At 39.2% G+C, this 288358-nt stretch overlaps 1 protein-coding gene across 5 annotated transcripts; it reads left to right on the top strand.

The window, feature by feature from the left end:
- The first annotated feature begins 65974 nt into the window (after positions 1-65974).
- LOC124794648 (TGF-beta receptor type-1) lies at positions 65975-255076 on the top strand. Of its 5 annotated transcripts, XM_047258170.1 has the most exons (10): positions 65975-66497; positions 99063-99180; positions 106624-106703; positions 150797-150945; positions 188548-188793; positions 189504-189734; positions 199984-200151; positions 228725-228897; positions 251692-251931; positions 252258-255076. In XM_047258170.1, the coding sequence occupies exons 3-10, from the start codon at positions 106627-106629 to the stop codon at positions 252381-252383; spliced, it is 1410 nt and encodes a 469-aa protein (XP_047114126.1). In that variant the 5' UTR covers positions 65975-66497; positions 99063-99180; positions 106624-106626; the 3' UTR covers positions 252384-255076. The 5 variants fall into 5 exon arrangements, with proteins under 5 accessions (XP_047114126.1, XP_047114123.1, XP_047114121.1 ...); XM_047258167.1 differs by lacking the exon at positions 106624-106703 and having other exon boundaries at positions 188551-188793; XM_047258165.1 differs by lacking the exon at positions 106624-106703.
- The last annotated feature ends 33282 nt before the right edge of the window (positions 255077-288358 follow it).

Genomic DNA, 288358 nt, shown 5'->3' with positions numbered 1-288358 from the left:
GTCAAATATAATTTTTGTGTGTGGCACACACAAAAAGCATTTATTTGCTAAAACACTGATCGGCCGACACAAACGTTGAATATTGTGTTACCTCAGCACAAAACTACGAAAGGTGACTTGGCAATGGAGGAGACACAATGCTGTCCAATGAAGATGCTTCAAAAGAGAAAAACGCGTCTGGTCTAAATAAGACGCTTATTACAGTTGCAGAAGAGGAATATATTTCAATACCATTGGTAAAATTGCAACTGTGGAACAAAAACAAGAAAGAGAACATGAGTATTATTGTGTATGTGCCTTACCCTTCATTGTTGTCAATCGCTGCGATAGTCTTCTGCATCGCTGTAGTCAGTGTCGCAGTCCGAATCATCAGGTCTTAGAGTTATGACGATGGCTTCAAGCAGATTGTCAATTACAATCTCCCTGTCCATGTCCTCCTCCTGTAGCCTTAGTACATGCCGAACACATTCAGCCCATGCTGAAGAAGTAATTCTGTCAAGTGCTTCGTGCAGAAGCCTTTCTGTATCGGCAATTTTAAATGTCACGTTTCGTTCTGCGACATACCCTTTCACTTGTGCCCAAATTAACTCTATATTATTGTTATTGTGGTCTTCAGTCCTGAGACTGGTTTGATGCAGCTCTCCATGCTACTCTATCCTGTGCAAGCTTTTTCATCTCCCAATACCTACTGCAACCTACATCCTTCTGAATCTGCTTAGTGTATTCATCTCTTGGTCTCCCCCTACGATTTTTACCCTCCACGCTGCCCTCCAATACTAAATTGGTGATCCCTTGATGCCTCAGAACATGTCCTACCAACCGATCCCTTCTTCTGGTCAAGTTGTGCCACAAACTTCTCTTCTCCCCAATCCTATTCAATACTTCCTCATTAGTTATGTGATCTACCCATCTAATCTTCAGCATTCTTCTGTAGCACCACATTTCGAAAGCTTCTATTCTCTTCTTGTCCAAACTATTTATCGTCCATGTTTCACTTCCATACATGGCTACACTCCATACGAATACTTTCAGAAATGACTTCCTGACACTTAAATCAATACTGGATGTTAACAAATTTCTCTTCTTCAGAAACGCTTTCCTTGCCATTGCCAGCCTACATTTTATATCCCCTCTACTTCGACCATCATCAGTTATTTTGCTCCCCAAATAGCAAAACTCCTTTACTACTTTAAGTGCCTCATTTCCTAATCTAATTCCCTCAGCATCACCCGACTTAATTAGACTACATTCCATTATCCTTGTTTTGCTTTTGTTGATGTTCATCTTATATCCTCCTTTCAAGACACTGTCCATTCCATTCAACTGCTCTTCCAAGTCCTTTGCTGTCTCTGACAGAATTACAATGTCATCGGCGAACCTCAAAGTTTTTATTTCTTCTCCATGAATTTTAATACCTACTCCGAATTTTTCTTTTGTTTCCTTTACTGCTTGCTCAATATACAGATTGAACAACATCGGGGACAGGCTACAACCCTGTCTTACTCCCTTCCCAACCACTGCTTCCCTTTCATGTCCTTCGACTCTTATAACTGCCATCTGGTTTCTGTACAAATTGTAAATAGCCTTTCGCTCCCTGTATTTTACCCCTGCCACCTTTAGAATTTGAAAGAGAGTATTCCAGTCAACATTGTCAAAAGCTTTCTCTAAGTCTACAAATGCTAGAAACGTAGGTTTGCCTTTCCTTTCATACATCTTGCTCACCAGATGGTAGAGTTTTGTCAGGACTGGCTCTCCCGCGGCCGTCAGTAGTTCCAATGGAATATTGTCTACTCCGGGGGCCTTGTTTCGACTCAGGTCTTTCAGTGCTCTGTCAAACTCTTCACGCAGTATCGTATCTAGAATTTCATCTTCATCTACATCCTTTTCCATTTCCATAATATTGTCCTCAAGTACATCGCCCTTGTATAGACCCTCTATATACTCCTTCCACCTTTCTGCTTTCCCTTCTTTGCTTAGAACTGGGTTTCCATCTGAACTCTTGATATTCATACAAGTCGTTCTCTTATCTCCAAAGGTCTCTTTAATTTTCCTGTAGGCGGTATCTATCTTACCCCTAGTGAGATAGGCCTCTACATCCTTACATTTGTCCTCTAGCCATCCCTGCTTAGCCATTTTGCACTTCCTGTCGATCTCATTTTTGAGACGTTTGTATTCCTTTTTGCCTGTTTCACTTACTGCATTTTTATATTTTCTCCTTTCATCAATTAAATTCAATATTTCTTCTGTTACCCAAGGATTTCTACTAGCCCTCGTCTTTATACCTACTTGATCCTCTGCTGCCTTCACTACTTCATCCCTCAAAGCTACCCATTCTTCTTCTACTGTATTTATTTCCCCCATTCCTGTCAATTGCTCCCTTATGCTCTCCCTGAATCTCTGTACAACCTCTGGTTCTTTTAGTTTATCCAGGTCCCATCTCCTTAAATTCCCACCTTTTTGCAGTTTCTTCAGTTTTAATCTACAGGTCATAACCAATAGATTGTGGTCAGAGTCCACATCTGCCCCTGGAAATGTCTTACAATTTAAAACCTGGTTCCTAAATCTCTGTCTTACCATTATATAATCTATCTGATACCTTTTAGTATCTCCAGGGTTCTTCCATGTATACAACCTTCTTTCATGATTCTTAAACCAAGTGTTAGTTATGATTATGTTGTGCTCTGTGCAAAATTCTACCAGGCGGCTTCCTCTTTCATTTCTGTCCCCCAATCCATATTCACCTACTATGTTTCCTTCTCTCCCTTTTCCTACACTCGAATTCCAGTCACCCATGACTATTAAATTTTCGTCTCCCTTCACAATCTGAATAATTTCTTTTATTTGATCATACATTTCTTCAATTTCTTCGTCATCTGCAGAGCTAGTTGGCATATAAACTTGTACTACTGTAGTAGGTGTGGGCTTCGTATCTATCTTGGCCACAATAATGCGTTCACTATGCTGTTTGTAGTAGCTTACCCGCATTCCTATTTTCCTATTCATTATTAAACCTACTCCTGCATTACCCCTATTTGATTTTGTGTTTATAACCCTGTTGGCCCCGTGACCAGAAGTCTTGTTCCTCCTGCCACCGAACTTCACTAATTCCCACTATATCTAACTTCAACCTATCCATTTCCCTTTTTAAATTTTCTAACCTACCTGCCCGATTAAGGGATCTGACATTCCACGCTCCGATCCGTAGAATGCCAGTTTTCTTTCTCCTGATAACGACATCCTCCTGAGTAGTCCCCGCCCGGAGATCCGAATGGGGGACTATTTTACCTCCGGAATATTTTACCCAAGAGGACGCCATCATCATGTAATCATACAGTAAAGCTGCATGCCCTCGGGAAAAATTACGGCTGTAGTTTCCCCTTGCTTTCAGCCGTTCGCAGTACCAGCACAGAAAGGCCGTTTTGGTTATTGTTACAAGGCCAGATCAGTCAATCATCCAGACTGTTGCCCTTGCAACTACTGAAAAGGCTGCTGCCCCTCTTCAGGAACCACACGTTTGTCTGGCCTCTCAACAGATACCCCTCAGTTGTGGTTGCACCTACGGTACGGCTATCTGTATCGCTGAGGCACGCAAGCCTCCCCACCAACGGCAAGGTCCATGGTTCATGGGGGGGGAAAATATTGGCAATGGTACGGTGGCAAACGCAAAACTGTGTGTCCATGTTCCTGTGCAATACAATCGATTTCATAAACTTTTGTGCGAGGCTTATGAAGCACTACAAGATTCAACATTTCAGCACGAGTTTGGTTGGCAGTATGTGGAATATTTTTACTTGCAAGCCATAACATGATATCGGCTTTTTTTGTACTTGTGGGTGTCTTGTCAACAACAACAGAGTGATAACTCGCATTGTCCATTACAATCACCGAGTTTGCAGGCAAGTAAGGGAGAAACTGATTCCTAAACCACAATTTAAATGTCTCAGAGTTCATTTCGGAATGATAATCCCCTGAATTTCTCTTTTTTGCCCGGAACACTAATTTGCTTTCTGGAATGAATCCAGAAGCAGAACCAGCGTGAAGCACAATTATTCGTCCACCTTTACCAACTGGTACTTTAAACTCACCCGACCATCACTCATTTTCCAACACGCTTTCCTTGTGTGATTTTGGTTCACCCATGTTTCGTCCAAGAAAAAAATGTTCTTATTCCCGGATTTTCTTACTTCAATAATACGTCTTAAAAACTGTGCCCTTGAAGCAGCGATATCACTACGTTCCATTAAAAACTTTCTTCCGTCATTTGTATGTACATATTTGAATCCAATGTTTTTAAGTATTCTATTCATTGAAGTCATGCTACCTTTAAAATTTATGGTTTCACGCATTTTCACAGTGATTTTTTTTACAGTAGGAAATTCGCCTGTGTTGTACATGTTGAGCACTTCTCGTCTTAGAACATCTTTGTCGAAATTATCTAAATTAGTTACAGTCCTCTCACGAGTGCGATATTTCCCTGACGATCTGAAAAGTGGGCTTCCACAGGTCTCCGTAGGTAACTTTCCTTCATTGGCAATCCGCTGAACGGTTCTCAAGCTAACGCCTGTCGCTTCTGCAGTGCGTTCCTGAGATCTGGCGACATCCGTGATAGGTCCACCGTTTTCTGCTTCGCGCTTGAAAAAAGCGTGAATCCGGTAAATTTTGTCCCTCGCCTGTTTATGGAGAGTTTGTCGCTTACCACCATTATCAGCCATGACAACTTGCAACAAATGCGATAAAAATTCACCAAAGAATAACTACAATCACATTTAACACTCGCACTCGCCAAGACACTCCCAGCAGACCTTCCAGAAAACTACTGAACACTCATTGGCTGTCAGCGGATGCGTGACGTCAGGTGCGTAGAACGAGCCTTAAATCGACCGCAGTCGTTCATGGTTCCAACTATACAGAGTGTTCATTTTAATTGGAGACATTGAAATATCCGCAAATCTACACATCGGATCAAACAAATTTATAACTAATTTTTTTTGTCTCAGAGGGGGACATCCAATGTTACCAAATTCGACGAATTTGTAGTCAAATTTGTTATAATTGGATGTCCCCTTCCGGGAGGAACTAATTTTCATTAGGATTTCTTTTGGCTCTGTGTGTCGTTTTCAAGAGATTTCAATGTCCCCATAAAATGAACACCCTTTATAACATAAACAGTGTTTATAAATTGGGAAACTGTAACAAAACTTTCTTTATACCAGAGTCATTTCGCTTTTTTCTAAAACGTTCTGATTAAAACGAAGTTGCCGAAGTACACAAAACTGAATTTTGGACGTAATAAAACATAAAACTAAAATATATTGCCAGTGAGACACAGTGCGCAAACATTTTGTTTTTGTCACAACGGACAGCAAATACTTGCCAAAACATAGATCAGTCGACGAAACCATTGAATATGATGTTGCCAAAGCAGCGAAGCAAAGAATTCCGTCAGACAATCAAATAGCTCGGCAACGTACGAGCCGAAATTCTGCTCTAAATAATACTTTTAATACTGCCGCAAAAGAATATATCTCAATATGAATAGTAAAACAGCGACTGCGGAAGAGGCGATATACAAACAAAACGGATAACGTGAATATTGTATGTGTGCCTTTTCGTTGTTTTTAATTGCTGTGAAAAGAAATATTGGAGGAGAAAATTACAAAAACTGAAAACTTATTATGATTATAATGAAGCACAGGAAATTTCAAAACATTACATTCAAACGAATAAAATTCATTAAGTAAGACACTTCGCTATTGTTTTTAAATAAATAAAATATTTGGTATGCAACAAGCCTTGAACTCAGAATCTTCCGATTAGCAGCCCAACACCTTAACCATTACGCCAACGCAGCTACTCATTTCTGGCATCTCCTGAAGCACTGACAAACCGACAAACACTGTTGGGATGACTATGAATTACTCATGTTGCGTCGAAGTACAATAGGAAATAAACAATTACCGCTGTTCTTTATTGCGAAAAAGCGGTTCGTGAGACTGATACAAACACCTTTCCTTGTTATCGCCTGAATTAGGAGGCTTATTGTTTGTTTGGTTTAATTAATTAATAGAATATGAAGCAATTGGTGTAAAGAATGCTTTTTCCAAACTTTCTATAAAAGAAAGTCTGCTATCAAGACATTGCTTTTGTTCAATTACTTCATTTATGACTGAACGTTTCTAAAATTGAAGACACTCGTCCGTGCTCTGCACTGAAGTCGAGATCTGGCAACGTCGTTCTCTGTTCATTGGCTGACTGTGATTTGTGACGTCAAATGCGCAGAACGAACCTAAACTCGGCCGCCAAGATATATGACGCGCACCTTAGTATCAAAGCGTGTAAATTTTTGTTTTGTGTGGCCAATTATCGAACGTATATTGTTCGTAATGGCGGCTAATGAACCGACACCTGGACCTTCCAATGTGAAAAGGAGCAGGAAACGTGTTAAATTGACAGAGCAGCAGTTACTTAGTGTACTAGACGACAGTGATTTTCCGTGTAGTGAGGACGAGGCATACCACACAGATTGTCATTAAGAGGCTGCAGAAGAATTGCAGAGTGATGATAGCGTGGAAGCACAGCTTTCGAATCCGTTTCATGGCATGCTGAGCGAAAATACAAAAGAGGGATCTAGGATCGGTAAATGGAAAACTCTAAGTATCGGCGAATTACTAGTTTTCCTGGGTGTTTCGTTACATATGGGTAACGTTAAATATCTGCGATTATAAGACTACTGGAAGAAAGAACCACTTCCAGGAAACCCGAAACCAGACGATCGTTTATATAAGATACGACCTATATTGGATTATTTTAACACGAGAATGTCTCACGTGTATTACCCGGGAAGAGATTTATCAATAGATGAATCAATGATTCTTTGGAGGGGAAAATTGTCATTTAGACAATACATAAAAAGCAAACGTAATAAATATGGCATTAAGATGTACATGCTCAACAATCCAGGCGCTGTGTAAACGGGAAGTAGTGGAGATACGGGGGGAAAATGTCACGCTGAAAAGGTCGTTTTGCATTTGATGGCAGAAAAGCTGCATGTTGGTCATCACATTTGCTTGGACAATTATTATAACAATGTTGAACCTAAAAAACACTTTCCACCGGTACTCTGAAATAAAATAGGAAATATACCCCCCGAAGACGTTGTATTCGCAAAACTTGGGAGAGGAGAGACAATTGCGCGGTATTCTAATGGAGTTGTAGGCGACTTGCCTACAACAAAAAATTGCATAGCCGTCCGGTATAATGAGTTAACGAAAAATATTTATTCGTGATAACTCACATTGAGAAGAAACTAAAAACAACAGAGAAGTAACAAAAACTAGGAGATCCTATAGTCTTACGGCAAAGATAAAAAACAACACATGACCAAAAAACTCTCGCGCACTTTTGATCTCTCTTTGCACCAGACATGAAAAATATCACTGCCAAAACCCCCCCCCCCCCGTAAAGTGCGGAGCCCCAGGTATATCTTGATACTTGAATTTTATTCGACGTCCAGCTCTGGTGTGCGTCGGGTGTCTCGGGGGCGGTGACGTTGTTGTTTGTGGTGGTGATACACCTGACTCGGAAGATGTACTGATGCCCCCCTTCATGTCACAACTGACCAAGGACGTCAGTTCGAATCTACGTTATTCCTCGAGCTATCCAAAATGTGCAGTTTCCAACGCCACCACACGACTGCCTTTCACCCTGCCAGTAATGGTATGGTCGAACGATGGCACACAACACTCAAAGCAGCATTGATGTGTCATCAAGAGAAATGGATAGAAGCATTACCAGTAGTGTTGTTAGGCCTGTGGACAGCTCACAAACCCGATATTGGTGACCTCCGATTAAGGAACTTTTAATCTTTCGTTAGCTACGTCGAACATTAACTGCAAAAGAATTGAACGACGACGGCAAACGATACGGTTCGACAACGGCAGAAATTCATAGGCTTCAGAATGAGATAGAAACTTTACAGTTGCATATTTCGAAAGATATGAACTTAAAGCATATACCGGACCAAAGGAATGACGTCGGTTCAGCAACCATGGCAGCACAACCACAGCAAGTAACAGCAACGGAAGTACCCGCTGGTTTCAACGCTTCACCAACTCAACGGTTGCAATTACGGGCGCCCCCATTCATGCCTTCTCAGCCACACACATGGTTCGCGGTAATGGAAAATATATTTCTACAACAAAGAATAGTCAGTGATCACGAGAAGTTCACCTTGGTGATAAGTAAGTTGGACCATGAGACCTCGGTTTTGATATCTGACATTATAGTGAACCCGCCTACTGAAGGAGCATACTGTAGACTGAAAGAAGAATTAATTTCTCGGTGTGTGAAGTCAGTCGACATCAGGGTCAAACAAGTACTGTACCAAGAGAAACGGGGAAATAGGACCGCGTCAGAATACTGACGTCATTTACGCGGCCTAGTAGATAGATCGACAGTCTCTGATAGACTGTTACTCCACGTATGGCAACAACAGCTACCAATGCAAGTAAGAACACCACTAGCTATATACGACGAGAGATCAGTTGACAAACTGCTGCTCGCTGCAGACAGAATCTACGAGACGCACGAGCCTACTGCAACAGTCGCAATGACGTCGACAGACGCCACGTACGGTAACTACCATTACCAGCAAGACCAAATTGACGATGTAACAGTAAACTTTGCCGCGGTCGCAACGCGACAAACAACAAAAACTAGGAGATCCTATAGTCTTACGGCAAAGATAAAAAACAACACATGACCAAAAAAAAACTCTCGCGCACTTTTGATCTCACTTTGCACAAGACATGAAAAAAATCACTGCCACAGAGTTATGATTGGAAAATAGAAGGATCAACGACAGGTTTCATACGTTTCCACAGAACATCTAAAAGTTATGGAGCAAGTGACGTATGCGCGCCAGCAAATAGTCACGAAACCTTTGCCTATTATTAGGTACAATGTGTGTACGTCTGGGACTGATAAACAAGATCAGATGTTATGGTATTATTTTTGTAAACGAAAGACTATCCGCTGGCCGAAAAACTATTCTTTCATGTCATTGACATGCTAGTTTTCAATTCTCTATATCTGTAGAACACGTTGCACGAAATGTGAGCTACAAACATCTCAAACAAACAAGTCGTGCAAAAGCGGGAAGCTACTGCAGGGAATATTGGTGGCAAAAAATAACGTAACTGATAGAAATAACCGGTTACTGACAAGTAACGGTTACTGCGATAACCGTTCTTCTGATACAGGCAGTTATTTCAATAACTGTCTAACCTAATGTCAAAAGTGCCTCGCGCCATCTGTTGACCGAAGATCGTACTACTCATCGGAGATCTGGCTAGGAACGAAGGAGAAGGTAGACCATTTGGAACGCGTTATATAGGCCATGGGAATAACTGTGAGACTGCGCGGCATCTGTTGATAAGAACTGTTTACTTAAATAAAGTTAATGTCCGAGCGGTGGCTGATAGGAGCTGCAGTACAGGCGTTAACAAGTACGGTCGTTCCCTTGAGCCACCACCTCATATGTCAATTTAGCTTGGACGGGTAGTATAAAGAGAGGTACCATAAGGAATTCGAGCGACTATTGAAATAACTGTCAGAGATCGGTATTTTCCTGTGGCAGTTATCGTTATTGGCTCACAGTTCTCGCTCTCTGGCAGTTATCTGGCTACCATTACAGGTAACCTGGAAGATGGTAACGGAATAACCATGGGGGTATACCTCCATGGGAATAACTGTGTGTCTGTGTTCCTGACACAGTGACTCCAGTCTTAGACCCCGGTGATATTTCAGAGACGATAGTTACTGGAGCGAACAAATATTTATGTACTTCTTCGGAAATAGCCGCTGGCCATCACGAATGACAAATACCATGTCAGAAAGTATAAAATAATACAGTTGAATATAATAATTATTATCCTCATCATTTGTCAGGAGATTGTCAAAATATGTGAATATATTACAGTAACTGCTAATATTTTCAGAATTGATACACTGTCAGAATAAAACACAGTTACGGACTCTTAATAAATTTATCATACACAGAATATCCGATCCTGACTGTTGCAACCAAGTGCTGTCAAAATTGAAATATAGCAGAATTTTTACCTAAGCTGGTCTATCAGTCTCTGTTATGATATTCATCTACAGAGCAGAAGGAGGGGTCAATCGAAGCGTCCGATTCCACCCGTCTGCTTCGACGTAAAGGTGTTGTGGTGTGTGAATGTCATTACGGAACGGTGTTTATGAGTTGGTTTTTGCGTGTGTGTGTGCGTGGGGGGGGGGGGGGCTGGCCAATCTAGTTTGCAGTGCTAGAATTTGCTGCTGGTCATTAATTTTTTTTTTTCTAGCTGTGATGTTTTGTGTATTTATGGAATATTGAATGTGATTTAATTTATGTAGGGATGATTGATTTGTGGACGTTTGGGATTGTGCTTTTATTTTTCGCAGTTGTATGTGTTGGTTTTTTGGCATCAGTAGCTGTGGTGGACCTACATAGGTCACCAGAAATGACTGATTCCCATTTTCATAGTTGTACGTGTTGTTGTTTTGGTATCGTCATCTGAAATTGACCTATGTAGGTCAAGGGAAATGTCCGATTCCAATTTTCGTACTTTTAGTTGTGGGTATTGGTGTTTTGGTACGGTCGCCTATGGTGTCGTATATTGTTCAAGGGAAGTGACCGATTCCTGCAGATTTTCGTTGGTGTGGCAGAATGCTGTATTTTTTTTCTTTTTGTTCTTCATTTTGTGTTTTGGGATCCTGGTGTGTTTTTTTTTTAATAGCTTGTCCTCACCCTATAACCCCTAACTTCCCGCAGTTGTCCCACTGGTTTGACTGTATTTTTGGTGGGAAATGTTATTGTATTATTTATACGTATCTTCGTGTTTGTTGCCATGTGTATGTAGTGATGTCATAGACACACTTAAAATAGCCATTTCCGGCATATTGATGACGGTTGGAATCACACACTTCTGTATCAAAAAGTCTTTCAAACACACTGTAAACCGTGCTTTATCTGAAACCAAATTTTTAATTGTTGCTGACTTGCTGGCAGTTTATTGAAAATGCATGTTCCTGAATATTGGACCCCTTCTGGGCCAAGGTAAGTGATTTTAGGTCTTTATGTAGATTGCTGTTCCTATTTCTAGTACTGATATTATGTATTGAGCTGTTGGTTGGAAATACTTGTAACAAATTTCATTAAGGAATAAATATACTAGGAAGCAGTGGTTGGAATACAAAGTTCCTTGAACAGGTTCCTACATGATGTTCTTGAATTTATACCACAAACGATTTTTATTACACGCTTTTGCATGCGAAAAACTTTTGCTATGTTTCATGAGTTACCACAGAATATGCTCCCTTATGAAATAATGGAGTGAAAAAATGTGGTATGCCCTTCCCAACTGAATTTATTATCGAGTTGTAGTCCCAGAAATGTAACACTGTCAACCTTTTCGATCTGCATGTCTTCATACGTTATAAACATGCTGTAGCTGGAGAAATCGAGCAGTTTCCAAATCTCACATAAAACTTGGATTAGCGTACTCACACTCTCCCCAATAGGACTATCTTTTACAGCACAGTAGTAAACGAATCTGTCACATTAAGTATATTTTTTGTTGTATTACAAGGTTGTACACTTTATTCTATTATGTGAGCAGCACAAGAAATTAAGCTTCGAATTTTACCTACAGTATTCAGTTTACGTATTACTACATACTTATAAATGCACGTTGTTAGCATTTTACAGTGCTGTGGCGAGGTTCCGCGTACTTTCTGTTGCAGCTGCGAAGATAATATTTCTAATAGCGACCGATAACCTACAAACATATAATATGAAACACTAATAATCGTTCTATCATCAACTAAAATGTACCCGGAGTTAATAAGCTAAGGTTATAACATGATTCATACAACATTCCTGCTATTTCACACTACTCGCAGTTATAGTGATAACTAAACTGATGAATTCCAACTATGTCGTAATTTAACTGAGTATTCGGTATTCGCTAGCGAAAAATAACTTGGCAGTTATTAATAACCGTTAAAAATAACGGTTATCAAAGAATAACTGGAACTGTGATAACGGTTACTCCAGAATAACCGTTTGGCCCACCTCTAAGCAGGGAAGAAGCAAGTTATGAGGAAGTGGTGTAAGAAGTTCGCGGAACAAGGCAAGCGCACTAATACACCATATGAGTGTACAACCTGCCCAGACAAACCCGGATACTGCTTGAACTGCTGTATAATTTCCCGTAAGTAGCAAAAACGCGATAATATCGGGGAAATTCTGATTATCAAAAACAACTTCTTTTATTTCTTTTGACATTGCATGGTTTCTTTTTATGACGTGAAAGTTAGAACTTTTTTTCACGAGTACTCAGTAAATGGTTTTATTTTAAGTCGACATATTTCTTATTGTGTTGTAAAGCGTTCACTTCAGTTTTTTGCGAAAGAATTTGTTGTGCTAAATTTGTTTTAATAGCACCACAATTGAAGTGATGGGGGACATGAGAGAAGCCTCCATGTGAGGTGTGTTTTGCTTACTAATTTCTACACATGCGGGCGTGTATGATAAATGTAGGGCCAGCACTTGGATGGGTGACCGTTCAGGCAGCCATGAGCTGTTGCCATTTTTCTGGGTGCACCCAGCCTCGTGAAGCCTATTGAGGAGCTACTCGACCAAATAGTAGCGGCTCCGGACAAAGAAAACCATCATAACGACCGGGAGAATGGTGTCCTGACCACACGCCCCTCCTATCGGCATCCTCTGCTGAGGATGACACAGCGGTCTGATGGTCCCGATGGATGGATAAATGTAGACGGCTAATTTTCTCATACCAGGAGCAAACATGCTACTAAATTGACGACCTCTATCAGAGTCAATCTTATAACTGTGCATTTAAAGTAAACATAATTTAAAATGAATTCAGTTTCCTCTTTTTCCTTGTTAAGAATTTACGTTTTGGAATCCAAATTTTTCCTGAATGCAGTAGATTTGTTGTTTGTTTGAATTGTATTTTTTGTTACATTGTCAACAAATCATAAACATTTGAATGACACCTGTGACCCCTATAGGTGTGAGACAGCAAACATACTTTAAAACTTGACCACTATACGGTCGAAGCATATTTGAAGTAATGCATCTAAGGTGTCATCATTAAGTCATTATAGAACATGATCCTAAAGATCTTACAAGGTCTTGACGTCAGCCTGTAGCTCAGATGTGCTTGGGAGCATCGGCTCCAAGCGGTACCTGCCATTTCAGAGTGTTACTGGTCCGCACTGGAGAGTTGCACGCCTGCACCGGTGCGCAGCGAAAGTGTTAATTTCTCTCATGATGGCATAATGGTCTCCTAGTGTGGAGTTTATCGCATGGGTGTGAAGGAATATTTGTTGTTATGTGATCAATAGCAGTTTCACTATGCTTAATTACTCTGGTTTGTTTATCTATTTTTATTTTTAGATTGAAAGTATGGAGTTAAGTCCAGTAGAGTCTTACTGATTTCTGTATATTTCCTAGTGCCTATGTTCAAATTCCCAATAATTATTTAATAAGCATATTATTTTGAAAGCTCTTGGACTGTGTCTTCTAGTTGTTCAAAATATTTTTATTTCACGATTTGCTAATCAGTATAGGCCCAATACACAGCATGACTGCCCTACAATTTTTATTTCCACTGCTATAGCTTCATAGCTCATTTCTCTAGCATATTTTGTGGTATTTCTTATGACTTTAGTTGATTTATAGCTAGAGAAAATGGCAACCGCACCACCTTTTTTGCAGTGTTTTGCAAAAACTGTTTACATCTGAATATTTTTTCAAGTTGTAACCCTCCATCTGTTTTTGTTTCAGACCCAGTTCTGTGACTACTGGAATGTTTGGCTTCTATACCTGCAATATTACCTGTAATTCATCTGCTTTATTGTTTATGAACTGTGCATTCTGGTGATGTATTCTAACAGTTGTTTTTAATTTTAAGGATTCCATTCTTGTGTGGCACTGCTCGTTTCACTAACTTCGCATACTTCAGTTACACTGCACTGATTTTTTCACTAAAACTGACTTATCTCTTTTCATTGCGTTTGACTTCCTAGCAACATCTTTACACTGGTAACCGAGATGAGTATTAGCACTCACATATTTTTCCGGGGTCTTTTCTCTCCTTACACAATGGCATAAAAATCCTTAATTGATGTATCTGGCCTCCTAGGTTTCAGGCACCTACCTGACAGGATACTTCCACTGCTGCTGCTGCAGATCATCTACGTTTCATTGACGCTGGTGCTGTAGAACAGCCTTTTTGTTGGACTTGTTTCTGTTGGTGACGAGGCTGTTGGTGTTGATTCCATTAATGCTGGTCCTGCTCATGTAGATTCTGATGTTGCTTCTACCGATTCTGACATTGCTGCTGTTCCTGTTGTTGCTGATGACACTGCTGTTGTTGACAATGAAACTGATTTTACTGTTTCTGGTTTTAGATATGATACTACTGATGCAGATGTTTGCTGTACAGGTGGATTCCTCACAGCTGTCTGTGTGTATGTGTATGTAAAGACACACTTTTCTCCATGACCACACATCCGTAGTTGTAATGGTAGACAGTCCTTGGTTTCCTGCTGTAAGTAAGGGAGTTTGGTCATGATCGATGGAAGTAAGGAAAAGTTGCAAAAAACGTTTCCTCACACACTGTGTTTATGAAAAGCAGATGCATTTATGAATGGAGGATGAACATATTGTGTGTTAAAATTACCTTTTGAAACACGAAATTCCAGTACGTGACAAAACAGAATCATCAGCACATGGAAAAATACTGAAACAGTGCAAGTCCATCATATGGGACAATAGCACAATGGCTGACAGAAGATCACTGGAAGCATCGAATAAAATACTCCAGGACTTACAAGATAACATGAGTTTATTGGAGGGTGTATTACTAATATCGTCAGGAGATTTTTGTCAAACGCTTCCAGTCATTCGAAAATTAATGCCAGTATATGAAATATATGCCTGCTTGAAAAAGTCATTCACATGGCTGCACATAAAAATTGTCAAGTTAACAAATCTAAGGATGCACATCTCCGAAGATGAAAGAGCACAAGAATTTGCTGAAAACCCCTTATAAATAGGAGAAGGCATCTATGCAATAGAGGTGTAGTGGTTAGCAACTGGACTCACATTTGGGAGGGCAATGGTTGAAACCCACGGCCAGTCAACCGGATTTCGGTTTTCCGCAACTTCCCTTAATTGCTCCAGTCAACGCTGGGATGGTTTCTTTGAAAGAGCACAGCCAATTTTCCTTCCTCATCCTTGAAAAAATCTGAAATTGTGCTCCGACTCTTAATGACTTCGATGTCAGTGAAATATTAAACCCAATCTTCCTTACTTTACCTATCCAACAGACGAAAATTCTGGCCGAATCATGCTGAGAAATTAATTGTGGAATATGGGCAAAACTCGTGAGCAACGCATGAATGAAATTCACCTGAATATCATCAAAATTTATACCAATCCAGAATGGTTACACACGGGAGTTATTCTAGCGACAAAAAATGAAATTGTCAGTAACATCAAGAAGACTGTCCAAGAAATGATGCCATGGGCAGAAAAAATTTCCGTGTCAGTTGCTACAACAGATGGGGAAAAAACCCTATAAATTTTCCTACTTAATTTTTAAATTCATTGAATGTTCCACGAATGCTATTACACTGCCTCAAATTGAAGCCCCCCCCCCCTCCCTCGCAGAATTTGAAGAAACTGTGTAATGGTGCAAGACTCTGCATCAAACAAGTAAACAAGTGCAAAATATCATTGTCAAATCCAGTATAATGAGTGGCAAAGAAAAAGGGCAGATGATTTTTATACCACAAATACCTTTAATATCAAATGGATTGCTCTAAAGTTTAAGCCGATTGCAGTTTCCAGTAAAGTTGGCTTACAGCATAACCATCAACAAAGCACAGTACCAAACACACTGATATTGTGGTGAGAATTTAAAGGAATCATGCTTTTCACTTAGCCTATTGTGTACTGCATGCTCAAGCAGTTGATTACCCCACAATCTGTTCACTTATAGTCCGAACAATAGAACTACAAATGTAGTGTGTAAGTAACTGTTATGAAAAATGAAAATTTAAATATGTATATACAATAAAAATTAATTTTCATACTAAATTGGGATACTTTTGATTCTGACCTGTTATATTTAAATAATAATATTTTATCACCATCTGGTGAGCAAGATGTATGAGACAGGTGAAATGCCCTCAGACTTCAAGAAGAATATAATAATTACAATCCCAAAGAAAGCAGGTGTTGACAGATGTGAAAATTACCGAACTATCAGTTTAATAAGTCACAGCTGCAAAATACTAACGCGAATTCTTTATAGACGAACGGAAAAGCTGACAGAAGCCGACCTCGGGGAAGATCAGTTTGGATTCCGTAGAAATGTTGGAACACGTGACGCAATACTGCCCCTACGACTCATCTTAGAAGAAAGATTAAGGAAAGGCAAACCTACGTTTCTAGCATTTGTAGACTTAGAGAAAGCTTTTGACAATGTTGATTGGAATACTCTCTTTCATATTCTGAAGGTGGCAGGGGTAAAATACAAGGAGCAAAAGGCTATTTACAATTTGTACAGAAAGTAGATGGCAGTTATAAGAGTCGAGGGACATGAAAGGGAAGCAGTGGTTGGGAAGGGAGTGAGACAGGGTTGTAGCCTATCCCCGATGTTATTCAATCTAATAAAATTATAAACAGCCGACCAGTTGCAATGGATAAAGAATTCTTTACCTAGGTTTCAACAAAATGAACATCATAGCTTACATTAGAAAAGTATGACACTTAAGTCAAGAATAGATTTTAACATAAATTAGAGAGCTCTTGCATTACAGAAATATGAGAACGACGACTGGTACTTACAATTTTACATTAGTAAGGACTAATGTACCATCGCCGTTTTTACAAATGTCAGCATAGATCCATTTGTCAAAATTAAAATATAGCCCTAGAAATAGGGTTTGTCACGTAAATATAAATTAGTACATGGATCTTGCAGAGCTCACAACCGACTGAGTGTAATCGGCCAGCGTAGTTACTCTGTGACCAGGGCAGGTGGCGCTCATGGCGCGAACCATGTGCCAATTGGCGTACAAAAGCACCGTGTAGATTATCACTACTAATAACGTCCTTAGATAAAGTAACAATAAAAAGAAGGAAATCGTTTAACACTCCCGTTATAACAGTATGGGAGCCTTGATACAATTAATGTAGTTATCGTCAAAAAGGCAGGTGGCGCTTACGCCGAGAGAGTTACACACAGTGGCATATACAGCCAAAATATAAAAATTACATTACTATATTAGTGAAGCTCACAAACGGTATATATGTCAGAACTTTAAAATTGAAAATAATGGCTCTTAAGACAGAATTGCGAACTCTGGTCTACAATCCAGATAATACACATTCGCAGGAACCAACGTTTTAGAGCCAGACAAAATCACATAAGGGCCAATGTAGTGGCAGCCATACATCGTGAGAAAACCACATTACATAAAGGGTAGTGAGCTTAAAGCATTGAAAGTGCATCATAGTTTCCTGAGAAAATAGACCACTAAGGTTACCAGCATTAATGTTATACTATAGACAGTACATTTTTAAAGCCTTCGAAAAATTGTCTACAAGCAAGGTTCAACTGGTCGTTCAGTATATTACCGTCCTTGAGCTCTAGATGTTTTAAAAATTTATAACTCTTCCCACAGATCTCTGTGTAGGATAACAGTGTCTTCTAACTGTTTAGGCGTATGGCCGGCTATCAAGAGGTGTTCAGCAAAAGTAGAGCTGTGTATATTCGCTCCTTTTTTACCTAATAGGTGTTCTTTATATCTTGTTTTTACAGCTCTGCCTGTTTGACCAATATAATATGAAGGACAGTTATTACAGGTTAGTTTGTAAACACCTGAATTGGAAAACCAATCGCTGGCAATCTCTTCTAAATGTACAAGATTTCTTTTTAAACTGTTATCTATAGAGAAGGAGACGTTACAGTTATATTTTTTCCTTAGAAGACGTTTAATACTATAGGATATATTACCCAAGAAAGGAATGGAAATAAATTTTTTAGCTTCTTTGCTATCAGTGGAGAGGTTGTTGCTCAAAGTGGAACAGTTTTGGGAAGTTTTCTTACTGAACAAGTAATCAATCATATTCTGATTGTACCCATTATTAGCCGCAATCGCTTTGATGACATTGAGTTCCTTTTGTTGATCGGCAGGTGATAAAGGAGTAGTTACCATACGGTGAATGGCAGAATGAAAAAACGCCAGTTTCTGAGCTTTTGGATGAGTTTAGTGAGTAGGGATGACATTATCTGAATACGTTTCCTTACGGAAGATATTGAAATTGAAGGAACTATTCTGTATAGAAATTGTTAAATCGAGGAAGTTAAGTTCACCTTTTTCATTCTGAAGATCTTTTGTGAAGGAAATCTTTTCATGTAAACCATTGAAAGCATTGAAGAGAAGCTCTAACTCATGATAAGTACCATCAAAATCAATGATCATGTCGTCAACATAACGTGCATAATAACGGATTTTGTGGCGTAATTCTGAACTTGAATTGAAGAACGTTATTTCCAGGGCATTGATAAAAACATCTGCTAAAATACCGGCGAGGGGGTTACCCATTGCTAAATCATCTGGTTGCACATACATTTTCCCATTGAACGTGAAATAATTGTATTTTAAAACGACCTTAAGCAAACCAATCAGTTCCGCAATCTGAATTTCACTTAGTTTTTTATGTTTTAGAAGATTCTTTTTTACAAGGGCTATGGTTTCATCGACCGGGACATTTGTATAAAGACTGACGATGTCAAAGGAGACCAGTCTAGTGTCAGGTGTACATCTTACAGTTTACTATTTTTAACAGAAAAATTCTTTTCAAATGTTAAAGCATCTTTAATTTTAAAATGGAGGCGCCTAACAAGTGTGTGATGTGGACTACCTATTCCATTCACTACAGGGCGAATCAGGTGATTTTGTTTGTGCAGTTTAAACTGACTTCTGAGCACTGGTGGTTTCGGGTTCATATTTATAAGCCCTTTCTTTTGGAAGTTATTGAACAGGCTGACAGAACTAGCTAAAGTACGCCGGATTTCATTTTATAATTCCGCAGTTGGATCTATGGTAACCTCAGTGATGTCATTTTCCTCAAAAAACTTTACAGTCTTTTCTATATATTCATTTTTATAAGCCACGACAGCGGTGTTCCCTTTGTCACTCTTAGTGACTAAGGTGTCGTGTTTTCTAAGCTTACGATTAATGTTTTTTACTATACTATATTCGCCCAACTGCCCGTTAGGAAGTAATTTAATTTTTTTTTCTATTATGTTACTACATTCATAGGCACATTTGACTTGCTCGGTTTTCTCTAATTCAGGGATTCCAAACCGATTTTAAGATCTACAATAAGATTATAGATAACTGGATATTTATCGAGTTGAGCAGGCAAATTATATTTAGGGATTTGTCTATTGCACCAGCTCTAGTATTAGTAGCACAGCAACTCGGTGGACAGATGTCAATGTTTGTGAAAAACGATACATACAAATAATTAATAAGTTGTTGTGACAATTTATACCTGTAATAAATTACAAATTTTTTGTGTTATTATTTCATTTAAATAAACAAATGTGCGTTGGTGGTCCCTGTTCTGGCCCCAGTGTGACTGTAAGTTGTGTTCATATCACTAAAATTACAGATCGTACATCAGAGCTTTTACAATTTTTGTCTTCGATGGATATAATTATTCTTAGCAAATTGATCATGAACAGGAACCACAGAATACCACCTGCACACAACACTCACGTATGCTACCAAAAATATTTTTCTCTGTGATTCGTCAGTAGTTTAATTTTGGCCTCACACATCAGCACTGTTCTTAGAAAATGCAATCTGTTTCGATTAATTTTTCTTTTATAAATAGATTTCAGTACCAATGGTGCACATTTATTTCTTACACATCAGAATATTGTTTGCAGTTTCAAGTAATTTAAATTTGCCGCTGTGATAAAAGTTAAGATGGCAGCCAACAAAAGATAGAGGATTTCTTTTTTAATTAAGATTTTCCTTTGCTCAATAAATAATTAATCATTTAGATTGATGCCACCAATAAAAAATATTAAATTGTTTTGCAAGTTAGTTTAACACAAACCCATGCTATTTTCAACTAGAAGTACAGACGAAGTTGCTATATAATCGCATGTAACAATGGCTGCGTTTCTTGCAGCTATGATAAAACAATTAATACAAAATTATAATTAAAAGAGGAAGTGAATTTTCAATAATTAATCACAAATAGTTTTAACGCATTTGGCTCTATTTGTTTTTACCAGCAAATGAACATAAAAGTACAATAATTTTACATTAAATGTTTGTCATTCAACAGACCTCAAATCGATTCGCGACTTGCGTCGGCGACGTACATCAGAAGATATATATTTGTATATATCGTGGATGTTATTGTAGGTTACATTTTCTAAGTGTCCTGTCAATAAAACGCAGTCTTTGGTTAGCCTTCCCCACAACATTTTCTATGTGTTCCAACCAGTTCAAGTTGTTTGTAATTGTAATACCTAGGCATTTAGTTGAATTTATGGCTTTTAGACTAGACTGATTTATTGTGTAACCGAAGTTTAACAAGTTCCTTTTAGCACTCATGTGGATGACCTCACTCTTTTCGTTATTTAGGGTCAACTGCCACTTTTCCCACCATTCAGATATCTTTTCTAAATTGTTTTGCAGTTCGTTTTAATCTTCTGAAGACTTCAGTAGTCGATAAACGACAGTGTCATCTGCGAACAACTGAAGATGGCTGCTCAAACTGTCTCCCAAATCGTTTATATAGATAAAGAACACCAAAGGGCCTATAACACATCCATGCCCGAAGCAGGATTCGAACCTGCGACCGTAACGGTCACGCGGTTCCAGACTGAAGCGCCTTTAACCGCACGGCCACACCGGCCGGCTGTTATTTCCATGGAAGTACGAATATTATAAGGTCAATTTGATTTATCCATGGTCGGATATAGAATGACCAAATCAGAAGTACATTCACTGATAAAGAGATGGAGTGCAGTATTATTAATTACTCGCCAGTTATTTCCATGTTAGTATGAAATTCACATGTCAATATATTCATTATTCATGAGTAATACAGACTGACATCCAAAAGGAAAGCAGTGAAGTAGGATGTTCACAAATGGATGACATGTGCTATTTATTGTCAGTTGTTCACATACCTGCCTGATACTGATAAATAGTTATTTCACTATATGTGAATACTCAGTAACCGGTTATTTATTCCAATGAATTTATTTTTTGTCACCTGTAGTTGGCAGTGCTTCACAGTATTAAGACTTGTGAAAATGACTGCAATCTATGTGGAACTTTTTCAGATTTGTTATGCAATATGCAAGTGTTTGCACTTTGGTCGGACAGCAGATTGCATAGATTTTATTCCTATGAACATGAATGTGAACTTTTATCCGACTAGGGAACTTTACTGACTAGTCCTCTACAATTTTCTTTGTATTTATAGGATTTGAAAGTCAGGGCTCAGACATCAATTTCTTAAAGCAATTTTAAAGAAAATCAAAAAATTGCCTTTGGAGAACAAATTTCCAAGCATTGTTAAGTTTAAGACATTTCACGAATATTTATTTCACGAATATTTATTTTTTGAATGTGTAGAGTCAGTGTCTGGTGGTTGTACAGTCTCTGGTCCAGATCTGATCAGTAGCAATTTTATTTTAGCTTTATTTAAGTTCTGCATTTATCGTTAAATGGAAATGATAATAAATAAATAGTGAATCACAATTTTCTAATAAAAAATAACATCTTTACATTTTTAATTGTTGATCATATAAAATAAATTAAAGTTTGATATGGACATGTGATATGACTTATTGTTAACCATGCAGTTGTTGCACATGGAGTGACAGTCAACACAGATGTATTTTTCCTTTCTTTTTAATCTCATTGCATCTAGCAATCACATGACCTGTGTACCTTCCTACAATTAGCTGTACTATGTTACTCCCTTGTTTCGCTTGGACTAGAGCAGCAGTGGTGAATGGTCAACAATTGCAGGCTCACAGTTCCACGCAAGCTATGGTGTTCTGTGTGAAATGCAATGTTGGCTTTAGGAGGAATAGTAAAAGATAAGCCATGTTATTCTTAATTCTGAAGGGGGTTTTTATTATTGCAGTGTTATTTTCTATTAGTTACATTGTTTATTAGGTTCAGGTTAGTTGATTAATTAATTGTTTATTTTTTTAAATTTTTTGGAATGGATGCATATGAAATAGAGTCTGAAAGAATTAGAAACTTGCTTGCTATGGTTTTAGCAAAGTGTGATCATGAAGGTGACTTTGTGATGAATGTGAAGAAAGTGTAGATGAGGTAGAAGAGCCATCCTGAGAATTCTGATAAAGAAAAAGAGGTGCCTGATGGTGAAGATCATATTGACAATATCACAAACGATCCACTGTATGTTGGGAAAGATCAGGTTACGAATTGGAGTAAAAGTAGAACTCCAAAAAATGTTGGAACCAGGTCTGAAAATACAATAACCCATCTTCCTGGTATAAAGTCTACTATAAATATCTGAAAATGACAACTGAAATTTGGAAGGACTGTTTATCAAGTCCCAGAGAGGTAAATTTTCCAGAGATAGCGACTGCAACACTACAACTGCAAGCGAAATTCAAGCTCTAATAGGTTTACTGTATTTGGCTGGTATGATGAAGGCTAACCATTAAATGCAAACCATCTGTGGAAGACTGATGGCACAAGGGTATAAATTTTCATGCTCATTATACCACTGTCTCGATTTCTCTTCCTTCTCAGATAACTCCGATTTTATGACAAGTTAACAAGAGAAGAAAGACTGAAATATGACAAACTAGCTGCAATAAGAGATAATTTTGACATGTTTTTCCAGAATTGCAAAACAGCGTCTACTCCATTCGAGTACCTCAGAATTGTTGAGAAGTTAGAGGCATTTCGAGGCAATTGTCAGTTTAGACAGTATATACCCAGCAAGCTGAACAAATACAGAATAAAAGTTATTGCTCTTTGTGACAGCAGATGTATTATACTATTGATATGGAAATGGATGTTGAAACACAAACATAGGTGTCATATTATATAAGTAATACTCCAGCTGCTGTAGTTCAGATACTGTGTACCTCCATCAGAGGAACTGGCAGGATTATCACAGTGGATAATTGGTTTACCCGCCTTCAGTTGGTTGAAACACTGGAAAACGATTTTCGGCTAACTTTATGGAAAAAACAAAAAGGAATTGTTATTTGAATTCACGGAGCCAAATAAGCATCAAATGGGTTTCAAAAGCATCAAATGGGTTTAAATATGTTTACCCTTAGAAAATCTTGCACTCTTGTGTCATATATTCCCAAGGAAGGCAAAAACGTTGTACTGGTATCCAATCTTCACCAAGATGACTGTGTTGACGAAGAGACAGGTGAAACGGAAATAGTAGTGTTGTATAACAAGACGATGGGAGGTGTAGACATGTCTGACAAGTTGTGTGCTGTCTGAAATTGCGCAAGTCACACTCGCCAGTAGTCTCTGGTCACATTTTATTTGTTACTCAATGTTGGAGCTATCAATTTTTTAGTGATTCGTCCTCTTAACAACCTTGACAGCTCCACTGCACGAAGAGATTTTCTGCAGCAGTTGTCTTACGAGCTTGTTACAGAACATGTGCGAATCTGAGCTGCCATGTGTAGAATACTGTCCAATTTTCCTTTCAGGATTTGTGAAATTTTCCAAAATGAAGCTAAAGCAAGGCCCACTGGAACTAGCAGAGAAGACATTGAGCATACTGTGACAGGAGAAAGAATAAACCGACCAGGCACAGCTGTTGTAAATGTAGTAAATAACTTTGTTTGGAACATACAAGTATCATTTGTTCAGAATCAGGTTACCTTCCATTAGGAACATGGGTGCACTCAGCGACTGTGATCTGATTTATAAATAATGGAGCACAGCAATCAGTCGTCCTTTTTTATCAGTTTTCATTTGCCAAATCAAGATTTCGGTTAGGGCCTAGCCATCATCAGTGCACTATTTTCTAATCTCAATGCATTTCAGTTCCCTGTTGTTCTGGTGTCAGTCACAGTTCTTTGAAATGTCTTTGAGTAATATTCAAAGAAATGTGACTGATGCCCGATAATGCCTTGATAATGGCTAGGCACTAGCCAAAATCTGGATTTGCCAAATAAAACCTGCAAAAACTGATTGTTGTGCTCTGTCATTTATAAATTTGTTCAAAATGTTTAAAAACAGAAGACTGTGACTGAATAAAAACGGAAGACCGTGACTGATTTGTATAAACTGAAGAACTGTTGTAGCCAAATTGTATCTTTCATCCTGTTTACTATATTATGATACATTATTTTCATCTCCAAAATAAATATTGTAACATATTGAGTAACTTATGTTTTCAATGGAACTGAGAAGCTTACAATTTCAGTTGAACAGGACAGAATTTATAGCTCCGTGTAAGGTATGTACTTAGCACATTAAAATTAAACATAATAAATTGCCTACTCTCAATTACTTTCTTGAATTTTCCTGCAGCAACTACTAATGGTACTAAGTGTGGTGCAACTACTGCATGATTAAACGAAAAAGCTATACACATAAGTACTACTCATATATTTGGTATGCTCATCAGGTAAATGGGTTATTGCTAAACTTCCAAAATGACTTTGATTCAATGTAACACTTAAGCTTATTGTACGATTATAGGCGATATCGTGCAAAATTTGTAATTTGATTGAGGATTTCTTGGTAGAGGGAATGCAACATGTTTTCTTGGACCAAGACTCATCCGTAGATGAAAGAATAATTTAAGGCATTCTCCACTGTGGTGGGACCCTCACTGTTCATTTTGTACATTGATATCAAGACAGACAATAGCAATAGTAACACCAGACTTTTAACTAATGATATAGTTATTGCAAGTATTACTAGGGAAAGGAAGGGGAAGTAAATGAAAATGATAGGTGTGATACTATGAGAATAATTGGACAGTGCACTGAAAAATTTAGGTCAAAACAAGTCACATGGAGAAGACAACATTCCTTCAGAATCAAAGAGATCCTTGAGTCAACAAACAATAACAAAACTATTTCACCAGGAATTCGTGATACATGCACAGCTGAAATTCAGACTTCAAGAAGAATGTAATAACACCAAGGAAGGCAAGTGCTGATAGACGTGAACATTACATACCCATTTATTTAACAGACATATTTCAGTAATTCTGGCAAGAATTATCTACAGAAGAATGGAATGGTTGCTAGATGCCATATTCAGGGAAGACAAGTCTGGATCCAGATAAATGTAGGAACATGTAATGCAACACTGTCCTTGTGCCTTACCTTAGAAGATAAAGTGAAGAAAGGCAAACTTACGTTTGTAGTGTACGCAGATTTAGAGAGAACCTTTACAAAGTCGATTACAGTAGGCTGGTTGAAATTTTGATGGTAGTAGGGATAAAATACAGGGTGCAAAAGGTTATCTACAACTTATACAGAAACAAACTGCACTTGCAAGAATCAAAGGGAATGACACAGTGTTGTATCCTATCCTCAGTATTATTCAATCTGTACATTGAGGAGGCTGTGAAGGTAAAAAAGCAGAAATTTGGAAATGAAATTAAGGTTAAGGGAAAAGAAATTAAAATTTTGACATTTAACAGCGACTTTATAATTTTACAGTTTGGAGATTGGATAACTAGTGAATTGAACTGGAAAGAAAATAATTTTGTAGCACAATATGACTAAACGAATGGATCAATTGATAAGACACATCATGAGACAGATTTGGTGATGAAGAGAATCGTGGCAAGCAAAAACTGCAGAGTAAGGCCTCGACTTGGAAACAGTAAGCAGCTAAAATGTACATACATCATAGTCGTAACTTAGATATGAAGATCGTTGAACAGCATAGACTAGCACGCAGGGCTGCATCATACTAGTCTCCAGATACGAGACCACAACAACAACATTTGAAAAATTGCTCAAATATTAGTTTTTATGGCACTTAAGTGTTAAGAAATGTATCATTTTGCGGTTCATGAAATAAAAAACATGGTGTTATAGGACTACAAAGCAAAGTGGTGTGAATGATTGTAGGTTCATTTGACCTTGATGACAATGGAATTGAAATGCTGAACGATACCTGAACATGGTTATCAATTACCCCATAATAGCCTAGTTATAAAGTTTTATTGATCAGTATTAAGTACGAAATCCAGAAACATTCTATATTTTCCTACATTTCGCTCCACAAGACTACAATATCGGTGGATCATAATTGGAATCAGTCAACCCATACAAATACCTGGATTTAACAGTTTGTGAGGGTATGAAACAGATTAATCACATATACTCAGCTGTAGGTAAAACTGGTGGTTAACGTTGGCTCATTTATACGATTTTCGAAAAATGTAATCAGTTTTCAAAGTAGGATACTTACAAAATATTAATGCAGCCCATCCTACAACATTGTTCAAGTGTGTGGGGCCTATAACAAAATAGGACCGATACTGGGTAATAAACGTATACCGTACAAAGCACAGTTATGTGAATGGTCATAGGACATATGACCTAGGTAAGTGAGTCATGGAAATGCCGAAGAGCTTGAATTGGCTGATGCTTGAAGATAGATATCAATTATCCCATGATAGCCAACTTAGAAAGTTTTATTAACCAGTATTAAGTGAGAAATCAAGAAATATTCTATAGTTTGCTACATTTTGCTCCCACAGGGCTCACAAACCAAAGATTAGATTAATTACACTGCAAACTGAAGCATTTAAGCAGTCGGCCTACTGACATACCAATGCATGAATGCAACATGAAGAAATATTAATTTGTGGAATCTTGAGAATTACCCTTTGTCATGTACTTCACATTGGTTTGCGGTGTATCAATGTAGATGTATATACCAGTATAACGAAAGGAAAAGCAATGAAACTGTTGAACAGTAGCGTAAAGGTACCTAATTTGATGATAAAGCTATAACCCTATAAATAAAAGTCTGATTAGCCTATATTCTGTGGAAAATGCTTATGTGACTTAGGTTTATATGGGTACTATATACACTCCTGGAAATTGAAATAAGAACACCGTGAATTCATTGTCCCAGGAAGGGGAAACTTTATTGACACATTCCTGGGGTCAGATACATCACATGATCACACTGACAGAACCACAGGCACATAGACACAGGCAACAGAGCATGCACAATGTCGGCACTAGTACAGTGTATATCCACCTTTCGCAGCAATGCAGGCTGCTATTCTCCCATGGAGACGATCGTAGAGATGCTGGATGTAGTCCTGTGGAACGGCTTGCCATGCCATTTCCACCTGGCGCCTCAGTTGGACCAGCGTTCGTGCTGGACGTGCAGACCGCGTGAGACGACGCTTCATCCAGTCCCAAACATGCTCAATGGGGGACAGATCCGGAGATCTTGCTGGCCAGGGTAGTTGACTTACACCTTCTAGACCACGTTGGGTGGCACGGGATACATGCGGACGTGCATTGTCCTGTTGGAACAGCAAGTTCCCTTGCCGGTCTAGGAATGGTAGAACGATGGGTTCGATGACGGTTTGGATGTATCGTGCACTATTCAGTGTCCCCTCGACGATCACCAGTGGTGTACGGCCAGTGTAGGAGATCGCTCTCCACACCATGATGCCGGGTGTTGGCCCTGTGTGCCTCGGTCGTATGCAGTCCTGATTGTGGCGCTCACCTGCACGGCGCCAAACACGCATACGACCATCATTGGCACCAAGGCAGAAGCGACTCTCATCGCTGAAGACGACACGTCTCCATTTGTCCCTCCATTCACGCCTGTCGCGACACCACTGGAGGCGGGCTGCACGATGTTGGGGCGTGAGCGGAAGACGGCCTAACGGTGTGCAGGACCGTAGACCAGCTTCATGGAGACGGTTGCGAATGGTTGTTCGCCGATACCCCAGGAGCAACAGTGTCCCTAATTTGCTGGGAAGTGGCAGTGCGGTCCCCTACGGCACTGCGTAGGATCCTACGGTCTTGGCGTGCATCCGTGCGTCGCTGCGGTCCGGTCTCAGGTCGACGGGCACGTGCACCTTCGGCCGACCACTGGCGACAACATCGATGTACTGTGGAGACCTCACGCCCCACGTGTTGAGCAATCCGGCGGTACGTCCACCCGGCCTCCCGCATGCCCACTATACGCCCTCACTCAAAGTCCGTCAACTGCACATACGGTTCACGTCCACGCTGTCGCGGCATGCTACCAGTGTTAAAGAGTGCGATGGAGCTCCGTATGCCACGGCAAACTGGCTGACACTGACGGCGGCGGTGCACAAATGCTGCGCAGCTAGCGCCATTCGACGGCCATCACCGCGGTTCCTGGTGTGTCCGCTGTGCCGTGCGTGTGATCATTGCTTGTACAGCCCTCTCGCAGTGTCCGGAGCAAGTATGGTGGGTCTGACACACCGGTGTCAATGTGTTCTTTTTTCCATTTCCAGGAGTGTATTAATAGCAATTTCAGAGCATTAGAGTTCGTTCTGGTGGAGTTGAGGATACTAACATTAAAAAACACAACATAGATGTTCTGTAGACAGTCCCTCTTGTAATCTTCATTCTACTGAGAATCTTTGAAAATTGTATATGGAGTATCCAGCTGCCATCAGCAAAAATGCAGGCTGGTAAAGTCATATTTTCTTCCAGCTTTGCGAAGGTACATCTATATACAATCTTCTTTCCTATCTATTTACAACACTGAGCTTGACAGCAAACATCAAGCTGGTTTTGTCAACATTCCACAAATGACCTTCCAACTTGCTTAGAGGAGACAAGTTAGTTTCTTTATGGCATCTGAAAGTTTGTCAGAATAATCGTCTATCATAATAAAATTAGACACATAAGCCCAGTATGCAGATAAATTTTCTGGCACTCTCAAAGTCAGTCCAAATCAACATTCATAATTGAACTACCATTTCTTGTCATCATTTAAGACTGATTATGCCTTTCAGCGTTCAGTCTGGAGCATAGTCCCCCTTATAAAATTCCTCCATGATCCCCTATTCAGTGCTAACATTGGTGCCTCTTCTGAAGTTAAGCCTATTACTTCAAAATCATTCTTAACCGAATCTAGGTACCTTCTCCTTGGTCTACCCCGACTCCTCCTACGCTCTACTGCTGAACCCATGAGTTTCTTGCGTAACCTTGCTTCTCCCATGCATGTAACATGACCCCACCATCTAAGCCTGTTCGCCTTGACTGCTACATCAGTCTTTGCACTGTTAAAAAAATTCCTGCAATGAGTTTTACCTGCCCATTCATGTCCAACGACCTCACCTCAGCTGCTTGGCAAAATCACGTATCTTGCATTGTGGTTATGTACTTCAGTTATATCTGTCCTGAGTCTAATGGTAGTAGGCGACTTAAGCTCTTCAAACCGACAGCTCCACTAACATCTCGATTTTCTGTCAGGAACCTTTTTAAAGAACTCTGAGGTACCTCATTCTCTTTTACAGCCTTGTAAACACTAACACGATTTTGATAAACCATTCTTGCGGGCCCCATCATTGCACTAGAGCTGTGGATACGATTATGTTTCCTTCTGATGATACTGCATTATTATGTTTACTTTGTTTCAAATGGCTTTAAGCACTGTGGGACTTAACAGCTGAGGTCATCAGTCCCCTAGACTTAGAACTACTTAAACCTAACTAACCCAAGGACACAGTAGGAAATGATGGAGTGAGCATTGGCATGATTAAGAACGTCGTAGACACTATTATTCCAGTTATCACAGACATCTTCAACCTGTCTCTTGTCAGTAGTACATATCCTACTGAGTGGAAGCAAAGTTTAATTCAACCTATACCCAAGACTGACAACCCTAAGTCGCCAGGTGACTACAGGCCGATCAGCATACTACCTGCAATATCTAAAGCCCTAGAATACATAGTCCATGAACAGCTGACGGATTACCTCAAAACTCATAACATCCATGACAAATATCAGTCAGGCTTTCGAAAGCACCATAGTATGGCAACTGCATTAATCAAAGTAACTGATGACATTAAACATGCTATGGACAGACGTGAAGCTACCATCCTAACACTGCTTGACTTTAGCAAGGCTTTTGATACAGTTGACTTTGATATATTATTAATTAAAATGAAACATCTGAATTTCTCAAACAGCGCAATACACTGGTTCGACAGCTACCTCAAAAGCAGAAGTCAACAAGTCATTTGTGGGTCGGAAAAGTCATCATGGAAAAACGTGCGCTCTGGAGTTCCACAAGGCTCTGTCCTTGGTCCATTACTCTTCTCACTGTACATTAATGATATTTCTTCAGTGATTCACTCCTGCGACTACCATCTATATGCCAACGACATCCAACTGTACATACGTGCAAGCCCCAAGAACATTGCTGACGCAGTAGCGAGTATGAGCGCAGATCTTTGCTCTGTTTCTCGGTGGGCACAGAACCTAGGTCTGAAACTGAACCCCAAGAAATCCCAGGTCATACATATATCTCATCCAAAGTTAATCAGCCGGTACTTTCGCGAAACAGTCCCTCAAATACTCCTCAATGGTACCCAACTACCATACCAAAAAACAGCAAAAGACCTTGGAATAATCTTGGATGAACACCTAAACTGGGAAGAACAAACAGTCACAGCATGCCAGAAATCGCTCTCCTCCCACATGCAATTCAAAAATTTAGAAAAATATTCCCAACCCATGTTAAACAAAAATTAGTCCAAACACTAATCTTGCCTAATCTTTACTACTGTGATGTAGTTCAACACGGCACAAACAGTGAAAATTCGAGATGCCTTGAGCTAGTGATGAATGCTTGTGTTAGATACGTGTGCAATATATGGTTGTATGAGCATATCAGTCCTTCATACTCCCAGCTAGGTTGGATACGCCCACATATGGCACGTGATCTCCACACGATGTGCTTATTTCTCAGCCACTGGTGCCCCCAATACTTATCTTCTCACATTAAACACCTATCATCATTCCACAACCACAATGCCAGATCGGATACGTCTAACATCTTGGCTGTACCTTTACATAACACAAAATCTTTCTCTGTGTCATTCTCCATCTCAGCCATACAACTATGGAACGTGCTCCCCTGTGATCTGCGTCTTATCTAGAACCACTCAACATTCAAGAGGGAACTCAAAACTTACATATTAGGGACGGTATAGCCACCATTGTTGTGCACCTGTCATTTGTGCCCCTCTCATATTTTACATATTAGGGACGGTATAGCCACCATTGTTGTGCCCCTCTCATCTCTTTCTTTCTCCTCTCCATCATAGCTTCGAATTTCACCATTCTATTTCTCTTCCTCTAACCTTTCTACCTCTTCTATATCTCTTTCACCCCCATTCTATCGTCTTATGTCTCTGCTGGATGAGAATAACTCACAAGCTGCAAGAACATAACGAGAAAATTCCCAACTAGCAATAGGACTAACATTCATAAAAGAAAAATATGTTTATTTTCATATACATAGTCATTATTATTATTATTATTATTATTATTATTCTTGATTGTTATAATTATTTTTTTGATTGTTATAATTATCATTGTACTACTGTTATAATCTCTTTTTTTCTTTAACATTAATACTGTATATCATGTTATATGTCCTTAATGTTCTGTAGAAACTGAAATTCGTTCAATCTGAGTATGCCTGGTTACGTGTAAGAGAGGGCCTCAAGGCCCTAATCTTGCCAGATAAAATAAATGCATAAACAAATAAATACATCTATGCCCAAGGCAGGATTCGAACCTGCAACTGTAGCAGCAGTGCGGTTCCGGAATAAAGCGCCTAGAACCACTTGGCCACAATAGCCGACTATGTTTACTTTCTGTTGTTTCCACCTTGAAGATAAAGTTGCAATAAATAAATTTTATCTAAGTTGATGATGTCACCTAATTTGGTGATAGGCTGCATAAAAATATTTTTACTAAAAAAAAGCTTAGTTCTATGCATGTACTAACATATAAAAGCATTGAAAACCATAGATAACTATTTAAACCCAAAATTATGATCTTCTTTTAAATTTATGCATGCATGATCAGTTCTTAATGCTTGAGAAAACCATATACACCAAAAAAAGTTTTGCATCACCTCAGTTCCCAGAATTCCTGAAGATAGATGTTGACTGTGGATATTGTATCACAGACACAGTCCCTGCAACTGTTCAGAGATGTCACTAAACCCACCCAACTATGTAAATAACCATGCATGAGCAGCGCCCATTAGATGGAGGGCATCCGACAGCTGATCAGTTCCGGTAATTCCACCTGGAAGAAGGTACACAGCTCATGTTGTCTGTAGTTCAACCATGCTTAAATGTTCAATACCGTAGTTCGATCGCCTCCGCATTGTTACTTTGTGCCAGGAAGGGCCCTTAACAAGGGAAGTGTCCAGGCGTCTTGGAGTGAACCAAAGCAATGTTGTTCGGACATGGAGGAGATACAGAGAGACAGGAATCGTCGATGACGCGCCTCACTCAGGCCGCCCAAGGTCTATTGCTGCAGTAGATGACCATGGCTCGGATGAACCCTGACAGCAACGCCACCATGTTGAATAATGCTTTTCATGCAGCCACGGGACGTCGTGTTACGACTCAAACTGTGTGCAATAGGCTGCATGATGCGCAACTTCACTCCCGACGTCCAAGGCGAGGTCCAGCTTTGCAACCACTACACCATGCAGCGCGGTACAGATGGGCCCAACAACATGCCGAATGGTCTGCTCAGGATTGGCAGCACGTTCTCTTCACCGATGAGTGTCGCATATGCCTTTTTATCAGACAATCGTCACGGACGTGTTTGGAGGCAACCCGGTCAGGCTGAACGCCTTAGACACACTGTCCAGCGAGTGCAGCGAGATAGAGGTTCCCTGCTGTTTTAGGATGGCATTATGTGGGACCGATGTACGCCGCTGGTGGTCATGGAAGGCGTTGTAACGGCTGTACGATACGTGAATAGCATCCTCTGACCGATAGTGCAACCATGTCAGCAGCATATTGGCGAGGCATTCGTCTTCATGGACGACAATTCGCGCCCACGTCGTGCACATCTTGTGAATGACTTCCTTCAGGAAAACGAAATCGCTCGACTAGAGTGGTCAGCATGTTGTCCAGACAAGAACCCTATCAAACATGCGTGGGATAGATTGAAAAGGACTGTTTATGGACAACGTGACCCACCAACCACTCTGAGGAATCTATGCCGAATCGCTTTTGAGGAGTGGGAAAATCTAGACCAACAGTGTCTTGATGAACTTGTGGATAGTATGCCATGACGAATACAGGCATACATCAATGCAAGAGGACGTGCTACTGGGTATCAGAGGTACTGGTGTGTACAGCAATCTGGACCACCACCACCTCCGAAGGTCTCGCTGTATGGTGATACAACATGCAATGTGTAGTTTTCATGAGCAATAAAAAGGGCGGAAATGATGTTTATGTTGATCTCGATTCCAATTTTCTGTACAGGTTCCGGAATTCTCGAAACAGAGGCGTTGCAAAAAAATTTTTAATATATATATAGGCCAATACATTAACAATCAATACACTAACAATAATAAAACGGTCGTTCACAATGAATAGTACAAAGAAGGCATTCGGCACCATCTATGATCGGTGTCTCGAATTATTTGAGTCACTCCAAAGTTCATGAGAGACGAAATAAAATGCATCACCGACTTAGATGTACCACCAAATAAGCATTCCTCACCCTATTTCTCATACAGAGTGGTCAGGAGGTATACAAGCACCCTTCTAAAGCAAAAACAATTGAATAAACAGTGATTTAAAGTCAAGAAGTAGGAGATGGGTAAAACCTGTGAGGCTACATTAGCAACATGGCGGTTGGTGGTGTTCAATAGGTACTGAAGTGATGTGTTTAAAAATGATAAATATCAAGAAAGATGAAAATATTCCTGTCAGCATTTTGTTCTTTCTGATTTGAATCCAAATTACAGTATCAAAAGGGAAGAAACTTTGAACAAGTTAGTTCCACAGCTTCGAGTGCAAACATGGCCGATGGCTCATGAAATCGAGTGACGTGCTCTTAAGGAACAGTAATGACGAAACCAATGAAAAAATTTCGTGTTATCAAAGTATGATAGCTATGTTTTGTGATAAAATAAGAGATTTGCATGAAGAACTGTGTGAACTTGATCCTGAAAATTGGATTACTGTGCAACAGAACAAAATAGAAGAAACTCGCTTAATTACACTAATAGCTCCACAAAAATTCAAGGGAGCACAAAATGTAGTTCAGAAATGCGTAAGTCACGAAAATAAAAGTGTGGAAAACAGGCTAAAGCGTTCATCTTGCAAAAGCAAAAGCATTCTGTGAAAATGTGAGCTGACATGTTACATTGTCGAACAGGTAGCAGTAGAGCAGTGTAAAATGGCGAGAAAAGAACATGTATACACACAGTACATCATTTTACAAGAAGCCACGCAAAACACTGAACATAGAATCCTGCCTTTGCAAGAAATGTGCTGGCACTGATAAATGCGCTTATATTGTAGAGTTGTATGTCACTTCAACAGCGCTAACATACATCCTAAACGAAAGGTGTAGTTTACGCAAAGTGTGATGAGCTGGGCATAAAACTGAAGGAAAAGGACCACAAAAACATAATAATTACAGTGCTTGCAGAAGAGATCAGTAGCACTCTTGAATATAAATATTACAAGAACAAGCAACCAGACAGTGACAGCAACAGTATATAACATAGCGATAAGATAAAAATTGTGGAGAGTCTTTGTTTCATATCTCAACAGAATAGAAGTGCACAGCGATAAAAATGTGCTAGCTAACCAATGTGAAAAATCTTCAAAACAGCAGTGGACTAAAGTTACAAACAATATGGGTAAAATATAGCGTTATCAGACAACCTTGTGCATGGGCTTGTTGAAATAAGTAATCAGTCAACATAGCTAAGGGTAAACAGTGTTGTGGAAACAAATGCTCGTTTGTCGGAAGTGGGGATGCCAGTAAAATCTGGTGACAGTAACAGTGTAAACCAAAATGATTTTGTTGTTTTACTAGGGTGGTCAAACGACACATATAAATATGAATCTCAGATGGCCATACTACTATGTGAAAAAATTCTTAAGCCAACTCACACATCTGACTGTCATTTTCCAAACAGGTACAACCTCCCACAAGGGTCTTATGTAAACGAAGAAATCACAGTGGCTAATAAACGTTGTGTAGATATTTGCAGTCATTTCAGAAATGTCAAAGTTATTGCCATTGGTTCCAGGTTTCATACTGCTTATGGCTTGCATTTTAGCAGACAGGGTAAGCAACTGATACCCAAACAAATCACCAATATTGTTACAGCAACTATGCAAAGGACAGTATTGACAATAACAGTATCACTAACTGCCCATTACCTTCAGTGACAAGAGAATCATCACTGGAAGTAAATTGCGAACATCACCCCCAGAATCCTGTAGCTGGTACAGAAACAGATCTTCTAGCAGCTACGCCGCTGTCAGCAGCAGAGCCTTCACCATCACCACCAGCAGTGTCACCACAAACAAACGAATCAACAGCTCTACAGCTATAGACTCTTCAATACATGCACTACTATCAGCAGCAACAGGACCATTATAATCACCAGCAGCAACATCATCAACAGCAGTGACAGCAGTAGAGCCATCATCATCACCTGCAACAGCTTCATTAACGGAGCTACTATTAGCAGAACCAACATCACCACCTGCAGCAGCACCATCATTAGCAGTGGCAACAGCAGATCAATCATCGTCCCTGATGGCAGTGTCATCAACTCCAGTGGCAGCAGCAACAACAATGTTTCCAGAGGGATGCAGAAGAAATGGAAGAAATCACAGACCCACATACAACAGGCACCACGATTTTTTGTACTCACTGGTGGGAGAAGTGGAGGGGCGAAGTAACATAGGTAATTCCACCATAAAAACCAATGTTAAAAGTGTCTCAACAGAAGAGCTTGTAGCAAAGCTACTGTAAGTCTGAGGGAGGCTTACAAGTATTTCAGTGGAAACAACTACACTCATGCTCATAAATGAAGGATAATGCTGATACATGGTGAAACAATACACTGGTGGGCGGTTTGCGGGTTTTAATCACTTCGGGGTATGACCGTGCAGTGTATTTGACCTGCAGTCGTCGCACGGTCATGCTGGCAGCAGTCTACATACGCAGAGGTGTGTTGGCGTATGTCAGAGTACAGTGCAGCGAGTAAGTGTGCAGACGTTTTCAGACATGCTTAATGGCGACTGTGGGTTCAAAATGGCCCAAAGAACATATATTGATGATGTTACGAGGGGTAGAATACTAGGGTGACTGGAGGCTGGTCAAACACAGAATGTCGTAGCACGGGCCCTCCATGTCCCACAAAGTGTGATATCACGATTATGGCAACGATTCCAGCAGACAGGAAACGTGTCTAGGCGCTACAGTACAGGACGTGCACAGTGTACAGCACCATAAGAAGACCGATATCTCACCATCAGTGCCCGCAGATGGCCACGGAGTACTGCAGGTAGCATTGCTTGGTACCTTACTGCAGCCACTGGAACAGTTGTCTCCAGACACACAGTCTACAGACGACTGAACAGACATGGTTTATTCGCCCGGAGACCTGCAAGGTGCATTCCACTGACCCATGATCACAGGAGAGCCCATAAAGCCTGGTGTCAAGAACACAGTACATGGTCATTGGAACAATGGTCCCAGGTTATGTTCACGGACGTGTCCAGGTATAGTCAGAACTGTGATTCTCGCCGGGTTTTCGTCTGGTGTGAAACAGGAACTAGATACTAACCCCTTAATGTCCTTGAAAGTGACCTGTATGGAGGTCGTGGTTTGATGGTGTGGGGTGAGATCATGATTGGTGTGTGTACACCCCTGCATGTCTTTGACATGGGAACTGTAACAGGTCAGGTGTATTGGGATGTCATTTTGCACCAGTATGTCTACCTTTTCCGGGGTGCAGTGAGTCCCACCTTCCTACTGATGGATGATAATGCACGGCCCCACCGAGCTGCCATCGTGGAGGAGTACCTTGAAACAGAAGATATCAGGCTAATGGAGTCGCCTGCCTGTTCTCCAGACCTAACCCCCATCGAGCACGTCTGGGAAGCTCTCGGTCGACATATCGCTGCACGTCTTCAAACCCCTACGACATTTCAGGAGCTCTGGTGCACGAATGCTGCTTGACCACCTGATCCAGAGTATGCCAACCCGTTGTGCGACCTGTTTATGCGTGCATGGTGATCATATCCCATATTGATGTCGGGGAACATGCGCAGGAAACAGTGGCGTTTTGTAGCACATGTGTTCCGTGACATTATTTTGCGCCACACTCAAACCCTACCATAAGCGATTATCAGCTGAAATCGGGACTCATCTGACCAGGACACGAGATTACTGTGGTCTGGGGCCCAACTAATATCGTCACGAGCGCAGGGAAGGCCCAGCAGCCGCTGTCCTGCTGTTAGCAAAGGCCTTGTGTCTGCTACCATAGCCCATTAACGCCGAATTACGCCGCACTGTCCTAATATATTCGTTCGTCGTACGTACAGCATTGATTTCTGCAGTTATTTCACGCAGTGTTGCTCGTCTATTACCACTGACAACACTACTCAAACGCCGCTACTCTATGTCGTTAAGTGAAGGCCGTCAGGCAGTCCATTGTCCATGGTGAGAGTTAATGCTAGAAATTTTGTATTCCCGTCACACTCTTGACACTATGGATCTCAGAGTATTGAACTCCCTAACGATTTCCGAAATGGAATGTCCCAGGTGTCTAGCGCCAGCTACCATTCCACATTCAAAGTCTGAGTGGCCATAGTCTTGCCGGAAACCTTTTTACACGAATTAGTTGAGCAAAAATGACAGCACTCCCAAGGCACTGCCCATTTATATCTTGTGTATATGAAACTACCACCATCTGTATATGTGCATATCGTTGTCCCATGAGTTTTGAGTTTTGTCACTTCAGTGTAAATGCATATAAGACAACATGCATAAGGTCCAAGCAGCTAAATTTACAATGACCAATAATATTTACCTTGAATTAGGTGATTCAGTTACCACAAAAGCAGGGATTCGCAAATTCTTGAGTATCGCTGTTGATATACACTTGTCATGGGAGGACGATATCAGCAATATATGCTCAGTTCTATTCACTGACATATTCTTAATGAAGAAGATGACAAGAACAGTAAACATCCTTATGTTGTTAACAATGTACTGTGGCCTAGTCTACCTGTACCTATCATAATGCATTATAGTTTGGGGAAATGCAGCACATATGCATATAATTGGTTAGTGAAGCTTCAAAAGAAGGCTGTTAGATGCATTGCAAATCAGACCCCAAGATAATCGTGAAGGAACAAATTTAGATAACTTAATGTCATGAATGTCCTGAATGTTCCTGCACTTTATGTATTTGCAAGAATAATCTATCTGAAAGCAAACAACACTGCACCTTTAAACAGAAACATACATGTGAACAATATGAAAAATTGGGATGATTATTATCTAAATAGCAAACAGATCAAGTCAACTGAACGAGAAGTTCTGTTTCAAGACAAGGACATCATAAAATGTCTTTCTATCTGTAAACCAGGAAGCATATGTATTTCTTGTTGTATAAGAATGATCCTGCTGCTGCTTGCTCTTTTTATTATTCTGATTGCCTTGGATAGCCATGTTGCCGTAAAGTGAGGCAATCAGAGTGCAAGATAGTAAAGATTAGTGAGTGCATGGTGTACATTACAGACACGAAATGAGAAAAGTGTAAAACTGTGAAAATGTGACAATGAGAATATGAATTTCGTCTGGGCATCAAATTGTTATTATTCGTGTTTTTATCTCATTCAGTTTGTGTTATGGAAATTAAATTTTGGTTATATTAGATGAGTCCAAATACATCTACAACCATACTCTGTGAACTACTGTGAGGTGAATGGAATGGGGCACATCTCATTCTTTCTTGTATTAAGGTTTTCCCCTATTCCATTTTCATATGGAATGATGTAAACATAAATGACTAAAAGTCTGTGTAAGCGTTGAAAATTTATTAATATTTGTATTTGTACTCCACATGAGAGTGATAATGTAAGTGTTGTAGTATATTCTTAGATTTCTCACTTATTGCTGGTCCTTGAAACTTTAAATGAGCTTTCGAGGACGGTTGATGTCTATCTTCCAGAGTCTGCCAGTTCAGGTTTTTCATCATTTCTAAGACACACTCCATTAGCATCAAAGAGGTGGCGCAGTGGTTAGGACACAGGACTCTCACTTGGCAGGATGGTGATTCAGTCCCACGTCTGGCCATGTGGATTTAGCTTTTCTGTGATTTCCCTAAGTCACTCCAGGCAAATGGTGGGATGGTTCCTTTGAAAGGGCATGGCCAACTTCCTTCCACATCCTTCCTTAATCCGATGAAACCGATGACCTCGCTGTTTGGTCTCTTCCCCCAAATAGGTTAGTTAGGTTTAATTAGTTCTAAGTTCTAGGCGACTGATGACCTCAGAAGTTAAGTCGCATAGTACTCAGAGCCATTTGAACCATTTTTTTGGAAATAACAGATGGAATAACATTATTTCTGAAGATACAGAAATTACTGGTGACTGGTAACTGGATTACAGCATAACTGGATTCCATTTCTGTTTTGTTTGTCGAGGTTGCTACTTGGATACTTTTTATTCATTTCTATAACTGAAACGTTCTGGAAGCCTGATCACTCAAGACTGATACACATATACTGTACAATCAGGTCAGCTTGACAGTATTGCACAGTTTAGCAAATACTGCTGATACTTACTAATAACAGCAGTAACTGCTGCATGTTCTCTGACTGCAGCACTGATAAATAACCACATTCATCATAACTTATACCAGATGGTAAGTACACTGTTGGTGCATTTGGTAGTTCAGTTATGTTATTTCTAGTAGTTATTTACAACAAATATAAATAACTATTACTGAAAAATAACTTAACTATGATAATATTCGAAATTAACCGAGAACATGTGAACTGAAAAACTCACATGCATCAAACATGGCGTAACAGCTAATCAGCCAATCACATGGGATAACACTTAGTTCACAAGACTTCATGCATACATGACATGGTTCTGACGTCACACTTTATCGAAGTCTGCAAGGACTGCTACAGACTTTCTACAGTGTTCGATGAAGGGTGCTTGGGAAACGCCACATTGGATTTCATAGTTGAACATTTTGGTATTATAGTTTATGTGATATGAAAGTATGCCATTTCAAGCCAGTTGTATACTGAAAATGCATAAAAACACTTCCTTCTTGGTACAATTTGTTATAATTAATCTTCACATAATGACAAATCGGTGGCTAAAGCCTCCTAAAATTCCAGTATAAACTCTGAAATATCCGAAGTTTGTCATCTTGTATTCATTACAAGCCTCAAGTAATGAAGTGTGAAGTAGCAGGTTGATGTTCTGCCATTTCCAGTTTTATTTTTGCCTTCACATTTCTGAAAAGGTTCTGTTAGTTCCTTATAATTTAATAAAATGTGTTCTGTAATATCCAGTATTACATACATACAAGATTGCTCTCTCTCTCTCTCTTCAGGATTGAGCTGTAATTGTCAATAATTTACTGTTTAAGCTTTAAATATTCAAAACACATTGATTGTCTGGTAAAACAAATTACCATTCAATATAAAAAGCATAGATCAAATTTATATACACTCCTGGAAATGGAAAAAAGAACACATTGACAGCGGTGTGTCAGACGCACCATACTTGCTCCGGACACTGCGAGAGGGCTGTACAAGCAATGATCACAAGCACGGCAAAGCGGTCACACCAGGAACCGCGGTGTTGGCCGTCGAATGGCGCTAGCTGCGCAGCATTTGTGCACCGCCGCCGTCAGTGTCAGCCAGTTTGCCGTGGCATACGGAGCTCCATCGCAGTCTTTAACACTGGTAGCATGCCGCGACAGCGTGGACGTGAACCGTATGTGCAGTTGACGGACTTTGAGCGAGGGCGTATAGTGGGCATGCGGGAGGCCGGGTGGACGTACCGCCGAATTGCTCAACACGTGGGGCGTGAGGTCTCCACAGTACATCGATGTTGTCGCCAGTGGTCGGCGGAAGGTGCACGTGCCCGTCGACCTGGGACCGGACCGCAGCGACGCACGGATGCACGCCAAGACCGTAGGATCCTACGCAGTGCCGTAGGGGACCGCACCGCCACTTCCCAGCAAATTAGGGACACTGTTGCTCCTGGGGTATCGGCGAGGACCATTCGCAACCGTCTCCATGAAGCTGGGCTACGGTCCCGCACACCGTTAGGCCGTCTTCCGCTCACGCCCCAACATCGTGCAGCCCGCCTCCAGTGGTGTCGCGACAGGCGAGAATGGAGGGACGAATGGAGATGTGTCGTCTTCAGCGATGAGAGTCGCTTCTGCCTTGGTGCCAATGATGGTCGTATGCGTGTTTGGCGCCGTGCAGGTGAGCGCCACAATCAGGACTGCATACGACCAAGGCACACAGGGCCAACACCTGGCATCATGGTGTGGGGAGCGATCTCCTACACTGGCCGTACACCACTGGTGATCGTCGAGGGGACACTGAATAGTGCACGGTACATCCAAACCGTCATCGAACCCATCGTTCTACCATTCCTAGACCGGCAAGGGAACTTGCTGTTCCAACAGGACAATGCACGTCCGCATGTATCCCGTGCCACCCAACGTGCTCTAGAAGGTGTATGTCAACTACCCTGGCCAGCAAGATCTCCGGATCTGTCCCCCATTGAGCATGTTTGGGACTGGATGAAGCGTCGTCTCACGCGGTATGCACGTCCAGCACGAACGCTGGTCCAACTGAGGCGCCAGGTGGAAATGGCATGGCAAGCCGCTCCACAGGACTACATCCAGCATCTCTACGATCGTCTCCATGGGAGAATAGCAGCCTGCATTGCTGCGAAAGGTGGATATACACTGTACTAGTGCCGACATTGTGCATGCTCTGTTGCCTGTGTCTATGTGCCTGTGGTTCTGTCAGTGTGATCATGTGATGTATCTGGCCCCAGGAATGTGTCAATAAAGTTTCCCCTTCCTGGGACAATGAATTCATTGTGTTCTTATTTCCATTTCCAGGAGTGTATTTACAAAAGAATTAAAAGGTAACTTAGTCACAGCAATCTACATGTATGAAAGAAAATCTATAAACTAGTTCTTTCAGAACATTTATCATCGACAAAGATGTTTTAAATTAAAATACATCTTTAAACACCAATCTGACATCGTATGTAATTTTATTACAACAAATTTTACTAATGCCAAAGTGTTTATGAGAGATGCTCAATGTGCTATGTTTTGAAACAGTGTTTATTCATAGTACATAAGATAAAATGAACTGCTGCTTTAATTCACCTACTAGAAGTGCTACCCATCGTTTGTAATTACAGACTAGCTCCTGAAACTAGTTTTCACGGTTTCTAAAAATAAACTTTTTTGTTGCGACACCATAATGAACACTGTCGAATTTATATGTTATTGGATTCAATGCTTTTTTTTGCATGTAAATCAACAAGTCATTTTATTTTTGGGGCTATTGGATGTGTATTAGGAAAAATAGTTAGTACAACTTTTCCATAAGTGTTGGAAATAATTCTTGCATACATTCTAATCTCTCCCTTAGTCATATCTCTTTAACAATGATATTGGACATGTCTTGATGTTAAAATTCTGGAACAGCAAAAGTAAATTAATTCACATATGCAGACATTTACATACTTGCAGATCTGTTATGACAAGGATGGGGTAGATACTCCATTGTGACCTTGTAGTAGAAACTGTACTGGAGTTTGCGTGAAGAAATTTAAGGAAACAACAGAAAACCTAAATCAGGATGGTTAGATGAAGACAGGAACCTATATTCTGCCAGATACAACATCAATCTTTTTAAAACAGTGCTATCCCATTTGGCTTACCACTAGTGTAGAAATGGTTTTACAGATAAGTTATTTAATTATGAAAAAGGCTAACGGTGGACTGTTGCTTCATTTCTCACTCACTGTCACTGTACACGCTACACAGACTGTACACACGTTGTTTCATAATACTACTCATACCAGACACACTATAAACTGATGCAGTTGATGTCACGATCATTTTGTGCACATCACTGTCCCGTTTCTAGCCTGGAAAACTGAGCCAGCATCCCCTATAACAAATGAGATGTTGAGCTCAGAAAGAGGATTAGGAGTTAGTATTATACATTTCATTGCTCTGGGAATAAGTTTCCCCAGAAGAGAAAAGAAGAAGAAAAAATATAGTGTGAAAATGTTATGTGAAGTGCAAGGTGTTTTATTATCGTTATTGTTATTGATTTGTGTTATATTTTTTACTGAGCCCCTACTCTGTGTTATCTAAGTAATCCTTCACTTTATGTGAACTATTGCTTTTTAATTTTTTTTAATAAGTTTGTTTTAGGAGTTTCTTAATCTCCTTCGGTAATTTATTGTACAGTTTTATTCCTTGGTAGAATATGCTGTCATGAGCTTTATATTCATTCTTTCTTGGTAAACTTAAGTACAGTGAAGATCTTGTTCCTGTAGATTTCCCTGCTTAGCACAGCGAAATTACGTGGAAAATTGTTTAGGGACAAGTTAAAACTTATATTTTATTAACAAATAGACACATTTTATGCATAAAATATCCACATGATCTCATTGGCAATCAATAACCATAGAATACCATTTCACAGAGGTCTAATGCGTTCAGCACAAAGAGGATCTTATGCACAACTATACGCACTGGAAAAATACTTTGCTCACATGTCTCCTACAATCCCCCTTAAACAAATATTTCTCAGATACTGAACAGTGCACATCACAGGTTAGGCCATAATGTTTCATCAACTTCTGAAATTTGTCTTTATTTATAGAATTGGTTAAGGGATCTGATAACATTTCTTCTGTGCACATATAATTGATGGTTATATTTCCCTCCTCCAGATAATCTCTGATAAAGTGTTGCTTTATATCAATGTGTTTGGATCTCACATAGGTAACATTATTGTTGGAAAGTTTAATAGCACACATATTATCACAAAATATTATAGCTGATTTTATTGTTGTAAGAGATTCTATTTCACCCATCAGTGTTCTGATCCATAGAGCTCGTTGGATAATGGAGGATTAATGTCATATATTCAGCTTCTGTGATACTCAAGGCAACTGTCCTCTGTCTCTTACATGACCAGGATATCAATCCTCTCACTAGTTTAAAACAACTTCTGGTGATGGAGTGTCTGCTTTTCAGCTCACTTCCCCAGTCTGCATAACTGTACCCTTCTAAATTTATATTTCCCTTTTTAAAATATTTTACCTTATAATCAGCAGCTCCCCTTGAATAACTGAATATTCATTTGACTGCCTTCCAATGATTTGCTCTTTGATCATTGCAAAATGTGCTTACAGCATTCGTGGCAAATGCAATGTCGGGTCTGAAGGACTGTGCTAAGTATAATAGACCTCCTACAGCTCACAAGTAGGGTACACTCTCCTTACATTTCTTCTCCTCATCAGTTATTAACAGTTTTGCAGTATGTTCCGTTGGGGTAGAAATAGGCTTACAATCCTCCACACCAAACCTTTTTAAGATGTTCTTGTATACAGAGATTGATCGATCCATAATTCTCCTCTGTTGGTTCTTCTTAGAATCTTCATGCCTAAGTATTGTCTAACTTCACCTTAGTCATAAATATTAAATTCTGACTGCAACTGTTTTTTAAAAAGGTCTACTTTATTTTCACCGTTGGTCAAAATAAAAAGTAGTCATCTACCCATATGACCATGGCTGTAATTTCTTGCTTGTTTCTTTTATAATGCAAACTTGGAGCTGCTTTTGACTATGACATTCCCAGTTTTATCAATGGTTTTGTTAACATTTATTCCAGCAATGGCCACTCTACTTTAATCTGTATATGCCTTCCATCGAACGCCAAATTTTCCTTTTTCATTGACAACACCTACTAACTTCATCAGTTGGGATCACATACATTTCCTCTCCCAGCTCTCCATCCAGATAGGCTGTTACCACATCCATTTCTTATTTCTGACGCTTAACTATCAATCTGACCTTGAGTTTTGGTATTGCACTCTCAGGATTTTTATTATTGAATAGCCATCTTGTTCTTAGTGTCTTCTTATTTTATTTTAAGACATGTCAACCCAGTCACATTTATCATTATCCAAAAATGACTGTAATTCTTTTTCCATTGCTTGTTCCCAACTTTGAGTATTGATATTTACCAAGGCTTTGTCGACTATCTTTGCTTCATTGTTGAAGGTTTGCGAAATGCACATTTCATACTCTGGATATCTTTTTGGTTTTATTATACATGTAGAACTCCATAAATTGAATTCTTCCTCCCCAGTTTCTCTCTCAGGTAGTGTATAAGTTTCCTCTTCATCTTTACCTTCTTCTGTTTCAGTTTCCATCTCTTCTTCAGCGTTGTCACACCTTATATTTGTTCGAGTTACTGTATTGTTCTGACTCTTTTCCTTTATTTTAGGTTTAGAATTCTCTAAAAATACTGCATCACTACTGCTTATTATCGTTTTATTCACATGATTACAAAATCTGTATCCTTTTGAAACCCCACATTATTCAACAGAAATATATTTCTGCGATTTTGCGTCCCATTTAACTCTTAATGGTTTTCGAATCTGAAGCATAGCTTTACATCCAAACACTTTTAAGTGCCTTGGGTCCAGTTTCTTCCCAGTCCATACTTCATAAGGTGTCTTGTTTTTCACAGCTTTAGTAAGTGATCTGCTAACTAAATGCATTGATGTTGCCACTGCTGCTGTCAAAAAACGCTTAGTTAGCTCAGTATGACTTAGCGAACTTCTTGCCTTCTCTACAGTGGTTCTGTTGGCAGGTTGTGCATCTCCAGTCAGAGAGGGATTGTAGCAATAGTAGTCTGATGCCAGATACCCATTTCATTTGACTGTTTCTTAAACTGTCTGTTTACATATTCTGATTCCTTGTCTGATCTAATAATTTTAATTTTCTTCCCAATCTGTCTTTCGAATATTTTGCAATAAAGATCAAATTCATCATTCACTTTCGATCCTTGGTGCTTATAAGGTATACATGAATGTATGTAGAAGAATCAGCCATGAATGCCAGGAAATAATAGCTAGAGCCTAAGGATTTATTCTCAATAGATCCACAGAGATTTGTATGAATGAGTTGCAAGACTTCCGTAGGTCTACATTGACGTGATTTAAATGGCAGTCTCGCCTGCTTTCCTTGCAATCACACCTTACATTGTACATTATTCTTTCTGTAATTTTCAATTCCAATTGCCATATTCTTCAATAAGGCCATACTTCATCTGTTCATATCTCCAAGTCCCCTATGTCATAAGAAATCTTCTGCAGCATATCAAATCTCCAAGTCCCCTCTGTCATAAGAAATCTTCTGCAGCATAAACAGAGTGATTTCCAGTTTCAGCAATATCTTGAACTGTATTTTATTTGTAAATACGTTTTACATTAGTTGCAGTAGCTACAATATCGCCAAAAGAGTCTTATTTTGGCTCTATCTATATCAAAGATAACCTTATTAACCTTCTTTAGTATTTTGCTTACCAATAGCAAATTTGTTGCAATATTCTTCGTATAATGTATGTTATGTGCAGTTACAATTTGTTTTTCCCGCCGCCCGTGGTGGCCAAGCGGTTCTAGGCCCTTCAGTCCGGAACCGCACGCCTGCTACGGTTGCAGGTTCGAATCCTGCCTCGGGCATGGATGTGTGTGATGTCCTTAGGTTAGCTAGGCTTAAGTAGTTCTGAGTTCTAGGGGACTGATGACCTCAGATGTTAAGTCCCATAGTGCTCAGAGCCATTTGAACCATTTTGCTTTTCCCCATTCACTAACAAATCGAGATAACGTTTCTTGCGAGTTAACACTTTAACTCAGACACATCAACTGGGAAATTCCAATGCAACTTATGGAGCTTTAATAATATGCACATATGCTCCTGACTCTAGAAACCATTCTGCATCATCGTAACTCACTTCAGTAAAGCAATAAAATGCAAAAAGTGCCTTACCTTTACGGGTAGTTTCTCCTCTCAGGACTACTAGAATTAACATGCTACTTTTCATTAATACTCAACCTTTCGTTACACTGTGATGAAAAATGTCCAGTCTTCTGAAACATTTTCTTGGCTTCTTCTTGTATTTAGATTATGAAACGGAAGCCGTTTCTATCTTTGGATCATAAGAAATGGGCTCATTTTTCATGTCCTGTAGAATTTTTACCTTCATACAATTTGCCATAATGAATATTCCTGAACTTTACAAACCCACAATGATAGGTGAATATTTCTCTGGTAGTCCAGCTACTGTTAAAGTGGCAACCTATTCTCTTGCAATTTCAAAACCAATCGACATCAGACGATTTGAAGCTGAAGTTGTTTTATTAACGTACTCGTCCACGTTTTTTCGCTTGTTCAATCTTGTGGTTATCAGCTCAAAAGTAATCCTATTTTTCTGGTTAAACCTCCATCTTCAAATGCGTTTTTCAGTTTGTCCCATACTTTCTTTGCTGATGTAGCCTTTTCTATGTGAACATAATTTACTGGATCAATCAAAAGGATTAGTTCTGATTTTGCCTTCCGATCCTTAGCAGAAAAACTTCATTCAATGCGCCATTGACAATGTCCCATAGGTAATCCAAATGCAAATACGCCTCAAGGGCAAATTTCCAAGTTGCACAATTCTCGCTGCCTATAGGCCATTCTATTTTTAGTATCTGTGTTGTACTCATATTAACACTCACTCTTATTCTCTGTACACACAATGAAACTTTATACAAACTTCTGTGCACTTTGATAGAAAAACATGTCAATGTGATCAAAATATCCACGGGTGTGCTGCCGGTCTATAGTGTCCAACGGGCACAGTATTTCGGCGATCATACATGTCGCCATCATCAGGTGAACTGACGGACTGAGCTCCTGTGAACGTGCCGGCACGGAGATCCGTACGCTATGGCTGCTCAGAGGGAACTGGGTTTGGTCGCGGCGGCGGCCGATTTAAATACCCTCCGCCCGCGGCGCGCTCCCTCCGCCGTCCGCGCCCAGCGCCACGGTCGCGCGGTGGAACAGATTGCGACGGCGTCTGAGATGACGTCGGTGTGATGGCTCTGTCCGCCGTGGTCGTCACAACTATACGTTTGCTCGATTTACTCTTGATTAATCCAATCGCTGGTTCCCAAGCCTTGCTAAGATTATAGCCACAGTCACGGTTTATGAGGTCGTCATTGGTGCGAATTTCGATGGCCTCTCTAACAACGCTGTCCCAGTATCTCGACGTCTGTACCAGAATCCTCGTGCGGTCATACTCCATGGCGTGATTTTCCGGCAAACAATGTTCAGCGACCGCCGACTTGCTCGGATACATCAGTCGAGTGTGCCTCTGGTGTTCACGGCATCGATCCTCGACGGTACGCATCGTCTGACCAATATACGACTTGCCACATTGACACGGAATCTGGTACACGCCGGCCTTCCTCAAACCGAGGTCATCTTTGGCGCTCCCCACCAGTACACGAGTTTTATTTGGAGGACAAAACACAGTTCCGACCCGGTGTTTCTTCAGAATGCGGGCGATTTTCCCCGAGAGTGTGCCTGTGTATGGAATAAATGCAGTGCCTACCTCCTCCCTCGTGACTTCATCCATCTCAACAGGTTGTGCTGCAGTGGTTGGGCGGAGAGCACCGTGGCGCTGGGCGCGGATGGCGGAGGGAGCGCGCCGCGGGCGGAGGGTATTTAAATCGGCCGCCGCCGCGACCAAACCCAGTTCCCTCTGAGCAGCCATAGCGTACGGACCTCCGTGCCGGCACGTTCACAGGAGCTCAGTCCGTCAGTTCACCTGATGATGGCGTCATGTATGATCGCCGAAATACTGTGCCCATTGGACACTATAGACCGGCAGCACACCCGTGGATATTTTGATTATCAAATACGCCAGGAGAATCTCAAGAATCATGTCAATGTGAAATAACTTATTTCACTTTAATTCAGTGGTAGGTCTATAACCTCTTGGATTATTTGTTTAGCGCAGTGAAATGACGTGGAAAAGTTGTTTGGGACAAGATAAAACTTATATTTTATTACTACAAGAACATATTTTACATATAGACGACACACACGATCTCGTTGCCAGTCAACAACCGTAGAATATCAATTCACAGAGGTCTAATGCATTCAGCACAAAGTGTCATATGCACAACTACACGTACTGGAAATGTATTTTGTTCACATTTCTCCAATAGTTCCATGGTCAGGGACAGAGCTGTTTGTACAGCTGTTATCAGTGTTATTTTTGATGTGTACAACTGACTGGTAAATGTACTTACATAGTGCAGTAAAAATGGTTAGTGTTTTGAATAGGTTTTACAATGAGCTCGACTATTTTTAGTTGTTATTGTCATGGCTCTTTCCTGCAGTTTCAAAGTTGTCATCATATTTTGTGCATTTGTTCGCAAAAAAGAGAGTCTACATACGACTAGTAAGTAACTAAAAAAACACTGACTGTTACACATGGGGGCTCTCAGGGCTTAACTTGCTGATGACATTCTGTTTGCAAGTATCTTTCTGCTTTCAAATCACATAAACTAAGAATCAATATTCATTCCCAGATATTTTGCATTTTTATACCTTCTATAGAGGTGCCATCTACATTTAATTTAACAGTGCCATTTCCCCTCTTCAAACTGAAATTCCTGGCATTTGTGTTCTTTATATTCAGTGTCACTTTCTTGCTCACTGACCAACTGTAAACTTCCTTGGAGGTTTCATTTGTTTTCTCTGTGTGGAGTTCTCTTGTTTTCTCAGTGACTATAATATTGCTGTCATCAGCAAACATATTTTTCCCCTTGACTGACTAAAACTACTGATGCATATCAGGAAACGTATTGGCCCTAAAATACTACCCTAAGGAACACCTGTATTAATGCATTCTGGTTCTGATAATTGTTTAGCTAAAAGTTTATTTGGGGTATGTGCTACCTCTACTCTTTATACACTATCTGCTAGGTATGATCAGAATCAATCATTAGCTACCCCTATTATTCCTAATGCAGAAACTTCCGAGTATTTTGTGGAATCTTACGATCGACAGTATCAAAAGCCTTTGAAAGAAGCAAAAATATGCCTGTGACACTCTCAGTTTTGTCAAGAGCATCAAGTCACGCTTTTGTGATTCAGTATTTCTATCGCTGTTGAAACCCAATTGTGATCCACTTGAAAGATTGTACTTATTCAAGTAATTCATTAATGTGTCTTTCATAATTGATTCTATTGGTTCTGAGCCTGCTGACAGCAAGGCCAGTTATTTTCTGTCTCTTCTGCCTTACCTTTCTTTATCAGAGATACAACTCTTGCCTATTTTAAATACTTTGAAAATTTCTCTGGTGTGAAGCATTTGTTTATTACATTTGTTAAGGAAACTTGTATACTCTCTATGCATTGTTTCAGTACAAACATTGGTGCTTTATCAAAGCGTACCGACATTTGATTTTCTTTTTAAGTTTTTCAAGACAGTCACAAGTAACAATCAGTAAATTTTATTGACAGGTTTCACTCTATACTGACTTCATGCTTGTAGTTGGCAGTAATATCATTGTTTGTATGGCATAATTATTTACAAGTGCTGTATTTGTTTTGAGAATTTTTGCTGTAGGTTCCCTGCAATATTTGAAAAAAGTTCATTCACATAGTTTCCCAGATGGTGTGAATTATTTATTACTTTATCCCCCTCCACTCTTTCCTTTTTTATGCCATCCCAGGCTGCTTTCCTTTTGTACTGTGACTGTATATACTTTTTTCATTAAATGAGGTTTTTGTATCAGACAGCACCTGCTTGTAAGTCTTTTTGTACCTCTGACAGAAATTTAAGAACTCTGGCTCCTAATGACTGTTTTTCAGGAAATTAAAGTAATTAACAGTTTGGGAGGCAGTAGCAATGTTAGCAATCCCATTGCAGTTTGGAAAAGCTTTTGCTGCCTTTTTGTCCTTTGTAGCTGGGAACCAGCCAACTTCATTCTGTGAACATATGTGAATTTTTGTAACAATTAATAAGTTAACCAGTTAACATCTGTATGCATTTGTTTAACTGGTAGTACTTGTTGGGTTTGGTGACTCAGTCTAGCAGTGCCAACCTTTTACATGGAAAATAAGGGATCAATGTGGAAGCTTACAAAATAAACATTCCAAATAGTGTTTTCTCCAAAGAGTTGTTGAATGCAATTAAAATATGAGTACTTGTTTTATTTTACACTATTATTGTACTAATTTACAGACTTTGGTTCTTTTTACAAAGATACCTTCGATTTTATGTATGTAAAAACTTCTCTACAGTTAAAAATCACAGATGCTAGCAGGTTTGCTTTTATAAGCTTGGCAGTTCATTTGTAGCACACCTCTGTCCATTTATAGTTCACTGGGAATAAAGGTATTCCCGCCTCAGCATTTGAACCAGAAATGTTCAATACAGACAAATTGAGAGCCTATCATTTTTGGCTCTCAAGGTGCAGAAAACATTAACTCACCTTCTGACAAACTGCCTATTGGCTTCTGTCTCGGGTTCTTCGGCCGACGTTCATCTAATGATTTTTCTGACGTTTCGCCAGCACGAGTGGTTGGCATTGTCAAAGCTTCACCCTCCTTTGCCGGTGGTGAACTGGAGGCGAGCTCGCGGCCGCAGACTATATGTACCTGGCGCGCCAACGTCCGAGGTCTTCTCCGCAGTCATTTCCGGTGCGGTTATCCTCTTGCTACCTGCGACGGTCGTTCGCTGCAGTACGGGAAGCCAGGATCCGTTTACCTTAAGCCTTTCCTCTTTCTTGTTGAAACTGTTCGCGTCTTTTTGGATTTCTACAGCTTCTCTGAACAAGCGCGTGTGATAGTGCTTCTCTACAGCCAGAACTTCCGTGTCGGCGAATTTTATTACATGGTCCGTCTCATTCAGTGCGTGCTCTGCCACGGCCGATTTCTCCACCTGCCCCAACCTGCAATGTCACTTATGCTCTTTGATCCTGGTGTTAATTGATCGTCCAGTCATTCCGACATAAACTTTTCCGCATGTGCATGGTATACGGTATATTCCCGACATTGCAAGTGGGTCTCTTTTCTCCTTCGCCGATCTAAGACACTCTTTGATCTTCCTTGTCGGTTTGAAAATCGTCTTTACGCCGTGTTTGCGCAATATACGACCGATTCTGTCCGTCACTCTGGGATGTATGGCAGAAAGGCCGTACCCGACATTTCTTTTTCCGGTTCCTAACTTCGCCGAGTGTTTGGCTCTGTTACACTTCTAATGTAATTTGTGGACTACCCATTGCTCCTCAGAACAGTTTCCAGGTGTTGCATTTCTCGTTTGAGGTGTTGAGGCTCACATATTCGTCCTGATCTCGTTACGAGCGTACTAATCATGCCTCTTTTCTGGCTCGGGTGGTGGTTTGACAGTTTGTGCAGGTATCGGTCCGTGTGTGTCGGTTTTCGATACACGCTGTGTCCCAGGTTTTCGCCGTCCCTTGTGACCAGCACATCTAGAAATGGCAGTTTCTTGTCCTTCTCTACTTCCATGGTAAATGTTATGTTGGCATGGAGGCTGTTCAAGTGTCTCAGGAATTCACCGAGCTGTTCTTCACCATGGCTCCACACCACGAAAGTATCATCGACGTACCTGTACCACACCTTAGGTTTGCAGGTCGCCGAGTCCAGTGCCTGTGCTTCGAATTGTTCCATGAAGAAGTTGGCCACCACTGGACTGAGAGGACTACCCATGGCGACGCCTTCCAGCTGTTCGTAGAAATCGCCATTCCACGTGAAATAGCTCGTGGTGAGACATGCATGGTCAACTTGCAGATTGCTGTGTCAGTTGAACTATTTCTCCTAGAAACATTTTTTTCATTAACTAAATTTTGATTTTTCATGCATTGCCCCTTCAGTTACTTTTGAAAACCCAGGTAGCAGTGATACAGGTAGGTAATTGGTAACACCAGACTGCTCATCCTTGTTGTAAATTGGCTTGTCAATCGAATATTTCAGTTTTTCTGTGAAGAAACCTGTGCTAAATGGTACATTAATGATGTCAGCAAGTATCTTGCACTGTGGTTTATTACTTCATCTGGAATCGCATCACTGTTATATGACAATTTATTTTTTAACATATCTATAGCAATTCATACCTCATACAGAGTAACAGGACGTAGAAATATGGTTTTATCATTCATGGAGAGTTGCACTCTCAAGTTGAAATTTATTTACTTTGAATTAGTTTTGTCTCTATGTTTGTGTAATGTTTGTTGAATATGTTGGCTATCTGCATGGGGTCCTCAATGGTCTTCCCTTTTCTTTTAATTATAAAGTTGTTGTTTTTTATATTTAGTTTACCATATTTCTGTGTCTTACCTCACAGGCTGATTTTACTTTGTTGCTACCTTTGCTGATATACCTGTACACTGATCAACAGAACATTATGATCACCGGCCTGTTATCGATATAAAAAAAAAACAGCAGTTTCCTGTCGCAAGGAATGACTGCTAGTCAGACATACTTCAGACGTCATGGGGTTGGGTAGCCAACCCCAATTACAGATTTTGGATGCCATAGGCTGGGCAAACCTGTAAAACAATATAGGCGGTGAACTGTGGCGGAACTAAGATCAGACTCTAATGCTGGGGAGAGTACTGGTGTGTCTGAACACAGTGCATTGAACACTCCTAACGATGGGCCTCTGCGCCCAATGACTCATGCATGTGACATTGGCAGCCACATGCTGTGATAGGAGGGCGTGAATCCGTCGCCTTACAGAGGAAAAGCTCCTTGACGACTGTTCTGTGGTATGGAAACAAACTGGCGGCAGCTCTATTATGTTCTGTCCATGCATGTGGGCATCCATGGCTCCAGTGGAGATCATGTAAGGCACCATGATGGCCAAGGAGTATCATATATTGGCTGCAGATCATGTACACTCCTTCATGACGATCAAATTTCCCGACGGCAGTGGCGTTTTTCAGCTATCTAATTCGCCATGTCACAAGGCCACGAGTGTGATGGAGTATTAAGAACATAGTATCGCATTTAAATTGGACCCCAGCTTACCAGATCTGAAACTGATCTAACACATCTTGGATGTGATTGAACAAGGTGTCAGAGTTCGTGGACCCCTTCCCAAAGTTTATGGGAATTAAGTGACTTGATTGTGTGCAGATGTGGTGCCAACTTCCTCCAGTGATCTACTAAGGCGTCATTGCTTCCATGACACGATGCATCACCATTGCTTGCTGTCCCAATGGCGGACATAGTGGCTATCAGGTAGGTGGTCATAATGTTCTGACTGATCGGTGTATGAGTCATTATTAAATTTCTTAGCTGTTCTTATAACTTTCTTGTATAATTTTCTGGAAATTTTCACATATTATTTTAGTGTGGTATTATTTCTGGCAGATTTGCTTACCTTTCTGAGTGTGTCTGCTGATTTTTTATTCCGTGGTTTACCCATGTCTTAGCTTTAATTTTGATTGTGACGTACTTGATGGGAAATGAGACATCTTAACAGTGCCTATAGCCTGCAAAAAATGACAAACTTTTCCTTTACATCACAGGTTGATTCCATGTCACAAGTTATAGTTTTTTACATGTTATTAAAGAGCCTTAAGCAGTCTTAATGAATAAGTCTCTTATCTCTGTATTTATTGCAAAGCACTGGATCCATATTAGATGTATTATTAAAAGTCATCAGTGCTGCCTTATGATGTGGGGACTCAGTATATATTACCTCAGTGATATGATCACATTTGTTCTTATGAACAAATATTCGATCAGTTATTGTTTCAGATCCATTCATACATCTAGTGTCTTCCAATACTGTTGCTGTCGCATTATAAGATAACAGATTTATCAGATATTGTTGTTTAGTACAGTTATTGTTAAGATCAACATTTAGAAGCATTTCAAGGTTTTGCAGGAAAAAAGTAAAATTTTGCCTGGTGGTTCAAATGGCTCTGAGCACTATAGGAGGTCATCAGTCCCGTAGAACTTAGAACTACTGAAACCTAACTGACCTAATGACATCACACACATCCATGTCTGAGGCAGGATTCGAACCTGCAACTGTAGCAGTCGCGTGGTTCCAGACTGAAGCGCCTACAATCGCTCGGCCACACTGGCTGGCTGCCTGGTGGTGATTTATATATACCCATAATAATCATTCTGAGTTTACTTAACTCAGATACACATTATTCAAAGTCTTTCTCCACGTATTTTGCATTATTATATTTAATTTCCTTTGAATCTAGCCCTGTCCTACCATATTTGCATGTACCATCTCCTTTACTGTTAATTCCATAAAACTTACTTATGATTTCAAACTCATGGATAACAGCAGTACTTGTTTGCATGTCTTTTGTCCAATGCTCATTTTTATACATAAGACTGCTGTTTGTTTTAAACAGTCATTCAGAAACACTTCTATTTCACATAGCTTAATGCCTAAACCCTGTAAATTTTTACGGAAAAAAGTTAACATATTTTTTCCGACTTCAGTGGACCATTTACCTTACTATTTGTGTGATACTGTCTGCCAATAAAAAGTTCTTGAAATATGTAGGTGGAGCTGTTATTCTTCTGGGCAGAAGTATAACACTGCCTTCTGACATTGCTATTGCTGGAGGTGAGGTTTATACTGCTACGTCTTCTGCTGATTGTGTTGTTCCTGTGCCATCTATTGCCGCTGTTGTTGCTAGTGTAGATGTGATGGTGTGAATATCTCCTTTTCCTCTCCAGAGACTGATTCTTGAACTTTTATTGCTGCTGCTGTTGCTGCAGCTGTTGTTGTCGCTGCTTTTCTGTTGGAAACCGCTTCTGTAGCTGCCGTTTCTTCGTGTTCTATTACTGCTGCAGCTGGATTTGTTAGAGGGAAAGAACTTTGATGGTCCTGGTTGTGCTACATACTCTGCATGTCTTTTTTGCTGCTGGCAATGCAATTGTGGCATATTTCTCACTTATAGAAAAATAAATCTTGCCGCAGACATTTTGATCCTCTGACTGAGTCGTCATTTACCCCATCTGTTTAGATGCATTTCATGTATTGTAAAGTGCTTTATTTCCACATCATCTAAGCTGAGAAAAATGCCATTTAAAGTCGACTGTCAGATCTTTTAATAAGTCCCATTTGCTTAATGTATATTTTTTACACGTGTTGATTCTATAACGTCAAGCCTACGTGGTATGCCACCACAATCACTTTCTGATCCCCTTAATACTCTGGTCACTACTTTGAGTTCATTCATATTTACATTGTTTTCGTCGCTTACTATCATGATACACTGATTTTCCGAAACACGGATATCATTTGATATTAAAAACTCATGCTTATGTAATTTTAAATTTCACCAAGCACAATGAAACATTTGTACTAAAAAAACAATTTATTGCTTACCTGTAATTTTTGCTCTTTTAGAACACTCAGGATTGCCATCATGTGCTACACTAAATTCCCATTTGCAGATAGGATAGAAAGCTTTGAAATATTTAGCATTCACAGAACAAATCCAGGAATGATTTTCTTCCCAACTTGGGGGGGGGGTGATTCACCCTATTTTCATCGCTGCTCGTTTTAAAACGACAAATCACAAACGCTGAATCTGACCAGAGATTTGTTTGAGCAGTGGTTTCACATGCATGTGGTGAGCTGAAGTCGCATATGAACAGTGACTTCTCTTGCTCATGGCAACTTGGAGTGTGTCTGTTAGCAGTATGAGAAGTAGCAGCAAGCAGCCAGATACTACCTGGAAAAAGTTTTTCTGGTACACTCAAGCTGACAGAATTGCACAGGTGCATAGCAGTCTGAGTGATAGTGGGCGGAGGGGGGGGGGAAGTCTCGTAGTCTCGATGTGACCTTTGTTACAGGTCATGACTTTGCTGTTTCTCCTCATATACAGGTCTCTCCTCAAATGAAAACAAAACAGTTATCTGTTGCTCAGAGCTGCCAAGTGAATTAAAAAACACTTGCATAATAATGGCAGACTAAAATATGCTATTAACTTCCAGTTTGCTGATTTTATTATAGTAGCGATCAAATATTAATCATCTTGCAGTCCAATGAAGTTATTTTGTTGATTTGCTAAAGAAATTTGACTTTATTAATTTTTTTCTGTAGCTGCAGCCAATTTATGGGGAATGAAGTATTTCCTTCCACTCTGTTGGCTAGTTTCAACAGTTCATTCAACTTCAAATTCACATTTTCATTTTCTGGCACATGTGACATTATGCCATAAAAGTAATGGTACTCCATAAAAATTAGCATCCAGAAAACTACACTCAAAATCTTAACACCGGGTACTACAGTACGAATCTGGACATAAAAATGTACACTTTAAGCAGAATTATGTATTTTAGTATGGTTTACGAATATACAATGCTCTTGGAGTATTCTCTGAAATCATGTTTCTATTGTGACATCACATAAGATCTCTTAATGCCATATAAATACAGACGTATGTAGATGAAAGGAGAAAATACAAAAATGCAGTAAGTGAAGCAGGCCAAAAGGAATACAAACATCTCAAAAATGAGATCGACAGGATGTGCAAAATGGCTAGAGGACAAATGTAAGGATGTAAAGGCTTATCTCATGAGGGGTAAGATAGATACTGCTTACAGGAAAATTAAAGAGACCTTTGGAGAAAAGAGAACCACTTGCATGAATATCAAGAGCTCAGATGGAAACCCAGTTCTAAGCAAAGAAGGGAAAGCAGAAAAGTGGAAGGAGTGTATAGAGAGTCTATATAGGGGCGATGTTCTTGAGGACAATATAGAAATGGAGGAGAATGTAGATGAAGATATACTGCGTATAGAGTTTGACAGAGCACTGAAAGACCTAAGTCGAAAGAAGGCCCCGGGAGTAGACAACATTCCATTAATAAGTCACAGCTGCAAAATACTAACGCGAATTATTTATAGACGAATGGAAAAACTGACAGAAGCCGACATCGGGGAAGATCAGTTTGGGTTCCGTAGAAATGTTGGAACACATGAGGCAATACTGACCCTACGACTTATCTTAGAAGAAAGATTAAGGAAAGGCAAACCTACGTTTCTAGCATTTGTAGACTTAGAGAAAGCTCTTGACAATGTTGACTGGAATGCTCTCTTTCAAATTCTGAAGGTGGCAGGGGTAAAATACAGGGAGCGAAAGGCTATTTACAATTTGTACAGAAAGCAGATGGTAGTTATAAGAGTCGAGGGGTATGAAAGGGAAGCAGTGGTTGGGAAGGGACTGAGACAGGGTTGTAGCCTCTCCCTGATGCTATTCAATCTGTATATTGAGCAAGCAGTGAAGAAAACAAAAGAAAAGTTCGGAGTAGGTATTAAAATCCATGGAGAAGAAATAAAAACGTTGAGGTCCGCCGATGACATTGTAATTCTGTCAGAGGCAGCAAAGGACTTGGAAGAGCAGTTGAATGGTGTGGACAGTGTCTTGAAAGGAGGGTATAAGATGAACATCAACAAAAGCAAAACAAGGATAATGGAATGTAGTCGAATTAAGTAGGGTGATGCTGAGGTAATTAGATTAGGAAATGAGACACTTAAAGTAGTAAAGGAGTTTTGCTATTTGGGGAGCAAAATAACTGATGATGGTCGAAGTAGAGAGGATATAAAATGCAGACTGGCAATGGCAAGGAAAGCGTTTCTGAAGAAGAAAAATTTATTAACATCGAGTGTAGATTTAAGTGTCAGGAAGTCGTTTCTGAAAGTATTTGTATGGAGTGTAGCCATGTATGGAAGTGAAACATGGACGATAAACAGTTTAGACAAGAAGAGAATAGAAGCTTTCGAAATGTGGTGCTACAGAACAATGCTGAAGATTACATGGGTAGATCACATAACTAATGAGGAGGTATTGAATAGAATTGGGAAGAAGAGGAGTTTGTGGCACAACTTGACCAGAAGAAGGGATCGGTTGGTAGGACATGTTCTGAGGCATCAAGGGATCACCAATTTAGTACTGGAGGGCAGCGTGGAGGTTAAAATCGTAGAGGGAGACCAAGAGATGAATACACTAAGCAGATTCAGAAGGATGTAGGCTGCAGTAGGTACTGGGAGATGAAGAAGCTTGCACAGGATAGAGTAGCATGGAGAGCTGCATCAAACCAGTCTCAGGACTGCAGACCACAACAACAACAATGTAGATGTTCACTTGAACATGACTAAGCAGGCAAATTTTGTCAGTACTATTGAATAAAAGACTTTGTTGCAAATATATTGACAGCTTTAATGGAATTTTACGGACCTGCTTTTCGTGAGACACAGTGTTTTTCTATCACAAGACATTTTTCAATACTTGTCTGGTACTTCTTCTAGGCTTGACATTATTTCTTAATTTGTATTGTTTGTGTTTTATATTTTAGAATGCCATTCTTTGGTAAATTATAGGATAGCAGCACATCATGTTTTTATCATTGTAACTCCCTGCGTAGCTTAATATTTATTCCCACCGTAGAATATAAATGACCAGTTGTACAGTTTCTTTGTTTCACATGTAACCATGTTGATTTTTATACAGTGTGAAATAATCACGAAATAACTTATTAACCTTAGTTCTGGTGTATACAAGCAACTTTTTTATTTTTGCAAGAAATTTGTATTACTTCTTAATAGCTTTTTGCAGTGCTGGGTAAATGTAAACTTGACTGGAAGTGCTACATAACAGTGTTGCAGAGTACGAATTAAAGTTAAGTCACCACATTACAAAATAATAGCGTACTTTGAGCCGTAGAGTTTAGTTTTGAAATGAGTATTATGCAAAGAACCTCTTTCTTATTTTGTGTTCCTTATCTCGATACAATGTGATGAAACAATTGCCCTAAGTTCATAAACTCCATATGTGCCCATTTAACAACATGCTGCAATGTGACAACAAGTGTATGATTGGAGCAAACATCAAGCACAATCCCTCTAAAACACAGTGCTGCTCATGCACAGTAATGCCTGTTTTCTGGCGCTCTCTGGCAGCTGCTCAAACGAACCTCAGAACAACGCTCATGTCCACTAGCTAAGCATAATGTTGTTCTCCCTCCAGTTTCCAGGTCGCTGGCAGGCAGAGCATACTTGCTGATGGTGGTTTCAGGTGGATTCACACTTGATGGAACGTCACCATCACGTCAGAAGATTCCCCTCTGTAGTTCAAATTTCTCCTCGTAATTTTTATTTGCATCTTGCTTAACAGGCTAAAAAACCGTTGTTTAGACATTCTGAAATATTTACAGAACGATGACTGCTCCTTTTCCAGCTCCTTGTAAAAATTTTGGAACTCGCCTTCACAGTCTCGATTTTTTAACTTTTTTTTCCTAACACAGACTCTTTTCTCACTGTTCCTCAACATGAAGTGCGACAGCAATCATTGCAAGCTGCTTTAAACTAAATTTTAGCATTTTATGATGCTCTGTCATGAACTAAGTAATAGCGCCTCCGATGGGTATTTTAAGAACTAGCTGTAACGTCATGAGCATGGAGGTAAAAAAGAGAGAGGGAGATGGCTCTACAGAATTTCACTGTTAACACAGTACCAGGAACGCAATTTCGAATGTTTATTTGTCCATAAACGCGTATTTGCTGTAGTAATACGACACATTTAAGCTCCTTAATGTAAGTAGTTTTTTGTCGATATATTTCGAATAACCAAGTAGAGAGGGAAACGGTGTGTAAAAAGCATGCTTTTGTAATCCATTTAATTCCACTTTTACCATAGTTATACCGATATCAAAAGAAGATGGAACTCCAACACAGTGATTGTTGTCTTGCTGGTACTGCTTCTTCTTTGTTACATTTTCAGCTTTCAACTTGTATTCACAACATTTTTAATGCTCATGTTTGCAAAAAACTGATCTACATGTTCTTTGTTAACCCATAGACGTGAGCAATGAGGGAAGACGCAAGGTATGCTATCATATCTTATGTATGTCAAAAAAGTGAACCATTATTGGAATGTCAAAGAAACAGAACTGCATAGAGGTCTACTTCAATACCGAATAGAGCTCTTGTTTCATTCGATTCACTGTACATTAGTTTCATTGTAGTTTACACATTATTTCCCTTTTAAATCTTACCTATGATGCATCATTCAGTATGTGACCAATAATAACAATTTACAGGGTAAAAAAAGATATAAATTTTTGTATGTCCCATTATTGTGCAATACTACAAATGTGATTAAGGGAATGGTCTGCAAGCCTTTTTTAAAAAATAATGATAACCTAACTAGCGTAACATAATAGGTCTACCTTTCCAATAGTAGCCTGTTTGCTTATTTTCTTGGAATACGAAGGTATTCAGAAAGTAGGGAACGTTTCCGCCTGACGCCGCTAGGAGTGTGCCGATTACGTATGTTTTTGGTATGTGCGTGCTCGGCAGCTTAGTCGGCATCCATCCGTGACAGTGGGAACGTCTCTGTGCATCTAATTTTTTCGATATTCGAATTTGAAATGTGCACTGCAATCGAAAACCCCTTCAGTTGTGAGGTGCGGTCTGTGATACGGTTTTGTTTGGCAAAAAACCTAAAACCTATAGAAATATATCGTGAAATGTACAAAGTATACGGAAACAACGTCATGAGTGAATGTTCTGTCCGGAAATGGTGCATTCGGTTTAAAAATGGTCGAACCAACGTTCATGATGAAGAGAATAGTTGACGCCCGAGCACTGTGACTGACGATCTTGTCGCCAAAGTTGAAACGATTTGTGGAAACCGTCGCTTCGAATAACGGAGCTTAAACTTTCCTTTCCACAAGTTTCACGGACTTTGTTGTTTGAAATTGTCACTCAAAAGCTAGGATACCACAAATTTTTGGTGATTCATTACTGGATCGAATCGTAACCAGTGACCAGACTTGGTTGAAACACATCAATTGCAAGACAAAATTACAGTCCATAGAGTGGGGGCATACAAGGTCCCCCAAAAACCAAGAAAATGTTTTCAAACTTTATCAGCAAGGAAGCTGATGGTGACAGTGTTTTGGGATAGGCATGGTGTGCTTCCTAATTATTTTCTCGAACGTGGAGCAACCATAAATTCTGACCTGTACTGTCAAACGTTGCACAACCTTAGAAGAGCAGTTCAAAACAAATGCCGAGGGAAGCTGACATCCAAAATTTTGTTTTTGCACGACAATGCCCGAACTCACACGGTATACCGCACTAAAGAACTCCTTAATTCATTCAAATGGGAAGTTTTCCCTCATCTGCCCTACAGCCCCGATCTTGCGCCAAGCGACTTCCACTTGTTTCCCAAGATGAAGAACTGACTTGCAACGCAGTGCTTTGATGATGACGTGGAACTCCAGGCAGTTGTTACTCAGTGGCTGAAATCTCAGGCGGCAGAATTTTACGACGAAGGTCTTCCAAAGATTGTCCACTGCTTGATAAGTGCCTCAATGTGTTTGGTGACTATGTGGAAAAGTAATATGTCGGTCGCTCTTTCGGATGTATTTAATAAAATGTATTTCTTGTGCTTGGTTTTTTTTAATGAATAAACTTTCACTACTTTCTGACTAGTCCTCGCATTTCTCAAAAGTAACTGTCAGTTTTTCGGGAATAACTAAACATATCACAGACAAACATATCAGAGTTGGAAAGTACATCCATTTCGATCATCTGCTTCATTTTACTTCTGAATTTCATCTTAAGATTTTGAAAGTATAGAAATACGTACTGTTTTTAGTGATATACCAGTAGTTAGTTAGTCAGCTGCACATTCCACTTATCATTTGTATGATGAAATCTTAATGGTGTGGAACGAGTCACTTTATATTAACCTTTTTTTGTAGCTATGCCTCCATGCTGATCATTTATTAGTTTTTTGCTTTTTAATTAAAAACAGACTAATGTTAAAAATTCCTGTTCATGCCCATTTACTCATTACAATAATAGACAGTCTTCTGCAGAATAGGAGGAGTTGTCAAAGAGAAACGTTTTTCAGTTTAGCTTCAGATTTAACCTTTCTGTCTGTCAAGCATTTTATATCACTGGGTAAGTGATCAAAACTTTTGGTTACAGCATTGTGAACACCTGTTTGTGATACGGACAACATTAATGTTGTATATTGAGTGTCTTTTTTTCTGGTATTGTAATTATGTATACATTTATTTCTGTTGAAGTGCAGCTGATTATTTACAACGAACATCAAAAGCGAATAAATTAAATGGTGAAGCGATTACATTGCTACTAACACGCTGAGCAGCAGGCAGGCATGATAAAACGAATGTTGACAAGTTTTCGACCAAACCCTTTTCAGAAAGCAACCAAAGTGCACGCACACACACACACACACACACACACACACACACACATACATATGGGCCCTGTCCCAGGCTGTTCTAACCAGGATCTTCTTTAAAGAGGTAAGAAATGTGAACAGTGAATAATTATCTGTGAGAGGAATTTTGGGCTTGAGATGCTACAGCAACAACCTGAGCCGTTCTATAGCCATGTGTTGTGTGGAGATGAAGCCATTGATAACCACGTAGCTCGGATGTCGGACCGCTTGTGCTTTTGATGGCAATAAAAAGCAGGGATGAATAAAAGTAAACAGCACAACCGTAATTCGTACATACGAACGAGAATATTACTACAACAGTTTCTCTTAATAATGAAATTTCATTCTGTTAAACTTTAGACTACGATCGGATCGGTTGGTACATCCATAAACGACGCAAGCTGGCAGTTTTGTTGAAACAACTACGTCTCCGCACAAACAAAGCAGTACATGCTATTTGGCGTACAACCACAAAAGTCCCTATTGGTCGAAACTGGACACGGGGACGTCACGGTGACTTCATTAGAAATATCAAAGTGGTGAACAATGGAGGTACGAATGCCGTGAATCTAATGTTTTAGGTTAAATAAGATGGTGGACAACGGCTTAAATTTTGTGACGTAATGACAACTTCCTTCTTCTTTTTATCTCCATGGTCACGTCGTTCTTTCGACGCTGACGTGCTGTGTAGTGCGAATACTCAGGAATTCCTCTGACCGTCGACGCTAAAAAAGTATGAATCCACCTTTACTTGAACACCCCAGGACCAGAGATTTTAGCGACAACCGTGACGTGTCAGGTGAAATAAATTATTTTAATTTCCACTGCGAAAGTTAGGTAAAAATAGGATAAATTCGAAATAATATGAGACATGGGATCTGCAAAAATAGTCAAAATACGGATTTCTAGAAAAATATGGGATAGTTAGCAATCCTAACTCAATCGGTAACTACTGGACTACTAACGTAAAAGAGTGCAGTTTACTCCTACATGAGTGCTACGTTTTTCTTTTATCGTGTTTTCACCTCTGAAAACAATTGACCCCCCCTCCCCCCCCCCCCCCGCCCCCACCGCACCGTCCTCACATAACTTAACTGCAAGCAATAGTAGTATACTACTTGTTTGCGGACAAAGAAGACTCGTGACGGCTTGTTGAATTTCCATCCAGTTTTACGCGGTTTGAGCCACTGTGAAGAACACAGATGCTGCGCTGTAGGTGTGTACTTTACATATGGACCCAAATACTTCAGTCGGGAAGCAAAGGAAAAAAAGGCTGAAATTCTAAGGTCGAAAATATGGCTTCTTTAGGAATTTGGATGCGTACAACTTTGAGAGATGCAACCTGGGCTGTTAAAACGTCCATCGGTCAAGTTGAGGGTAGTTTTGGGAGGCCTCAAAATAATGCAATAAAATCACGAACATGGTCAAATGTGAAGTTTGTAAACACAGTGTCGGAGGTGGCATTAAATTCGTATAGGCTTTTTCTATAAATATTCCGACAAAATTAGACTAATCTAGACGCAAGAAGCGACATTTTAACAGTCAGGGAAGAAAAATTGATGTAGTACCACCTTGCTATGCACCTTTTGCCATTCACATAGCAGTGGTTTACAGAATATGTAGTTTTGCATTTTCATTGATTAATTCATGACGTAATAGATGGCCTCAATCATTCTGATATTTCATTTTTTTTTGGTACGGTACAAGTGTACGAATAAAAATGTTTCTTTGTGAATAACTAATCTGATACGGCGGAATTAATCGTAAATAGTAGGTATCTAACTTCAGAAGAACCAATAAAGGATGTCAATCATTAATACATTGTGCAAAAAAGATTTGCTTTGAACATACATTATATTTACAAAGCAATGTATTTTTAAAACATTAAGTTTTAGATACTACACGATTTGTGTATTTCCTGTCAAGTTTAGTTGTTGGGACACGGTACATTCTCAATCTCGCCAGACAGTTATGTCATAAAATGGTCACTTTAGGATCTTGCCCCTTCTTGTATCCATTTAAGGGAACGCCCATAATTGATGAATATATTCTCCTGGAATTTTTATGCATACAGTATAACAGACTTGTTTCTGATTTATGTGCATTCTTGTCCAAAACCCATTCACTCTCTGACAGTGGGCATCCGTCATACATCCGAGGAAAATCTCCTCAAACTAAGGAAAATAGTTACTGGGTGAAGGAAGACAATTGCTAATGTTACAAGTGTTAATCACGGTTACTTCTGATGATGAGTGTGCGAATTAAAATTCGCGTCTGATAAAATTGTAAGATATAAAAATACCCATAGATGACAGGTCACGAACCTTCGAAACGACAGAGGAAATGACATTTGCCATTGAGATGCTCTTTCGGTGTTATTTCTGAGAGTGTAGTTATTGTTCATATATTGTCTGTGAATGGTACCGATTAAAAGTAAAATTAATTTCGCGAGAAGTTTAGACTCACATTTTGAGCGTAAGGACTTCTGCCTCCAACACTTCTAAATTAGTGATACATCACACGACGAACTATATGTAGCTTAAACATGACGGTTAACTGTCCCTACAAATAAGTTATCTGCCTTCCAAAACAGGTGGAAAAATAATTAATTAACAAAGATTAAAAAAGGATACCACGTATCAGCCGCGGAGGGATACTAAGTTCTTTCCCAATATGTTGTTGTTAATGGGTAGCGTGATTGGTTGTGAGTCGTAGTGGTTTTGTTGTGGGTGTGAATGATGGCTGAAAGTAGTTTCAGCCTGTACAATGAAAAGTATTTCAAAAATGACCTTCGACTGTAACACGTAAATTACAATTACTGTTACATAAGTTTTCAAACGCTGAAGCAATGACGTCTTCCTGTGTTTATACCATGTTACACGCAGCTATCTGGGCTTACCTGCACGTCGCAGTTACCAATGGTCAGTATTGGAACAGTGCTGTCACTTCTTAGAGAATTAATAAAACTGTTTATCGGCGTTGATCAATTATCACCCTAACCCCTGTAATACCCCACCACAAAGAAGTGACATTCATTTACTGACTGATAAAACTGGTTTTATGATTGGACGTAACGGATTGGTATGGCATCATATTACCGTGAGAAATTAAAACTACAGTTTACAAATAAATTATTGATTATTGCCAGGAAATGTGAGATGCTCATCGTGTACTCTTGAGCTGATGTCATGCAGTTTTTTATACGTTCTAACAATACAGTTACGCACGTACTGCATTTCTAACACACTAATTGATGTTCATTTAGGAAAAAGTAGTAAGGCTTGCTGAACTTGCCCGTGTCATCATGAAAGAACCATGAACACTTTAGAGGTTTTGAGAAACTACTCATCCTTTTTATGACTGTACCACAACAATTATAATTTGTTGTCTTGTAACGACGTCATTTTGCAAATGAAACGAAACCGTGTTTTCGTTACGATTAGCAATATTGTACTTGTAACAGTTGGTTTCGAATGTGAACAGACTTACCTAATGGGGAGAAATTTATTACCACATTTTTACATGGAGCCGACAAAAAATACCTGATCTTTATCCATTGGCCATTTATGCTATTTATGATTGAGACAAGAAAAATAACGAAATATAAAATAACTGAACTCTACTTGTTCATTTTACATGTAGTTCACAATTCTAATAGACCTTTTAAACATAGATATTTCACTGTGATAGTAGGTCTATTCGTTATCCCAGATTTGTTTTCCATTGGTAGGCCCAATCGTTTTGTGCCACCTGTTACACTATTCAGTAAAAATATTGAAATAACAGCATGCACAGATACTTCTGGTCTTTGATCTTGTTGCAAGCAAGTTTTTGTGGCTGACACTTTCCGTGCTTTGTTGTTCTGGGATTTGTTGATATTGAGACTGGAAAAAAGAATACATTGATGAAAGTAAAACAGATTTCAGATTATTTCTGCAATGAAAATATGACTTACAGTAACTATTATAACATCAAAACATTTTAACGTGGTGTAGTGTGCATTGCTTCTGTCATCCTAAAACTGCAGTTTTAACTTTGTAGGATGAGAGTTACAGGGCTGCTTACTAGATACAAGATTTGTATTACGCTGAAGTTGCTATCATGAAGCATTAAAAATTAGTAATTAAGTTTGCCCTTTGATATGTTTTTAGCCATACAAATTCAGTTTTTAAGTACCTGCAGTTTCATTAAATATGTTGGAAGTTTCATCATTTTGTTCAATTTTTATGTGAACCGAACTCAGCCTTACTGAATAACATTACTACATGTGCTTAATGCAGATTTTGCTCATATGTCTTACAGAAATTCAACTTATCACTCATAGTTTTCATTCCCTTTGGTGATATTTAGACGGTTAATTTCAGGTATTATTTGATGAAATGTTTCTTCCATTTCTATTGTTTTTCCTCGTTTGACCACTTTGTTTAAAAAACAAATACATTAATAATCACTATAAATACCCCGAAGAACTGTAACATTTTCACAGAGATTCATGTCCTGTTGACATAATGCCCCTATGTAAAGAGATTTTGTAAGCAGTGGTTTAGATAAAACCTAGTGTTTCATTGAAAACTAAAAGACAATCTGCAGTGAGTAAACACCAAAAGTCTGTGAGCTGAGCTGAGACTAGAATGCAAGTAGGCCTACTGGCATTTCACAGGCTATATGATACAAGGATGATGAAAGTCTACCATACTAAGTTATTTGAAAGTTTAGTCTGCCTTGTATATCAATATTCATTGAGGCTCTCGTGCTTATCCTCCTTGACTAGTACCACTGGGAGAAATAATTTTATAGAAGGCTTGAAAAGATGAATAAAATCCAAGAAGCTCTACCATATAAAAAAGATTAATTTTTTGTCAGTTGGAAGAGATTAAAACATTTGAGGCAGCATGACTGTTGTGGGTTTGGGGTGCCTAACAATGAGATTATTAGCAAATATGACTCTTTCTGAAGCACACAATGATAGCTCCACCAGTTGTTGGATATCTTTATCCAGAAATCATAATTACTAGTTTTGTGTAATTGTAATTGCTGTTGAACACAGGGCCCACCTTTTTACTTTAGTTGGCTTATTCTGATTGTCATCCCGATTCTTCTTCCTTTTTCACACACACACACACACACACACACACACACAACGAAATTCAGTATGTGTGTTTGCCTTATAAATTGGTAGTGATATTAGTTAGGTCAAATAGTTGAAGATTACTGTATTTGGCTGGAAGCCTGGACATACTTGATCATTATTATATTGCCACTTTTTTGTTTCTTGCTATTGTTTGTCTGTTACTTTATTTATGGTAATTACCATATAAAATGGAAATGTTGAATTTGTGAATGACAGTTTTGACTTGTTGAAAAATTGTCTTCATATGGGCTCATTTATCTCAAAAACTGTGGGTCACTGGATGTAGTCACTCCTCCATATAAACTGTGTTAATTTGATTTTGGGTATGTGTGCCTGTTGACAAACAGTAAGGTTACATAGCGAAGTCAGACTTGCTACCAATGTCAGGCGATCAGTATTACAGGTAGGTGTTTATAGCAATGAAGCACTGGAGGGGGAGGTTGTAAAACGTAGGCGGTGGGAGGTGGCAGCTTCATTATACTAACATTGTATTACTGTGTTAGCCAGACTAATTTGCTTGGTATGTGGGTTGCATATCCATTATACATGAATAATGCTGCCCTCTGTGAGTCAGTATTCTCCAAAAGACATCTCTGAATCAGTGAAAAACAGTGTGACTTACATCCAGTGTTGCTCATTTGCTAACATCACAGACTGTGGGACCATTACAAAAGCAAATTATTAGCATCATTTTATAATCAGTTGATGATCACAATAAGACTGTAGTGTTTTCTTGTCCAGAAGAATTAGTCTTACTTGCTTTTGATGCCAACTCCTACAGCAACTCCCAATTTGAGAAGGGTCATGAAGAAATGAAGTGTCATCATATTTGTGTATTTGTCCCGCCTTACCCCATGAATTTAGTACTGTCAGAGTGGCAGTGAGCCTTTTAAAATGTTATAAATACCAATGAGTTGACCTGATCACAACCAGAATGTTCAGTACTTTGGTGTTTCTTTATAGAAGGTAAATACCTTTCCCCATATGATGATAAAAAAATAAAAAATTATCTATCCCCGATCATTGATTTTTGAATCATGATTGTAGTTTGTTTTGTTTGGTGTAATGATCTACGACATCCAGCTGAACTTCAGGTGGCAGCCCAAATCCATTTTTGTCCATTGTTTATGTTTACCAGTCCTCCTTAATTTTTTGGAGATTGCTAAGATGATACCACCACTGCCATAACCTTCTTGTGATGTGTACCCCTCCTCCCCCTTCCCATGCTATTGACATAATGTTTTAAGATGGTGTGAGGGATATCATAGACAATTTCTGCACCATGGGTAGTCTTACTTCCATTTTTCACATCTAGTGCTTGCTTGCAACCATGTCACATTGCACCCTAACATTACAGTCACATCACACCTTGAAGGTTGCTTGGTGTGAAGAAAGTGTACACTATTACTTTGACTGTACTTTCTCCACTTCTATTGGTCAGGCATCATTGAAGTAGTTGCATGTACATGGCTGCAGTGCTATCAACTGAAATGAGCACAGACATCTCTTCCTCTTTGTCTTCTCTCTGTCTTTTTATATACTGCATAACCAAACCTTTTCAGCATATTCTGACAGAACTTTAAATTCTATGCTTTCAGGTAATGGTATACATTATATGTGATCTATTGAATTTGAACCTTCCCGATATAGAAATTTCTTCTAAAAAGTTGAAGAGGTGGCTCTTAATATGAGCATTGTCCTGGTTACACTACATATTCTGGCAGATATTAATGGTATCCATTTCGATTGCTTTTAGTATGCGACATGTTGCCTTGAGTAGCAGCTCTTGTTCTGTGTATGGGCTGACTTTCACTTGCAAGAAAATTTACTTCATATCTGGATCTGTTGAAAAGTGAAGGATTTTGTCTATGAAAATTGAAAAGTGCACTAGTGTCTAATACTGTTTCTCCTGGCATTGATTCACATCCAGACACTTTTAAATCATAAAAATGCATCACACACAAATGCTACCATTTTACTAGCTCAGTTGACAACAGTTAAGCACTATGTATGCCATGGCAGTGGGGATTTGTTCTAGCAGTACTTATTGTCAGTTGTTATTGAAATCAGCAACAAATGATTAGATTTGATGTTGCATCAGTGTGTTTTTATTGGGAGTGTGACAATCAATCTCAAAACTTCACATTTTTTGTGGTCCTGTAAAACAGTTTGGTAAAACAACACTTCCAGTTATTTAGAGATTAGCATATTATTCCAGAGAAATGATATTGGATATGCAGTTTGTGGATTTACACACCACAAAATCTTAGCAGCCTGTGTAAATGTATGTGACTTTATTTTAAATAGCATCATCACCATAATGATTCCTGCAAACTGAAGTCAGAAAATGAAATCCAGAACCAATAATCTATTGTAAACATTCATATGCATAAAATTTTATGTTTCATCTAAGGCAGTTGTAATTCCATTCCCGTTGAAGGTAAATGTTTACATCAGTATGTATACCCAAATATTCTTAAAAACAAAGATGAGGTGACTTACCGAATGAAAGCGCTGGCAGGTCGATAGACACACAAACAAACACAAACATACACACAAAATTCAAGCTTTCGCAACAAACTGTTGCCTCATCAGGAAAGAGGGAAGGAGAGAGGAAGACGAAAGGAAGTGGGTTTTAAGGGAGAGGGTAAGGAGTCATTCCAATCCCGGGAGCGGAAAGACTTACCTTAGGGGGAAAAAAGGACAGGTATACACTCGCACACACGCACATATCCATCCACACATACAGACAGGAATGGGTTCTACTCAAATCTTGTGCACTATCCTGTGCAGCTACTATCTGCTTTGCGACCCTTCCCCCCTCTCCCTACTCCCTCCTAAAGTGTCCATATTTTTTGGATAGCTGATGCCTACCCCAATCCACCCTTGTTAATTTGCAATATTTTAATGCACCAATAAAGCAAACTCACAACGTGTATGCTTTTTGTTTGTTGTGAGGTGCTGTAGGATAGAGTAATTTTAGATCTGGCATACTTCGGTTGTTTATTTTGAGAAGAAGTCACTAAATTCCCAGTTACAAACTTTATACCAGCCTCTCTATCTAACTTGTAGGTCGTTTTCGAAATGCAGATACCTGATGCTTCAAGCATTAGGAATAATTAAATGTTGTTATGGTTTCCTGGCTACAAATAATTAATTGATTATTGAGTTATTTGTTCCTTAGAGGAAAATACTTAAAATACATGTTTTAACGTCAGTATGTATGATGTAGAACATACAATGCAAACTTAAACTTGTACTCATAAAAGATTCTTTTCCATTTCACAGCAACTGTAATTTTTTATGTAAAAGCTTTGAGACCCTGTTACATTTTACCCATATTTTTACACTATGTAGGAACATTAAGTAAAGCTGTAATCAAAGAGAAACTCATATTGTTTATATGAAATTTCACTTTGATAAATATTAGTTGTAGTCTTAGTATCTGGAGAGCTCTTGTGATCACTTTTCTCACACACAAACAGTAAGATAAGAAACAGTGATTGTGCTAAACTGAGGTGAGTGGTTAAATTATATTTGTTTTGACAAGAATAAAATAATTACTTTTTTTTTAGAATTTAACCATTATTTTATTCATAGGTAATTGACTTATCTTTTATTCTTTGGCTGCAGCAGATTTCTGAATCATCATATCAAAATAGCATTTGTCTCTCTCCTCCCTTTAATATTAAGCAAACAACTGTGAAGGGAATGGCAGAGGGTACTTAGTATGATACCCATGTTAGGGTTTCTTCCCATTCCAGTTACATATGGAGGGTGGGAAGAATGACTGCTTAAATACCTCTGTGCATGCATTTACTAGTCAAATTTTCTCTTTGTGGTTCTTACGGTAACAATATTTAGGGTGCTATATCTGCATCTGCATGTCTACTCTGCAGTTCACACTCCAGTGTTTGGCAGAAGGTTCATAGAGCTACTGCCAGATTATTTTTCAACTCTTCAATTCTTGAATAGCATGTGGAAAAATTTAACACCTAAATCATTCTGTACTATCTCTGATTTCTCTTTTTTTTTATCATCATCATCATCTCTCCCTACATAGGTGTGACTCAATAAAATATTTTTTACCATTTGAGGAGGAAGTTAGGTGCCTGAAATTTTATGAAGAGCTCTCACTGTCATGAAAAACGCCTTTGTTTCAATGATTGCCACTCCACGTTGCTTACCATATCCTCGACTCACTCCCCTATTTTGTTATACTATAAAACAAGCTGCCCTTCCGTGATATTTTTTGATGCCCTCTGTCAAGCCTGTTTGTAAGGATCTCATTCATGCAACAAGGATGGATAGGTGTAGTGTAGGCTCTCTCTTTAATAGATCTTAGATCTGTTTCATGTTCTAGATGTTCTGCCAGTAAAATGAAGTCTTTGGTTCGCCTTCTCCACATTTGGTTTAAATTGTTCACAGTTGTAATCCCTAGGTATTTAACTGAGTCAGCAATCTTTAAAGTTCTGTGATTTGTGATTTAAGGAAAATATGATGGAGTTTTTAGTACACTCTTATTTGTTAGTGTCAGCTGCTACTTTTTGCATCCTGCACATATCTTCTCTAAATTGTTTTGCAGACTGATTGATCTCCTGAAGACTTTACTAGGTGGTAAACAGCAGCATCACCATCAGTGAGGGCCACCTACACTTTCTCCTAAAATAGATTAAGATAGATTAAGAATGGCAGGAGGCGTATAACACTTTCTTGTGGGGGGAGGTGTCAGACATCACTTTGGTTTCATGAGACTACTTCTCGTCAATTACTACGAACTGCCACTACTGAGACACTACAAAGGCATGCAATTTGATGTACAACTGCTTGTGAGAAACTGTGTCAAAAGCTTTGTGGAAGTCTAGAAATATGGAATCAGCTTTAGATTCCCTCTCAATAGCACTCTTTACTTTGTGTGAACAAAGAAACACTTGTGTTTCACAAGAATGATATATTTTGAATCCCTGCTAGTTATATGTCTATAGATAATTTTCTTTGAGGTATTTCATAATGTTGGAACACGGAGTATTTTTCGAAACCCTACTGCAAATTAATGGCAGCAACATGGGTCTGTAATACAATAGATTACTTCAGTTTTTTTTTTTGTGCGTTGGTGGGATCCATGTAACTTCCAAGTCTTTTGGTATGGATCCTTAATCGGTCAATTGGTTGTTTATAACTGTAAGAGTGGAGAGAAAGACAGAGTGCTACTCACCATAAAGATGGCACATTGAGATGCAGACAGGCTCAGTGAAAAGATAGTTATGCATAAGCTTTTGGCTGACGCCTTCTTCAGAAAAGAAAAAATGCACACACATTTGCGCAAACAAGCACACCTTACACACCTGGACAAAAGTGCTATCTCCCACCACTCATGTCAGAGAGTCTTTCTTTTCTGAAGAAAGTTTTGGCTGAAAGTGTACGCATGACAGTCTTTTCATTGTGCTTGTCTGGAACTCAATGTGTCATCTTTACAGTGAGTACCAGTCTGTCGTTTTCATAATATTGTTGATATTCCAACCTGGACTTTTCATTGTTTGATAAGAATGTTGCTAGTACATCAGCGTACTCTGAAAAGAGCCTAATTGGTGTGCACTCTTTTCTGGAAGAGTTGACTTTATTAAGTGACATAAGTTGCTTTGTTGCAACAAAACTGTCTACTTTAAATTACTCATGTTGACTGCTGTTCTTGATTTGAATTCCAGAATATTTATTACATCTATTATGGTGAAAAACCGTATTTAGTAACTCTGCTTCATTGGTGCTGTCACTGGCATCATTACCATTGCTATACGCACAGAGAAGTATTGAGTGTGTCTTACTTTCCATATGACCAGAATTTCTTCATTCGTTTTTGTTGAGGAAGCTATCAAAAGCATCTTGTATTGAAGTCTGTGCTAAGTTTCGAGCTTCCATTTATGGTTGACGATCTTGGAGATTTTGTGTTTTTTTAAATTTGCCGTGCATTTGTTTGTTGCTGAAGTATAGATTTAAGTTCTTGCTGTAATACTGGTTCTCGAAATGTTGTAAGTATGTTTTTGGTTTGCGTCTTATCTTTTAAGAGCTTGCCAATTCAGATTTTTCAACATCTCTTTGATGCTTCCCCATGAGTCAGACAAAACATTGACAATTCATGCCGTCCTTCTTTAAAAGGTAAATATTGTTGGCGTGGTACTTAGTAAAATGCTTTTCAGTGGTCAAGAAATACTGCATTCATTGATCCATGGCTTTCAGGATGTAATGTGAAAAAAGATCATTTTGGGTTTTGCATGATTGATGTTGTTGGAATTCATATTGGTTGGCATTGAGGAGGTCATTTTGTTTGAGATATCTCATTACATTTGTGTTCAGAATAGGTTCTAGGCTTCTACAGCATATGGATGTTTGTGAGATAGTTTTGTTGATCACTTCTGCTCCCCTTCTTTTGGTCGGACATGACCTGTATTTTCTTAATCAAAGAACTGAAGTGGTATTATGGTTCAAATGCCAGGTGTGAATTCTGTATAGAACCTGTTAGGGATTCCATTGGGCCCTGGTGCCTTATTTAGTTTTACCAATTTCAGCTTTTTCGCTACATAATTGACACAAATATATGTGTCAATATTATGAAAAGGAAGGTTGTTACTTTTCGCAGATCTTTCGGCCAGTATGGCCTTCGTCAGAAATAGACAACACACACACACACACACACACACACACACACACACACACACACACACACGTAAATGCATCTCACACACACGACTGCAGTCTCAGGCAACTGATGCCACTCTACAAGCAGCAGCACCAATACCACATGATGGGTGTGGCAACTGGGTGGGGGTAAGCAACAGGCTGGGGAGGGGGGGGGGGGGGGGAGGAGGGGGATGGATAGTAGGGTAGGAGTGGTGGACAGTGGGGTGCTGCCTGGAGGGTGTGCAGGTATGAGGTAGAGAGAGTGTAGGGCAGGTGTGTGCAGTCAGGAAGTTTGTCAGAGGACAGGGGGGAGGTGGGGAAAGGGGGTAGTGGAAAAGGAGAGAAGTAAAAAGACTGGGTGTGATAGTGGAATGATAGCTGTGTAATACTGGAATGGGAACAGGGGAAGGGCAGATGGGTGAAGATTGAAGCCAGGAGGGTTATGGGTACGTAGAATACATTGCAGGAAGAGTTCCCACCTGCGCAATTCAGAAAAGCTGGTGTTGTTGGGAAGGATCCATGTGGCACAGGCTGTGAAGCAGTCATTGAAATGAAGGATGTCATGTTTGGCAGCGTGCTCACCAACAGGGTGGTCCACTTGTTTCTTGGCGACAGTTTGTCAGTGGCCATTCATGTGGATAGACAGCTTGTTGATTGTCATGCCCATGTAGAATACAGCACAGTGGTTGCAGCTTAGCTTTTAGATCACATGACTGGTTTCAGAGTTAGTCCTGCCTTTGATGGGATAGGTGATGTTCATGACCGGACTGGAGAAGGTGGTAGTGGGAGGATGTATGAGACAGGTCTTGCATCTAGGTCTATTACAGGGGTATGAGCCATGAGATAAGGGGTTGGGAGCAGGGATTGTGTAGGGACAGATGTAGGTTCGGTGGATGGTGGAATACCACTGTGGGAGGGATAGCGGGCAGGATATTAATATTGTTACATTCCATCCTGGATTTTCCATTGTTTGACATATTATATGTCATTCATCTTTGGAGTGGTATGGGAAGTAAACTGGGGCTGTATGTCTGTATCTTCATATATGAAAATGGAATTCAGCATATCTACTTTTATTTTGCTTTCCTCAACTTCAGATCCTGTGTCATCCAGATGTGTCTGGTCACTAACTTCAGTGCCACTGACAACCTTTATGTATGACCACAGTCTCCTTGGGTTTCGTGAGAGATCTGTAGACAAGATTCTGCTTGGTAGTCATTGAATGCTTCATCATTTCGCACTTCACATCCAAGTGTGTTTCATTTGGCATCTGTATATGTAGCACCACACTTTTTACTGTCCCTAGTGTGCAGTAGTCACTGTTTCCTTCAAAGTTTCTTAACAGTGGGTAGTCTTCAGCAGCTCACCATTCATTAGCTGGCTACAGCTTGGCAACCCCAGGGTTCCTGAGCTGGGGAGTAGTAGGCACTGCCAGTCCTCTGTACATGTAAGCTCTGGTTATGCTTCATTGACCACTTTATGATGTGGCAGTGTAATGTCTTGTGTCACAGGGAATGGAGATCATGACTGGACTGCCTGGATCATGAGCGTGGTAAAAAAATCTGTCTCGAGGTGTGCTGCACACTGAGATGCATGGCTGTTGAGGTGAAACAATCATTAGTGGGCAAGCTCTGGGGATCCTGCCACATTTCAGTTGTATGTGATTTCTGAGGTTTGTTCAAATGAAACCTGGTCAGTGTGTCTACCTATGCCTTACATGTAAGGTGGCACCACGTAACTGTGGGTACGGTGGTGCCATCTACTAGTAGGGAGGCTGACGCTAGCACCAGTGTGGTTTCACGCCAAAGGCAAAGAGAAGGTGGTCACACAAGTTATTGTCCACTACTCAGCATGCAGGCGAGTAAGCAGGAACAATGAGGAGTGATTTGATTTTTGGCAGCAGAGTTGAGTTGGAGGCCACAAAATGTAGCAACAGATGAGGGCTGTGTATGGCGAGTACAGTTTGCGTCATTCAAGTGTTGTGGAATGACACAAATGATTCCTTGAGGGGCGCAAGTCACTTGAAGATAATGCTCGTCCCGGACAGGCTCATCGTGTCATCACTCCGGAAATGGTTGTGGAAGTGAATACTTTAGCCATGGACAACCACATAATTACCTTGGACGAGATCTGTTGGTTACTGGGTATTAACATGGGCACCACCCACATCATAATGCATCAACACTTCAATTCGCATAAAACCTGTGTGCAGGGGTTCCCCACCAACTGACCGCCGAACAGTGCAATACTCAAATGGCTCTGTCTTTGAGTCATCTACAGCATTATTATGAGGAGGAATATGGCTTTTTGTCACTTATTGTCACAGGTGACAAAACATAGTGTCACCATTTTGAACCGGATAGCAAGTGTCAGAGCAAGCAGTGGAAACTTGTGACTGCACCACTTCCAAAGAAATCAAAGATCGTGTACACCAGTTCTGGTAAGGATATGATGTCCATCTCTTTTGACCACAAGGGCCCACTGCTTGTCGAGTTCCTGGAACAGGGAACCACCATCAGTGCCCAGTGTTATCAAGCCACTTTACAGAACTTTAGACGAGCCATAAAGTCAAAATGCCGAGGCATGTTGTCCAATGGCATTATCCTCCTGCATGATAATGCCCGCCCACACACGATCTATGTGGTGAAGACGACATTGCAGCAGTTTCGCTGGGAAATGCTGGAACGTCCACTGTTCAGTCCCGACCTTCCACTGTGTGACTTTCATGTGTTTGGACCTCTAAAGCAAGCTATTCGCGGACATCAATTCGCGTCGGTCAACAAAGTGTGTGACTGCATCCTACAAGCTTCTTCGAAGATGAAATCGACTGGCTAGTGTCGCAATGGGATAAATGTGCCAACAGTTTTGGTGACTATTTGTGTGTGTGTACTGTGTACAATACATTTTTGAGTTGATAAAATCATCAAAACTTTACACTAGTGACCAGGTGTAGGCATGCGGGGCTCTGTCTAGGTGGACTTTTATTTCCCTAGCTGGTTGTGGGACTGACTTGGAACCATCGAAATTTCCTCTTCTTCCTCCCACCGAAACGGTGGGCCGCTGTTAGGTACCAACGCCCAGTCTAACAAAAGGGCAGTTGTGGCAAGTCCTTGTGATTCAGGGATTATTCAGTATGCTGTCATTTATAGTAACAGACTGCATTCTTTTGACCAAAAGGTGTTTTTAATAATAAAATGAAAAAGGGCAGTTTTGAGAAGGTTTCACTGTTCTGTATCCAAAGTGGTTTAGAGGGAGTCTGCAGCACTTTAAACTTTGTCAAGTGCTTCTGAAATGGGACCCTGTTGGCAGAAATGTTTAGTTTCCAACAAGTAAACAACCTCCAGAAAGCTGGGTGCCTTGACCAGTATGCAATCAAAACTAAACTGCACAACACTTTGAACGACAGCAAAGGTGTCGTATCATGCAGAGATCTACTTGATATTCTCAAAGAGGAACTGAAAGCTGAGTGGGCCAAAGCAAGCATTTTTTATGTGCAGAACATCATGGAAAGGGTGGATGGTGATCTTATCAATTCAGACTTGTTTATAATTTCATTTAACAGCATGAAAATTCCAGCACATGTCAATGTAGGTTACCTTTGCCTAATGGTGCAGCCATATTTCCTCAACCCATTTCAAATGCTGGCACTTTGGGCACACTACTCTTGGTTCTATGCGGCTAGCCACCTGTGGCAAATCCAGTAAGGCCACTCACGAAGGAGTTTGTTGTTCACCTCTTCTGAAGCATGTCAGTTGCTCTGGGGCTCATCCTTTCTGGAGTAGGGATTGCAATGCCTTCCTTGAAGAAAGGAAACTCCAGGAGATAAATATGACTAAGCGCATTCTGTATGGTGAAGCCAAAAAGATCTACAAGGCCATGCAGCCACCCATGCTCACTGCCTGTTTTGCTTTCCTTCTCAAATAGCTAGTCCAGAAAACTGATGCTGGTACACAAACAACAAAGTGTCAGTACTAGTCCAGCATTTGTCATTACACTTGTGCCATTGCAGTTATGTCAAAGTCCATACCTCCCCTTAGAACATCAGAAAAGGCTGTGGTTGCCGCTGATGCGGAGTGCTCTGCCCTTCTAAAAGTACAGTCTGACCCACTGTGCAGCACTGTCACTACTACAGCTGTGGTTATGGCTCTGAAGCATATCCAGGGCAAAAAATCAACGGCAAAGGCAAAGAATCAGCTGCTGATGTAGACGGGAAGTAAGCTGTCTGACGACATCGATGTTGCTCTGTCTGACATCTCTCACAATTTGTCTTTGGAATCAATGTACTTTGGTGTCAGCCTAAGGCACTCATCTTTCACCAAGACCAAGCCTCCGCCCAGTGAAGGCTTCCCTCCCGGGCAGAAAGACAGGCTGAAACTGCATACCCAGTGATAAATGGCTCCCATACTGCAGTGGAACATTAATGCATCCAGGACACATGTGGAGGAACTGAAACTCATAGCACAGAGACACCCCCTGTGCCTATGTTTGCAGGAAACACTTTTTAAAGTGTCTGATGCCCCTGTACTATGGGGATATAGGCCTACTCTTTGTTGCAAGTATGACCTGACTGGGAAACGGGCCAAGGGAGGGGTTGCTGTGTTTGTCACATTTCCTCTGCTGTCTCCTTGGTTACTGATCCACAAGCTGTAGCTATTGCAGTTCATGTGTGTCAGAAGATTACTATCTGCTCACTGTACTTACCTCTACAGGATGTGATAGACACTGGGGCTCTCGCAGACCTTATAAACCAACTCCCCTACCCATTTGCCCTACCAGGTGATTTCAATGCCCATAATGTATTATGTGGCTTGAACTATACTTGCCCTAGGGGTAGAGTCTTGGAGAACCTCATGACCTGTCAGGAGCTGTGCATCCTAAACACAAGAGGTCCCACTCATTTATTAGCTACTACTGGGTCGTCCTCAGCCATGGACATCTCTTTTTTTCTCTTCAGTCTTTGCAGACTCTGCTCAGTGGGAAGCAACTGATGACCCTCATTCCACTGACGATTTCATACTATGGATACAGCTACTGGATGGAGCATTACTTGAACAGAAGCTATGGAAATGATGGTCAGCAGGGCTGACTGGATGCTGTTCAATGAGATGGCTGTGTTTAAACATGCAGGAATGGAAGGACCACATCACACAATTAATCCATTATGCCACTGACTTAAACATCCCAATGTCCTCAGGTCATCTTAGGAGGCATGCTGTATCTTGGTGGACTGATGAGTGCTGCTCTGAGATCCGGGACAGGTTCGTGGCTCTTTGACAATTTAAATACTGCCTAACAGCATATAACCTCACAGCCTTTCAATTCATAAAAGCCAAGGCTCAACATGTACGTAAGCAGAGTAAGAAAAGGTCATGGCAAGTGTTCCTGGACTCCATCAACCATTCCACTTGTTCTACAAAATTATGAGAAGGCATTGGGAGAATTTCTGGTAAACACAGTTGTTTCCCAATAGCAGCAGTGCAGAAACAGAGGTGCCTCCAAACAATACCTGGAGACATCGCTCAGATGACAGAGCATTTTGCAATGGCTACTGCCGATGCCATCCAGGATACAGTGTTCCACCATTACTGTGCCACTGTAGAGAGGGGTGAGTTGGACTTCAGATCCTACAATTCTGAGTCTTACAACTGCTCTTTCACCATGCGGGAGCTGGATTCAGCACTGCCTGAGACTTTTGATAGTGCAGCTGGTTGTGACCAAATCCGATACAGCAAGCTTTGATATTTTCCAACAGTGTCAAAGGAAAAACTCCTTGAATGTTTTAATTTGATGTAGCAGAAAGCTCACTTTCCCACCTCGTGCAGAGAGCAATTTTGATACCTATCCTCAAATCAGGAAAGGACCACAAATGGACCAGTAGTTACTGGAGTGTCACCTAAATGAGCTGTATTGGAAAGACCCTGGAGCATATCGTTAACTGTTGTTTGATGTGGTTGTTATAGATCAGGCAACTCTTTAACTACTCTCAATGTTGATTCCAGAGATGTCAGTCCAATGTCAACAACCTGGCCTTGCTACAGGTGACTATTCAGCAGCCTTACCTACATAAACATCACTGTCTTTGGTAGAGTCTTTGACATCGGTAAGGTGCATCAATGGGATTTTTGTGGCCACCTCCCCATCTACATATGGTCTTTCCTGTCTGAGCAGTTTTTTAGGTCTTGAGTTAGTGACATGATGTTGGAATGTTTTGAGCAGAAGAATAGTATCCCCAGGGCAGTGTTTTAAGTGTTACTCTGTTTTCCATAGCCATAAACAGAATCAAGTTTATGGTAAGGGGTCCAATACAGTGCTCTTTATTTGTGGATGATTTTGCTGTTTCCTGTTCCTCCTGCAGTGTTGCAGCAGTGACTCATCAGTTGCAAGTTACAGTGCAGAGGTTAGAGAAGTGGGCTGCAGAGATGGGTTTTCAATTTCTGCAGATTTATGTATGTGTGACTATTTCAGGATTTCTAGTTGTATTTTTAATTTACCTGACTTGCATATGAGTGATGCCATTCTACTTTTTAAAGGCTCACTGAGGATTCTGGGCCTCATTTTTTACTCCAAATTGTCGTGGTTACCACACCTGAGAGAGACCTGAAAGCCAAAACCCAGAATCCACTGAATACTTAAAAGTATCTTAGCCACAGGTCTTGGGGAGCAGAGTGTGTGTGCTTCAGTTTTATAGGGCTTTTGTGTGATCCAAGCGAAACTATTGGTGCACAGGATATGGATCAGCGAGGTCCTCTTCTCTGAAGATTATTAACCCACTCCACCTTGAGCAGATGAGGCTGGCCACAGGTGCGTACAGGACCAGGACCATCTCTATACCCAATCTTTGCTGAGGCTGGGGAACTGCCACTCGCCATTTGATAGCAGCTCCTCGTGATGTGTTAGATATGCGGATTCCTCCTTGCTTCTAATTCAGCTTTAGACCGTGCTGTTGCTTATCCGTCTCTGGAACGCCTTTTCTCCAATCGTCCATGAGCAACAAGGCTGTTTCGGATCCACGTGCAGCATGTGCTGTAGTCACTTGGTTTGGAGCAAGTATAACACCAACTCCAGGGTTTTAACCATCTGCCACCCAGTTATTGTAGGAGCACAGAGTGATTTCAGAATTAGTGCAATACAGGAGGTATTGCAATCCTGTATATTTTTTTAATACATTGTTTTTTGACATTTTAACCGAGCACCACAACTGTGAAGTTGTGTTTACAGATGGATCTAAGCAGGGGGACCCTGTTGGTTGCTCTGTTGTTTTCCCTGATTGTATCCTCAAGATCCGACTGCCTCAAGACTTTTGTGTGCAATTATATGCGATCTTGCAGCCACCTGAGCAGATGGGACATGTTTTGAGTGCTAAATGCCTTGTCTGTTCCAATTCCCTAAGTGCCCTTCACTCTGTAAAACACTTGTAACCAGAAGATAAAGTATTTCAGAATATCCAGGATGCCTTCCTGTGACTATAAAGGCAGGGAAGGAGATGTCTCTCTGTTTGGTGTCAGGACACATGGATATTGTGGGGAACAAAAGGGTGCATAGAGCAGTCAAGGAGGTATGTTGTGATCCTCAGTTAGTTCACTGTGCAGTACCCTATATATTCTCACCTCGCTGTTGAGGTGCAGAGACATGTGTCAATCAGAATATGAATGACTGTAAATGACATATAATAAGCTGCATCTAGTGAAGTCCACTATGCGATTGTGACATACCTTCTTCCAGTCAGGCAGCGGAATGAGGTCCTCCTTACTTGTCTTTGCATAGATCACAGGCGTATGATGCATAGTTTCTTGCCCTGGAGAGAGGACCCTCCAGTGAGCAGTGCTTGTGGCCACAGATCACAGTACACCACATTTTACTATGCTGTGTTTTATTTACAAACCAAAGGGCAGCAGCTCATTTGCCAACAGATTTGCTGTCTATTTGAGATGACAATCAAACAAATGTGGTAGGACCTTTAAAATTTTGTGAGCTGTCTGACTTGTTCCCTGAAATTTTAGGGTTTCACTTTTAATGTGTTATCATTTACCAAGATGGCTGGCTCATCCGTGTTTTTGGTATGGGATCAGCCAGTCACATATTGCTGTGAATCTCTCTTAGTTTTCCTCTAGTCTTCATTGTGTTTTAATGGACTGTTTTTGCACATCTCCTCATTTGTGGCACAGTTTTCCATATTGTGAGCTAATGTGATTGAGCGGGTGATTGTGGGTGAGATAGGGAAAGAGTGGTTGTAATTTTATCTCAGTTTGGCTTTTAATTCTTTTATCACAATTTCTGCATTTTAACCAAATGTGTTTCAATTGATCTTTGGGAGAGTGCTGTTAACCCCAATGTTGACCATCCCAAACCACAAACATGCATGCATTGCAGTGTGTATATTCCCATCATGATCTGTTCTACTCCCGTAAATTCCAGGATGCAGATGACCTTTCAGTTTCATATCAGCGTGAAGGTCTTTTCTTAATGGGGACCACCTAACAAACAGTGTCACAAAACTTTATGAATATTTTGAGTCATGGGGATGTAGACCTTATGTTTCTAAAAACAGAAGTATGTTTTTTTCATCTCTATTTATGTAGCATCAGCAAAGAACAGCCAATAGTTTGGTCCTCTTGTCACAGTCAAATACAATAAGCCAAAAACCTTAGTGTCACATTAGACAAAATGCTGACTTGCCATAAACACCTTCCCAACACTGCTAAGAAGCTACAAATAAAAGTGAACCTTATGAGGGAACTGGCAAGTAGTACATGGGAAGCAAATGCGTCAGTTCTCCTTGCAGCATCACTTGTGTTGGTACACTCTGCAGCAGAATATTGCACAGCAGTTTGGCTCTGCAGTATTCATGTGAAGAAAGTTTATGTTCACTTGAATACAGCTCTGACACCCAAACCTCCAAATGTCAGACACTCAGAACAGTGCCAAACATTGTGTGTCAATAGAATACCAACCAAAACACCAATTTAGTTTGTGCTGTGTGCTGTCATCCAGTAGAAGATGAGTAAACAATAATTAAAAGTAGCATCATAACTACGGAGTACAGGCAAACCGTGTCTGTGAGCTCTGAATGAGATCATCTCTAGTAGGTGAATTGGTAGAGTGTCAGATTATTGTACTAAAGGTCACAAGTTCGAAACCCACTGATGGTGATTTTTTTTTTTTTTTTTAACAGCTTACGCTTGAAATTGTTATATGGGTGAACATTTTTCTGTCATGTTAAAGGATGTTTCAGAGTTTGTAGCAATGTTCGTTTGGCAATCTGCTTTTGCTTTGTTAGTTGACTGTAGCAAACCTATAACATACATTTGTATAGATAACACCACACCTATCTACCAATACTGTTGAACATCTGTCCAGCTCACCTTCGTCAAAAAGCGGCTTTGTACAACCTTTGTCAGCAAATTTCTAAAAATTAAGATCTCCCTCTTCACGAATATTTATCATCACTGCATAGGAAACACCTCAAATCCAGAAGCCCAGCATATGAAGAATGAATCCAAATGCTCTTCACGGGATTCAACCAGTATACTGAATGGAAATGTGAGTGGCAAGACACAGAAACTTGGAACCATGAACATATTGATCAACCCTGCTGTTAAAGTCCCGATCTTTCTCAATCCTAGGGTGGTGTGGGTACAGCTCAATAGATTTCAACTGAAGAAGATACTTGCACATATAACGTGTGCAAGAGGGCCATTTACACTGACAGTATGGGTGACTGGAGATCATTTGGGTGACTGTGGAGGTATAAAGACAGTGGGCACAAATTGCTCTAACAGACAATTTCCTCATGGTATTAAGACTTTACCTGAAGCATATACATCTACATCTTTGTAGATACCCCGCTAGTCACCGAATGGTGCATGGTGGTGGGTACCCTGTACCACTACTAGTCATTTCCTTTCCTGTTCCACTCGCAAATAAAGTGAGGAAAAAATGACTGTGTATATGCATCCATATAAGCTCCAATTTCTTGTATTTTATCTTCGTAGTCTTTACACGCTGTGTATGTTTGCAGCAGTAGAATCTTTTGGCAGTTAGCTTCAAATGCTGGTTCTCTAAATTTTCTCTATAGTGTTTCTCGAAGAAGACATTGCCTTTGCTCCAGGGATTCTCATTTCAATTCCCAAAGCATCTCTGTAACACTTACATATTGTTTAAATCTAGTGCTAGCAAATTTAGCAGCCCTCCTCTGAATTGCTTCAATGTCCTCTTTCAGTCCGACTTATTATGGATCCTAAACACTCTAGCAGTACTCAAGAATAGGTCGCACCAACATCCTATATGCAGTCTTCTTTACAGGTGAATCATGCTTTCCTAAAATTCTCCCAAAAATCTGAAGTTGACCATGCACCTTCGCTGCCACAGTTCTCATATTATCATTTTATTTCATATCGCTTTGCAACATTATGCACAGATATTTAAACGACTTGACGGTGTCAAGCAGGACACTAGTGATACTGTATCTGAACGTTACAGGTTTGTTCTTCCAATTCGTCTGCATTAACTTACATTTTCCATTTAGAGCTAGCTGCCATTCATCACACCAACTAGAAATGTTGTCGAAGTTGTCTTGTATCTTTATTATGAAAAGGAAAGTTGCTACTCTCCATATAGTGGAGATGCTGAGTCACTGTGTGTGTGTGTGTGTGTGTGTGTGTGTGTGTGTGTGTGTGAGAGACTGTCATCTATTATTGCTGAAGGCCTTACTAGCCGAAAGCTTTATTTGTGACAGTCTTTTTGTTGTGTCTATCTGCGACTCAGGGTCTCCGCTATATGGTGAGTAGCAACTTTCCTTTTCATAATATTGTTACAGTCCATCCTGGATTTTCCATTGTTTGATTGTCTTGTATCTTCCTACAGTCACTGAACTTCGATGTCTTACCATAGTATACACCATGGAATCATCAGCAAACAACCACAGGTTTCTGCCCACCCTATCCGCCAAATCATTTTTGTATATAGAGAGTAACAGTGGTCCTATCACACTTCCCTGGGGACTCCTGACAATACCCTTGTCTCTGATGAACGCTTGCTGATGAGGGCAACATACTGGGTTCTAAAACTTAAGATGTCTTTGAGCCACTCACATATCTGTGCACTTATTCCACATGCTCGTATCTTTGTTAACAGCCTGCAATGGGGCACTGTATCAAATGCTTTCCAGAAATTGAGAAATATGGAATCTGCTTGTTGCTCTTCATTCATAATTCACAGTATTTCATGTGAGAAAAGGGCAAGCTGAATTTTGCACGAACAGTGCTTTTAAAAAGCTGATGATTCGTGGACGTAAGCTTCTCAGTCTCAAGAAAGTTTATAATACTTGTACTGAGAATATGTTAATGGATTCTGCAGCTAATTGAAGTTAGGGATATTTGTCTGTAATTTTGCGGGTCCGTTCTTGTACTCTTGTTAGGTATTGGAGACACCTGCACTTTTTTCTAGCCACTTGGAACTTTGTGCTGGGCAGGTTAGGTAAGGGGCCAATGCTGTAGAGTACACTTGTGTAAAACTGAATTGGGATTCCATCCGGACCTGATGATTTATTTGCTTCAAATCTTTCAGTTGTTTCTGTTCATCTACATCTACATCATTACTCTGCAATTCACATTTAAGTGCTTGGCAGAGGGTTCATCGAACCACAATCATACTATCTCTCTACCATTCCACTCCCGAACAGCGCACGGGAAAAACGAACACCTAAACCTTTCTGTTCGAGCTCTGATTTCTCTTATTTTATTTTGATGATCATTCCTACCTATGTAGGTTGGGCTCAACAAAATATTTTCGCATTCGGAAGAGAAAGTTGGTGACTGAAATTTCGTAAATAGATCTCGCCGCGACAAAAAACGTCTTTGCTTTAATGAGTTCCATCCCAACTCGCGTATCATATCTGCCACACTCTCTCCCCTATTACATGATAATACAAAACGAGCTGCCCTTTTTTGCACCCTTTCGATGTCCTCCGTCAATCCCACACCGCGCAGCAATATTCTAACAGAGGACAAACGAGTGTAGTGTAAGCTGTCTCTTTAGTGGAGTTGTTGCATCTTCTAAGTGTCCTGCCAATGAAACGCAACCTTTGGCTCGCCTTCCCCACAATATTATCTATGTGGTCTTTCCAACTGAAGTTGTTTGTAATTTTAACACCCAGGTACTTAGTTGAATTGACAGCCTTGAGAATTGTACTATTTATCGAGTAATCGAATTCCAACAGATTTCTTTTGGAACTCATGTGGATCACCTCACACTTTTCGTTATTTAGCGTCAACTGCCACCTGCCACACCATACAGCTATCTTTTCTAAATCGCTTTGCAACTGATACTGGTCTTTGGTTGACCTTACTAGACGGTAAATTACAGCATCATCTGCGAACAACCTAAGAGAACTGCTCAGATTGTCACCCACGTCATTTATATAGATCAGGAACAGCAGAGGTCCCAGGATGCTTCCCTGGGGAACACCTGATATCACTTCTGTTTTACTCGATGATTTGCCATCTATTACTATGAACTGCGACCTTCCTGACAGGAAATCACGAATCCAGTCGCACAACTGAGACGATACCCCATAGGCCCACAGCTTGATTAGAAGTCGCTTGTGAGGAATGGAGTCAAAAGCTTTCCGGAAATCCAGAAATACGGAATCAACCTGAGATCCCCTGTCGATAGTGGCCATTACTTCGTGTGAATAAAGGGAATCAGGGATGCCTATTACTATGTTGTCCATATGGGAGTCAATCTTGAGGCATTTTCGTATGATTATTCTTTGTGAACGATTTCTTGAACATGAAATTTGAAACTTCAGCTTTCATTTTGCTCTTTTCAATTGCCACACTGGAGTGGTCAACAAGGGACTGAATGGAAGCCTTAGACCCGTGTAGTGATTTTACCCAGGACCAGAATTTTCTTGGGTTCCCTGGCAGGTTTTTTGGAAAGGTGTGACAGTGGTAGTTGTATGCTTCACGCATAGACATTTTCACAGACACGTGAATCTCTACTAACCTTTGCTTGTCGTCATTTGTGCATTCTCTTTTGAACTGAGAGTGCAACAGCCTCTGCATCCTCGGTATCTTCCAGATTTCATTATTAAACCATGATAGGGCACAATTTACAATCTGCTTAAACTTTGCTCATAATTCCTCTACAACCATCTTACTGGAACTAAATTATGTCAGTTAACCGTCTAAGTGAGATGCCAACAACTGCTTATCTGTTCTATCTAGCAGAAACACTCTTCTAGCCTTCTTGGCTGATTTATTGACTTTCATAATCATAATTGCTATAATGACATGATCGCTAATCCCTGTTTCTATACTGACATTGTTGATGAGGTTCAGCCTATTTGTAGCTACAAGATTTAATATACCGGGTGATCAAAAAGTCAGTATTAATTTGAAAACTTAATAAACCACGGAATAATGTAGATAGAGAGGTAAATATTGACATACATGCTTGGAATGACATGGGGTTTTATTAGAACAAAAAAAAAACTAAGTTCACAAAATGTCCGACAGATGGCGCTGGACAGCAAAACGTCAGTGACTGCGCATGACAATCGTGTATAAAAGGAGCTGTAATGAGAGAGAGTATCAGATGCGCCTGCGGTCGCAGCATGTTGATGTTACCTGAAAAGGTGCTTTAGTGAAGCTGTATCATCAGAATGGGGAATGTGCTAGTTCAGCGTTATGATCCTATCGGCATAGGAAGGGGATTCGAACGGGTAAAGGTCTGTTGACAAATGCAGCTGTGGCGAGAATAATTTCGAAGTTCGAAGCCACGGGTTGTTTAGACGATAGGCCCCGTAGTGGCTGACCGAGCACAAGGCGTAATGCTGCTGAGACAGTTCAGGAAGAAATGGAGACTGTAGTGGGTTCGTCTATGAACGGGGAAGTCAGCGCTCGTGCAGTCGCATGTTGCACTAGCATTCCATACACTACTGTTCGGTTGGCACTTAGGCGCAACCTCCGATGCTATCCGTACAAAATCCATCGGCATCATGAACTGTTACCTGGCGATTTAGTGAAGCGGAGGGCATTTGCGGTGTGGGAGTTTCAAAAGATGGCGGAAGATGACAATTGGTTGAGTAACGTGTTGTGGACCGATGAAGCTCATTTCACGCTCCGAGGGTCTGTCAACGCCCACAACTGCAGAATTTGGGCTACCGAAAATCCTAGAACTGTCGTGGAAACTCCATTGCACACCGAGAAAGTCACGGTATGGATTGGATTTACCACATCTACCATTATCGGGCCTTTTTTCTTCAAGGAAATGCATGATTCTGGTTTTGTAAGTGCTACCGTGACAGGTGAGAGGTACGCCGATATGTTACAGAATCGCATCATCCCCAGGCTGGCTGATAAGCGCCTGCTGGAACGTATGATGTTTATGCAGGATGGCACTCCACCCCATATTGCTGGATGCATGAAAGATCTCTTGCGCGTGTCGTTTGGTGATGATCGTGTGCTCAGCCGCCACTTTCGTCATGCTTGGCCTCCCACGTCCCGAGACCTCAGTCCGTGCAATAATTGGCTTTGGGGTTACTTGAAGTCGCAAGTGTATCATGATCGACCGACATCTCTAGGGATGCTGAAAGACAACATCCGATGCCAATGCCTCACCATAACTCCGTACATGCTTTACAGTGCTGCTCACAACATTATTCCTCGCCTACAGCTATTATTGAGGAATGATGGTGGACATATTGAGCATTTCCTGTAAAGAACACCATCTTTGATTTGTCTTACTTTGTTATGCTAATTATTGCTATTCTGATCGGATGAAGTGCCATCTTCGGACATTTTTTGAACTTTTATATTTTTTTGGTTGTAATAAAACCCCATGTCATTCCAAGCATGTGTGTCTATTTGTACCTCTCTATCTACATTATTCCGTGATCTTATTCAGTTTTCAAATTTATACTGACTTTTTGATCACCCGGTAGTTTTATTGAATGTGAGCTGCTGAACAACCTGCTCAAGACAGTTTTCAGAAAATGTGTTCAATAGTATTTCACAGGAGTGAATCTATAGACATCCCAGTCTATACTCCATAGGTTAAAGTTGCCTCCAACTAGTATCTGATGAGGCCAGCAGAAAAATGCTCCCATTGCAGCACGAAAAATTGAAATATGTTCCTGTTTATTTAAAAGACTGTGGCTGAAAAATGGGGAACCAGCTGCCTCATTCTACCTTCCTCACCACCTTCAAAATGTTCCCAAACATTTAGGCAACTGAACATATTCATGCTTTTTTAACACACAACTCACCTTGAACACACAACTCGCCTTGAACTACCATGAACTCCCCTAACTGTAACTCACTCACACTCACTCACTAGTCCAAAACTGTAAGCGACTCATACCCATCCATTCCCAGCTGCCCCTTTGCACTCACTCATTAAGCCCAACTCGTTGTCATCATCTCTTTGTGTCTCTCTGTCATTGTCTCGTGTGTCACAGTCACAACCGCTTTGATCTGTCCTACTCCTACAGTCTCCTCTCTCTGTCACTGTCTCCCTCTTCCTCTCTTTCAAAGCTAATACCTCATTCCTCTCTTCCTTCCTTCCTACAGCTGCTGCTGTCTCTTCTTACTGTCACTGTCTCTCTCTTCCATGTCGTCATTGTCATACACTTTGTCTTTCATTATCACTGGCTCTCACCCATTTCCACTTTCTCCTACTCTTTATTCCTGCTCTCCTACACTGTTTTGTCACTATCAACTATGTTCTGCCACTGTGTCCCTCTCTTTCTTTCACACTGTCTCCCAACATATATTACTTTTCCACTGCTACTATCTTCTTTTCTCTCAGCATAAAAAAACTGTGAATATGTTCACACGCCAAGATTTTTGGGAAAATTTTTAAAGGTGCTGAGGAAAGTAAAATGAGGGACCTGGTACACTACTTTTCAGTCAAAGTCTTTTAAATAAATAGGAACATATTCACATTTTTTCTGCTGGTTCCTTTCTTTTCTCTGCTGCAGCAGGGTATATAACTCATATGAAAAGAAATGTATCAATCAGTAAAATTTAGATAGTTTACTTATGTGAAACTGAAAGAATTCAAAACTAATTTTACTCCTCATACTGGATTTTATGTGCAAAAAATTTTGCATGTACTTCGTTACTACAACATGGAGTTTCCAAATGATAATGGAAATACTTTATAGTATATTTCTCTAGGCTAAAACACTTTATAAAGTACTTTTTCAGTACACAATGTTTTTTTTACATGAACCTCAGCATCTCGGAAACAGATAAAGATATGAAGAACACTTTCAAAGCTCTTCAAGCTTGGGGTCTTAAGAATACATCGTACAAATTACAGCCATTAGTTATGCATAGCCATTTTTTAATCCACAGTTGGGTTTCAGTACCCAAATAAAAAGTTCTTGTCGTGTTTTTAGGTAACAGATGAAGATTTTTGAAAATGCGGAGATGGCATTCTAGAGAATTTGCTGTGGTTATTTATAATTTAGATTTCGCCTCATACTGGATTTTACGTGTAGAAGTAGGGTAACACAGTACCTCTGTATCTTGGAAATGGATGAAGATATCAAGAAAATTTTCAAATTTGTTTGAGATCAGGGTGTTAGGAATATATCATAAAAATTTCAGCCATTTTCTGTGCATAGCTACCTTGGAGTCCTCAGCAGGATTTTGGTCTGCTGGTGACGGCAAAAATATAGTAAAAGAAAACTCATCTCTGGGTTTTTCAGTGGAACCCCCGATGAACTAATGAACTAATGGTGCCTGCATAAGTCCCATCAAGCCCACCATAGACCACTTCAAATGCAAAGAGAACCAACCAATTTGCTCCATTTGCCTAAGCAGGAGGGAATGTGTAATATTCATATTTTAACCGTATACTGTAGGGTAGTGACACAAGATTATTTTTCTGCTGGCTATACAAATGGTCCGTAGCCCAAGCGCTCTCCGAAACATTTAAACCTTTCTTTTTTACCAATAGAAACTGAGGTATGAGCACTAGAAAATCCTGTTTTTATGCACAGCGTTTTATAACATATTAGTTATGCATGCCGTCACATGCATACTGATATATAATGTAAATAGTTGCAGATATGTATTTTTGAGTTAAATATGTGAAACAATTTGATGTTGCAGCTGATGCATACATTAATAATAATAATAATAATAATAATAATAATGTATTCAATGCATGATCAGCTATTCTTTTAAACTTGAGCCACAGTTCTACATTCTCCTGGCCATTGGTCAATGTTTTGAGTTCCTCTTTGAGATATGACATCTTTGCTTAAGTATCTAGCTTCCTGATAACGTAAAAAAACCTATTTGTTTTAGTTGCCCTTTGTATTTTTGGAAATCATTAGTGCTATAACTGCCTTATTGTCACTGATACCAGTCTCAATGTGGATATCTTCAAAGAAGCATTACTATTAGCTCTCACATATTTCCATTATGAATAGATGCACAAACCGTCTGTTCTTGCTAACTTTCACAGAAGGCATTTAGTAGTGGTTTCGGAAGGATGAATGGTCTTGTTCACCACTTACAAAACGGCAAGTTTCTCAGTTGATTGTTGTGTGAGCAAACTCTCCTCCAATAAGTCTAACTTCACTAAAGGAGCTCTCACAGATAACAATAGACACAGCAACTGTCAGCATGGTTTGGACAGCTGCTTATAGATTTGCGAAGACACTTCTGTCGCTGTACTTAATAATGAAATGCAAGTGTTCTTGTGGTTTGGATAGTTTGATGAAATCGCAGATTTATAGCAGCATCCTGAAGTTCAAAATTTCAGCATAGAGCCATTCACCATCTGCACTACAACAGAAAATACTTTGCAAAATTTTCACATTTGGGCCTCAGGATCTCCTTTTCAGCATTGTAGCACAAGCTTCATATTTCATGAAGCAGCCTGAACTTTCTGTCTGTTTTGCTCAGTGAGGAGAACCTTGCATTCATTTCCTCTTGAAGAAGGACTAGTGTTCTCTTCATCAGTCTTTCTATTTCTTGCTCAGCCATCAGTTATCACCTCGCCAATCATTAGCTGTCTTTATCTGATCTGCCTTACTGTGTCGTTTACCCATTTCTCATATAAGTTTGCTCTTTACTAAAGTGACTTGCTAACTAACTCATGCATCTAGTTACACAGTGCTTTTAGATCAAACCTGGAGTTGTGGAAGTTCACTGAATGAGGATTTCATCCCAGAATAGTCAGGAAATCGTTCATCATGTTTCATGAAAAGAAACTAATTATTTTTGTTTTCGATTCAGCAATTATTTCTGCTCTCTTGACCAGCCATCACTGCAGTGCTTTTAAAGCACTGCGATCCCCAAAGTTAACTATCCATTTTTTCCTTTTCCAAGTTGGCCTAAGATGTCACTCACAAGTATTTTGGTGTCTTTCTGGCTTATTTCAATCAAACCAAGCAAAAGTTTATGTAGATGTTCAGTCTCACCTTCACAATCTATGTATACATATCTAGCAACATGCAACATTTGCAAACATTGCTTCACAATGAGGCATATCCAAATCCATTTTGCCACCACTTTTGTCTGTAGGCTCAGATGTAGCACTGTCTGGTTTCCTATATAGCTCAGAAGATTTCATTGAAGATGAACGACTTGTCCAGGCAGTTTTCAATAAGTCTCAAGGCCCCTGATACATCTGTCTCCAGAATTTCTCTCTTCTGTCCATCCTCTCTGCTGTCCTGTTTTTCTGGTACAGACTGTTTCATTATGTTCTGTGGGATTGGAAAAATGCATTAAGAGTGAAAAAAAGGAAACAAAATAAGGCATATTCTGATAACCACATATAATTTAGATTACTTTTTTGCTTTTCCCATGTATAATATTCATGACATCTCATCATGATGTGCAACATGTCAGTAGGTTTACGAATAAGATACAGTTTCTCTGTTAAAACATATTCTGGCAAATTAGATAACATATTTAAAAAAAATATATACATTAGAATTTAAGTTCTGATCAAAACACACACCCAGAACTTTTGAACAGTAAGTTTTTTATATTTCCCTTCCCATGGGCTCACTTGTTGTTGTTGATTGTGATGGTATAATATCTTTCTTTATACAAAATTGACTTAACTGCGTCTTTTTCTAAATTAAGTGATAGACTGTTTAATGAGAAATATTGCAGCAATACAAATAGAGCAATTAGAGAATTCAGGTAAGCTGTTTGTCCCAACACAAAGAAACAAGGGGGACAAAATTCTTGAGGTTTTGGCATAAGAAGAAAAAAGACCAGATTTTTATGCAATAATTACTCCTTAAATACACTGCTTAACAAAAATTTGGAATACTATCATAAAATGTAGTAAGCGATACTAGAGGTCTCATTGACCTAGGCACTTCATGCATTATCCAGTTAGAGCCCAAATATACTGGACAGTGTTTACTACTGGCATGCTTTGTGGTTGTCTTCCCGCCATGTAAACATACCACTGCTGCAGTGGCATCCTGCAAGGAGTCCAGTATCAACAAAAGCTTCATTCAACTTGCATTCAGCATTGGAGTAACATGGCATGTAGAGGTATATGACACTTTGATAGAGTCAGGATAGTGGTTTTACTTTCAGTGGGTTATACACAGAAACACATTGCTAATCGGTTATGTGTCACTCAATGTGGCATGTGTAAGGTGTAGGGAAAGTACAGAGAGATGATAAATGTTAACAATAGACCTTGCAGTGGTTGTCCTCATATGACAACACCAACAAAGGATCGTTTCCTCCAGCTGTCAACTCGTGGGCACCCAACATCAGTTCACAGAAATGTTGGAAACAGCTTCTCCTGGGCAACAGAGATTCGTTTCTCAGACAAAACATTGCGTAGAAGATTGCATTAGGGTGACCTTCATTCCAGAAGACCAAGAGGTCCAATAAATGATTGTAAGGTCCTACAGACATTAAGTCAGGGACACCTTCATCGTAGTTGGTGACAATGCAAGACCGCACTGTACTGTAGCAGTGTGTTGGTATCGTCAAAGAAGCAACATCAACTGAATGCATTGTCCAGCACAGTCCGCAGATGTGAATGCAATTGAGCATGTGTGGCACCTGTTGAAGGTGGCCATTGCACAGTGTCCAAATCCACCTGACAATCTTGAGGACCTCAATGAAGCTGCCATTGAGGAGTGGGACCCTACAACCAAAGATAAACTTGATGGTCTCATCCAGAGCATGTCTCGCAGAGTGGAAGAACTCATCCATGTGTGGGGAGGACTTACTCACTACTAAAGATTAATAATCACCAGTGAAAGATTTCCACTCTAATTGCTTTCAAAATGTTCTCTTGGGAGAGAGCCTGCTTTGTTTCAAAATGATTTTTTGTAACTAACCAAACCATTCTTGTCTTCAGAAAGAATTATGTTTATATTGTTAATAAGATATTGTACAAATCTCAGGGGGTGTACAATAAGAAGTCATTACAGTAAAATGTACGGTATTCCAAACTTTTGTTGAGGTGTGTGTGTGTGCGCAAAATATGCACATCAAATATTCACAAGAGTTATTAGGAGGGGGGGGGGGGGGGGGCTTCTACAGTTCAATGTGGAATTTGTACCATGGTGATAATAGGCATTTTTTACATACCTAGAGGTGGCAAAGGAGGAATGTACATGAATAAATCATGGGACCAACTGGGTATCGAAACCATAACCTGTGTAATGGTAGTCTGGCATTTTTGTTACCATGCTACTGAATGGCACAACATGAACACATGTATTTGCTCTATAAAACCATGTATAAAGAAGAAACAATTTACTCACCTAAAAAATGACTTCACAAGTGCTCGAACAGAAAGGTTTAGGTGTTCGTTTTTCCCGCGCACTGTTCGGGAGTGGAATGGTAGGGATATAGTATGATTGTGGTTCGATGACCCCTCTGCCTAGCACTTAAATGTGAATTGCAGAGTAATCATGTAGATGTAGATGTAGATGTAGATGTAGATGTGCCACTCCAAAAATGATAGCTGTTGGTGACATGTTCTCCCTTTCCACCCTGCATAAGGAATGATGATAACACACTTGGTCAGGTTAAAACCACACTATCAAGTCGTGGATGTACAAAATGCCTTTACCTTGGCCTTTAGCATTTAACTGCTGAGTGTGCAGCAACAAGATGTAACAATAATGTTTTTGCGACCAGATTCTCCAGTATCAGGCTCCTTCTGTTGTAATAACACTGTGTGCTAGTGACACTACATAATCCTAGATGTGTCTCTTGCGCATTCCCTTACTGAGATCAACACAACTTTACAGTTAACTCATTTCAATAATTTTCACTTTACAATGAACTAAAAGAATCTCATTTCAGTAATTCTTTTTCAGATGATACAATTTAAAATATGGAACAACACACCATTCAGAATAGTTTGCATGTAACAATAATGTGATTCCTGTTTTATTGGTTCATTGTCAATCAGTGCAAATCCATGAAAAAGGGAAGGAAAAAATTACTCTTTATGCTTTTGTTATGATGCCTCTTTTGGCATATTGAAAGTGACTCTACCTAGTACCTTAAAAAAAGAAACAAGCACCTCTGTATCAGGGAGGGAGAGGTTTTGTTATTCAGCACAATCTATTCTGAATTGTACCACGATTTCCTTTCAAATACTGGTCATTCAATAAATAATGCAACACATAATTTTTTCGCAAAGCAAGATGGTTTTATTTGTGATTTAAATGCACCATATTGTTCCCCAGTTGACTGAAGCAGTTGTTAGATTGTTTTGAACACTACAGTGGGTTGGTCGTGGTATGCTGGTGCCTTCCTCTGACTTTTGAACTGACTTACCCAGCCAGTTATAGGGGACCTACAGTTTAACATGGATTCTGAACCTTGGTGCAACTTGCTCCCGTTTATGTGACTGGGAAACCCTATTTTTCAATGTTATTTCCATTGAGTTCTATGGCCTTCGCCACCTTAATGTGGGCCCCCATATGCCACAATGGTACTACTCTATTATTCTGCATTTCAGTGAAGTTTTTGCTGCACCAGTAACTTCCCCAATTGTTGCTGAAGAGCTCTCTGCAGAGCCTATGCTTCAGTGGGTCAAAGAGATTGAAGTCAGAAGAAGCGAGATCCGAACTGTAGGGTGGATGAGGAAGAACAGTGCACCAACATTTTGTGATATCCTCTTGGGTGTGCAGACTTGTTTGTGGCCTTGCATTGTTGAAGTGAAGGAGAAGTGCATCCACATTTTTGTGGCCTCGAACATGCTGTAATTTTTTCTTCAATTTCCTAAGCATTTCGCAATAGACTTCAGAATTGTTCATTTGCCTATGAAGAAGGGTGTTGAAGAAGATTGTGGGCTTGACTTCACCACCTGAGGTGGTTGTTTCGTAGCACTACTTTCAAGGAGACATGTGATGCCACTTCATGGACTGCTGTTTCGTTTTGGTCTCAAAATGTTGAATCTATGTTTCATCATGTACAACAGTGTTTGACAAGAATTTGTCACCATCAGCCTCAAACTAGCAAGCAGTTTGCACACCATGTTCCTTCTTTCTTCTTTATACTCTTCAGATAGGCTTTGAGAAAACCAGCAATTGCAAATTTTTGAATACCCTAACTGATGGACAAGTGTGTCGGTACTATCAATAGAGATGTCAAGTTGAGTTCTGAATTGCTTGATTGTTATTAATCCATCGCTTTGAATAAGAGTACCCACATGTTGTGACATTGCCGGTGTCACTGCTGCGTGTGGCTACTCTGTGTGTGGGAGATCAGACAGATTTCTTTCTTCTTGTTCTGTTGTTGACAACAGACGCTTTGGCCAGCGACCAGTGACTTACCATGCTTTTATCCATAGATTTGAAGAAATTCAGTGAACATTTGTGAATCTGCTTTTATCCTTCTTCATTTTTTCTTCCTGCCACAAAATTGCACCTCACAGGAATGGCACCCTGTGCATGTGCACCGACTGCCATACCCTAGTTACACCACTACTGGTAATTAATGTCTGTCCACTTATGTTCATTGTACACTATTAAAAGGAGGTTGACTTTTAACCAAGACGGGCCCCAATAATATTATGATTCAGTGCCTGTGAATCGAATCCATTTATGACTTAGGCCACTTATCTTACCTGGGTACCTGTGGTACAGAACTGTAAACATGGTGCAGTGGAAAAATTTATGAGAAGAAGCTGTGTTATGATTTGAATGAAAGCAGTATTCAGTGAATTATTCCAGCTGCGCTTAAATGCTGTCTGATACTAGAGCTTATGGGCTGTTTTTGATTTGAATATGGTTCAACTTTATATACATTTGTTTGTATCTATGTTGCCCTCTGCTTTGTGACTTTCCTTCAAATGCCTGTCTCGTCAATCTTTTTAGTTAGCTAATATTTGTGAATTAATTCATTCCTTTTATTACAGATGCATTCCTAGGGATTCTTTCAACTTTGTTACAAGTGTAAATAATTAATATCATAATGATCCCAAATGTAACAAACATGTTAGTTGCCATATTCAAATAATCCTGTGAAACCAACTGCATTTCCCAATGAGCTCTGTTGGGGCAAAAATGATGTTTCTTTTATTTTGCATTTATTACATGTTTTAAATATCTTTAAATAGTATATATTTACAACTGTTAGTTAACAGTTCAACAGAACTGTGCTGTTTGCTAGACATTGTGTTCAGATTTTGTGACACATCTCAATATCTGTTTAAGGGCTCGAATGCTATTGTGACATTTGTCTTGAGACTGACTACAAATGTATAACAGATGGCTACTGCTTTACGTCTATCTTCATGGATAAAAATACAGGGTCCACGGAATTACAGTACAGGTATGAACAAAAGTTTAATGCATTTCACTTACTCACAAGTTATTAAGAAACTCAGTTGTTTAATATAGGGCAGTATATCACGTAACAATGGAAATAGTACAGATCATAGCCTGAACTGCCCTCTATGCAACACTACCATTTAACATAGTTACAATGCATTTGTAGACATTTGTGCCATCACTGAACTCAGGCAACAAAACCAATTTGGTAAAATTCGGGGTTTACTTCTTGATCTATGATTTTAAAGCTTTTTTAACTCCACCCTTGAAGAAAGTGAATGTGGACACTGTAGTGGATATCAGGAATGTGCAGCATTGGATGAAGAAGTTTGATATTGGAGGAATGTAAATTGTACATAAACCGTACAGTGACTGGCCGACATTTGTCACAGGTGGCAAATGCAGGCGTACTGATGAAGTGATTCAAGGAGACGCACACATTAAAGAGTTCACAGTCAATAGTGAAGGCAGTAAGTGACATTCATGCCATCAAGCATTATCACGATAATGTGTGCCCCTACACATCATTTTTAACAGTGGTGCCTCTTGCACCCTACAGCTATGATTTGGGCCTGTGAAAGTCAATGTGGTTATGGATTCAGTGACTTCAATGAGGTTAAAACAGTTTTAAAATTTTGGGGCAAGAAGCAAAACCCTGAATTTTTATAAACAGATTTTGAAGCCTATCTTCAACAATGGTGCTATTGTGTGTAAATGCGTGGTGACTATATTGAATGCTGCTGTTGTGTAGAGGACAGATTAGGCTACAATCTGTACTAATTCCACTGTTATATGCTAATTATTAAAATTTTCTTGACACAGGAGGAACTACATTTTGATCCACCCTCTCATTTGTATTTTTTAAATATATTTGTAGCAAATTTATCTTGTATGCTGCTGTATATTAAATAAAGGAAAACTGAAAGGGCAGAAGATATTAATAATTTTAAGCAGCATCATTAATAAACAGTTATCATTGTGTGTTTTTTGATACTGAGCTGCTCTGTCTCATTTCTCTCATTTTCCTTATCACTAATTTATGTATTATATGTAGGTTCTGTGTCATTATGTTGTATACAGGAAGAACAGTTACTAGTACAATTTTTCTGTAATATGTCTTATCATTTTCATTGTGATGTAAAGTATGAAATAATAAACAAAAGAAAGCACTATCTGCAGGCGATTGATATGGAATAACAACAATCAGAAAGGATACCCCATAGAAGAGGCATTAGTTGAGACAGGCACAATGAAACATAATGCAAGAAATATTCAGATTTTGGACCAAGTTCTTCATCAGCCATAGAAAAAACACACACATTCACATGAGCTAACTCACACACACTTGGTCTCTGTCGTCTCCCGGTATAATACCCAACTGCAATTGCCTGTGTGGTAAGCAGCAACCGTTGCTGGGGTAGGTAGTGGGAATATAGAAGAGGTGTTGGGTGGGGAAGAGGAAAGGATAGCAGGACAGGGGCGGGGGATGTTGTTAGTGTGGCACCATGGGAGGTGCAAGGGCATATAAGATAGGGCTGCTAGGGGCAGCATCAGGATGCTGTGCTGGGGGAGGGGGGAATGCCCAAAGCAGAGAGGAGCAAACTAGAGACATGCGAAGGACTATGTACATGTGCTGACACACTAGGGGGCATGCATAGTACTGGAGTCTAGGCAGGGAAGGTGGTAGGCAGGTGGAGGACAGAAATTACTGAAGGTTGAGGCCAGGTGAGGGCGAGATGGATTGTTAATTTGTCATGCTCACATAGCTACTTTTACAGGTGGCTCTATCTTTCGAAGGGGATAAGAGGTGTCTGTGATGAGATTGGAGTATGTGGTAGTGGGAGAGTGAATGGTGATGCACACACAAGCAGAGAAAAGGTGCCCAGGTAGCCAAGAACAATAGAACTTTATTACCACAGAGAAATTACACAATAAAAAAAGCAATAGAAACAGCTTCCTAATCTGCAGAAAGAATGTCACTAAACCAATACAATCATTGAAGGTGCAAGTTGAGCACTTAGTCTTTCATGACCAAGAAATGCTGCTGTAGGCACAGTTATTGTAGGCCACACTGGTGATGTTCAGATAACAAACATTGAACTTGGAGGAATATACTCATGGCTCTTTTGAAGCAGAACATTGGTGTTGAGGCTGGGACTTACATTGATTGGTGAGCTGCTGGGCAGAGCCATATAAAGGCCAGCTGGCAGAGAAATATCGTGGAGTAATCGTGTGTCTTGTGGCTCGCTGATGTGAGCTAGTGATGGCTATATCCAGTGAATGTGGCGTCTTCTGTTCTGCAATGGCTGGTGCAGGAAAGTTGAGCTGCATCGACTTGCGCCATATTTCTCTTCCCTTTGGAAAAGACAGCAGAGCCATCTCCCTTGCATGTGGTAGCTGTGGTGCAGGCAACAGCTGAATTTATGGGATTCATTTTCCGAAGGAGGAAGTGGTGAAGCCATCTGGAACAAGTGGACCAGAGAACAGAAGCACTTAAGAAGGCCAGCTGAAGGCTCAGAGGGGATGCCCCAAAGGGAAGAGGCTGGAACTCTGTGGAGAGAAGAAGGCCATGGAAGATGTAGGAGATGATCATGGTCAGAAATGTCCAGGGCCCACAACTAGGGTGCAGCAGCACAGAGTGGGGTGGGTCGAAATGAAAGCACACAGGGTGCAATGAAAATGCCTATTGGGAAAAAAATTCCAGTGTGTGTGTGTGTGTGTGTGTGTGTGTGTGTGTGTGTGTGTGTGTGTGTGTGTGTGTGTGTGCGCGCGCGCGCGTGCATGAGGGCAAGCGCGCTGGTGCACTTGTGTATCTCACTCAGAAGATATGACATCTGGGAAAGGAATTAGTGCCCTGGAGATGTAGGCTAAAGGCCGGTAACACGCAGGAAGGATGATGAAATGAAGGGTCACACAGCAGGAGGAGACAAGAAGGGGACATTGGGGGTGGCAGAAGATGGAGAGAGGCCGTCATTGGACCAAGATGATGCTGGCACACAAGAGTCAGGGCAGGAGCCAGTGATGAAGGAAACGCCAGTGAGAGGCTGAAGGTGGAGAACGGCAAATGAGACATCAACAAATGGGCCAGTCTGAGTATGGGCCAGAGGCAAGGGGGCCGGCAGAGTGCGGACTAGAGATGAGTGGCTGGAGGCATGGTGGGAATTGGTATTGCTCAAACCCAAGGAAGCACTATTACTGGTGGCAAGAGTGCCGGAGACACCTGAATAGGCCACGGCAGGCACCGGACTGACACAGACTGCCCAGGAGGAAGGCATCATGATGCTGGTGGCTGATGGGAGACTGGCACTCGAACCAATGGTGGCCATGGCATAGCATGGAAAATGGTCTGGGAGATCATTGTATGACCTGTTGCCTGAGGTGGCAGGAACCCAGAGTAGTGAGCCGCCTGCAGAAGGAAGGCCAGCCGTGGCCACAGGCTTCTGTCAGTTTCCAAAATTAATATCAGGCACTGCCGGTGGAGGGTAGCCACTGGACAAGGCAAGGAGCAGACCTGGAAGAACAAGAGACATACAAGGTTATCATCAAGAAGGACAATCGTGTTGCAGGTGCTGGTGGTGGTGCCGGAGCAGGAGCTGCTGTAGTTGCTGGCACTGGAGCTGGTGGCACCAGATTGGAATGTGCTGGATTGATGGCAGAGGAGGCAGTGCAAGAAGTGAGTGAGCGAGAGGCAAAGGGGCCAGAGGTGTGGTGGTTGGGCGTGCCCAGAAGAGAAACATCATGAAGAGCAGAGACTGTAAGGAGGCGATCCAGTGCAGCAAGGAACATGGGTCAAGAATCCAAGGCATCTCTATAATCAGGAGGAAATGGAGGCAGTAGCATTGAGTCCTTTGCAGGGGGCATTGGGATGGACGAGGTGCTGTTGAAGAGGCTCTGAGGTGCACAGGAAGTGCTGAGTGTAATGAAGAAGCAAAGCTGCCCCATTCATAGCCTTTGAAAAGTGCTGCATCAAGTGAGTGGTATCCAGGTAAAATGCAGCAGTGTTGATCCTCTAACTGCTGAAGCTGCAGAAGTGAAAGTTCTGCCGTGAAAGGAGCCTTGGGAAAATAGGCAAGCAAGACCAGCAATAAAAACACTTGGGAGTATCCAACAGTGACAATAGAAGTGTACAGCTTGGGAAAATGGAGCAGGCAGAAAGACGCCGGAATGAAGGAAGTAAGCGGCATTAGCATAAGATGAAGACAAGGCAAAACAAGCAAGGAAAGACATAGAAGCATGCAACGTTAGGTGCACACAAGCAAATGCAATCCAAAGGAAACAGGAACCGAGGTGTACTATCTCATTGTAGTGTCACAAGCACAAGAAGAGAAAGGTGCCCAGGTAGCCAAGGACAGTATAACTTGATTACTACAGAGAAAGTACACAACAACATAAGAAACAGGGAAGGCAACATAAAAGATCATCCTGATCTGCTGAAAGAATGTCACAAATGTTGATACAGTCCTTGAGGGTGCAAGTTGAGCACTCAGTCTGTCACAACTGAGAAAATCTGCCTTTGGCACAGTCGGTGCAGGCTGCACTGCCGATGTCCAAGATTCTGATTACATGCACTGCTCTTGAAGGAATATACTAGCAGCACTTTCAAATAGAACATCGATGTTGAGGCTGCGTCGTACACTGGCTGGGGAGCTGTTGAGCAGTGTCTTATAAAAGCCACCTAGCAGTTGAATACCAGGTAGTAGTCTTGTGTTTTCTGCCTTGCAGATGCAAGTTAGTGACAGCTGTATGCTGTGAATGTTGCACTCTCAGTACTGCAACAGTTGACACAGATGAGCTGAGCTGCACTGACTTGCAGGCATCTTGACAGGGCTGTGACCCACAGCACATTGTTGTGTGGCAAGTGACTGGATCGCAAGGCACCGGTCATATGCCACAACATACCTTGAAGGTGTATGGCAGGGAATGACCCATGAGGCAAGGGACGGGGATAAGGGATGGAATACGGACAGAAAAGGATGTTATGTAGGTTGCAGGAGGGGGCGGGGTAGGGGGGGGGGGTGGAGAGGATATTTCACCATTTCACCTTTCAGGCTGCAATGACAGGTAATTAGGTGGTAGAAACCCTGGTGGAGAATGTGATTCATGCGGCTGGGCTGTATGGAAGAGACTTTGGTGTGGACTGGGTGGTAGCTGTAGAAGTGGATATTGTGTTGGTGGCTGTTAGGTTTGATATGGTACTAATGTAGCTATCTTTGATGTGGAGGTCAACATCGAGGAAGATGGCTTGTTGGATTGAGGAGGACCAGGTACCAGGTGAAGCAAGTGAGGGAGGAGGTGTTAAGCTTCTGGAGGAATATGGATTGGTTGTTCGCACCCTCAGTCCAGATTATGAAGATTTCATCAGTGAATCTGAACCAAGTGGATTTGGGATTCTGAGAGATAAGGAAGGATTTTGGTAAATGGCTTGTGAGTAGGTTGCCATATTACGGTACCATGCAGGGGCCCATTGCTGTATCACAGATTTGTTTGTAGGTAATGGCTTCAAAGGAGAAGTGGATGAGGATATAGTCGGTCACGGTGACCAGGAAGGAAGTTGTAAGTTTGGAGTTGGTTTGAGTATTGGAAATGGTAGTGTTCAGCAGTGACAAAGCTATGGGCATGTTGTTGCTAGTGTAGAGGAAGGTGGCATCAACAGTGACAAGCAGGGCACTGAGTGGTAAAGGAATAGGAACTGTGGAGAATTTCTAAGTGAAATGGTTGATGTCTTTTATATGAGGAGGTATATTGTGGGTTACGGGCCGGAGGTGTTGGTCTGCAAAGGCAGAAATTTCCTCTGTGCGGGTACAATAACCAGCCATATAAAGGAGTTTCCTAGGTGGTTAGCTGTATGTATTTTAGGAATTGAGTAGTAGGTAGGAGTGGATGGAGTGGTGGAGTGAGGGGAGACACATACCCAGGGAAGAGATTCTGGGATGGATCTAAGGCCTTGAGGAGGGACCCTAGATCCTACTGGATTTCTGGGATGAGGTCACTGTGATAGGGCCTTGAAGATGGACATATCTGACAGCTAGCCTTCACCAGCATTCCAGTGGTTTGCAACCACAGTGATGGAGCCTTTGTCGATAGGTAGAATTATGACGTTGGGATCAATTTTCAGGTGATGGGTTGCGTTGCTTTTTGCCTATGTGAGGGCGGTTTCCATGTTGAAGGATTTGAGGAATAGCAGTGAGACGAGATCTTAGGCTAGTAAATTCTGGAATGTTAACAGGAGGTGTGGGTGAATCATGGTTAGATGGAAGAGTAAATTGAGTCATGCAGGATTCAGTATAGGTTTTGGAGTGAGTCTAATTGGTTGAGTTTGTGGCAAAAAGTGTTTCCACTGTAGGGATAGGGAGAAGGAGATAAGATCTTTAACATGACCAGCATGACTGAATTTGAGAGTTGGGCAAAAGAGAAGGTCTTTGGAAAGGACAAATACTTCTGTGGTACTGAGGCTTCTTGACTGTGTTGCAGGTCTGTTTAGGCTCTGGGTTCTGTAGGGTAGTGGCAGTAAGATTTGGGGTGTGTGTTAAATGTAATATGTCTAGCAGCTGTGAAGGGATGTAATGGAGGTTTGATGGAGGCTCGTGTAGTGTGGTGTACAGCAGTAGTCCAAGGCGGAAGTTTGAGGAGAATAGACTGAACAATTTTTGAGGTGGTGTTGTGCTTTCTGCTCTAGTTCCTGAAGGGAAAGGGTTTCAGTCTGGGAGATGTGATGCAGGAATTTAGGATTACAGAGCAGTAGGATTTTACTGATACAACAAAAGTGGTGCAAGGAGGTGTGGATCTGATATATGTAGCTTTGCAGGACTGTGTTGATGAAGGCCATGGACTGATGGAATTTGCACAGAGAGCAGTAATTGTGGAAATAGGGATTGCAGCTGGAGATGGATAATTTGATGGTCAAGTCAGTTGAGGGATTCCACAATCTAGGCGGCAATGGAGGTAGTCAACAATGGAAGAACAGTATATGGGTTTGGTTTCTGGCTAGGAATAGGGCAAATTTTCTAGTGAGGATCCTTAGTGAATGACAAAAAAGCCTATAAATACATAAAATTATATGAAGTATGTGAGACTATCACAAAAAACACAGCCAGGTGAAATGGATGAAATATAGCGAAAAAAGATAGAACCAGATTAAGTAGGGCCTGTAGTGAGTAATAACGAAATAAAATCTATGTTAATTAGTGCCGATAGATGACGGCAGCCAGTGTGTGTTGTGCTTCTGTGAAAGTGTATGTTTTTTCTATGTGTGATGAAGAAATTTGTCGTATAGTGGAATAAATCTAGCATTCTTTTACATTATGCCTGCCCGCAACTCATCGTCTCCTGTATGTGGTAAGTAGCAATCTGTCCTTTCCAATTGTTAATGATTGATGTGTAGCTTTTAAAAATATGTAACAGCATAGAGACTTGAGTAGCACTCAAGCAGTTGTTCCTTTTGCAGTTTATGTTCACACTAAGGCAGACAAAACAACAGAGATACCCAAACATGTTCACCTCTGGACCTTCAGTGGCACTGATGATGTGAGTGGTTAATAGTAATGAAATAAATATTGGGGGGGGGGGGGGGGATCCACTAGGGTAATTGCGAGAAAGTTAGGTGCCAAATTGCAAATCCAAGGGTTCTGGGTTCAATTCCTAGATAGTCTTAAGATTTTTGTTTTGCTTCTTATGATTTCTTTCCCCTCTGGCAATAATTTGTTAATTTGAATAATTCCATGCCACACCTTTGTTTGCAACCCCCATGTTACACTGTATGTGCCTCCTATAGTCTAGATAAATCTGTTCAACACCCTGCAGCATGACCATTCCAAGTAAAACATTGTGGTATTCAAATGAATCTCTGAGAGCAAACCAGTTCAATTTTTTAAGTGCAAGGGAATGAGAAGAGGACTATTGGAGTTTTAGTCTGAGGTGTTTGCCAGAACAGAGGAGTTGCTGAAGGAACAATCCACACTTCTATAATTCAGAGCAACTGGCACTGGGCAAAAGGTAAAGGGGGGGAGGTTAGGAAGACGGTCCAAATTATTAAGGTCATTGGTGTTGGGATGTGCAGCATCTTCAGCAAATATGTGTTTGAGATTGCAGTACAATTGATAGATGACGTGGCTGCTTGCACATTTGGCCCTACCTTATGTTGGACAGGAAATGCCTGTGATTGGACTGTGCTAGCAGATGGTCTGTGGGTCTACAGGACAGGCCTTGCACCTTGGTTGTCCACAAGGACATGACCCATGTGATGTTGGATGAGGTGCAGGACAGTAATAGGGATTGACTAGAATATTGCATTTGTTGGTGGATGATAGAATTTTACTTTGGATGATGAAGATTGGTTGGATCTCTCTCATCTCAGGGCATGGTAGATAGTCAAAGCTATGGCTAAAGATGAAGTTATGTTCTAAAAGCTTTGGTGATATTATTTGATAAGAGGAGGTGAAAGCTAGGATGGTTCCATCAACCATGCCCTGTTTTTATAGTGGCATGCGAGTGTGTGGTTTTGAACTAAGTATGTTAGCCTTGTTCTTGGCAAAATTTAAAATATTCCTTGTGACTGTCACTATTTCTGTTCGTTAACTGTAGTGGAGTATTCCCCTTGTACAGGATGTAGATCAACAACTGGAGGAGGTCAGAGTGGCCCGGAGGCTCTGTTTGTGACAAACAGCCAGTCATTTGTTTCCTATGTATGTGTACTAACTGCTTGTGAGTGTGCAGATTACCAAAGTTGCCTTCTCTACATTATCTGTGTGTTCTTTAAAGTATTGTTCTGTACTTGACAATTCAGACTTTTATTACTAGATGAATCAGGCTGATCCAGTTTTTCATTGAAGATACCATTAGTTACTGTCCATGCATAAAGCAGTTACTTATGATATTCCAGTATTTCATATCGTTATTGCAACATATAGCTTGACAAAATTTTAATCCATCGTCATTTGGGTGTGCATCTGGAGCAATATTATTTCTTCTTCTTATATTTCAACTGATAAATTTATAGCCATCTGTAAGCTAGTCGGTGACAGAACTATAATTACTTGACACAATACTGCATAATAAATACATGTGTCAGATAAGACTTCTAGTAACAAGGGTGTCAGCCATATATAAAGCTTTGTGTGGCTAAGAATAAAACATAGTAGATCCCAAGTCAGGAAATTGGCAGTGCTTATGAATTATATGGTTAATTTCTAAAATGGATGGCATGTGTTGGTATGTGAGGCAGCAAAGACTTATGACAGTAATTCCTCTGAGAGTGCAGACGTGAAATGAGTGGTTTCCATGATTTTTCAATCTGGGAACTCTCATCTCATTTGAGCAGGTTGCTTACTAATTATGAATTGTGGTTTATTTGTCTCATAATGGACATAATCTAAATCATTTGATTCAGGTACAAGAGACACGTCAACTTGTGATAAAATTTCACCATAAACAAAGAACAGTTGATGTTAACAAACAGCATCATAATCATAATACAATTTTGTTATGTACACATACAATAAAATCTAATAATTAATTAACCCTTGATTAAATTATCATTTCATCCTTTATGAATTCTTCTATTGAATAGTAGTTTTTCTCCCACAGAATCTGCTGTAGCCTCATTTTTAAATTCTCTGGCTTCATATTAAATATGTTTTTGCCCATTAACATGTTATATATTGTCATCCCCATATACTGTGGAGTCCGTGCATGTAATTTCACTGTTGTGTGGGTAACATAAAATTGTTTTTATTTCTTGTGTCATATTTATGATTAAAATTATTCTCCTCAAACAGTTTTTGTCTGCTGTGCAGGAAGATTATGATGTCATAAATGTATATGGAGGGAACAGTTAGGATTTGTAGTTTCCAAAATTATGGGGCAAAAAGACTCTGTTTGCTGTGCAGCACACATGTATTGGACAATTTTCTTTTGCAGTTTCGGTATTCGAGATACCGTACTTGTATTACCAAATCTCTCATGACCACTGAATCTCAATAGGATGAGGCTGTGATCAGCATCATGACTTCCCATAATCCTTGGAATGGCCAGTGGTAATACAATGTTACAGGCGCTGCAGATTTATTGACTTGTAGAAGGCAGGTGTGTCGCTGGTGTTCAGTCCACTGTTTTTGTACAGTATGAACTGTTTGTCCTATGTAGCTTCTGTGATACTGATAAGGTATTTCCTAACTATCAACCTTTCATGAAGGCAGGGAAAATTTCAAGAAACATATGACAAAATTTTGCATAGAATCTTATTAATGCTGTCTTACAAACCACCAACATATTTATCAGGAAGGTGTCAACCAATTATTTCTGTGTTCATGTCTTGAGGTATCCAATTTAGGAGATTTAGGCTTATTTCTTTGTGCTGAAGCTCGTGTCCTTTTAATTTCCCTCTTTGATAATGTATTCTCATAGATGAAGTCTCTTTGAAATAAATGTCTTATCTATATAAGAGATGAGTTGAAAAATACTTGGCTTAACATGTACTAGGAAAAATTAAATTTGTCAGTGACCCGAAGGTTTATTTGAACACCACAGATCTTTATTAGGTATGGTCCTGTTGGAAGCATTGTACCCTTGACTCAACCATGATGCAGTTCGGCATTTTGCACATTTTAACAAACATTGTCAGAGGTGAAACAATTAAGTTTCATTTAAAGTTGTATGACTGACCAGGGTTGAACCTCATACCTATATACCCATAGTTGAGTATCTCACCACTGGGCTACCACATTAATGACAACATAAAAACAAGACAGCTTTTGCAGACTTTGCTCTGGAGTGAAGGTCAGACACCATTCCGCTTGTTCTCCTAACAGCGTACTGCAATTCTTGCACTAGAGGGTCACAAATTTTTAGCATGAAATAAAATTTTAACTGCATTGCGTTAGAGCCAGGAATGAGGTCAGTCACCAAACAGCACATACCACTTCCAGTGACACTTCTTTTTCTTTCCTTCTCAAGTGCCATAATTTCAGTACTTCCTTTATATTGGTAAAAAGGCAGAAAGCCATGATTCTCTTCTGGACAGACTGGTATCCCAGAACTGTAAAAGATGAACACATTGTGTGAATACCCACTTCTTATTTTTTGTCTTTCCAAGAGCATCACAACATTAACCTAAGGTTTGTCTACTGTAACAGCTGTATTTTCATAGTGAAATGTGACACTTTAAAATTTTTTGAGCATTCATTTGCAATAAGAAATGCAATGTTCTGTGTGCTGTTCTGCTTTAGCACTGTGGAATTATTTTCTGTAGGGGTTAATGAATTTATGTTGTCTTGAAAATATTTTCACTCAGGTCAAACCTAAACTTCTGAACAATGACCCATGTAAATATGGGCAGATTTCCTAATAGTAGAGCTGTATCCTCAAAGCAACAACCTGCCCTTCGCTGCTGAGATGAAATGTGCTGCAAAACTGAGTTCTCATGTTTCTTCCGTTAAGAAACTGAGCAACTACTGTGATGAATTGGTAGTAGCAGCTTTAACTCTTGAATCCAGTGCATGTAAGATGGATCTGAATGTCTGCGGAAGTAATTTATTAGTCTACTTGATATATTATAGGATGATGAGTGAAATAAACCTGACTGTGTCTTTAAAGATTCCAATGACCTCTGGCTAGCATCATGGCAAATATCTCAGGGAGATCAGTTTTGGTTGAGGTTGAGTTTGAATTTTGAGAACCTGAGGCTTCTCAGCTTCAGGATGGGTCTGTGCTATGAATTCTTAGAATTGTGAAATATGGTTGTTATTCAGTGAACACTGATGGTTGTGATAGCAGAGCATTGTATAAAACAGAAAATTTTGTGGTTGAGAGGAAAGTGGAAACGTCTATAAAATAAAATCTCAGTTTCATGGTCCACAGTATGCTCAAGGAGCTGAATGGCATTTGAGATGAAATTCTCAGTAGCGTACAATGTTTGGAGCACTTGATTACATCCCATTTGTCATAGGTTTATCTAAGGTGGGTGGAGTTAAAAGAACTTCATAAAGGTAATTGCTTACAGTCATCAGATATTTTAAGTACAGCATTTTGAGCCTTACTCCATACAGGTGCAAATTTATTTCTCAACCAGTTTCCCTTATTTCAAGCATCTTTAGTGGAGGGACTAGAAGTAAAATGAAATGAAAAATATATGTAGTACACACAGTCAAATAAAAAATATAAATATTGTGTATATGAAGATAATCATCTACAGTACTTACAGAACTACACAGTGAAAAATTAAAATGACATTAACATCAACTAGAGCATAATCATATGCTGCATATAAATAACTGTCACGATGAAGTGCGATGAAGTGCATACAAACAATAAAACTCATTTCAGGATTATTCATACAGGTTATGTCGTGAATGCAAGATAGCAAACTGCCATACGTTGTCAGTATAACACCAAAGGTGGGAGGCATAATGAAAGAATATCCAAAGCAAAGGAGCATGTATCATCACAGATCAGCTGCTCTGTTATAAGGTCAAAGGTTGACAGCAGTTAGAGATAACAACAAAAGTGGCATCCAAACAGTCCTTAGCCTAATATTGGTGATATCTAATAACAAATCCTTATTATCAAAATATACAGCAATAATTTGTAATTAAAAAGAAAATAAGCATTATAAGTAGTAACAACTTCCTACGTCATTTTTTATGAATAGCATTGTGACGTAATGGAGTGAGACTCTGGTCCTGTTCAAGAGAACATTACAATCATGTTTTTGCTTTAGTAATACAACTGTTGCATATACATGTAAAAGTGCTCCTCTAACAGTAATCAGAAGTGAACATAGGTGAAGTCCCAAGAAATATACAGCAATCAGGCAAAACCTACTTACATAATCCTAACAAGTGATGTTATCTATAACTACTGCCAACCTTTTGCCTGGTATGAGGGTTACTGGTTTGCGATGAGCTCCCATTATACCATTCATTGGCCTGGCAATATATACCTGTTTCTTATCATCTATTCATGACACAACCTGTATGAATTGTGCTGAAGTCTGTTTTATTGTTTGTGTCCACTTCATTGTGACATTTATTTATACAGAACATATGATAATGCTCTATTTGATGATAACGTCATTTTGATTTCTCATTGTACAGCTCTATAAGTACTGTAGATGGTTCTCTATTCATATATACAATATTTTTATTTTTATTTGCCTGTGTATACTACATATATTAATCATTTTATTTTACTTCTTGCCTCCAGTGATGATGCTTGTAATAAGTGAAACTAGTTGAGAAACAAAGTTGCAGATCTACAGCTGAAGACTCGAGATACCTCACTTCAAATGTGTGTAGTTACTTTGGATGGACTGTTACTTTCCTAGCTATTCATTTGAACTCACTAAAACCCAGTGATAAGTTAAATTTCAGTGTGCCCATTGGCTTGTGTTTCTTTAGTGAGTATTAACACTAAGACCAGGTTTATAAAACAATCTGGTGGCTATTCTTCATAAGGAACTAGCTGCAAGTAGTTTGTTGGATATAGGTTCCACCTTTTATGCAAACACACTGTTTTTTCTTGTTACCCAAACATGTTTCAGCAGCTCTGTACTGTCATCAGTAGGTTTTGTTTTATTGAAAACTTTAAAAAGTGCCCATATTTTCGGTTGTAACAGATCTAACAAAGTGAGGTCTAAAGGCAGTTATTGTTCGTTTTTGTTCTTGCCGTGATTTTACATTATATGGTTTTGCAGGACCATCTTTATGGTGTCCACTTTGTTAGGTCAGTTACAACCTTAAATGTGTTTACTTCTTACAGTTTGCAATAAAACAAAAGCCGCTGATGATGGCATAGATGTGCTGAAACATGTTAGAGTAACAAGAAAAAACAGCATGTTTGCATAAAAAGTGGAAACTATATACAATAATTTTAACTGAAAACATGGAAAGAAGATGAGCTGCAGATCCAAAAGATGAATAGCAAGTAGTTTAATTAGTAATTGAAACTGAAAACAAACTTCTTGCTGTAGGCTAATCTTTTTGGTTATTAGTCATGAAAAGAATGTATTTTCAGTTTGGAAAGATGTCACTCTACTAAATGTACAAAAACCACAGGGCAGCTGAAGTGGTTGCGAGGAGTGAAATGTGCACACAATTACAGTGTCATCTTTATTGCACCTACCATCCAAATGCACATAAAGAAGTAACTGTTACCGAACAGTTGCCAGAAGTACACCTTTTTTATGTTGTCAATAAAAGCATGCTTTGTGCTTTATACTGAAATTAGAACATACATGAATAGGTGTAATCGAGGTTGTTCATGTCAAACCACTGAAATGTTTATTTCTTCGTATTGCTATAGCCCAGTTGTCTGTGTGCTGGTATTCCAATGTACTCGTTAAATTGACAGTTAGAGGACCAGGCATTGGACCATATGCTATGATGGTAATGTTAAGACACTTCTTGGGTTCAAAACCCATTGTTCATTTCACATGATACAAACACCTGCTTTCAACATTGTGCTTACTTGAGCCATACAGCATGTAAAGCAGACAACTCAACAGATATGATTAATTGATATTCTATCGACAACTGTTCTCAAGAATAGCGCATCGTAACTTCCTGTGCCCTTGAGAGGGGTCAGCTGCATTTACAGTGTCATTTAGATGAAACACCTCAAAGAGGTAAGCTCTTTTTGGCAACTCAGACAGATGTAATGACAGAATGTCCTGGCCACCAAGAAATATTAGTTTCTTACAGGTTTTATTATCATGGGCAAAAGAAATTATTCCTAAGATGCAGGAAAGTTGCAAATCATGAAACAACAATACATATCTGAACTGTTAAAAAAAAAAAAACATGAGAGAAAATTCAGACACACAAAGTAAAGGTATAAAATAGCAAAAATATCACAGCTCACATGGAATACATACAAAAGTAGGTAATCAAATGAACAGTGGTGCCAGTACAGCTGGATAGGATTTTAAAGTATCTTTCCCCTTGACAGCCAGTAAGCCGAGCTGTACCTAATTCTGGCCATGGAATACTTGTGATAGTTTCAGTTAAGAAGTGGTATGTCCTGTGGGCTTGGAGGATCGTAAGGATCACATGCTTAAGGGAGCAAGAGTTGAAGCAAGCCACAGTATGAAAAGCAATAGATGTTAGCTCTTTGAATTTTGGATTTCAAGTGCCCATTTCTTACCACAATCCACATTCAAATTATGTCACTTTCTACATCTACATCTACATCGATACTCTGCAAATCACATTTAAGTGCCTGACAGAGGGTTCATCGAATCACCTTCACAATCCTCTATTATTCCAATCGCGTATAGTGTGTGGAAAGAATAAACACCTATATCTTTCTGTATGAGCTCTGATTTCCCTTATTTTATCGTGGTGATCATTTCTCCCTGTGCAGGTTAGTGTCAAAAAAATATTTTTGCATTTGGAGGAGAGAGTTGGTGATTGAAATTTTGTGAGAATATTCCATCGCAATAAAAATCACCTTCCTTTTAATGATGTTCAGCCCAAATCCTGTATCATTTCAGTGACACTCTCCCATAGTTCACGATAATTCAAAACGTGATGCCCTTCTTTGAACTTTTGCCTCCCACATAATGCTCAAATGATACTTGTGGAATGATGTATCAGTCTGTCTGTATCTCCTTTCTTGTGTTCTTAGGTTAAGATATACTCTCCCATTTCATTTAAAAAATTTTTCCTCTTGTTGACATCAGAATTTTAATTTTTTTATTTCTCCACACTTTTTGTATGCTAAATGACATGAAGCACTTCACTAATGATGTGACAGTTACTTCCGATTGATAACAGGAGAAAAGTTAGGGCACATACTTTCAAATGTATAATGTGTGTAAAAACCAAACTGTTTATTATTCCATAAAAATCTACTGTAGAAGGCTTTTGAAATAATCGTCAAACTGTGTCTGAACATTAAAATATAGCATTTCAGTTACAAAAAGACATTTAATTGTGAGTGATTACTGAATGTGACTCTCCTTCAGATTGTTACACAAATGTTGCTTGTATTTGTTGCCAGGTCAATACATCCAAAATCTGTCTAGTAGTACACAAATGTTGCTTTTATTTGTTGGCAGGTCAACACATCCAAAATCTGATTATTTGTTGGCAGGTCAACACACCCAAAATCTGGCTAGTAGTACACAAATGTTGCTTTTATTTGTTGGCAGGTCAACACATCCAAAATCTGACTAGTAGTATTTCTTTTGATTATTATCCGGTGTGGCTGTAGTGGTCTAGTAAATAGAGCACTTGACTCCAGTCCTGGAGGTACCAGGTGCAACCTTGGGTAGGAGTGGGGATTTGTACTCATTTGAGCCCTCCAGAATGTGCTGAGCATGGGTGTGTGGGATAGGAAGGATGCACCATGGTTTAGTTGCTCTATTAGGGAGTTACTATGAAAGCAGATAGAGCTTAGCAAAATAAAAGCCTTCTGACCAGCAAAAGCAGGACAAGCCCAGAATTATCATAAAGGAAGCAAAGAGCTGAGCATTCAGCATGAAAACTTCAAAGAAATTTTGTTCATAAGTAAAGTTGGTAAATGGATCAAAATGATCTACACAGTCATTCACTGATCTTTGAAGTATGAGACAGAGATGATTGAAATACTGAATTCAGTTTCCTGAAATTGTTCGCTATTGAAGATTGTGATAGGTCCTGTCTTTATTTCACAATTGCCAAAAATGACAGACATTGAGATAAATGGTTGCAGAATAAATAATAAATTGAAACCACTCATCCGAGGTAAGGTAACTTTACAGTTCTCTATAAACTATCCAACAGCACTGCATGATTTCAAGCAGAAGTTTATTATCAGTTATCTGAACTTTATGTTTTAAAGTACATTTGCCATCTGAATTATCAGATATTTTAGCAGATACAGCATGGGCTGTAGATGGCATTTTACGTTTTATTGTTCATGCTAATATGGTGAAGAAGATTTAATTTTCACCTACTCTGTAGATTAGGCTCTGAGTATTATCAACTTCAATTTCATTCGGTAATTGACCATTTTAAGTTATGACATGGGCGCTTATGACTTCAGCTGCTGTGTGCCCTGAAGCAACAATAAAACAACAAAAAAACATGCCTTCACTGCATGATACCAATGGTAACATTACCGAAGATAGTGCCACTAAAGCAGAGCTATTAAATACAGTTTTCTGAAATTTCTTCACCAAAGAAGACGAAGTAAATATTCCAGAATTTGAAATGAGAACTGTTGCCAACATAGATAATTTAGAAGTAAGACCTGATTTTCTCCCGGCGTACACAAGGTTCAAATAACTTATGGAATAGCAACAGGGTGATGTCATCGACAACTGCCAGTATTTTGACAGGAGCACACCGTGCTGTTTTCAAGACGGAACAATACTCAAGAAAGGAAATAGTAGTACACTGCTGAATTACAGACCCATATCACTAACATCATTTTGCGGTAGAATTTTGGAAAATAAACTGTGTTTGAATATTACAAATTACATTGAAGAAAAATGATCTATTGATCCATAGTCAACACAACCATAGAAAATATCATTTCCGTGCAACCACAGCTAGCTCTCTGTTCTGAAGAAGTAATGACTGCTATCAATAGGTGGTTTCAAATTGATTCCATATTTCTAGAATTCCAGAAAGCTTTTGATACTGTTCCTCAAAAGCAGCTTCTAATCAGATTGCTTCCCTAAGGAGTATTATCTCAGATGCGCGAATGTATTGGAGATTTTCTGTCAAAAGGGTCACTGTTCCTGGCATTTGGTGGAAAGACATCAAATAAAACAGAACTAATGTGTGGTTTTCCCCAAGGAAATGTTGCACGCACTCTGCTGTTCCTAGTCAATAAACTATTTAGGAGACAATCTGATCAGCCATATTAGATTGTTTGCAGATGATGCTGTAATTTAGTATCTAGTAAAGTCATCAGAAGATCAAAACCAATTGTAAAATAACTGAGACAAGACATTTGTTGTTGTTGTTGTTGTTGTTGTTGTTGTGGTCTTCAGTCCTGAGACTGGTTTGATGCAGCTCTCCATGCTACTCTATCCTGTGCGAGCTTCTTCATCTCCCAGTACCTACTGCAGCCTACATTCTTCTGCATCTGCTTAGTGTATTCATCTCTCGGTCTCCCTCTACGATTTTTACCCTCCACGCTGCCCTCCAATACTAAATTGGTGAGCCCTCGATGTCTCAGAACATGTCCTACCAACCGATCCCTTGTTCTAGTCAAGTTGTGCCACAAGCTCCTCTTCTCCCCAATTCTATTCAATACCTCCTCATTAGTTATGTGGTCTACCCATCTAATCTTTAGCATTCTTCTGTAGCACCACATTTCAAAAGCTTCTATTCTCTTCTTGTCGAAACTATTTATCATCCACGTTTCATTTCCATACATGGCTACACTCCATACAAATACTTTCAGAAACGACTTCCTGACACTTAAATCTACACTCGATGTTAACAAATTTTTCTTCTTCAGAAACGCTTTCCTTGCCATTGCCAGTCTACATTTTATATCCTCTCTACTTTGACCATCATCAGTTATTTTGCTCCCAAAATAGCATAACTCCTTTACTACTTTAAGTGTCTCATTTCCTAATCTAATTCCCTCAGCATCACCCGACTTAATTTGACTACATTCCATTATACTTGTTTTGCTTTTGTTGATGTTCATCTTATACCCTCCTTTCAAGACACTGTCCATTCCATTCAACTGCTCTTCCAAGTCCTTTGCTGTCTCTGACAGAATTACAATGTCATCGGCGAACCTCAAAGTTTTTATTTCTTCTCCCTGGATTTTAATACTTACTCCAAACTTTTCTTTTGTTTCCTTTATTGCTTGCTCAATATACAGATTAAATAACATCGGGGATAGGCTACAACCCTGTCTCACTCCCTTCTCCCCCTGCGGGTTCGGGGGTAAGAATAGGCCCGCGGTATTCCTGCCTGTCGTAAGAGGCGACTAAAAGGAGTCTCAAACGTTTCGGCCTTCTGTGATGGTCCCCTCTTGGGTTTGACCTCCTTTTTTTTCTTCCAAATTTCCGTCGTCAGTGCGTGCCATTTGGGGAAGGACACCTTACGTGGTGTTTTTGTATTGGTCCATCATGCTCCACCATCTTGCATGTTGCCTATTGTCGTGGGGGGGGGACTACGCCCAACATCTTCTGGGTGGTCTCCCCCTCGCCTTGTGCGCACTCTTCTTCTTAGCGCCTACGACAACTGTGGACCCTTTAAACACCTAAAATCCAGCACGGTAGCCAGTCCGTTGTGGTGGGGTCGTCATGTACCCTCTTGGTGGTAGCCCCCTGACCACGCAGGGATCGCACTACAGATGCCTGAGCTGTTTCCTCCCCATGCATGCCAAGGAGTATGTGCCCATCTTGTCTGGGGCACGGGGACTCCGGGCAACGGGATATCGGCCAGGTACCCGTTGCTTTGGCTGGGTGGCGCCCTTGGGGAGAGCCCTCGTTCGGAGTAGGTGGCATCTGGGCGGATGTGGCGCAATGAAGCGCAATAAATCACATCAAGCTGGTGGTCGCACGGCCACCAGCGTCTCTAAGCGAGGTAGAGTCGACTTCGATGCTGCGCAGTATGACCCTCAGACGTTCCCCTCGTTGGCTGCGCCATGGGAGGGACGCCGATCTAGTGCCAAGCGGGAGCCTTACGTACCGCAATACCTTGTCTGCAGCGGGACTGATGGTGACTCCTTTCTTCCGACGAAGCCTATGTTTTTTGTGGAACACCTGGAGGATAAGTTTGGGGAAGTGGCGGGGTTGTCAAACATGAGGAATGGGTCCATCCTCCTCAAGACGTCCTCCCCAGTCCAGTCACGAGCGTTGCTCTTGTGTGATAAGCTGGGTGACGTCCCTGTTACCGTCACTCCCCACAGTAGCTTAAATATGGTCCAGGGGATTATTTACCATCGTGACCTCTTGTTGCAATCCGATGACGAGCTGAGAGCCGACTTGGAACGACGTGGTGTGCATTTTGTCCGTCGTGTCCATCGAGGACCCAAGACAAACAGGGTGGCCACCGGTGCCTTTATCTTGGCCTTTGAGGGTGATGTCTTGCCCGAGAAGGTCAAGGTGATGGTTTACCGTTGCGACGTCAAGCCATACGTGCCTCCCCCGATGCGGTGCTTCCAGTGCTGGAAGTTTGGGCATATGTCCTCCCGTTGCCCATCCAGCGCTACATGTCGAGATTGCGGACGCCCCTCTCATCCTGATTCTCCATGTGCACCTCCGCCTGTATGTGTTAACTGTGGGGAGCACCACTCTCCATGCTCGCCGGATTGCCCCGTTCTTCATAAGGAGCGGAAGATCATGGAATTTAAGACCCTGGACCGGCTTACTTATCGAGAGGCTAAACAGAAATATGAAAGGTTGTACCCTGCTTCCCTTCGAACATCTTATGCTGCAGCCACGTTATCGTCGCCCGCACGGGCGACGGTTGTCGCTTCATCTGTGCCGCCTTCAGTGGGCCCTCGGGGCCATGTATCTCTGTCTGCCCCCCTTGTGCCTGGGGGCAAGCCTTCCTCTCTTGCCCCCTTAGCAGTTGGGGGCAAACCCTCTTCTGTCGCTCCCCCCAAGCTTCCTTCGGGAGTGACATCTGCTCCACAACCGGGAGGCTCGATTCCTCCCCCTCCTTCTCCGGCGGCGTTGCCTCCGCCGGTTCCTCTCTCGCGGAAGGGGTCCCTCGGGGCTCTCCCTTCCTCCGTTTCTTCTCCTTCCCAGCCGGATGTCAGCCAGTGGCTGAAGGTTCCGCCACCTGCTGGTCGTAGGGCTTCTGCGTCGTCGTCAGCCTCCGACGCTCCTTCAGAGAAGCTCTCCCAGCCCTCTCACCCTAAGGGCAGACGCGAGAAGAAGGAACGGAATGTGTCCAAGAAGAAGGACGTTCCGGCGGTTTCAGCACCGCCTGCTGTACATAGTCCTGGCTCCGGGGATGAGGTGGAGATCCTCGCCTCTGCCGCGGATCTCGCCCTCACGGAACCCTTGGGGGCCTCTCCTATGGACTCAGCTGACTCTCCCCCAGTGGCGGCGGTTGGCTCTGAAGCGCTGTCTGCCTCTTAGTCGCATTCACGCCCTCCCAGTCCCTTCCTGCTTCCATTCTCCAATGGAACTGCGGCGGTTATTTCCGACACCTGCCAGAGCTCCGGATGCTTCTGAGTGATTCCCCTGTTCTCTGCATTGCTCTGCAGGAAACTTGGTTTCCTGCACTGCGGACCCCCGCCCTTCGCGGTTATCGGGGATACTATAAGAACCGTGCTGCCTGTCAACGAGCGTCAGGTGGGGTTTGCCTCTTTGTTCACCACTCTGTCTGTAGCTCGCCAGTACACCTTCAGACGCCTTTAGAGGCAGTTGCTGCCAGGGTTGAGCTCTCGCCGGCTATTACTGTATGCTCTGTTTACATTCCTCCGGATGGGGAGCTCCCCCGCCATGTCTTGGCTGCGCTGCTGGCTCAACTCCCGCCACCATTGCTGCTTCTGGGCGATTTCAATGCCCACAATCCTCTATGGGGTGGGACTGTCTCCGATGATCGCGGTCGGGCCGTGGAGCATGTGTTGGCTCAGCTCGACCTTAGCCTCTTGAACACCGGTGCTCCCACACATTTCAGTGTGGCCCATGGCTCGTTCTCGGCCATCGATCTCTCTATTTGCAGCCCTGGACTTGTCCCATCCCTCCACTGGAGGGTACATCCTGACCTGTGTGGCAGTGACCATTTTCCCATCTATTTGTCACTGCCACAGTGTCATTCTTCTGGGCGCTTGCCCCGCTGGGCTCTCCACAGGGCTGACTGGCCAGCTTTTACTTCCGCTGTAACCATTGCGTCTCCCCCACAGGGTGACATTGACGAGGTGGTCCGTGTTTTCACCACGTCCATCATTTCGGCGGCCGAGGCTGCCATCCCCCGTTCCTCTGGCCTCCCTCGGCGGAAGGCTGTCCCCTGGTGGTCGCCGGAGATTGCTGAGGCTATTCGCGACCGTAGGCGGGCTCTCCAGCGTCATAGGCGGCACCCGTCTCTGGAGACCCTCATCGCCTTTAAGAGGCTCCGTGCCTTCGCCCGTCGTCTTATTGCACGGCGTAAGCAAGAGTGCTGGGAGAGGTACGTCTCCTCCCTGGGCTCCCGTGTCTCGTCCTCGCACGTGTGGTCCCGGATCCGGCGGATTTATGGCTCCCAGACCCCTATGGGTGTCCCTGGGCTCTCCTTGGACGGCGCTGTCTGCACGGACGCTGCCGCCATTGCTGAACGGCTAGCCGCGCACTTTGCTCAGAGCTCTGCGACTGCCTCCTATTCCCCCGCCTTTCGCTCTCTAAAGGAGCGAGCCGAGCGGACGCCGTTCTCATTCCACACGCGTCGTTCTGAAACATACAATGCTCCTTTCAGCGAGAGGGAATTCCTCGCCGCCCTCGCCGATTGCCCTGATACAGCACCAGGCCCAGACAGCATCCACGCGCAGATGCTGAAGCATCTCTCCAGGGACTGCCAGACACACCTTCTTGCGATATTTAATCGCATTTGGAGCGAAGGCGTGTTCCCGTCGCAGTGGCGGGAGGGTGTTATTGTCCCCATCTTGAAGCCAGGTGCGGACCCACTGGCGGTGGACAGCTATCGTCCCATTACCCTCACCAACGTTTTGTGCAAATTGCTCGAACGTATGGCGGGGCGGCGTTTGTGTTGGGTCCTTGAGTCGCGCGGTCTCCTCGCTCCATCCCAGGGTGGCTTCCGTCAGGGCCGGTCCGCCACGGACAATTTGGTGCGGCTGGAATCTGCTATTCGTACGGCCTTTGCCCGACGTCAGCATCTCGTTGCTGTATTTTTCGATCTGCGGAAGGCGTATGACACCACATGGAGGCATCACATCCTCGCCACGTTGTATGAGTGGGGTCTTCGTGGTCTGCTCCCGGCTTTTATTCAAACCTTTCTATTGCACCGCTCTTTCCGGGTGCAAGTCGGTGCCGTCTCTAGTTCTTCTTATACACAGGAAAATGGGGTCCCACAGGGCTCGGTGTTGAGTGTGTCCTTATTCCTAGTGGCCATTAATGGTCTGGCTGCAGCAGTGGGGTCGTCGGTGTCTCCTTCTTTGTATGCCGACGACTTCTGCATCTCATTTAGCTCCACGACTACGGGAGTCGCCGAACGCAGGCTGCAAGTCGCCGTTTGCAAGGCAGCATCATGGGCTCTGACTCATGGCTTTCAGTTCTCTGCTGCCAAGACTCGAGTTATGCACTTCTGCAGGCGTCGGACGGTCCACCCTCATCCTGCACTTTACCTCGACGGCCACTTGCTTGAAGTGGTGGACACTTGCCGCTTCTTGGGACTCGTGTTTGATGCCCGGCTCACATGGGTTCCTCATGTTACTCAGCTGAAGCAAAAATGCTGGCGGCACCTCAACGCCCTCCGCTGCCTTAGCCACACGTCTTGGGGTGCAGATCGCTGCATGCTGCTCCGGTTGTACCGCGCCCTTGTGCAGTCCCGGCTTGATTATGGGAGCCTGGCCTATGGGTCTGCGTCCCCCTCAGTGTTGAAGTTGTTAGACCCCATACACCACTGTGGGGTTAGGCTTGCCACTGGCGCTTTTCGCACCAGCCCAGTGGATAGTCTACTGGTGGAGGCCGGGGTTCCCCCGCTGCGGATTCGCCGCCATCGTCTGCTCGTCGACTATGCTGTCCACGTTCATTGCTCGCCAGATCATCCCAATCGTCGCCTGCTTTTCCCTGCTATGGTCCTCCATCTGCCCGAACGGCGACCTAGGTCTGGGCTTTCCGTCGCTGTCCGCGTTCAGTCCCTGCTGTCGGAATTGGGTTCATTCCCTCTTCCGCCTCCCTTCCGGGTCCGTGCACCTACGCCTCCCTGGTGTTTGTCCCGGCCGTCCGTCCGTCTGGACTTGGCACAGGGACCCAAGGACTCGGTTCCGCCTGTGGCCCTCCGTCGCCGTTTTCTTGCGCTCCTCGCCTCATTTCCGGGCTGTGAGCCTGTCTACACTGATGGTTCCCTGGTTGATGGTCGCACTGCCTACGCTTTTGCTCACGCTGCCCATGTTGAACAGCGCTCCTTGCCAGCTGGCTGTAGTGTTTTTACTGCAGAGCTGGTGGCCATCTTGCGCGCTCTTGAGCATATGCGTTCCTGCTCAGGTGCGTCCATCGTCATCTGCAGTGACTCCCTGAGCAGCCTCCAGGCCATCGACCGCTGCTATCCCTCTTCTCCTCTGGTGTCCTCTATTCGGGAGTCTGTTTCCACCATTACCCACTCTGGTCGTTTGGTGGTTTTTGTTTGGACGCCAGGTCATGTTGGCATCCCAGGGAACGAACGTGTTGACAGGCTGGCCAAAGGGGCGATAGACGCCCCAGCTTTGGAGATCGGCCTTACGGCTCGCGACCAGCAGCTGGTGTTGCGCCGTAAGGTGCTTGGGATGTGGGCAGCTGAGTGGTGTGGCATGACAGCCCCGAATAAACTGCGGGCTGTCAAGGAGACGACCGCTGTGTGGCGTTCCTCCCTGCGGGCTTCTCGCAGGGACTCAGTGGTCCTGTGTCGGCTGCGCATCGGCCATACATACCTGACGCACGGCCATCTGTTGCGTCAGGAGGATCCCCCCCTATGTCAGTGTGGGTCCCGGCTGACGGTCGGCCACATTTTGCTGGAGTGTCCTCGACTGCGCACACTCCGGCATTCTTTTAATCTCCCGGGCACTTTGGCTCTGGTTTTATCCGATGATGCCTCCATGGCTGATGACGTTTTAAATTTTATCCGTGGTAGTCCGTTTTATGGTTCGATTTAGGGAGGTCCTGCACCTTTCCCTTTCTGTGTCTTTTGTCCTTGTGTCTGTTGCTGTTCTGGTGTGCCGTGCGATGGTTGACTCTTTCCCATTTTTGTTCTCGTGGTCAGTCAACCAGTCTCCGGCCATCTTCCTTTCTTCTGTTTCTTCCTGTCTGGTGTTCCTCTGTCCTGTTCGTGTCTGTAGTGTTTGTTGCTGCATTTGTGTTCTTTTAGCGCCTGGGGGGACGTCTCCTCCCCCTTTGGTTTTTACCTGCTCTGTTGCTTTTCGGCTTGCCTGATTTTGGAATGGGGGACTGATGACCTTCGCTGTTTAGTCCCCCTTAAACATCCCAACAACCACCATCACTCCCTTCCCAACCACTGCTTCCCTTTCATACCCCTCGACTCTTACAACTGCCATCTGCTTTCTGTACAAATTGCAAATAGCCTTTCGCTCCCTGTATTTTACCCCTGCCACCTTCAGAATATGAAAGAGAGTATTCCAATCAACATTGTCAAAAGCTTTCTCTTAAGTCTACAAATGCTAGAAACGTAGGTTTGCCTTTCCTTAATCTTTCTTCTAAGATAAGTCGTAGGGTCAGTATTGCCTCACATGTTCCAACATTTCTACGGAATCCAAACTGATCTTACCCGAGGTCGGCTTCTATCAGTTTTTCCATTCGTCTGTAAAGAATTCGCGTTAGTATTTTGCAGCTGTGACTTATTAAACTGATAGTTCGGTAATTTTCACATCTGTCAACACCTGCTTTCTTTGGGATTGGAATTATTATATTCTTCTTGAAGTCTGAGGGTATTTCACCTGTCTCATACATCTTGCTCACCAGATGGTAGAGTTTTGTCAGGACTGGCTCTCCCAAGGCTGTCAGTAGTTCTAATGGAATGTTGTCTACTCCGGGGGCCTTGTTTCGACTCAGGTCTTTCAGTGCTCCGTCAAACTCTTCATGCAGTATCATATCTCCCATTTCATCTTCATCTACATCCTCTTCCATTTCCATAATATTGTCCTCAAGTACATCACCCTTGTATAGACCCTCTATATACTCCTTCCACCTTTCTGCTTTCCCTTCTTTGCTTAGAACTGGGTTTCCATCAAAGCTCTTGATATTCATGCAAGTGGTTCTCCTTTCTCCAAAGGTCTCTTTAATTTTCCTATACGCAGTATCTATCTTACCCCTAGTGAGATAAGACTCTACATCCTTACATTTGTCCTCTAGCCATCCCTGCTTAGCCATTTTGCACTTCCTATCGATCTCATTTTTGAGATGTTTGTATTCCTTTTTGCCTGCTTCATTTACTGCATTTTTATATTTTCTTCTTTCATCAATTAAATTCAGTATTTCTTCTGTTACCCAAGGGTTTCTACTAGCCCTCGTCTTTTTACCTATTTGATCCTCTGCTGCCTTCACTATTTCATTCCTCAAAGTTACCCATTCTTCTTCTACTGTATTTCTTTCCCCCATTCCTGTCAGTTGTTCCCTTATGCTCTCCCTGAAACTCTGTACAACCTCTGGTTCTTTCAGTTTATCCACGTCCCATCTCCTTAAATTCCCACCTTTTTGCAGTTTCTTCAGTTTTAATCTACAGTTCATAACCAATAGATTGTGGTCAGAGTCCACATCTGCCCCTGGAAATGTCTTACAATTTAAAACCTGGTTCCTAAATCTCTGTCTTACCATTATATAATCTATCTGATACCTTTTAGTATCTCCAGGGTTCTTCCATGTATACAACCTTCTTTCATGATTCTTAAACCAAGTGTTAGCTATGATTAAGTTATGCTCTGCGCAAAATTCTACCAGACGGCTTCCTCTTTCATTTCTTAGCCCCAATCCATATTCACCTACTATATTTCCTTCTCTCCCTTTTCCTACGCTTGAATTCCAGTCACCCATGACTATTAAATTTTCGTCCCCCTTCACTATTTGAATAATTTCTTTTATTTCCTCATACATTTCATCCATTTCTTCATTTTCTGCAGAGCTAGTTGGCATATAAACTTGTACTACTGTAGTAGGCGTGGACTTCGTGTCTATCTTGGCCTCAATAATGCGTTCACTATGCTGTTTGTAGTAGCTTACCCGCACTCCTATTTTTTATTCATTATTAAACCTACTCCTGCATTACCCCTATTTGATTTTGTATTTATAACCCTGTATTCACCTAACCAAAAGTGTTGTTCCTCCTGCCACCGAACTTCACTAATTCCCACTATATCTAACTTTAACCTATCCATTTCCCTTTTTAAATTTTCTAACCTACCTGCCCGATTAAGAGATCTGACATTCCATGCTCCGATCTGTAGAACACCAGTTTTCTTTCTCCTGAGTAGTCCCCGCCCGGAGATCTGAATGGGGGACTATTTTACCTCCGGAATATTTTACCCAAGAGGACGCCATCATCATTTAATCATACAGCAAAGCTGCATTCCCTCGGGAAAAATTACGGCTGTAGTTTCCCCTTGCTTTCAGCCGTTCGCAGTACCAGAACAGCAAGGCTATTTTGGTTAGTGTTACAAGGCCAGATCAGTCAATTATGCAGACTGTTGCCCCTGCAACTACTGAAAAGGCTGCTGCCCCTCTTCAGGAACCACACGTTTGTCTGGCCTCTCAACAGATACCCCTCCGTTGTGGTTGCACCTACGGTACGGCTATCTGTATCGTTGAGGCACGCAAGCCTCCCCACCAATGCCAAGGTCTGTGGTTCATGGGGGGGAAGACATTTGTATGGTGCAAAAAGTGGCAATTGACCTTAAATAATGAAAAATGTGGGGTAATCGAGATGAGTGCTAAAAGGAATTCATTAAATTTTGGTTATACTATATCAAGGTGTCAGTTCAACAAAATACCTAGGGATGACAGTTACAAACAATTTATGTTTGATCAATGACAGATAATGTTGAAGAGTCTATATCACAGAATCAATCTTGAGGCTGCGTGCTTGATAAGTGGAATAAGAAGTGTCCCTTAGCAACTGAGCAACTCATGGCACTGCAAAGGTTCAAATACCAGGCAACTGCAGAGGCCCTCACACTGTTGTGTACGCTTTTATTATAGGAAAACAAAATGACTGGAGACGAAGGACAATAAGAAACATTAAGTAAAACTGTAATCAGGATTATTTAAGAAGATCTCTGAGAGATTGTAGCACTGTTTCCAGCTGTCAACTGTGAAGCACTAATGGCAACATACGAGCATGCTCTATGCTGAGCACAGATGTCAGTTGAAGCCTGTCTGCCATCTTGGTGTCTCTTGGAAATCTGTTTCTATGTTAAAGCTCTGTGCTAAATCTACACTCTTAATGTTAATGCGTTAAATTGACAGTCAGATCTGAGTATGTACTTTGAAACAATGTTTTGTTATGGATGGATACTTGTCATCAGACAATTGAAAATGTAATTATTTTATGCCAATTCTCACTCATCAAACATGGTGCACATTTCAGCAAAACAGCTAAATGTTTTTTTTTACTGTGTTAAGTGAGTTTGAAGAGTAGCACTGCATTCTGAACACTTCACCAAGACTGAGCAATATGGTGGAGGCGGGCCACCTTACTTTCAACATCCTCCTATAGCACACCATCTCAAATACTTCAATTATCTTCTTTTCCAATTTTTCCTCACACAGTGAGTCACTGCCGTACAATGCTGTACTCCAAACATATATCCTCAGAAATTTCTTTCTCAGTTTAAGACCAATGTTTGATACTAGCAGACATTTCATGGGGCAGGATTACCCTCTTCTTTCTTTTTTGTGCTAGTCTGCTTTTCATGTCCTCACATCACCTGATGTGATATTTTGTTTTCAAGGTATTAGACTTCCTTGTTTTGGTGTTAAGTTTATTGCTAATCTAATTTTTGCTAATCCTCATTACTTCTGCTACTCCTCATTACTTTTGATTTTCAATGCATATTCTGTACTCGTAGACTCTTCATTCTGTTCAACACATCCTGTAATTCTTCTTCGTTTCCGTCAAGGATAGCAGTATCATTATTCATTCGTATTGTTGATGTTCTTTGATCTCGGATTTTAATCCCACTGTGAAGCTCTCTCTTATTTCCACCATTGCTTCTTCACTATATAGATTGAACAACAGAGGCTAAAGACTCCATCCATGTCTTACATCCTTTGTAATGCAAGCACTTTGTTTTTGTTCTTCCATTCCTATTTTTCCCTCTTGGATCTTGTACTTTCTTTATATTATCCACCATTCCCAATGGCTTACTCCTACCATTTTCAGAATTTCAAACATCTTGCAGCATTTTACATTATTGAATACTTTCTCGTAGTCGACAAATCGTTGAGTGTCTCTTCTATTATATACAATGTCCCCTATTAGTTCTGTTTGGTATCAGCACCACACACTTGAGCACTGTTCTAGGGTGCATTGTATGATGCTTTGCAAACCATCTCCTTTTGAAAATCATTGTATTTTGTCCAGTATCCTACCAATGAACCAAAATCTGCGTTATGCTTTATCTGAGATTGACCATAAATGACCATCCCCTTTCATATCCCAGCAAAGCATTACATTCAGGTTTTTGTACAAATTGATCAATTTGAGTTGGGAATCATTGACATTGTACTCATAGGATACATTTTTTTTCATTTTCTGAAGAACGAATGTACATTTCTCAACACTTAAAGTAAGTTGCCAGTCTCTTGCCACCCTGAAATCTTGACAAGATCTGACAACATTTTGTGTTCCACTTTCAAACATGCAGATGCTGAAGAGAACAGTCAGTAAAATGGTAAGTACAAATGCAGAACAAAAGGTAATACACTTATCTTTCTCAAATTGCACAGTTGTAGGTGAATTATTCATATGCAGTTACTGAATTGCATCACAGTGCCACTAAAGCAGAGCTACTAAATACTGTTTTCCAAAATCCCTTCACCAAAGAAGGTCCAAATACAAGAAGCAGTTAAAAGCTCTGTGCTGCATGAAGTCACAAGTTTGAAGGAAAATGAACTCTGAAATGTTTACTTCAGTTGTAAACAGATGTCCTTTGACACCACATAACACACCGTATCACAGAGACAGATAAGAGCATGATGGTGCGATGTTACATGACTGTCCACTGGAAGTGGAATTAGGTCTTCTCTCATGATGGTGGGCAAAACAAAACTGCCACTCTGGTCTCATGTGACTGCTTATCAAGCTTCAGTGTGCCAGTGGTACCCTGCAATTCTGTGAGGATGTGCAGCATCTTTGTGATGGTCAACAGCTGGAGCACAAATATCAATGATTGATGACACTGCAGTATATTTGTGCAGTATTTCTTTTTTGTTTGTTATTTTTTTCCATACAGTACTTTATTATAGGTAGTTGGAAAATGTGTAAAAAAAAAAGTAAGATTGCTATCAATGTTGTCTGCTTGATCATTGATGTACAACAAGAGCTCCAACACTCTTCTTTGGAGAACCCCTGAATTTACTTCTACGTCCATCGATCACTCTCCGTGAAAGGTCACCTGTCTTCTCTCATGTGAGGCAGTCGAGTTGGCTTTCACTTGATCATTGCTTTCAATCCCTGCTGACTGGCATGGAGATCATTCTGTTCAACACTTCTGAGGTGAAATTATGTTCCAAAATTGTACAAAAGATGGATGACAAGATATTAGACATTAGTTTTGTAAATAACTTCTGTCATCCTTCTTTTTGACAGTTGAGATCTGTACTTACTTCCAACAATTGGACACAGTATTTTGTTCAAGGAATCTGTGGTGTACTGTGATTAAAAGAGGAGCTAAGTCAGGCTTAAATTCTGTATAGAATTTGATACAGTTTCCATCGAGACCCACAGCCTTGCTCGAGTCCAGTTATTTTAACTGTGCCTCAACACCACTGACACTAATATTTACATTACTCATCTTTGCTGTGATATACAAATTAAACTTCGGCAATCTAGAATTTCTCCCTTTTCTTTGCTATTCTCCATTTCAGTTCCTGTGTCATCCATGAGTTTCTTGACACTAACTTTGGTGCTGCTAACAACCTTTACATATGACAAGAATTTCTTTGCGTTCTATGAGAGATTGTGCTTTGGTAATCACTGAAATTGTCCTTTTGATAATGTTTCATTTAGCATTTCTATTGGTAGATTTATTCTTTGTTTTACACGTATTCTACAGTAGTTGCTGGTTCTATAGAAGCTTCTTACAGAAAGTGTATACTATGAAAGGATCACTCCAGTAAACCAAATGAAGTTGGTCAACTATTGTTTTTAATTTCTGCACCAGTTTCTCTGTATTCTCCTTCCCAGGGCTTAGTGTACCAAGTTTTCTATTGATATTCTGCCCAACAAAAACATGAAGCACTCAGGAGGGGAGGAGGAAATGAAATGAAACTTTTGTATGTACTATTTTGTGAGATTCGCTGCTTTTTAAAAGTGCTTCAAATTCTGGCACATTGTTGGGAATGTTTTAGCAATTGATCACTAGTCTCATCTGTGAGGAGAATTTCTGTGGGGCTCTACTAATAATTCAGATTCTTTTATAGCTATCATTATCTGGAGTGGATGAAGAGTTGTCAAAAACTTGCAAACAGTCTCTGATGCATAGTTCACCCTGACTCATTTATGATAATATTATAGTTCTCAATCATATGCAGCAAGTTTAGGAAATTGCACCCTAGCATGTCACAGAACTTCTGAAGTCTCTGCTCATTCCAGTAAAAGTCAATTTTCTTATTACTGTATTTTAAATTTTTTTATGTTCAACAAATCTATGTCTAGTCTTCGCTATAAGAAAGATCCCCACCCCTCTAATACTGAAACATGAGGCTTGCTTCCTTTCACTCTGTTATCTCATGTGTATTATAATTTGGGGAAACTCTTTGCAATCACCATGAATACTCCTTGTTCAGAAACAAATAGTTAGACTGGTCTATGGTATCAGTTCAACAAATTTTATGTAGGCCATTGTTCAGGTGCCATGGAATTCTAATGCTGCCGTTCTTACATGGTAGGGCCTTAATAATACGACATGCTTGGAGTTCTGTCAATACTGGAGTATTAAATGTGCCAGATTATCAATGTCATTTTTAAAAACCTTACTTAAAATAAGGGATATAAGGAAAACTTGTAGTTTCGACATATGAAAACAAGTGAGTTTTATTTAGAACATTTAACACTCTAGGAGAGATTACAGGAAAAATAAATTGAAATGATGTATTACTTTTCTATAAAAACAAAATTGAATCGGAAGTCAAATACTGTATGCTCTGTAGGGCTCAAAGTTTTAGAAAAGTTCAGTATAAGTAAACACTGTTTTGTATGCCATTTACGAAATGAAATAAGCACCACTGATTTGAAAAGATCAAGAACAAGCAAAGTAATAAAAATTGTTAGCAAGAATTTGGTGTTGTCTTAAATAACCAACGGCAATGTCCATGGTTCATGGGGGGAGGGTGATGAAAATATAAATACTATTAAAATCTACAGGTTTTCCTATACTCTGAAGGAAATTGAGAGTCACTTAATAAAGACCACATCGTGATGATGTCATTAACTGGTGTATATGGCCTTTCTGTGGTCAGAACGGCAGCACTTTTTCAACTATTTACTTAGCATTTCCCAGTTGGCTACTGCAATTTTCACTTGCTACTAATTTAATATATTTGTTTAGTATCAGTGTTCATATTACTTTAGGACTCTATTGGGAGATGATCTGATTCCACTGAATCTATTTTAACATGCCAGTTAGAAAGTTTGGTAAAACAGGGTGCAAAGCATTTTATCTATTGCAGAACTTCAGTGGAAAGGTGAAGGCACCATGGTGGTAAATTCGTCTTTGACTATCACTAGGTTATTGTCTTTGATAACATTAATCAAAGTCCTGCCATTCCTGTCTGTCATTCTTCCTCTCCATGCTACATAATGGGAATTCAGGTCTTCACCTCTTCTAATGGGAGACCAAAGTTGGCTAGGTGTCTCAAGTCAGCTTCCACGATTCTGTAGGGGGGAGCTTTATACACAGAGACAGCTATAAAAGTTTTGAGAGTAAATTTTATTTGCATGGCAACTAATTTGATGCCATTGTTTTTTGCATTGAATTAGGAATTTTACATGTGGCAGTGTATTTTTAAAAAATATACGAACACTGTCTTTCACATCAAGACGATTCTCCTTGGAGTGAACGTTCTGCTGGTAGTTGAACCAAGTTTCACACAACAGAACATCATCAGGCTGACTTGTGAATATTTCTGTTCGCAAGCTATCTCTGTTGGAGTTAGCTGTTCTTGCATTGCACTGTAATAGTTTTATAGGCTTCATAATTTAGGCTGGCAGAGAATTAAAGATTTCTGTTGTGAGTTGCCTGCTTGTTATCATTCATAACACTGTTTGGTTGTGTATTCTGAATGACAGAGTGCAAGAAATGATGATGTCCCCCAGTGATGGAACACATAGGTGACATATAAGTATTGTTCAATGCATATGTGAAGTCTTCATTGTTAAACATAGCTAGCTGCTAAGCTTTTTGCCCTGTCTATGATATTCCAGACAGTATCAGTTTTCCCTCACAGTGAGCACAAATAGTAATAGCGGAGGTGCAAGATTCAACAGACCGAGGCCCACTACATTTGCTGCATCTTATCTGGAATTGAAACTGTTTACTGATGTACCTGTAAAAGTGACATTTAAAGCACTGTCTGGCAATTGACACATAGCGGTCTACAGTTCCATGAATAGGCACTTCCATGAATAGGCACTTCCATGAATAGGCACAGTACCCGAAAGAGTCTGATAGTCAAAGGTTAACAAGCAGGTCTGCAGTTTGACAATGTCCTTTACCGTCTCATACATATGGCTTAATAAACCTTCGAACACCTATAAGAGGGAATATAGATTGCGCGATTCCAAAATCTCTGCTTCTTCAAGTTCTGTATTAGTTGCCTCTTCTGAAGTTCTTAATTCAACCATCATTTTGGTTTTCCTGGCAGAAGATATATAACATACATGGTTCTTGAGTTCTGGCAAGGAAAGATACAAAATTTTCCATAGAGTCATAGTGTGCAGGCAGCCTAGGTATTTATCCAAACTTTCTGTACAGTCTAAATATGAGCCATTATCTTTATGTTTTAATCCAGTCAAAGAAGGAAAATTAGAGGAAAAATTGTATAGTTGCAAATATTTGCACAGTACCAAGGAGTAGTATCATGAAGAACATACTAAAAATCCTGAACGATGGGGTGCAAGTGTGGAGTTGGGGATGGATTTCCAGGTCACATGTTCTCCAGGACCCATAGCGTCTGTGTTCAGGGGATGGAAAAGTCACAGATTATTAAAAATATTGTTCTGATGAAATAAAATTAACATTTATTTTTAAATGAAGTGGGTTGAAAACAAATGTTAGATGTGTGTACCACATCTAAGTGCAGTAGAGCCGTATTAAGGAATAAATTGTGTTCCATGGGCGCAATGGGGTGGAAGGGGAAATGTCTGGAGTGGAAGTGAAAGGGAAAGTAGCTCACTGAATTGTGTTCATGCACTTCTCTCCTTCATAGGTCTGCAAACTGAAGATCGTGCAAGTGATTCCCTCTGTATACCCCACTACATCACAAGAAACAACTACAGGGTGTTTCCCAAAGTTACACCAACCCTTCATTGTGGGCCTTATGAGTCACTGGTGATGTAGTGTGCAGATATGCCTGGGGAGTGTTTATTTTGCACAAAATTCATTAACACTACAGGGAGTGCAGCCATGAATTACTAATAACACTAACACAGGTAATCTGTATGGACAGAATCTACATAAATCTCTGTATGCTGTTCTACACTGCTAGAGGTGAAATTGATTCTTAGTCATCCTGTACAGCAGCTGTAGTGTTCTTCTGGGAAAGGTAAATTCCCCCACCACATGTGCTGCTTGTTTTTCAGTTTAGAGACGGACTATGTATGTAGACAAAATAATTTCGCTGAGCTCACGTTTATATGGTGAAATTACTTTCAGTTTATTAAGAGAGTACTTTTTGCAGTTGTTAAATGGGCTATTCTGTGAAAAGCTCAACAGCTGGCACTATCAACTGTCTACAACACTGAAGAGCCTTTCCCAGATGTAACATGCTATCAATATGTATTTGACAATGCTGATTTCATTGTCTCCACTACCACTGTGTGGAACACTTTTCACAGAAGGAGGATATCACATGCATCATTCCAGCCTCAGCTCTTCCAAAATTTGAAGAGGCACAGAGGGTTAAATTGTCTCACTCTGCAACAGGAGTAGGTCACCTAGGTGTTATGAAATTTCAGATATTTCAGTATAAGTCAAACAGTGTATTACAGGAGATTGCTGTTCTAGGTGAACAGGATCAGCCTCATTCCATCAGACATATTCACACCTATCTTGGAAGACGTACTGTAAATGTATGGTAAGTGGCTCCACTCAAGTGCAGGTCACTCCATAAGAGCCAATAATTCGTGAGTGTAAAAGCTTAATGCAGTCAGAGAAGTGCAGTAGCTTTTTGCTCATTCATTATTTACCACCAAGTGACTAAAACACAGTTACACAGCTTTACAGTAAACTGTCACTGATAGACTGCAGCAAGGTGCCACATTTACCAATCCAGTCCCTTTCTCACTGGCCCTACATATGTCATGGCAGCATCATAATAACAAATTAAGCACACAGGAACATATTTTCAAAAGAGCTTACTTAACAACTGCACATAAGTACTCACTTAACAAACTGAAAATAACTCCACTATATAAACACGAGCTCTGTGAAGTCGTTTTATGTACTCATGTTAGAGAATTGGACAGGAAATCCTGTGAAGGTGTAGTCTGTGTCTAAATAAAAAAGCCAGCAGCACTCATTGTGGGGGAAAGTGCTTTTCTCGGAAGAATGCTACAGCTGCCATACAGGATGACTAAGAATCAATTAATATTGAGCAGTGTAGAACAGAATGCAGAGATGTACATATATTATATTCTGTACAGAGCATTACCTGTGTTATAAGAACATAGGGTTCCATGGCTGGTGTCATAGTGATTAAAATTCTTCTGGGTATTATGCCGCATCATTGCTAAAAACTAACAACAATAATAAACGAAAACCGACATTTCGGCCGAATTGCAACGGCCTTCCTCAGGGCATTGTTGTTAGTTTTTAGCAATGATGCGGCATAATACCCAGAAGAATGTCAATCACTATACCTGTGTTATCTTTATTAGTAACTTACACCTGCATTTCATGTAGTGTTACTGCATTTTGTGCAAAATAAATGCTCCCCAGGCATGTCTGTACACTGCATTGTCAGTGATTCACAAGCAGCACTGTGGAGTATAATTATAACTTTGTGAAATGTGCTGTAGTTGTTTCTTGTGACATAGTGGGGCAGACAGTGTAGAATCACCTATTCAACCTTCAGTCTGCAGACTTGTGAAGGAGGGAAATGCATGAACACAATCTGGAAACATATCTCTTCCCTTGTACTTCTACCACACCCACTCCCCCCTACCCTGTACTCCCCCTGGTAAACACATTTAATGTTTCCTTATAACCCACTTTACTTAAAGCTAAACATTAATTCTGTATTGTTAGAACACCGTATTTAATAAAATATGATTTTTCCATCCCCTGAATGCAGAAACTATTGGTCTTAGAGAAAATGTGGCTAGGACCTTTTTCTGTAGGAAATTTAGTGTAGCCTAATTTTGTACTGGGAAGGATTTTTGATAGTGTCCACAATTTTTGTGTTATTCAAGAAAAACATAAAAAAGTGACCTTTAAACCCACCCTCTCCTGCCACTAGGCAGGATTTTTAGTATTTTGTTTAGTACTCTTCCTCCTGGGACTGTGCGAGAATTTGGCTGTTTTTGATCTTTATCGATTGTGCTGTTTCTAGAAGTTACGAGACTGTTGAATAGCTGTAGATTTGACAGGAAGAATAATTCTAACATTTTGTTGGCAGATATTGGGAGCAGAAGCTTCATTTACAAGGTGATCAGATACGTTTGAAACATCAGTAACAGACAATACTTGGTTAGCTACTCAATGAAGGTTTTCGGATCCCTTGATTCCAACTAACGTCACTTTGCTGCTTGTTTCTTGTGCTGGGGAAGCTAGATAGCTCCTGTACTAACATCTGTATCTTCTCCTGTACAGTATGTGTCCCAGATTAACTCCTAATGACCACTAATGAGTGGCTGGTAGCATTCATTGGGGTGTCCAATGTAGGTTCTAGAGAATCATGGAAGGGACCTGTATCCTGGGCACTGGGCAGCCAGTTGGTTGTTGTTGATGCTGACTAGCAGGGGCATTGAAATCATCATCCCCTGTGGCATGTACCCCATCATATTTGATGAGGCTAGTTTTTACAGAGAGGAAATTCAGTTGATTTAGTTTATTATAACTGTACCAATTATAAAACCAGTGTTCACACACTATAAAGAAAATTATTAAAATGTGTCACACTCAGAAATATTGCTAAATATACTGAATTGAAACAAAATATTTTAGAGCATTTGTTTAGCCATTTCTGTTGTCATTGCTAACTGGAGTTCCAACCCTATGTTCTTCCTGCTGCCTCCCTCCCCTATACAGGGCCCATAGACCCATCACTGACATGCTACTCATGGTCTAGTGGACAGGTGGTGACAAGAAACTGTACTTTATATAGAGAGGACAGTATCCATGGGAGAGGATAGCACCTGAGGTATGTTTGCTATATCTTGCACGTATATATTGCAAACATTCCTAGCACATCCATTTGCAACCACTTTCAGTCACTTTCCAGCAGCTTACAAGTATCAACTAACTGAGCCAATGCCCGATAACAACATTCACAGTGGGGTTGCATTGTCGTTGTGCAGTGTTTGACAGAACAGTAAACATATAATATTAAATTAAGCACACTGATTCTCTTATAATGCCTGGACCTGATACGATACAAGAATTATGAGCTCCCATTAAGAACTGAACTGATTAGCACTCAACAAAGTGATTTCTGTTATGCCATAGCTATATAAAACTGTTGTCTCTGTTTGAAATAAGCATATGCAGTGGGAGTGTATTTTTGTTTTGCCAGAATTGTAATGTGTAGAACTGAATTCTTTCTTAAAGTGATTATTTGCACAGTAGAAACTTTTAACAGTTCATCTTCCAGACAGTGAAGTGCAATTTTTCCCACTAACTGTTGACATGTAAAAAACCATAATTGTGCAAATGAATGGATGTCATGTGTTGCATAAATTATAACAGCAACAGTAGTTATTTCTGTTTTTGATTCAACAAGTGAGAACATCCTTGTCATCGATTTCAAGTTTTATTTACAAATTTAGTTGTAATGCTGAAATTTGCACATGAACTAGTTGCTTTTTAGGATGCCAAATAAATTTTATAAATTATGTGGAAACAGGCCATGCTTGATGAGGAATTCCTTACAATCACAACTACCATTTTTTTTTAAATTTTGGAAGTGTGCATAATAATTCCCCATAGCATGCTCTCAGAGTTTGTCAACTGGAGTGTAAGATGTTTATTATATCACACACAGTTTTTAGCGCTTCAGAAATTATGGCATCTGTGTACTGTTCTGGAATATTTTGTGATCATGTTTGTGCTCTTACATTTATGGACTTAAATTTCTCTGTAACAGACAAGGTTTGTGGGGTTTGGCCAGTTTTGCAACAGTGTTTTCACTCTCTTTCAACCATATTGATTATTTGCAATACCTCTTGTTTTGACTGTACTTTGTTCTTGTAGCAGTTTTGTAATTCGTTGATTTATTTTCCCACCCCTGGCAAATATATATTTGTGCATCTGTTAAATGCACTGTGCCTGCATCATAGAACTTGGTATCCCATTTAAGCTATGCTTCCTCTATTTTCATTAGGTCCAGTGCATATAGCCAGCTTCATATTGTAACAGTAATATACAGTGTTCTTCTAATAACAGTTATTACATTAACTAGCTTCCTGTCACATGATGCTCGAAGTGACAAGTGACAGTGTTTGATCAGACAGTTCATATGGTTATGAAATGTGCATTATGAGCTTTGTGCATTTCTATAAGTGTTCATCTTACATATAAAATTTGTGTAGCCATGTGAAAATTAAAATTAAATTTTTTGTGGATCATAATAAGTGTTAAAAATTACTTGTAGTAGTGATCTGTTCCCACAGTATTTGCAGATTGCTAATTCACATATTTTCTGTTTAATGTGAAAGGCATTTAATATTTTTATACTGTCAGGCTGTTCAATTTAATGTACTACTTTAACTGTAGAACAGTGCATGTTGTAAATCATGCTATATTTCTATGTATTTATGGGTCTCTCGTGAGTGATCTTTGTTCATTGCTTCATCTGCAATGTAACTCTGTAGCTTACTTTTCTTCTTCATCTGTGTTATATTAACTGTGGTCACTCAAGAAATATGTGCACAGTTTTCCGAGAATATTCTCATCAGGCATGTTAAAGAATAAGACTTTGATGAAGTAGTTCAGTTTTCAAAAACAGTGTAATGCTCATAATTAGATTGTGTGACTCATAAAGGCTGTTTGTTCCAACTGACGATCAGTGCTTCAGTTTCCAGAACATACATCAGTTCACTTTTTTCCATTTTCATGAGAATACAAAATTTTGTCATCAGCAATATTGGAGATGTATGAAGTTTGGTAGGCAAGCTATGAAAAAAGCTCTGAAGCATCTTTCCAAAATCTGGTACAGCATTAGCTTCTCAAAGAGTTTTTATTTTGTAATGGACACACTTATTTTCTAAATATCTTGTGTATTACTGTGGTGTAGTTGCAGTTCTTATTGCCCATCTCAGGCCCAATACTGAAAACTCGTACTTGAAGTTAAAAAACATATATTTCCTGATGGGACACTTTTGGGTGTAGATCACTGCATAATTCTGTAATCTCCTGTGGAAAGAACACTAAATGTTTTGTGGTAAAAAATATTACAATATAAAAAACACTGTATAGCTCCATAAATTCAGGATTTTTAGGTTATTTGTTGTGTTGGAGCCCATATTCTGTGAAATCAGTCTATCAGACAAGAAAATTAATATGATTATTTACGTAAACTGAAGAGCTTCATAATGAAAATCAGTCTTCTTACTTCAGAACAAGAGCCACTTTGAAAGTTTTAAGAAACCAAAGTAAAATTCTGCTTCTGAAAAGAAAAAAAAAAAAAATCTTCACACATTGATTCCTTCCTTTGGGAAGGTTGTGTTGTAAGACTCTGTAGGCACATTTGTTTGGAGATTCACAACTCTGTCGACAGATGATGTATTTAGTTTTCAGTGTGCTACACAATTACATAGTGGCAGATTTAGGCAGTGAAGTGGATTAAGAGTTGCCTGGATTTGAATGCCGTGAAAAATACTTGTATAGTGACCACAATGTGAGAAGGCATTTGTCATGATCGACCACAATCTCAACCACATCTGCCATTGTAAATAACTTAGGAGTAAAGAAGACGACTCTTCAAGTAGTGAAGGTGTGGAGTTGATCAACAGGTGCACAAAAAATAATGAAAATTTTGCTAGCTTTTAGATGAATCCATCAATGAGTGCACAGGCGTGCTGTCATCCAGCCACCAACCCCCCCCCCCCCCCCCCACCTCCCCTGCACGCACACATTTCTCTGTTTACCGGCTGAACACTGAACACACAGGTGGCTACGTGCCACACTGTGTGTGTGTGTGTGTGTGTGTGTGTGTGTGTGTGTGTGTGTGTGTGTGTCATTCGTCGTAAAGCTAGCACAGTTTTCACCTTTTTTTGTGTCTATCGAAGACTTAATACCACCACTGTTTGCTGAATTGTTTCCTTTATGCATAAATAATTTACATTCTGCTATAAATTTTGTACTACATTTACACCTGCCATTGTCAGTTTATCTTCTGTCTCCTTGAAAACCTTAGACACTTTAGGCATAACAGTCTGTAGATACAATACTAGCTTTTAGTGTGTGACTGGGGTGAGGTGTTCATTTTCAGTGAAGCAAATGATAAGTAATATTTGTTAACTACAATCCTTGGTTTCTGCATGTTCATTGGATGATCATCATGAGAGAAGCTCTATATGTATGCCCTCCATTATTATTATAAATCAAATTCATGCAGTTGTGCTTCATCTTTCGATATAGTTTTGAATGTTGATTCTGTTATGGTAAAATTAAATGTGTCAAACATCAACTGATAAAACATCAAACTGTGGGCTTCTGTTTCTTGATGAAACCATGTGGTGTCCACTGACTGCAAATCTTCCTAACCTGACTTGAAAACTTCCATGTAACATCTTAACAATGGCTGCTGCACTATTCCTTACAAAAAAGACATTCTCCATGTGCTGTAGGTGCAGTGAATGTTTCATTCAATCGCTCCCCAAATATGATATGTATTTGCTTAGGCAACACTGATTTACTTTCATCATAATGAAAATTTCCATCATATCTGAAATCAACAGCCAACTATAGACAGTGATTGTGGAGAGAGGAGAATCTCCATATACCTGAATCAGTTCCTCAAGATACGTATTCTCATTCCTATTCTTTGAAATAGTAATTTTGTTTTACAAAGAAATGACCCTAATTCAGTCCATTGCCACCAACAACAACTGAATAATGTAAATGATCTTTTCACTGTTTCAACAGTTACATTGTTGAAACTTTCAACAAATGATTGATTGCTCCTGTTGCATGTCCTGTTTGCAAGTATAGTGGTAGATCAGAACAGTCATTCTTGAAACTTTCAGAGTGGTCTTCATTTCTGATTGACGAGGTTTCTATTTGAAGAATTTAATTCCACACATTTGGTGCTTTATTTTACACAATTCACAGATAAACAGTGACCACTTAAATAGTAGCTACCTTAACATTTTTGATAAGTGTTTTGGAACATAAAAATAAGTTGTGAAGTTTTGCTAATGAAAGAGTACTTGCTTAATTTTAACTAGTATTCAATTACATAATTGCATTATAAAAACTCATTTACATTCCTTATTTTTAGCTGACTATACAGCCCATATTTTTAAACTAAATAGTGGTATTTTATTCTTCCATCTGAGGAGTTTTTGTTTATGTTATTCCTGATTGTTAAGGTGTCTTAACAAGGCGAAATTTTTCCCACCGGAGTATCCGGTACTTTGTACACGGAAGCCCACAGCAGTTTATGCAATGATATGCTGCAACCACTCAGACATGTGCAACAAGGATGAGGTCCCACGTTTGGCAGGTAAGGTGACTCCCCCGCACTCTCCCACATGGACGACATGATAGTCATCAGTGCCCCAGCTTGCTGTCTAACATCTTGTGCTCCAGTTCGCCATGTGACGTTGTGTGGTGTACACTAACAAGTAGCAGACTACCTGTTTGGATATCGTAGATTTATGTTAATAACCAAATGAGTAGTGTGTTTGTAGCAGCTTTGTGTGTTTATATTGTACTTGCCGCTAACTTGATACAGTTTTTGCCTCTGAGTGACTGGTTTCATGACAATGTGAACAGTTCTTCATGTGATACACTTACACAGAGTGATAGAATGAAATATTGATAGAACGAAATATATTGGTGTTTAGTTTGCTGCTGTTCATAGATCTTTGAGAAATGTGGTATTAAATTATATATAATTATTTTACAAGCTGTGAATTGTGCAGCTACACAGAGCTCTGTATATTTGGTATGAACATTTACAAATGTCAGAGTCATTCTACATTCATTTAATTGTATTCTGATGCAGTTGCATTGCTTTTATTCTTCTAGTTTTAAACAGGCACCTAATAGTTGAGTTATTTTGTAAATGAGTGTATATGAATAGACTTCAGTATTTGTCAGTGGACTTCAGTACATGTTGAAAAATAAGTGATATAGTTATGAAACTAAATTGTCATATTTATCATGCTAATTACTGAGAAATATGTCTGCTTATAATTATTGCAACACTTACTTGGATTTATTAAAATTATTAGGTACATACTTGGTGTCATCAATTTTGTCATTTAGTCATCAAATGTGGTTATATTCTGCTTTATGCAGAGGATAGGCAGAACAAATATTCATGATCCAAAAAGAAAAATGAGAAGAAAGTGATGTTTCTTATATGCTGTACAAGAGACTATAAATTCTTAATCTAGTTGATGGTCCTTTATGCTTGGCAAATACTCTCAGGAAAGCTAATGTAACAAGGAAATGCTAGCGTAGTAATATTATAGTGTACTTATGATGCCATTGTTGTCCTTACTTAATTGTAGCATAATGGGCAGTTATTTGTCAAAATATTTACCAACTCATGTGACAGTGATGATTTTGATGATGAGGTGATGATTATGATGTACATTTTACAACTTGGTTAAGGTCCTTTAGTAGTCATACGTGCTTTATAAATTGATTGAAATCAATCATATTTACTTTTTTAAAGGATTAGGGGGAAGTATTTGGATGTTACTGTCTTAACTATAGAAAGGAGGAGATGTGTTTGAATATGACAAAGAAATTTTTTATGTCCTCTCATTATGTAAATTGACATATTGCTTATTTAAACTATTGTACCAAGGTGAATGTTGTTATTTTTTCAATTCTATAAAGATCTGTAGAGTAATGGGCTAATGGAACACTCATAATAAACTATTAAAATAATTGTGCCTTCATAGAGTCACATGTATGTTGTGTTATGACTTTGTGATGATGCAATAAATCGATAAATAATTTTTCTGCAGTACTTGAAGTTTTGCATTCTATTTGGCAAAAAAATCCAGAATTACTCCTTTTTTGTTTTCCTGAAGAATTATGTCATGATTGGATACAGAACCATTTTACTTTGATGTTACTGACAGCGACAGATAATGGGTTGGAACAGGAAGCAAAAGATAAATACTGATGTTGACTCTCCTGATTATAATGCATTCTTTGATCATTGTAACTGAAGACTGAGATTGTTTGTATGTTCTATCAAGAAAAATCTAGGGGAACAAACAACTGTACAAAAGGGGTGTATGAAACAATAGTTTTAGATAAGTAAAACGGAGAATGCTAATAGATTATACACAAAAATAAGGATAAATATCTCATAGCACCCTTTATCTGCTTTACGATTCCCATAATATTGTCGAATCAGTCAGAGAATATTAAGGCATTTCATAATTGTACATTCTAAAGTATTTTGTCTTGCAGTTTAGTTTACTCTTTTACATTTCATATACAGTGTCAAAACTGATTAACTTAAAATAAAAAATTAAAAAAATCATAGTTTTATTTGTAGTCAAGCAGAGTGAGGAAGTGACACATTGTGCCACGGCAAGTGAAAGATATTATTTTACAATTTATGAATTGGCACATGTAGACCAAAGGATGCATTTTTGAAACAAAATGCCAGGGAGAGGCAAGTTTATGTAAAAAAATTACAGTTTGCATGTGTCACACCCATGGAGCATTAATAAATTACTCCTGTTGTCAAACCTGACATATGTTGTTAACTAGAAATTCCTTTATTACTCAATGGTTTGCTAGCTCAAATGTGGGTATACAAAAAGAAGCAGTGCTATGCTACATGAGTATTGTTTAGTTATGTCTGAGGATTTGTTGATTAAATTATAATCCAGTTGTTGCCATGTAGATGTTCATAGTTATCCAAGATCACTTCAGTGGACAATACAGTTTTGAAATCTAAGCGTGCCAACCAGAATGAATTAATGTGTCTGTCACTAACACAGTAGTACTAATGTGTGTTCATTTTTGTTATTGTGTAAATAGCTTTCTTACAATGATGTCAGCAGGGTTGTATCATTTGTTCAGCTTTTATTGCAAATATGGATGAAATTTATGTGGTTGCATACAAAGGTTCATCCTCAAATCTGAACTAAAATTGCGAAAGAAGATGACTTAGCTGTGTCTTCATCTGCAGTGTTACCCAATGTCGATGGCCTTATGAGGCTATTAATTACTGCCTCTTTTTTTTCTCTAGGGAACACTATATAAACTTTAAAATGAGTGTCTTTGAAAACAAATGAATGTGCTATAATGCTAAGAAGCTTGCACAGGGTAGAGTAGCATGGAGAGCTGCATCAAACCAGTCTCTGGACTGAAGCCCACAACAACAACAACAACAACAACAACAACAACAACAATAACAACATAATGCATGGCATTTTCATCTAGGTTGACAGTGACCTAGCTGATGGCTGGAATGAGCATTGTCCTTAAATCTATATCTGCCTGGAGCACTACATTCACATCATCATATAATTTGCCTTGTCAGTCAAACACGTCATCAGAAAATTTGGCGTGTGTTTTTACAGAAACTTGACCACTTCCTCACAGCCCTGTTCCATTCCCATGCTCACTAGCTCACTTCATCATTAGACTGCTGATAAGGATCTTCCTTATAAATTAATTTTGAAGTGGTGAGCTATGAGAAATGGTAGTGTATGGGACCAGAAGTAGCTGCTCTAGATATTGGTGGGATTTGAAATTTGTCTTATGATCTAAATTTAAATTTTGTGTTAATTCCCATTAGTTGCTCGAATACAAGTGGAAATTTTTCCTTAAGGAGAAGATGACTTAACAATTTAATCTATTTGTAGCATCACAGATATACAAGAAAGAAAGAAATTGTGGCTGCCATATCATGGCTTACTCCAGATGAGCAAATTATCTTTAAGTGTGATGGAACTAAATTGTTTTACACAACACCATGTTTGTCTGCAGTGAGCAGCTAGTTTTTCACTGCCATTTTACTGCAGTTGTGGCAGAATTACTAATTTTTTCTTCATTAATTAAAAATATGTACCAGACCAAGGTAAAAATCCAGGAGTTTAATCTTATGAGCAACAATCATCTGTCCGAGTTCATGCTGACTAAAAATGAATGTTTAGGTTTGAGGCCTGTTAGGAACACTGTTTCAGTCTATCAAGAAAGTTAATACTTGTTGAGTACAAGTTTCAGTCCAGAAATTAAATTTCTCTATCTATTTTTTCCATTTAGATTAATATTAATTAAGTTACAGATTGGTTTTGGTATTTAATCATATGTTATTTCATTCCATCATTAACGTAAAGCTGTGAAGGGTGAAGACTTACAAGTTTTGATAATGTAAAGTACTCATAACATAAGCCATAGTCAGGAATGTATGTTCAAAGTTTTTCGTAAAAAATTATCCACTGCTGGTGTTATTGAGTGTTATATTGCTGTTCCATTCAGCACCTAATATTTTGCTTGATATGGGATTATCCTAAAGCAAGGCCTCGAATATGGCTTCTTTATGACCAAACTGGGTTTACGGATATAACTGACATCTTCTATTGTTTCTCCCGTGGTACCAAAGCATTACAGATGTCCTCTAAACAGGTGGGTTGTATTATCCAGAAATGAAGTTCACTATGGAAATTGAGTTAGGAGAGACAGAGCTGATGTGTCATATGGTCTAAAGGAAGGCGACCCATACCGTTCTACATTTAAATGCGTGTAGCTTCCACCATTCAGCACAGAACAAACTCGTTTTCAGTACTTCAGAAAACATGGTTATGGTTATCTTAGTGAGACAAAATCTATGGGCTGAGCTAAAATACTTTGAAAGACTCTTCAGAAAAAAGTATTAAGTCCTATGAAATCAATCTGCTTTGCATACTAAATGCATATTGAAACCATAGAAAAACAAAGACAAGAAATTAATGGCATCTATTGTTCCTTGGAGCAGCCTCCAGAAAGATTGAGTGGTTATTGGGAGGGCATGGGATAAATCAGTCTTTAGCTCACCTCCATAAATCAAGGGTAAATTACAATGAGTCAAAGATGACCAATGTCTAACAGTCCTTAGGGCAGGCTGTTCCAACTCACGCACCTGCTGCAGAGCAGGAGGGTGGGCACGGCCACAGGGCAAGCAGGGCTGTACAAACAGCTGACACATGATCGGCCTTGTAGCTCAGATGGCCAGGAGTGGACAAGCAGGTCACACTTGTGCAGACTGCATGCGGTCGGGCTGTCTGGCAGGTTGCCTACACCACCTGCTCCTACTCACGGTTGAACTGAAGGGTGCTCACAGGCTCTCCCATGCCCATTATGGCAGCATTGGAATAGTGTGTGTTAGGGTTTTCAGTATTTGGCAGAATTACTGTAGAAGAAAGATTGCATTATTAATAAACACTTGGGAGAGAACATACTGACAGTATAAAAAGTAAGTTTGAGAAATCTGCCATTGTAGAACATAGTCATGCCTACTGATGAAATATTATTTGGCAACACTAGAATTTGTGGGCACACACCTCACATTAATAGAATGCAGCCATCAGATAGAGTAGAGAAGGAGAAAACAACACAAACGGCACAATAATGCTGTTAGAAACCTAATTCCCATATCACTGTTGTAATTGGTAACTGAAGAGGTGAATGAACTTATTGTAGTTATGGTGATTGACTTTAATTCAACCTTCTTGTGGAAACCTTGGGACTGGTAGCTGGAAAACTTTTGGTAATGGTTATAAAAGCCTAAATCAATATAGGGGTGTGTCTGGGATAAAAACTTGGAGTTTGCTTTCCTGACATTGAGGACAGTATTAATAGTTCTTCAAAGCTTGAATTTTAACTCTGATTTGACATAAATTATGAACCAAGAACTTTAATTTAAAGGTTACTGTCACAAAAGTCTTTGTAATCACATACAGGTTTTATTTACCAGATTCTACATCAATATGATACATGAAATTAAAATATCTCTTTAATAACAAAGAGGAAATAAATAAATTTATAGATGACTGTGACTGATTTGTGAGGAATGAATGTTGTGTGTTATAGGTTTAGGTATTCCTCAGGTGAAGTGTGCAGAATTCCAGATGCTATCTTCATCAGATTTCCAGTCTCACCTGGAGTAACGAAAACGCTGTGCTGTGTTGAACATGCAAGTCAAGTTTTATAGTCAAGTTACAGCCTACTGTTACACATTGGATTTATAGGCAGACTTAGGAAGTCAATGCTTTGCAATTGTAATAGCATGCAAGATTATAAATATAGTAAAATTCATTGCACCCATCTCTTATCAGGCAAAGAGGAACTAAAAGGTGGTAAATAAATAAAACATATTCAATGGCTCACTTATTATTCGGAATACACGCAAGTAAATATTAATTTTGTTTCACCTGGATAAATTGTTCAAAAATTATGACATTATTCCTAAGCTACAGACAGCAAATCTAAGTAAAGGTGAAGAAGTGATGGCAATTGAAAAATAACTGTTTTTGGAGAGGTTTTATGAAAATGTTTGTGATGTTTATAGATGTAACACCATTATACCATGATAAAAAATCTCTGCAAGAAAGACTAGAAATGATTTCTAATTTTTTTGGAGTGATAAAACAGGGATGTAGGGATCTATTAGGTTTGCAAATAATAAAATGAAAATTATTTGCAATTCCATTGCAATCTTGGGATAATTAGATCAGTTATTGTAATTATGTTTCAGTCAGTTAACACAGTACTTCAGGCTTAGTATTCAAGGCTCTGAAATTCTGTATGGGAAAAGTGAAATACAAACTCCCATTCATTCAGCTTGACTTATCTTCCTTATAGTTTCCTAAAGTCACATAAGACCAATGCTCTAGTAGTGGCATGGCTGTTTTCACCACTGTCATTGTATAAATGAAATTTTGCTTCATAAAAGCTTCAGCATTTATGGGGCATTAAAGTCTGACGTAATTACTTTACATGTTGAAGGATAAGTAATGGTGGTCAAGTGAATTTATGTGAAATGTTTTATGAATTATGTTAAAATGAAGTATCAGATTTGAAACATAGATGCTATACACATTTGGCTTCTATCCATGGCGTTCAGCTTACAGAATATCTGAACAAAATGGAAAAAGTATCTGTAGGTACAACAGTATCACTGTATTTACATTTTTTATCACAGTCAGTTTAGTTTCTTGTAAAGTATAACCACTCTTTTAAATGTTAATTATACTGCTGCCCCATTTAATAATATATGTGTTTTAAACTGGTCAGTGTATATAAATGCAAATTAAATATTAAATGAACATGATTATCTTCTTTGCACACTTTGCCATAACTGAAAGAGAAAAAACCAGCCCCTATGAAGTGGTACCTTTTTAATGTAGGGCTTTGACGTCTTGTATACAATCTTGATACTAATCATGAATAGAGAATTATTTTGGTATCTGAGCTGTACAGTCACACAGTGATGTGTCATACTTGAATGTATGTATAGTAAAAGAGACTTCTCACCATCTTCTGAAATGAAGAAAATAAACTTATTTGCAGAGAGAGTTCAACATTTTGTTTTTTACTAGCTGTAAAATATGCTCCTGAATTATTACAGAAGAAGTAGAACAAGTTGGAGGTAATTCATGTAATGCTACATTTCCCATTTTTGTTAATAGTATCATTAGTTCCATTTTTTGTGTCAGTGCATCATTGAAAACAATGGAAACGGAAAGAAATTCTTAACTGATTGTGTGAATGCATAATTACACAATTTCAATGCATGAAAAAATGTGTGACTGTTATAAGTCTTTCCTTAAAGCACACAGGTTGTGTTACTCTTTAAATGCTATTCTTTAAATTATTAGAGTACTTTAACAACAAAGACTAGTACCAAAACATTGGGAAACCCCTATTATATCCCAACCAACAGGGGTGTATGAAAACCTTGTATTAACAAAAGGTGCAAAATAGTTCCTGGCAGCATTAGTATTATAGTTGGCTACACTTGACAATTTTTCATTAAGTGCAACTATCACCATGTCCTGTGATGTTAAACTTGCAACTTGAAACAATGTTTTTCCTGTTGTTAGGGGTACAGGGCTCTGTAAAGAGACATTCTGAGAGTATGAAACAGTATAAGCAACTTGTAAATTCAGTAAAGTGACAGATGAATGGAAACAAAATGAGAGAAAAAAGAAATTCATCAATATAGTATTCAGTATGAATATTTTTGAGCTCTTATGTTCAGAATTTCAGATTTTAGTACCATAAATATGGTATGGAAAGTTCTGAGAGGCCAATAATTTAGAAGTCAAACTAACAAACCATCAAATAGTAGAGGCATTCAGCTATTGACGTGCACATAAACAAGACTGAAACATTTGCCAGCTTTCGGACAAATCTTTTTTGAGCTAGACCGGGCATGTGTGTTTCCTGCCTCCCCCCCCCCCCCCCTACTCCCCCCCTCCCAAAGACCTGTATAGCTATATTGTGCTGACTAGATACTCAACGCCATGACTGCAGTTCTGCAGGTAGACTGGGGTGAGGGGTTGTGTTGAGAAAAGTGGCCGCAGAAGGGAAAAAAGACAGGTAATAGGAGGGAAGGTTGAGGAATCGTGGATTATAGCTTGGGGAGAGGCCCCTTGGACACAAGATAGGAATGCAGAAGTGAGATGCAGAAGGTGCACAGGATAGGAATCCAGCACACCAGCACCATCATAGTGATGTAGATGACGATGATAAGGAGTAGTAGATTGGGAAGAGTGTGTGGGTGCAGGTTTAGTGAAGTTTGAGTCCTGGCACAGGGTGAAGGTGAATGGTGTAGTGAGTTAACGGAGATTGCGGTCGAAAGTATTATGGGAAAGAACGTGTGGCATGGGTTGTGAAGCGGCCATTGAAATGGAGTGCTATATGCTCAGCAGTGTGTCCTGCTACTGGATCAAGTTTGCTTTTGGCCACAGTTTGGTAGTGGCCATTCATTCAGGTGGACAGTTAGTTGGTGGTCACATCCACATAAAATACTATGCAGACATCCTGCAGCAGGTTTGGTATATGACATGGCTTCTATGTCACACCTGCCCTAAATCCCTTCCTATATGTGTCATCTCCCTGTGGAAGACCCAAGCACAAGACCTGTCTGATTCACCCACTGAGGTCGTGTCACAAGCATATCCTGCCCAATGAGAAGCAGGACCATCTGTGAAAGCAGGCATGTCATAAACCAACTCTGCTGCAATTTCTGCACAGTATTTTATGTGGGCATGACCACCAACCAACTGTACATCCTAATGAATGGCCACTGCAAAATTGTGCCCAAGAGAAGAATTGACCACCCAGTTGTGGAACAAGGTGCCTGAGCACAACATCCTCTGTTTCAGTGGCTGCTTCACAACGTGGGCTGTCTGGGTCTTCTCCTCCCCTCCCTCTCCCCCTCTCCCTCCGCCTTCCCCTCCTCCTAGCATCAGGTTTTCTGAACTATGTAGACAGGAGGTATCCTTCGAATGCAACCTTTATCCTCTTAATCCTCACTCTCCTTCACTCTACATTGGGGCCCAAACATTAGTCATTTGCACCTGAGCCATCAGGTACTCTTGGTCAATCCTTCTTCCCACTGGCCACGTTCTTTGTCCCCTTGCCCTCTATATTCAACCAATCCCTTACCTCGGTCTGCCTGCAGAAGTACTATCCCAGCTTTGTATGTTCAGTTAGCACAATGTGGCTTTTCAGGTGTGTGTGTGTGTGTGTGTGTGTGTGTGTGTGTGTGTGTGTGTGTGTACATCACTCAACTCAACTCCTCTACTATTCATTTACTTGTTACCTTAATTTCATGCATTTTGTCATATTTCAATTTTACCAAATCACAATTTTTTTGACCTATCCTCCCACTAGCTGTGTGTAATCCAAAGCCTGAAATTTTAATGATGTATGAATCTTTACTGATTATCATATGAATTAGAAGTTTATGAACTGTGCATTTATTTTGTTTCCTGTGTAGTTTTTAAAATAAAGTTGTTTTATTTCCTTGGTATTTATAATTAACAGTCTGCTGATTCCTCCGTGTGTGTAATTCTAATATTGAATTTGCAGTATTGTGTTTTAAAGAATTGAGTTTTTCTGAACTGGCTATTCCCCGTAAACCTTGGCTGACTACACTTTGATAAATGCATGATTTTTTTGATATACAACTAATCTGTGTTGTCTTTTGTGTGTTGTATCTATGACAGGTGCCTGGATAGTAATTTTCCTCCTGAAAATCCCATCGCTTGTCATTACTCCAACAAACTTAATGACACTTTTGTCGTAGAATGTTGTAAGCAATCTGATATGTGTAACAGAGATTTGAAACCAACTCTCAATAACAACAAAGAAACAGGTAGGTATAAACAGGTCTTTGGTGTGTAGTGTGCCACTACACTGGATTTTACTGTATTGCAAAACTTGTTGTGCCTCTTGTATGTTACTGCCTGTATTTTGACTTCAATACATGTAATAAATAATTCAGCAAACATTGCACTTTCCAGTGTTTCTAAAGAATGGAATCATGAAATGGCCAAAAGTTGTTGCATATTTGTTTAGTCATGCACAACCAACTGTGCTTAAACTACCAAGTTATGGTTTAACACTACATCAGGTTAAATGAAGATTCCTTGTTATCAAATATATAATTGTTTTCAGTTGCAGCACCTGTCAGATGTACATGCATCTATTATCTTATACATTTTTCATCAGTCACCAGGTACAAAAATTTACAGTACATTTACAGCATTCATCTTACAATCTCTAGACAGTTTACTAAACCCTGCAGTGATATGTCGATTTTTGCACTTGGTGACTGGTGAAAATTATATAATGTAACAGGTGCATATGTATGTGATACATGTTGCAGCTGAAGACTGTTACGTATTTGATGGCAGGGAACCTTGCTTTAACCTGATTTGGTGTTAATCAACAACTTAACCAAAATCAGTTGTGTGCATATAAATATACATTGGAGCAGCTTCTGGCAGCTACATGATGTCATTCTTTAAATATGTTGAATCTGTGCAGCACTTTTTACAGAAAACTGTTCTAATGTTTGCTTCAAATTAGTGAAATGTAAATAATGTTGGGCATGAACTATTTCATAACTTCAAGAAATCTTTGCCAACCCTCTATTTTTTTATTAGAAAAATATAGCATATATCATCTTAGTTATTGTTGTTGCCTTTGTTAAATAATCCTTCACAGAAGACCAGTAATGATATAGAAAGGATTTGGAAATGTGAACTTATTGTCATAATTTCTGTTATGTAGTGCAGTTTCAAGATTTCAAATGTCTTACCATGTAATGACTTGATTTTGTGACTTGCGTTCTTCATACACACTGCATTCATGTCTTCCTGCTGTCATCAAACCTCCCCTGTTAAACTTAGATGCAGAATTTTATTCAAATTGAAAGTCATAAATGAATATTGGTGACACTTGAAACAAATAACGAGCGCCTACTTTCCAAGCAGCAAGACAGGAGGCACTTCTGCTGGGCTGACAGCCATATAAATAAAAAGAAAAGTCAAAACTTTTACTTTCAGAGTTTCTAAAAAATCTTCAACAAAAAAAAAAAAAAAGCAGAAAGATGGGAGGTAGTAAAAAGAAAGGAAAAGATGCAAAGATTTTGAAGAGAAGGAAAAACGTTCCAAAAAGTGGACTGGTGGGTGTTAGAATAGATACAGATGTGATCAAAAGTTAGCCACAAAAATTGAAACCCTGAAAATTAGCATAAATTGTGGATAGATGTATCTGAAAGTCGAGTATATGTTGGAAAACCAATTTTCAGTGCTAGGATTATGGAGGAGTGATATTGAAAGGAGTGAAATAAATTATGTAACAAGTACTTACATGGATCAATATGAAGTAGTACAGAGTGTTGCTCACCACATACAGGAAGCATTGTATGGCAGACAGACATAGTTAAAAGAGCATTAAAAAGCTATTGGGCAGAGTCCTCCTTCAGATGTGGAAGAACACACACACACACACACACACACACACACACACACACACACACGCCGGCCGGTGTGGCCGTGCGGTTCTAGGCACTTCAGTCTGGGACCGCGTGACCGCTATGGTCGCAGTTTCGAATTCTGCCTTGAGCATGGATGTGTGTGATGTCCTTAGGTTAGTTAGGTTTACGTAGTTCTAAGTTCTAGGGGACTGATGACCACAGAAGTTAAGTCCCATAGTGCTCAGAGCCATTTGAACCATGTTTGAACACACACACACACACACACACACACACGCAAACACATACAGAACTATTGTTACATTCCATCCTGGATTTTCCATTGTTTGATTCCAACACACATGTATGTTCAAACTTCCAACACACATGTACGTTCAAACACACACAGCTCACAAACACATCACCCTGTTGTCTGTGGGCACTAAAGCCTGACTGCAAGGGGCAGTGATCTAGATTGGGGTTGGATATCGGTGATACAGAACAGGCATGAGACAAGGAGGGTGAGGGATAGCGGGGTAGAGTGGGGAAAGATGTTGTAGTGCTGCCTGTGTGTGTGTGTGTGTGTGTGTGTGTGTGTGTGTGTGTGTGTGTGTGTGCGGTGCGGGCACGTGCGCGCAGGGATGTGGTAGGTGTAAGATGTTGGGCTGCTGGGTGCAACATTGGGAGGTTGTGCTGCAAGTAGGGAGGAAGTGGAGAAGAGAGAAGCAGGAAGGTCTATGTAGATGCTTGACAGGAGGGGGGGGGGGGGGGTTTGAGGGGACAGAAAGCATGAAGGCATGAAGGCATGTGTGAGGCTGTAGTGGGAGCAAGGAAGGTGGTGTGAACAGGGATTAGTGAAGGTTGGGGCTCATGGTCAAGCCAGTGTCGGTAGTTACAATACAGATGGTACAAGTTGTGGAGCAGGTGCTGAACTCAAGAACACCTTTTTGGGTGGCATGCTCAGCAATTGGTTGTCCAACTGTATCGTGGCCACAGTATGGCAATTTTCCAATGGCCATTTATGCAGACCGACAGATTCTTTGTGGTCATACCCATGTAGAATGGGTCACAGTGTTTGCAGTTATGTTGGTAGCCCATGTGGCCACTTCTGCAGATAGCCCTGCCTTTGATAGGGTAGGAGGTGCCTTTGTCAGAACTGTAGTAGAGATGGTACTGGGAGGATGTGTGGGACAGGCCTTGCATCAATGTCTGTTACTGAAATTTGTACCACGGGACAAGGGATTGAGAGCAGGGATAGAATAGGGACAGACAAGTATATTGCATAGCTTGAATGGGCTGCAGAGTACTACTGTTGGAGGAGGTGGGGAGAATATTTCTCATTTCAGTGTACAATGAGAGAGAGTCTAAACCCTGGCAGATAACATGGTCTAGTTGCTCCAGTCACAAGGGTGGCACTCCTTTACGGCTGGTCAGTGGTTATACGGGGGTTGGTACATGACCGGGGAGACAAAGTGCAGGAGATCTGTTCTTGGACAGCATAAGGAGAGTAATTTTGGTCTGTGAGGACTACAGTAATTCCCTCTCCAAGTATGCTGAGCATCTCATTGAGACCTTCACAGATGGAAATTACTTTCTTCACCTTGTCAAGAATATCTCCTGTGCCATGTCTTTCCTGTTATGTACCATCCCTCCACTGGCCAGCCACAAAGAAGTGCCCCTTGTGACTCAGTAGTACCCAGGTGACCCACATTCTTCTCCAGAGTTTTGCCTACTTCACGTCGTGCCCGGAAGTGAGAAATATCCTCCTCAATCTCCTTCCCACCCTTCCCTCAGTGATATTTTGCCACCTGCTCAACATACATAACATCTTTGTCCATCACTATTCCATGCTTGCTCCAAACCTCTTGCCTCATGGCTCATATCCCCGTAAAGGCCTAGATTCCAGACTTTCCCATAGATCCTCCCACTACCATCTACTCCAGCCCTGTCACAGGCATCTCCTACCCCATTGAAGGCAGGACTACCTGTGAATGTTGCCATGTACTTGGGAATGACCACAATTAAGCTTTCTCTCTGTATTAGGGCCACTGCCAAACTGGTCAAGAGACTACTGTACCACAGTCAGCAAACTTGATGCCCAACACGATGTGCTTGACTCCAACAACTGATTCACGGCTTGTGCCCTGTGGAGCCTTCCTACCAACAGCTTTTCTGAATTGTGCAGGATGGAAATCTCCATACAACATATGCTTCCTTCATGTGACCTATGTGGTTTCTGTTTTTGTTAGTCCTTGTCCCCATCTGTCTCTGTCCTCTTTCCTGCTTCCACTCCAGTCTCACACATACCTTCTTCCCAATATTGCACATTTACAGACCTTTCACCTTCTCTCCTTCACTCCTCTTCTCCCCTTTCCCTGCCCCAACTCCAATCCTACACATGCCCTTTGCCACCCACCCCCCCACCCCCACTATCCATGCCAGCCATGATCTTGCCCACTGTATTCAGACCTTTGTGCCCAAAGACGATACAGCCATGTGTGTGTGAGTTGTTTGTATATGAATGGAAGTGTGTTTTTCTATATCTGGAAGAGGACCATGTTCAATAGCTTAGTCTACTTTTAATGTACTTTTAAATGTGCCTGTCTGGTGCTCGATCTCTCCTCTTTGTGTTGAGTAACAGTATATCTTATTTCATATTGTTGTTATTCCATCCCAAATTTTCTGTTATTTGATTGTAATTATGTGCATGTTATATATATTTTACACTGTCCCACAGTAGGATCTTACATGTTGTTGGTTAGTTGTTTGTCTGTCCAGATTATTTATTGTGCCACAGTTGTATAAAACTTTGTTATTTTCAGTACAGTTTGTCTAAGGCCTATTAAAAAGTCATGCAGCAGTTACCAGTTGCTAAATTCTTGTCTAAGTAAGTTCTTTTGGTTACCTTTGCAACCCCTTGAGCAGTATTCATTGTATGTGCCAAACACAGTTTCTCGTAAGGTATTGTTTAATGACTGGAAAGTGAATATCAGTTGGGCTGAGATTAGTGAGTGTAGTGCACAAGAGAAAATGTAGGCCAGCACCAGGTGGAATCATGCTGTTGGCAGCATGAGATCTTATACTGTTGTGTTACAAAATTGTACCCCTAGACAGCAAGATGGTTTTATTTAAGTCTGTGTTTCAGCTGATTGTAAATTTGAATATGATTTGAGAATTATCATGTTCACTTTAAAGTGTGTAGTTCTAAGTCTTAGTCATTCCAAAAGAAAATTGGTGTTCCCAGATGGTCATTGTGCTCAAAGGCTAACCAGTTTCACTTAAGGGGATTACCACTTTTCACACCTTTTTAACTTTTTGTATTTGATTTATGACAGATAATCCAATTGCGTTGCCAAGGAAGCCATTACCTAACCATTAATATAGAGTAAGTTCTTCACAAGCATTCCATCTGTCACTCTTTCGGTTAGAGAACCAGCTGACATGTCACCTATATTGCTAATACTGTGTAAAACTATGTTATTCCATATGAAATGTGCTGTGATCATATGTAATGTGGTGTATTGAAAAATGAGTTGGAATGCCCTTTGGTGGTTTTCCATTGCTCCAGTTTCAAATACTGCAATGTTGTTGATAATCACAACTACATCTTCAATCTCCAGAGCAGTGGCACATTCATGTAAATTTTTGTCCAGTTTTCAGTGAGTAAGGATGTACAGATGTTTGAGGTAAATGTGTAGAGCTGATGACAACCACTTTTCTGATGTCTAATTCTCTGTAGGTAAATATTTATATTTTTATATTACAAGTAGACTATGAATTTCAAGAATTTCAACTAATATCGATTTCCTGTGTACAAAAGTATGGCAAACAATTCATCAATGTGGCTCATGCCCTTTCCATCACCTGCTGTAGAAAACTTTCACTGGGTATGTAGCCTTTTAACTGAAATCTTAATTGTTGTCAATCCATTCTCATTCATTCTATTAGCTGATGAAGATACTTTCATATTATGATGGTATTCATAACACCTATATTCCGCAACAGTTAATATGGCAAAAATTCCATCCATACTATTTTGAGGCACATTTTCAACACTGCTTCCTTGCAAATATGTGGTTCAGTATGACTGACAGTTAGTGAATTGAAATGATTGTTATTCCTAATTGTATGACATGGCTCACATATGAAGAATTCCTGCAATGGGACTTGTCATGGTTATTGGAAAAAATATTTGGTTACAAGACTAGGCATGTTCTTTCTGCATGGTTGGGTTCCGTACACATTTCATCCATTGGATAATACAAAAACAACCAGATATATTATACATCAGTGAATGTGGGGTAACTGAAAGTCAGATATGTAATCTGATATATATCCTCTCCCAATAGAAATATCGCATTAAAGTACATCAAATGCACTATTAAAAAGTTTTATTATAAGCAGAGTATATGTCCCACAGGTAATACCACTGACTTTATCATAACACAATCAATAACTTCCAAAGAAACAAACTTGGGTCTTCTTGAAAGAGGTGATCATCAACAAAAGCAGCTTCAGAGTTCCACGAAGTTAAAGTTCAAAAGTATGACCAAATTAAAGTCTGAAGGGTAACATAAAGTTTTCCATTTACGTGAACAAGTTAAGTTCTGAAATAGGAACCAGAAGTTAAAGGCCAGAGTCTTAGGCAGATGTTAATGAACAAAAGTTATAATGGCATCACAAGATTTAGAATTTCTTGGGGTCATACTTTGCTGATGAAGTCCTGACAAGAGAACCAGAAAATTTTCTAAATTTGTGCAAATACTACTGGCACCAGCTCCAACACTTCAATTTGGTGCAGTAGTAGTGAAGCAGAGTATATCAAGGCCTCCCTGTGTGGCACTATTCCATTGATGAAGTCTGGTCCCTTAGTGATGTCCTGGTGAAAGGCATCTGTGTAGTAGTGAATGATGTCCTGGTGAAACCTTTTCAAGGCTGCTCACTGTGCTGGAACTGACTTTTGGAGCCAGAGTGTGAGCCTAAATAACTGCCTCATGGAAGTAGAGAATAATTTGATCTGCCTGCCCTGATCGTAGCTGCGCTTGCATCTCAGTATGCTGACCTGTCTACTGGTGTCTTCCTCTCTTGGTCTGGTGGTGCAGCTCACCGGTTTGAGTTGTCGTGGCGTCTGGTCTGGTGGCACGCGTATTGTGGTACTGCTGCTATGACGTACAGGGTGTTTCAAAATGAATATACAGGTTTTAATGCTTTGCAGCAGTTATTACATTTAACTTACTCACCACACAGAGTGAATAGGTGAGTTCTTGCCAAGCCTTGATCAGTGTGTCTGGAGCAATTGCTGGAACAATGCTGTTTCTAAAGTCAGGTAGATCAGCTGGTAGCAGAGGCACATATATACGAGTGTTTATGAACACCCAAAGGTAAAAATCGCATCGCATCAGTTTGTGTGTGAACGTGGAGGTTATGAAAAACAAACTTTGTCACCTGACCCCTTGCAGCCAATCCAGCAGTCAGGTACAATGTCGCATAACCAATTGCATACTCAATTATGCCAGTGAGGTAGCACACCATCTTGTTGCCAAATGAAGTTCTGTGGTTCAGCTTCTTCCAATTGAGGAAAGAGCTGTAGTTCTATTGCATCAAGATAAGAAATGCCTCTTACAGTTGCTTCACCAAAAAAGAGGGTGGTATATGGCAGCCACATTTCCAATTATCTGAATTGATGATTCATCACTGAAGACAACATGATGCAGAAAATCTTCATTGTCATGCATAAAGATTTCGTCTACAAAGTTGGCACATAAACCACAGTATGTGGCTATAGATCTGGTACCGACTGCAAACGGTATGGACGGAGTTGTAAGCGTGTCCTCAAAAGGTCTCCAAACTGACGTCACTGGAACTGCTAATTGATGACTAAGTTCCGAACTTATTTCTTGGTGTTAGTGTAAAAGACTCTCACTCATTCAACTTGTTATTCAGTCACTCTTCCCTTTGTGCACAGGTATACAAAGAAAACTGTTTGAATTGCTCTTTCATTTGATGTATTATTTATAATTGTAAGTTGAATGTGGTAAATTCTAGAAAGCCTTAAAACCCATATAATGATTTTGAAACAGCCTGTATATGTTGTGCATGTAGCTGTTAGCACCTGCTGTTCATGTCACCACAGCAAAAATACTATATATTAACCAGTTATTCCTGTAGATCTAAATATGAAGAAGCCGGTATCTTTACACATATCAGAACAGGAAAGCTCTTAAAGATTTGTACCATAAAGGTGTGAGATGACCCATAGTTAAAGAAAAAGACTTTAAAATTGCTGGTGCAGTGACCAATGACAAGAGTATTTTGTGTGTACAGGTCACCAGGTGGCAAAATCTTTCTGGAAAAAATGCTATCTTACTACACATGAATATGAATAGAAACATTGTTATATGTGGAGATTTCAATATTGATATAGGAAAAGGGTCGAAAATAAGACAAGATTTTGAAGAATTGTTAAGTCAGTATAGCATTCATGCAACATTATCTGTACCACTTCTCAAAGCTAGACAGTTATTGACAGCATTATTGCTACTGTTAGTAGATGTGACAGTTGGTTTCATGTAGTTCAGATAGAAATATTTGCTCATCGTGGACAGCTGATCTGCCATTGCAGAAGTAATGACATAGTATCATAATCAAAATGAACAGCCAGAGAAATCAGGATTATCAGTGAGCAAAATATTAACATCTTTGGGACAATATTAAATGGGGAAATGTGGAATGAAACCCAACAGGTACAGAATAAAAATGAAAAGTGTATAGCTTTTATTACAAAATTAAATATCCAGTCTGAGCTGCTAGAGATGCCAGTCATTTGTGCATGCGGTGTGCTTGCTTGTGTGAATTTGGATAGAAACTAAATCATAACAGTCTTTTCACTAAGCCAGTCTGCAACTCAAAGTATCATCTTAATGGTGAGCAGAAATCTTTTCTTTTCCTTATATTATTGATATTCCAACCAGGAGTTTCCATTGTTTCGTTGCAATGTAGCATTTCCCGAAGCATAAAGACAAGAGAAGCTGCAGGATGTAATATAGTGGGTTACCAGTGAAATTTGAACAACACAGGAAGCTGCAGGATCTGAGATGGATGGGTTAAGTTGTAAACTGTAAAACATTACGGAAGTGCTACAGAAAAATTATGAGATAGATAAAAGCAAGAGCTGTTAACACCACCATAATGAACTAAAAAGTAAGATAAACACAGCCTGGGTATAGATAATATTGAAAGAATGGGAAAAGATTGACCAAATAAAGAAACAGAAGAGAAGCTGTGTGTGAGGTGGGTGCCACAATTGCTTGGGCTACCAAAAGTGTGCCTGGTGCACTATTTCATAGCAGTGTCTGATGGTGTTTCATAGCAATCCACAAAGCTTTTTGCGCCAATTTGTGATTGTTGATGAAATCTGGATCCATCTTTATTCATGAGAGTCGAAATGGCAGTCAAAACAATGCATAAAGTCTGGTGAAAATGTTCTGAAGAAGTCAAAGGACATTTTGTCAGGTGTGGTCACTGTTTTTTGGGATTTCCAAGGAATAGTCCTCATAGATTACTTGGAAAAATTCAGAACTATAACTGGACCCTATTATGCTTCATATTTGGATCGTTGGAAACTTGCGTTGGCTGAAAAAAGACCAAGGTTGGCACATAAAAATGTGCTCTTTCACCAGAACAGTGCATGACTTGGACTTTGAGTTGGCTCTTCATCCACCCTATTCACCCGATGTAGCCCCAAGTTGCTTCTACCTGTTACCTAACTTGAAACTTTGGATTGCTGGGTAGAAATTTCCATCAAATGGGGAAATGACAGCTGCAGTCAATGAGTATTTTGCCGAGTTTGACGGAACCTACTTTTTAAATGGGGTAAAAAAGCTGAAGAGTCAGTGAACCAAGTGTATGTTCCTCAAAGGAGACAAAGTCAAGTAGTAAAGTGAGTTGTTTATGGAACAAACATTTTTTCTTCAAAATATAATGTGTTGGGTAGTTAAAACATCTACAAGCAGCAACAGTAGAACAAACATATGAAAGGTATTACAGTTTTCAGGCTTTTGGAACCAGAGGCTCCTTCTTTTGGCAGAAGGGTTGAAGGGGAAGAAAGAGGGGGGAAGGAAAGAGACTGGGGAGGTTTAGAAAAAGGGGTAGAGTTCGGAAAAGTCACCCAGAACCTTGGTCAGGGGAGACATAGCAGAATGGGATGAGAAGGAAAGACTGATTGTTGGAGGTGGCACAGGACAAGATTTGAAAACCTGATAGCTGAGAGGTGGAAGATGGGGTCATATACAAGACAGAGGTTACTGCTAAAACATCATGCATAGTTAATAAGAGCAAAAAGCTAAGTCCAGTGTATGTGATAGAGGTGGGAGGGAGATGACAGGAAATAGACTAGTCAGAAAATGAAAGCTATAGAAAACTAAAAGAGAGTGGAGAAAGGAATAGTTACAGTAAAGGACTGCTGAGACCAAATAAATCAATTAAATTAAGGCCAGGTGGGTGGTGAGAACCAAGAACATATTGAAGTGACAGTTCCCACCTATGGAGTTCTGGAAAACAGATGTCTGGTGGAAGAATCCAAATGGCAAGTGTGGTGAAACAGACACCGAGTTCATGACTGTCATGTTGTACAGAATTCTCTGCAACAGGATATTGTGTGTTGCCAGTATACATCCTCTGCATATGCCCATTCATCCTAAGTGATAAGTTAGTGGTGGTCATGTCGATGTAAAAGGCCTCGACATTCAAAGTGACCATATTTATTTAGATGCAGACTCTTTACAGCAATACACTATTACCCCACCAGCCTAATTCAAAAGCAGTGTTTCCAGGCCATCACATCCAATCCTGGTGCTGCTGGACCCTCCAAAAACCAACATAGGAGTACACCATTTGTTACTCAGTATTATACTGGTCTTCTTTGTATTAATCAGCTACTTCCACAAGTCTACGGCTTACTAAAATCATGCCCTGAAGAAATAAGGTTTATTGTGTCCATCACACCTAGAATAGCTTTTTGTCATCCTCCCAATCTCTGCAATATCCTTCGTAGACCCTATGCTCCTTTTGCAACCATCTCCCTACCCTGTGGCTCCTACCTCTGCGACTGTCCCTGCTGTAAGACTTGCTCTATGCATCCTCCTACCACCACCTATACCAGCCCTATAGCAGGCAAAACATGTACTATCAAAGGGAGAGCCACCTGCGGAACAACACATCATGTACCAGCTGTTGTGTAAACACCTTTTACATCGGTGTGACTACCATCAAGTTATCATTAAGGATAAATAGGCATAGCAGAGGGTGTATACTGGCAACACACAATATCCTGTTGCAGAGCATGCTTTACAACAGGACAGTCATGACCTCAGTGCCTGTTTCACCATACATGCCATTTAGACTCTTCCTCCAGACACCTGTTTCATTAGCACACTGGACTCACATTCAGGAGGGTGACGATTCAAACCCGCATCCGGCCATCCTGATTTAGGTTTTCCACGAGTTCCCTAAATTGCTTCAGGCAAATGCTGGAATGGTGCCTTTGAAAGGGCATAGCTGACTTTCTTCCCCGTCCTTCCCTAATCCGATGGGGCTGATGACTTGCTGCTTGATCCTCTCCCCTACATCAGCCACCAACTAACATCAGTTATGCAGAACTGTGTTGGTGGGAACAGGTGTTACAACATGTCCTTGGTTCTTGACACCCACTTGGCCTTAATTTACTCTAATTTCTTTGGTCTCAGCATTACTTCACAGTAACTTTCCTTTGTTCAATGCCTTTTAATTTTCTACATCTTTTATTTTCTGCCCCGTCTATTTTTCACTGTCCCCCTCTCACTCTGTCACATGCAATGAACTTAGGTTTTTGCTCTTGTTAACTCGTGCATGATGCTATAACAGGAATCACTGTCTTGCATATTACCCTACCTTCCACCTTTAACCTCTTAGGTTTTCAAATCTTGTCCCCAACGATCAGTATTTCCCTCTCATCCCCTGACCTGGGGTTCTGGGAGACTTTTCCTAACTCTACCCCTTTTCCTAAACCTCATTAGTCCTTTGTCTTCACCCTTTCTCCTTCCTCTTCAACCCTTCTGCCAGACCCCTCTAGCTCCAAAATCTTACAAACTGTAATACTTTTTGTATGTGTGTTCTCCTGCTCCCACTTGGTGAGTAGATTTTTTATCTATTCAATTGCATTATATTTTCGAAAATAGATTATTTTCATAGAAACAGTTTTTTTTGACCAGATTTATCAATGGACAGGTAAATTTCAAGAATTTGAAGATAATGGCTGACTGTGGTCTGATTCCAGATTTAAAATTAAACACTTTAAGTAACTTCCTTTGTGAATCATGTCAGTTTGTTCAAGTTCATAGGAAGTGATTTAGATCAAAGTTGCTAACTTGTGCCTATACTCCAAGAGAATTTGTTCATGCTGATGTGTGTGAAAAGTTGCTACTTACATCGTTAGCTGGGGTCGACTATTTTACTGCTTTTTATAGATGATTGTACTAAATATTGATTTGTATATTTTGTTAAGAACAAAAGTGATTTTACTCCTGTATTCCTAGAGTTTCAACAGATTGAACAGTTGATGGATATGCAGACAGAGAATAGGTTAAAAGATTCAGAATTGACAGTGGGACAGAATTCGTTAATGATGAACCTCGTAATCACTTCAAGAAAACCAGCATCATCTGTGAAACTAATTCGCTATATACACCAGAGCAGAATGGTAGAGCTGAATGTGATATCAGATGAAGAATGCAAACTGCTGTTTGATTCAGGTCCTCTACACACACTTTGGGTAGAAGTGGTCAACATGTCAGTCTATACATTAAACCGTTGTCTTTGTATGTATGTTTGTCAAAAGATACCTGATGAATGGTTTGGGAAGGAAACATCATTAAAGCACAATGAGGAGGTTTGGAGCCAAATATTTCTTGTACACTCCCAAACAGTTTTGACCCCACATCAAAGCAGGTCGAAGATGCTAATGTTTGGTTAAGTAACAGTTTTAGGGTGTATGATGCGATAACAAAGAAAATAACTGTTTCATAAGATGTGGTTTTCAATGAAAATACCTCAAGGTGTCACAAAGAATTCAGGAGCAGAAATGTTAATTTATGAATACAACTTCCCAACACAACCAGAAGAAGATAAAATTCAACAGTCTTTGGAAAACTGAGTTGTAGTTGCAAAAGATCAAGGTGATACTGAGAAGGCTTCTCAGTCAGAAATGAATCTTAGAAAGTGCAATGAACCCTCCAGTTCATTTCAAAAATTATGGGGCTTGCGCAGTAATCATTAATGAACCACAAACTTTCAACCAGGTGATGGCATCCATAGAGTCTGAGAAGTGATATGACGCACTGGAAGATGAAACTTTATCATTGGAAATGAATAATAGCTGGGACTTACTAGATCAAACTCCATATTGTCAACCTGTCGGTCATAAATGAGGTTACAAAATTAAATGTCAACCAGATGGTAGTACGAGGTGCATTCAAGTTCTAAGGCCTCCGATTTTTTTTCTCCGGACTGGAAAGAGATAGAAACATGCGCATTGTTTAAAAATGAGGCCGCGTTCATTGTCAATACGTCTCAGAGATGACAGCACCGTATGGCAGATGGAATTTTACCGCCAGCGGCGAGAATGAGAACTGTTTTAAATACTTAAAATGGCGACGTTTTCCTTACTTAAACAGTGTGCAATCATTCGTTTTCTGAATTTGCGTGTTATGAAACCAATTGAAATTCATCGACAGTTGAAGGAGACATGTGGTGATTGAGTTATGGATGTGTCGAAAGTGCGTTCGTGGGTGCGACAGTTTAATGAAGGCAGAACATCGTGTGACAACAAACCGAAACAACCTCGGGCTCGCACAAGCCGGTCTGACGACATGATCGAGAAAGTGGAGAGAATTGTTTTGGGGGATCGCCGAATGACTGTTGAACAGATCGCCTCCAGAGTTGGCATTTCTGTGGGTTCTGTGCACACAATCCTCATGACGACCTAAAAATGCGAAAAGTGTCATTCAGCTGGGTGCCACGAATGCTGATGGACGACCACATGGCTGCCCGTGTGGCATGTTGCCAAGCAATGTTGACGCGCAACGATAGCATGAATGGGACTTTCTTTTCGTCGGTTGTGACAATGGATGAGACGTGGAAACAAAGCGCCAGTCAGCTCAATGGAAGCACACAGATTCACCGCCACAAAAAAAATTTCGGGTAACCGCCAGTGCTGAAAAAATGATGGTGTCCATGTTCTAGGACAGTGAGGGCGTAATCCTTACCCATTGCGTTCCAGAGGGCACTACGGTAACAGGTGCATCTTACGAAAATGTTTTGAAGAACAAATTCCTTCCTGCATTGCAACAAAAACGTCCGGGAAGGGCTGCGCATGTGCTGTTTCACCAAGACAATGCACCCGCACATCGAGCTAACCTTACGCAACAGTTTCTTCATGATAACAACTTTGAAGTGATTCCTCATGCTCCCTACTCACCTGACCTGGCTCCTAGTGACTTTTGGCTTTTTCCAACAATGAAAGACACTCTCCTTGGCCACACATTCACCAGCCGTGCTGCTATTGCCTCAGTGATTGTCCAGTGGTCAAAACAGACTCCTAGAGAAGCCTTCGCTGCTGCCATGGAATCATGGCGTCAGTGTTGTGAAAAATGTGTATGTCTGCAGGGCGATTACGTCGAGAAGTAACGCCAGTTTCATCGATTTCGGGTGAGTAGTTAATTAGAAAAAAAATCGGAGGCCTTAGAACTTGAATGCACCTCGTATAACTGAGGTATAAAGCTAGAGCATGTACAAAAGGATATTCCGAGAGACCTTGTCTTGATTTTGGAGAAACTTTTTCCACCTGCTGTTAGTTTAGGTATAAATAAATTTCTATTCTTCTAGATTTGGCTGCGGTATGGATACGAACATGGAGCAATTTGATGTGAATGCTGACTTTCTCAGCAGTGATTTGCAATAAGATATTTTCATAGAACAGCCTGAAGATTTTCTTAACGATACGCAACATTAGTTGGCAAGTTAAAGAAAAGCCTTCATAACTGAAGCAGTCTTTTTGATGTTGAAATCAAAGATTTGTTCAGTTTTTAAAGTTTTTTGGTTTCAAGGAGCTTTATTCAGACAGTCATGTGTTTCATGCTCAAGTTAGTAGTCATGAAGTGTTTTTGGCTATTTTTGTTGATGATGGGCTAATTCTGAGTAAATCAGTCACAGTTATAAATAAAATACTTGAAAAATTCATTATTCATTTTGAAATTATGCTTGATGATCCCATTTATTTTGTAGGATTGGAAATCAGGCAAAAAATGTGATACTAATGAATTTTTCATCAGTCAAGAGGACTATATTAGTCGCCTCTTAAAAAATTCAGCATGAACAGCAGTAATTCCCATGCACACAAGTTGGTTACAGTTTACAGCTACACTTGGGACAGTGCCCAGATAATGAAAACAAGAAATATATGGAAAATGTTCCATTTTACAAGCCTGAAGGAGGGTTGATGTTTCCCGCTACGGTGACAAGACCTGATGCCTGGTGTAATGTTTTCTTTCCGTCAAGTAAATCAGTTTCTCAAGAACCTTGGATCTGAGTGTTGAACTACTGTTAAACACAACCTGAAATGTCTTCAAGATGCAAGAGACAAAGGTATAAATACAGTGGGACCATCTTAAGCCACATGTTTACCCAGATTCTGATATTCACCATTCAAGAAGAAGTTACATCGGCATATTAATTAGTGGACCTGTTACCTAGAAATCTCATAGGCAAAAATGTGATGCAGAATCTGCAATAGAAGCTGAATACATTGCAACATCCAACACAGCCGCTGAAATAGTGTGGTTTCGCACATCTTCCAGGAGCTTGGTATCAGCGTGGAACAGTCAGCTCAACTCTTTGTGGACAATCAGAGTGCTTTGCAATTATTGCAAAATAATGAGCAATACAAAAGGACTAAACTCATACGCATAAAGTTTCATTACATTTGTGAAAAGATAAATGATGATTCTATTCTTGTAGCCTATGTCAAGATCTTTTGGCAGAACTGTTTACAAAAGCAATTACCAAACAAAAGTTTGAATGTAATTGTAGATCATTATCACCTATGTCTTTATAATCAGCAAATAAGGGTAGGAGTGTTACATTCTGCGGCTTGTTGCACTGATTATCTTGTGATGTCTGTGTGCAGATGGACAGTAGTACATATGATGTTTTTACATCTTTGCCACTTCTGACTGATACATTTTGTTTATCCCTTTGCATACTAATTTATGTTGTGACCATTGTTAATGGAATCTGTTCTATGTTATGTGTTTTAAAGTGCCTTCTCCTTTATGCAAGTAATAAAACATATTTACTCCAAACTGTAATGACTTAATTACAGTCTGTCTAACATTCTGAAACATGCAGAAACTACTTCAAAAATCTAGGCATCTTAACTTCCACATCTTTGTACACACATAAAACAATAATATAAGTCACAAAAGGTAGTTTCGTATGGATTACTAACGCTAGTGTACACACCCACAATACAGGAAGGAAGAACAATATAAAAAACATACCCTACCAACTGACAGTGCTGGAAAAAGGACCTTAGTATTTAGGTATCAAGCTACTAAAAACTGAGAAGTCTGTGTAAAAATCTGTAGGATAGGAGACATGAGAAGACTATCCTTCCAAAGAAACTTGGAGACTATCTGCTGAATCAGTGATGTTGGAAAGTGCAATAAAAATGATTGCTCTTTTGGAAATAAATGATGATGAATGTGTTCTGTTTTTGGTATGTCCCATGTTACATGTATGTTTATTGTGCACAATGTAATATCACAGAATCATATAAAATTCAGTTCTGTTATGTAAACCAAATTCTCCCTGTGTGAGGAATCAGGCACATGGACTATGTTCAGAGACCACCAAGATTTATGGACCTACCTACATTAGATTTTTGTCTGTGGAGATATTGAAATGGGAACTTCACAAGAAATTAACAAACATAAGACACAAATTAGGTACTTGCTTTATCTTCAATAAAATTCTTCAGGGTATCAGACCGCATCGTCATAATTTAAAATGCGCCAACGTTTCGGCCAGCGTTGCAGCTAGCCTTCATCAGGGCCTTACGTTAACTGCTAAATGAACACACTTGATTCCTTAAATAGCTGCACGAGAAAACCGTGTCGTTACTTGATTGGCTGTAAAGGGAGGAGGAGGAGGGGTGAAAGGTATGCTTTATTGGTGTTTCCTTTATTATCTGTCATTGGCTGAAATAGCTGTTTTCTATTGGTCTTTATATTAATCCACCCCATTGGAGGAGACGGACGAATAGCGAACAGGTGATGGCTGTGACGTCACACTGTTTCCATGCTGTCCAGAAGCCGGCTGCGGCGTCCCATTGCTCTGTGCGCTCGCGACCACTGCGGCTCTCCGCGTGTCTGCATGGGCCGCCACGGCTCTGCCGCTGCTCCGTAGCCCTGCTATTGCAGGCAGCCAAGACCTCGGAAGCTTGTACCCGTCCTCTCTATTCATGTTGGCGGGTCTTTTGGCTATTTCTATCGCCTCTCTAATCTTTCTTTTGAAAGTGAGAGGCTGTTTCGCCAGGACGCGGGCTTCTTGAAAAAATATTGGTTTCCCGCACTTGTCTCGGTGTTCCGCCACTGCTGACTTAGTGTGTTGTTTCAGGCGGATATATCTTTCATGTTCCGAGAGCCTTGTGCTAATCGGACGTCCCATCTCACCTATGTAGACTAATCCACACGCACAACCAATTTCATACACGCCAGCTGTGTGTAGTTTGTCAACTGCGTCCTTGGTAGAACCGAGCATGTCTGATATTTTGTTTCTGCTTCGGAAAATTGGTTTGATGTCGGCTTTTCGTAGAATTTTGCCAATACGTTCGGTGACCCCTTGTACATATGGTAACACAGCAATGCTCTGTGCCTCCTTCTCCTCTTCCCTATTAATCTTCTCCCTTGTCGACATGGTGCTGTCTATCATCTGCTTCCCATAGCCATTAGTTCCGAAGATGGACCTGAGGCGTTCAAGTTCTGTCTTCAGATGTTCTTCGTCGCTTATCCTGTACGCTCTCTTCGTTAGCGTGTGCAGGGCGGACTTCTTCTGCGTGGGGTGATGGTGGGAGGAGGCGTGAAGGTACCTGTCCGTATTGGTTGGTTTCCTGTACACTTTGTGGCCAAGTTTACCATCAGGTTTTCGATAAACTTCCACGTCGAGAAAAGGCAGCACCCCATTCTTCTCTGTCCCTTGCTTTATGAACACTGCTATCTGTTTAAAATTATATGGAGAAATTTTCAATAATGTTGTATGTAATGTAGCAAAGAGAGCAAAGTGATGCATTGAAGTACATGGAGGATTATTTGCATAATGAAAATGTTGATAAGTATTTGTATTTTTGCTACAATAATATCTCCCAGAAAGTGGTTTAAGTGCTCATGATCATTTTTGTTTGATTTCAGTTATACATAACATTCTGCATGTCATAACACTACAACCACTGAGAAATGGACGTGGATTTATATGAGCTCTTAATTCTCGATAATAATTTCACCACGAACATTACCCCTCCTCTCAAAAAATTATTTATATATTGGTGACTGAAGATGATAGTGAGACAAGTGTACAGTCTGTCTGGAAAGTTTGTATAGTAGGTGAATACAAATGGACATGGGGATGTATAAATACATCTTTCACTCAGAGGTCTACATAATTCTTGTCCCTTCCTCCCTCCCCTTCCATTTCATGTACGTATACAAGCTTTGCTTCATTTGAGTAGTCTTGCTTAGTGATGCCTATCAGATGATAAGTCTCTACCTTTTGAATATCAGTGGTTTACCCATATGACACCCTCTGAAGACTCTTTTAAGTTTCTGCAAAAGAAGTGTCTAAATTGGTTGAGGTAAGAGTTTGTACGTCAAATGTAAATTTTCTGTTTACAATGAAGTGGCAGTTGAAAACATGATATGCATCATTTTCATCATTTGAGCTGTTCCAGTTCTTGGGTCTATTGTTTTATAGATGGTTCATGTTTGGTGCACCATGTTTAGTTAACAGTGATGAATGTTACCAAACGGAATAATTTGGTCATAGAATGAAGGCTTTTATGATCGGATGACATAGCTGCTGAAAAACCTTTCGGGATGTGAGGTCATGGTCCAAGAAACTCTTCTGTTCCTGATGTTCCATCCAGGACTGCGCTGGGCATCCTCAGAGGCACTCCTGTGCAGCTCTGAGGATACCCAGCGCAGTCCTGGATGGAACATCAGGAACAGAAGAGTTTCTTGGACCATGACCACACATGCAGAAAGGTTTATTAGCAGCTAGAGTAATCTGTGCCATTTTTATAAAATTTGCACAACCATTCATCAGCAGTTTTTGTGTTTTTACATGAGGAAATGTCTCCCACAATCTTAGTTTGCCAAGAAGTTTCAAATAATAGCATCAACAACAGTTTTGCTAATGCACAACTTATCTTCGCCAAGGCAGTCTATGTTGATCTTGGAAAGACGTCCATTCTTTTCGTCACTGTCCCTAGCAAACAAAATTGGTTATACTATTCATGAACAGTCATCTGCAGTCTTATGTTCACTTTGTGATTTCAGGTGTTTTGATGTAGTTTTTCCAAGTTTGAACCAAACCATGATTATTGCATGCTGCTCCATTTTCGGACAATGACAGACACAACACATATTGGGAGGTGTGAGCTATATTTCTCTTTGGTTTTGATTTCCAAATGTATTATGAAATCAAGATTACTGAACCTTCTGCCAATGGATATTGTATTGGTGAAAACTTTGCATTTGTTGTCAGTTTGCATTTTATTTAGATTGTTTGAACAAAAGCAGTATATTGCACCTAAATTTCTCCTTGTGTATTACCAATTTGTACTGAATAATTTGTCATAACCCAACGGGGGTCGCAACGTACTTCATTGAACTGGTCAGTCGAAAAGGAAACGATGTGGGATTTTTCAGGTCTGACGATTCCTTGGCACATAAGTGGCTTCGTGGAAGTGAATAAGTCAGTGACAGTGTCTAGTTCTAGCTGAGGTTTATGAGGTCTCTGTGGTTGAAGACACCCCCCCCCCCTCCTCCTCCTTGCTCCCATGATCCATGGACCTTGCCATTAGTGGGCAGGGTTGTGTGCCTCAGTGATACAGGTAGTTGCAACCACAAGGAGGGGTATCTGTTGAAAGGCCTGACAAATGTGTGGTTCCTGAAGAGGGGCAGCAGCCTTTTCAGTAGTTGCAGGGGCAACAGTCTGAGTGAATGACTGATCTGGCCTTGTAACATCAACCAAAATGGCCTTGCTGTGCTATTACTGTGAACAACTGATAGCAAGGGGAAACTACAGCTATAATTTTTTCTGAGGGCATGGAGCTCTATTGTATAGTTAAATGATGAGGTGGGGACTACTCAGGAGGATGTTGTTATCAGGAGAAAGAAAACTGGTGTTCTACATATTGGAGTGTGGAATGTCAGATGCATTAATTGGGCAGGTAGGTTAGAAAATTTAGAAAAGGAAATGGATAGCTTGAAGTTAGATATGATGGGAGTTAGTGAAGTTCAGTGGCAGGGGAAAGTTTGGTCACAGGAGGTATAGGACCTCTGATCAGGTGAAGACAGTGTTATAAATACAAAATCGAATAGGGTAATGCAGGAGTGCGTTCAATAATGAATAAAAAAAAAAAAAATCAGATGTGGATGAATGCATTATTGTAGCCAAGCCCACACACATCACGGTAGTACAAGTTTATATGCCAGCTAGCTCTGTGGATGATGAAGAGATTGAAGAAATGCAAGATGAGATAAAAGAAGTTATTCTGATAGTTAAGGGAGATGAAAATTTAATAATCATGGGGGACTGGAATTCAATAGTAGGAAAATGGAGAGAAGGAAAAATAATGGGTGAATGTGGACTAGGGGAAAGGAATGAATGAGGCAGCTGCCTGGCAGAATTTTGCACAGAGCATAATTTAATCATAGCTAATACATGGTTTAAAACTCATGAAAGAAGGTTGTATATGTCGAAGAAGCCTGGAGACACCAGAAGGGTTCAGATTATTATATAATGGGAAGACAAAGATTTTGGAACCAGGTTTTTAATTGTAAGGCATTTTCAGGGGCAGATGTGGACTCTGACCACAGTTTATTGGTTACAAACTTTAGATCGAAACTGAAGAAAGTAAAAAAGGTAGGAATTTAAGGAGATGGGACCTGGATAAACTGAAAGAACCAGAGGTTGTAGAGAGTTTCAGAGGGAGTATAAGGGGATGATTGACAAGAACATGGGAAAGGAATGCTGTAGAAGAAGAATGGTTTGCTTTGTGACATGAAATTTTGAAGGCAGCAGAGGATCAATTAGATAAAAAGATGAGGGCTAGTAGAAACCCTTGGGTAACAGAACAGATATTGAATTTAATTGATGAAAGGAGAGACTATAAAAATGCAGAAAAAGAAGCAGACGAAAGGGAATACAAACATTAAAAAAAATGAGATTGACAGGAAGTGCAAAACCACTATGCAGGAATGGCTAGAGGATAAATGTAAAGATCAGAAGACGATATAGTTGAAGATGAGATGGAAGGTATGATGCTGCCTGAAGAATTTGACAGAGCACTGAAAGATGTTGGTTGAAACAGGGCCCTGGGAGTAGACAACATTCCATTAGAACTACTGATAGCCTTTGGAGAGCCAGCCATGACAAAAGTCTTTCATCTGATGAGCAAGATGTAAAGTTCAGGGAGAAGAAATAATAACTTTGAGGTTTGCTGATGACATTGTAATTCTTTCAGAGACAGCAAAGGACTTGTAAGACCAGTTGAATGGAATGGACAGTGTCTTGAAAGCAGGATATAAGATGAACATCAACAAAAGCAAAATGAGGATAATGGAATGTAGTCGAATTAAATCAGGTGATACTGAGAGAATTGATTAGGAAATGAGACACTTAAAGTAGTTGGTGAGTTTTGTTATTTGGGGAGTAAAAGAACTGATGACGGTTAAAGTAGGAAGGATATAAAATGTAGACTGGCTGTGGCAGGGAAAGCTTTTCTGAAGAAGAGAAGTTTGTTAACATCAAGTATATAGATTTAAGTGTCTGGAAGTCTTTCCTGAAAGTATTTGTATGGAGTGTAGACATGTATGGAAGTGAAACATGGACAATAACTATTTTAGACAGGAAGAGAATAGAAGCTTTCAAAATGTTGTGCTTCATAAGAATGCTGAAAATTAGATGGGTAGATCACGTAACTTATGATTAGGTACTGAATAGAATTGGGGAGAACAGGAATTTGTGGCACAAGGGGTCAGTTGGTAGGACATGTTCTGAGGCATCAAGGGATCACCAACTTAGAATTGGAGGGAAGCGTGGAGGATAAAAATGATAGAGGGAGGCAAAGAGATGAATACAATAAGGATGTAGGTTGCACTTGTTAGTTGGAGATGAAGAGGTGTGCACAGGTTAGAGTAACATGGAGAGCTGCATCAAACCAGTTTTCGGACTGAAGACGATGATGAGGACAACAACAACAACATGGTTGGAGACAATACAGAAAGACTCGGTATCAGGCTAGGGAAGTATAAAAGAAGAAACGAGCTTCTGAATTGGTACCTTGGCCTGATTTTATTGCTTCTTGTTGAGTTTATATGAACATGTCGAAGATCACAGACAATGGGTGGTAATTTCAGTGTGTGTAGAACGTAGATGAGGCTTACCAAGTACTCAAATTACTACAACAAATAGCGTGCTTGGCCTATCACTTTGACTCAAATCATGAAAAGGAACCAGTTTCTTATTGCTCAGATTGAACCCTCAGGTTCTGTTACACATCACACTGTAAGTGACAATCAGTTTTAGGTACAAGTAGGCCAGGATAGACTGACTAGCCACATTCCAGAGGGACGTACAGGCAAGAATGCAAGTCCTTTCTTTCACTCGCAAAATTTTCTGCTGTCAACTGAGGGATACACGAGGCTTGTCTGCTGGCAGGAGCTCTTGAAACCTGACGTGCTCACCAACTGGTGGCCTCCTTATACTGTGTTGGGGCTGTTTGCTTTTAAATGGTACATGACTGCATCACATTTTTACATGCAATTCACAGTCAGTCAGTTGTGCGTGTGGTTTGACCTATGTAAGCACACACCGTGAAAGAACGCTGCACTGAACATCAATGTTACACCCGCCTTTTGAAGCCAAGCAAGTCTGCTGTTGCTGAACATTGTATTTCTACTGGACATTCAATGGAGTATGAGAAAACAATGATTTTGTCCACAGCAATGTCTTTCTGGGACTCCATTATTAAAGAATCCGTAGAAATATGACTGGCGGAAAATCTGTTAAACCGTGACAGCGGCTACCAGCTGGACAGTGCATAGAATCCTATCATCTCCACGATTTGCTCAAATCGAAGATGACAGAGTGCGTCGACGGCCGTGGCAAACAGCAATGCAGAGGGCGACTGAGTTTCGCTATTCCACCAGCGAGGGCTTTGCCAGCGGGCAGTGTGGTTCATCTATCAAGTTTTCGACGCATGTGCAGAATAGTTACAGTACACTATATATTGCAGAACGGAGGACGTTTTCGCCAGTCTGCAAGCGCTCACCTGAAGATGACTGGCAGGTGCCCAGTTGAAATATTGTGCGAAGTATTGAACGACGACTGGCTGCAAGCCCAAAATTTGTTTGAACAATGTTGCAGATGACTCAAAGACAGCGCCATTTGAGTATTGCGCTGTTTGGCGGTCAGTTGGTTGGGAACGCACTGCGCACAGATTGTTTGAAAGTTCAAGTGTTGATGCATTATGGTGTAGGTGGGGCCAATGCTAATACCCAGTAACTGATGGATCTCATCCACAGTGATTCTGCGGTTGTCCAAGACTAAAGCATTTACTTCTGCAACCATTTCCAGTATGATGACACAATGAGCCTGTCTAGGACGAGCATCGTCTTCCAGTGACTTGCACCCCACAAGGAATCTATTATGATGACGACGAACGAATCATTGCCAATGTGAATGACTGGTGGCCAATGCTAAATAGAAACATACAAATCTCGTCTTTGCATATACAGCAGGTTTGTCAGTGAAGTCGATAAGGAGCTGGCTGCATGGTCTGGGTCTACAATGACTAAAATAATTAGAAGTCGTTGGTAAAAAATAATGTATTGTACAGGAGTCTTCATAGTCAGGAGGAATATAATTGCAAACAGAGAGCTATAGAGGCAACACATAGGTCATACTTTAACTAAGCGCCCATCAGCTGAAGGCTATACTACTTTCCTACTTGACGTCCCGAGCAAGAGTGGCTGAGCACATGCTAGAGACTTGTTGCAAGCTGCGGAGCGGTGCTAGTCTCGACTCGCGGGTCCAGCAATACTAGTACGGACCGTGGTTGATAACTGCAACCCCTAGCAAGTGTGGTATCAAATTTTGATACCGCAGAATGGTTTGCACTATTCCACAACACTTGAATGACTCAGACCGTACTCACAGTACACAGCCTTCATCCGGCGATATATTTCACAGCCTGCAACTCCCTCCACCGCCAAAAATCGAATCACTCCAAGTTGTTCCTGCTTACCCGCCTGCATGTTTGGTAGTGGATGATAACTTGTGTGACCACCTTCTCTTCAGCATGAAACAACACTGGCACTATGAAACATCAAATGATGCACGCATGTCAGTCTCTCTACCAATGTATGGCGCCACCATGTCTGCAGTTATGTGGTGCCACCTTACATGTAAGGCAAAGATAGATGCACTGACCAGGTTTCGTTTGAATGAACCTCATACATATGTGGCTCACCTCGTCTTCTTCTGTGGCAGGTACCGTGTCTGTCTTAACCTCAGGACACTTCAGTATAACCTCTTCTTCTGTAGTATTCAGAATACCCATGATGCATGTGCCTCTCTACATTGTCACTAATGCTGCAGGCAGCCGTATGCAACTGCTGCTTTTCCAATACTCCTTCAGTCAGATTTGTAGGCTGCACCTTAATCCTTAAAATCTTTTCCTCTCATGGACCTAATCGTATAACATCACTTGGGCTCTCTTTCTTTTCCATCTGCTGCTCAACTTTGTCTTATGTTTCCCATAGTTGCAGCACCCTTTTCTTCTGATGTCTTCTCGTTCCTCCCTCTGGAGGTTTCTCTCCTCTCTCTGGTTCTATGTGTATCCCTACTGATGCCTTAGTTCTTGCTACTCATTCCTCTTGGCTACCTAACATCTAACCCATGGGACAATTTTTCTCTCTTCACGGGCCTCTTCCAGTCCACACGATTTGACAGTTTTGCTCCTATTCTGTCAGTAACTGCAATGGTTGACCCTTGATCTGTAACTTCTCCGTTGCATAATGTGTGATTATTTTTTGCTTCTTGCAGAAGTGTCTGCCTAAAGTTCCTTCACTTGGAACATCTTAACTCCTCACCTACTATACGGAACTTGTGCTCCACACACACACATCGACATCTGTTCTCAATATTAACAACATAGCTCCACATGTCTCTATTACTTCTTTAGTGATTTCTGTTAGTTTTATTCTGTCTTTGGTGTCAGTGCCCATTGTACTATCCATTTTTGTCTCCTTTATGATGCTAACAGGGGTGGCACGACCTACTATAAAACTTGTGATTTCCATACCACCTCGTGTGCACCTTTTGTTTATGAAATCATTCTTTCCATTGCAGTCTACTGAGTATAACTTCATAACATTGGTTGACTGCATACTCATGCCGTCCCTTTGTTTTCCCATCTTCTGAATCTTAGTATTTGCTGACCCATCCTTGGCATTCCACTGTCAGGTTATGTATCCTGCTTCTCTGCAAACATGTTCTATGGGTCCCACCTTATCACACGGCCTTGCAAGTACTTGTAGGTTGCATCGGTGGCACACAGTCAACCACATACTTTCCATGACCCATTATGATCCCTGCATGATGTTTCACCTGTCTTCTATGAGCAGTGACGGATGATTTGGCTGCATGGTATCTGTTTTTCTGACACGACTTTCTATAGCATAGTTCCTTGCATGATTACCTCCTTTCTTACATCTGAAACAATAGTCTCTCAAGGGACCAGATTCACTGAGTCTATCTATACAAGAGGCAATTGAAACTTCTTCTGTTAACACTAAATCCACCACTTGCGCTAACATTAAATCCTCTCCTCTCACTCTCACAGCTGCTTTAATCCTCTCATCTTTGATTCCTTGTGTGAATACTGCTCTCGCTAACTTCCCAATTAGAGCTTCACTCCCATGAACGTCTGATTCCCTCAGTACTCCCCCCCCCCCTTCCCCCCCGGCAGCTTCTTGAAATTGGTGCTGTCCACTTGACTTGCCCATTCAGTCATATTTTCAGTCCTAATCTGTCTACTCAAGAATAGTAAACACGTGTGGTAATCGAAATTCCATTTCTACTCCAATAGAATTCACTTCACATCTGCCCAGGTTGTGGTCAAACCACGTACGAGTAACTCGCTCTGTGCAGCTCCCCCAATCCTAGTTTTTACAAATTTTAGCAGTACACTATGAATATGATGTGGAGTAAGTTCAAATGCTAAGTCACAGTTGTCTATGAATTCCATAAGATCATATTTATTTCCATCAAAGCTTTTGGAATTAACTTGAATGCATCAGATAAAGCTATTTGTTGGGTGGGGAACTCTCTACTTTCCAGATTCATATTAGCTGTTTCTTCGTCTTTCCTCGTAGACATGGACTTTGTTTTTGTGCCACGGTATGTTTCCTCACCTTCCTTGTTGATCAGGCGAATGATGCTGTGTTGGCTTCTTGAAGGTGAATGTTGGAATGCACATGTTGCTGATTCAGGTGTCATCGGCCCTGACCTCGGCTGGTGTAATTGCTTGCAACAGCGTCTTCAGTGTTTACTGGCGGTGGGCTGTTCGCAGTGGTCTCATAATTCTGTGGTTTGGGGCAGCTGATGGACTGAAGATTGTCTTGTTCTTCCTTCCTTCCTTCTCACTTCTTACTGCTGTACACTAAAGGGACCCCCTCTGCTCATATTACGGTACCCGATCTACCTTGGAAGCTCAGACTGATTTGTTTCAAGACAAAGGCTTGCTGGTTCTCCTAAGAGAAAATCCTATCTTTTGTACTCAAAGGCACCTTACTTCTTAGATTAGTTACTCAGCCAGAATTCGAAGCCTGGACCCACATCTGACACAATTCTATATGCAGTAACCTGACAGGGGCTGCAACATACTTGTTATTCCCTCAGTCAAATAGGAAGCGATGTGAGATTTTTCTTTAGCATGCGAGTGGCTTTCGTGCATGGGAATAAATTGGTGACAGAGTCTAGCTGAGTTTTATCAGGTCTCTGTGGATGGAGTGACTACAGAAAGGCTCGGCCATCAGGCCAGGGAGGAAGAAAAGAAGAAACAAGCCTCTGGTTTGGTACTTTATTATTCTTCCTGAGATTACATGAATGTGGTGAAGAGCACAGTCACTGGGTTATAATTTCAATGAGTGTAGAATATTAATAGAGTGTAGAATATAAATAAGGCTTACCTGTGATACTCAAATTACAACAAATAGCCTGCTTGGCCTATCACTTTGCCGCAAATTATGAAAAGGAGCCAACTTCTTATTGCTCAAATTGAACCCTCAGTTTCCGTTACATATCATGACAGTCAGTCATAGGTACAAGTAAGCCATGATGGACTGACTACCCACAGTCCAGAGGTACAAACAGGCAAGAATGCAAGTCCCTCTTAGTGTGCAAGCTTAATTGAATAGATTCTTTCACTCACATAATTTTCTGCTGTCAACTGACAATCACCCAAGGCTTTTCTGCTGGCAGGAACTCTCAAACTGTTGAACTATACCACGCTCGTCAACTGGTGGCCACTTTATACTGTGTTGGGACTGTTTGCTTACAGATGGTACGTGATCGCGTCACATTTTTACCCACAATTCTCAGTCATCCAGCTTCGAATCAGCAGTTTCTTAATGCTCATGTTGATCTGGCAAAAGTGTCAAGCACTGTACATCTCCATCTAGATTTCCAGGCGCTACTTGTTAAAATTCTTACCAAGATGACTTATTATCTTTTTCTGTTGGCAATCCCTTCATGAGTCAGTAATTGCAAATTCGTTCCAGATTTGCAGAATCACTTTGTGAAAGAATGTAGATAATGCCTTAGGTTAAGAACTTGTTGTAGTCTAAGATAGTCAGATGCAGGGTCCGCCAATAAAACTTTCCAGGCATGTATAGGCTTCTCATAAAGTAAACAAGAGTTTTCATTCAACCATTTTCTGAAATTTTGTATTGCCAAACCAGAGAGGTGTAAGTACACCTCATCACTCATCCTTATATTATTTACTTTAGCATAATTTTCTTTTAGAAATCTGAGCATTTACTCATAGGATTGGATTTAGAGACTTCACACTCTGAAGGTTTTATGTGTGGAAACTAAGGTCTTCTCCCACCAATATGCCACATACTCCACAAAAGTATATTGTGTGGTTGATCAGTGAGGACTTCTGACCATCACGTGTTGAATGTCTGTGATGTTTTCAAGAGTCTGAACAGTTCTTACACTGCTGCCTCATGTTTTAAATGGTACTGTGTTGTATCTTTCTTGGTCCTGTTGACTATAAGAGGTATGAGATGTTGGTATACAGGCAACAGTGGCTTCTATGCACATGTATTTAAAATTACAAATAATAAACTTCATACATTTAAATATTCTTCAGTGGAGTAAAAACAGTGATACTCTAAATATGACATTAAAGATTTTCCCAAGGTTTTGATCTCAGTATCCACTTTTATGTTTTTGGGAATTTTGCTATTAAATTTTAACTCTCATGTGAAGAGTACAGTTTTGGTTGATATAGTTTGTTTTAGGTTGTATATCCATGTTCAGGTCACATCATCTGATGTAACAAGCTGTTTATGTGGCATTTTAAACTTATGTCAAAAGGTGGATTACATTTTCACTTCTCAGCATTTTGATAGCACACTTTCACCATATAGCCATGTTGTTCATTTGACCAACAATCCATTGCAACTAAACAGTAGGCCATGCAGATACTGGGGGACCAGTAACTTTTATATCCACTGTCTCCCTACTGTACTGCAATGCCACCCAAAATCATTTCATTTCACTGGTGGACCCTGTACAATCAAAGCTTTGTGCTTATCTTAACCATTACTGTATTCAGTCAGGTTTTCAATATGTTTTCTCTGTCTTGTTTCTGAGTTATTTTCTTGTTGAAATGCATTCTAAAGAGGTTCATTTTGGTCCATACTCTATTCTTGTGTTTGAAATGTATTCAGGATAAATGTCTTTTGTCTCTTTTAGTTTTCAGTGTGAATTATATATAGCAGATTTTATCATTGTATAAGTGATTCATTTTTCTTCCTTTTGAGCAGCCCAACCACTCATTCCCCATTAATTGTCTCTCCCAAATTCTTCAACTGATTCCTTTAAGAGATTGAAGATATGAAGCTGGAATGAAGTGGCTTTATTTTCAACTGTAATATTTTGAGCTTGATTCAAATGAAAACCTTAAAAGTTCCATAACATTTCAAAAAGTTGTGTGATGGAGTTAGTAGGTGGCAGTAGGTTCCTTGAGATTCAGAAAGTGACTGACAGGTGGCAGAGTGATGCTACAATGCAGAAACAGCCGCAACACGATGCCCACCCCACTGTCAACCCGCAATGCGATTGAACAGCAATCTGTGATGCGTTTTTTGTGTAGTGAAGGTGACAAACTAGCTGAAATTCATTGTAGAATGACAGTGCAGTATGGTGATTCATGTTTGTCATTTCATTAAGTGTACGAGTGGTGTAGGAAGTTTAAAAGTGATGTAACTACTGTGTAGGATGTCCCAAGACCATGGCAGGCTCACTGCGTATTGATGGAGGAGAATATTGCATTAGTGGAGGAGCTTGTAAAGAAGAACAGACACGTAACTCAGCCCTAACTTTGAAGATTAGTATTGCTTCAGTGCAGAATGTTGTTCACTGTGTACTAAACTTCAGTAAGATGTCTGCAAGATGGGCACTACATCAGTTTACTGCTGAATTTGAAAGACAGTTGTGTCAATGCTTGTGAAGAACTTATGCATTGTATGCATGTCGAAGGTGATACATTTCTGGGAAATATTGTTACAGATAATGAGACTTGGGTTCACAATCACCAATCAGCAATGAAAAAGTCTTCACCGAAACCAAAAAAATTCTGCACTCAACCGTCTGCTGGAAAATTTGTGCTCATTTCCTTCTGGGATGCATGTGGAGTAATTTTGGAGTATTGCATAACTAGGGGAGTGACACTAACCAGCGCTTTTCATTCAGAAATGCTGAAAAATCAACTTCACCTTGCTATCAGGAGTAAACGACGAGCTTTTCTGACTTCAGGACTATTGCTACAGCATGACAACACCCGGCCACATACAACCCGTAAGATAGTTGAGAATATTCAGGAGATTAAATTTGGATGCCTGATACATCCTCCTTATTCACCAGACTTCGCTCGTAGTGACTTTCATCTGTTCAGTGCACTCAGACAATCAATGGGAGGCAGGCATTTCAGAAGTGATGAAGAGGTGAAAACCATGCTGCTTCATTGGCTGCACACACATCCAAAAGAATTCTTTCATGATGACATATATGCACCTCCAAAGCGGTGCATTCAGCATCAGGGAGACTTCATCAAAAAATGACGTGTTTTTTACTCATTGTTACAGTTAAAAATACTGTAGAACTTTTAAGGTTTTGGTGGAATACCCTCATAATTTTGGGATATACTAACCCCCACCTTCCAACCCCTTTGTTAGGTCAACATTAAACCTTTCAGAGATTCATATTCTAGTTTTAGCTTGTAACGGTACTCTTGCAGAAATAATATTCCAATTTCATAAACAAATTTATCTTTAAGGATAATGACCAAAATGAGACATTAAAAAAGTCGCCTTGTTACTGGGTAGGTAATACAGCCACAAATAAAAACTAACATCATACTAAAGTTGAAATAATGTTATTCTTTTACTCTCTTTGGAAGTTCAGGTTCCAGAAAGCCACAGACGTGAACAAGAACTAAAATCTTAATATAATAGAAATAATGTTGTTCTGTTTCTCTTTGTGGAAGTTCAAGTTCCAGAAAGATAAGAAACTGACAATACATAAACAGTAACACAGTATGAGATTAAACTATCATGCGTCATTAACATGGGGGATGAAAGTTCATTCCACTAACCTTGTAACCTGTCATCGACTTTTGTTTCTTTCAACGATAGATTGATTTAGTACAAATTCGACAGATATCAAGCACTCATTTATGAAACACATAATTAATAATTCATGTTTAATTATGAACAGCATCATAGCCACCACTTAATATTATGTATATTATAATTAAATTTTACTGTTTATTGTTAAATCTTGCACATTTAAGTCTCAGCAGGCATGGTTAGCTTTCTCTTTGCTTGATAAGTGATGTGTGAAAAAGAAAACAAAGCAGTCAAGTGTGTTTTTGAAAAAGTTCAGTTTTATCACAAAGAAGAGATATTTAGTTTTATGACAAAGAAGAAGAAGAAGAAGGAAAGAAAGAGAGAAAGAAAGAAATGTCATGTTCAATTGTATCTGTGTGTTTATTCCAATTCATTATCTGTATTATGGTGTCACTTCTTGGAAAGCAATGGGACTCTACCACATGAAATAAGTACTACAGTTTATGTGCAGATATATAATATCTTTGAATTAAAATCTTTATATTTGTAAACATAATACCACCGCCAGAGGGAAGTGAAACTCAGTCTGAACCACAAGGCCAGAAGAGATGCTATGTACAAGAAGAAAGTTGAAAGTAACAATGGACTTTAGTAACTGAGATTCAAATTTAACTTTTAGTAACTGACAAAAGAAAATTTATAATTTCATGATGACAATTGGAACTTTAATGAAGTAACAGCATGCCAGTAGAAATAGAGAAGTACACTACAGACTGTGGAAGAAGGAGACCCTGATGGTCAGAATTGAGAAGTTGTGAATAGAAAAGAATAGGACATCTAGGCATGGAGAAAAATAGAATGGAAAGGAGGAATGGTAGGTTAAATATGAGAGTCAGTTCCCGTGTCAATGGAAAGGCGGTAAAGGTGCTCCAAGTGATGAAATACATTATCATACAGGATACAGTCAATAACAATATGTTGAATGTTGTCAGACAACCTGCAGTTTCAAACGCTGACCAAAATTTGATCAGCTCTGTCAATGTGTGTGGTGTTATTGTTTATCCTCCCTTATTTGTTCAGTTTTACCATTGTTGATGCTGGAGTGTGTGATAATATTAGGCTAGGAGAAGTTATATAGGACAGACTATGTTATCGAGCTGTTCCAATGTGTAAGAAACAGTGGATTAGGAAAACATGATCATGATATTATGGAACATGATAACTATTTTGTGAAATTTGGTAAATTCTGGAAGTTTGCTACAAAATGGCTCTGAGCACTATGGGACTTAACTTCTGAGGTCATCACTCCTCTAGCACTTAGAACTACTTAAGCCTAACTACCCTAAGGACATCACACACATCCATGCCCGAGGCAGGATTTGAACCTGCGACTGTAGCGGTCGCGCAGTTCCAGACTGCAGCGCCTAGAACCACTCGGCCACCCCGGCCGGAGAAGTTTGCTACAAGATGGGTCTTTACCGAAACCAAAAATATTCACACGTAACTGTCTGATGAAAGAGTTTTGCTCATTCTCTTCTGGGATGCAAATGGAGTAATTTTGGAGTATTATAAGTATTACATGGATAGGGGAGTGACAGTAACCAGTACTTTTTATCCAGACAGGCTAATTAGACATCCTAGTTTCTGAGCTAAACTTAAAAGCTGTAGTAGCTTTGACGTCATTAACAAATTTTAATTCTGTGTATTATTTGTGTTATTTGCTAACAAGGTCATTTAGTTTGGCTTTGGAATTGGGCACAGGGTTGTGAGAGCAGATTTTCTTTGTGATGCTAACTAGCAATTGACAAAAACCCTCTCCTTCACACTTCTCTACATCATCAGGAACCACAGTTTCAGGGACCTTGTCTGCTGGAAAACAATAACTTCAAAATGAACAAAAGGAATGCTATGAGTTACACATATTGGCAGCTTTTTTTTAACACTTGGTAAAAATGTGCTTCTTTTGCATCCTACATAGTATTGGAAAAGTGGAGTCAAAATTTATTTTATCAGAATATATTTACACAGAGACACAACAGACTGAGATGGGTGATAAAGTGAGTGATACTCTGTGTAAAATATTTTGGAATTGTAATCTGGTAACAGTAGCTCTGCAGGTATGATCAGAAATATAAATAATATCATGAATGATTAAAAAATTCCTGACAGTGATGAATGTTAGTACAACAAAAATAGATATATAACAATATTATGAAAAGGAAAGTTGCAACTTGCCATATAGCAGAACTGCTGAGTCACACATAGACACAACAAAAAGACTCTTACAATTAAAGCTTTCAGCCATTAAGGCCTTCATCAACAATAGTCGACAGACACACATACACACACCCACACACTCAAGCAAACACAACTCACACACATGATTGCAGTCTCAGACAACTGAAACTTGGTGGTTCTTAGTTGTGTATGGGAGTTGCGTTTGTGTGTGTGTGTGTGTGTGTGTGTGTGTGTGTGTGTGTGTGTGTGCTCTATTGTGGATTAAGGCCTTAATGGCCGAAAGCTTTAATTGTGAGTGTATTGTTGTTGTGCCTATCTGCGACTCAGCATCTCTGTCTCCGCTATATGGTGAGTAGCAACTTCCCTTTTCATAATATTGTTACATTCCATCCTGGATTTTTGATTATTTTAAAAATAGATATATCTTGTAGTCACCAGTAGGTATAGATGCAAATGAAAGATGACAGAGCTTAGTAACACAAATACATATTGCAAAATCAAGACCATTACACTAATTACCTTTATTTGTCCTTTGAAGTCCTTTACAAATTGTTATTTCTCTACCTGTAGGAACTGCTGTACTTTCACTAGAAACAAACCACTTGCAAACAATACAAGATCAGTGCTCTAGAGCAGCAGTTCGCAACCTAGGGTAATTACCCCTTAAGGGGTAATTTTCTGAGGGTAAAAACAAGTGACGAAAATAAATTATTTTTAAAAGATCATTACTATCATCAATATTTAGTAAGCCTGTAATGCTGACTACTACATTTGTTGCCAATAAAAACATTTTTTTCAAGTACAACACAATCTCAATATTTCAGTTCTCAGAATTACAAGTGTCTCATAAATCCGAGCCTCATAATAATAATTATAATAATAAAAACTAGTGTATGGCATGTCAAACCTTGATCCATTTCCCCCTGCCACTGGTGGCATAACACCTGTTCAGTGAGACCACACATACGCTTCTCCCAATCTTTAATTGTTTACATAAGCACAACTTTTGTTGTAAGTGGTGTTTTAGGTTTTTTATTGTTGGTAAGGTACAGTGTTGTGCTTTGTGATGACTATTTTGCTTGTATGCCCAAAAATGAATGCTGCAACAAAAAAAAAAAAGGCAAATTTGTGTCTTTGAATGTAGAAGCACTGAAATAAACTAACAAATAAGAAACAATAAAAAAAATTGCTCTCTCAACTGAAAAATGATAAAGACGTTGGGGATTGAAAAAAAAGAAAAAAGAAAAAACTTTGTTTTATTTCTTTTCCCAAATAAATTTTGAAAGTGTGGTTTTTGATAGTTTGAGGTGGTCCTGGTCCAGTTCACCTCAAATTATCAAAACTGTACTGTGCTAGCATTAACACATGACAATATGGTGGAGGTTACAGCTTGTGAAAGTAATGTATGAACATCATCTTCCACATATATGTGACTGCACATGGGCTAGTTGTATCAGTAAGGTTTGGAACCACTACTCTAAAGAAAGAAGTGTTTGTAGTGTGATGTGAAAGTTTCATTACATATGCTATGCGTGCAATACCCTCATAATTTTATTAGACAATTCAGTGTAGTCATTAGTAAGGTTCTTGTATGAAGGAACTTTCATAGGCAGTAAAATTTATTCATTTCTGGTTTCCATAAAGCTTAAAAATTTTTACTGAATTGGATATCAGACCTACATCTTTGACCTCATTTGTTAGTAAACAAAACAGCAACATTTTGGGAGTAAAATAACATATTTTGTATGTGTATACTACAAGCTCATTAGAAACTACTTATTGTGTGGCAGCAGCCTGGTAAGACAAGTACAAGAGCTGACACATTACTGTCAAAGCCATTGATTGCATTAGTAGGGGGGGGGGGGGGGGGGGGACCACTTGCTATTAATGTTTTAAAGTGAATAGCAATGACGATGGTGCAAGAAAACCAAGTAGTATAATAAAACAGTCCCATGGACAATGGACTTGGATCTACTACAATAACTGAGAGTTAATTTGTTCTATATGTGACTTTGTATTAATGTTTGAGGTGAATGACAGTGGTGCCTGAGGATCAAGTAATATAATAAAATAGCTTTATGTCCAAATAAACCAAGGGACAATTAACTTTGACCTGCCACAATACCTGAGAGTGTGCAATGTTTACGTGGTAGAGTAATTATGGTGTACGCATACGTGGAGAAAGTGTTTGCTCAGCAATCGCTGACATAGTGTAACTGAGGCAGAATAAGTGGAACCAGCCCACATTCCCTGAGGCAGACGGAAAACCACCTTAAAAACCATCCACAGACTTTCCAGCTCACTGGACCTTGACACTAATCTTTCGGGCGGTTTCTTGCCGGGGACCGGCACGTCTTCCCGCCCAGAAAGCAGTGCGTTAGACTGCATAGCTCACCAGGCGGGCAGTTGGCCATGAAAACAACATAATGTCAAGTAGTAAGGTGCACCACTTTGGCAGTTTTGAGAAAATCGCAAAAGAAGTTTTACATGGCTATTATGTGGTTTATGTATATGTGCTAAGGTGCCGGACGATAGAGCTCATGGTGGTCAACTTTGTGAGATGAATGAATATGAGGTGACAGTTCGACTCGTACTCAAACTTAGTTATTAGTTTTGTAACACCGTTCATTATTTAATTTATATGCCATTTGAGAGGTAATATAATGAAAAAAAAAAAAAAAAAAAAAAAAAACCATGTGCATTTGCATGAAGTTTCAATTTATGAGTTCCATGTCTGTATGAGAAACGTGTGACATCGAGAGTATGTCTAATGAGTAGTTGTACATTACTTTTGTGGTCTGGCACATTGTGAATTACTATATTACTGATTGTGAATAACGCCATTCACATCATTATTTATTGAGGTACGAATTAGGGTTTCCAAGCCTGTCCCTCATCTGTGAAAATTTAATTACAAATAGTAAAGAGTCAAATAACATATGAAATTCACTAGAGTGTCATGAAAATGCATGTGGCTTTCTTTTCATTATATTACCTTTCAGATGTCATATAAATTACATAATGTGACAAGTGAAGAAGAAATATAGATCAAAAATTAAGTGTTAGTGGGACTCAAACTGTTGATTCATCCATGCCCCTCTTGCAAAGCATGAATGCTAACCATTTGACCACAAAGACTTCTTATGTCTAGCAGCTTTGCACAGATACATCGACCAAATGATAGATGCGTAAAACTTCTCTTGCGATTTTCTTGGAATTGTCAGAGTAGTGCACTCCACTACTTGCAAATTATATTGTTTTTGTGATCTACTAAAGGTGTACAAAGTTTGAAGTAAATCTGTGATCCCAACGTCATGGCATCTCCTTGTTTGTTCAGATACCAATGCTGAAGTGCCATTTGTGCCTTGATAAAAGATACAAGTAAAAATAGAGTTGCCATAGCTTCCTACACTCTGCTGTTACAAAATTATTCACAGTGAATTACTTTGAAGAGAGTATCATATATAGTCTACTGTGTGTAGACAGTGTTTTGAGCTACCTCTCTCTGCAATGTTAATCCTTAATTTGTATGATAGAGAATACATGTATAATTTTAATTGGAAGTTGAATGAGTTGTGGGTGGATTGTATTGCAGAGAGTAAACCATTTCCATTACTTTCATGGCAGAAGAAGAAAGATCTGAAAACATAGATACACTCACAATTGAGACATGATTGCATTCTGCAAATACAGCAAGAACACTTTTAATTTTTGCTGCATTTGATTAGAGAGAGAATAAGAGGATGTAATGATGAAAAACAGGTGCACCATTATGAAGGTATAAGACATGGAGTAAATTCACAGTTTTGGAGTGTCCCAATATTCATACTGTATATTAGTTGTGGTCCTGCTTCCTTCCAAATTCAGGAAGTAATGCATCTTACAGATACATCATCAGTTACATGACCCACCATAAAGGACAGAAGAATGCTTGCCTGCTGCATGCATAATTCTATACGACAGGAACCAATCTAGATTAAGCATTCCAAATCAAAATTACAATTAATCAGTTTCTCCAAGTTCTTGTAGACATGTTGATATTGAAATCTGCCCTCTGTGTTATTTGAATGTCCTGTTAACAGTCAGTTGGTTTGCTGCAATTGTTGAGTTGTGATCATTCCAATAATATTAATACACAGTTTCCATGTGTCCCATTGAGAATGATCGAGCCTCTGTGTGTAAAACACATCTGCTGTTTCTTATGATCTGGGATATGAGATGTATAATTGCTTGGTGGATAACCTGGGCTCAAAATCATTTTGTGTACCTTTTTCAATACCAAGCTTACAACAGTTAGTTGCAGATTAATTATATTATCACTGCTACAAAGGATTATCCTACATCTCACTACCTGTGAATTTACTTTATGCTCCAAATTCCCTCCCTCTTCCCACTGTATACAACAAGGTTTTCTACAACTATCAGTTACAATTCTTCTTCCTTTTTTTTTTTTACTATTTTTGAGAAGTAATTTCTTGTTCTGTGCATTCAGTGTTTTATCTTTCCATTATTCTTGTATTGTCAGCAGACCAACACGTACTTCGAGGACCTGTGATGGGAAAGTGGGAACTAGCAATAGTAATTGCAGGCCCAATTGTAATATTCTGTTTTCTATCAGTAATGGCCTACTGTTTCTGGAATCACCAGAAGCGGAGACTGCATCAACTTAGGTATCATCCAGATGATTCAATTGAAGCTCCTGATCATCCTATTCTGGGAGGTGTATCGTTGAGAGATATGATTGAGATGACCACTAGTGGTTCTGGTTCAGGTATGTACCCTGACACAAGTTGTTTTAAATACAGTATATGCATAAAAGCTGTATTCACATTATATAATGTATCTCGTGGTTTATTGTTTAAGATTAATATTGTTTTTGTTGATTCAATGATAGTAATGAACATTGCATGATTATTATGCCATATTAGGCAGTCTAATACCAACAAATGCATAAATTTCTTTCTGATGAGTGGTTCTGTTTATTCCTTGGCAGTGCTCCTCAGAGAACTCATCATAGGAAATATTTAGTGGCATTTATTAGTTGAATAAGTCTTCTGCAAACTTTCTGAAGCCTACTTGGATCATTAAACATAATGTTTCCATTATCATTTATTGAGTCTCTGCATCATTTGATTGTTGCTAAATATCGCAAAATATTCTGCCAATTTGGCACTTGCTGAATTGTTAATTTGCACCTAGTTGTATCCTCACAACACTCCAAACATCATACAGTAATTTTAATTTTTTTATTATATGTTCTTCAAAATTATATGTGCATTTTGTGTGTACATTCACTTAATGTATGCACATCACGTGTATGTCCAATAACTTTTCAGACAGTATGGCAACTTTTCAAAAATGCTGGCTATTTATGTCTGATTTAACAAGATATTAAATACGAAATGTGAATGTTCATTAGATGATGAATTCATTATAACTTTTTTCCTCATTGATTGTCATTTTGTGTTCTTTTTTTCACAGGTCTGCCTCTTCTTGTCCAACGCAGTATAGCAAGACAGATTCAGCTGGTTGAAATTATCGGTAAAGGACGCTTTGGAGAAGTGTGGAGGGGTCGATGGCGGGGAGAAAATGTTGCAGTAAAAATTTTTTCATCTCGGGAGGAAAGGTCATGGTTTCGGGAAGCAGAAATTTATCAGACAGTTATGCTGAGACACGACAATATTTTGGGTTTCATAGCAGCAGACAATAAAGGTACCAAAAACTGTTTAGTTTACAAGTAGCTGCAGTAGTAGTAGCCACCTCTAGCTATATTACATTGTTATTCCAATTTACTCGCAAAACTCATCATCTCCTTCATTCCATTTGAATCACATATCATTCATACTTGGTGACATTTGAAACAATGAGAGAGAAAAAGAACAGCAGCAACAGTCCAGTACAAAAATGGGACATTTACTCAGTATACATAATGTCTGCATATTTACTTTGTTTGATAAAGGCATTCTTATTGGGAAGACAAAAGTCTCTAGTATTTTCAAATATTCTTCACACTGTATAGAACTGAAATTAAGTAATCTTTAACTTCTAAGTGTACTTGTATTTTATATGCATTTACTTCCATGTGGTAGTTTGTTGTGCAGAATGAATCCAGTATTTGTGGGATCCTTTTCAGTTAATTTAAGCCATTTGGTTGTAAGATAGTAATGGCAGATGTTTTCTGTATAAGGGGAATCATAAAGTTCCAGTTATCACCTAGCAAAAATAAAGTTAGTTAATCTTCTTCATCAAGGTTTTGATGGAGACCATCGAGTGGTTGTGGCAAATATGAGGACAGATAAAATGTAAGAAATAAAGTCATAAAGGGAGAAGAAAATAAAAATGTGGAAACTAAAGGCTAGGGAGGTACAAGAAAAGTTCAGAGAGTTACTCAAGCTTAAAATCCCAAAGACTGAATGTCGAAGTAGGAAGAGGGATGGAATAAGTTCAAAGAGGCATTTGCAAGCTCTGCAGAGAACACGCATGCCGGAATGTCTGGAAGGACAAAGGATAAGGAGACACCATGGTGGAATTAACAGACAAAGTAAGCAATAAAAGAAAAGGATAAAGCACAGCCTGGATCGAATACAGATAAAAGGAAGAAAGAAAAAGGAAATACCAGGAAAGTAAAAAGAAGTATAAGAAAGTGTAGTGAAAGAAAAGAGGAAAAGCTGGGAGAAATGCATATGTGAGATGGGAAAGCATGTTACAGGTGTTAAGAGGATGCCGTATGGAATTACAAAGAGTAAGAGGAAGGAAAGCCCTTAAACAAAGCTGGTGAAAGGGGAAAATGAAGAGCTAATAATGCAACCAGAGGAGATAAACAAAAGATGGAAAGACTACTTTGACAAACTACTGGATGTTGAAAGGAGGGGCCCGGAAGAAGAGAATAAACTAGCACTGAGAAGAATGAAAACAGGAAAGGCATCTGGGATAGATGAAATGACTGTGGAGGTATGGGGATGATAAGAGCTGCTGGACCTACTGGGCTACAGTGGTTATGTAGACTGCTATGATGCATATGGAGTCAGAAACATGTGCCTGAAAAGTGGGGAAAGGGAATAATAATTCCAGTGTTCAAACAGACGACAAGAAAGTATACAAATATCAAGGAATCACACTCATATCACAAGTAGCAAAAGTAGTTGAGAGGGTACTGGAGATAAGAATGAGGGAAAAAGTGGAAGGTCAGTTAGAAGAGGAGCAGTACAGCTTTTGACACAGTAGATCAACTGTGGACCCAATCTTAAGTATGAGACAGTTGGTGGAAAGGCCTTGGGAATATGGAAAAGCTCTGGCAATCATATTTCTTGATTTAGTGTAGGGTTACAATAGTGTTGCCAGAGAAAAGGTATGGGAAATCTTGGAGAGAAATGGAGGCAGAAAACAAACAGTAGAATTATTTCAAACGGTGTATGACAAAAGCTTCATTTGTGTCCAGACTCAAGTTGGAAGAACTGATTGATTTAAAAAAATGTTGTGTGGTTGAGACAAAGAAGTGTGGTGTCGCCAATATTATCTATAATGGCAACGGCTGAAATTGTTAAAGAGATGAAAGAAGTTCATCGAGGTAGGTAGATGAAGTTATTGTTATTTTCCAAAGGTATTGTGGTGTGGGGAACCATCAGTAATGAGGCCCAAGAGCAAATAGACATCTGAAATGCAAAAATCGAGAGACGTGGAATGAAATGTAGTGTGGATAACAGAAAGATTGTGGTGGTAACCGGAGGAGCCAGCGAAGGCAAGGGACAAATTTACATTAAAGGACAGGATACTGAAATTGTGGATAACTTAAAATATGGAGGAAGTGTGATAGTGGGAAACACAAGAATAGAGGCATGGGAGGGGCTTCATTTGGGGAAGAGAGGTGCCACTAAAGTGTAAGAAAGTGCTGTACAAGACTTACTTCAAACCCATACTGACATACACATCAGAGACCTGGACAAAGACAAGAAGAGAGGAGAGTGGAAACCAAATCAGTGAAATGCAATTCCTGAGAAGTATGTTAGGGAAAGCAAGGAGAGACAGAGTGAGAAATGGAGATGTTAGGAGCAAAATTGTAGCAGGAAAGCTGAATGAGAGAATTTAGAGGAACAGGTTAAGACAGTTTGGACATGTAAAGAGAATGGAAGAGTACCAAAATGAATGATAGAAGCCAAGTTTGAGAGCAAAGGGGAGACCTAGAGAAACATGGATTGAGTCAATAAAAAAAAGTTTAAGAAGAAAGAATTTGGACTGAAACAAAATAGTTATAGAAGAAGAATGGTGAGAAGATAGAGGAAAGCAGAGAAACACCATAAATATCCCAACCCCACCTGGTGTTGTATAAATGGGAAATGAAGACGATGATGCTGAATTAATTTTCTGATTGTTTGCAGGCAGATGTCTGCAATCCTAGCACACATTGACATACACAGTACCATAGCACGCTGCTAGAAGAGACAAAACTGAATGGTGAAAGCCGTTGATAAAAAGAAATATTGTGCAGTAATTCATTTTCTGCATTTGAATGGGAACAATGGTGCAACAACAATCCATGCTGAGTTCGTGTAAATATGAGGCAACAATACACCATCATAGGACACGGTGCTTAGGTGGCACAGATACTGCCAGTGTGACAGAGAACGAGTTGGCAGACCATCTCTCTGTGAAAAACTGGGAATCTCAAGGGAAGTGGAGGCCCTGGTTCCCTAAAGACAAGCATATCACAGTCTATCTGATAGTGGAAAAAGTGAAAATCGGTCGTGGATCAGTTTTCAACATCTGAGTTCTGTAATTGTTCATTCCCTTTCAAGAACCCCAGTGTTGGAAATATTGCAGCTGTGTCAGGCGAATCCATGACTTCTGTAACCACGTGGTTACCTTGGACAAGTGCTTGATGTATCACTTTGTCCCAGGGACAAAGAAGCAAAGTAGGCAGTGCGAAACATGTGGGTTCACCACTACCAAAAAAGTTGAAGCTCCAGCCATGATTGGGCAAGGTGACACTAAGTGTTTTTTTGGGACTGCCTTGATATGATGCTAACAAGTTGTGCTTATAAGGAGGCAAACTATCACTTGAGCTTACTACTCAGATATCCTGCTGAGGTTACGGGAGGCTGTCAAGACAAAATGTTGCGGGAAGCCATCCTAGGGAGTGTTTCTGATCTATGACACCACCTCAGCTCATTTTGCACAGTGCGCAGTCACACATGCTTCACACACTGTCACACATGCTTCTGTGGGCTATCAAATTTTGCCTCATCCCCAATATTCTCCTGACATGGCACCATGAGTTTTTCCTCTTTCCTTGGGTAAAGAAACTATTATGTGATAAGTATTTCCAGAATGATATTTGAGATGGAATGGTTTCTGAACAGTAAAAATGCAGACTTGTACAACCAATGTCCCTGGCAAGTCACCCGTCTTTGGGAAGATTGTGTTCCATTGAAGGGTGAGTGTGTGGAGAATGACTGACAAGTTTCATGGTCATAGCTTGCTATTTTTTATTGTAATTGTGTATGTTTCTGTTTAACAGAGCTTTGCAGCTATTTTTTAAGTATGTAGTTTTTTCATAGAAACACAGGGAGGACATATTCAATATGCTGTATCTAGTTTTTTGAGCCATCTCTGTGTGAATACCTTGGAAACGAGTTATTTGAATTTTTAATTCACCTGATAGCTTTCTGTAGTTCCACAACCTCTCTTTGTATATATGCTGTATTGTCTCATGTTTAGATTCAATAAGAAAAGTGTGGTAGTTTAGAGCATTCTAAATTTAGTGCATTTTCTTCCCCAGACAACTTTTGTCATTAGGAATATGCTGAAGCTGATAATGGAACAAATTACAATGATAAGTTGCTGCTGTGTTGTATGACTATCAGTTACAACACATGAAACTTTATATTTTTCTGTTTCCATACAGGAATTTATGGTTTTCTACTTCTTTTATAACTGAGTCTGCAACTGAAGATGAATATCATTGGACTGTAGTAATCTCTTCACATGTGTCAGTATATATATTGTCTTGTTTCCATTTACATACAACTTGTTCTCACGGAAATACCTATAACTCCTTTCATACTTTGAAAAACTCTTTAGTACCAGTTCTTCTGTTAAGTCAGTACTAGCTATGAGTGAACTTTCATATGTGTACATTATGAAAATGACATCTACTGCAGTAGGCATATTGTTCACATATGTAATGAAGAGATGTGATCCTATCATCAATCCCCAAGGAACACCATCTTTATCAGCTGTACATTGGAGCACTCACTTTCATTACTATCAACCATTTTATTCTTTGTATACTAGGATGTCCATTATTTCAGTACTGGAGCAGGGTAATCTTAAAACAGTACTTTAGAACATACATCAGATAATGACTGTATATATTTTACTGTTATCATGACAGCAAACTTGAACCCAACTTTTCTTTATTATTGTGACTGACTGTTGGCAAAAGAAAATACACCTAAAAAAGAAGAAGGAGAAGAAGAAGAAGAAGAAGAAGAATAAGAAGAAGAAGGGTTCACAACTGCATTAAACTAACAATGTCATGCATGCTACATTGTTCCCTGCAAAATGCTGACGCAACATTTAAGGTTAGGTATTCAAAGAGAGGCCAGAAACAATAGTCTCTAACGCACATCATGTTTCCTATAAATGTTTCTTTCACATGTCGTTAGAATCAAATTTTATTATCTAGAACTACTCTATTAGCATTACAGAGCTTACAGTTCTCGACACCATAAATAAAATTTGGCACAAACTGTTGGCACATGGGCAGATGCAGACAGTTTCGCACATTTTTGTTACTCAAATTCCCTCATAATCGTGACTTGTTTAGTTTCATAATTGACTAAAACTTTTCACTCGTATATGTTGATTGAAACTTTGTTGTCACTTTTTTAGCCCCATTATGGAGATATGGAAGCTCTTCTGTTCCTGAGGAAATATTGTAGAACACCCAGATAGTTTTAATGTAAAAGAATTTGTCTTTTAAATGGGAATTACATAACATATCAAGCAATCCCATCTGTTCATGCAAAGTGATGCTTTCAATTGGAAAACCATTCAAAAACAGATCAGAAATTGACAGTGTTCTGAAGACATTTAGAAAACTGTTCCTGTTTGTCTTTCAATGCCGCTGTGAATTCTTCTAAATATGCATTTTCTTAAACGACAGAGGGACTAGGAAAATAGACTGTGTTCATTTTCAGAAGTTGGCTCTTCCTCAGTGCAATTTACTTTTTAAATCCATTCAGTTTCCCTGTCAAATGAGAGATAAGTTGCTTCCGCCTTTAACATCTTACTGAGGGCATTCAAGACTGTAGTTAAGTCCACTAAAAATGTGATGTCTGTTCTCCATTTTGTAGCTTCTAAATTTGTTCCTGCTGCCCGTTTCCTTCATAAATTAATATTGGTGTGTCTTAAATCAAAAAATCTTTCCAGGCATGTTCCTCTAATAACCAATGTATTACACAATAATTAAAAGTGATTCTCAAGGTTGTGCACTAATTGAAGCAGCTGATAGAGAACTCGAAAAAAACTTTAGAATAGAAACTTACAGTCTTCGAAGTTATCTTGAGTCAGTGAAAGCTTTGGAATGTTGAGAACAACAAGGACAATCAGTGCAACATATGTTTAAGTTCAGCAAAGGTGGTGTACTGTTTACTCAACAGATGGTGTCCAAATTGACAACCACCACATTCATCAGGCATTGCATAAATCTCATCAAATGCTTCAAGTATCCTGGCAAGAGGTATTTTTTTCATTGGGAACTTCTTTCATGTTCGAGAGGGTTTTGATATGTTCCCACAAAAAAAAGAGTGATTCAGATCAGGAGAGCAAGGGTAGCCTTGCAATCAGACCTTCTGATCCGGCACCTGGGATATCCAGCATTGTTCATTTACTGTCCTTGTTATTCCTGATGTTTCAAAGCTTTCACTTGCTCAGGTTTACTTCCAAGATTTTGAATTTTGACTCCTATATCAGCTGTTTCAATTTGTGCCCAACCTTCTGAATCACCCTGTATAATATCTTCATAATTTGTAATCAGTTCCATCAAAAATGGTTGGAACTGACAGTGTAATAACACATGCGACTTCAGAAAATTTATTAGTTGCATCACCAATTTCATCACATGCTCCATGCCTGAAAATTTATCGAAGAGTGTTTCTTTATATACAAAACAATGAATCCCATACAAATCATCTTTTGATTGCTGAAATTTTTTGCAGTTTCATCACCAACTAAATCTTTTAAAATTCGTAGTGCATGGTGTTCTAATGCCATTCTGTAATGAATAAGTGGTTCTGACAATTATGTGACAGCATAATATATGTTTAGGCTTTATCATGCTTCCCTTCAAAAAGGAACTGTGATTCCCATACATTTTAAAGGCTTGTAATGATAGTTTTCTAGAAGACTTCTCTGTGAATGTATGCCCCATTGTAACAGCCACTGTACGTTTGAACTTTGTTTTATAACAATAGAATATAGTGAGGGACAAACAGAGCTGCCACTGTAATTCTGATGAACTGGCAACCAAATAGTGCTGCATCAGATACTGGAAGCAACTCTGGCACATTACACTGCTAAATGTCACAGTGCACTGAGTAGCTCCAAGAAGGATTGGGTAAAGGTGTGGTAGACATAGTGGCAGGGACATACGGAGTAGTGTTGAGACAGGTTGAACCCCAGACTGCATGCATGTTTTGCTCATGTGAAGTTTTGCACACCTTGGCCAACCCCAGTGTAGGTGTTATGTAAGGTGCAAAGTGCAACATTTGTTGAAAATTTTTAACAAGATTTTGTTGACAGATGTTTTCCAAATTGTGGAAATAGGAAATATCAATTTTGCTTTTAAATCCAGTGAAAAGTTTTAGATTTGTTAATTTATTCTGCAGAAGAAATCTACATTTGAATTTGTAATTTGCAAGCCTCAACATCGAGCATGGTGGAGGTTTCATGGTATACCAAAATCATTTGACATTATCTTCCTGTTCCATTAGAAGATGATACATATGAAGGATAGTGTCAGTGTTCCTATATATACAGCCAAATATTTCCGTGGTGAGATGTAAGATGAAGGAAGTAATATGTTTCTTGATACACACTGGAGTAAGAATCTTTGAGATGCATGGTGCCGTTCTTGTAGCATCTACCAGTGAAATTTGTTGAGCATTTCAGTGATGCTGCACGTTCACTAAACAAACCAATGGCAAATAGTGTAGCTCATTTATGAATCTTATGCATTTCTTCCATTAACCCAATTTGCTAAACATACCAGTCTGAGAAAGAATGCTCAAGCCGTGGTTGATCCAGTGTTTTGTAAGTGGCCTCCTACATGCATGAATAACATGTTCTTAGGATTCTTCTGACAAATCTCTGTCTGGCATCTGCCTTCCTCATGACATGATTCATGTACCAGGTGAACAAAAAGTCAGTATAAATTTGAAAACTGAATAAATCACGGAATACTGTAGATAGAGAGGTACAAATTGACACACACACTTGGAATGACATGGGGTTTTATTAGAACCAAAAAAATACAAATGTTCAAAAAATGTCTGACAGATGGCGCTTCATCTGATCAGAATAGCAATGATTAGCATAACAAAGTAAGACAAAGCAAAGCTGATTTTCTTTACAGGAATTGCTCAATATGTCCACCATCATTCGTCAACAATAACTGTAGTCTAGGTTAGGTTAGTGTTGTTTAATGTCCCGTCGACAATGAGGTCATTAGAGACGGAGCGCAAGCTCGGGTTAGGGAAGGATAGGGAAGGAAATCGGCCGTGCCCTTTCAAAGGAACCATCCCGGCATTTGCCTGAAACGATTTAGGGAAATCACGGAAAACCTAAATCAGGATGGTTGGAGACGGGATTGAACCGTCATCCTCCCGAATGCGAGTCCAGTGTGCTAACCACTGTGCCACCTTGCTCGGTAACTGTAGTCTAGGAAAAATGTTGTGAACAGCACTGTAAAGCATGTCCGGAGTTATGGTGAGGCATTGGCGTCGGATGTTGTCTTGCAGCATCCATAGAGATGTCAGTCGATCATGATACACTTGTGACTTCAGGTAACCCCAAAGCCAATAATCGCATGGACTGACGTCTGGGGACCTGGGAGGCCAAGCATGACAAAAGTGGCAGCTGACCACATGATCATCACCGAACGATGCGCGCAAGAGATCTTTCACGCGTCTAGTAATATGGGGTGGAGCACCATCCTGCATAAACATTGTACGTTCCAGCAGGTGTTTATCAGCCAGGCTGGGGATGATGCGATTCTGTAACATATCGGCGTACCTCTCACCCGTCACGGTAGCAGTTTTGCTGTCCACCGCCATCTGTCGGACTTTTGTGAACTTTGTTGTTTTTTTTTTTTTTTTTTTTTTTTTTTTTTTTTTTTTTTTTTTTTTTTTTTTTTTTTTTTTTTGTTCTAATAAAACCCCATGTCATTCCAAGCCTGTGTGTCAATTTTTACCTCTCTATCTACATTATTCCATGGTTTATTAAGTTTTCAAATTTATACTGACTTTTTGATCACCCTGTAGTTTGTATTGAAACTCTTAGTTTGTTAACTGTTATCACTCACATGCCTGCGATATTTACCAAGTGTTGTATAAGAAAGGAAACTTGAAAGAGGGTCTGCTGTTTTAAGTGGATTTTACTATTAAAAAAAAAAAAAAAAACAGATTACTAGTACATTTAAATGGAATCTGATGAAATGAACTCATTTCACATCATGCAGCTAACTACTGTTAAAATTCAGAGACTGTATCCCTGAGAATGAATCACAGGATGTAGACTACACCCACTTACAAAGATCGCAATGATAAAACTAGGGAACTTTAAGCATGAAGAAGATTACAGGAAATCACTTTGTCACTGCTATCCACAAACGCAAGGTGAGACAAAAGAACTGTACAACTTTGGAATGGTATAGAAATTTATGGAGATAACTTACAGAATCGTTAAATGTGCTAGTTTGTAGCAAACAATCTCAGGTTTCACATAATAGTGTCAAGTGTCATTTTGGTTTCATATGACTACCATTTGTGATGCAGCAAACATCCCACTGATAATCGATTTCTTCCCACACTCGTTGCAGCAAATTGAGTGTAACTTGTGCAATGGTCACATAGATTAGATTTTTCAGGTCAGCTAAATTGTTTGGTACAGGAGAAACATATATATGATCTTTAATAGGACCCCAGGACCCCAGAGCAAGGAAGAAATCCAGTGGTTTCATGTCTGGGGAACTAGGCTGTTATGTGAGTAGTCCTTCATGGCCAATCCACAGACCTGGGAAGCAATTATTGAAGAAACCTCAAACTTCCATGAGGAAATGAGGTCCACTGTCTTGTTGGTAGTAAACCATCCCATCTCGGTTATCTTTGTCAATCTGTGAAATTAAATAGTTTTCAAAACCAATACACATAGTGAGCACACTCTGCACAAGTGAAAGTAGCCATTGTAACTGTGCGCTATGCTGGCACTCATGTTGGTTGAATGCAGTACTGATGCTCTATGTGTATCAAAATTGAGATTATTGGCTACAAAATGACACATCTACTGATTCTGTAAGTTATTTTGATGAATTTTTATACCATTTCATAGTTGTAATGTCCTTTTTGACATACCCCATTGAATAATAATAATAATAATAATAATAATAATAATAATAATAATAATAATAATAATCTTTATTTGTTCATAATAAAGTTGCAGTGATGTGAGAGGGAGGGAGGGAGGGGGGAGGGCGGGCGGGGATGGAAGATGGTATATAAATGTGGAAGAAGCTTGTTTACATTAACCTCCATAAAGCAGATAGTGAGTTGTAAATGCAAATGTAGGTGAATGTAAATATGTTATCTTGTACTTCAAGATGGCGCAGTGCATAAATATTACTAGGTTTGTTGGGAAGTACCTAAAATTGTTTAGTTCATTGCTGATTGTGACTTCTTTATTTCAGACAATGGAACATGGACACAGCTGTGGCTCATAACAGATTATCATGAAAATGGCTCCCTTTTTGACTACTTGAATAGGTGCACTGTGGACACAGCTGGCATGATCCGAATGTCCCTTTCCATAGCAACAGGTCTAGCTCACTTGCATATGGACATTGTCGGAACACAAGGTATCAGTATATTGTTCTGGATGCATTGAATTGCTATTATGTACACAACTGAAATAGAAATAATGATTATTGAAAATAATATGTACTCTTGAAGCTTGTCGAGAAGGTTGGGCCTTCACTGTTTGTGAAACCACATCCCATATGCCCCCCTTTCGATCTTGTCTCCCTCTCCCTCTACCTCCCTCCTTTTCCCCATTCAAATTGCACATGAAATTTCTAGATGCTTTAGGCGCAGTATTGCATGAATGCATTAAGAACCTGTAAAATTATTTGATACATTCACAAAAATAAAAATCTGATGCCATACTAAAGTACATTGTGTTAGTCCATGTGCTGCGGTATATGTTGTTCCTACAAATGTCTAATTGTAATCCTCTCTTCTTCTTTATGAACTTTACTTGACCATTGCAGCCTTACCATTCCAGCAACCATAATATGATAAAATTTACTTCTGTAGGTTTTCGTTTATGTTATTTGTATACAATCATATTGTTAAAATTGCATACTTAACAATCTTTTCACTGTATTAGCTGTGATGTACAGTGGGGACTATGTGCTCCTTGAGGCCATTTCAATAACTGTGGAGCCCCAAGAGGAAACCTAAAAAGTGGTCATTAATGGGTCTTCAGTGAAGATATTGCTGTCTTTTAGTATGTGGGGTTGGTTCCCCAAAGGCTAAGGAATGAAAACTCTGATTAAAAATTACCCCTCTGCTGAAAGAGATAGGGTTGACAACCCACTATGGAAAACTAACTCAACTCATGAAACATCAATAAAGAAAGCTGGACTGAACTCATGAAACATCAATAAAGAAAGCTGGACTGGTCAATGGAGACAAACATAGGAAGGGAAAGGACAATGATAATGAACAATAAAATCATACAAGGAAGAGTAGAAATATAATTCATGATTCAGATTTATGTATTGGAACCTGGAATATGAGGTTTCTGCATTGCCCAGAATGCCTGGGGATGCTACTAGATCAAAATAGGTAACTGGAATGAAATATTAGGGCTCTGCTAAAAGTAAAGTGGACCAATAGTGGACTCTAGAAAAGTGAGCAGCTAGCATATTGTACAGCTGTATGATAGAAGCATAAGCTCTGAACAGTATGTGTATTTGTGGTACACCACCAGTTTAAGTATCTTGTGATGGGGCTCATACTTATTAGTTCAAGACTCTCACAGGATTAAGGGGAAATATTTCAATTATTCTACAATCAATGCATATGCACCAACCAGAGAAGCTGAGAAAGGAGTAAGAACTCCTGTAAAAAACAAATGATGGCTGCCCAGGCCATGATGTAAAAATAGTTTCCGGTAACCTAAATTCTCAGATAGGAAGAGAACAGGTATTTAAACCAATAACTAGACCCCACAGCAAACACACCACAACAGTAATAACTGAACAAGGCTCATCTTATTTGCGATGTCATGAAACATGGCTGTGGGCTCCTCATTGTTCCCACACAAAGATTGCTCACAAGGGACCATATAAATTATCCAACAGGAATATTTGTAACCTGATTGATCATACGTTGATTGATGCAACGCATGAGCCAGATCTCATGGATGCAAGGAGTTTCAGACACTCAAATCGAGATTCAGACCACTTTTCGATATGGGCACTAAGGAACCTGAAGTAACAAACATAAATACAATAGCTCTAGATCCACCAAAAAGAGAAAAATACCAGTAAAAGATACCACAGATTCTTGAAAAGGCAGAAGAGTGCAGTAATATTGAATATCAATGGGAAATCATAAAGAATGCAGTGAAGATGTCAACAATTGAAACTCTGCAAACTGAGGCATGATGCTTAAGATTTTATGGTTTGATATTAAGTATTAGATAGCAACAGAGGAAAAGAACAATGCATAGGGAAAATCTGTACAATGAAATTGTGCAAGAGAAGTGATGGAAGTTTATTAAAAAGAAAAAAAGAATGCTGAAAAGAGGTTCAGTCAACATAAAAGAAAGAATGGTTGAAATCATAAATAAAAGAACTGGAGCTTCTGTGAACCAAGAATGAGAACAGGAACATTTATGGGAAGGTATATGCTGCCCAGAAACACCTAGTAGAGAAAACTAGCTTGATAATGGCTGAAACAGAGAAAATCATCAGTGAGGGGAAATGACATTTTGGTAAACCCCTCAATGCCATAATGATACCAAGAGACTTCACTGACTCCCAAGGAATAAATTACCTAGACAAAAATCCTGTCCCTTCAACTCTGGAAAGGGTGACAATTGCTTGGAAGAAATTTAAGAACAATAAGTTGCTAACAACAGATACTATTGCAGTGAAATGCTGAAGCAAGCTGGCAGCCAGTCAGAACATATTCTCCTAAAGCTAATTGCTTCAGTATGAGATGAGGAGAAATTGCTCCAGCAGAATTATGTGCCCTATATACAAGAAAGGAAGTATATTGTAGTATGACAACCCTCAAGGAATTACTATATTAAACTTGGAGTATTATGGATCCTCTGACACACTCTTCAACCATCACCTTCCAAATGTTCAGAGGGAGACTGGCTCATATTGTTGTAGATTTCTCCCAGAGAAGTCAACTATAGATTATCTTCACCTTATGACAAATTTTAGAAAGGAAAATTGAATTTGGGATCGGCTTGCATCACCCCTTCACTGTCTAAAAAGCAATATATGAAAGCATAGACAGAGAGTAACTGTATCATGTTTTGACTGAATTGGGAACTGAAAAATCATTAAAGCTTATTAGAATGACAATGAACAATGTGTAAAATAATATAAGAATGGGAGGAATAATGACTGACACACTAGATATAGGAGATGATTGAGGCAAGCAGGTGCACTGGTGTGTCTCCTATTCGATGTTGCATTGGAGAAGGGTATGAGGGATGCAAACCTGATGAGCATGGGGAATGAACTTTTGTAAATTAGTGCAGGCACTCGCTTGTGTCCATGATGTAGATGTAGTTACATGAACTTGGAAAGCAATTGAGGAGATATTCATGGTGCTTGAGCAGGTAAATAGGAATAAGGGATTGAATGTTAACCAACAGAAAACAACATATAGGGCTGCTGGGAAAACATTTAAGGAGAGCATGCCACCCTCAATAACATTGGCTAATTATACTTTTGAGAAAGTTGAGTCAGTTAAATGTCAATGATTGATAGCCACATACTCAAATGACACATCCTATGATGTTAAACAGTGATTCATAGCTGTCAACAGACACATTCACACACGTACAACCATACAGACACCCAAATGTGCACACGGTGATGACAAGACTGATTATTCATACCTGGTTACTGAAAGCAGTTGTCTGAGTTCATGGAGATGGGAAAGTGGTAGGGAAGGATTCCAGAAAGGGGTAACAGAAAAGAAGCTAGTCATTGGACAGATATCTCTGCACCTGCACAGGAAGACAAAACAAGTACAGAGGACAGAGCAGGAAGAAATATAGGAAGAGGGAGAGGAGGGGAAATGGAGGGGGAAGAAGAGAGAAAGGTGAAGATCAAGAGGGAGTAAGGGAGGGGGGGAGAGAGAAGGGAGAAGCATTACATAGTGGAGGGGGAGGAGAGGTCAAGGGGTGGGGGGAGGGAGAGAGAGAGAGAGAGAGAGAGAGAGAGAGAGAGAGAGAGAGAGAGAGCACCTACACATGGGGGGGTGGGGGATAATTTGTGAGAGAAGGCAGTGCACAATATGGATGGAGAAGGAGTGATGCGGAGAGAAGAGAGAAGGGAAACAGTAAGGTGCGGCAGTAGGAACAGGTTATTGGAGGTTCAGGGCAGTGGGATTGTGAGAGTGGTGGAGAGACACTTCCTATCTGAATAGTTCTGAGAAACTTGTGCTCGGAGTGAATATCAAACGGCCCATGTAGTGAAGCAGCTATTGAGGTCATTTGTGTTGTGGTGGGCAGCATGTGCAGCTGGATGGTCAGCGTTTGCTTTTTGTCGCAGTTTGGCTGTAGTCGGCCCAGGTGTGAGACCTGACCCATACACCTACCCACCATTTCCTACCACAGTCTCCAGTCACAAGCATTTCCTACCCATAAAGGCAGGACCACATGTGGAAGCAACCATGTTATACATCAGTTACACTGCAATTATTGTTCAGCATTATGCATAGGCATGACAAGTAACCAGTTGTCTACTCACATGGCCAAACTGTGGCAAACTGCAAACTTGAACATCCAGTTGTTGAACATGCTGTACATCGCAGCACAAATGTCCTCAACAGTTGCTTCACTATGCGAGCCATTTGGATATTCTCTTCCAGCACATGTCTCTCTGAACTATCCAAATAGGAACTGTCTTTTCACCACATCCTCCACCCTCACAATCCCCCTGGCCTAAACTTCTGCTGACCTGTTCCTACTTCTTGTGCTCTTCTCTACCCCTTCTCCACTTCCATCGGGTCAAGCAACTGCTTTCAGTAACTGAGTGTCAATAACCAATCTTGCTGTGCTCGTGGGAGTGTATGTGTGCCTGTTTCATTGTGTGTGCTTCTGCTAGAAAATGAGAGTGCGCAGAAAGTAGCGTGAAAGCTGTTTTCTGTTTGTGGTCCATGCATTGATCCGCTATAAGTGAGTGGTTGCATTTCTCTTATTTTACGTGTTACACTTACAAGACCAGTGCTTACTTATGCCCTGGAAACTTCTCCTTTAACATAAAATATACTGAATTGCTACATACCTTTGAGAAAAATATATTTTGCAAAATCATTGGCCCAACGTGAAAAAGAGAAAGATGGCGTAAGAGGTATAATCTTGAGCTGTACACTGTATATAAAGATACACTTATTAAAAGAAAATGAAATTAGCGAAAAGAAAATGAAATTAGCCAAATTGAGATGGCTGGGACAAATAGCATGGATGAGTGATGAAGGATTAGCCAAAAGAAAATTAAGCGGCAATCCAGATGGTCAACTAGGTCGAAGTCAACCAAGAACCAGATAGAAAGATGGAGTCATGAAAGACCAACAGAAAATGGGCTGGAAATAAACTATGGTTTTATGTTCGTAACCACAAATGGAACAATACTTACTGACACACCACCTGCAATACGCAATGTTTTTATTATGCCATTGAACGTAGAACATGAATAACAAGAAAGTAGGAGACAGTGCTTGATGACTAGAAAATATGAATAATTACGTGACTACAAGAAAGAGAGTCAACACAGTATCCACCAATGGGAAGTTCACTCACAGTCTAAATTTCATCACCAAAATAGGAAATGTCTCACAACATCAACAGATGCTGAGCCCCACGAGGCAGTGGTCAGTGGTAAGCAGTATCTGCACCTGCTGACAGCTGAGCAGTTCGAAGGATGCTGGGCAGGTGGTGCCCAGTGAGATTGTGGTTGGTGGTTGAACATTGGCTGCATAATGATAGTGTAACGTGGCAGGACCGAATGGGAGCGGCCTGCGAACAAACAAGATGTACAAATGGGAATGGAAGGACAAGCATGACGACAGACAACTGAGCAAGACTAAAAGATCAACAACAAAGTGTTAAGCTACGGGGTCACAAGAGATAACCTCATGAAACCAAAACAATGTCCACTTGCAAACAGGAAGTCAACACATGCAATGAAACACGATGTCTGTAAGTGAAATATCAGCCGACTCAACGCAAATAACAGAGTGCCTCACTGCGTGAGAGGCAGCCGCCTAAAAACATGACAGGGTATGTCGCTATTGGCCGCTGGGACCATGTGCTCCACAGTGGCGCCCTCATGTTAGACTCAGGGCCAAGAGCGTGCGCAGCCATGGCTAACGACGTGACTGCTGCAGAGACCTTTAGTGGTCATGCCGTTTGGTGCAGATTCGAAACCCATGGCGCTCAGCACCAGACTGACAGCTTGGCTGCTTATGTAGATGGCTTGTATCCAGGACAGGAGCTCAGCGGGAACTCTCCTGGTTGTACAGTGGTGGCCTGGTTATATGCACGCCTGGCGGAAGTTTCCAGGAGACACTTGCCTGGTACAGAAACATTTTCTTTGACCACGGTGTTGTCTGGGGTGATGCTGACACAACTATATTGTGTGGAGTTTCTGCAAGTCTGCCAGTAAATATAATTATGTTTACTGACAGTGGATGTGGAGTCTCTAGTCTTTGGCGAGACATTGACTGTAGGCTGAATATGCTATGATACTCTTGAATTTTCAAGAGGTACCCCTATTGCCATAGGGGAGGGATCGCAAAGTCATCTCCAGGAAGCAAGGTGAGAGTGTGTCCCAAAGATGAGGTATGTGGAGTGGCACCGGAGTCTGGGACCGCCAGAGTGCTGCAGAATGACAAGGCCAGAGAGGTGTCGGCAGATATCTGCATTGTGAAGGCTGGCACCAGATGTGGCTGGGCTGGCAATGGAGGTGGTCAGGCGAGTGGTGTTGGTGGCTGGGCCTGCAGCAGAGGTGTTTGGGGAGGCGACCATTGGGAAACTGTGGTGAAGGCACTGTGGGGGTGCAGAGCAACACCCTCTTTAGGGAGGCCAGATGTATCTACCCCCTGAATGGAAGGTGTAGTGTTGGGTGCAGCCAGAGGAGACATATGTCTGGCAGCTGGTGGAGAGGTGGACTACGTAGGTGCATTTCCAGACATAGACCAGTGGATTGCGGTTGGCACCGCACACCACAGGCACATGAGATGTTAGATGTCACATGCAGAAACACCAGGTGGTGATAGTCCTCGGTGTCCAGCTGAGCGGGTTGTGATGTCCTCCCAAGGTAGGCCAGCTATGCCAGCCCCTCGAAGTGGGAGATGTGGCATTCGGAGGGCAGACAGCTGGGAGGCAGAAGAGGACAGATGTACCAAAAATTTGAGCTGGAGGTGGTTCGGAGCAATGCCACCCTTGGAGAGAGTCCAGCCACAGCTGTGTCATATGGATGGGAGTGTCAGTTGTGGTGGGAAGAGGGTGACTGTCAGATGGCAGAGGGACCACAATGCTGGTGGTAGTGTGACCTTGAGGACAGTGGTGCCTCCGAGGTGTTGGGTGTCAGCAACTGGGCAGCACGGCGTGATCCAAGGCAGTTGCTGGTGGGGAGACACAAGGCGTTCAGCTTGGAGCCAGCTGCCAGTGAGAGCTCTGTGAGGACTGTTGTGGGATTGGCCACTATGTGCCTAAACACAATGGAAAGAGATTTTGCTGTGATTGGGTGCACAGTTTGAATGGCAGTGATTGAGGAGAAGGTGTAGAAAAACTGAGAAGTGTAAGGGAACACAGGAGATAGATAGGGGGATTAGTAACTGATTGGGTGCCAGTGATCTGGGGAAGAAAAAAGTGTGCAGGGGTGAGCATGGATATGCGCATCACTATGCATTGGAGTGATGTCGTCGGTGGTGTTGGAGCATTTTGGTGGGTATTGGGATGTGTTGGTGAATATTGGAGTGCAGTTGTGAGTGTTGAGGGACAGTGGCACATAGTCGAGTGTGTTGGAGTGCAGTGGTGCACAATGGTGCACCTTGGAGCTTGGGTGATGCATGTTGGAGCCCAGAGGAAAACAGTGGTGTGGACCAGCATGTGTTGGAGAATGCTAAGGGAAGCAAGGATAAAATGTGGTGCACTTTGTGTGTGATGACGTATGCTGGCGTGCACTGGAGTGAGTGGAAGTAAAAAAAGAACAAAGATAAAAAAACTACAATGGAGTGTAGGAAAAGTGCTAAGACAGCCACAGAAGGCAGGAGGAAAAAGGGAGGCCATAGGACAGGTTGATAGTATGACGATGTTGATGGGTAGGGTAGGACCAGTGGTTGATGAAGCTGGTGCCAGAAGTGGCGGCGGCATGGTGGTTGAGTAGCGGTTGCACAGTGGCAACATGGTGGGTCTTGGTGCATGTGGAACTGGAACCATGAGGCTGTGGTTGGTGGCAGGTAGTGACTGCTCAGGACAACTTAAAGAGCATGCTGCTAGTAGAGTCCTTTGAGGCTAAGTCAGCTTGGCTGCCCATGCAAACAGTTGGTATCCAGGATGGGTATTTGGTGGGATCTCTGCTGGCTTTATGTTGGACAGCCAGTTATAAGCATGCCTGGAAGAAGAGTACACAATCAGTTTCCAAGTGGCATGTGTTTGGTGTAGGAAAATAGCTCCGTGATTGCGCCATCATCTGAAGCGATGCTTACACTGCTGTATTGTGTGTAAGTCTGCGGGGAAATATGCTTACGTTTACAGATGATGGATGCGGAGTCTCTAGTGTTAATTAGTGGCAATTATGTTGTGGTGAGAGTTACCAGCATGTGACTGTGTTGTGGTACATCCAAATTTCTGAAGAATACTGCTATGGTGTACAACATATATAGCTGAAGAAGAAGAAGAAGAAGAAGAATATCTGTTCACTGCTTCAAAACAGCAAGGCTCTGGATTTTTATTCATCACTATTTTGCTCCAGTACTTTGTATACTGTATCTGCAGAGTTGAACACTGTAGTGCAGCAAATGTTAGGTATTATGGATTCTGTATTCCCGCTATTCCCTTCTGTTGTCAATTTATGTTTCTATATTCAAACAATAGAAGATCCAGAAGTGAATAACATTATTAATTAGGACAGATTGCTACTCACCACACTGAGGAGGCATTTAGCAGTTGATCACACAAGAGAGGGCACTGCTGGATCCACATATATACCACTGCTCTGCAACTTTTGTCACTTTCTGCAGATACATTTTTCTACATATTCTCTAAGTTTTGATTCATTCAGGAGTTCTTTAAATTTTTTAAGAAACACGGGTGTGTTATGCCATAGGACATCAATGACTAAAAGTTTACAAAATATGTAAACTTATACATTTATAGAATGCGAAATTAACTAAACCTAAACAATTCAGCTACTATATGATGTTTCTATTTCAAATTTCCGTAACTAAGCACACATAAGAAATTACAATTTTCTGTCCTGTTTGTTATTGTATGTATTGTATTGTATGTTAAACGGGAACCTAGAAACGATGGAGAGGCTCCGTCTCCTCCGCAGCCACAGTGGTCCACAACCCCATGACGACTACCACAGTCCACTTCACCCCTCCACCGCCGCACACCGAACCCAGCGTTATTGTGCAGTTCGGCCCCTGGTGGACCCCCCAGGGAATGTCTCACACCAGACGAGTGTAAACCCCTATGTTTGCGTGGTAGAGTAATGGTGGTGTACGAGTATGTGGAGAACTTGTTTGCGTAGCAATTGCCGACATAGTGTAGCTGAGGCAGAATAAGGGGAACCAGCCCGCATTCGCCGAGGCAGATGAAACACTGCCTGAAAACCATCCACAGACCGGCCAGTCCACTGGACCTTGACACAAATCTGCTGAGCGGATTTGTGCCGGAGACCAGGTGCTCCTTCCCACCCGGAAAGCCATGTGTTAGACAACACGGCCAACCAGGTGGGCCTGTTTGTTATTACTTACTGGCACACTTTGTTCTTCAGAGAAGGTAACATTTAACAGTAAAAAACAGGATGAATAGTGTTCTTCTCTCCTCCTCTCCATCCCTCCCTCCCTCCCTCCCTCCCTCCCTCCCTCCCTCCCTCCCTCCCTCCCTCCCTCCCTCCTCTCCTGCCCAACTGCAACTGGCCCATCTGTGTAAAACCATTCAGTAAGTTTCATAACAGCACTTTCTCTCTTGATTTGTTCAATGTGATAATAATGCTAACATCAATTAAAAAATGTCTAATTCTGCCTCCAGTCTGAAATAAAATTGTCAAGCATGAACGCAGAGCAAGAACAACGCATGATTGACTCTTGTAGGATTCTCATTTTAATTTCTCCCCATGAGGACGTTATTGCACACCACTGTGAATTACATGCACAGCATTGTGTAACTCTCTGCATCCTATTTCTTAAATGTGAACTAATCCAGGCATATTCAGATTTGTGTTTTCCATGAAACCGTAAGTTTTGTAGCATCGTGCTTATGGATATTTCAGGGTAGAACAAACCAACAAAACATGTAACTGGACTATTTTTGCACAGGCTATAAGAAGGGGGAATAAATGGTTTTTGGAGATGTACTAACAGTCTGTGTTCCTTGACAGATCACTTACTTGCTGATCTACTGTCCATGGGCTGCACTGGCATTAGACTTCCTCTCCAACAAAAGGTGTCTTGTTGTCTTGTAATCAGTTAAACAAAAGAACAATAACACAGAAGCTACAGCCAACTGAAAGTGAGTGGATTCTGGTAATGTAGTTGTATAGTATTGTTGTTGAGAGGTAGCCCTGTCACATTGTCTTCCTTAAGATATCACCCACATAACAGAAAATGGGGATCAAACAATAAAGCTTACCTCATTATGACTGTGGATTTGCAGTGGTGCAGATGTCACAATAGCACAGTCACAACTCAGTAGTTGCTGTGCACTTCCTAGCACAAATCATGAAGGATAGATCATGGATGGCTAATCACAAGGTTGGTCCCAAAGTGTTGGAGAACAACATTTGCAACAAAATGGCGGAAACTGCCATGCAATGACTCTCGCACTCTAGACTTGTTCAGAAACTGCAGCTGAATGGGCTGGATAGTGGCTAATTGTAAACTTGGGTGCTGCACCTTGGTGTGACTCCACCGTGAATGACTAGGCTCCCACGACCAACGTGGCCGGGGAAGTTTACTGGGCTAAACAATCTTGGGCATTTTCATATTAATTAAACTGTAGATGTCAAAATTATGCCACCCTCTCCAACCATTGGTCCTTTATGTAGGCAACACATGAGTGGTGTCAGCTGTCCTGGGAAAATTTATTTAATAGTATAAAAAGGGTAATTAATTGTTAAACAATGGAAAATCCAGGATGGAATGAAACAATATTATGAGAAGGAAAGTTGCTACTCACCATGTAGTGGAGATGCTGTGTTGCAGATAGGCACAACAAAAAGACTCTCACAATTAAAGTTTTCGGCCATTGGCCTTTGTCAACAAGACACACACACACACACACACACACACACACACGACTGTGTGTTTAAGTGGAATGACGGCAGTTTAGTGCCGGAATGGGAACAGGGAAGGGGATGGATGGGAGAGGACAGTGACTAATGAAGGTTGAGGCCAGGAGTGTTACAGGAAAGTAGGATGTACTGCAGGGAAAGTTCCCTCCTGCACACTTCAAATAAGCTAGTGTTGGTGGGAAGGATCCATAGGCACAGGCTGTGAAGCAGTCATTGAAATGAAGGATATTATGTTTGGCAACATGTTCAGCAACAGGGTGGTCCACTTGTTTCTTGGCCACAGTTTGTCAGTGGCCAATGTGGACAGACAGCTTGTTCGTTGTCATGCGTACATTGCACAGGGGTTGCAGCCTAGCCTGTAGACCACATGACTGGTTTTACAGGTAGCCCTGCCTTTGCTGGGATAGTTGATGTTAGTGAACAGACTGGAATAGGTGGTAGTGGGAGGATGTATGGGACAGGTCTTGCATCTAGGTCTATTACAGGGGTATGAACCATGAGCCAAGGAGCAAGGGTTGTGTAAGGATGGATGAGTATATTGTGTTGGTTTGGTGGACAGTGGAATACTATTGTGGGAGAGGTGGGAAGGTTAGTGGGCAGGACATTTCTCATTTCAGGGCACAATGAGAGGTAATCGAAACGCTGGCAGAGAAAGTAATTCAGTTGCTCCAGTAATGGGCGGTACTTAGTTATGAGGGAAATGCTTCTCTGTGGCCGGACAGTGGGACTTCGGGAAGTGGTGGGAGACTGGAAACATAAGGCACAGGAGATTTGTTTTTGTACGAGGTTGGGAGGATAATTGTGGTCAGTGAAGGCTTCAGTGAGGCCCTCGGTATATTTCGAGAGAGACTGCTCATCACTGCAGATGCGATGTCCATGGGTGGCTAGGCTGTACTGAAGGGACTTCTTGGTATGGAACAGGTGGCAGCTGTCGAAGTGGAGGTATTGATGGTGAGTAGTAGGTTTGATATGGACGGAGGTACTGGTGTAGCCATCTTTGAAGTGGATGTCAACATCTAGGAAGGCTGCTTGTTGGGTTGAGTGTGTTGACCATTTAAATAGCAGTGCAGCCAGCTGATATTCTATTAATAAATTGTAAAGTTCATTCTTCTGTTGTTTGGACAGTTCAGTGGATTCACTAGCTTTGACGTTTAATTCATTCTGATTGGGAATTAGGTCTTTATAGTCATCATCATTAACACTTTCAAACTCTGTCATGTCTCTTGTCTGACTGTACCATTGTCTTTTAGTCCATTGTCATACTGTATTTGATGCATGCTAAACTTTGCTTTCTCTTTACTTCTTAACAAATTTACTGTCACCTGTTGCTGACTTACTACTAGAGTACAGGTTCCACACTCAATGTCAATTTTAGCTTTCATCTGTCTCAAGTATTCCATGCCCAGGAGGCATGGCATTGATAGGTTTTTAACAATGAGAAAAATGCATGTTACTGAAATAGACTCTATCTCGATTTGAAGCTGAATTTGAAGATTTACGCATTGTGTTAGTGGACCAATTGCTCCTGAAACGGTGCAACCTTGAATTGGAAGTGATAAAACTTTGCATACAGAAGATATGTGCTTAAATAAAGATAAGACATCCTGTATCTACGATGGCTGTTACCGGTATGTTGGCAATTGATATTCTTATGGAAGCTTGAACTTGTTCATCCCAAACGTCATAATTGTCTTTCGTCTCAGTGTCTGCTACTAGATCATCCCGTAAGATTCTCTCTTTGTCATACCTGATTGCATTAATTTTGTGTGGACTAATGGACACGGTGCCCCCATTCAAACCTGCAGCATCCTCTAGGAGGCTCAAAGGTGCTGCATTTAATTTTCCACTTGGCGTTTACTTTCCTACTGGTTCATGTTTCTCAAAGTTTCTTCCGTCTCAAGCTGGTGTTGGTTTTGTGGCACAAACTGGGGTGGAAATGGGTCTTGCTCTTCTGGTGTATTTGCTTGCGCATAATAAATTTGTGTATTATGCTGGCGTTTAGGCTTCAGACTTCCTGAAGGTCCCTTCGCTTGTTGCATGAAGTGTACATTCTGTGACTGAAAATTGTTTTGCTGTGGCTTGTGTGGAGAGTAACCGTTATTGAAAGATGTATGTTGGCCTCCACCTTGATTATGCCATTTATTCCCTTTCTACAAGCGATTTCGAATTGTAAGACTGACTGTTTTGATAACTGCCGTTGGTCGGTTGCATGTTTCCATATTGTTGGGACTGTGTGTTATAATGTGTGTTTCTGTACTGCTGTGGTGATGAATTATATATTGAATTGTGTCTTCTCCTGTTATTGTACTTAGTTTTGTATTTTTGGAGTATGTGCTGTGTTTATTTTTGAAACCATTGTGGGGTTGGTACTGGCTGTTGCTGTGGCGTGCTTTCAATCAGCTACCGTTGTTGCTGCATATTCTATATTGTGCTGGCTGCCTGCACTGATGTGGGTGTTGCCATCATTAACTCTAGTGTCCTCGTAAATCAGATCTAAGGAGTCTAACACTGATAGGAAGGTGTCATTATCTTCCTCAGAGATGTTTACTAACTTTTCTCTGACTGGAATCAGTAGTCTTGTTTTTAGGATCATAATAATGTCTTTGGCGGTGGTCGGCGAATCCCAGAACTTAATTTTCTCAAAATATCTCCTCAGGTTACCTTGCTGGCTGTTAAACACTTCGGCATTGTAAACCTCTTTCTCAGGTGCTGCTGCATACCAGAACTCCAGAATTTAGCTAGAAACATCTGTTCGAACTCCTTATAACTTTTACAAGAGTTGACTATTTCGGTTCCCCATAAAGCAGCGTCTCCTACGATAAATCCAGTAACGAATTGAATTTGCTGGCGGTCACTCCAGCTATTCAGAAAAATTCCTGAAAAATTTCAGAGGAATACTGTAGGATGAATTTCTCTTTTCTGTGGGTGAAAAGTCAGAAAAACATGATGCTTGATCACACTTTCCTCCTTCATCAAACTGACAAAAGTTAGTGGGCTGGTACTCTGATTGAATTGTGTCTCTATAGAACTGTGGGTTTGAGCATTATCAAGTGGAGAACGGTAATGTGTCTGCTATTGTTCATCATGTGGGGGTAAATTATTCCACTTTCCTGACGTGTGATGTGGAGAATTTTCAACTTGACATTTGAGCGTACGAACTTCATCAACTATCTGTTGATGCCATTCACGTAAATCCTGAGCTAACATTCATATTATCTGACCTAATTCTGACATGACCATGTCTCCTGTTTTTCCAGGGGCTGTCAGTATTTCAGAGGTTACAATTTTGACAATTTCCCTGAGTTCATTCTTGACCTTTTCTATGAGTCCGTCTTTGTTTTTAATCCACTCCTGGTAGTTGTCAGACAATGCTTTGGCACGTGCCTTGACAGTATTCTTTACTTGATCCTCTTTATTGAGAATCTCAATCTGTTGTGAGAGATCATCAACAACATTCTTGATTGTGTCTACTGCGGTTTTAACTCCCTTCACCTCATCAGTGATTACATTATAATCTTCTTTTAATGTCACAGCCTGTTGATGGTATTTCATCACTTTTCAATTTATCTCTCCCTTGGCTGCTTCGATTTTGGCATCTAACCATTTGGATATGTTGTCTATTTTCGACTCCACTCGTGTGTCAATTTCTAACCTCATGGCCTTGATCTGACTACTGATTTGGTTTTGTGAATTACCCAACTGGGTATTTAAATCAGCTGTTTATGTCTGCTCTTAGTTCAGATTTTACCAAGTTTAACCTTGTATTTAGGTCATTTATTTCTGTTTGCAGGTCTGTTTTTACTGAATTTATGTCTTTTTACAGAATTTATACCTGACTTGACTGAAATTATGTTGGTTTTGATAGATTCTACATTGTTATCAAGGTCAGTTTGTAAGTCTGTTTTTATTGATTCTCTCTTTTCATTAAGATTTGCAAGGACCTGGTCTTCCTTACGCCATCTTTTGGCCTTCTCATTTTCTTCACAGGCCTTTTTATCCATTTTTTACTGCTTTACACGTTCCCTTCTTTGTGTTTCCCGTTGTCTTTGATTTTTTAACTTGCTTTCCATTATTGATTTGTTCATTGCAGCCAGGTCATTTTTTTTTTTCAAAAATGGGAATAGTTTTCACACTAGGACCGGCTTCTAAAACTTCAGTTGCAGCTGCTTCTGCCTCCAACATGTGTACCCATGGTGCATGATAGTAATGGATAGGGAGATCTATTTGAATCACCACCATTATCTGCTTTTGTCTGTGTCTGCTGTTTACCATCAGCCGTGTGTGTGAATTATTTGTCAAATGTCAAGATGCTACAGATATTATTTGTCACTGCCATCAGTCATTTATCTGTGACGTAGTGCTATGGCTTGCTGGGACCTGAGATGAAATTTTAACTGCGGGTAACAATTGATGTTCACATGCGTCAAGAAGGCAAGATGATTCCTATTTATTACAAACAAATGAAATGACACACATTTTACCACTTATGACTGTAACTATCTGCCATATTGTCAAATTTTTGCACTGCACTGGCAACAATAGTTCAGTTACATTGAATTTAACTACTGAAGACTTGACTATGCAAAAAATGAAATAAAGCAGTTTCAAGGCGGGAAAATACAGGGTTAAGTTTTGATCAACTTGAAAGATGCTACGTCACTATGAAAGCTTTGCTATTGCCTATGGAAATTTCACTTACTTTTTGCTGTCTTGATAGCTGTACGGCTGGATACTCGCATTTTTTGGTATTTCCTGTGTTTGTTCTTCTGGATTGATTAAATGGTTTTTCCCACTTCTCCTTCTTGGATGAATTGTATTCACATGAAAAAATGAAACAGCTATTAGAACAAGCACTCAAATTTTTTTAAACACATTCATGAAAACAATGATTTGTGTAACTTGGCAACAGAATCAGAGTGTGATTGTATTGTCTTATCATAACAAATCACTGTAATGATTATTTCACCTGATAAATATTTTTTTTAAATACCTGACATTCTTTGGACATAGAGCAGCAGATAAATTTATTTGAGATTGGTAGGAAGCAACATTCTCATTTCTGCGTGTTTTCATGGCCATGATGCAGTCATACCCGCATAGACACTAAGGGACCAAAAGATTTACTGACTTTAAAATAAAAACAACACTACACAATTAAAAAAAGATTGATTCAAAAATGATAGGAAAATGATAATGTTCCTCCTTCCTCAATGCTGCATTCGGTCCATCAGCGTGATTGTGAGTTCTGGAGATAAACTGATACAAAATGGTTAACATTCAAGTAAGGAGGAAGATGGAGATACTTAAGGATGATGATAATGATGATGATGATGATGATGATGATGATGAGGTCCCATACTCTGAGGAGCGTAGGGGACGATGTGGGAGACCCACACCGCAGTACTAGGCAAGGGGCTAGTGGAGGTGGTTTGCCATTGCCTTCCTCCGACCATAATGGAGATGAATGTTGATGATGAAGATGACTCAACACCCAATCATCTCGAGGCCAGAAAAATTCCTGACCCCACCGGGAATCGAACCCGGGACCCCCTGCGCGGGAAGTGAGAACGCTACCACAAGACCACGAGCTGCAGACCTTAAGAATAATTTGTCTAAATAAGCACACTTGATATAAAACAGAAGTTTTTTAATACTACGTACCTTTTTATATTAGTTACAATAGCTGATGCGTATTAACAAAAGCTTTGCACTTAACAGGCAATACTTGAGATTAATGTCCTCTTGATGGTGCCTGCTCATAATTAAGTACATAAACGTATATGTTCTCTGATTGAGAAGACAATTAGTACATTTACAGAATATTTTCCACAAATTATAAAATTCAGATTCCGGAACGCAGCAAGTCTGCGTCTGCCTTTCATGGAAAAGATGCAGTAAAAAAGATGAAGCACTCAAGGCCTCATTTGTCTTGAAACAACAGAATTCTTTTTATATCATTAATCAATATGTGTACATACAGATTTGCAGCTGCTGCGCAGGAGCAGCAAAGATAGAGAATAATAGATTCTGTTGCTGCTATGCGACGGTTCATTTCTTTTACATTACAATTGTTTGATAACTTCAGGCCATCAGGTGTTCACTATTGAGTGTATACTAATGTTTGTGAGGCAAAAATTACCAATATTACAATATGCATAATAATCATGTCATTAGAAGACATGTTTAGCACTGTGGGCAATTAATCAAGTGACTGGTCTGAGTTTAGTATAAAATTATTTGTGATCGAAATTAAGGCATTAATTTTATTTCTCTCCCTTCATTTGCGGCAAGAACTGGTCTGGACTGTCGCTATGGCCTCACCACGCATGATGTCAGTGCTTATATAAATCACTACTTTTCAAAATGAGAAAAGGCAATCACGTATCTACTGCTGATTTATGGGTGGTGTATTCACACATGTTACATCTCAAACTTTGGCACTATCTATTGAGCCAGCTATTTCCCTTTTTATTGTTTAGATTGCTGTTTATGAGTGGTTGCCTGACACAGGTGTATGGAAAAACAAAAAATGCTTTGATCATGGTGATGAAAACTAATGTCTATGAGCAAACACAAGACAGAAACAGTTCAGTTTCAGTGGTAAAAGCAAACTGTAATTTCTTGCTATCATTTGTTACCTGAAACTATCATCAAATTGGCTACATGAGCTGCTTTGTTACCAACTGATGAGCAGTCCTTGTTGGCCACTTGGTTGCAGATCTTAGGCCACACAGCCAGATTCCATATGAAAACAGAATGATACGAGGAAATATAACAGCAGATAAAAAAGTTGACATGATGATAAAAATGATGCAGCAAAGCATTAGAAATAAAAAAATTACATTTAAACCAATTAATTGAATAAAACCAACAGTCAGACTCTTTTGATTAGATTTAAAAATAAAAAAATTGCTACATTTGGTGAGATTTGTACCTATGACTTTCTATATATGGAATTTATATGCTAATTATTGTGCTATGCCGCAATTCAAGGTTATGTGGTCATGTTTATAACTATAGTACCCCAGTCACAGTGATAAATCTCAGCCTTCAAAAATTCTGCTTCATGTAGTGTTGTGCAAAGCTTATCTATTGTCAGCCAATCCCTGGATATGTGACACTGAATTGCTTCTTGTGCGGGAGTAAGCCTCTCCAGCTGTGTTTGGTTAGTGCTGTGTATGAAGTGTGTGTATTTCATTAGCATCATTGTGTGTTTTGTTTTTAGCATGGGTATCATATACGAAATAAAAGTGCCAGACCCATGATTCAGATACAGGCTCATCAAGAAAGAAAGTGTAACAAGGATTGGAAGTGAACTAACCTATTGTTGTCACAGTTTGGCATTTTAAAATGGTTTGGGCATCACATAGAGCGCTCTTATTGGAGGAAACCAGCTACAACATGTGAAGTGTCAGTTATCAAGTAATTCTAATCGAACTATAGGTGATCCGGTGGTTGGAGTTCAATTCTTGCCCACTGATATAAGCTCAGCAGAGAAAATGTTATAGTCACCCTCATTAAAGAGGACAATGATCACTTTGGAGTGCTGTAGATTGTGTAGAACTGGTACCAGGTAGCCATATGGCTCTCCCCTGTTGACCTAAATCATGACATTGAAGTGGTGTGTGTATGCCTGATTACTGTTTGGAATCATGCTGCAAGGTAGGTTGATGTGGATACGTGACATGACATGACATGCCCATGACAACATTGTGTAAGGAGTTAAGAAAAAAAAAGTGTACCACGCACATCCATGTGACATTCCATAATTACAGTCATCATAAAGGGACTATAGATGAGTGTTATGCCTGTCAGTGATCGCTTTGAAACAAGACAGGGTTTGCTGCTGTTAGTGGAAGTCCATCTCAACCATTTTCCGAGTGGACATTGTGAAAGAAACTTTACACAGTCAACATTTGGGGTCTCAAAAGACCATTCGTCCCACAGGAACAAGTAAAACAGCATATCTTCAGTGTACCAAACAGCACAGAAACTAGACAGTAAGTGATGTGGCTTAACAGGTCCCAGTTTTGCCCCATTTCAAATTATGCAAGACATTGAGTGTACTAACGGCCCATAATACACTTAATTTGTAGTTTCTGGAGATTGCAGTTCAGGCCAAAGGTGGTTTTGTGATTTTTTGTACCATGACTTGAATCACTCATTCAGGATTCTGTGAACATGAACCACATCTTCATAATAAGAGTGGCACATTGGTCAGCACACTGGACTCACATTCAGCAGGATGATGATTCAAATCCCCATGTCGCCATCCAGATTTAGGTTTTCCATGATATCCTAAGTTGCTCTAGGGGAATGCTGGGATGGTTTCTTTGAAAAGGGCCGATTTCCTTACCCAATTCTTTCTCCGTATCTAATGACACTGTTCTCAGTGGGACGTTAATCTCTAATCGTCCTTCCTTCAATTGTCTCACTAAATCACTCGATCTTAGTCCCATAGAAAATGCCTGAGACTATGTGGAACAACAGGTGAAATGTAGCAGTCAACATCCCTACAGTATGGTAGCTCCATGGGATTTAATCATTAATGATTTACTGAAGATGGATATGGCATACTTGGAGCAACTTGTGGACCCTCTTCTTCACTACTCTTCTTTGTCCTTTTCAATTCTGAACTTTTGCAGCATATCAAATGGCCTTGCAAGCAATGGGATGTTAAATCCAAATATTTCTTCCTGTCTTCCAGAAGACAAGGAACAGTGCGACAGTGTAAGTGCTGTTGTCTGAAGTCTGCTGATCATGCAAATGAATGGAATGAGTGAAGTTCTGTACAATATAAATGTGTGGAATTTGAGCCTGTATTTACATAAACAGGTTTAGTCACCAAAAAAATCTCATTACACATGAGAAAAAATTCAGACAAAATTCTAGGCGGATTGTTTCAACACATCATGTGCACATATACAGAGCAATTACAATTTTACTTTATAAAAGTATCAGGCATAAAACAGAGCTAATGATGCAGATGTTGGTGCAAAGTTATTGTGGCTATAGGATATATGCATGTGTCTCTTTCATGAGAAATCCATTAACAGGATGCAATGTAATATGTTAGTTGAGTTATTAAGGGAGTACATTTCAATAAGAAGGATCTTAAGTTACTTGAAAATCTGTACTTGAACCAGAGAACTCAGATAAATGGCACAGGTAACTGTAGAATCAATTAGAATAGCCAGCTGACCTTGGCCAGGGGCTGGGATAAGTTCCAGCACAGGCAACCTCAAAGTTGATGACAGCTGCCTGTTGAATGGAACGATGGAACAGTGATATAGTGCACGCTATTGTGTGACAGGCACCACCAATAATGTTACTGATTGAGGTAGAACCATCAGGAGACAGGGTTAAACATAGCTGGCTCTCAAAGGCAGCCCTAGGCAAATGACAAGGTGGTGGCAAGGGTACCATCATCCTAAGTGCTTAGTTCTTCATGCTGGAGCTACCCGCGTGAGTGGGCCCAAAGATTATTTGCTTGCTCAAGAAGATTACACTATTTATGGGCCATGAGCTAGCTCCAGTTGTGATGTCATAAGATTTCCTTGGCAGCACTGACATTGTTGCATATACCTGATGCAACTGCGTATGTCTGGCACTACTGCAACTTGGCTTAGTTTGGCCATATGCACTCATAGCAAGTGAGGACCTGTTACAATACATCTCCTCAGTGGTGGAAAAAGAGACATAACCATATTTTATTTTTAACCTGTCTCCAGATTGCATATGTGTGAACAGAGAATATATTTATATGAACAGAATGTAGACATATCATTGAAAATATCAATTGGATAGTTTGCCACTTAACATAGAGAGGTGCCATTGAGCGGCAGAGAGGCATATTTAAAAGTAGACCTTTGCATATTATTCAGCTATCCGATGAAGTCCTTCATCAGTTGAAACACACACACACACACACACACACACACACACACACACAGTGTTTCATAAGCACACTACTAACACACACGTGGCCACTGTCATCTCCAGACACTGTGGCCACACTGCAGTGAGTAGCTGTCTCAGCTGTGGTGAGTAGTGTAGATACTGAAGAGGTGTGTGATGGAGAGAGGGAGGGATGGCAGGTCGAGGTGGGGAAAGATGCTGTAGTGGTATATGTGGAGTGTACCTGCCTGAATGGTCTTGTGTAAATCAAGAAATTCAATCCTCAAACAGAAAACAAAAAAAAAAAAAAAAAAAAAAAAAAAAAAAAATAATGAAAGGCTTCCATAACACTTGTTTTGTTAATACTCCTAGTAACAAGGAGCTGTATACAGCACATGAACAGCACCTAAATGCAACTGGTAAAGATCTAATTGCCACAAGGATTTATGAATCAGTGGAAACAAACAGGGAAGTGTACAAAACAGCAATATAACTAAAATGGAAGGATAATGCAGTCTCAGATAAGGAATCAGTGAGAATTGTTACTGACACAACTCCAGCACAAATAACAGCAGAATCCTTACAAGTGAATTCTGTATGTGTGGAGAGGACAATTACTCAAGAAATAAATATATCCAAGAGATCAGTGCAAAAGTTAGAAGAAGCAGCAAATGATGTGGCAGGAAAGAAGACACCACATAAGAAGAGAGAACTACTTGCAAAAAGAAGAATAGCAACTCAAGCTCAAGGAATGATAATACCAACAGGTGGAATATGGAAGTCAACCTGAAGAAAGAAACCACAACCAAGGGACCAGGATTTTTGGTTGGATCAGCAGTGGTTTCACAGAACAAAGCAGTTAACAAAGTAAGTCATCAAGTGGATGAACATGTATGTGACTATCATAACACAGATGATCACAGTGCATCAATATTAAAGGCAGTAACTGAACCTACAACTTCAAATATAGAGTCAATTGCACTCAGAGGAATAAAGACAGAGACAAACTACATACTTTTCTACAAGTTACCACCCGTTTTATTAGAAATAAGATATTAGAATTAGAACATTTATGTAACACTGAGCATGTAGATGTTATATGTGTATCTGAGCACTGGTTAACCCAAGAACAAGTAAATATGTTTGTTCCCCAAGGGTAGTTGTGGAAGACATGATATGTAGAAAACACACAAAGAATGGTGGCGCTGGAATTTTTGTCAAAGAAAGAATAAAGTTTTCCAGAATTGATGTATCTATGTACTCCTCACAACTAGATGGGGAGTTTAGTAGTGTAAAACTAATGAATGAACATATAGTGATAGTTAGTCTATGTGGGTCGTCAGATGGTGATGTAAATTTGTTTATTGAAAAATGTGAATTAATAGTTAAAAAGATATTGAAGAGTAAAATAAGAATTGCTATATGTGGTGATTTCGACATAGAAATAGTAAATACACAGAGGCCAGTTGTTAGGACATTTTTAAATATGCTAAGATCATTAGACCTCTATTGTACAAATAACTGTGCCACACGTAAGAATGCCTGTGTAGACAATCTGGAAAAAGGGAAGCTAAAATTACCTTTGATAACTTCTTTGAAAAGAACACAGATTTGTCGTATTCTTATTCACCAGTAAAAAAAAAAATTAGATAAACCAATTGAAATGAAAAGTCTGAACTGGTTTACAGAAGAGCTAGCAGGAATAAGGAAACATGCATATGCTGTACCAGATGCATAAGCAAGCCGCTAATCAAGGCGCAGTACAGAGCATGAACATTCATAGGTCATATCTGAATTGCAAAAAATACTATAAAGCTTAACTACTTCTGGCAAAAAAGCAAGCAGTGGAGAACTATATAGAAAGGGCTCCCAATAAATGCAAGGCAGCATGGCAGATAATAAAACAAGAGAATACACCAAAATGTACAGAAACAACTCTGCTTGCACCCAAGGAATTAAATCAATACTTTTTAAACTCAGTTAAAGAAATAAGTAACAGTATCAAAGCAACAGATTCATCTGCAATGAATCTTGTTGGAACACCACTGCCTGTTAACCTGGTATTTCAATGGAGGGCTGTCACACCTGCTGATGTTTTTCTGTATCCAAATTATCAGGTTGTAAAAGTATGAACTGTTATTGGTTATCAAATAACATAATTAAAAAGACAATACACTCAATTGGCAAACCATTAGCTTTTATTTTTTAATAATGCGTAGAATTTGGAGTTTTTCTAGATGCAATTAAGGTATCAAAAGTTGTCCCAGTTTTTAAAAAAGGGGCAAACATCTTCCCCAAAGCTACAGACCAGTCTCCATTGTTCCAATATTCTCAAAGATATTTGAGGCACTGATACACACACAAATAAGCAGCTTCTTTTAAAGAACACAATATCCTATGTAGCAATCAGTTTGGTTTTCACAAAAGGGAAAACACAACAGGGGCCATCTTGGAAATCATTGACCAAACCTTAACAGCACTGTCATCCTCTCTTTTCCAGACTCAGAATATTCACAATTATAAACTTATACGTCTGTGTGTGTGTGCTCTATATTAAAAATAATATTTCAGAATTTATTACCATGAACACAACACCAGGCCAAAGGGTAATTTAGACATACCGCGCCACAGATTAGCAAGAACAGGAAACTCCCACAAAGTTAACCCACTCAAAATGTTCAATAAACTGCCAATTCATGTTCATGTTCACTCTATGGATATAATATTTTTTTAAAAAAAATTAATTGGTTCAGCTGGCTGTCAGATCATCCATTCTATGACATTAAAGAATTCTTTGAGGTGCCTGCGAGGATATTGGCATTTAAAAGTTGTCTGTAGTTAAACACATTATTGTGTGCTGTGGTTAATCGTGTGTAATTACATAGTGTATACAATAAACAATACAATAGTGTATTATATTAGATTATAGTATAGCTTACTGCATTAACTTTTAGAAGCTATCCTAGTGTAATTTGGTACACTGCCATGCTTGAAATGTATTCTGTAATGTACTGACACTTGTTTATTTTATTATTCTGTATGTACTGGTACATCCTGTATGATGAAGCCAATATCATTGCAAAATGATCCATGGTTAATAAAATTCTTGATTCTTGATTCGTAGTTGGCAGATGGTATGGGTGTTATCAGTTTTTATCCTGTAATATTAATAGTTGTATAACAGTTTCTGGAGGCAGTTGTGTTTCTTGAAGTGCTAAAATATTAGTGCTATTATCAGTTATCAATCTTCTTAGATACATTCACCTTTGCAAAGTGTTTCTACATTGATTTGCAAGACATTTGATTTAGGGGCACAATTACTTGTTAACTGAAATTTAAAAGTGCCATCTTTGTGGTTTTTATTTTGTTTTTGCTGCTGCTGCTGCTGCTGCTGCAGCTGCTGCTGCTGGTGGTGGTGGTGGTAAAGACCATGTGAGATCACTGATCCAGCATGGTCGTTGTTGTGTAGACTTTTTGTTGTCCTATTCCTTAAGAATGATGCCTGGGTTATGGCATCTTTGATGCTGTCTACGTATCACACCCCAGTACACTTACTTTAAGACACACGAGCATCAAGAAACATGAGTTCCAAGCAACTGGTGCTTGTAGGTAGCTCTATGCAAATGGCAAACCAGTAGTGCAGCTACAGTCATCCTCAGAGTGCAATTCTGAGCCACCACAATGAGCATACTTCAGTGACTGCATCCTTGGTCAGAAAAGACTGCCCTATTTGTGGACCACATGCCTGTCCCAGTTGTAATATGGTGAGCTTTCGTTGGTAGCATCAGCACAGCTGCATATTGCAGATGCAATTGTCTACAGCTGCAGCTGCTGCTTGGTACAGTTTGGTGGTGTGCAATCATGGACACTGAGGGCGCTCTACAGCATTATCCCACAGAGTCCAGAGCCATTGACAAACTTAAGAACACACAATTATATTACACTTGCTGTTCACTGTTTTTGTTAGGGAACATAATACCTCTGAGTGAGTTTAGTAGCTTTCAGAACTAATTTGTCATTAGAGGTAGGATAATATAAATATTTTTATTTGTTTCATATTCCATGTTAGTGTATTGTTTATAATGCTTATTCTAATGTCTATAATGTTTGTTATAACGTCAAGTTTAACACCTATATTTCAGAACGACACAACACATATAAGTCACAGAGTAAGTTGACAAGCAAGACATGTGTACACGTTAGCATTCGAATGAGCACTGAGTCCCAGTCTGGCGGCCGCTGCTCGGCTGGCCGCTTAGGTGGCGCAGCTGCTGCATGGCTGGCAGACAGCGCCGCACGTAGAGGACGCGCGTAATTGCGCGGCGGCGCTTTGAATGATCGGCGAGTCACAACAATGTTTTACATTTTACTTTGCAGTGGATGTTTTAATTCATTTGTTTTCTTTTATTAGAAGTTTTTAAATGTCATCAGAAAGACAGTTATGACAATGTCATCAAGTGCCCTAAAATCTCATAGCAACATTTCAGAAAATACTGACACATACTGAAGTGGGTGTGCAACTGAATGAAGTTTTAGAATGAGTTATTCGCTTGTTCCATGGATCATTATTGCAATGTAATGCTATGATGTGGAAAGTGTGAGTTAGTTTGCAGTTATCACACACTTTCTCAATGAAAAAATTGCTGACATGATTATCTTTCAGATCTTCCCCATCATTGGGGAACCAATTAAAGATTTTTGTGCCTGAATACTTAATTCCTCTCTGCCACCCTAAAACTGAGTGATGTATTCTATAAACTTCTTCTAGGCTCAAATTTATGGATGTTATTGGTGTGTTTTTAATTTCAATTAACTATTGCTGACAAATTTCATAAGGGAGTAAATGAACTGTGAGATTGTTGTCAATATGCTTAATTGTTTCAAGAACTATCTGCAAGGTGTTCTACAATGGGCACCACAAGTAATTTAAAAATTATCAAACATATAAACTTTAGAAGGTGTATAACATGTGGCTTCCACTTCAGGTTCTTATCAGTATAAACACCTGAGAATTAGAATATTCTGTTTTATTTATTGATTTACTGTCTTGCATTATTTCTAATAGTGTAGTCAGGTCTTGTGCAGTACAGAATGCATATACTGTGTTATCTAAATTAACTGACAGTTTATTTGTAGAGAACTAATTCTTAATTTAAAAAAGAAAATAATGAAGAAAGAAAAAGAATATGTAATTAAGTGTTGAGGTTTTCCATTAGACATGACCAGTAAACCCCCAATTGTTAAAGAATCAGATTTGATGTATAAAACAGCTTTACAAATGAGTTAACATTTTTGATGTTAAGCATGTAAGCAAGAGAGAGTTTAGAAAAGGTTTGGAATTATGTTCAAAGTTAACTGGAAGTGACAAAGTGCTTTCATTACTGAACACTGTATGAGTATATTCAACTGTGTGTTATATGATGATATAATTTTGCAGGTACATTCAGTGCTACATGTGGATGCTATCTGCAAAATGTGTTGCAAGTATAGTTATTAATAAAGAAAGAAAAAAATTAAAATATCATGTGTGATGCAGCGGTTTTACTGTAGGATCATTTGAAAATATAGAAACCAATAATCTCTTTTCCCCCATTTTGTGTAAAAGTTTCATAAAGGTTTGAAATTATGTGAAAAGTTTATTGCAACTCCCTAAGTACTCTCATTCTCAAATACTGCATGAATTTAGTAAGGGTATTTGCACATGGAGAGTTACATTACCTCAAGACATATACACAGTTTATAATTGTAATACTTATCTTACAGTGGTGAATCTTCTGCCTAAAATTGTAACTCTTAATGAGTAAATTATGTCATCATTTAAAATTTTAAAATACAAAGATGATGTGACTTAACAAATGAAAGCGCTGGCACGTCGGTAGACACACAAACAAACACAAACATACACACAAAATCCAAGCTTTCGCAACAAACTGTTGCCTCATCAGGAAAGAGGGAAGGAGAGGGAAAGACGAATGGAAGTGGGTTTTAAGGGAGAGGGTAAGGAGTCATTCCAATCCCGGGAGCGGAAAGACTTACCTTAGGAGGAAAAAAGGACGGGTATACACTCACACACACACACACACACACACACACACACACACACACACACACATATCCATCCACACATATACAGACACAAGCAGACATATTTAAAGACAAAGAGTTTGGGCAGAGATGTCAGTCGAGGCGGAAGTGCAGAGGCAAAGATGATGTTGAATGACAGGTGAGGTGTGAGTGGCGGCAACTTGAAATTAGTGGAGATTGAGGCCTGGTGGGTAACGGGAAGAGAGGATATATTGAAGAGCAAGTTCCCATCTCCGGAGTTCAGATAGGTTGGTGTTGGTGGGAAGTATCCAGATAACCCGGAGAGTGTAACACTGTGCCAAGATGTGCTGGACGTGCACCAAGGCATGTTTAGCCACAGGGTGATCCTCATTACCAACAAACACTGTCTGCCTGTGTCCATTCATGCGAATGGACAGTTTGTTGCTGGTCATTCCCACATAGAGTGCATCGCAGTGTAGGCAGGTCAGTTGGTAAATCAACTGACCTGCCTACGCTGTGCTGGCAGGTCGACAGACAAATATGTCTGCTTGTGTCTGTATATGTGCGGATGGATATGTGTGTGTGTGTGTGTATACCCGTCCTTTTTTCCCCCTAAGGTAAGTCTTTCCGCTCCCGCTATTGGAATGACTCCTTACCCTCTCCCTTGAAACCCACATCCTTTCGTCTTTCCCTCTTTCCTGATGAGGCAACAGTTTGTTGCGAAAGCTTGAATTTTGTGTGTATGTTTGTGTTTGTTTGTGTGTCTGTCGACCTGCCAGCACTTTCATTTGGTAAGTCACATCATCTTTGTTTTTAGATATATTTTTCCTACGTGGAATGTTTCCTTCTATTATAACCATATCATTATACATATAAAAAATCAAATTTTTGTTTCCCTTGGAAGCCATTAGATAGGCAGCCTGCAAGTGGGTCCAGATTCTGTGTCCCAGGATATTTGCTTAGTATTATAGACAATAATACTTACAGTGCCAGTAAAGAGAACTATTTCTGCCTCTGGGATATATGATGGTAGATCATTTGTGTAACAATAAGAATATCAATCCATGTGATATATCTGTAATGATTACTCCCAACATTAAAGATACTGTTTCATTGTTTTCATTCTGCATTCACTTAATTGTGTAAGATGAAAACTAAAAGATATCTGATTCCAGAATACTTTGATTTCTCTAGGAGAATTTGGTTTCTCTCGGAGAATTCCAGTTGGCAACATTTTGTCTTTAAACTTTGTAGAACACAGAGTTCAGAAAACAATTATGTTAGTGAGACTGTAGTGCTGTTGAACAGCAAACAGCAATAAATAGGGTGTAAATATTAATAACCAAAGAAACAAAATTATCTGTGATTTTGAACCATGAATTGTATTGAATTAGGACAGCAACATCATGATATTTATGACAGTTTTGTTTATGAAACTTTTCAAATTCACCACCATCTTTCTTAATGTCTCCTATTTAGTTTTTCACTATCAGTAATGATACGATTTCATTTAAATGTTGTAACGCAACTCTGTCTGTGTTGTAAGTAACTTCCATTACAGTTATTAAATATTACTGACTTTCCCATCATTCATCAGGGTGTATGTTTTGTAATTAAATAAACAAATTAATAATTTTTTTAGAGGCTTATTGCATTGTTAAGCACATACATGAACAAATGTAAATTAGAAGGATTTTTGCCATTTTAGGGAAACCTGCTATAGCACATCGTGATCTCAAAACTAAAAATATCCTAGTAAAATCCAATGGAACTTGTGCTATAGGAGACTTAGGTCTCGCTGTTAGACATGATGTGGCCACAGATACTGTGGATATACCCCTTAACAACCGTGTTGGCACGAAACGCTACATGGCACCTGAGGTGAGTCATTCTGCTATATGTTCCTTTATTTATTAATATTTTTCACTTCACTTCAACATCTATAGAGCAAGCTGATGGAAAACAAGTGAAAGTGATTGTTCACATTGTGTGTGTGTGTGTGTGTGTGTGTGTGTGTGTGTGTGTGAATACACCCTAATCTTATAGAGATGTCCTTATAATCCTTATGTTGTAATGGTGGATTATATTCACAACTTTCACGTGGAAACTTTTGAAATGACAAGTTCACATTGTGAATCAGAAAACATCTGTATATGCATATCTGTGGCTTTAAACTTCATCTATTGTAAATAAAATTAGGCTTCAGATCCTCTCCAATTATGTATAGCTATTAGGAAAACTGTTTACTTCTAATTTATTTTTTTGCAGTCTTAGGCAGTTTTTGCTGATTTTAGTTGTATGGGCATTAGGCCTTTTTGTGCCAATTATTTCTTCTGTTAATGCTGGAGATATCCTCAGAGATTGTAAAAACTTTTTTAGTTGCCTTTCAAAATCAGTCAAACTCAACAATCCAAACCACTTGTAAGTAACTGCACAACAGCTGGAGAGTGATGTCATCTGACCAGTTACACTGTTTTATGTTAAGGAGCTTGCACCGCAGAAAAGTTGGTGCTGTTCACTTTTTTTAGCACTAAGGCCACAATTTATCTGAGATCTAATGACATTGCTACCAGACCATTGCACTGTTACATGGAAATAGTTCAGCTTGCTGAGCTTGTTTGATTTCGAAAAGCACTAATGAAGTCTTTAGAGCCTTTGAGGATCTCTCCAGCATTACAAGGTGCAACATTACCACAGAAACATGCCGTAGACCACAGCCTATTGCCCATACAAGTAAAATTATCAGTACTGTAAAGACTTGCCAGGGAAGCTTACATTTTATAATTAGAAATAACTGGTTTAATCCTCACTCTTAAAAAAGTGTTGTGAATTTGACAGTGATAAATATTTTAATGAGCTGTTGTTTATCCACTGGCCATAAAGAGATCTTATACATTACAAAAAAGAAATAGATGGATAATATAAATGTTGCCCCACTGAATTGTTGATGACACTGAAGAATGGTCTACTTAAATCTTACATTGTTGTAGATATGGAACAGATGTGAACTGTCCCCTCCATAATTCTTGTACAGAGTACTACAAAATCTAACTATTGCTGATAATGTGGGATTCATATGGAGGATTTAAACTATTTCCTGTGAATAGTGTCAGAATGGGGGGGGGGGGGGGAGGGGGCATAAAATATAATATATAATGGAAAGTGATTAATAATTGCTGCTTGAATAATAAAAAAAATTGGAAAGAATAATTGAAAGAAATAGGAAGGTACACATATCCTTAGTGAACTTTAACTGGCACTAATATCGACAGACCTTCGGTACTCAATACATTTAAGATCAACATTCATCATTTAAATTTACGTACTTCTCGTTATCGCCATTGTGCATAGAGTTGGTTATGACGATGCTGTTACTGGATGCCCCCACCTCTGCTCGTGCAAATTCCACTTGTCTGCTTCAATTTTCATGGTACAGGATTCTCCACGCGGGCGAAATGATGAACAGATGGGGTTATTTATACAGATATAAACTTCATCTCCATAATAACTTTTATAACACTTGTGTAATGTATGGTTAGAATATACATCTTTGAACAATACTAAAATGGCAGAACTCATCATACGTCCTCCCGCTAACACTTATAGAGACAAACAGGTGAAGATACAGAAATTAATCAATTGAAGTGTGTATCTCTACTTGTTTTGTTTGTGTCCCAACATTATTTCTGGTTCAAAATAACGTTTTTGTATGTTCATGGAAAATATGAAAGTTGAATTTTTCTGCTTTTCTTTTTCTTTTATTTCATCTGATGAACAAATTGAGTAACCTGTTAATGATAAATAGTTTGTATTAAATTCAGTATTATTTTACCTACACATCTTGAGGGCTGAATTACAGTTAACTGAACTAGTGGCAGTGTAGCTTTTGGCCATATATTTGTGATGTTATCATAAAACTTCCTTCACAGCTGTTTTGTGTGCAACGATATAGTTATATATGATTGTATGGATTTCGGAACTAAGATGAGAATTCATTTAAAGTCAAAAGTTCACATTTTATTAACAATTATAGGTCAATCCACGAACGATGGCAGTTCGTGCGTGTCGAGGCATGGACGGAGATTGCGTTGTTGATGATTGCAAGTGACAACTGTGGTACGTGCCTGCGCACACATTCTGCTTGTGGAAAGCGTACATCCTGCAAATTATGTCTCTCATTTATGTATGCAGAGTTTATCACTTACCACCATAATCAGTGATGACAAGTCGAACAACTGGAATCAAAATTCACTAAACAACTCGCTATGATCATATTTAATGCACACGTTAGCTACAGGATTCACTTAAGAATTCTCAGAGCAATATTGAGTACTCATTGGCCGTCAGGGAATACCTGACTTGGGTGTGCAGAACAAGCGTAAACTCGACCGCCATTGTTCGTGACTTTTATTTATTTATTTAGTATTTATTTGTCCCATAGATCAAATCAGTACAGTGGCTTTTTTTGGTAAAGAATAATAATTCTAGTATGTATTGGCATGGGAGCGGCAAAACATTTAGCTTCTTAAATAATGGTTTACAAGTGTCTCTTTGTTTTTTGAACATAATTGTTCTGACTATCTTCTTTTGCAGTTTGAATATCTTAATTGATTCAGAATTTTGGCCCCAGAAGATGATTCCGTAGTTAAGTACAGAGTGAAAGAGTGCATGGTACATTGTGGTTAGGGTACTTGTGTTAGTGACGTTCCTTATTGATCTAATCATGAAGCACACTTTACTAAGTTTTGTGCTGGTAACATCAATGTGCCTTTTCCATGTGAGCGTATCAGTAATAGTGACCCCCAAAAATTTTATTTCATTTTCAAGTTTAACATTATTTTTTTCCAGTGATATAGTTGGTTGTAATGGATTTCTGTTTTGGGCAGTGTGGAAGGTTATTCCAATTGTCTTTTTTGCATTAAGAAGCAGCCTGTCACTTTGAAGCCATCGACTTATTTGATCTGTGGTCCTATCTGTATTAGATTGGAGAATTTGTTCGGGCGCAGATATTAGTACAGAGGTGTCATCAGCAAACAAAAGGGTTTTTGTGTCTGGTAGGCTGTGAGGAAGGTCATTTATGTAAAGTAAGAACAGCAAGGGGCCCAGGACGGAGCCTTGGGGAACGCCTTGCTTTATGGTATGTATGGAGGAATGTACAGTGCTAGCTGTACCTGAGAGCTTAGTTTCATTTAATTCGACATACTGCTGTCGGTCTTCCAGATAGCTTTTAAACCAGTCATAGGCATTTCCTCTTATTCCATAGGAATGCATCTTTTGCAAAAGTATACTATGATTAACCATGTCAAAGGCCTTTGTTAGATCTAGGAAGATACCTATGACTGGGAGTTTTTTGTGCACAAGTTCCAGTGCATGATCTAGAAATTCTTGTATTGCATCAGTTGTAGCTTTCTTACTTTGGAAGCCGAACTGAACAGGGGACAGGATATTTTCTTTGTCTAGAAAGGACATGATTCTGGTGGCCATTATATATTCAAATACTTTACTAAAAGTTGAAAGCAGTGCAGTGTGTCGATAATTACTGGGATCCTCTTTGCTTCCTTTTTTGTGGACAGGTATAATTTTTGCAATTTCGAGCATACCAGGAAATTACCCATTCAGGAATGAGAAGTTTATTATGTGGGCTAGGGGTTTACTGATAAAGTTACTGCAATTATGAAGGAGAAAACATGGACTTTGATCTTGTCCAGCAGATGATTTTTTTTTTTAAATGTTGCTATGAAGTGTCTTTTCTATTTCAATTTCAGATGTAGGCCTTAAAAATAGAGTCTCAGAGCATAAGTTTGGTTCTAGTTGTAAGGGACAGCTATTTTTAAGATGGTTAGCCAGGTTTTCTACTGTTCCTGTAAAGTAGTTATTGAATTTCTCTGCCGTTTCTTTCCCACTGGAGACTAATTTTCCATTTATTTTTAAGGTAATATCACTTTGTAGTTGTTTTCCTCTATTAGTATTCATATTAATAAGTTGCCACATGCTTTTGCTCTTATTTGATGACAATTTGAGGTAGTTATCAATCTGTAGCTTTTTGGCTGCGTTTACTACGTTCCTTAATATCTTTTTATATAGAGTAAAGTATGACTTAAATGCTTCACTACTGCCTAGTTTGGATTTGCTAATTTAAAAAAGTTCTCTTTTTCTTTGTGATGATCTAATGATTCCTGGGGTGATCCAGCTGGAGAGTTTTCTATCTTTGTTGATACATTTTGTTTGTAAGGGAAAGTGGCAATTAAAATAATAACAGAAAATATCCAAGAATGCTTCATATTTGCTGTCTACTGTTTGAGCCTCATATATATTTTGCCAGTTTTCATTTTGTATATCAAAGAGGAAAGTATGCAAGTCGGTTTTATTGAAGTTTCTCCTCTGTACAGTGATTTTATTGTGTTCGTGACTGTTATTTTGCAACCAGACCTGCATAATTAATGCATTGTGGTCTGAAAATCCTAGTTTGATGGAGGGTACAGTACAATTTATATTTCTTGCTACTTGATCCAGACAAGTGGTACTGTGATTTGTTATCGTGGTTGGAGTGTTGACCATTAGGTCTAGGTTGTAGCTGTTCATAAAATTTTTAATGCTTAGATGGCTAGAGTTTTCTGAGAGAAAATCTATATTATACTCACCACATATTAGAACACTATATGATTTTCTTTTACTTAGATTTTCTATTACTGGTGCTAGATTTTTGTAGAAAGTTCCTATGTTACCAGAGGGTGACCTGTAAAGTGCTATTATATAAAGATTTAGATCTCTACACCTGACAGTTCTATATCTTTTTCAATACTATACGAGTTACAAATATCAAGAGGTGTAGCAGTAATGTTGTCTTTTACAAATATGCGACTACCTCCACCTTTGTAAGATGTTCTTGAGAAGTGACCTACGAGTTTAAAATTTGGTATCACAACACTTTCTATTTCAAAAGACCTCATGAAATGTTCATTAATACATAATATCTGTGTATCTGACAGTTCACTTGCACTTGATAACAAAATTTCTAATTCATTAAGTTTGGTTTTGAGCCCTTGTACATTATGGATGTATACTTTTAGATCAAGAATTTTTTTGTTTAATTTTTTTATTCATTGGTGAGGAGGTTCAGACTTTACCTTATTTACTACAATTTGCTGATGGAATCCTTTGCAAGTTTTATGGTGTATCTTTAACTTGTTTGATGATGCTATCTTTAACTTGTTTGGTGATGCTAAGTTTTTTCTTTTCTCAGAGGGGGGATAGAAAAAATCCTCCTTCTTGGGTATATTCCGCCTTGATCTTAAATTAACACTTACAGGTGTAGCTGCTGCAGTCCTTTGTGGATCTTCTGATGTCTCCTCTTTCCTGCTTTCTTCGTTCTTGTCGAATTTGCTTTTCTCATTTTTGCCTGTAAGTCTTTCAGGAAGCTGATAGACAGATCTATTTTGTAATAGTCTTTTTTTAATTATTTCACTGATGTGATCACACATAACACTTTTTCCATAGTAATTAAGATGCATTCCATGCTTGGTGTGCAGGTTTTGATGTAGTTTACCTACGTCCAGTACATCGCACTTTGTGTATTCTGCACACAATTTCTTAAGTTTGATGTTAGTTTTCCTAATTTCTTTATTAACACACGATCTGTAAATTAGGTCGTGTCTATGAGGCACAGTGGCTACTGTTGTGTTCCTTGATTTATTCACTTCTAGAAAGTTCTGTAGCGTTTTGATGCAGGCATCGGCTTCATTTTTAGCTATGTCATTCGAACCCGCTATACATACTATAAAGTCATTATCCTGTATTGTGTTCATCTGAAGATCGGTGTCTACGACATGGTGTGTTCCCGCTCCAGGTTGCACTATGCTAGTCACTGCCAACTATAGCAGTGAAGTAACAATACAGGGAGATGGAATTTTATATGTTGTGACAAAAGATGAAATAAGTATCAAAATAGAAACCTATGAGATAAAAACTAGTCTGAATGTGGCACATTGAGTTGGAATCACAAGTTTAGCTACACATTAATTTCGAAGTGTTACATTCGGCTGCACTGTTTTAGAACAATATCAAAAGTGTCCTATATTGATGACTTAAGGAGGATGATAAAATGTCTTGAACTGCCATTGTTAGGCAAAACCAGAAAAGTAAATACAGAAAAAACTGGTTACAACAACATCAAAGGGGCTGATGGTTTGTTGTTGTTATACCCGATAGTCACACAGACCAGATTTTTGCTTTGTTCTCTGATAAAAATTTGGTGTCTGTTAACTTTAGGCTGCCATAGCATTAAAACTTCAAACAGTAGTATTCACAATACAACATTTGTAGAGAGGGACTGAAGAGGAAGTTTTCTTATGTGTATGCAGTATGCACAGCAATAAGATGCCATCAAAATGTAAAAACCTTTAATAAGTGAAGAAAGTAGTAGCAACAGTGTAAATTGTTCATTAATGTTGAACACAGTCTTGGATAATGAATGAGATAATTTGTTGAGCATGTTTAAACTTAATGTTGTTGCTGTGTGGTATAATACTCATGAATGAGACAACTTAGTTACAGTTACTGTATTAGAAAAGTTAATTAGCAGTACCAAAATGAAGAGACAGTAGTCTACACATAAAGTACAAAAATGCCTACAGTTTCTACTACTGAAAATATGCAACACACACAACCACAAAAAAATTAGTAATGCCCACATCTGTGCTTTGAAAAAATTGTTGTTGTTGTGGTCTTCAGTCCTGAGACTGGTTTGAGGCAGCTCTCCATGCTACTCTATACTGTGCAAGCTTCTTCATCTCCCAGTACTTACTGCAACCTACATCCTTCTGATCTGCTTAGTGTATTCATCTCTTGGTCTCCTTCTACGATTTTTACCCTCAACGTTGCCCTTCAATGTTAAATTTGTGATCCCTTGATGCCTCAGAACATGTCCTACCAACCGGTCCCTTCTTCTTGTCAAGTTGTGCCACAAACTCCTCTTCTCCCCACTTCTATTCAATACCTTCTCATTAGTTATGTTATCTACCCATCTAATCTTCAGCATTCTTCTGTAGCACCACATTTAGAAAGCTTCTATTCTCTTCTTCTCCAAACTATTTATCGTCCATGTCTCACTTCCATACATGGCTACACTCAATACAAATGCTTTCAGAAACGACTTCTTGACACTTAAATCTATACTCGATGTTAACAAATTTCTCTTCTTAAGAAACGCTTTCCTTGCCATTGCCAGTCTACATTTTATATCCTCGCTACTTTGACCATCATCAGTTATTTTGCTCCCTAAATAGCAAAACTCCTTTACTACTTTAGGTGTCTCATTTCCTAATCTAATTCCCTCAGCATCACCCGACGTAATTCGACTACATTCCATTATCCTTGTTTTGCTTTTGTTGATGTTCATCTTATATCCTCCTCTCAAGACACTGTCCATTCCGTTCAATAGCTCTTCCAGGTCCTTTGCTGTCTCTGACAGAATTACAATGTCGTCAGCGAACCTCAAAGTTTTTATTTCTTCTCCATGGATTTTAATACCTACTCCGAACTTTTCTTTTGTTTCCTTTACTGCTTGCTCAATATACATATTGAATAACATCAGGGAGAGGCTACAACCCTGTCTCACTCCCTTCCCAACCACTGCTTCCCTTTCATGCCCCTGGACGCTTATAACTGCCATCTGGTTTCTTACAAATTGTAAATAGCCTTTCGCTCCCTATATTTTACCCCTGCCACCTTTAGAATTTGAAAAAGAGTATTCCAGTCAACAGTGTCAAAAGCTTTCTCTAAGTCTACAAATGCTAGAAACGTAGGTTTGCCTTTCCTTAATCTTTCTTCTAAGTCGTAATGTCAGTATTGCCTCACATGTTCCAATATTTCTACGGAATCCACACTGATCTACCCCGAAGTCGGCTTCTAGCAGTTTTTCCATTTGTCTGTAAAGAATTCACGTTAGTATTTTGAAAAAATAACACTGTTGAAATTTAATTTTCTAGTTTTCTACAATCATGGCAAAGAAAGCATTTTTTTTTTAAGTCAGTTGCTTTAACTTTAAAATTCACCACAGTAACGCATACTACATTACACTGCCCTACTTAAGGTAATCAGCTATTGTTGTCAACTTTTTCTATTTAAGATGTGCATACACATTTTGCATTTGATAATGCATTTATTTTAATGCCTTGTTATTGTCATTTGTATTAAACTCTTTTTTGAAAACAGGAAATTTATCACTTCATTAAGTGATGGCACAACAAACTGTTCTTCTTGTCCATTTTCATGTTCATCAAACACATGTTGGCTCTGGATGTCAGCTACAGTGTCTTCTCCACTCAGCGAGGCCTACATGATAAGACTGTTGTCTATCTGAGTGAAGTCCTCTATTTTACAAGTTACAGATATGGATTCCATCAGAGGAATTTCAACCTCATCTTCATCATCAGCACCGTCAGCTGTTGCTGAAAACATGTCATCCTCACAATGGGATGGTGCAGAAAGGTCTCAGAAACTTGTTTGTTTAAAAGAACTGGCAGTTGTCTTTTGAGTGACATTTTCCCATGCTTCTGATATAATTGAAATTGCATCAGGAGTGTTGAAAACTGTTTCTTTACCTCCTTTGATTTTTGTAACATGTTCATCACCTGAAGTTTCTTGTACCACATTTTCAGAGATTTTGTAACTCCCTGATCCATACGTTGTTGAACTGAAGTGATGTCTGGAGGTAAAAATACAAGCTTTGTGCTCTGCATATTGTTGAGTACTGGATGAGCAGGGCAGTGATTGACTAGGAGAATAATTTTTCATTTCTTTGACTTCACCGGAGAATCCCAGTTATGCAACTACTTTTCAAAAAGATCATCCAAGATTTTGCATTGCTTTCATTAAGTACAAATAGGGAGTGAATATTTTTAAAACATCTAGATTTTCTCGATTACCTGATCACCAAAAGCTTTTCTTTACATGATCCTGTTGTATTTTCAGCAACCATAACTGTGATCTTGTCTTAGACACTTTCCCACCCAAACACTGTCTGCCTTTAAACATCAGTATCTTATCTTGTATCATGTTGTATAACAATCAAGTTTCATCTGCACTGAATATATCATCTGGCTTTTAATCTTCACACAAAACATGTCACTTCTTAGATAGCTACCTGTCTGTCATGCCATCACATACACCAGCAGCTTCACCATAAATTTTCCTGGCAATAATATCATTCTGAGCTAAGAAACATTGTATCCAAGTTGAAGAACACTTAAAGTTTGGTTCTAATGGATCCATTGATTGGAACATTGTTTGATTTTTACTGCTTACACCATGTAAGTAAAGCTTCTATATCTTTGTGCTCAGATGATCTTGCCTGCTTGATTTTTAAAGAATTGTGTTTGAAAAGAGACACTATTTTCTCTCCGTCCTCCCAAATAGCAGAAATCGCGTAGTGTTAGACACCCAGTTCCTTCATGGCACTGGCATTTGTCGCCCCATTTTCTAACTGCCATATTACAAGTGACTTTTCTTCAATGTTAAGTACTTTACTCTCTTTTTTGTGACATCTTTAAAATGATGCTTGCATTGACTGTTTAGTACACATACTGATTTGAAACCAAGAAACTACAAAGAACAAGAGATTGAAAATAACCATTACATTACTGTTAGTAATTCCCAAAAGTGTAACAAACAAAAATTAATATTGGATGTGATATATTTCTCCAAAAACGTGATAACAAATGTGTCGTTTTATACGATAAGTCACAATAAGCAATGTTGTACTAAGTGATTTTTTAAATACACAGTGTGTCCAAGTTCCGTAAGGACTGCTTGTATGAAATTCCAAAGCAATGCTATCTCATGGCATCTTGTGGCATTACGATCCTTAATGTTTCAAATAATTCTGTGTAGAAAATGCCTGCAGCAGGCATCCTGGCTGCAAATGTAAACAGTACATTTCTGACATTTGTCAGAAAGTGGCAGTGGAGGAGTGGGGCTACATCAAGTTTTTAGAATCCTGCAGCATTTATGGCTGAGATTTCACCAAATTCGATTCAAATACAGAGACAGGGGTTCCTGGTTGCTTCCTCATGATGACACCCCAGGTCACAAAGCAAAGACTGTGCCCGAGATCTTCCAGCAAACGGATCATCGTCCTCTATTACCCACTGTAAGTGCTGGATTTGGTCCCAGCCAACTTATGGTTGTTCCTGAAATTGAAGTTGGCAATGAAACAACACACTAAGCCAAAATTATGGACACCCAAGAAAGTTGTACTACAGTACTAAATACAACTCCAAAAAGGACTTCAGTGACTGTTTCAGAACACTTTTAAAATTATTTCAGTTGTGTTTTGATTCATAGGGAGACTATTTTGAATAAATGCAGTGATTTTGTGAACATAATCCATGACGTTTAGTTTGCATAACCACAGTTCTAATGGAGCTGGGACGAATTGTATATAGCATTTACATAGGATTTAGATGGGACCATTAGATTCCGCTGATACAGCCAAAAGTCATTAAGAACTGTGTCATTATACTGTATCTACTCTGAGTAGTTAAAGTCATTACATTATGGCATTCATTAATTTTTGAAACAGATCTAGATAACAGGAAAAATTTCATGGCTTTACTGTTTGATCAAAAGTTGGTGCGTGTGAAGCTAAAAAGTCATTTATGAAAGAGTCATTTTCAGAAGCAGAATGGGGAGCGATCTGCATTACATTATGTTAAATTGTGGGTCAATAAACAAAACAACAAATGAAATTTGTTATTATGTAAACATTATAGAAAAACTTGCATTGAAAATTAATGGCAACATAGAATGTGAATAGGTTGGTAGTGGCGGGGGTGGTGGTGATGGTAGTGGTGGTGGTGATGGTGATGATGATGATGATGATGATAGGATGCTATCCAGAAGAGGTATGCAAAACCTTGAATTTACTGAAGAAAAAATAGAAAAAAGGTCTTAGTTCAGAAACACATTAAAAGCAATGCACAGTTCTCACCAGACACAAGTTGTTGTTGTTGTGGTCTTCAGTCCAGAGACTGGTTTGATGCAGCTCGCCATACAATTCTATCCTGTGCAAGCTTCTTCATATCAGAGTAACTACTGCAACCTACATCCTTCTGAATCTGTTTAGTGTATTCATGCCTTGGTCTCCCTCTATGATTTTTATCCTCCGCACTTCCCTCCAGTAGTAAATTGATAATCTCTTGATGCCTCAGAACATATCCTACCAACTGATCCCTTCTTCTAGTGAAGTTATGCCACAAGTTCCTCTTCTCTCCAAGTCTATTCAGTACCTCCTCATTAGTTACTTGATCTACCCATCTAATCTTCAGCATTCTTCTGTAGCACCACATTTTGAAAGCTTCTATTGTCTTCTTGTTTGAATTATTTATCATTCATGTTTCACTTCCATACATGGCTACACTCCGTACAAATACTTTCAGAATAGACTTCCTGATACTTAAATCTATACTCGATGCTAACAAATTTCTCTTCAAAAATGAAACAAATGAGCCCTTGGTCACAGTTTTTAATCTTATTGACCATGTTTCAACACTTCTAAGAGTGCCTTCATCAGAATTTAGACATACAAAGTGGTTTATAACATAATTACAAATTTATTGAAGAAATTTTTTTTAATATATAAAAAAGTGTAAATTAAATACTGACTAACGTACCAGACAGAGACAGTACTCACATGTCAAGTATAACATAAATAACAAGCCAAAAGGGCTTTAATCACAAAAATTCAAAAAGAATGTGTGAAGGCGAGCCTCTAAGGGCTGCTCATACCTGTACAGCCACAGGCAGGTGAAATATTGCATCATCCTTCAGGCATGCATCTGAGATAATATTATTTTGTCTCCAAGAGTTTCAGCTGATAACCTTAAAGCCATCTTCCAGGTCAATCATTGGCAGAATTTAAACCATTTGACACTATACTGTAGCATAAATGAGTGTTCAGCAGGGATAACATTGTTGGCGATAAGAGCATTAGTCATAGATAAAACTTACTGCTCAATCAAGACAAGTATTTGCAGCTCAAGAAATTACAGAAACCAGTCATTTCACAACTGCACTCTCAGAGAAATTTATTCTGGTTCTTCACTATGTGGCATTTCAGCAAGTGCCATCCATTTTAATAATAAACCACATAATTTGTAAGCACTATGGATTTACTGATACTACACTTGCTTTTATTCTTACTCACATAAACCATGAACCATGGTTTGGTTTGTTTGGGGGAGGAGACCAGTCAGCGAGGTCATTGGTCTCATCAGATGAGGGAAGGATGGGGAAGGAAGTCGGCCGTGCCCTTTCAAAGGAACCATCCTGGAATTTGCCAGGAGCGATTTAGGGAAATCATGGAAAACCTAAATCAGGATGACCGGACGCAGGATTGAACCGTCGTCCTCCTGAATGCGAGTCCAGTGTGCTAGCCACTGCGCCACCTCGCTCGGTCATGAACCATGGATCTTGCCATTGGTGGGGAGGCTTGCGTGCCTCAACGATACAGATAGCCGTACTGTAGGTGCAACCACAATGGAGGGGTATCTGTTGAGAGGCCAGACAAATGTGTGGTTCCTGAAGAGGGGCAGCAGCCTTTTCAGTAGTTGCAGTGGCAACAGTCTGGATGATTGACTGATCTGGCCTTGTAGCACTAACCAAAATGGCCTTGCTGTTCTGGTACTGCGAACTGCTGAAAGCAAGGGGAAACTACAGCCGTAATTTTTCCCCAGAGCATGCAGCTTTACTGTATGGTTAAATGATGATGGCGTCCTCTTGGGTAAAATATTCCGGAGGTAAAATAGCCCCCCCCATTCGTATCTCTGGGCGGGGACTACTCAAGAGGACGTCGTTATCAGGAGAAAGAAAACTGGCGTTCTACAGATCGGAGCGTGGAATGTCACATCCCTTAATTGGGCAGGTAGGGTAGAAAATTTAAAAAGGGAAATGGCTAGGTTAAAGTTAGATATAGTGGGAATTAGTGAAGTTCGGTGGCAGGAGGAACAAGACTTTTGGTCAGGTGAATACAGGGTTATAAATACAAAATCAAATAGGGGTAATGCAGGAGTAGGTTTAATAATGAATAAAAAAATAGGAGTATGGGTAAGCTGCTACAAACAGCATAGTGAACACATTATTGTGGCCAAGATAGACACGAAGTCCACGCCTACTACAGTAGTACAAGTTTATATGCCAACTAGCTCTGCAGATGACGAAGAAATTGATGAAATGTATGATCAGATAAAAGAAATTATTCAGGTAGTGAAGGGAGACGAAAATTTAATAGTCATGGGTGACTGGAATTCAAGAGTAGGAAAAGGGAGAGAAGGAAACATAGTAGGTGAATATAGATTGGGGCTAAGAAATGAAAGAGGAAGCCGCCTGGTAGAATTTTGCGCAGAGCATAACTTAATCATAGCTAACACTTGGTTTAAGAATCATGAAAGAAGGTTGTATACATGGAAGAACCCTGGAGATACTAAAAGGTATCAGATAGATTATATAATGGTAAGACAGAGATTTAGGAACCAGGTTTTAAATTGTAAGACATTTACAGGGGCAGATGTGGACTCTGACCACAATATGGGTTATGAACTGTAGATTAAAATTGAAGAAACTGCAAAAAGGTGGGAATCTAAGGAGATGGGACCTGGATAAACTGAAAGAACCAGAGGTTGTACAGAGTTTCAGGGAGAGCATAAGGGAACAATTGACAGGAATGGGGGAGAGAAATACAGTAGAAGAAGAATGGGTAGCTTTGAGGGATTAAATAGTGAGGCAGCAGAGGATCAAATAGGTAAAAGACGAGGGCTAGTAGAAACCCTTGGGTAACAGAAGAAATATTGAATTTAATTGATGAAAGGAGAAAATATAAAAATGCAGTAAATGAAGCAGGCAAAAAGGAATACAAACGTCTCAAAAATGATATCGACAGGAAGTGCAAAATGGCTAAGCAGGGATGGCTAGAGGACAAATGTCAGGATGTAGAGGCTTATCTCACTAGGGGTAAGATAGATACTGCCTGCAGGAAAATTAAAGAGACCTTTGCAGAAAGGAGAACCACTTGCATGAATATCAAGAGCTTTGAGGGAAACCCAGTCCTATTCAAAGAAGGGAAAGCAGAAAGGTGGAAGGAGTATATAGAGGGCCTATACAAGGGCGGTGTACTTGAGGACAATATTATGGAAATGGAAGAGGATGTGGATGAAGATGAAATGGGAGATATGATACTGCGTGAAGAGTTTGACAGAGCACTGAAAGACCTGAGTCAAAACAAGGCCCCCGGAGTAGACAACATTCTATTAGAACTACTGACAGCCTTGGAAGAGCCAGTCCTGACAAAACTCTACCATCTGATGAGCAAGATGTATGAGACAGGCGAAATTCCCTCCGACTTCAAGAAGAATATAATAATTCCAATCCCAAAGAAAGCAGGTGTTGACAGATGTGAAAATTACTGAACTATCAGTTTAATAAGTCACAGCTGCAAAATACTAACGCGAATGAAAAAACTGATAGAAGCCGACCTCGGGGGAGATCAGTTTGGATTCTGTAGAGATGTTGGAACACGTGAGGCAATACTGACCCTACGACTTATCTTAGAAGAAAGATTAAGGAAAGGCAAACCTACGTTTCTAGCATTTGTAGACTTAGAGAAAGCTTTTGACAATGTTGATTGGAATACTCTCTTTCAAATTCTGAAGGTGGCAGGGGTAAAATACAGAGATCGAAAGGCTATTTACAATTTGTACAGAAAGCAGATGGCATAAGAGTCGAGGGGTATGAAAGAGAAGCAGTGGTTGGGAAGAGAGTGAGTCAGGGTTGTAGCCTATCCCCGATGTTATTCAATCTGTATATAGAGCAAGCAGCAAAGGAGTTGGAAGAGCAGTTGGACAGAATGGACAGTGTCTTGAAAGGAGGGTATAAGATGAACATCAACAGAAGCAAAACGAGGATAATGGAATGTAGTCGAATTAAGTCAGGTGATGCTGAGGGAATTAGATTAGGAAATGTGACACTTAAAGTAGTAAAGGAGTTTTGCTATTTTGGGAGCAAAATAACTGATGATGGTCGAAGTAGAGAGGATATAAAATGTAGACTGGCAGTGGCAAGGAAAGCGTTTCTGAAGAAGAGAAATTTGTTAACATCAAGTATAGATTTAAATGTCAGGAAGTCGTTTCTGAAAGTATTTGTATGGAGTGTAGCCATCTATGGAAGTGAAACATGGACAATAAATAGTTTAGACAAGAAGAGAATAGAAGCTTTCGAAATGTGGTGCTACAGAAGAATGCTGAAGATTAGATGGGTAGATCACATAACTAATGAGGAGGTATTGAATAGAATTGGGGAGAAGAGGAGCTTGTGGCACAACTTGACTAGAAGAAGGGATCAGTTGGTAGGACATGTTCTGAGACATCGAGGGATCACCAATTTAGTATTGGAGGGTAGTGTGGAGGGTAAAAATCATAGAGGGAGACCAAGAGATGAATACACTAAGCAGATTCAGAAGGATGTAGGCTGCAGTAGGTACTGGGAGATGAACAAGCTTGCACAGGATAGAGTAGCATGGAGAGCTGCATCAAACCAGTCTCAGGACTGAAGACCACAACAACAGCAACATCAACAACAACAACAAGAACATGCTCCTGTTGTCAACAGTGTTCTATCTGGCACATGTGCATACTCTTAGTATTGTGTTACGTAGTTTAAATTCTGTCAGCAATTCACCTTGATAATGGCTGTAAGATTATCACCCAAAATGTCAGAAAAAAATAATGGTATCCCAGATGCAAACCTGAAAGATGATGAAATAAAAGATAAAGTCCACCATTATTAGAATGAAGATTGTTATGAAACATGAACAACTGACATTTAGTTGACCCAGAAGATTGTCTCCAGGAGAGAGACAAATTGTTGTCAACCTGTGTCCAACTGGAGCTTGACTAAGGAAGTCTATTTTTAAAACCTCTGTGAGATTCTTGGACCTGATTTTTGATGATCATAAATCAAACCAGCCCACTCAATAAAACCTTTGTTTGAATGCATAGTTGCATAATGTACAGATCAGCTCGTTCTTCCTATCTGAAGATCTTGGATGCAGTCCACCATTCAAGTATTAAATTAGCATAGACCCCTACCAAAGTACTCCCATACCTAGTCCTTGCAGAGAGGCTGGTGAGCTGCCAGTTACCATCTGACATGATCTCTTTATAGTACAACATGCATTCAACATGAGGTCTCTGCTCAAGTTTTAGCACTGAGTCTAACAATCCATGCAGTGAATGTTTGGTGCTTTCTGTATGAGCAAAGACATACATAGAGGAACTTGGCGTAGCAAATATTCCTGTTCTTAATCAGGGATGGAGCAAATACCATACGTGAATGATTGTCAGGTTCAGATTAAACTCTGACATGATGAAGCACAACAAGAAAATCCCTCCACCTGCTATTTTTGAAAAGATATTTTAACAGCATTTTGTCTGTTATTGCAAATGGTCAGTGGCTTTTACTGATTGTGTCATTGAATCTCATTTAGCAAGCCACTTTTCAGTGTACTATACATAGTTGTAGGTGATCTGCCAGGCACTGGAAAAGGTGAGATGTGAAGGTAGAGGGAATTTTCTTGTTTATGCTGACTCCATTTGTGCTATACTGGCTATTCAATAAGTGTACTGAGCAGTTAAGATAATTGAGATGATGCTGGAAACTATCTTTTACCTACAAAGACAGGGAAAGAAATGATAAAAGTGGTATTCTGCAGGTTATTTGGACACATTGGGATTGAGGGAAATGAGATAACTGACATAGCAGTGAAAGCAGCTTGTCAGGAAAACAACATGGTTCACTATAATGAAAAAGATCCTGCAAGAATGGAACTAATGATGAGTGAAGAGAATTTTTCAGCGTGACAAAAGCGCAGTCCTTCTGCAAATTTCAGTGCTGGACCATCAGCAAGTGTCAGTTTGTGAACCATTCAACAAAACATCATCAATATGGGCTTTCTACTTGTGTACAACTATATTGGGAATGGGCAATGATGGCTTTGCATCAAAATCAGCCCCATCCATCCAATAACTAAAATGAGGAAGGCTCAAGAAAAGGACAATGACTTACCATTTATCAAAAATATTCCCAAAGAATGACCTCGTGACAACTTTTCAGTGGACAAGCTCTTTTTCTAGTTCAATGACAGAAGAGAAACTTTAGGTGTTCTACAGACTACACAACATGATATCATCAAGCTTCTGCAGTTAAAATGACATTATACAGCTAGGCGAACTGAAAGGGAAGTAAAGTAAGACTGTTATGTAGAAGACTGAGAAGGTGAAATTAGTGATATCCAGCTGTGTAAAATGTTTAATCATGAATAAGAAATCAGGAAAGAAGGAAAGTTTCCTTCACCCATAATTCTAAGAGAATGAGCCACTATGTATTTATCACTGGACCACTTTTATCTACTCACAGAGTATACAACCACATCCCAAGTATCATTCATGCATTTACCAAGTTAACTTGTGAAAACTACAAAATGAGCAAAAACAGAGTTTGTAAGATTGGATTACAAAAACTAATTTTGGAACTCCAAGTAAGTGATTAGTTAGAGGGACTTATTTTGTATCTCAGAAATTCAAGGTGTTCTGCAGAATAGAAGAAATTGAACACATTTTAATAATGACAGGACTCTTTAGTGCCAGTGGGCAGATTGAAGGGACCAACACTTGTGTGGCTATGATCATTGCCAAACTTAACGTTGACAACTCTATTGAATGGCACAAAACAGCACCACCACTTCAACAAGGTGTGACGAATTGAGAAAGTATCATTTGAACGTTTGATGGAAGTTAAGATTCTCACATGGTCTGATCTTCACACTGCAAAATTATTGGAAGAAGCACTTATTAATTCATTTGAAGAAAGATGGAATGAAGTGAGAGAAGATACAAAATTCTGAACCAGTAAGGTGCAAGATGGACACACATAGGACCAAAATTAAAGCTGAGAGTGAAGACTCTTGCTCCCTAATTAAAAACAAAAGATAAATGAAACAATACACTTAATATTTGCTCAGAAGATGATAACTGCAAGGATACAGGCCTATGATGATGTGTGCCAAAGTAATGCAAACCTGACCAAGTAACTAGTCATCATCCAAGTTGGATAATTGTCATGACTGCTGCTTTTGGCATTTGGGCATGAGATTGAAAAGTTTTTCCTGCCAGCGTATCAAATAATAAGAGACCCAACAGATATGAACAACAGATGAATTACTTTAACAAATGCAACAACCAGTCACCTTTTTATACAGCTTTATTTATACTGAGAGATTTTTGCATTTTCACTCACCTTCAGTAAGTATATTACATTTATACCTTCATCAGTACCAAGCTTTTGTTGACTGCATTTTGAACACAGCAGCCACTCTGTGAAAAATAGTAATTCCTTTAGACTCCATGTTTTCTGAGTTGTATATTTATGGTAATTAATTGTTAAATGCATCAACTAACATTCTGTAACTTTATATGCATAGTACTCATGCTGTTTGCTTCACTCATGCATTGCCACATTCACATTATTGCCAGCTTATGTTTTCATTTATATTGGAAATTATTTCTAAAGTCAAGGTTGTGCATTTTGTTGAACAGAATCATTTAAGCTCAACATAATTTATTCTTACTTGTGCACATCCACAGATGGCATCCTAAATGATCACAGCTACCAAACAAAATGTTCCTAAGACATTTTCATAATACTGAGGCAACCTACACATTTAGTACAGTCCTGGGAAAAACATGATGATGACAACCAAACACATTACAAAAATAGATGTATATACGTGTGTACGAAGGTTGGAACTTAAATAGTGGCAATTATTTATTCACAACCAATACAAAAGAATTACATGTTTGTACCTGTTACTGTCCTTCAAATTAGTCACCAGTGTTGTGTAGAACCCATTGCCAGTGATGTGGAAAGCGTAGTGTACCATTAGCAGAGTCTGTTCTGTTGATGGTGCGAATGGAGCGGTCTACTGCCTGTCGAATCTCTGGAACAATTCTTGGAGTCATATCAAAGTTACAAGGACTTAAGTCCGGGGAGTATTGTGAATGGTTCAGTACTTCCCAGTCCCATCGACCGAACAGAGCCGCCACAGCTGGTGCTGTATGCGCCAGCGCATTGTCATGCAAAATGGTGGGTGGGTTGCACAGAAAGTGTCGCTGCTTCTTTTGCAAAGCTGGTCGCAGGTGATGCTCCAAAAACAAACAGTAATATGACTTAAGTCCTTGTGACTTTGATTTGATTCCGAAGATGAAGGAACCACTTCGTGGCATTTGCTTCAGAACTGTTCCAGAGATCTGAGGGGTAGTAGACCGCTCCATTTGTACCATCAACAGAACAGGCTCTGCAAACGATATACTACACCTTCCACATCGCTGGCAATGGGTTCTACACATAGCTGGTGACTACTTTGAAGGATGGTAGCAGGTACAAAAAAGTAACTCTTTTGTATCAGTTGTGAATAAATAGTTGCCACTATTTAAGTTCCAACTCTTGTATGTATGTATGTATGTACGTACGTACATATGTATGTATATATATAAGTTCCACATCCCCTCCTGAAACACTGGGCCAATTTCAACCAAACTTGGTACAAATAATCCTTACTGTCGGGCAACAATTGCTGTCGGTTGAGAAACCCCTGCCTATTATAGTTCAGGAGGTAACATCATAAACAACTAGATGTGTGAAAAACTGCCACATCGTGCTAACATTTAAAACTATTAATTCAGTGGTACTGACTCTATTCACAATAAATTTTGCTGACAGTATCCTTGCTGGCAGTAACCATGTATGCTGCTAAATGTGCCTACAAAATTATATCGTGGTACCACATTTAGTTTGGGAGATATGACATCATAAACTGCTGCATTGTGCATGATGTTTAAATTATTACTTCTTTCCTGCTAACTGTATTCACAGCACAGTTTACAGATGTGTCCACATATGGCGCTGAATATACCTATAAAATTATATCATCGTATGATACATAGATTAGGAAATATGACATCATAAACACTGAGCTGCATGAAAAAATTCTGTCTCATTCATGTTTAAATACATTTGTTCTCTACTTCTAAGACACAGCTACAGTTGAGTCAACTTCAGGAAATCCTTAACACCTGGCAATGCTTTTGACAGCTTTCAATTGCTAAGCACAAAAGGCTGTGTGCAAAAACAATAGTTGTTTATAGAGCTATGTGAATAGCCATTGCCGTAGAGATGTTTACAAAAACTGTGGATGCGTATTTCTTTGTATAGCTGTTTCATAATTTTGAAGGTGACCATCACAATTACATGGAAATGAAAGTTTTTTGATATTGCACTACAAACACAGTCCATTTGTTTGTTTTTGTATCTAATAGAAAATTGGCAGAATGAATACTCAGGCAATTCTGGGTTTGTCAACAGTTTGTCAGCTAGTGATGATGATAAATGAAAGATCGTAATTTTCTGTTCTCTTTCCAATTGTGGTGACATAGTAACTGTATATGAAGTAGGTCATTTTCCTTCCTGCTTTGTTTATTCTGAAATGTCATTCTAGTATGTTAATGTATAACTTTCATGGCTACATTGGCCTGTCCCATTGTAGCTTTCTTTTACCCTTTTAACCACTGTAACATCCTTATCAAACCATATGACATTCTCTGAGTGTTATCCTTACTTCAAGGTTCTTGCCCCTGTAATTGTTCACACTGTAAAATCTGCCCCACACAACCAGCCACTATCAGTCACTCCAGTCCTGCAAGTGGTAAATTGTATACCATAACAGACAGAGCAACAAGTACAACCACACATGTTGTGTACCAACTTCCATTTCTGAATGCATGAATGGATGTAGAAGAATTGTCCCATCTTGAGGACACCCAGTAGCCATTTGCTGACCATGCTGTGCAGCATGACTCAAGGAACCTAAATGCATGCTGTTTCGATCCTCCCACCTTATACTAGTTTTTCAAAACTCCAGAAATGAGAATTTGCTCTCCAACATACCCTCGCATTTTGTCAGCCTCTAGGATTTGACCTACATTAATGTACAATCACTCTTTTTTTATTTTCTCAGTACCTCCATTTTGTTTATAGATTTTAGTTACACTATTCATTTGCCTTCTTATTTTTCGTCCTCTACCTATCTTCTGCTTCTGACTCGGTCTGTATATAATCTCTTTACTGAAAACTGGTGAGTTGCCTACCAATATGCTATATTTGACATTCTCCTCTCTATGATGCCTCATGTTTAATTCTGTCTCCCTTTGTCCTCACAAAAGGCTTTTCCCTCTCACCCTGGGGTCTGAGTGCCCTACTGCTTATTTCTAACACTTCCCAATGATGTACCTCATTTCTCCCTGAGGAAGGAACGAACAGCAAGTTCCAAAAAGTTGCATTAGTGTTTTTGTTTTAAATGTGGTTATGGGCAATACAGAAATATCTGAATATCATTTTATTTGTAAAAGGAAAAGAGAGAAAGTGTTGATTTGTAGCAGAATATTGCAAGGAGCTATAAATAGTTAGTAAATTGAGAAGAGTCCATTGAAGAAGGTATTGAAGTCTTAAGAGGTAATAAAGTATCCAATCAAGAGATACATATAGCATACAAGGTAAACAATATGCAAAATAAAACAAGGTCTTAAGCATTTCTTGATTTTTAGAAACTTTTAGTATGGATATCAAAAATAAAATACTTTCTGCTCTTATTAATTTACAATTGGAAAGCACATAATTATGTATAAAAACGCATTGTTATGAATCAATAAAATCAACATATATCACTTCATTAATATGCCGTCTTGCAAGCAATCAATGGAACATGGAAAAAACTTCAGAATTCACTCCTTTGTATCTGCATTTGCATTTCTACTTTGTGCTTCTTTATAGTGACTTTGTTATATCACACACACCCTCCCCCACCTTCACGAATCATGCAGAGGAATGGCAACTGTTGATAAGTCTCCGTATGAGCTTGCATTTCTCTGAATTTACCATCATTGTCATTTTGTAAGATACATGCCAAGGAATAATATGTTGCTCCATATTCTTTGAATCTGTGCTCCTGAAATTTTAGCAATCAACCATACCACAATGCACAACTTACCTAATAACTGCCTTACCCCTAACCATTTTTATACGACTGCCACACATTAAAATATTCTTATGGCATACCTCCAGATATTTTGAATCCGTGTTTGTTACAAAGAGTAGTGATCGGTCTTTCCAACTATTTACAAACAACATTTTTTGCTGTTGTTATGCATCTATCTTGAACAGTAACATTTCCTCTGGGCATGACCGAATCTGTTTTTGCATGTGGTGATTTCTCCACATTGAGAACTACATACTATGTTCTTTTTGCCAGAAAGTCTTCAGTCCACCTTTAAAAGCTAATGCAGTATTTCATAAGATCATATTTTGTTCACCAGATGACAGTGTGGAACTACATTGATTGCCTTCTGAAATCCAAACAACATGGTATCAACTTTGGTGGTGCTCTCTTAGCATATGTATGCATTTTTTTCCTATTTGTATATTACATAATTAATTGTCGTGTGTGCATATGTAAAATTCTGCTTTGCTGGCCTTATAACTGTCTACAATTTTATGGTTTACTATTTCCATGTGCAGGTACTTGATGAACTAATAAATACAAACCATTTTGATTCCTTCAAACGAGCTGATGTCTATGCTTTGGGGCTGATATTCTGGGAAATAGCAAGGAGGTGTAATGTTGGGGGCATCTATGATGAATATCAGTTGCCATTTTATGACATGGTACCTTCAGACCCAACTATTGAAGAAATGAGGAAGGTTGTATGCATTGATCGACAAAGGCCGTCCATACCAAACAGATGGCAGTCAAATGAGGTAAGATAATGCAAATAAAATGTTTCCATCCTGTAGCAAATGAAGAGGTGTGTGTGTGCACGCACACACGCACATGTGCGCATGCGCATTTGCGTGCATGTGTGTGTACATGTGCGTGCGAGCGTGCGCATGCATGTGTACATGTGCATGAATGTGTGTGTGTGTGTGTGAGAGAGAGAGAGAGAGAGAGAGAGAGAGAGAGAGAGAGAGAGAGAGAGAGAGAGTGTACAAGTACAGGCTACCATAATGACATTTTTCCTTTTTGAAAAACAAGATGGTAGATTATTTCAATGACCTGTATTTACATGATTGGTTTCTGTCTACAGGCATTGCATGTCATGTCAAAACTTATGAAAGAATGTTGGTATCACAACGCAGCTGCTCGCCTGACTGCCTTGCGGATCAAAAAAACTCTTGCCAATCTTGGTGTGTCTGAAGATCTCAAAATTTAGGTCTTGTTGCAAATCAGTATGTCTCAAGGCAAACTTTTATATGTTTAATGTGTGGAGTGTGTCACATTGCTCTTGCTCAGAGGAGCGCCCTTCTAAAAGCAGCTTCAACAATTTTACAAATGACCATATTTCCGCTAGTCATTTTTTTATATACATGTAAATTTGATGAACTTTGTGTCATCAGAAGATGATGTAGTGAATGATTCTTTTTAGCCCTTCAACAAGTTTTGTTACAATTTATTTAAGACAGATGTTTTTTTTCATATAGTGTTTTACCTGTGAGTGCATAGAATTATAAAAATGTAGTTTTATTTTTGCACAGTGATATTGTCCACTGTATCATAATTCCAGCACTATGGAGTTTGAAAGTTCATCTCAAGGACATCGCAACCAACTCTAGTTTAATAATTGTTTATGATAATTTTAGCAGCTTATCATGTGAGATTAATTAGGAAATCTAAGTGTCTTGATCTTTTGTTTGCTGTGTCACATACTGTCTTATTGTTTAAATGGTGCTTTTTCTCTATTACACATTATCAGCCGACTGGTAATATTTCCTCTAGTTGCATCAATTTATGTTATGAAAAAGTGGCGTATTCGTGCCTGTCGAGACATAAGGTAGAAATCAGAGCAAGTGATTAGTACTGTTACAAAACGGACAAACACATAAAATGGAGCCAGTCACAAGTATAATGTTGCCTTCTTTCAACAAAGTGCGATTAATAATATGTTAAATTATGATGAAATTGTATTGAGAAACTCAGTCTGTAATCATGCAATACCAAACCAAAATTAGGAGGAAAACTAGTATTTCAGGAGAAAGGAATATTAATAAAGACAATATGTCTGTAGGGAAATACTGATATTTTTTAAAATCACGTTTCCAGACTAGCTGTTTTATCAGGTTTTACATTTTGTATAAATTTTGTCAGAGTTTTTCTATTTATGAAACTGAAGCAGATGTAATAACAATTTTGTACAGTCCTTAGACATGAGTTTTCTGTGCCACATGTATGTAAATATAACCAGAGATGTTTTGCATTGGAATTGTTAATAGAAATCTGGCCAATTTGGACAGAAAATATTAGCCACAAATTTATTTACCAATTGTGCACACCTATATAGTTGATGAAATGATGTTGAAGGGCTATGAAAGAAACATTCATTTCCAAAATTATAGAAATGAAGTAAGAAATATTTTTTTCAGTGTAAAACAAAATGTCAACATACAGTTTGGATATAAATTAAGTATATAAGGCAGCTAGAAACATTACTAGAACATTTGGCTATACTACAGTGGTAACAGTATCATTGTGATACATATTTTATTCCTTATCCTTCTCAGTAAGAATCTCACTGCAACTCAGAGTAGTCAAATCAAATCAAATCAAATCTTGCAATTGGGCACAAAAAACTTAAAACCCCATGTATAAAGTTAACATTTGGTCGGCTGGGATATTTAGTGTGTAATGCATCATGATAAATGTTTGCGATTCACTTCCACTATTTCACTCTCAGTAGTTACAGTAGCATACAGGGAGACCATAGAGACTCAGTTCCAAAGAGATCATTGACACTATTAATTTAATAATTTTGGTGATTTTTTTGTAAAAATACAAATTTTAATTTTTGAGATAATTCCTTTTAATATTTATCAGAAAGAGTTTGTGATATTTTTGTCTACTGTTGGAACTTCAGTTTGTCATGAGTAATTGTGGGTTGTGGGAGAAGGAGACAAACAAGATCAATTAAATTAATAACTATTTGTCTCATATAGTGGGCAGCCTGAATGTGATCTTATGTGATATCCCACACCCGTCTAGGCAAATACTGAGGCAGTTCACAATCTCCACTCAGAAAGATTGCACAACCGTTAAAACATGAAGAAGACACAACAGTTATCTGATTCACAGACAGAATGGCATTGTGTTAAATCTTAGTAAAACATTTTAGCAAGATAACATGAAGAGCTTCTTATGGAGCAATAACAAATCCGAAATTCACAGAAATTAAATAAATGATGTGAATTGTGCACCGCTAAAGGCTGGAGAAACATTGTTCAGTCAAATAGCCTTTGTAGAAATACAAGCTACATCCTTACAATGAGCTGTAAGACAAAACTGCTGAAAATATGTTTTTCTGTCTATTGATCACCTCTGGTATATAGTATATGACATAAAGGTTCACTAAACAATCCAAACAAATTTGGATGACATTTCAGAATGAATTCTTTTGGGGGCTAAAGAGCACATTGTAGATTTGTATGCTGAAGCAGTAGTTGTGCAACTGAAGAGTTTTAATTTTTTTGCTTCTGTTCTGAAATTTATATTGCTAGTGTGTGGCATAAGTTTTATAGGAAAAAAAATAAACACTAAACAGCTGTTTACAGATGCAGAGGTGAGTGAATTTCCATACATTGTCACTGGGAAATAGTCTGCTCCACAGATATTTTGACCAAAGGAGTAAAACTTTTAAAGTACCAGGACCAAGTGGGGCAGATTGTCAGTCACAGTGTGACTATGATTTTATACTTCCTATTCATCACAGACCTTGGACCCAATAGCTTTTTTAGTGTCTTCTGTTCAGGAAAATGTAATTCCTTCCTTTCTGTCCAGTGCTTCATATCCTGCTAGTGCCTGGTATGGACTGGTATTTTATGTCTCCAATCTCACAAAGAACCAACGATACCTGTATATAGGCTATTATTACTTAATTATAAGAGGGTCACCTCTCCCAAAGGCACCCCCCCCCCATCCCCCCCCCCTACCCCCCCCTTCCTCTGCCACCCCTTCTGCCTGCATCTATTGTTCACTTAATGGTTAAATGAGAGATCATTTTCCAAAGTTTTTATGTATTATGTATCTGAGGCAGGATATGGGAACCAGCCCAGCAATTTCCTTGGTAGATGTGGAAAACTGCTTAAAAATCACATCCAGACTGGCTGGCACATCAGCCTCCATCATTAATCTGCAAAGTGATTTGATCCAGGGCCAGTACCCCTCCAAATATCCCAGAAGAAGGCGCTTTAACACAGTTTACTATCCAGGCATTGGGAAAAAATGGGGCAAATGCAGTTCCATTTCTAATAAAAGTTCCGTTGTGAACATACGGTTCTGGTAAACAACACGAGAACTGATTGAATAACTATGTTTACTATAGTAGAAATTAGTTACTGTTGCCACCATAAGTCATTGAAGATAGGCTAAATACTCTGAATGAGAGCTGTTTAAGCCACCCAATTAAAAAGAAAAAAGGAAATTCCCCAACGTGTATTGGGATATCAAAATACAGTGAGAGGCACCAGCCTCAGTATAGCAAGGTTAGTATGACTATTTAGTGTCATTTAGTATATACCAACCAAACAATGTGGAACTGAAGGCATAAATATAAGATGTATAGCATACTGCATAATATTATATTTTGTGCAAAACAGAAGTGAGCTTTGTTCACCTGATGACAGTATTAGAAACTCAGGAAATTGAGTAAGAGATAAAACACATCAGCTTTCAGTTTAATTAAAACTGCTGAAACTGAGATGTCCACTACCACTTTTCTGAACCATATCTACCAGTAAGTATATTTACAATGCATCACAATGTTAGATCTTTGACAATGCATTTTCATGGAAAGAATAATATACTTGAGGTGTTTACGAGCAAAAGTGCTTATTTGTAATGCTGTGTATGCTGTTTTTAGCTCATATGCCTGTTGAAACAGGCAGATATTTTGCAATCTTAAAATATGTAGAACAGTGATTCGTAACATGTCTTACATAATTGACCATGAAAAATTTTGCAAAAACAAAACAAAGAGCATGTTTTGATTCATGTCTCTTTAGTTTAAAAAATAAGTGAAATGAGAGAGACTGGAAAATGGAACATACCCCATTAAAATAATTATTAAGTAATGTTAAGAAGTGCATTGTAAATGACTGGTTTGGTATACATTTTTATGTACAACAAACCAGTCATTTTTATGTACAGAAAATAATCTTGTGTTACTTAAATTTCAAGCTTTTTCCATTGCTTCTCTACATAAATGTGTGCTGTGTTACTCTGTTGTTCGTTTTCCCCTGTGACGAGGGGAACTACTTTATGAGTTTCACACAGTGATGCTGTTTTTGCTGTCTCTTTCTTTATAAAAATTGTTATTTATTTTTGTAATTTTTATGCATATATGAAGTTTTTTTCTGTCATATATATTCTGAGCTAATGGATGTATCATCTGTACTATGTTTTCTATTATTTATATCTGCAAAAGTTAACTTCTTTTGATCTAGTAAGGGTTAATATTTGTTGATCTAGTAACTTGGGTTGATATTAGTTATGTCAGCAAAGCTTCATTTCACCATTATGTTATCTTCTTCTAAATGAAAGAAATAACCAGTTTTCTTTATCCAATTAAATAACAGTTTTCTATTCTGGAATACATGTCGGATCAACACTTCGGACAAACCATTTAGCCATTCTACTGTTTCCTGTTTGTGTTTAACTCATGAAAACAATTGATGTTTTCAGTAAGAGTTGTGGGGTGTGAGCTTGCAGTATTTACTTTATGTTCCTTGCTAGATTCACATACATTACATGAAATCTTTTAACTATATACTGTAAAAAAAGTTGTGAATTTTGCAATTTTTTTAATGTAATGAACTGAAGTTCAGATTGTGGTAATCATATGTTGACAAAACTAATTCGTGGCCTTCAGTGAGCTTAATCAACAGTTTTGATAAGAATAAATTACAGTCATAATTTATATTCAACATAACTTTTAAATGTAACTGATCTTGACTACTCTGAGATGCACTTCACTGAACCTTAGAAAAAACATTTTTTCCTATGATTTTGTCAGAAAGCTGTCGCAGATGGCTGTTACAATGTGTACTGTCCTCATTATGGAGTGTGCACCAGGTTTATTCCTCGCATTTTCTCAGTTATTTATTTCTTACTGACATTTAATGCAGTATACCTCATATCCTTTTTTATTATTTTATTTATTGTGTACATATTTAAAGTGTAAATGCATTTATATGTTAGTTTCAGCTCACTTAAATGTAATAAACTGTTTTTAATTAGGAAGTTCTTAGCTTCATTGCACATGTTATAACTTCGTGCTGTGTGTGAGTTACTTTTTTATGTAAATGATTCCCGTATTGTTTGTATGACCCTACAGAGAATTATAGTTTCATTATTTAGTTTATGATTTAAGTATGTTACAGTAACTCATGTATTCTTTCTGATCAGCTGTGCAGCTGAGAAATATTATGGTAACTAAGGGCTAAGTTTGTCCACAGTGCATGGAGTATAATGCATCATTTCTTTTCTTTGTTGCAATGTATTTACAGAGGACTTTTATATGCTGAAGAGAGAAATGGAGCAGTGTATTGTTATAATATTGTGACTTTTTTTTAAACTTGCTAATGTTGAATTATATACAGAAATCAGAATGATTTATGTTTTGTATTGCTAACACATTTATTGAGAAGAGGCTCACAACTGCTATGTGGTATAAAAATTAGCTTTTTCATTTCCTCCATTTCATTTTCAATTTTTTAATAATGATTAGAACTGTAGCAGTGTAGAATAATGGCAAATTTTAATACCATACAGCACCTGTCGCTATCAGCAATAGTGTAGCTGGTGCAAAGCCAAGCAGTGAGAGGCAGTTTTACTATGTTGAACCCGAAACTAAAATGACTGAAAGTAGTAATCATAACAGTTGTGCAACTGAGACAATGGAAAATAAAGGGTAATTTTAAGATTTTTGCTTTATAATGAAAGAGTTTCCTATGATATTATTTATAGATGTGTTTTAAATTTTGTCACGCTTAGTGTTGATGTTTAAAGAAGTTTCATCACAACATTTGCAAATAATAGTGATTGCTTTATTAATTTTTGAGGCCAATCCAAGAAATTGCTAGTATTACTTCAAGTGTTTCACTAAGCTTGTGGGGAAGTATAACAAGTACTCCTCTGGAGCTCTGCAGATTTGAGGCAAAATCTCTCTCTCTCTCTCTCTCTCTCTCTCTCTCTCTCTCTCTCTCTCTCTCTCTCTCTCTCTCTCCCCCTCTCTCTCCCCTCCTCCCTCTCCCTCCCTCTCTCCCAAGAAACACAAACTTTGTTTGTACTGGTACTATAGTATATGTATTTTATACCATTAATCTATAAACAAAGATGATGTGACTTACCAAACGAAAGCGCTGGCATGTCGATAGACACACAAAAAACACAAACATACACACAAAATTCAAGCTTTCGCAACCCACAGTTGCTTCGTCAGGAAAGAGGGAAGGAGAGGGAAAGATGAAATGATGTGGGTGTTAAGGGAGAGGGTAAGGAGTCATTCCAATCACAATTCCCCCTAAGGTAAGTCTTTCCGCTCCCAGGATTGGAATGACTCCTTACCCTCTCCCTTAAAACCCACATCCTTTCATCTTTCCATCTCCTTCCCTCTTTCCTGACGAAGCAACCGTGGGTTGCGAAAGCTTGAATTTTGTGTGTATGTTTGTGTTTGTTTGTGTGTGTTTGTGTGTCTATCGACCTGCCAGCGCTTTCATTTGGTAAGTCACATCATCTTTGTTTTTAGATATATTTTTCCCACATGGAATGTTTCCCTCTTTTATAGCATTAATCTTTTGACATTGTATTCATATCATAAAATGTCCTGGGAACAAAGAGGACAGGACAAGACAGGTTGCAGAGGTTGAAGTAAACATTGTTTACAGTGTGAAGGAAAGAGACCAATTTTCATAAAGCTGCACTCTGCAAACTTATGGGGAAAATATTCTCAGAGGTGAGATTTCATGTTCATCCTTGTATTTTAGTTCTACTTTCACATTTTATGATATGCCTGAAGTCATAGATTACTGGGTGTAGATGACTGAAACACTTACACAACAGCATTTACATCGAAGCTGCCATTGTATCTGATAATAGGGTGCATGAAAAAAACAACTTATGGATGCCTTAATTTGAATATGCAGCATACATATGTATTGACAGTCATAAATGCTTGCTGTTTCAAGAATGTTGGGTGAATTTTGTGGAGCATCATGTGCACTGTGTCGGTAATGATACTGGCGAGAGTGCTGGAGATTGAGAGTGAAGAAGAGGAGAGAAAGATAAAAAGGAGAAGTACAAATGCCAGGGAACTCCACTGACAAAAAGAAAAACAAAGAAGACCAATTTAAGGGTCAGATGAAAGACAAAACTGAGCTGCATAATGGATATTAGGAAAGCAAATTTAAGGAAACCACCATGTTATCTCTCCTCCATTTTTGGTCCCTAAGCTGTTTCTCTTACACACTTCTTTCATCCACCCAGTTCTTTTTCCCGTGGTCTTGGAGCCATCCCTTTCATTTATTGTTTCCTGCACAGTGCTCTTGTTTTACCTCTTCTGTAGTATTTTACTATCAACTAAACTTTTCCCATTGCCAGAAAATGATTATTACATATTTTGGATTTCACAACAATCACATATTAATGCTGTGAAAGATAATCAGTCAAGTCTTTTAGTATTTGACATAGCAAATTAATGCAGTACCTTTTAATCCTGTCCAGTATAGCTGATTGTCAGACCAAAAAAAAACTTGGATGAGGATGGGCACCTGCAGTTCACATCAATTCAAATTATGATGACATTATAGGCCTACTGTAAATTGTTCTCTAGCCTTGATTTGCTCTAAGACTATAGACGCTATGGTAAATTGTTTTCTATAGTTTAATGTCAATGTGTGACATACTTGACTTGACAAATGTAGTCTATCAATTAAAGAAATTTCCAAATTTTCACACTGCCTATTTGGATAAGGGATTTGTTTCCAAGTGCAGTTTAGCACACTCTTTCACCTTAATGTTTCATTTTAGTTGAGTAATAGTAAAAGTGATGTTCACTATTCCTTCTGACTGGTTCACTTCTGGACATCTATTCAACAAGAGAAAACCACAAAATAAAAAAAAAATTTTTTGTTTGTCCTTCATTTACATACTAGAAAGTTTGCTCTGCTTCTATGTTCTTGCATTGTGCCAAAATATATGAATGCAAATAAGAAATATGTGACTACAGGCAGAAAAATTAGAAAAATTTGCAAGTTTTGTTGCAAAATATAATTCCTTTACATTTTGTGCAACAGATATTGTATGATAGAACAAAATATAAAGGCTTAAATTTTCTAGCTGCCTGAATATAGTCTTTGAATATAAGACCTCTACATGTTTTGTGAAACCAGTAATCATAATAACAGTTATAATTTTGTGTGGCTCCAAGGCCTGGTAAAATCAGTGAATTGCATAAGAGAATACTTTTTTATGTTCGCGCATTGCGTCCTTTTTTAAAAAAGTTGGTTCTTCATTTATATACCCATTTGACCAGCAACCATTTTAGCCACATTTTTTTCTGTGTGAAAATAATTATTTTAGATCGCAATGGAATTACAGTATGAAAAATGGAGGTCTGCTGCTGTTTGTGGCTAACTTTTTGTGTGAACTACATAAGAACAATAGAAGCACACCAGGAGGAAAAAAAATGTGTGCTAGTAACAATGTCATGTGTTGGAGCATAATTTGTGGTTGTCACATTATGAGCATTTCGCTTTTTTTGTAAGAGGCATTCAGTACAAATATTATATTAGGCACTTGTAGAATCATTCACTTTAAAACTGTGTCACTTGATCACAAAAATAGTTAAACATTTCATCATGCTCAGAAATAACAAGAAAATGTTATGAAACTATGTAGGTAATAGGCTGTTTTCAGTGAGTTTATTTTTAATCAATAGATCATCAATGAAGAAAGGACATAAAAAGCTGTATCCTAAATAAGAAAAGATTTAGAGTAGAAAATGAATGGAAAAAATACAGAGTGAATATAAACTCTTATTCCTATGGTGTAACTGTGAATGATATATTCAAGAAGAGCTTCTTTATGGAAAATTGTCTACAGTATGAAGCTACAGTGAAACAAATAAAAAACCAACTGGCAGCAGATACAGACAAACCGCAAAACGAGAAAAGAGCTACCAAGGAAACCACTACCTACTTCATTCCTAAACACTCTTAATTCATGCAACTTAGAACTGTCTCTTATCAGATAAAGTAACTTAGTTCCATGGGGAATATTGGAATTTTTTATTTCAACATTTTTTAAGTTGCATATAGGAATTAGGGAGTAATTATATGTTATGCTGCTGGAAAATTATTTTCGACTTGTTAGTGTCTTAGCTGCAATAAACTTAACTGCTGTACAATAACACTGTTTAAATACAGTTGCTTTTCAGTCAGTTCTCAATCCTATTTGTGGCTGCATTCCACTGGTAATGGCAGCTGTTTCAGAACAGTGCTCTAGTGCTGTCCCTTAAGGCTTATCAGCTCTGATGGGTTACTATTACTTCCCATATAAAATATCATGTGTTTGAGAAATTTTTACTTCTTTGCATTTCTTATCAATGCTCAGACATCTGGCTGTCCAAAATTTACTCAGTCTGTTGATTCTTTTTCATTTATTTGTGAGTGAGATTTAGTGTTTGTACATTACAATTGCTTGGTCAGCACCCTTTTACAGATTGTAAGTGAACAACATGCTTTTTCATTGGGCCACTGCAACACTGTGCCTCAGTTTATTCTATCCATAGTATCAAGTTCTTACTACCTTCTTATGAATCACAATGTACCTCTTCACATACTCATAAATAAAACAATTATCCACATTGAAGCTAAAACTAATTGATCCAGATTGTAACTAAAACTAATTAAGATTTAAAAAAATTGTTACTTGCCAGATTGCAGCAGAATTATAGAGAGAAAAAATATAACAGATTCACTAACTTTCATAATGTGAAGTTTCTGCAACTGTCAAAAGAGACTGGAAGGGGTTTTACAGGCAAGTTGTCTGAGGACCCAAGTCAAGGGAGACACATTGAGAACAGACCAAATAGAGAAGCCAACAACTACACAGTGGAGAGCTATCTGCAAGCTTTTGTACATTTCACTCAATCTTCTGCTGCATGGTTAAGGGTAATTATATCTTACATATATTTTATTCTAACAATGCAGGAAAAGACAGATTGCTACTTACCATAAAGATGACATATTAAGTTACATAGAGGCACAATTAAAAATACTTACACACAAGCTTTTGGCCACATTCTTCATCAGAAAAAGAAGGAGAAATGCACACCATTCATTCACACAAGCAAGCACACCTCACGCACACATGACCACCAACAGTGGCAGCTCAGACCAGAATGCTTTCTGGTCTGAGCTACATAAATGTCTTTCAATTGAGCCTATCTGCAACTTAACATGACATCCTTACAGTAAATAGCAATCTGCCTTTCCCTACATTGTTTATATTCCGAAGTGGAGTTTCCATTGTTTGATATGTTTTATTCTGTTAGTCAAAATCATAGGCTGTTTAATTTATTTGAGAAAGTTGAAACATGTATTTTGCACTACTAGTTGGTTTCATACTATGGTCATTTTCACATGCAGATCAGTGACCTGTGTGTCATCAGATTTAAAATCAATGTATGTGCCACAGGAACAAGTGTTTATTCCCACACAAAAGTCATATTTCCTTGTATATAAATACAATAACATCCTGTCCTCCTAAGAGCACACATTGCACTGCATGCCTTGTGACTGTAATTTGTTATGACTTGGCTACACATAAAGCAACACAATAAAATCATATTACATAAAATATTATTTGTGTGCATGAATAATTTCCTGATCCCATGTAACATAATTGGTCTAAAGTATGAGGAAACACATGTCACCAGTGTACAGCTATTACTGAAAATGGTCACTGGCTGAAACTAGCTAATAACGAAAAATAAATATTGAAGTAAAAGGTCAGCTTGTTCAATTAAATCAAATAGCCTACTGTTAACAAAATGGTTATGACTTTCAGAAAATACATTGAGGCTGTGCATGCAAACATGAGTAAACTTTTTACATTATTGGTTACTGATATATATGGCTTACTGCTTGTGTAATCAAGTTCTCTATTTTATTTTATTTTATTTCATTTTCATCTGCATAGGCATATTTTACACATACATACATCCTAAATCTCATAGCACATCATCCAATCTTCATTGGTGAACACCTCCATTATATGGTGGTTGGTTATCTTTGTCATTTCACTGTCTATTTTCCAACCAGGATATTCCAGTATCAAATCAAAGTATTGCAATAATACTTTTCAAGATTTGCAAAAAAAAATTTAACCTGTCTTTAGTTACGTACTATATATTTTTTGCACCGTGACACAAAGAAATTCATTCTTGCTGTTTACTACATATTGTGCATTACTTCATCTCTGTCCCACTTCTGCATGTCAAGACAGCTTGCAGATACTTTATGCCACTCTTCTTCTGGAGACAGTTTTTGTTTCAGTCAGATTTTTAGGGGTGTTGTACACTTCTCTGTTTCACACAACTTCTCATCCTTCCTTCTTAAGAGCCCATAGTTCCAGTGTTGTGCAATAAATTTGTGTAAAATACATGTACCTTTAACACTATGGATTCACTTCATATCACATTTTACATGCGAATAAATACTATAAGCTGATAACAGTGTTACAATCAGTTTTGCAATTACTTCATTTTTCTGCTACTTATCCTATATTTAATAGTTTAATCTGCGTGTTATGATGAAATACCTACATACCTTATTTTGTATTTATAAAATAAAATCTGGTGGATGTGATGCATAAGATAACTTTTACAGATATTGACATCTATTCCATACTGTGATGCTTTAATCTTTTGGTCCACTTAATAAGTCTCTCCATTGCCCCCCCCCCCCCTCCCCTCACCCCTCTAATATCTGAGACTGTTATTACCAGCACTTTCCCCTGGGGGAATATTTCATTTAATCAGAATACTTGTTTCTGAGAAGAGGAATATATGCCAGCAGCATTTGTGAGTAAATATAAAATTGTGAGACAGAACTGGGGGTCAGTACTGAACTTCAGGAGGCAAAATTTCAGCATGACCAACAGACACAATTCCTTCTTTGACGAGGAGAGAGGAGCATAGTAGGGGAGATGATAGAAAGGATGAGGAGCTCACTCAGACCACAGATTGGCTCCTTTCATCCCCAACCTACTCCTCACTCCTCCTCAAGGAAGGAATTTTTGGTTCTGAAAGCTGGGATAGTGTATGTACTTCTATGTGTGTCTGTCAGCAGTACTGAAATTTTGCCTCCAAAATGTAAGTACTGCCTCATAATTTTCCTTTTGATGCAGTTTGTGGGTAAATATTCTCATATGTTTAGTTTTTTGTCAGGATTTGTAACCTAGGAAATGACTGACAGTGTGTCCATTCTGTTTTATTTTAAATGCTGATTTTTATTTCATACAATGTGTATGTGATTTTATGTAAGTCAAAATATAGAAAAAAACACTGAAGCCATGTAAAAGAGCTATATTTTATAAGGACTGTAACCTGCCTAACTCAGACCTAAAGAGGTACAGAATTTCATGTTTGCAAAGATAGAAAGGCTACAGCAAGTTAGTGGAGGGTGTAAAGAAAGAAGCATACTGATCTGACTTGCAGTTTAGAGTTATCTAGAGAGTATAAGAAACTGACAGAAAGTGACAGTCAGGCATCTTGTCTACCTCATTATGTTACTTCAAGAGCACTTTTAAGATATCCATTTACCGCATTTTTTCCTCTTTCTGTTTTCACTTCAGATCAACAACTAATGGTCCATAATGGTTGTTAATCATTGACTAATTGCAAATGATGATGTGATCAATAGAGACTGCAGCATCACTGTAATTATATTTTTATTTTATTTTTATGCCATGATCACAGAAAGTTTTAGTTACTGCTTTTGGTGACTGGTTTTACATATATCTAAAGCATAGTTCTCACCATGATGAGCCAGCCATGGCTTATCTTATCTGATCTGAATATCTGAAACAGTAAATAATATTACTTAAAATTATTTGCAATCATGACAGAAAATGAAACAGAAGTTTGGTAATTGCTGATTCCATAAGTGACTTGAGTGTGAAGTGTTGCTTCAGACAACATAGCAAAAATCTTGATCTGTTTCATATCCATTTTCCAGTAAAATCATGCTATGTATACATCAAATGTAGTTAAATGCACTGTTAAGCATTTGTGTAGTATAATCCTGTCAAAAATGATTGGGTCATCTCGTAAGCTCTTTCCACTCATTTTAGAAATGAGAAAAGGTAAATTACTAAAAAAGATAACTAATATATGAATATTTAACTTACATATATGCTGAATGTCACAGCACTTTTGGTTGACTGGTTAGAACAGACATTACATATGGGAAAGCTGCTTCTGTGGCCTCTGTTTATTTGTACTTCTGAGTACAGGATTAATATCAGTGATCCCTGCTCTTCATCCTTATCCTATTCTGTCTCTGTCATATTTGAGGAACTATCTTAAATTAATTATTGCCTTTGTGAGTACAATTTCTATATGCTAGTTCCAATATCTATGTTATTGACGTACACAATCCTTAAGCATAATTGTTTGTGATACGGATCATTTGACCAAAAGAACCAGAACAATATATGAGAGATCATTAGTGGAGAAATAATTAACAGAGAATACTATACCAAAATATTTTGTGTATTACATGCTTATAAGTACTCTAACAAATACATAACTTGCACTATTGATTTTGTGTCCTAGGATCTTGCACTTTTATTAAAGTGTGTCAGTTGCAATTAGCTTAATAAGATAATTGTTTGATAGTGCTGTTTAGTTCCTTAAACTTAATGGAAAGGTTTATTCTTTCTCTCAGATCAGCAGTGCTCTTGTTAAATTTCAGGAATAAATAATGCCTCACAAGTTCGGTTGTCGGTTTACTCTGATTTACTGCCGCCTATTTCAGTGGCAAGCTACTGGCCCCTACATACTGTTTTTTGTTCAATATTACTGCTGCTTAAACATATCTGTTTGATGCCACAACAGTATGACATTACAATGTAAGAAATGTTTACAAGGTTCAGTAGTGTAGTGAAATAAAAGTGCACCTGTTGTTGCATGTAAAGTATAAGAACCTGGTTACATTTACTATAGACTGCATTGCATGTTCCACGAACAAAGGCTACCCTTCATAGAAGCCAAGAGAAACAAACGTCAAGTCACCCATGCACTGCAATTTTTATCTGTTGAGAAAAGATTGATCCTCTCCTCCTTGTATAATTCTTTACAAATACTCTGTAGTCTCCTATTTCTCAAATAAGATATTTTATTACATGTGGAACTGGTGCTATTCAGTAACCAGCAATCATTGTAAGAAAAAATTGAAACTGGAAGACTCTGTTATAGATGTATGATTCTAAATACTTCTATGTTCTTTTTGTATGATAGGCATATAGCAAAAGTTCAAATTGCATGTTGCTCATGAATTTCTAAACAGACAGACTTTTATGTACAAATGACCTCATTATAGTAGAATGGTAAGGATTGCTGTTTTTCAACTGACATCCATCACTTTGCAGATGATTATAATATATAAAAATTGTAAAAGTTTTTAAACTCTTGGTAATACATAGCATACTGTAATGTTAACATTTTTTTCGTGCCAACTGTTTCAGTTTTTTTCATTGTTTTCTGTGCTATGCTGCACAAAGTCATTAAAACCAATGCTAGTGAGATGTCATAATTTAATCATGTAATTTTATGTTTAGACACATGCATTTGTAAATAGTCTGAACCTCACACAACTAAAATAAACTGAGTTATTGGTACATTCCTAGTTCTGGATCCTTTTCTTAGGTAATATCATTGTTCATTGATTTAAAAAAGTAAAGGATAGCTTGACAGCTGTGTTCAGTAAGATATCTTACTTGCAAACAGCCAAAGAGAGCATCTTTGTTCCAAATTTACAAGCCTTTTTATCTTAGCCTTAAGATGTCTCCTCCTCTGGCAGAAATCAACTGAAAATATATTTTACATAACAACTTCATAACAGTTTTTATGAATGTCAATTTTATCATTATGGTCACTCATAAATATCACCACTTATGTTAGTATAATTTTCTATAAGAACATAAGTGATTTAGACTGTATAACAACTTGCCATAAGAATTTATATATCCACATTAGAGAATTTTAGAGATGCTGCCTATATTGAATGTTGTCTGTAGTTTGTTAGGTACTATGTTGTATATCACGACACCTTTTCTTCCTCAGGATAACAGCCGGTTCCTCTTCAAATCAGGTCAATGAACTGCAGGCATAAACTGCTTTATTCTGTCCATTGTTGTCCATAATTTGTGTACAGTACAATACTCCATACTGTTCCACTATTTGTGTTCATTGTTACCTTCATGACTGTTGGAACAAATTTTGTTATCTGTATCAGTTACTGAAGATATCCATTCTATATGGGGAAGGACTTTATATTTGTATAAATTATCCATATTTGTATGCAAAAAATAATAAAAAAGGCTTCTGTTTGGAAATTTTCATCAGATATAGGCGTAATGTATAGTTTGTAAAAGATGTAGAATAATGTAATTTTAGTTTTCTTGAATCTAATGTGCAAATGTTACTGTAGTTTCTGTTTAAATGTGTACTTTTATAATGAAGCCTGCTTCACACAATGTTGTACTACTAGATACTAAAAAAGGAAGAAAAAATAAATGGTGCTCAATGTTTGTGATCATGTGTAATGTCAAGGTATTTTTTTGTATTATGGTATTATTTGATTGGAACATTTTGATGTAAATATTGTACTTCATTTTCAAATAATAAAGGTTATTTTGCCTTTAGAGTTTGGATATAATTGGGGCATTATTTGAGGCTTCATCTATATTATCTTTCAATGAAATAATTTTTTCAGGTTAGTAACAGTTTGGTAAAGAATTGCACTATTTGTAGAGCATTATAAGCAGAAGTTTTGAATAACCTGATTTTAGTGTGCTCTGTATGAACTCTGTATGTGATGTTATCTTAGCACACCTGTGACATCCAGTGAGCTACACATTCCCATAGAATTATGCCAAATTTCAGACCCCCAAGGGAACTTTGCTAGTCAGGTATGAGTTGAGTTTGAGAATCTGGGATTATAAAGTTGGCTGCTGGTCAGTACCTCCACACTGTATACCTATAAGCTTTGTGATAGCAGAACACTTTGTATCACAGAGAAATGTGATATTTCCTTAAGTGACTCAGTTGTAAGAGTAGTGCAAACTTATATTTAAACAAAATAAAAGCAGCCTCAAAGTTTCTGCATGTTGATGGAGGGTATGATTTTTGAGAAGAAACAGTTGTTAAGTGTTCAATCTCTGAAGCATGTGAGACTTCCCAGTTTTGTGTTAGGCTAATTCAGGTAAAACACTGCTCTGTGTCTGAGGGTAGATCTAATATAAATGGGATTTTATTTAAAAAATAATTATTGAAAAATAAGATGCAAATAAGAGGTGTGGCTATAAAATAATGGGAATGTTGCAGTCAGAAAGCAAGTATGCATGCGTCTAAGATGAACAACCAATAGCTGTGAGGCATGAAGCCTTTGCAGTTGAGTATGGCATCTCTCGTGCCTGTTGACAAAGCAATGTGGCTGTGGTCTTTGTATAACAGCTATTATTTTGTTTTACTGGAAAAATGATAAGTGTAATAATACAGCATCGAATTGTTGTGAAATTTCGCAAGAAACTTGGAAAAACTGCTACTGATGAGTATTCGATCAATTGCTGTAACTGTAGGAATTGACAAAGAAAGTGTAAGGAACATTTTACATAACCGACTTAACATGAGAAAAGGTGTGTGTGAAACTGGCAACAAAAATTATCACAATCAAACCAAAAGAAACTCGTGTAAATGTTTGTACTGACACTTTGAATACAATTGAAAATGATCCTGATTTCTTGGAAAGGATGATGAAATATCTTGAGTTGTGGTTTTTCACTTATGATCCAGAAACTAAGTGCCAATCCATGCACTGGAAGGGCCCAACTTTACCAGGATGCCAGGAGTAAAAAAGCTCAGATGAACAAACTAAGATTTAAAGTGATGATGACATTTTTCCATTATTCGTGGAATTGTGTGTCACCACTGGGTTCCTGAAGGTTCAACTAGCAATCAACATTACCACATGGGGTTCTTGCTCAACTCTGTGAGAAAATAAGAAAAAAAGACCCGAGTTATGGAAGAACAAATTGTGGGTTCTGCATCAAAACAACATGCTTGCTCATACTGCATTGTCTGTTCATAGAGGAAGACTTCGAGCTCTATTTCCATCAATGGACAATTCGTCTGGCATATTGTGGAGATAGAGGAGGGGAGTGTCTTGAGGGTGGCAATAATTGTATATCTGTATTTTTGAAATAAAATGCTTTACAGCAGTAGTCCCTTTATTTTATATGCCTACAGGAAAATTAAAGAGACCTTTGGAGAAAAGAGAGCCACCTGTATGAATATCAAGAGCTCAGATGGAAACCCAGTTCTAGGCAAAGAGGGGAAAGCAGAAAGATGGAAGGAGTATATAGAGGGTATATACAAGGGCGATGTACTTGAGGACAATATTATGGAAATGGAAGAGGATGTAGATGAAGATGAAATGAGAGATGCGATACTACGTGAAGAGTTTGACAGAGCACTGAAAGACCTGAGTCGAAATAAGGCCCCGGGAGTAGACAATATTCCATTAGAACTACTGACTGCCTTGGGAGAGCCAGTCCTGACAAAACTCTACCATCTGGTGAGCAAAATGTATGAGACAGGCGAAATACCCTCAGACTTCAAGAAGAATAGAATTCCAATCCCAAAGAAAGCAGGTGTTGACAGATGTGAAAATTACCGAACTATCAGTTTAATAAGTCACAGCTGCAAAATACTAACGCGAATTCTTTACAGACGAATGGAAAAACTAGTAGAAGCTGAGCTCGGGGAAGATCAGTTTGGATTCTGTAGAAATGTTGGAGCACGTGAGGCAATACTGACCTTACGACTTATCTTAGAAGAAAGATTAAGGAAAGGCAAACCTACGTTTCTAGCATTTGTAGGCTTAGAGAAAGCTTTTGACAATGTTGATTGGAATACTCTCTTTCAAGTTCTAAAGGTGGCTGGGGTAAAATACAGGGAGCGAAAGGCTATTTACAATTTGTACAGAAACCAGATGGCAGTTATAAGAGTCGAGGGAAATGAAAGGGAAGCAGTGGTTGGGAAGGGAGTAAGACAGGGTTGTAGCCTCTCCCCGATGTTGTTCAATCTGTATATTGAGCAAGCAGTAAAGGAAACAAAAGAAAAATTTGGAGTAAGTATTAAAATCCAGGGAGAAGAAATAAAAACTTTGAGGTTCGCCGATGACGTTGTAATTCTGTCAGAGACAGCAAAGGACTTGGAAGAGCAGTTGAATGTAATGGACAGTGTCTTGAAAGGAGGATACAAGATGAACATCAACAAAAGCAAAACAAGGATTATGGAATATAGTCGAATTAAGTCGGGTGATGCTGAGGGAATTAGATTAGGAAATGAGACACTTAGAGTAGTAAAGGAGTTTTGCTATTTGGGGAGCAAAATAACTGATGATGGTCGAAGTAGAGAGGATATAAAATGTAGACTGGCAATGGCAAGGAAAGCGTTTCAGAAGAAGAGAAATTTGTTAACATCGAGTATAGACTTAAGTGTCAGGAAGTCGTTTCTGAAAGTATTTGTATGGAGTGTAGCCATGTATGGAAGTGAAACATGGACAATAAATAGTTTGGACAAGAAGAGAATAGAAGCTTTCGAAATGTGGTGCTACAGAAGAATGTTGAAGATTAGGTGGGTAGATCACGTAACTAATGAGGAGGTATTGAATAGGATTGGGGAGAAGAGAAGTTTGTGGCGCAACTTGACTACAAGAAGGGATCAGTTGGTAAGACATGTCCTGAGGCATCAAGGGATCACAAATTTAGCATTGGATGGCAGTGTGGAGGGTAAAAATCGTAGAGGGAGACCAAGAGATGAATACACTAAGCAGATTCAGAAGGATGTAGGTTGCAGTAGGTACTGGGAGATGAAGAAGCTTGCACAGGATAGATTATCATGGAGAGCTGCATCAAACCAGTCTCAGGACTGAAGACCACAACAACAACAACAACATATAATTTACTTTTCTTCATAGTTTTCTGCTACAGAAATACATTTTTTCCAGCAAGAAAGAAAGTTTTCTTATCTCAGCATTGTTGAGCAAAGCTGGTTGCACTAGGAGCTAATTGTACAAATTGTTGCCCTCGTAGAGCTTCTGTAAGCAGTACAAAATGATCGGGTGATAGGTGCAGGCTGTAGGGAGGATAATCTCATTGAGCCCAGTGTGTCTCTTCAAGTTTTTATACTGATGGAGCTGCAGTATTGGGTCTGGAATTGTCATGGAGAACAATGTTCCTCCACCACTCCATACTTGCTTGTTTTGACTTTGAGTGTAGTGGTGCACCCACGATTCATTGCAGTTGAAAACCTGGCTCAAAAATGCATCTCATTTTACAAACATTGCTTTAAACATCTTGACAGACCTCCAAACATCTCATCTTGTGATCAGCATTCTTCACAGAACTTTAATTCGTTTGTGATGGTCACTTAACAGCTCACACAACTTATTTCAATCTGTTCTGCAGTTTCGGATACATGCTTCTGTTGATTATCTTCAGGAATATCTCTAACCATGCCAGTGTTTTTATCCATAAGGCTGGCAGTTTCATTCCTGATTTTTCACTTCCTTTTTCCTTCCTTGAACTCTTTAGGCCAGGTAAGCACACAAGTCCTTAATAACATTTGGTCCCTGAAATGTGCAGTCAGTCTCCAAAACATTTCTGTTGTTTGAACTCCATCATGAACAAGAAACTGCAAAATTATGCTTTGTGCCATGGAGGGATGCACCTGCTGCTCTGACATAAGGTGCACTACTGCTGATTTGCCCAATAAGCTGAGCCTGTCACAAGCTTCTGCCTTTGACTGGGAGTGTGGAATGGCGAGGTCTCCCCACGATTAATTCCTCCACCAAAAATATGAGAAGCATGGCCCCAGTCCTTCCAACCATAGACACTCGAAACAAAAATTGTGCTTATATTTGATTTACCCATGTAGATTTATTTTTATTTCCTTGCTGCTTTTGGGAGCAAGATAGCATCAAATAATTATCAGTAAAACACTTTCAGTGGTTCATATTAAGTGTTGGTTAGTAAAATCCCAAAGCAAAAAGTGTTGATTAACCCTCCTTAACATTAAAAGACACTTTCTATAATAAAACATACTCATTACATTGCAGTGACAAAAGTCATAGGATAGCAATATGCACATATATAGGTGGAGGTAGCGTTGCATGCACAAGGCAGTGCATCAGCAGAGCTGCCATTTGTATTCAGGTTATTCATGTGAAAACGTTTCTGACGTGATTTGGCTGCACGACAGGAACTGCCAGACTGTGAACAAGGAATGGTAGTCAGAGCTAGACACGTGGGACATTCTGTTTTGGAAGTTGTTTGGGAATTCAATATTCAGAGATCCACAGTATCACCTTGCACCATGGACAATGCAGTGACCAATGGCCTTCATTTAATGACTGAGAGCAGTGGCATTTGTGTAAAGTTGTCACTGCTAGCAGCCAAGCAACACTTCTTGCAGCAGTTACCACAGAAATCAATGTAGGATGTATCTTGAACATATCCGTTAGGACAGTGCACTGAAATTTGCCATCAGCAGACAATGGACGCGAATGCCTTTGCTAACAGCACATCATCTCCTGGGCTCATGACCATATCACTTTGGCCCTATATGACTGGAAAATCGTGGCCTGGTCAGATGAGTCCTGATTTCCAATGGCAAGAGCTAATGGTAAGTTTTGAGTGTGGGGTAGACCCCATGAAGCAGTGGAAACAAGTTGTCAACAAGGCACTGTGCAAGGCGTTGGTGGCTCCATAATGTTGTGGGCTGTATTTACATTGAACAGTGTGAGTCCTCTGGTCTAACCGAACTGATTCTGAAGGAAAATGCCTATGTTCGGCTACTTGGAAACTGTCTGCAGCTATTCATGGACTTCATGTTCCCAACAACAGTGTGCTGTGTCACTGGGACACAAGTGTTTGCGATTGGTTTGAAGAACATTCTGGACATTTCGTGTGAATGATGTGGTCACCCACATCACCCGAAATGAGTCCCATTGAACATTTATGGAAAGTAATCGAGAGGGCAGTTCGTGCTCAAAAGACTTTTATAATAGTAAGTATATACATATCATCTTAAGGAAATTTTAGCCTCTTCATACAAAATCTGGAATCTCTGTTGTCCCACCTCACAGCAAAAAACAAGGAAATAGTGGTTGCTGGTAATTTTAAAGTGAATTTATTGAAAAGCTGTGTCAGTGAACAATTATTGAAGTCAGTAACACTATCATTCAATTTAGTTCCTATTGTGAACTTTTGACTAGCTACACTGTTGCAATAATGGACAGGTATAGAGGCAGCATGGTTCAATGTGTCTGCAGGGGATACCCAATGAATTTCTGAGTCCATGCCACATGAAGTTGCTGCTCTACGATACGCAAAAGTAGGTGCAACATGACATTATGAGGTATACCATGACTTCTGTTACCTCAGTGTATGTCAAAATGTATTTATACTCATTGAGCACACAGAACACATTTTTGAAATAGTTTGTTTAATAGATCATTGGTAGTGGCGGTTGGATATCATAGTAAGCTACCCAAGTACTGAAGTCAAATCAACTTGGGGAGTATCCCATTGTAGTAAACCTGCACAACACCATCAGTTACAGTACATTTGTAGTATTGACGAGTAACATTATGGATATTATGCAACTAGACACTTCAGAGCTTCAGGATGAATGGGCAGACAGACTGAAGGGTGTACATACATACATACATTAATCCTTGTTCCATAAATCATGAATAAGAAATTTCATAATGATGTGGAACACACCACTTTAACATAAGTTTTCTTTACATAAAATAATTAATTAATTAATATTTTTTTTTTTACAGTTACTACTTAATATCTAAGAATTCGCCTATTGAGTTGAAAGAGTTGTCATTCAGAAATTCTTTTAATTTGCTTTTAAATGTTGGTTGGCTATCTGTCAGACTTTTAACACTATTTGGCAAATGACCAAAAATTTTTGTGGCAGTGTAATTCACCCCTTTCTGCGCCAAAGTGAGATTTAATCCAGAATAGTGAAAATCATCCTTTCTTCTAGTGTTGTAGCTATGCACTTTGCTGTTATTTTTGGCAGTGGATGAAAATAGGCATAGTAGGCTAATTTACTGATATGTTTATCACCAAAACTTGCAATAACCCTAATAGCATAAGTAGCTGAATCTAATCATTTCAGCAGATCATCTATGTGTGTCTTCCAATTCAATTTCTCGTCAATGTACACACCCAAAAATTTTGAGTATTCTGCCTTAGCAACAGACTTCCATTCATTGTCTATATTTATCAATGGTGTTATGCCATTTACTGTACAGAATTGTATAAACTGTGTTTTCTCAAAATTTAATGAGAGTCCATTTGTGATTACTATACTCGTATCATCAGAAAAAAGAACTAGCTTTGCATCTTCATGAATATTGAGTGCCAAGTCGTAAGTATATTTTAAGACCAATGAGGGACCCTAGACTGAACCCTGTGGGACACCATTCTTGATACCTCCCCAACTGGAGGGCTCTGCTGATTTTTGCAGATTGTCTGTACTGCTAATTTCAACCTTCTGCATTCTTCTAGTTAAGTATGAATTAAACCATTTGTGCATTGCCCCACTCATACCACAACACTTAACCTTATCTAGAAGAATTTCATGATTGTGCTGTAGGTAAAATGCAGTATCTGCCTTGTTGTTTGATTCAACAGTGATAAAAGAATGGTCCTTGACACGATGGGGTTGCTTGTGTGCTTCATCAGTACAGATAACTGACTAGGTGCAACCATGTCAGAATGGTGCCCATGGGGACTAATTTATACAGGACTATATTTTGCAAAATATTACATATAGAAATGTGACTGATGCATGAATAGAACCATAAACTTGCCAAGTTTGCAGTGTGCCCATCATTTGGTGTTGTCAGGGCAGAGGACAGGTTTTGTGTGTTGAAATATACAAGATGTTTATCTGTTACAACACTGCAGTGCTGCGTTCAGAAAGAATTGTGGAAAAGACTGCTATGTGAACAGAGCATTGTGCGTTAATAGTGATAATTTGCAGACATTGCTTGTTTCAGTTAACTGAAAAGTGCAGGTCAACCAAGTGTGCCATGAAAAGGGTGAGGGAAAGTTTCGTAGGCAGATTTTGTGATGCTGTTACATTTCATACCCTACTGTCTAGAGCTCCTGCAACAATTAAAGCGGGAAGATTATGGCTGGTGCCTTCAATTTTGCATCACAATGCAGTGAGCACATTTCATTTCAAGTTGATATTCAGTGATGTAGAAGCCTTCCATTCATCTGGAAAGGTTAATTGTGAGAGTGTGGGGCACCAAAAATCCTCATGAAATCGTGACACATGAACGAGATTCTCCAAAGGTTAATGTAGATTAGATTAGATTCAGTTTTCGTTTCATAGATGCAAAAAAATGAGATGCTTCTCATGAGTGTGGAACCTGTCAGAAAGTATAACATAAAAAACATGAAACATTTGATTATAATACTTACTTCCCTGGTCATTTGTCAGGAGACTGTCAAAATAGGTGAATACATTACAATAAATTGGCACTGCTAATATTTACAGAGTTAATATGGTGTCAGAATGAAAGACTGTAATGCACTTTTAATAAATTTATATACACAAAACATCTAATCTTGACCGTTGTGACCAAGTGCTGTCAAAACTGAAATCTAACAGTCATTTTTATTTAACAAGCTGCGACATGGTCACAAATAAAACGGTGACCCAAATATAGAATTAATTTCCTTTACTTTATGTCTAAGGTAACAAATTTGTCATCAGGCTACAGGTTTTGGTTTATAATGATCATCTTCAGATCTGTTTTATAAAAGCATGCCCTAATGTACTGCAGCCATAGTGGCATCATCAAATGTTAAACACAAAATCAGCACCAGCATAATCAAATATATATAAATAACAGCATATGCTGCAGTAAATTAGAACATGTTTTTATATATCAGATCTGAAGGTGGTCATTATAGACTGAAACCAGTAGTCTGATGACAAAAAATTTGTGACCATAGATGTAAAGTAAAGGAAATTTATTTTTATTTAAGCTGATCTAACAATAGCTGTTAAGCTATTCATCTATAGAGTAGAAGGAGTTGCCTATCAAAAAGTCTTTCAAACTCTGTTGAAACTGTGCTTTATCTGAAACCAAATTTTTAATGGTTGCTGGCAATTTATTGAAAATGTGTGTTCTTGAATACTGGAGCCCTTTTTGGATCAAGGTAAGTGATTATAGGTGTTGATGTAGATTGTTGTTATTCCTAGTATTGATACTATGTATTAAGCTACTGGTTGAAATAGCGATATATTACTTGCAACAAATTTCATTAAGAAATATATATACTGAGAAGCAGTAGTTAGAATACAAAGTTCCTTGAACAGGTTTCTACATGATGTTCTTGAATTTACACCACAGATAATTCTCATTACATGCTTTTGCATGATAAAAACTTTTCCTCGGTTTGATGAGAACATGATCCCGTATGACATAATAGAATGAAAGTAAGCAAAATATGCCAAGTTTTTTTATATTTATGTCTCCCACATCCGACATCATCCTCACTGCAAATACAGACTTGTTTAGATGCTTAAGAAATTCTGTGGTATGCCCTTCCCAACTTAATTTATTATCGAGTTGTAATCCCAGAAATTTAATACTGTCAACCTCTTTGATCTGCATGTCTTCACATGTTATACACATGCTGGAAGGAAATCTCTTACAGGTTCTGAACTGCACTATAGTGGGCCATTTCAAAGTTTAATGACTGAATAAGCTTTATATAATTTATTAATGTCAGTGAAAATTGTATTAGCAGCTATTTCTATATCTGTACTTGGCTTGTTACTTATTGCAATGTTTGTATCATCTGCAAACAAAACAAACTTAGCATCTGACAGTGTAACAGATGAGAGGTCATTAATGTCCACAGGAAAAAGCAACGGATGCAAGATGAAACCTTGAGAAACACCACACGTAATTAATTCCCAGTCAGATGAAGAATAACTGTTTACAGCACAGGTGTTTCACAATGACACCCTTTGTTTCCTGTTGGTTAGATAAGACTCAAGAGAATGCTGTGGTTCACACTGTCAAAGGCATTAGACAGGTCACAGAAAATTCCAGTAGCTTCTGATTTATTATCTGATGAATTAAGTACATTCTCGCTGTAAATAGCCTTCAATATATCAGAACCCTTAAGAAAACCAAACTGTGATCTGGACAATATATTATCTGTAGTCAGATGCTTAAGGAGAAGCTTGAACACAATCTTTTCAAATATTTTTAAGGAAGCTGGCAAATGTTAAACTGGTCGATAGTTTGATGGTATGTCTTTATCCCTCTTCTTGTTAAGAGGTTTTAATATATTTTGTATGAGATCTAAAATTTAAAAACCTCTCTCACACCGGCCTGATTTAGCTTCACTGATCAGGATAGTAAAAACATGCGTATATTAAGGGAATTTTCATTGACAAAGCAGGCTTATCACATTCACACAGTTCAATACTGTTCTATCCTGATTAAATTAAGCTTAACTTAAATTCCATAAGGCAGTGAAACAATTTCAAAGTCTCGGCGCTACGAAAATTGTCAGTCGATCTCCTGGAAACATTTGTAATAATTATTAACTTTCGGTGAACACATGGGGAAGACCGGAGATCTGCTGGTAAGACCGTGTTAGCCTATTTATTTGAAGTAACTGGATATCTTGAGCATACAAAACGGCAGGTTCGTCCAGTGTAAATCAGACGTTCCCCACTGATCCCGTGCAACACAGCGTAGTAAGCAGACACTGTTAATAATAATAATAATTCGTTAAATAATACGCGAACACACTTACTTTAGTTTAGTTCATGTATTAAATTCCTTCTCATACAGAATCTCATCAAGATGGCGACTAGCTCAACAATACATACATATACATCCTTCTTTCACGACTAATCGGCAAGAAGTCCCCTATTCTTTTCATAAGAGAAAACATAGATAGCAGAGAAGCTATTCCATGGAGTAAATGGACGCTCCAAGGAATAATTGGGCTTGAAACTACTTTGCATTGATAATCGGTAAGATAAGAAGAGATATTTTGAGATATGTACTGAGTTATATAATATATAAAATTTCTGAAAATATCACGGAGAGACCGCTGCAAGAGACATTACATCGCCCCTCGCAGCGAGCAAAGTTGATATGTATCCACTTTGTGAGCTAACTATTGGCTTAGCTAACTCATTAGAATTTGTGGAACATACGTTCCTATAAATTTTAAGAAGTTAGTAAGTTCTTTTTTTTTTTTTTTTTTTTTTACAAGAATTGAAAGAGATTTTGTATCTTCGTTACTAGATACCTAGTTGTTGCTTTCACATGTACTGGGGCATACCCGCATCCCACGTACACAACCAGGGAAGATGGACTTATATAGTTGTTAATCAGGTCTACCTATTCAGGAACTGGCCTTCACAGGGAAACCCCGGAAAACCTGGAGGCTTAGACCCCAACTAGGTATCACAGATGATAGGAAAGACAGAATAATTTAGAAATTTGAGAGTTATCTAGAATTCATAGGAAAGATAAAATCTGCTTCATAGCCAAAAAAAATCTTTACACATGCAAATTTTTTACAATCTTCTGAAAAATTTTCTTCATCGATGTCTTGCTGAACTGCGGTGAAAGTGATCGAACAGGAACACGGGACACACGGCACGGAGGACAGGCGTCGCATTGGCATACCGCACAGGAGACGTAACGGATTTGAGAGACCAGAAGGAACCTCAGGAACAGGTACTCAGGATTGTGGCATGAAACAATCGAAATTCGTCTAAGGAATGGTCAACTATTAAAGATTCCTGGACGAGAATGGTTAGTTGAATTTCTCCAGATTCATTTTGAACTCAAATATGGACCTGATACATCCAATCTTCCATCTGAGGAATGGGAAAATCCATTCGTCTTATACTTTCCACACCTAGGTGTCTCAATCGATACTGTAGTTGCACAATATCACAACTCCAGATCGGAAAACAATTTTGAAAACATGGATAATTTCATCCATCTTCTTGAGTAAGCTGAAAGGTTCTAATCCTGGTTTTAATTATTTATTTATTTTTCGTTGGCTTTTCCAGGTGGAAGTAAATCTGAATCTCTCCTAATTTGGTTTCAAGTACGAATGTGGATAGCATGTCAGAATGTTAAAAACTTTATTATTGGAGACAATTTCCAAAAAAAAATTACATCTTACTCATACATGATTAAAATGAAATTTTTCTGAAAGAGAACGTTTGATTAAGTCTTGCTGCATGACCTCTCCAGCTGAAATTAATTTTTCTCTTTTATACTCCAAATGCCACATTTTCTCATGAACATATATGAATGCAATATAACAATAAACAATTCCAACTGGAAAATGACACATTATTATAAATTCAATGAAGAACTTTCTTATTAACTCTAATTTTATAAACACACACTAAGCTGGTTAATTAAATTCTCTTGAATAGAATTTAGCTTGCGCCAAAAAAAAAAAAAAAAAAAAGAAAAAAAAACCAGCGAGTCTTTATATCTGTGGACAGTAGCAATCGATTCTAATTTCCTAACGTGGTTCATTTGTTCTCCGGTGAACTGTCAGTTTACAAACACTAACTTCACACGCAAGCACCGTATTCGACCATATAGTTTCAGTAAACTTATTCTCACTGGAGATTAACACTCCCTGAATGTATATTATTTCACACGCACAAGCTTCTTTGGTGATCATCGTGTAGACAGATAAACCGCAAGTCTTCACAGCAGCAATAGCTACAGTTCCACTTACTTTTCTAAATATTCCTATACTATCACAGAAGCAATCACTTACTGTTCATTGAACTATCACAGATGCTTGGCATGCTGTCATTTAACCTATCACAGTAGCTGAGGCATACTGTCCTTCGCACTTCATTTTTAACACCCAAATACTTCATACAGACTTTTCATTTAATTTGAAACACTTTTCATAAAAGTACCTCTTTAGGTCTACATGGGGAAATAATTCTTTTATTCTTCCAGAATCCGGATATGCTAATAAATACGCACCAGGATTCGATATATCAACTATTATATATGGACCTGTATAAATTAGATTCCATTTTCTGATGGTCTTCTTCAACCTTGATGACTTGATGTGTCTTCTTAAAAGAATTTTTTGTCCGATATTGAAAGTCTGAATCCTTTTGATGTTTCTGTCATGGATTTCCTTTCGCTGTCTTGCTTTCTCCGTAATATTAATGAGAGCATTGCGAAATTTTTCTTCCCATGACATTTTGGTGTCCTCGAGTTTAGGCAAGTTATCTACCCAAAAGTTTCTTTCGTTATCTCTGAACATCAGTTCATTCGGGGTAAAGTTTGTAGAACTATGAGGTAAATTATTATAAATCTGCTCAAACTCGGTCAAATAGTTTATCCAGGTAGTTTGTTTATCATGACAGTACGTTCTCATGAATCTGTTTAGTTCTCGAAAAACCCGTTCAATTAAATTCCCTTGTGGATGATAGCAAGATGTAAATATCCGTTTTATTCCTAGTTGTGATACTAATTTTCTCCATAAATATCCAGTAAATATCTTCGCATTGTCGGAGATTATAGATTTTGGAATCCCTGCATGAAGAATGTAGTCATTTACAAACTTTACTGCGGCAGCTCTTGCAGTTGCTGATTTTATAGGATATAGTTTAACATATTTTGTAAACACATCACAGAATCAAATAATGTACTTAACACCACCTCTGGCTCTAGGAAGTGGTCCACAAATATCACATGATATAAGTGATCTTGGTGCTTCAGGTATTATTGAGTGAAGCGCAATTTTATTTCCCTTGTTGTCCGGCTTAGCCTTTTGACACAGAATACATTTCTGGATGACTTTGTGCACTTTTCGCCTTATATTTGGGAAGTAACAATAATATCTAATCTTATTAGCACACTTTACAACACCAATATGACCCCAGGTCAAATGTGTAAACCAAATTAATCGTTCTTCATATTCTTCGGGTATGCAGACACATCACTTTGGATTCTCAGCCTTCCAAGATTTAAAAAATAAAATATTATTCACAAGCCGGTAGTATTCCAAATTGACCATAGGATTTTGTTGATTGAATTGTCGTATTATAGCATTCCATCGTCGATCCTTCTTCTGAAGCTGAGCCATTGTCTTACATAAATGAATATAATATAACTTGTAATTATTTTCTTGAAGAAGAAGCACTGGAAATTCTGCCTTATTATTTACATCCAGTTCAGTGATATTCTTGCAACGCCAGCGTCCACCTTGACAAGCGAGGATGCAGCAACTTACAAGTTTGTAAAAAGGCTAGTGATTGGTGGTCACAATAAACGGCTATCCTTGAGCCATATACATAATAATTAAACCTTTTCAAAGACCAAATAACTGCTAAAGCTTCTAATTCCATAGTGGTATATGCTCTTTCACAGGTGGATAAAACTCTGCTAGCAAATGCAATTGGACAAAAGCTTTTTTACACTATTGATGTACCTAATTTGAAATAAACAAGATCCTAATCCAACATCTGATGAATCAGTGGCTAAACAGAATCCAACATTCACATCAGGGTGGTATAATAATGGAGCATTTATCAGTTGATCCTTAATTTCACAAAAAGCCTTTTCACAATCATTAGACCATTGCCATGGTACATCTTTCCTGAGGAGTCGGTTTAGTGCTTCAGAGTTCATTGCTTGAGTTTTAATAAATCGACGAAAAAATGAAGCCAAGCCTATAAAGCCTTTCAGTTGTCTTCTGTTTCTTGGAGTTGGAAAATTTTTTATCGCACTAATCTTCACTTCTGTTGGAAGAATTCCTTGTGCATTAATCATATGTCCTAAGAATTTAATTCTCTGTAGAGAAAATTGGGATTTTTTTAGATTTGCAGTTATACCAGTTTGTTTGAACACAGCAAAAATCCTCCTAATAAGTTGTACATGTTCCTCCCAAGTTTTAGAGGCAATTAATAGATCGTCCACAAAAAATGTTATTCGACTACGTAGTTCTGGTCCTAGGGCATAGTCCAACGCAGAAATAAAAACTCCAGAGCTGATATTGAGACCAAACGGAACGACCTTGAACTGATAGCTTCTCCCTCCATATATAAAAGCAGTATATTTTCTTGAGTCCTTGTCTAACTGGACTTGCCAGAACGAACTTCTCAAATCAATACTGGTTAAATAGGATACATCTTGAAATTTCTGTATTAACTCATCGATGTTCTCCGGATGTGTGCGCACAGGTACTATAATTTTGTTAATTTCCCTTGCATCTAATACCAATCGAACTTTTCCTCCTGGCTTTGGTACAACAAGCAACGGAGAACAATATGGGCTGTTCGACGGTTCAATAAGATTCCAGTTTAACATTTTTTGTATCTCTTCCTGAACTGGTTGTTTTAATCGCCAGGGAATGGGATAGTGTGTGCGGCAAAATGTCTTATGGGGCTTAATCTGTAATGTACAAACATATCCTCTAATAATTCCGGGCTTTTCATCAAAAACTGACTCATATTCTGTTAATATATTGAATAATTGTTCCCTCTGACTATCCGTTAGGCAATCTGACTCAGCAATCTTCTGTTCGACTGTTTGTCTGAAATCCTCTTCTTGAATTGACTTGATCGGTAGTCGGCACATATTATTATTTTCAGCACAAATCAACTGCACAGCAGCACCACGGAAATATCGCTCATACACTGCCTCCTTTCTCAGTAAGATCAGTGTAACAAATTGATCTTCGATTTTAAAATGCACCTTTCCTTCTACCAAGTCCAACTTGCAATTGCAGGCTTGCAAAGTTCCAATGCCAAGAATACAATCTACTAACAACTTTTCCACTACAAGGAATGTGCATTGTTTAGCTACATTTCCCAATTTTATCTCTATAAGCGTTTGTATCTTGACGTTCCTGGATTTTGCTCCCACTGCACCTATAACTCGGCAATTTTGTACTGGTAGGACAGGGATTTTCTTAATTTTACTAATTCTGTGAAACAAAGTTCTGGATACTACGTCTGTAGATGAAGCTGTGTCCAGTACAACATTGGTTAAAATTCCTCCCACTTCTGTGATGATCTCAGACACAGGAACCCTTTTATCTTCGACTACACAGGCCTCTAAGTCTCTTGTCAATTCGTCTGTCATTAATTTGCCTTCATTATATCTCAACATTGCCACGGAATTAATTTCGTTTAAAACAGGTTTGCCCCTTTTGTATTCCCCGGCCGACTTTACGGAGCATAAAGTGGCCCTCTTCAGTTTAAATGTCTATTATTATTTCCTTTTGAATCATCTACTACTACTGTTATGACTGGTTGTTGTTGATGACTGGTTGTGTTATTTGCTTCAAATCGAGTGTCAGAATTTCTGTACGCATTATTATTATTTGAAAACTGCTGGTTCTGATAATCTCTTGCATTTACAAACATTGGGTTGTATCTGCGACCTGTTCGATTGTCTCTGAATCTGCCCCTCTCAGCACTGTTATTGAAATTTCCATTTCCGTTGCAATTGTTTCCGTTGACTCTCTGACTATTCCTAGTATAATAATTATTAAATCCGTTTCCATTCCGGTTTGCGTTTGGCGCCTCAATCGCTCTCCTCTGCATAACCGGCTGTCTTGGCCGATGTTCATCTTCCTCGATCATATCTATAGTGTCAAGCGTAGTCATGAAAGAGTCAAGGTCATGCTCATTAATATACAGCATTCTATTTCTGATGCTGGCCGGAAGTCGAGATTTTAATATGCCATTCACGTCTTGTAGAGGCATAGGCTTATCCCAATACCGCGATTTGTTTATATATTTCTCAAAGTATTTCTTTAAAGACCCACGTGAAAAAGAAAAAGGTTCCGGGTATAATACCTCCTGCCTTAAACGTTCTTGTACTCCTTCGGACAAGTATTTGGATAAAAATGCTCATTCAAAATCTTCATATGTGTCCCAAGTTGATATCATATCAGATGCCCATATAGCTACTGACCCCTGAATATAACCGGTCATGAAACTAACCTTTTGCCACTCACTCCAAATTTTTGGCAGTACTCCCCTAAAACTTCTTATAAACAGTACGGGATGAACATTTTTCTTGTCTGGGTTGTAGATCTGGAATTGATGTTGTTTCATCATTTTCTCCTCAGTATTGCTTTTACAATTACAGGCATTATGACTACCCTCATAGTGTTGTGATTGATGTTGATTGCAAAAATGAACGTGTGCATTAATGTCCCTGTCTGTACTTGATCGTGTAAATGATGTAGCTTCATTGATAGATCTTGTCATGGGTTCATTTCCTTGCGTGGAATACAAATGTACTCGAGATACATTTAAAGATCTCTCAATGTTTTCTTTCCATTGTTTAAGTTCTTCGCCTAGTTGTTCTTTGGCTTCTCGAAAACTTTTATTAAATAAATTTTCTTCAGAACTCTCGGTCATAGATTGTATAGCTGCTCTGACCATATGTTCAATATTGTCTGAAGAAATGCTTTTCCTTTCTAAACTTAACTGCGAGAATTTTCCCGCGAGAATGTTTACCTTATGATCAACCTCATCTTGTCTCTCCTTTATGTTATTTATGGATTTATCCAAATTTTGGATGTCCTTCGGAATCTTGTCTTGTGATTGTCTCAAATCCTGCATATCTGCTGACATCTCGTTTACTTGTTGCTTTAACTCATCTTGAACTTCAACTAATACCGGAATTACCGTGATAGAACATTGCATCTGTTCTTGTGCTTGAACTATCTGTGGGATTGACTCGACCTGCTCTTTAATAGTATCAAGCTTAGTAGCAACATACTCAGTTAGCTCTAGGCGTAACTTCTTCGCATTTTCATTACACTGCTGAGTGACTTGCTCAATTTGGGAGGCTAATTTTAATTCCGTCTTTTCATTCTGAATTTTCAATTCTTCCGCAGTTTTATTTAATTTATCATCAAGTTTCTGGAAACTCTCTACTAATTTATTATTTAATTCCACTTTATTGGCTGCTAATTGTTCATTTATTTCCCTTTTAGTCTCTATTTGCACTTTAGTTAATTCCCTTTTAGTCTCTATTTGCGCTTTAGTTAAGTCTGTTACATTTTTGGCTAACAGTGTTAACTGCTGCAATGGGTTTATTTCGTTCTGCTCAGATGACATCGAAACACTTAAGCTTTGTTGTGGGGCCTGACTAATGCTGCCGCTAGGCACTACTTCAGTTAAGCTAGCGTCTAATGTTTCACTAACCTCAGAAACAGGTGAGGGCTGTTGTGATTCGCTCTGCTGTTGCATTGCCATTTTATAAGCCGCCCTAGTAAGAACCATTAATACACAGAACAACAAATATATAAAATCACTCGCATCTGAGTTAATAATGTCACTGACCTAAACTTTGCATAATACTCACTTATAATAAACACTTCCTATCTAAAGTTCAACCCAATCAATCTGATTCAAACCGATAAACATTTAAATAGTTATTATAAATTTCTATCTACAAAAATTTAATTGTATATTGTCTGGCCTGAACGACGTTCTCATAGGTTTTGGCGAAATTGTGACTTCTGGAACAGGCCTCGTCGTCTTTTCTCTCATGCACATGCAACATAAAATTCACACAATATTTAAGTAATGCTCAAAAATGAGTCCTGTCACAGTGAAGCCAAATTTAATATATTTTGTGTGGGATCTACAATTTAAAAAACCTCTCTCACACCGGCCTGATTTAGCTTCACTTATCAGGATAGTAAAAACATGCGTATATTAAGGGAATTTTCATTGACAAAGCAGGATTATCACATTCACACAGTTCAATACTGTTCTATCCTGATTAAATTAAGCTTAACTTAAATTCCATAAGGCAGTGAAACAATTTCAAAGTCTCGGTGCGACGAAAATTGTCAGTCGATCTCCTGGAAACATTTGTAATAATTATTAACTTTCGGTGATCACATGGGGAAGACCGGAGATCTGCTGGTAAGACCGTGTTAGCCTATTTATTTGAAGTAACTGGATATCTTGAGCATACAAAATGGCAGGTTCGTCCAGTGTAAATCAGACGTTCCCCACTGATCCCGTGCAACACAGCGTAGTAAGCAGACACTGTCAATAATAATAATAATCCGTTAAATAATACACGAACACACTTACTTTAGTTTAGTTCATGTATTAAATTCCTTCTCATACAGAATCTCATCAAGATGGCGACTAGCTCAACAATACATACATATACATCCTTCTTTCACGACTAATCGGCAAGAAGTCCCCTATTCTTTTCATAAGAGAAAACATAGATAGCAGAGAAGCTATTCCATGGAGTAAATGGACGCTCCAAGGAATAATTGGGCTTGAAACTACTTTGCATTGATAATCGGTAAGATAAGAAGAGATATTTCGAGATATGTATTGAATTATATAATTTATAAAATTTCTGAAAATATCACGGAGAGACCGCTGCAAGAGACATTACAAGGTTTAACTTCAGCATATTTTAGTCAGTCTGGAAATGTTCCACTGGTAAGAGATTGATTACACAAATAACTTTAGATAGAACTCAACTCGCATGGACACTCTTTGATTAACTTTGTTGATATGTTATCATACCCACTAGAATACTTAGATTTTAAGGATTTTATGATGCATGCTACTTCTTTGAGGGACACGAGTGTCAGTCCCATTTTACTGAAGTTATTTATAAAGACGTGTCTCAGATACTCCATTGCAGTCTTCACCGAACCTGATAACCCCAAGCTGTCTGTGCACTTCCGCCTCGACTGACATCTCTGCCCAAACTCTTTGTCTTTAAATATGTCTGCTTGTGTCTGTATATGTGTGGATGGATATGTGTGTGTGTGCGAGTGTATATCCGTCCTTTTTTCCCCCTAAGGTAAGTCTTTCTGCTCCCGGGATTGGAATGACTCCTTACCCTCTCCCTTAAAATCCACATCCTTTCGTCTTTCCCTCTCCTTCCCTCTTTCCTGATGAGGCAACAGTTTGTTGCGAAAGCTTGAATTTTGTGTGTATGTTTGTGTTTGTGTGTGTCTATCGACCTGCCAGCGCTTTCGTTTGGTAAGTCACATCATCTTTGTTTTTAGATATATTTTTCCCACGTGGAATCTCTCTCTCTCTCTCTCTCTCTCTCTCTCTCTCTCTCTATATATATATATATATATATATATATATATACACACACACACACACACACACACACACACTACTGGCCATTAAAATTGCCGTACAGGACCTGCAACATGTGGCCATGCATTATCCTACTGAAATGTAGGGTTTCGCAGGGACTGAATGAAGGGCAGAGCCACGGGTCGTAACACATCTGAAATGTAACGTCCACTGTTCAAAGTGCCGTCAATGTGAACAAGAGGTGACCAAGACGTGTAACCAATGGCACCCCATGCCATCACGCCTGGTGATACGCCAGTATGGCAATGACGAATACATGCTTCCAATGTGCGTTTACCACGATGTCACCAAATACAGATGCGACCATCATGATGCTGTAAACAGAACCTGGATTCATCCGAAAAAATGACGTTTTGCCATTCGTGCACCCAGGTTCGTTGTTGAGTACACCATCACAGGCACTCTTGTCTGTGATGCAGAGTCAAGGGTAACCACAACCATGGTCTCCGAGCTGATAGTCCATGCTGCAGCAAACGTCGTCGAACTGTTTGTGCAGATGGTTGTTGTCTTGCAAACGTCCCCATTTGTTGATTCAGGGATCGAGACGTGGCTGCATGATCCATTACAGCCATGTGGATAAGATGCCTGTCATCTCGACTGCTAGT

This window comes from Schistocerca piceifrons, chromosome 4 (assembly GCF_021461385.2).
Source record: "Schistocerca piceifrons isolate TAMUIC-IGC-003096 chromosome 4, iqSchPice1.1, whole genome shotgun sequence".
Taxonomy (NCBI): Eukaryota; Metazoa; Arthropoda; class Insecta; order Orthoptera; family Acrididae; genus Schistocerca; species Schistocerca piceifrons.
This window is presented reverse-complemented; position numbering and strand designations above follow the sequence as displayed.

Excerpts from the sequence above, each read along its gene's own strand:
- LOC124794648 (XM_047258165.1), top strand. The coding sequence starts at position 66,425 with ATGACGTCTTCCTGTGTTTATACCATGTTACACGCAGCTATCTGGGCT. Across the intron at positions 66,498-99,062 it reads GCACGTCGCAGTTACCAATG|GGCTCGAATGCTATTGTGAC; the intron begins GTCAGTATTGGA and ends TATCTGTTTAAG. Across the intron at positions 200,152-228,724 it reads GGACATTGTCGGAACACAAG|GGAAACCTGCTATAGCACAT; the intron begins GTATCAGTATAT and ends TTGCCATTTTAG.